Source organism: Thunnus maccoyii, chromosome 15, assembly GCF_910596095.1.
Source record: "Thunnus maccoyii chromosome 15, fThuMac1.1, whole genome shotgun sequence".
In the NCBI taxonomy this organism is placed as follows: Eukaryota; Metazoa; Chordata; class Actinopteri; order Scombriformes; family Scombridae; genus Thunnus; species Thunnus maccoyii.
The window spans coordinates 17,885,231-18,166,694 of NC_056547.1; the positions used below are offsets into that span (position 1 = coordinate 17,885,231).

A 281,464-nucleotide genomic window follows, 5' to 3' on the forward strand; every position below is an offset into this window, starting at 1 on the left:
CACACACACACACACAGTTTTTTATCACCTTTTTTTCTCTTTGGCAGGCCATATTGAGGTCAGTAAAAGTCAAACAAGTGCAAAACCAGACCACAGAAGAGAAAAGAAGTGAGAAAAGAAGAGGGTCAGAGAGGACTGCCATGACATTCTCTTCAACCTTCAGCCCCCACCCCCGCACAAAAAAATCTATCAACCATATCCCCCCCCCCCCTCCCGTTAACCCCCCTCAGGCTCAATCTGTTTTTCTTCTCTTTCTCTCTCTGACAGCGGGGGCCTGTTCATCAACCCCTCCCTTCTCCTCCTCCCCCCTCTTTTCTTTACTCTGCCTTTTATTCTCCTAAGCCCGGGTGTCTTTACGGAGGCCCTGTTGTTCCCTCTGATCCTCCCTCTCTCACTCTTTCTCAGCTTTTTCTCATACGTTCAAATTTAAAGATTACAAATGCTTTACTGCACTGTACTACACATACAACTACATTGCTATACATAGAATACTATAGAGAAAAAACAAACGGATGCAACCAAATCATTCACAAACTTCACATTCAAATATACTTTATTTGCATGGTGGCTATTTTTGCATAAAACATGTATATCACACTCCTTGTCTCTCTCTCTCTCTCTCTGTCCTGTCTCTCCCTGTCTCTCCATCCCTCCCACCCCTCAACACCTCCCTCCTCCCTCCTCCCCTGCACTCTCCGCACACCCTGATGACATCACGAACAGCCGGTATAAATCCAGCCAGTAAGATCACAGCACAGCCTGTGGTGCTGACTACTCTCGCGCTCGCTCTCTCTCCCCCTCTCTCTCTCTATCTCTCTCTCTCTTCTCTCGCTCCCTCGCTTTCCTGCCTCTCTCTCTCTCTCTCTCTCATACACACACACACACACCCTGACACAGTCTATCGCACCCTCATTCCTCCACACTGCTGCAGACATGGCTGAGGCTTTCGTTGGCACATGGAACCTCAAGGAGTCCGAGAAATTTGATGAATACATGAAGGAGCTGGGTAAGTGTGCTTTTTTGTGTGTACAATGTGTGCATGGGAGTGACTGCGCATGCGTGTGTAACAGGAGAGGATGCAGTGCCGCCAGAGCTGCATGTGAGCACATGTGAAAATGGGGTTGAAGGAAGATAAACGCATTGTGTGTGTGTGTGTGTGTTTGAACAGTTGAAGCAGCTGTTACTGCAGGGCGTGGGAAATGTAAAAAGGCAGAGGGGGACAATGAATGGGTAAATAAAGGAGGAACCAAGATAGAGAATGAAAATAGAGAAAACATATGTAGAAGATGAAGAGGAAGAAGAAGAAGGGTGGGGAAGGGGAAGAGAGACAGAGAAAGAGAAGAAGGAGAAGAAAGCGGGAGAAGATGGGAATCAGAGGGGGAGGAGAGGAGGAAGGGTGGTTGACCGCATGGCCTATGTGCTGGGAACGAGGGAGGGGCTCTCCTTTAGTGGAGGAAAGAAAATCAACCCCACTGTGAGAAACTCTGAATGGTCAGCAACTGGCATTCACACACACACACACACACACACACACACTTGAGCGTAATGTGGGTGACCTTAGCTGAAAGCTGTTCATTGTTTGCGGTCATGGGAGGGGTTGAATATTAAGATGGTCTCAGTGCCATAGAGTTATCGGGAGACGAGAATGTGCAGATAAAGTGGATTTCAAAATATCTCTCTCACACACACACACACACATAGTTTAGTGTGTGTGTGTGTGTGTGTGATGGGGCCAGGTGCACAGACTTTTACAACCGTGAAGAATGACACTAAAATATTTGACTTTGTGAGTTTGTGTGTGTGTGAGAGATTCACACTCAGTGACCTCAGAAACACATTATCATTGACCTGTCTGCTCCGGTCACCATAGAAACCAGAGACCCTTCAACCTCTGACCCCAATCCTCTCGATCAATGAGGCGTCTGCACACACACACACAGACACACAAAGGGATTTTTTTGTCGCATTGATTGTGGGGAAAAGAAGCTGTTTTGGCTCTTGGAGATTAACTGTATTGTCAGCCTGAAAAAGAGCAGATATGCTATCTTGTCTAAAAAAGGGTGTGACTCATCATTATCCACTGAAATGAACTCTCCTGATCAATCATACCGTCACACACGTGTGTGCATACACACCCACCCTAAAAACAAAGCCAAGTTATAATTTTTATGATATGCGTGCCCAGACAGGCACTCAGGTCAACGAGACCCTGCAGTGTTTGAAGAACATGCTGCGGGTTTGGACAGTAGACAAACAGAGATTAGAGAATGACAGTTGAAGGAGACTCAAAGGGCAAATCCATGACTACTGTTCGCAACTTTTCTCAAAATACACCCTTCCATACCTCCAACCTGGGTATATTAATCATTTACAGCAGTTTATAAATGAATGAAAACATTCAGCAGCGTTTCAGCACATATAAATTAAGGACTCACGGGATGTTGGTTGATCAGTTCACCACTTGTTATAGAGTGAAATATCTCAACAGTTTTCATATGGATTATTATTAAATTAGGTGCAGATATTCATGTAGCTCAGAGGATGAATCCTACTGACTTTGGTGATCCTCTGACTTTTCATCTAGCAGCAGGTCAAAGTTTAATTAGTCTAATGTGGCCAAATACCCGCAAAACCATTGACATTCGCATTAGCCTCAAGTGTATATTGTATTTACTGCTAATTTGCATGTAGCTTAGTTTAGCTAAGAACAGTTGAGGGAAGGTGTCGGTTTGTTTGATCTGTTAATTGGGTTTGTTTGATCTGTTCATCTGTTCAAGGCAACAATGTCCATATAAACCCCCTCACCCCTCCCTCCCCAAACACATTACTCATGTGTCTTTGTTTTTTCTTCAGGTGTTGGTTTTGCTACACGTAAAGTGGGCAACCTGACCAAGCCCACCACTATTATCGCAGTGGACGGCGACAAAGTGACGGTGAAGACTCAGAGCACCATTAAGAACACAGAGCTCAACTTCAAGCTGGGAGAGGAGTTTGACGAGACCACCGCCGACGACAGGAAGGTCAAGGTGAGAAGTCAGGATCACAAATGCTGAAGGGCAAAACCTCCAGTTATAATTTTACAACGTTTTTCTTTGATAAATAAGGTTTTAAGTGGCTTTTTTTTAAGAACATCAGTCACCTCAAAACCCACTAATACACTTTGAAAAATAGAAAAGTATCCAAAAATATACAACAGTGATAACAGTCATGAGGATGATGGATAGCTACAAAAACAAAGCTACCGTTCTTATTTTGAACTTTCAGAGGTGGAGGTGGGTCAGGAAGGTCAGGGGTGGGAGGTGATGGTCAGAGAAGACGGTTTGGCCATAATGTGGAAACATAAAATGGGATCGAAGCCACAGCTACCTCACCTAAAACCTAAAAAGAAAAACGAGAGCAGTTGAGGCTATACTTGTTGGAAATAAGCCGCACACAGGCTGGAAATGTCCTTGTTTCTGGGTCATTGTGAGTCAAATCAATTCTCAGTCAGAGTCAAAACTCTGCATACACAAAATGTGCAGAGCTGATGCAAAACAGCTTCAGGGAGATATTTCTTAAATACTAAAAATATCAAAAGTACATGACACTATGTAAGTTTTGAAAGAAGCAATAACAAATTCTTCCCCCTACAAATGAAAAGCACCTTTACTCATTTTGATACATGCAGGGGGTTTTGCTGCTACAGCTTCACTTAGTCTGGTATGATCAGTGGCTAATATTAGAAAAGTTTAGACAAGATTTAGCGATTTAACTTCTTGATTTGTGCTACATTTGACCATTTTCCATCATTTGTTTTACCTGTAAACCCCCCCCTCCCACCCCCCAAAAAAACAGAAGCTGCCAAGTAACTATAGCTGTCAAATAAGCTTAGTGGAGTACATTAGTCTCTGAAAAGTAAAGAAGTATAAGGATAATTAAATGAAAAAGTACTTTGAAAATTGTGTTACAGTTAATACAGTTTTTGAGTAAATACACCTACATTCTAGCAGTGGACCAAACATTCCTCAGTCATGGGATGATGTGATCTTGTATGTACACTTGGGGTAATTAACTCCGTTTTTCTCTGTTTCTGCTTCAGTCCCTTGTGACAATAGACAACGGGAAGATGGTGCACATACAGAAGTGGGACGGCAAAGAGACCAGTCTGGTCCGGGAAGTCAGTGGAAACGCTCTCACACTGGTCAGTGCTCGAACAAAATTCATACGTGTGTGCATTTCTGCGTTTATGTGTGTGTGCATTTTGTTGTATTTAAACTTTCCTTCTCTCTCCATCACAGACACTCACACTCGGAGATGTCGTCTGCACACGTCGCTATGAGAAGGCAGAGTAAAGCAACACTGAGACCCCCCTCCTCTTTCTACCTTACATCAACTGAAGCCTTGCAACCCCCTAAACTCCTTATAACACCATCTCACACCAAGCAAACCCCTAATACGGGTGATGCTGATCCCCCCAATGTCCCTTCTTCCTCTATGCTCAGTATTAACGTTGCTGCTGACCGTGACCTCACCCCCAGTGTTTTCTCCCCGTCTTTCTCTTTATACTGTCGTTCCTTCTACTGTAAGAAACACTGAATAAATTCCAATGATTTGTTGTTGTTTTCTCTTTAAATGTCCAGGAGCCACATGCATAAAGCTATGTAGATGAAATATACCTTTATATTTCATCTCCTCCTCATCACTTAACCCTCAGATCGCTTTAGACGCCTGGTCTGAAGAGTGTGTGAGGTGCGCACATTCAATTTTTATAAATACCAGTTTATGTGCAGGAAATAGTGTATGCATGTGGCCCCAGGTCTGCATTTTTCTTTTTTTTAGAAAATGAGTTATTATGCATGTGATAAACCTGGAACAGTGTTTGAATTTAAAAGTTTGACTATTGACACCTGAAAAAATAACAATAAAAACGTCCAAAATGTTGGACAAACTGAGAATACTATGAAATTGCTCCAGCTTGGTTTTCTTTCCCCCCTTGAGACGCTAACAGGGACCCTGAAGTCTACAAACACTGAAATGAACAAATATCCTTCAGGGACATTTCACATTATTCTCGTCTGTTGTGTAAGTTTAACTCAGCGAACTTCAGCCAAAGGATGTTGTAAAAATTAGAGTCACTGTCATGAGTACAGAGGTGAACTTTCAGAGTTTGGTGATCTTGAAACAGTTCCAGTCTGAGCCATAGTTGCATCTACAAGCTAAAGAGTTCAGTAGTGCAACTCAATTGTACACATCGGAATGGATCCAAAGAGTGTGACCACAGTTTCCATCACACATGGCTTCACAGGGACTCACATGGAGGTTAATTATAAATCCTGTGTGTATTTATACGAGTGTGTGTCTTGCTTTTGCCCTGGCTAGATGAGGGGAAAGTTTCGTTAAAGCTTGAACTAGGTGCGCGGCTACTGTGTCCTGTACTTGCACATGACGTGTGTGCTTTCTAAATTGGGATCATTCCTTCCCACAGTAGATAGGTGTCATATGTTAGCATCAGACTGCCAAGTAGAGGCAGGGTGAAGGGGTCAAAGGGCTCAGGATGAGTCAGGGTATCTTTGAAATCACCCTGAGCTGAAATGATATCCAAATAAATTTAAATGATGTTTATAGCCTTCTTGTATCATAACTATATCCATATATTTATATCAATGAGGAAAGTAAACACACAGATAGCAAGTGAGGAGAAAAGTTGAACTACATACAGTATAAATAGATTAAATTAATGGATAAACTGTTGAAACGTTGAGCTTCTGCCACACCAAGAGTTAATATGAATGACCAAACCAATTTAAACAAAGAAACAAAGCCTGAACAATAATTCCAGGATATCCTCAATGTCTCTGCGGGGAAAACTAAAGAACATTTCCACGAATCCTCCCATCCCATCTGTTGAAGGAGTATGATGGAGATGTGTTTGAGCCACAGCTGTTGGAGTCTGTCCAATAAAAAAAGTTGTGAAAGACTGATATTAAAGACCAAAAATCTTACTAATTACATGCATAAAAGTGCATATTAGGAAACTAAACAAGTATTACTAAACAAGTAGTACACATATACTCTTAAAAAAAGTGGGAACAATTGTGCCGTATGAACCCACTCTTATTTCAAGAAGACATTCATATCAATAAACAGCAAACACATCAAACAACTTCATTAAATTGTTTCATTTGAAAATTAATTCTAGACCTTCTTAGTCTAAAAAAGAACTTAAGAGAGCTTTCAACTACATGTCATAATCTTTATCAGCAGATGGAGTTCGCAGAAGATTGTGAGGTGTAGTGGAAAATTTTGAGAAAAAAAAAACTAGAAAGTAGAGCTTTAGTTAAGTTTTTTCATGAAACAAATTAATAAAATCAGGTGACAATGTTTTAAAGGTAAAAATCCAAATACAATTTGTGTTGGAGCAGGTATTCACGTCACCTTCCTTGCACTATGTAGTTTATTTCAAACATTTAACCCTGATTTTATAAATCAACGCTCATCTGTAAAAGAATTAGTTTGATATTTTGAGAAATGTGCTTATTGGTGCTCTGGAAACATCTTCACCAACACCTACGTGATATAACATGTTAATGTGTGAGTTTTAGAAGTGCTGCTGGGCTGATATTGTTACCGTTTACCTCTTGTTTACAGTCATTATGCTAAACTAAGCTAACCGACCTCTGGCTGTAACCTTATATTTAAAAGACAAATACGTGAGTGGTAATGATCCTCTTCATCAACAACAAAAACTCACCGCCTGAAGGCCAATAAGCATATTTCACAAAATGTCAAACCATCTTCAGGTTTGTTTTGTTTTTTTTCCAAATCGTTCCAACACAATCTACAAGGATCCATAAATCAGGTATTCACCTATTGGCAGCAGAAAGGCTACATGTTTCAAGGATATACTGTAAAAACCCTTCAGATCCCTCAAGGTCAAATCAAACATTGTAATACAAGCCGAACAAATACGCAGATTCCACTTGTTAACTTTTTATGTTCTGCGGTTATATTCAGATTATTGCAAAAATGCAACACAAGCTCACACTTGTTCAGGCTTCAGGGTCATGCTAAATGTTCAACAGGTCTTATTAAAGTCAGGAATTTAATTAATTAGAGTCCTGAGACTGACCAAAGAAGTGGAGTCACTACCAGTGGAGTGCACTGGAGTCGTGTCAGACCACTACAGCTGGAAAAAAATCTCATTGCACAATCTGACAAGTTGAAGTTTAGAAACTAGGTTGAAACAAAACAAACAACGTGTCGATTCCCTCGTGTTGCCTCATCGTGTCTCACATTGACGAGCAGTTTATCTTTTAAAAGTCTGTCCACTTTGTGCCAATTTTGACCTCATGGGACATGACCCTGCCACGAGACATCTACTTCACATGAAAACATAAACTCAATATGACCCTGTGGTAGAGCACACCCAACCTGAGAATTTCTAATGTACGTGTGTGTGTGTGTGTGTGTGTGTTTTTGTCCCCCAGGGGCCGACTTTTATAGAAACATTATGAGTTCAAAGTCCAGGAACAAAGACATCAAGAGGCATTTTTTTTACATTTACAAATAAAAAACATGCTTTAATGGAATTAACAGTCGACATGCAGGAAGGGGGATATGTGTGTGTGTGTGTGTTGTGAGCAGACCCTGGAGGTAAGATACACAAACACACACATGTATGTACATGGAAGAACACAATAAGCAGTGGACAACTTCAGGATATCACCATAGCTTGGGCTTCCTGTCACGCTTATTTGGGCTGCATTACACTTCCTGTTTGTGTCTTTACTACTTCCTATGTGTGTGTGTGTGTGGCTTTCTCTGTGTTGAATATTTCCAGGATTTCATGTCAGAACCCCCCCAGAGTCGGCTTTTCGGTCCTCGTCTGCCTAATTGATTCCCCAGATCATAAGAAACTGGATAGCTGTAAACAATATCTGGATTTCAAGAGGGAAAGCCACTTGCTGTCATATTGCTTACACCTCTCTGGTTACGTATGATCATGTGTAAACCCCTCCTCCTGTTAGGTTATTTCAGGGCAAGTGCCTCCTGATTTGTTAAGAGTTGTCAAGTGGACTTGATGTATTTCTAATTATATAAGGAGATAATAAGCACTTTCCTCACTTAAATGGATGAAGGTTTCTATAATAAGATGATTGATGGAGAGTTTATTAAAAGATGGAAGTCTGCCTGTTGCTAACCACTTCCTCTTTTGCGTCTGTCTGATAGCTGCAGTGTGTGTGACTGTAGATGTGCAGTGGTGCGGCTGTCTCATCTGTGTTTGTGAGATTTGTGTTTTTTGTGTTTCTTCTTCTTTTTGTCCTCTCTGTCGTGAGTGTGGTCGCGCCGCTTCCTCTTGGATTTGCACTCGTCGCTGCTGCTGCCGCTGCCGCTGCTGTCGCTGTCCGACTCCTTCCTCTCCCTCTTCCTCTTCTTCTTCATTTTCTTCTCCTGAAGGATAAACAACATGGCAAGACAAATGTGTCAATGAAGAGGCGATTGTTGTGTTGTGTGGCAAGAAAAGGAACTTGAACGATGATTCTGCAAAAATGCGTTAAAAAAAAAGCAGACAGCTGTTTCCTAATACTCAAAATGACCACACATTATTTGTCATTTTACCGGCACTTAACCATTATGTATTCTTCCTAACGCCTTTTTTGACAGTTCTCACAAAACTCTCTTGAATCTTTCTGAGTAAAGCAATCACAAATATATATAGTGTCATCCTGCTCGGATATGTGTGGGTTGTTGCATCAGATGACTCAGAGTCGAGACACAGAAGAAGAAAGGTGCAGGAGAACTACACACGCACAAAAAAAGGAAGTGAGAACTTCTTGAGAAATTAACTGACAAATATTAACCTTCTTTTTCTTTTTCTTTTTGTCTGAGCCTTGCTGAGGTGCGACCGAAGGTGTCTGCTGCTGCTGTGGCTCTTCATCGTCCTCCTCTGGCAAAAGAGCGTATTGCAAGCCCGGAGCAGAGAAACAGTCCTTTGTAAAGTGACCTGAAAAGAGTAATGATCTATTCAAGCAACTGCACACATTTAAAGTGATTTACAATAAATATCCCAGTGGAGAAAAAAACACTCTGCCTCTCTTGTATTTTGCGGTTTTAATCATTGACAGTTGTATCGCTCATATTGTTGTCGTACCTTTGCAGCCGCACTTTGAGCATGTTGTGTTGAGTACAGCGTCCAGTGTTATCCTGTTGCCAGAGTGGTCTTTAAAATTCCTACGTCGCCTCGCATCTTGCCTGCAAACACACACAGATGAGTAGAACACACACCCGTACACGCACAGTCACACATTCGTCTTAAAAACAGTAAACACTTACTCTGCCATAACGTTGTTAGGATCCAAGTCCCGCCCTGTTCCCTGATTGACAGCTTTCATTGAGAAGGACAACTTCACCTTTTCTCCTTGAATCTGAGAGGCAGAGGGCAGAGCTTCAGTCATCCTGCTCTGACACTGAATGCTACATACATACTTTGTGTGTGTCTATGTATATGTGTGTGTGTGTGTGTGTGTTGTTACCTCTCTCCCAATGACTTTAATCCACACCTTTTCCCCCACATCGACAATCTCTGAGGCATTCTCAACCCGTGATGCTGACATCTCACTCACATGTACCAGGCCTGTATGTGTAAGGAAGATATAGTTAATATATTGAGCTATAAAACACATAAAAAATTAGGAGAAATTACCAGCAAAAGATTTAGACACACAAATACATCTTTGTAGTCCTGACGATGAAATTCATGCCGTCATTCTGTCAAGACGTGAAGACCGCAGCGTTCTGCTTTCTGACCATTAAAAACCAGTTGAACCGAGAAAGTTTGTTCACACGACATGAATGCTGACTCACAACTCAAGGGATATAACTTTAAAAAGTAATTTCTTGCTAAAATCTTTCTTTAATCATAAACTGGTTCTGTTGTACAGAAATATTAAATAAAACACAACAATGTCATCTGCTTCTCAGCATTTCAGGTGTTGAATTTGTCCCGTTAATCTTGGCTCAGTTCGCCCTCCAGTGGTTGAAATGAGCAGCTGGTGTTCAGATGGACATACAGGTCAAAGACAACTGTGCCAAAATAAATCATTTGGTTAAGAAACAGTAACTTTAGTATAAATATAAATTTGAGACATTCCGTTACATCAATCTGTTCTTCTTTTTACCATCTCAGCCCAACCTCAAACCTTTCCGACTCTTCCCTTCTCTACATGCACATTATCTTGGATTTTTGACACAGTATCCAGGAAAAAACCTCAAATTAAACTTAACAGTGATTATGTTTAAAAAATATGTTTACATATTAAAAAAAAACCTTGGCTTGCATTGTAATATTTATCCTTCCAGATGATCTACTTTACATTGCCTCATACCCTCAAATTGCAGGATGTTGGTTACTGTCTCTTAAACAATCGAAAGAGGAAATTCTGTGGAAATGTTAAAATCCAAACCCAAGACCTGTCTGTTCCTTTTCTAATACAACTTGCACTCTATATTTCATCATCATCATCAGGGGTGCCAGCTGTTTCCTGCGTCCTTTGCACTCACCTTGAATTGCTTTTGGCTCTGGTCAAAGTCACAAATCTGACACAGTGTTTCTACCTGGCAGTGGATGCAGATGCTGGCTTAACATCTGTCTGCCACGGTATGTTTCCTCTGTCTTATAGTTTGTTTTTTTTAATCATTACCCATGTTACATTAGATTTTACTGTTTTGTGTCAACACCTATTACACACCTTTTTTGCCTTAAAAAGGTTTTCTTGATTTATGCTCCCGTTACTCACTAATCTGTCTTGTGTTCTTTTAGGCTTCCTATTAGTCAGTTTCCTTCTGTGATCATTTCCTTCTGATTAGTTAGATCATTTTAAGTAAATAAAAAAATGTCAGTTCCCACTCACCTTCCTTCTTGTATCCTGGCAGGCGGACAAAAGCTCCATAGGTCTGCACAGAGACCACCTCTCCCTTGGAAATACAGTACAGTGGTGGCAGACCGTCCAGTCCAGCAGGTTCTTGTGCTGGGCCATCACTGTCAGACATTATCTCAGTGGAGGTAGATCATCGGTATCTTTAGGTGAATCTAGAAGATTGATAATGAAACATATTTCATTATTTATAGTCCTGTGTGTTGAATATATATATATATATATATATATATATATATATATATATATATATATATATATATATATATATATATATATATATATATAAAGTGCTACAGTATCAATAACATAACACAACACAACATAAAGAATATAATAATAATAATAATAATAATAACAACAACAACATGAACAAGCCTTCCCTAGTAGAAAGGTTTTTGGCCTTTTTTTGTAATTTTATATGTATATTTGTTTAAATAAAGATTTTTAAAAAAATAAGTAGAGACCTCCTAACAGCTTTAGAGGGACCTCAACACATTAACAGATATTTCATTCATAATTTTCCTACTTTTTGAAATTTCAAAAGCATCTGATTTAATCTTTCCTCTCTTCTGCAGTATTATTCTTTCTCATGAGGCTCACGGGGATAAAATATAGCTGGTTTCCGTGTCTCGATTTGTTTGAGATAAAAAAAAACTGCCGAAAGACTTTGAATAGTAGCATCGATGCTAATGTTAGCTACATTAAAGCATTGTGCGCCACTTTGCAAACAAGGTTCAAAAGACAAAAACACATAAACAGCTAAATTAATCCGTGCAAAAAATTGAAACACGTTCTATGACGATCAAACATTACGCAGGGTAACACAAAGTCAGTGGAACATATAAAATAAACATGATATTACCTTTCGTTGTAGCAGCGCTAGCTTCGGTTTTACATCCGGTGCAACTCAGTTCGACAACAACCCAAGTAACCAATCATCGCATCCGGTGCAAATCTCGACCAATCAGACGTCTCATAGATGGCGGAAGTAGTCCTTCTCAGTTCTCCCTCTTCACTCGACGTTTCTCCCTGAAAGACGTCCATTCATTTTTATTTTTTGTTTGTAACTTAAACCATTATAATTAATCGCTTTGGCTGCTGGTTGTCGAGTAAGTCGGGATGATTGAACCCAAGAAGAGAGCGGCGGACATGGCGGTGGTTCCAGCCGCCATGAAGCGGCCGCGGACGGAGCTGGTGGCGGCGGCTCAGTCCCAGCAGCTCGTGGCCACGGTACGTAGACTAAGAGGGCGAAAGTATCCGTACGAGTTACTTACAGCTGAATGTTTAGTTTACAGCTGAATGTTTAGTTTAGTGCTCCCAGATGCACACAAGAGGACCAGAAAGTACTTTTAAATGTATAAACTTAACCAGCAGAGCTAAAACGATTGGCAGGAAAGGAAAATAACATTACATTGACTCATAATTAGCCAAGTATGCAAGCATACAAAGATTGTGTCTATGTGTTTGGTCCCACAAATGCAACATAGAAGAATAAATAGAACAAAAGTAAAGTAATAAAGTAAGGTAAAAAAGGTAAAACATAGTAATGTTAAAAATTAAATTTGAAATTAAAAACCTATTTACAGAGTGGAATAATAATAGGTTTGAATAATATAGAATAACTTGAAATGAAATATTGACTGTACAAAGGAAGTATGCTTTAGACAAAGAAATGAAGTGTATGAAACATATGAAGGTGACAAGAGCAACAAATAAATGTGACGTGTGCAATAAATAAACAGTGGAGGTTGAATGCAATGCTCAATGTAAAGTCCAGTTTGATTTAAATATATGTAAGTTACCAGTGCAGGGATTAAACAAGGCCTGTGAGATTTAAAGTCCAGTTTGATAACAGAACAGTTCAACTATTTAGTAGGACACCAGCTTTCTGTTCCTGTGTCTGCTGGTAGAGGTTTTTATGGATCTCAGTCTTTTTCCTGAGGAAAGAAGTTCAAAGAGTCTGTGTCCAGGGTGGGATGGGTTGGAGATGATCTTGCTTACGCACCGCTTGGCCCCTGAGGAGAGCAGCTGATCAGTGGGGGGGGGGGGTTTGCAGCCGATGATCTTCTCGGCTGAGCGAATGATGTGCTGCAGCCTCTGAATGTCCTGTTTGGTTGCTGCACTGCGCTGAACAGTGATAGATGATGTGAGGATGGACTTAACAATGGCAGTGTAGAACTGGATCAACACTGCCTGCAGCAGCTGCCTCAGGAAGAACATCCTCTGTTGGGCCTTGTCGGTTATGCAGCTGATGTTAACAGCGTCGTTAGCAATGCACAGTTAGGATAGATTGATACTTAAAATGTAATGTTTGATATTGTGGTAGTTTTTTAGTTTTACCACATTGTTTACCGAGTCAGGTTTCTCCCACAATTATTTCTATAACACCTGAAAAAGTTATGAATATAAACCAAAAGAAATATTGTGAAACAGTAATTATATTGAAAAAGTCCACTTGTTATGGAGACCCGGCCATGAGTATATTAGGTACACCTAACTTAAACATAATACAGTCTAATACATCAAATCCTTCCTTCATGAAGGTTATAATATTCATTTTGCGTTGACACTGTTGTCAAGCGGCACTGATTCAACCTTATGGTCATTTTGGTGCGATAGATTGTATTGCGCTATACTGAGATTAGTTTTTAATACACAAAATAGTAGAAACACCTCTTGGGTACATTGAAGGTAAGATTTATTGGAGGCTTGTGTAAGACCGCATTAGTTTATCTAGGTGTATTAAACTGACAACAGAGCGTCTCTTCATGAGTTATGAAAGTGTATCGTGGTAATTGCCTGGTGGGTTTTTGTCCTCGACTATTAACATCATTTTCCAAGTCAGATTTCTACCAGAATGATTTCTGCAATTCTTGAAAAAGCAAAAAGCCCCGTTTGACTTTTTATTTTCAAGCAGTCCACTGTAACGAACATCAACTGGACAACTGATGATATTACAAAACACTACTGATATTCAATATAGACCAGCTGATACTGGATTATTTCTGGCCTATATTGATATTTAATTGTTGAAAAGTCCTACAACAAATTATCGATATTTGTTTTTTAACAATAACACATAATATGAACTAATATTTTTGATGAACATCCCTTAAATCTGGTTATTAAAGATAAAAACATGAACTAATCCGGACATCTCACAGTTGGAGAATAAACTTGTCAGAGCTCTGTCATGGACAAACTATACAAAGACAACACTGTTTCTAAATAACCTCAAACATATCTTTGGCATTTCTGTACCACAATTTTTTGTTACTTATTGGTTTACATATATGCAGATACAGATATAAAATTGATAAACTAATATCGGGCCATCAGGCTCTAATACTAAATGATGGTCTTCTTGTTATTGGTGTAAAACCTTTATGTACTGTACAGTTCACACAGCACTAACCTCAGTTTCACTGACTATATGTGACTCCTGATGATGTGACGTGTCTCCTGTAGGGTCCCCCACGGACTTCCAGCCTGCAGGCTCCCATCATGCTGATGTCCGGCCATGACGGCGAGGTCTACTGCTGCAAGTTTCACCCCAATGGAGCCACTCTGGCCTCCTCAGGATTTGACAGGCTCATATGTAAGTAATTAACACTTACGATTAAACTACTGCAGACGACGGACAAACCTGCATATCTTTGTGAAAACGTATTAATGCTCCCAGTTACGGTCAATAACCTGTTGTATGCTGTGTTCCTTTGCTGCAGTGATGTGGAATGTGTACGGAGATTGTGAAAATTATGCAACTCTGAAGGGTCATAGTGGAGCCGTGATGGAGCTGCACTACAACACAGACGGCAGGTATGAATAAAACACTGATAAAATTAAGTCTGCTGGACCAAACTCCACCATGAATAAAGAGCTTTATTTGACAAAATCAAGACTGATAAACACACAAGATGTGAGAGAACAAACAAAAACAAAGTTAAAACAGTTCAGACACATATTTTGGATAAAAACACCTGATGTCATTTAGTTTGTACTGAATGTGAACAGACATTGAAAACAGTTTCTTCCTGATTTTCTCGCTAATCAAAATTCCCTCCATCCAACTTTTATCTGGTAATGTTTAAATATGAGTCATGAGTTTTCTTTCAAAATAGTGAATACAATGTGGAGTGGCAGTTTGTGTAATGATTGCAATCTATACACCTTCCATTCAAACTGAGATTGTTTTTGATATGATGGTGTAATTACTGTTTTTTTTTGTACATTAAACAATTCACTAATTAGTAAATGCAGAATCCTGGAGCTTAGAATTTTGATATCAGTAATATTATCAATTATCTAATGACATATTGGTCTAAACCAAGCAAAATGTGACTGTTCATGCTAGTTTCTCCAGTCGATCCATTTGCTTAAGTTGCTAGGAGACATCTCAAACATCCTCCTACTTCTGAATTCATGGATTAATCTACTGAGTATAAACACAATGTATTTTTTTGTTGAGGAACACGTGTAGAAAGAACTTACTAACTGTTCCTCACTGTATGTTTCAGCGTGCTGTTCTCGGCAAGCACAGACAAGACTGTAGGTGTGTGGGACAGTGAAACGGGTGAGAGGATCAAGCGTCTGAAGGGCCACACCTCCTTCGTTAACACCTGCTACCCGGCCCGCCGAGGGCCCCAGCTGGTCTGCACTGGCAGCGATGACGGGACAGTGAAGGTGAGCTTTCTACATGACGTGTGGTGGGGGTTTTATCCCACGTCATGGTTTTCACTGCTCTGTAGGCACAAGTAAGAATGTTGTTTTGGGAAACGAGTGGTTCGTTGTCACTAACATGTGTCAGATGCTGCAGTTTAATTGTTGTGGTGAAAGCTTTACTGGTCTGATAATGGTTTTGTGTGTGTGTGTGTGTTTGTCTCTGCGGCAGCTGTGGGACGTCCGTAAGAAAGGGGCAATCCACACTTTCCAGAATACCTATCAGGTGCTGGCCGTCACCTTCAACGACACCAGTGATCAGATTCTGTCCGGAGGCATCGACAACGACATCAAGGTACCGAGCTTCAGCGTACACAGGAAACCTGGAAATGACACAGAAAATCTGAAAAATGACGTGCATTCAAAATGATTATAAGAATGTTCTTATTGAGTAATTAAAGTTCACTTTTAAAACTGTAAAACTTATACATACTTTAAATGCTGCATATGTTATGGGTAGTTTAACTAAAAATAATAATTTCTTTTTTTTTTTTTTTTTAAGCACTTGAGTTTAAAATTCACCGAACAAACAAACAAGAGCAGAATGAAGTTGGTCATTGACACCTGTTGTTGATGTCTTAAAATGTTGATGTATCTGCAAATGATGTCAAATATTGATCATGGAAGGCCTGCTGTATATTATGGATCTTATCTCAGCCCGTTACAATGAGATCTTTAACATACACTCTATCTGATTCATATTTTACTCTGCAACAGTAAATATTTACTTAAAATGATCAGCATTAATATACACAGTCAGCCTTTTTTGTTGAATATATGCTATACTATAACCTTTTGGTGCTTTTTACCTTTTTACCTTTTGTACCTAATAGCATAACAATATTATTAGTATATAATCACTAAGCAGTCATTTGAGAGTAGAGACATGCGTTCACGTTCAAGATGAAAATACATTCATGGCCAGTCTTAAATATCTATGGTTTAGATAAAACATCAGGAGTATTTGTACCCAACTGATGAGCTTGGGTGAGCTGAGGAGTCAAAGTAGGACAATAAAATTAAAGACAGATTAGATAATAACTAACAGTGCCACAGTGCCGGGGGCTTTCGTGACAGATTGCCTGCAGTTTCCTGTAGTTGCTTAACCTGATGCGCCAGATGGTTTGTTACACAGAACCATCTGAGAAGTCATCCATGGAAACTGTTTGGAAAAAGGGCCGGCACCTTTAAAAAATACTCGACAGGTAATTGGATGAACCACCTGTCCATCACTGTCTATCACCGTCTTACCTTGCGAGGCAGCTGGATTCACAATGCAAGACACAAACGCATAACTTGAAGCCTGATGAGATGGATTCTCATGTGATGTTGTAATCTCGCGAATCCAGCTGCCTCACAAGGTAAGCAGTCGCTGTCATGGCAACAAAAACAAAGTATTTACATTGCAATATTCTGCTTTTGTGGCTCAACTCAAACTTCTGTTGAAAGGGATGAGTTCAGTCATGTAGGATGGGGTCACTATAAAGCTGCAGACTAATATCTGTAGCAGGTGAAACACACTTCATTTTTCATTTGGGCATGAACAAAACAAGGTGCTTAAAGGTGCTTGTACAGTATTCATCTCATTTTCAGCAAGCCGTGAACCTGCCTCTCTCAGGTGCTACAAAGCACTTACACATAAAACAGCAAATTCATTGCTTCTTTTTCTCTTGCATTTTTTATAACAATGTTCAAGGATCACACTTGTGTTTTATGCGCTTCTTTCTGGTACCTACTTAAAATTAGAAACTCTGCTGCTCCTTTGCGATTGTGTAGCAGTTGTTTTTGTGTTATATTGTGTACATTTTCTGTAAGAACATCACTTTCTCCTTTTTCTTTTCCCCCATGGCTCCAAACTAAAAAGGACAGATGGTTCTTGGCCTCTGGATATAGATACAGACCTGAGAATGACTGTATGTCATCCTTTTTGTAAGACAGTGTTGTATGTTGTGCAGGTGTGGGACCTGAGGCAGAATAAGCTGATCTACAGTATGCACGGACATAGCGACTCAGTAACCGGACTCAGCCTGAGCTCTGAGGGATCTTATCTTCTTTCCAACTCCATGGACAACACAGGTAATGTGTGTGTGTGTGTGTGTGTGTGTGTGTGTGTGTGTGTGTGTGTGCAAGAAGTCAGTTTTTTTTAGATAATAACAATGGATTTTATGCGTTCTGTGTTTGACTTTTGTTTGCATCTCTGTGTAGTGCGGATTTGGGATGTTCGACCATTTGCACCCAAGGAGAGATGTGTGAAGATTTTCCAGGGCAACGTTCACAACTTTGAAAAGGTAACAATAATAACTCTCTGACCCTGTTTGTGGTCAAGGGCACATGCAGCAGTATACTTCCACTTACAGTACTGATACTCTTTCCACTGTTGAGAACATTCAGAGTAACAGATTGTATATATATTCGAGGAAATACAGCAAAGAGCAACAAAGAGAGTTCAACCCTAATTTTTTCCCAAAGGTATCAAAACATGTCACTTTCTGACATTTAATACTTTCATCCTGTGGAAAATCTCTGATACGCTCCACAACTTTGTACATAAGTGACTAACAGCTGCAGTCCTGCTGGCAGTGTTTACACATGTTGTTGACCGCGGTTGCGTGACATCTCCTTTCATCTTCTCTGGCCTTTCCCATCACTCACTGCGGTCCTTTCTAGTAAAGACATGCTCATCTTTCATCTCATTATGGAAATAGTGGCTCACATGTAGAAATAGTTGTGTCATGTTGCTAACGCTGTGTCGAACATCTGCTCCTGTCTTTCAGAATTTGCTGAGGTGCTCCTGGTCTAATGACGGCAGTAAGATAGCTGCAGGCTCGGCTGACAGGTGAGAAGCAAACACACAAACATCAAATGCACATTTTGTTTTCTCACATTAGCTACAGACCGAGGCGTGCTTCATTATCTGGTGCATAATTATTATCTGAGAGCTGAAGTCTGGATGTAACCTCCGGGCTAGCTGCAGTTCTACTAGCATCTGTAACTCAATGCAGAGCCCTACTGAACAAATCCTTCATGAGTCTTTCTGAAAAAGTGAACCCTGTTCTGAGGTTTACTCTCCATATTCATTGGTTTATCTAGGAGTAGATGTATTGGAGGAAGAAACCTCAGTGATTAAGTTAAACAATTTGATAGTAGGACTGCGACTAACAATTATTTTCATTATCGATTAATCTGTAGATTATTTTCTCAATTCATCGTTTTGTCTATAAAATGTCACATAATTGTAAAAATCGCCCATTATAATTTCTTATAGCCCATGGTAACGTGTTCAAATGTCTTGTTTTGTCTCATCAACAGTCAAAAATCCAAAGATATTTAGTTTACTGTCATGTATGACACAGAAAGGCATCAAATCTTCACCTCTAGGAGGCTGCAACCAGCAAATGTTTGGCATTTCTGCTTGATAAATGACTAAAAGGATTATTCAATTATCAAAAGTTACAGATTAATTTTCTGTCGATCAACTAATCGATTACTCGACTAATCGTTGCAGTGCTATTTGTTAGCATATAAAAAAAACTACAGCTCCCATGAACAGCGTGCATACTTGTGTCCTTGTAACTTGGTTTCTTCCATATTGACCAACACCTACTATTAAAGGTGCAGTGTGTAGAATTTAGAGGCATCAAGCAGAATGGAGTTGGCAGAAAAATAATATAATTTTCATAATTATGTTTTAATTAGTGTATAATCACTTGAAAATAAGAATTGTTGTGTTTTTGTTACCTTAGAATGAGCCCTTTATATCTACATAGGGAGCAGGCATAGACTGTAAAAGATAATGAATGTGGTCACCGTGACGTCACCCGCTGGTTTGTGAACTCCTGCTTTGAAGCCTCAAGTTTACATCTGACCATCACCATCTTTGATTTTTGGAGCCAGAAGTGACCATATTTGGACGAGAGGGTGGAGCTGACCCTAACGCTAGCTTGGTTAGCACGGTGCATTTACAGTCTATGGTTAACTGTGATAATGCTAATGCTAATTTTCACTAGTGAAAAACTGGCTTAAAACCATTAACACAAAATGTACTAACTGGAAAAACTGAACATCAGACTCCTTAGAGGGTCTTTTAGTACAACCAAACACTGAACAAGACATTTTTGGCGACCAAAATGTTAGAATTAACTTTCATGAACTGAAAACACACTGGAATAGCGACGGTTACGGCTACATCTATACTCTGTGAATCTGGGGTTAAACCATGGTTACATTACCTAATCAATGTTGTTGCCGTGGAAGCAACTTGCCTGTGACAGCACCTACCTGTCACTCAAATTAGCCATGCCCTTAATTATGCATAGCTTTAAGCCTTGATAAAATTTAAATGGGTGACTTATATAAAAATTCACCCCCTGTACAGGTGTCATTAATGGATAAATTAGTTACGGAGACCAAAACCAATTTTTGTACCAGGCTGTAAACATGTTTATTTCTGCTGTCAGATTAGCCATTTTAACATGGGCCTCTATAGGGATTGACTGGCTTTTGGAGCCTCAAGTGGCCATTCGGGAAAGTTTTCGGCACTTCGGTGTTGGCTTCATTTTTCAGACCTGCAGGTTGCCCCTTGGGAGCGGATCCCCTTCCATTGAGCCCGCCATGTTGCACCGCCATGTTTCTACAGTAGCCCACAAACAACCAAACCAAACACTGACTCTAGAGAGGGCTTTTGTGTTTTGTTTTGTTTTGTTTTGTTTTTTTGTGAGTTTTGCGGTCACCATAGGTTCTCCTACATGCTTGGAAGGGGTATTCAGTTGGTTGCAATCTGGAAGCTCACCACTAGATGCCACTTAATCTTACACACTGGTCCTTAATTTCATTTTTCCAATTTTTAATCTGTAATCTCTGCTGTCAAAAATGAAGTGATTCTGTGGGTGAAATGGTGTCCATTAAAGGCAACTAAAAACATAAATGTTAAATAAACAATGTTTTTTGACAAGTTTTTTTCTTTTAATCCTCCCTGTGTGATGATGTTCAGTACAGTTGAGGGTTAGATTTTTATCAGCTTGCATTATTACAAATGTAAATGTGATTAGGATGGCTTAGAATTAAGTTTTCTTCTTTCTGAAACAGAACCATTAACATCTGTAAACCACAAACAACAGTATAACTTACAACAACAAAAAAATACAATAAATACAATAATCATTCTGTTTCATGTGTCTCAGCTTTGCATCAGGAGTCATACTAACCATTTACTGTTTGGTCTCTTTAGATTTGTGTATATTTGGGACACCACATCCCGCAGGATCCTGTACAAGCTGCCGGGCCACGCCGGCTCTGTTAACGAAGTGGCCTTTCACCCAGAGGAGCCAATAGGTGAGCGGCACCACTGCTTTAGTCTCAGATTACATGCTGTTATACATGTTAGAAGAATGGAAGAGAGATATTTGAAGACTCGAGGAACGGGTTTGTTTTTTTTAAGATATAAAGAACACAAGGAAAAGCTAACCTGAGAGGAGAGTAGGGGATGTGTAGGGAAGAGGTTTTAATACATATCCTATTTTTGGTTTTATTTGACATTATTGTAACTTTTTTAGTTGATCTTGACTAACAATCATAGTTTAATCATGTTTTTTTGTTTGTCTCCTTGAACAGTGCTGTCTGGTGCCAGTGATAAACGGCTCTACATGGGTGAAATTCAGTAGGATGTGTGTGTACTCTTGGATGTGTGTGTGTGTGTTTGTGAGTATGTTTGTGTGTCCTGCAAGCGAGCGTCCTGCCTTTGGAAGTGGATGCGTGGTGTTTGAGAGCGGGTCAGGAGTCTCTGTAATTTGCTTCAGCTTGTCACAGAACAACCTCAGGACGTGTGTTTGAAGTCTGTGATACTCAGTCGCAACAAAACCTACAAATTGATTTGTTTTTTTATGCTGATTTGTTCCTTTTTAATAAACTTTAGTATTCTGTAAAAAGAATGTGTCAAATCCTTCTGTCATTTTGATGCTTTTTTGTGTCCACAGTTGGTTTACATGTAACCTGTTTTTGTTTTTATCCTCCAAACTTGAGTAAAAACAGACCAGCTATTAAACAGCGTGGCCTGTTTATGCCCAGATCATTTTACACCGTCCATCCTCTACCACTTTAAAATGGAAATTATTGTTCCTTCTACTCCACTACATCTTTTTGACAGTGCTAGTATTGACAGACACTTGTATTTGTGCAACAGAAATCAATTAGACAACATTATCAAGGTAGTGAGAACATCTTTGATGAGCAGCGTCCTTCCTCGTTGCACATTTTCTGGTAACAAATCACTTGGAAAGCAAAATCCACTTCCAGACTGTCTTCTCTTGAATGAATCTGACAGTCGCCCCCCCTCTGGTCAGAGATACAGGCTTAAGTCAAGTCAAGTTAATTTTATTTGTATATCCCAATATCACAAATTTGCCTCAGGGGGCTTTACAATCTATAAAGCAATACAACATCCTCTGTCCTCACACTCTCGATTCAGATCACTAAGAAATCTCAGGAAGAGCAACAGAAGAGGGATTCCTCTTCCAGATCAATATTCCATGTGCAATAAATGCACTTCACATATACTTATTCTAAAAAATATATTCAGATATACCTATTGATTCCCCACACAGACTAGGACTTCATCTTATTTGCCTTTGCTGCAGTTTTAAAATAAACTTTTTTACTTTATTCTGTACAGAGTATAATTAACATACTTTTAATGTCATGTGTTGTTTCACTGTGTTTTTATTGGTTTTTCATTTGCTTTGCTGCAAAATGATTTCCTTATGTGTGACAATAAAAAAAGAACTGAACTGAAATGAAGATTCAACACTGAAAGGGGCCCAAAAAAGTGTCTGCAACTACTTTGGACACTTTTACTGCTCATATGTCTGCTTATATTTCTTTAAAAACGAATGAAGGCTTTTAATAGATTTTTTTTCTCCTTCCAGAAATACTGTCATTTCCATGCAGGGCTGAGCTTTTTCAACCTCTGGATTAGTCTATCTATAGTGATCTATGAATCAGGTCAGTTTAATTAGCACTACATGGAGTTACTGGCATGTGACTGGAGCTATACTAAGTTTCTTTCTACTCATTTTGGGTCATTTTATCTATTGCAACTAGATATTTCTTGAGTTATGCACTGTATGGAGACACTGCATAAAAATATTGTAGCACTTTATTATTAAAAGCACAGTTCTGTTAACTCACTTTATATTTGGGACACGAGGAAAAATCGTCGGCAGAGATTGTAGTGAACTGGATATTAAATGGTTTGTTTTCCATTGATTGTCACTGGCCTCGCGATAAACAACAAGGCGTGCATTATGTTCCTTTCCAAGTAGTTTATCTAAGGCTCACTTTATTGCTGATGGTGAGTAGATGGGATTAAACAGGCCTGTTAATTGTGTCTCCCCCACCACCCCCGTCCTGCTCTGAATAACCGCAGGCAGAGAAGAGAGCAGCACCGCGGGCCAGAGCTGCTCTCTTCCCGGCCTGTATCCTCTCTCTCTCTCTCTCTCTCTCTCTCTCTCTCTCTCTCTCTCTCTCTCTCTCTCTCTCTCTCTCTCTCGCTCTCGCTCTCGTGGAGGTAGGGAGCGGAGCAGACTTTATTATTTTCGGCTGTCTGAGCCACCTCCTCCTCCTCTTTCACCACCACCGCGAGCCCCCCGTTCCTTTTGTGCTCCCTTTTTCCCGGGGCTGCCGATCGGCCGCGCGCACGCATGAAAAGCACGCACGCGGGTCTGCAGAATCCATGCAGCTCCTCCTCGAGGGGGTCGCGGTGACTGAGAGCCCCCCCCCCCTCCTCTCTCTCTCTCTCTCTCTCTCCCTCTCCCTCTCTCTCCCCCCGGCTCCTCCTGCGCACGCCCCGGCACCGATTGTTGACAAAAGACTGCTGCGAGACGGAGCGAAGGAGCCCATTCCTCCGGTACCGGTGAGCAGATCTGCCCGTTAACTTGACTTCTTTTCCCCGAACAGCTCGAGGAGAAGAAGATCGGGACGACAGGGGGAGGTTGTGGTGGTGGAGGCAGTGGTGGAAGTGGTGGTGGACGAGTACTCTTCCGCTCCTAGAAAACCGTGAGTCACAACGGGCTGCTTTGTGTCCGTAGCGGATTGCAAGTAGCCCAACGTTAGCCGTAGTAACACTGCGGGGTCGGCCCCCTCCTCCCCGCCGCCCCCGTGTGATCCGGTATCATATGATGTTCATTTCTGTCTGTAGCCTCGGGCGGATTATGACAGCCTTCCGTCTCTCTTTGTGCCTTTGTGTGTCCCCTCTCCGGAAGGTGTGGCCGAGGTGAATCGGTTGTCGGTGGTGGTCGGACCGCAGCAGGCCGGTGTGAAGTGGACGCCCCCTCCTCCTCCTCCTCCTCCTCCTTCTCCTCCTCCTTCTCCTCCTCCTCCTCCTCCTCTTCCTCTCCTCTTCCTCAAAAACACACCCGTTATTGGTATTTACCGACAAAAACCAGCGGCCAAGATGGGTCACCCACTGTGAGTGGAAGCGCCAGACCAGCGTTTCAGGAGGAGGCGGCGGCCTTGGGCAGGTCGATTCATCCGGGAATGGTGTGAGCTGAGACGGCCAGGCAGTCTGGATCTGACCGGGGACCCGTCATTCCCCCGGAGCCTCCGCGGCTCCAAGCCGCGACCTGAGCCCTCCAAGATGGGGAAGTGCGACGGAAGATGCACGCTGCTGGTGATATGCTCATTGCAGTTGGTGAGTGTATATGTGTGTTTGTGTGTTTTGTGTGTGCACGACCAAAGCTGCCTCTCTCTCCTCACTCAGCATGAAGATATAATTACAGACCCGCACATTGTAATCAGACATTTTTGTCCAGCCTCTCCGTACAGTCACCCTAAAAAAGCTTTGAGCTGCAGCTGCTGGGGTGCCATGCCACATTACAGGCAAGGGTGTGTGTGTGTTTGTGTGTCTTTGAAGCAGAGGGAGCAGGGCAGGGGGGCTCTTTGGTGTCAGGGTGGTCTGTAGAGAGAGAGAGAGAGAGAGAGAGAGAGCGAGCGAGAGAGAGAGAGAGAGAGAGGGGTGAGATACCCATTCTGGCTAAACCATGTGAATGTTAAGCACAAGAGGGACAATGTTCACCATCTGGTCTCCATTCTCAAGTTAAAGTTAGCTGTTCCTTGTGTCTACAAATAGCTTGAGACTGTTGCTCTAAAATGTAATAAGAGTGTAATATGAGACTGTATCAGCTGTTCCTGTAGTGAGTATGATGCAGGCGGCAGCAGTGTCAGAGCTTGTTGTCCAGGCTATTGTTTGCAGGACCGATGAGTTGTTGTGTGGCAGGGGGATCCGGCCCATAGATTCTCATTAGTTTGGGGGAGCTTTTGGGGGGTGCTCCTCTTATACAGTCACTGGACTGGCTGGTGCTCCAGGCAGTTACCATGGAAACAACTGCGGCAGACCTGTGTATGTGTGTCCCTGTCACTGTCTGTGTCTGTGTCTGTGTGTGTGTGTGTGTGTGTATGTTTGGTTCGTGTGAAGCCTTGATTGCTTGTGTGTGTTGTTGTTGTATTTGGGTGTATTTGTGTGTGTTTGTCCTTATTCTGATGTGTGTGTGTTTGTGTGTGACCCCCCTCTCACTGTCCCATAGGTGGCAGCCCTCCAGAGACAGGTGTTTGATTTTCTAGGCTACCAGTGGGCTCCCATCCTGGCCAACTTCCTGCACATTATGGCTGTCATCCTGGGCATGTTCGGCACCGTGCAGTTCCGCTTCAGATACCTCATCTTTGTGAGTTAATCCGTCATTCTCTACTGTTGTTACAGTTTTGCTTGAGACTGATAGAGAACATATACTATGTATATATATATGTGTGTGTGTGTGTGTGTGTGTGTGTGTGTGTAGTTACTTTTAAATCAACACTGACGTCTGTCTGTTGCAGTATGCAGTATGGCTGGTCCTTTGGGTGGGTTGGAACTCCTTCATCATCTGTTTCTACCTGGAGGTTGGAAACCTGTCTCAGGTACGTTCTGTGTGTTTATATATATTTGCTCTGATTCAAAACAGTATCTTCTTCAATGCTGAAACTATTAGTTTATTAATCAATTAATGACTTTGATAATTATCAGTTTTAGTCACTGGTTCCCAACCTTTTCGGCTTATGACCCCTTAAACAAAGCAGTGTCTATTTGCAACTCTTCATCACAGTCTCCTCATCAGTATCTACAGGCTTTTACCAGTTTACCCTAAGAGTGAATATTTCTTCTTCAGTTGTTTTATTTTAATACTTTTTAGAGGCCTAAATATGTAAACGTATCCAGTAAGTAAAGATTTGAAGAAAGTCTGAAGAATAAACCAAATTTTGAATTTTTTATTTATTTATTTTTTTAATGCCATCTTATCATTTTAACCATATTGCGACCCCTCACATTTCCCCTGTTAGGGGTCCCCACCCTTAGGTTGGGAACAACTGGTCATGTATCAAGCAACAATGTCTAACAATCTGTTACCAGCCTCTCAAATGTGAGGATTTGCTGCTTTTCTCTGTTTTCATAATCATTGTAAATTGACATCACGTTGGGCACAATTAAATGATTAATCGTTAACATGTTTCACAGAGGAATTAATAATGAGAATAAAAGTTGGTTGCATCCCTACTACATAAACACAGAAACTGTGTATGTTTGTGTATATGTGTTCAGGACAGGGACTTTCTCATGACGTTCAACACTTCCCTTCATCGTTCGTGGTGGATGGAGCATGGTCCCGGTTGCCTGGTAACGCCAGTGCTAGACTCTCACATGGCCCCTGACGACCACCATGTCATCACTGTCTCCGGGTGTCTCCTTGACTACCAGTACATCGAGGTGTTGAGCTCAGCCATTCAGGTCCTATTGGCTGTACGTATCTTGAACAGTTTTTGGCAGATCCCCTCATACACACACTCACACATTTAATCACACACTGTGCTCCTGTTTCATTCATTTGGCTTTAGTACACCACAAACACATAACTCGATATTATAAAGCTATTATAGATCCTCATCCTCCATCCACTTTATATCAAACACTGGACAGCCTTGACTTAGTCTATGCAACAAAAGTCACCATCTCATCTCTTCTCTAACAGCTCTTTGGCTTCGTATACGCCTGCTACGTGAGCAAAGTCTTCCAGGATGACGAGGACAGCTGTGAGTTCTTTTGTCTTCTCCTCAAGTCGTTTTTATCCTCTCTGAGCGCCTTGTTCAGCCGATTAGGTTTACTTGTGTCAAACTGTCACGAGGGCTTTTGTGTCAGCGATCCATGGCTTTGAATGCGAGTGCTGTAAGTTCATCGTTTTCTCTGCCTGAGTCACGCTGAGTGATATCACGGCAGAGGATTCCCTCTGGGTGATGTGAGCGCTCCATCTGTAGGGAGTATTAGAGATGTCTGCGGGAGTATTCCCACCATCAGGGTGTCCGGCTGTCTGCCGGCTAGTGCTTGTCTGTTGGCTTGTGTGTGCCATCTGTGGGTCTGAGTGATGCTTCTCCTCATGTGCCCCTTGTGTGTGTTTAACTCTCACTCAGCAAAGGAAATTACATCCTGTAGTTGAAATATGACATCATAAGCCTGATTTCCTGGAAAAGGAAAGGCATGCTGTGCCATAATGAAGTCTTAACTGTATGCTATGTCATAACATAGTGGTAATGGTGAAATAATACTGACACACACGAGGTGATGCATTATTACTACAGCCTGACTATTACGGGATTTTTGAGGCTGATCACAATATTGATATTTGAGAGTTTAAAAAATCCTGTAATGATGTATCAGCTTATACTACTTTTTTAGATAAAAACATAACATAAACAATATTTTAGTCAAACATCCCTTAAATTTGTTTTTTTTAAAGAATCATGACCAACTCACTGAGCACTTAATTAGGGACACCTGTGCAATCTAATTTAATCCAATACAACAGATCTGCCATTTATTCTACTTTTAAGAAGCTTGTACGTTTTCAGTTTTTGTTGACATTGTCAGAAACATGATAATTCTACTTTATGTTTATGATTATGATTATGATTATCATAGTGGATGGTTGTAAAGTGTTCCTAATATTTTGCCCCCCTCATGTAACGGATGTATTAATGGTGTGGACAAAATATTAGGAACACTTTTCAATATAATGCACTCCAGTAAACCACCACCCACTATAACCTCAATAATAAACATAAAGGAGAATTATCACCTTTCTGACAGTGTCAACAAAAACTGAAAGTTTAGTAGAATTTATGGCAGATCTGTTGTTAGGTTTCTTTAGCATTCCTGTTCTGCAGTTTCTTGCTATTTATGGGCCGACATATACACTGATACCAATATATCAGCAATAATCTGTCTAACTCTAGTTAATACCTGCAGCAGTTTATTGGGTTACATGTATAACATGTTGTAAATTAAAGAAAATCATGGTGATTTTCTACCTTGTTCATGTCTTAGTTTAAATTTCAACGTGAAAGAATTGTAGCAATACAACATCAAAGGAGTATCATAGATTTTGCCTTTGGAGAAAAGAAAACGCTGTTATCTTCATCAACAGAAGTCTAACCTGTGGTCTATATTTATTCTGATGCTGAAAATCAGGGATTATTTTCCTTATCAGCTGACGCCACATAAGTGCGTTCCTCTGAATCAATGGAGAAAGATTAGAACAGTGTATCAGTGACATACAGATAGTGGGACAGATGATGTATTGGTGCATCTATACAGATTCTGATGTCACGATGGATTTACAGTCTTATATAAAAGCATTGTGATACAATCTGATGCCTTAATAGATTTTCATATCAAAACAGAATATAATCTTGAAATACAACACATGGTTAAAAAAATCTAATTTAAGAGAAAGTGGAATGATGTCATCCTTTTCTTTCTCTCTCCTTTTGAAGTTGATTTCATTGGTGGCTTCGACTCTTACGGCTACCAGCCTCCTCAGAAGTCCTCTCATCTGCAACTGCAGCCTCTCTACACGTGAGTTACAAATATATAACAGTCTCCAATGTTTCTCTGCTTTGTTCTCCTTCTTCTTTTTGATCTTATTGGTGAACATTTGTCTTTCAAGGGGCACTCCAGTGATGTAGTGTCACGCTGCCATAAAGCTGGCAGACTAACATGAGACAGATTTAAAAAAAAAAAGAAAAAAAAAGGTCAAGATCAAAGCTCTACTTTTAGTCCCCATTATGGGTCAAGCTTCAGAAACGCTTCCCTTATTTAACTCAGTAGCATCTTTATTTAGACCCCCCTGCCTCCTAAATGCCCTCTTTCACACCAAACACCTCCAGTTTGTAATGCAACCTTTCCTCAGGATGACTAGACTGAACATGTGTAACATTTCCTTTCATGCAATTATGTCAAAGTCCGCTATAACTGATGTCTGACTGTGTGATTCCTTTGCTCTTACCCCCCTCAACCCGTCTCTGCACCCCAGGGCTGGTTAACTGTTGGTAGCGCCCCCTTCAGGCTCAAAACCCTGACAGTGTCACTGTGGATGGAACGCAGCGGTCGCCCTGATTACACTCACTCTGTGTGTCACAGTTTACCCGAGGAATGGACTTAACCCCACCCAGAGGGAGAGAGAGAGACGTCTGTGTGTGTGTGTGTGTGTGTGTGTGCGCTTGTGTCTGAGAAGGAGAAATACAGCCCTGAATAGAATGTACAGAGCTCAGGGAAGAACCAGCATACCAGGTGGTGCGATACGATCAACGAGAAGGGGACGGACAGGAGAAATACAAAGAATAAGAGCTGGGGACACCTCTGTCAAAATCACCGAAGACACACTTCACTAAACTGCCAGCTCTCAACACTCCCACAAGTGTGTGTGTGTGTGTGTATGTGTGTAATATGTGTGTGTGTGACTGTGTAACTTCACAGGACTAGCTGGTGCTTTATGGTTGCACCCTGGACTGTTACCACTTGGTGCCCCTGTGAATTTTTTTGGGGAGGGTGCTTATATGTGTGTGTGTGTGAATGTGTGAGTGTGTGTGTGTGTGTGTGTGTGTGTGGGGGTGGGAATGTGGGTGGGGTCACATAATAAAAAGAGGCACGGCTCGTACCTGTTGTCGTTTTAGAATGTGGTGATGTCAAACTAGAGCAGTCTTAACGATTCCCGTTCCCAAAGCCATCTTTCCCTCTTTTCTGGTGCAGTTAAACCCACTTTTGACATTCAAGCTTTGTAACTTAAAGCGCTGATCTGCTGAGGTAATAAAGCAGTTGCTGGAGCAGAAAGGAGGAACTGCTTAAAGGATCAGGCTGGCAATATATTATGTTTTCTGTCATTGTCAAAAAAAAAGAAAAAATCCCATGAAAAACCAAAACTAAGAAAGCATTCATCTGTAAACTGTCCTCAGCTTGTCTGTGACTCTCCGCCCCAAGATCATTTGTTCCTGGAGAGGTGTCACAGAGATAAACTTCTTTTTTTTTTTTTTTTTTTTAAAAAAGGCTAAATAATTTCCTAAAACAACTATGCGCTGTAGATTTTAGACAATAAATAGTGCATTTGTTGGAGAGTTTTTTCAGCTGCTGATTCGGTGCACTAGTGAGTTATTTACAGCAACATCAGCAAATGTGTTTTTTAAAATTGTTTTTGGATCAATTTATTGGTATTTTTTGGTCTTATCATGGGATTTATTTGTCAATAAGAAACATGTAGGATATCACCACACAAGTTCAGGATTACAGCAAAAATCAAGTCAAATGTCCAGTGCCGAGACATTTTATTTTCAGGAAAACGAAGTGATCCTACATGTAATGCTGTTGATTAGGGATGCAGATGGCTTTGGGATCAGGCATTAGTGTGTCTATGGGGGTGGGGGGGGGATAGGGGTGGGGTTGGGGGTGGGGGGGCGGAGCAGTGGGAATACTGTGCATGTAAATAACCAGCCAATGATTGTTTTGTTGGTTCCATTTAGAAAAAAGGAGGATTGCATTAGGGGATGGGTGGGGCTGGGGGGGGGGGGAGAGGGGTAAAGCTTTTCTTCATACATGTTTCTCTTGTTCTCTCTCTCGGATATCCTGATGCTGCCCTCTTTTAACCCATCTGCAGCTAATTCTATCAATCACCTTTTCTCACTAGTGAGATGAAGCAGAGGGAAAGAGGGAGACAGGTATGAGGTGAATACCTTATTGGGTGTAAGGTGAAGTTTGAAATAATAAAAATACACTTTCTACATTAAATATGACTTCTGTTCTCATCTGTAAGCATACTTGTCTCTCGCTGAGAGTGGCCACAGGTTTAATAAGTTGAGTGCTTTCATTCCTAGCTATGATTACATTATATTAATATCGGGATTAGGGGACACAGAATTACATTTTTGCCAGATTAGTTTGGAAGATTATACAAATATGCACCCTGGTGAGCTGATATTGTACAATGAGGTTTTGATTTATCAAAATAATATGATGCGTTTGATAGAAAGACAGTCCACTATTACAAAAATAGCAGTATGATGTTCAAAACTGAATGTCTGCAGTGTTAAATAGTGAGTTCACTGACCATTTCATTTCAGTAAATTTTATTTATTAAGAAGAAATAACATATGTTTTTAATATGGTATAGCTCATTATATGTTAGTGACTGTATGACTCATAAGCAATTAAAGCGCAATTAGTTCTAATTAGTTTTGAGCACATTTATCTGTCAGCACATCTAAAAAACACATCTGAATTGACCAATAGGAAAATATCCCTCATATATCATAGATATGTCATTTTTTAAAAGCAAAAACCCCCTTTAAAAATAGCTTATTGGCTCTGATATGAAGAAGAATCTCTCCCTTTGTTTTTTTAGTAAGACTGTAGCATGCATGCTCCTATCTTAAACATTTCCATCTAATTACCATAAATTTCTCCAAAGAGCAACGCGCACGTTGAATTTCTAATTAGATTTATAGTTTATGTACGTATGAAAATGATCCTGTGAAAGGTTTATGTATGATTTTATTATTTTAGCGAGACATAACCTATAAAGACCGAAATTCAGACGGAAAAGTAAGCATTTTGAGCAGCCATAATGTATCTGCATTACGTCATCCTCACACCGGTTTGGTACGGTCTCCTCTCCGGTGTCTGGAGCCCCGGCCGGGGTCGCCACTGGCACATCTCCAGAGACCCACTGGCTGGGATGTATTTGTGTTTATTTGGGCCACACGCTCCCCTTTTCACATCGTCCACTTGGATTCCGGAGGTGTAACGGAGCGTCCAGCCAGCCACACACTGGCTGGCCGTGCGGCGCAGCACGTTGCCATGGCTGCGAGGCACCCCTGTTACCATAGAGACCCATTGTGTACAGTCCATATCTATATCTATTATAGCCTATGTAACCGTTTTTTAACACTGTAAACACCTCTATCTGCTATCTCCACGGAGTATTAGAGCCACACTGAGGGAATATATATATATATATTTGAGATTATAAGGATATAGTCAGAATTTTACGAGGCAAAAGTCGTAATATCCGATGTAACAGTGCAGTGGACCACTTCCAGCCATCTCCTCTTCCACAAAAAGAGGCAATATCTTCCATGTCTGTGTGGTTCCCTCTTCGAAATAGACAAAGTCATTTGCAAGTCCTGATACTCATAATGATCTGGTGCTGATGTGCCAAAAGATTAAGTATTTCGTTATGTGTGATACCAAATGTATAACTTCACAAGACGCTCAAAATAGGCTATTACATTTTTCTCGTAATAACAGTTTATTCTCATAAAATTACGACTTTTTGTCGTAAAATTACTATTTTATTCTCGTAATATTACGACTTTATTCTCGAAATATCTGTTTTTCCTCTCAGTGTGGCCCTAATACTCCGTCGTAACTATCTCCCTCGTTAAAAATATATTTTATCATGATATTTGTAGTCCATCTTATTAAATTTTGTAGGATATGTTTTTTTGTAGTGTTTTTTTTTTTTTTTTTTTTGTAGTTTTGTAGTTTTTTTAGTGGCGCCCTCGTGCCCATTACGCAAACGGACGTACAGCCAACGTCTACCGAGGTAATATTTTCTTCTGTGGACAAATAATGTGAATGAGGTCAAAAGCAAATGAAGTATGAATACACCAGACAATACTAATACAGACTCTACACACACACACGCACACACATATCCACAAAGCACCGGTCCGGTGTGAGTTCCCTCCCCTCCCGGTTGGCGCAATGAACCGCACGCTCCCTCTCATCCCTTCCCGTCATGCAGCGCTCTTGCCTGCTCCTCCGCCGAGCCGCCATGTTGTCGGAGTGAAAGCCTGGGGTGTCAAGAGAGAGAGAGAAACTGGGGCCGAAATCCGCGACCATCCACCCTCTCCGCCGGTGAGTAACACCGTTTCCGTGGTGGCGGTAGCACGGGGCACTGCTTATTTACGATCCGGTGCTGGTATTGTTACAATGGCGGCTCAGAGAGCGGTTAAACCGGGGGGGTGTTTTGTGAAGCTGAAGCGTCCCTTTCTGCTGCCTCCTTCCTCCCGTTGTGTCGGTCTTCCGCTCCAGACAGCTCTCGGGCCTTTGTTAGCATCCGCGTCCCGGGGAGCCTGTGCGGCTGCCGGCTCGGCAGACAGGTGGAGAGCCCCGGCTCTTTTATTAATAACAACATAATGCTGTTATATGGCCGCTGCCGCCGTTAAAAAAGATTGCACGGAGCTCATGTTTTGGCCACCGGTTCACCCGGGCGGAGCTTGTGTCGCGGAGGCCGTGTTATTGTTGGTGGACACGGGCAGTGAACCGTCCATAACAGACCGGAGACTGGCGTGAGTGGACGTTGATACGTAAAAATAAATAATGGAAAACCCGGTAATTGCCACGGGGCTTTCTGCATATTCTGTTTCGTTTTGATGTGTCACGTCTGCCAGGAGAGAGAAATGTATGGTCTGTGTTGAGACACCTAGCTGCAGGTTGCCTGCTTGTATTGTCACACCCCTGTCTGTGCCCGGTATGCGGTGGATTGATCCCCGGTATTGAATAATGATTAACCCAGTTAGATTATGGGACACAGTGCCTGTTTCCGGGTGCCAAGTTAAACTTCGCTTTGGGGGAATGGCCTCAGTGTTGTGGATTTCCGGGTGTTTCTGTCTCTACCTGACTTCGAGCTGTGTAGCAAAGGAATAAAGAGCTCACATTTCCTTGTTGCTGAATGAAGAGTGAGCGAAGGAAAACACACACGAGCACATAGTCTTTTTTTTTAAAAAAAGGCATAAAAACCTTTCTACTCACGAAGGTTTTCTCATGTCAACTCTTTAGGTTGTGTGTTATATGATTTTAATGCTGTAGCACTTTCACTAAGAATGAAAAGTACAGTAAAAATGTATTACATGTGAATGATCACTTGGCAGGCTGGTTTGTTTTTATCTTTTAGAGGCTGTTGAGCAGGTTTTTGTCTTTTGTGGAAGGGGGTGTGTGTTGCACAGTGGTTTCAGCAGGCATGAGAGAAAGCTGCATGCGTTAAAAGATCTCTTGCAAAGGTAATTACTGTATATGGCTCAGTGTAAAAAGTACTGCTTGTAATTTCCTCACGGCCTGTAGGGACACTAATGTGAAACTGGTAATTTTAACAGAGATTAGAGCTTCTTGGATAAAGAGAGGTTGTAAAATACAAATTATATCTCTATGACTGCTGTTGTGGCCACTGTTGACCACGACCACCAATTAGATTGGTTTAAACACATCGTATATTTCTTGGGTTTGTCACTGCATACATAATGATTACCTGCCCACCACCATTTACCTGAGTTAAACGTCAGGGGCCCTCTGATCTTACTAGTTTATTTTCAACCCTTAATTAATAAAATTATCAACCTCACTCAAACTTACTACTTACTTACTTTTTTAAATTGTTCCCATTGATGCAATGCACACAGTTGCCAGTTTATTAGGTACATCTGTCTATAAGTTATGTAGTTTAACACAACAGTGAAGTGCTTGAGAGGTTTTGATTCAATTATATAGTCACTTTTGACTATATAATTGTAGTTTTTAGTGCTGCTTCAGTGTTTCTAAAGCCCCTTTCACCTATAGTTCCTAGTAAATTACTGGGATAACCTTTCAGGCACCGCTAGTGATTTTCACTATTGACACATGCAGCTACGTTCAGGTACATTTCTGTCTTGCGCCTTTTCATGCACGCCACGGCAATGCCTGAGTAGATGGGGCAAGGGACAGTCCAGCAGATGGCGGTAATGTATAAAATCGCCATAAAACACTCTGCGTGGACTGAGAGGAGCTCTCTTATTTCGGAATCTCTCGGGTTTCCAGCTTGTTCGCAAACAAAAGAACTTGTATTGATTGTCGGTAATCAAATCACCCATGAAAGCATTGGCAAGGCAAACATAAGCAGCTCACAAATTCAAATATGTCATCAGCGGAGTCTTGTGATTGGTTTGCTAGCTCCATGTGAAAGTGTCGTTCGTCAGACAGATGTAACCCTTTACGTGCTTGTGCCTGCAATGTTACTGCTTTCATTCACAACACAGCCGTACCGACATTTTCTCTGAAATGTTATTAGGTCTTGAGGTGGGAAATGAACATCGATCCCAGCTTCCATTCACACATGACACCATGCAGGAAATGTTCCTGAACATTTCAGCGAGAGACTGCATGTGTGGAAGGGGGTTAATATTTAGACTACCCTCATTGATAGAAATTGGTTGGACATAATATAAGCTACACAGCACCACAATCTAGAGCCTCCAAAAAGACCCTAAAGCTCTCTAAACTTCTCTAAAACAGTTTCAACAAAACTGATTTATAACCCTCACAAAGGTAGGATGTACTGCACACAACTGGCAACTGAATAAGTACTCAAAACTTAAGTTTATTTATTGATATAGCACTATTCATACAGCGGCTGCAACATACATGGACAATCCTGCACCTTATTGTAGCAATATCCACCTGACGTGCACTAATGTACAGTGTATTATAGCATATTAATATCATTGAACAGTGTGTACTCAGCAAATAGTTTATTCTAGTCATGGTTATGTCTCTAGACTTTATTTTGTTTTTTTTTAAATTCTATTTATTTTTATATTTAAGTTAGTCTTTTGTATTTAGTTGTATTTGTTTCTTTTACCTACCTCATTGTTTTTGTATTATGTGATATGTCAGGTGGCTGCTGTAACATTGTAATTTCTCTCTGGGATCAATAAAGTACTCTGTTTAACTCAAGGTGCTGTACACATAAGAAAAAACATTAAAATTACAGATTGAAATTAGGACATAAAAGTGCACTTATACAATAAACAAATAAATAAATGTTGGTGAGGAAGTTAACTGAAGGCCAGTTTGTATCGGTAGGTTTTTACTTGGCTTTTATGTGAAGGTGTAGAAGATTCCTATGTGGAGAATTTGTATCACTATATTTCTGTTTCTTTGGGAGTAGAGCGGGTGTGTTTGGGCACAGCAGATGTACAGTAAAGTTTACAGTATGTCATACTGGCTGCAGATAGGCTGGTTGGCAGTTTGTTTAGATCACCTGCCTCCAGGGCTTGCTAGTAAAGTGATTCACAAGCTTTAATGGCAGGTTTCCACTTCACCCCAATAATGCCCCTACTGTATGATTAATATGAGTGCTGGCCCTTTTGTGGCTGCAACCTAAAAACTTAATGATGTACTTTGGATTCAGGGGCCATCTTTAGGGGATTTAAACTAATTAATTTTTAATTTATATTAAATTCTATTAAATTCTATTTTAGTAATCCTACGCAGGACTCTGATTTAGCTCGAAAACTAGACATTAAACCACTTAATTTGACCAATTACACCATTTTTAACCAAAGAGAAAGTATTGTTTGGTTGGGATGAGCTCATCTATGTCAGTTATGGACACAGTGTAGTGGGAACATTGCTAACTGTTTAGCATACACTCCATCGTCAGTTTATTAGCTACACCTAGATAAAACTAACGCAGTCTAATAAAACAGCCCTGCAATAAATCCTATTTTCATGAGGATTGTAATGTTCAGTTTTAGATGAAACACTTCTCCAAGGTGTTGATTGAACTGTTGAACTTAGTGTGTTATGTGGAGAGATGTTTCTAACATTTAGTCTACTTTTATTGACATAAATGGAGGGTACAAAACATTAGAAACAAATTATTTTATAATAAATGATTGCAGGGTAGTTTTAGTTTTAGCAACTGAGTGCAGTTTTAAGGAAATTTTGCTGCAGGTCAGACTAATGGGAGTCTGTAACTGTGTCCTGCAACAGCACATTTTTTAAAAAGTCCTCTAAAAGTACTGGCTTATACCAATTAATGCTCACAATTAATTAAATCATGACAAAGACAAACCGTGTCCCTTGTGCCCTTCATAAAAAGACAACAGCAGGCAAATATGGAGTAAAATAAATTGGTTATCTTGTCATTTGCCTGACATTTTCCTGTTCTGAACGGCTTAAGATCAAAGTTCACAGTCAGTGTCACTATAAGGCCGGGCACTAAGGCACAGGGGGCAGCGGTGGTGGTGGTGGCGTGTTGCTTGAGGTATTGGTGAGACAATGAAATACGATCCAGGAAGTCAAGTTGGAGTTACAGATTAATGCATTTAAGGACTGATCATAAGCAAAAATACCGCGCAGCAGTTTATGATACTCACAGACAGGATTTTACAACTCTGGGAAGTTGTCACTGTGGCAACAGTTTTATCTTTCCTTGCGATGATCACGAGGTAAACAGCCGGATACGGCGTTCACGTTACAGAGTAATCCACCAGGAATGTGTGCTTGCATGTATGTGATTGGCCACCGCAGCATGATGTCAAGTTGTGTTCTGGTTCAACTTTTTGCCGGACTACCACTGCATTTTTTTACTGAGCTCTATGCGGTCCCCACTCCCGCAGCGTAAACGCACTGCTCCTATTCAGATGTTTGGGAAGCTGCCGTTTTTCATGCATTGCCAGATTTAGTCTGAATGCGGCCTAAATCCTTCAACACACAAGTCGTCAATGAATGAGAAATGCAAGTGCTACGTTATCTCATGTTAATGAAGGCAATTTATCTCTGTCATTTGTGAATAAGTATGGGCCGCCAACACTTGACAACTTCATGCCACATCAGAGATGCAAAAATATCTCAACAAATATTGTAGCTTGAATTGGTTTTATATGTCAAACTACACTCAGTTGCCAGTTTATCAGGTACACTCAGCTAAAACACATGCCGTAAAACACAAAACGGTTCAACAGCACTACTAAGTACCTCCATAAAGTTGAATCATCACCTCAAGAAAATTTTCATATTATTTCTTATTTCTAATTAAATCAGTAGAGATGAAAGGAAAAAAAGTTGATGGACAACAAATTAATCTGTATTTATTTTGGGATGGGATCATTTAAGTTGTTTACCAAACATTCTCTGGTTTCAGCTTCTCAAAATCGAATATTTTCAGCTTTTTTCTCATTTTGTATCAGTGGAAATTGAATATCTTTTGAGTTTTGGACTGTTGATTGATGGAAAACAACGTGACACCTTGGGCACTGGGAAATAGTGCAGTGTTTCCCCTATAATTATACAAACCTGGCAGGCCTCCAGGCAAACGAGAACCCCTTCCAGGCCAAGAAAAAACTTTTTAATGCCAAGAATAATGCCAAATATCCGTTCATTCGAAAAATCAGTAGCGTTTGGCTGCTTCTCTGCAGCGCTGTTCTGAAACGTGAGTCAACCTCTATATCGTTGCCCAGGAAACTCTTTGTAGCGTAACTCCTTTTAAGGAATAGGGCAGTGCGTTGTGTGTGTGCGTAGCAATTGAGTGGTTGAACGTGAGCGACTGGCAAAAAAGTGACGGTGAATTCGAGCGAACCAGAGGAAAAGGTTAGCAGTAAGTTGTCAATCTGGCAATAAATGTACAGTACAGACTACAGTGTGTCAGTTAATAAATGCAGCAGCTTATCGAGACCAAGAAAAGACACATCTGTTGTTTCCCCAACTGTTGAAGTGAAGGGGGTTAGCTCCAAATTTAGCAACAACGGGTTAGCCTAACCTGACAACGCTAAACAGAGAACAGAGAAATGTGTGGCTGCTGAGTCTCTCCCGAGTTTTGCTCACCCCCCCCACCCACAATAATTATTAGCTGTAGCTTTTAACTTTATAACCTACATGTGGGTAGGATTTATTTATGATTAAACTGTTCAGTGCTTATCAGACATTGTGTTTGTTCAACATATTGACGCAGTGTGCCACTGTTTGCGTTTAACAGATGTATTTCTCTCTCGACAGGCTGTGGTGGAATGAGCAGTGTGTGTGTGTTGAAGAGGAAAGCAGTGCTCTGGCAGGATTCATTCAGCCCCCACCATAGAACTACATCTCCCAGCATGCCCGTGGTGCTGAGCAGCGGAGGACATGCCCCTCCAACTGGGCAGACCCCTCAGGCCACACCCCCCAGCCAGCAGGTAATTCCCGCCACCTTCACACCTTAACATGTTTCATACATTCATGCAAAGATGTGTTAATATTTGGCCGTCCAATCTGTGCTGTTGGTCTTATGTACGATAATGGTGTCAATTATCTTGATACGTTAGTATTCTCTGGCTATCTAACAATTCCTACATTTATTAATATTTGCCACAAAAGTCTCAAAACAACAGTCAAGTGCCCATATAAACACTGAAAGAGGTTTTCCTCGCCGTAATCATTCCTCCTATTCATACTGACTATTAGAAGATCCTCCTAAATTACATTCTCTTAAATGATGAGGAACAAAATCCACAGCCCTCGCTTTGAGCAAAAATTTATTTATAAGTTCATCTGAAGATAATATAAGGCTTCAGCTGTCTGAGTTAGTCAAATAAAGTGGATATCTTCTACAGTTACAATCTTTTTTTAGTAAAAAAAATTCCCTCTTTGTGTCTCGACGGACAGTGTTTTCCGGTTCGGCTGCAGTGGGAGGATAGTTACCAAAAGATGGAATTTGGCACTAAAAAGACAGTGACTTTGAACAATATTGAATTGATTTGACCAATTTGGACGGCTGAAGCTTCATATTAGCTTCAAGTAAACTGACAAATACATTTTTGCACAGAAGGAGGGCTGTGGATTTTGTCCCCCATCACTTACATTGAAAACACATTCGGGAGGGAACTTCTACTGGTCAGTATGAACTGGAGGGACGATTATAGCAAGAAAAACATACGTCAGTGTTCATTTGGGCATCTGACTGTTATTTTAGGACAGACTGAAGAACTTGGGACAGAAGACCACACTAACCTACCTTGGTCTTAGCATGTTTATCTTGTTAAACAAAGCTTGTCATCACGTCACCACTTATGCTTGCGTAACAGATCTATTAGTACAGTACAAAACAAGCAAATGATGGTTATATATATATATATATATATATATATATATATATATATATATATATATATATATATATATATATATATATATATATATATATATATATATATATATATATATATATTAGTGTCAGTGAAATGGACACGGTAAATATCATTATACACTCATTGAGCCCTTTATTAGGACCACCTGTGCAACCTAATGCAATCCAACACATCAGCTCTGTAACAAATTCAACTCTAATGAAGTTTATACACTTTTCAGTTTTTGTTGACATTGTCAGAAAGGTGATAATTCTACTTTATGTTTATTATTGAGGTTGTAGTGGGTGGCGGTGGTGGTGCACTGGAGTGCATTATATTGAAAAGTGTCCCTAATATTTTGTCTACCCCTTTAGCATACATAATGGGGCAAAACATTAGGAACTTTCCTGTGTTCATAATAAAGTGCTCATGATTTAAATTGATTTAATATTACATAGCTAATGAAATCATCCCAAGGCTTTTGATGCACGAAATGTGGTTCTGTACAGGATTTGGTTCAGTGTAGCTCATAAACCAAATTGTTACAGTCTTATCCTATTAGCCTAAAAGCTTTTACATTGTGTTGGTTGTTGCCTGTTAGTTAAACCATGCTAGTTTGGTTAGCCCAGCACATATAACTAGCATCATCAGTACGGCAAATGTAGATCATAAGGTAGAGCTGAAAGAGCCTCTCATATCATTTAAATACTCTGTTCAGCAGCATTACGGTAAATTAAAACTGTGTCAACACTGTTAAACTAAAATCAGTTAACATTATGTCTCTGGAAAGTATATTAAACATGCTTTGCTACTTGAAATGGAATCACCTGAGAGCGGCTGTTTAGCAAAGTGATGCAAAAGCGCAGCGTTGCTTCTCCCCGTGGCGTTGGAGCAGCATGTGACTGCAGATTCAGGTCTGAACAAAGCAACAGCCACATCACAAGAGTGTTTATTGCTGCAGATATGAGACCCTATTTGGTCATAGTCAGTAAAAGTTATGCCTGCTGGCTCTAATGGTTGAATGTTTGGTTTTTAAGTTGTTTTTGTTTTGATTTTTAAGTTGGTTAAATAATATTATGATATTTTTCGAATATCATGTTTTATATTTGAGAAATGCAGATTACATTTACTTGAGTTTTGTGACTTGATTGAGTAATTAGTCAGTGTTAAGTAGGGATGGGTATCATTAGTATTTTATTGATACTACAACTCTTTATGATACTCCTTATCAGTCCGGTTCTTTATCGATACTCTTATCAGTTCTTTTTCATTACTAAAGCATTGTTGTTTTTTTAAATTATTATTTAAAAAGAATAAATTCAGAACAGGATTAGAATTTATTTATATTTTAAATATAACTAAACGTTGTTTTTAGAGCAGCAAGAGTTGTTTATAACAGCAAAGTCACTGTATAAATTCAATAATATCTCACTGGAAACAAATCTAAAATGTCAATAAAATAAATCATATTCCTCACATCAAAATACTGACTAAAGTTTAGAAAGAATGAAGAGCACAGACATCAGTCAGTATCAGTCCTTTGTCCTGATGTCCTCTCTCTGTTGCTGATGTTGTTTCACTGCCTGCAGGCACTGCTGGTAGGGGGGGCGTGTGGGGGGTCTGGTTTAGAAGGAGGGGCTGCTAGCTCAGCCAGTAGCTGCGTTTGCAAGAATCTGACTAGTTTTAAGATATGTGGCAAACTAAGCAAAACTGTTACATGCTGGCTAAATACGGACAGCTTTCGTTTTAGCTTGTTCTAATCAGCATGGTATGGTTGTGTAAAACATACCGGCAGTCATGGGTGTAATTTATGGCAGGGATGGCGGAGATGTGTCCCTACCACTTTACTGATTACCTAAAATTGTCCCCACCACTAATTTGATATTAATTGCATATGCGTTTAAATCAAATATAATTTCCATCGGCTCTACAAAGCGTTTACTCCCTCATGTCTCCACTGGATGAGAAATAGTTTCTATCGGTGTTTGTTGGCCGCCTCCTTTACGTGCAGCGATGTGTTTGCTGGAGTGTATTTGGATGAATCAGAAACGGCGCAGTGCTCTTAAGTCAGAGGAGAGAGAGTTCGAGGATAGAGCACAACAATCCAGACTGTCTTTGCCTGCTATGATCAAAACATCATGGTAGCTGTATCAAATTAAACATGTTGATTGTTCAGTGATATGAAAGACTCAGCTGTCCTGGACTGGCTAACTCACTACAGACCAGGAAATGTAATAGTCTTGCTAAGGTTAGTACTGTACAAACAACAATATTTAGGCATATTAACGTTATACTAGTAGCCTGTATACTTAGCTAACACTAGCAGATAATGTAGTCAGCTAGCAAACCTCCTGCAATATTTCCTCTTAATTCAGCAGTCTGAATTAGCATCATGGACGTCAAGAAAAAGAGACATGAGGTCTTATTTCTTGGTAAATGTAAGTAGCTACTGTATATAGTAAAAGGCTGAGTTAGCTCACTTGCTTTGCATCTATCAGCAGTAAGTTAACTTATTTTCATTTTCATAACTTGTATAGCAAATTAGGAGTTCCTCTTCATTTTCATTTAGGTTTGTTGTTAATACCGACATCAGAAAGACAGAAAAAGAAAGAGAGAAAATCGAAGCCAGGCAGGGAAAGAAAAGAGGAGTGAACAGGTAAGAATTTGCACTATGAGCTGAACAAAGTGGCCTTTTGTATTTTTTTTCTAAGTTAAGGTGTATCACTGAGTGGTTGTCAATACAGGCATCAGAGAGAGAGAGATAGAGAGAGACAGACAGACAGAGAGAGAGAAAGAGAGAGAGAGAGACAGAGCCCAGTCCAGACAGAGAGAGAAGAGAAAGAGGTGACCAGGTAAGGATTTCAGCTGTGAGCTTTAGTGTTGTCTGAGAGTTAGTCCTGCTTCAAATATTTATAAAACATTATTAATACAATTAATACAAATAGGTTCTTGTAGTTAGTGTCATAACACATTTAAATGTTTATAGAGTACACTTATAATGTACCATATATATGTGAATCCTAAAAAGTATTGCGATTTTTTTTTTTGTCTACTTATTTATTTTTTTACAATTAGTGTCTTTTTATGTATTTGAGTCATACACATGAACTTGTGGGTGTATATATTGTGTAGATTTTCAGGAAATACAATGGGAAATACCTAAGTCTTCTGGGGGAGGATCTTCAAACCCGCTGCCAGACTTATGTCCCCACTGCTTTCCAAATCAAACCTACACCCTTGCCAGCGGTGGGTGGTAGACGGCGGGCAAAACAGATGAAAATATCACTTTTCCACATGTTCACGCTTGTTGAACAGGTGGTTTTACGAATTACTCTTATTGTCTTTTTACTCGCAAAGATTTTATTGCACTTACAGTAACGAGCGTAGTAAAACATTGTCTTTCACTTCACTTGCTTCACCGTCTACACCGCGGCCTCTCTGCTCTGCTGTCTGCTCTGTCAGCGTGTGTGGTGGAGGGGCTCGATCAAACACTGACGCAGAGAGGAGAGTGCAGCGCGACCACAAGTTACACCAAAATATATAAAAAAAAATACCCATAAAAGAACCGACCTTAAAAATACCCGGGTTTCAGGTGCATCCTTAGTATTAAGGGATGAAATGAGCAGTTGATTGAGTACTTGATTAGTCAGATGACCACTTTGATAACAAATTCTTTACAGTCATTTATCTATTAAAAGCAGTACATATTCTATGATTACTGCTTCTCAAATGTTGCTGGTTCATTTCCAAAAAATGAACTATTTGTGGTGATCACCTTGGGCTCTGGTCATTTGTGATGAGAAATCAACATAACCTTTAGACGTTTTCCAGAATAAGAGATTCATTTAAAAATAACTAATACATCAATAGAATGAAAATGATGGTTCGTTTCAGTCATATGGAGTTCACAACTGATAGTAAGATCTCTAAAGCTCTGGATTTATCTTCCTGGCTTGTGGCTCTGATGCTGTTGTTGGGAAAGCTGTTTGCCTTTCAAGGTAGTTGTGTAATTAAACATATCTGTGGTGTCCTATGTTAGTTACAAGGCAAGTTGTTTGACAGTCAGCGAAATATAATCCCTAACTCTGAAAAAAGGTCTCCGCTTCAACTTGGCAAAGGAAGCACTGTGAGGCCTTAAGATGATGTAATCAGTGAAGTTTACTAAATTGTTACTACTTGATTGCAAGGTTAGATTTTAATGACTAATCCTGGAAATGACACTCCATCTGATAAGTAACAGTTTAGTTTGATTGAATGACGTCTCAGTGACTTGTTGTACTTCTTTGTGTGCACAAGAAGTTTCTGAGCCCAGATGTTTCCAGTACATGTTGACTTGTTCTTTGACGACAGTGTCTTGTTGGGGAATTTTGTGTTTACCCTCAAAATGAGTAACAGAGGAAACCAACAAAAACTTTGCTAGTGACAAGAAATTCTGCCTCCTCTTTGGAAGTGCTTTTTAGAAAAGAGGATGTGGCCAAAATGCCTCAGCTTTCAGATGGTGTTTTGATTATGATGTTTCCTGAAAATGACAAATTTGGAGTCCTTCTAACTTGTGGTCATAAGGTTGAGAAAGATATTTGGCTGTTTTTTTTTTTTTCAGAAACCTGGCATAACACTTTTAATTATTTCCACCTGGGCTTTAATGCTATTTTTTTTATTGCTAAGCACATCAATTACTTCACTATTGATAGAGATAGAAGAGCCATCCAAAGGCTTTTTCCTCTGCAGCACAGAGATTGTGAAATAGTTTTGCTTTTTTTTTCCAATTTCACTCCTGATATTTCTACTACACAGTATGTGTATTTGGATATTCAGTTACTGTATATTGATGCTCTATATGTATTTGAAGATTGCTCAGTATGTTCTCTTCCTGCTCTTTTCTTTCTTGTAAGCTTTTTTTAATATAATCAGCTCTGTAAAGCGCTGGTAAATCTTGGCTATATCTGTGTGTCTCCAGGTTTTGCTCAGACACATTCTGTTTGTTACTGTTTCCAGTAATTCCAGGATAATAATATGCGTGTGTGTGTGTTTCTTTAGGGTGTGGCGGGTGCTGGACGTTCCCAGGATGATGCCATGGTAGACTATTTCTTCCAGCGGCAGCACGGTGAACAGCCCGGCAAACATCGCTGGCCCACTGGAGACAACATCCATGACAGCCAGGTGTGTGTGTGTGTGTGTGTGTGTGTGTGTGTGTGTGTGTGTGTGTGTGTGTGTGTGTGTGTGTGTGTTGTACAAGTTTTAACATACTATTTTGCATTACCAGTGCTGTTATTGTATCATGTCATATTTTCTATTGTTTGCCTGTATAAAGTTCACCTTGAATAACATTTCTACACTTGAAATTCAGTTCCTTTGTTACAATAAAATAATGCACTAGAAATAAAATGATAAAAGTCTCTGTTATATTGACGCCTACATCTTTTGTATTTTTAACCTCTACTTTTGAAAACATCATCAGTGACATTTAATATGAGACAAAATCAACACTAACTGCTGGTCTCGGTTGGTGTTAAATTCTTTAGATTGTTTTGAAAACCTGTTCTAGTTTTGGCTGCCGTAATTCTTCATGCAAATCATTTTATTTGGGTAATTACTAATTAACAAAGGCAATTAAAGTTTGTGTTTAGCATCAGCAACATAAATTGTCATTCGTTTCTGTCTGTAGGTGCGATCTATGGACGAGCTGAACCATGACTTTCAGGCTCTGGCTTTGGAGGGACGCGCCATGGGAGAGGTGAGACATCAGGGCAGATGATTTGGGTCACGCTTTTGTCTAGAATAAGGTGACGTAGCTCAGCGGTAAATATGTTATATGTGCAAGGGCCTCGGCTTTCTACAACTGAATGATTGTGGCTTAAATACCTCAGCTGATAACAGAGCTTTTAGGCTTTTTTAAAAAAATTTTTTTACTTATTTAAACTTTGGTCTAAAATCTCTGGATCAGACGAGGTCAGATATTGTATGTCAGCACATGAAAATGGCCGCCCTGTATTTTGTGACTTGGGCACCTGGCTGAATAGACACATGATGGATTACACACAGAGCCTCAAACTTAAATAACAGGAAATCCAAGGAAAAAGAAATGGATCAATTACTCAGTGGAAGGCCTTTGAGCAAAAAAGTAGTGTGGACTTTGTTGGCATTGTTTTCCCAGAGTAAAAGGCTCTGAAAGATGAGAAGCAGCTGAGCAGAGATGCTTTTTCATTCGAGCTGGTTGGACTGGCTGTTGGCATTTATTAAACACTGTCTACCCTGAGTAATTCTGTTATGTTGGGCCAGTGCCTACAATTAGTTTTGGCTTAGTGAACATAGTGCTGATGGATGTTTGTTTTTTTGTTTGAATGTCATGTTGACCAAGTATTGTTTTGCTGCTACAGACTTTAATAGAGCCGTAACGTAAAGCAAAATTATCTTTATTTTTTACCATGAAATAACAATTTCTTTTAAAGTAACAGATTTTTTAGATTTTTTGAAGTCTCCACGCAATCAAGAGTTGTTGTTTCCTGCTGCCAGAAGATACTGATCACATTAGTTTAACCCAAACAAGGTGCCCTTTAATGTGAGAAAAGTGCTGAATGTAATAGAAAATGAGGACGGATATGGAGAGGAACAAACACTTCAAATTAGTCAAAACCATTATTCAGAATAACAAATGACATTTTCTAAATTAAAATAATGAGGCGTAATTGTTCTCTGGTTGCTCTAAGGCACTGTCTGTAATTATGGTGTTACTTTGTGTTTGCCGCACTCATCCAGTGAGAATAGACTGTACTTGTTTGTTTGGGGTGCAGTCAGGGGTCAAAATACTTCGAACACATGAGTGTATTGCTGGAAATTGCAGCACAAAACATCTCAGCACCAATTGCTTGACACCAAAAAAGTCGATTTAATGTCCCATTAAATAGGTTTTGTTATTCTACTTATGCACATTTATCACGTCTATGGATTTTTTTTTTTCTTGCAATATCTGTGTAACCATTGTCATCTTTTCTTCTTCCTGTCTCTTCTGTGTCACTGCAGCAGCTGCTAACTGGTAAGAAGTTCTGGGAGACAGACGACTCTGGGAAGGATGGACCAAAAGGGATCTTCCTGGACCAGTGGAGAGACAGTGCATGGGGTGCCTCAGGTATTTACTAATCCGGCTTACGTTTGTGATAAGGTGACGGAGTGCGAGCTGTTATGAATGCAGTAACGTTAGTGATACATGGCAGTTTATTTTATCAAGTACATCAAGAAACCACCAGAACAATCACCGTCTGCTATTAGAAAATATATATTTAGATTCTGTCAGAATCAAAAGCTGATGTCAAAGTGAAATCACCCTGATGTTCTCTTCTCTGGTGTATAATATCATCACAGTGCAGTTATTTCTGTAGGCATAGTGACAAAAGAAACATACCTGCATTTCAGAAGCAGTCTGACACTGTGTTTGTTGTGAGAGTTTAATCTGCTCCTGGTAGTTTTAACATTAAATTGCGCATCGGACGGCATGTTTGTTGGTCTGTTCTGGCAGGAGTGTGAAAGATAGTCATGCTCTCACCGTATTGTTGTCATGTAATCTGCATTTGGCTGCACTGCTTATGATGTAAAGAGCAATATCACATACAGTGAAGAGTTTGAGACAGTGGTTCTTAACCTTTTTCACGTCAAAGACCCCTAAACTGACCACAGACCCCCATTTGATAAGATTTTATTACAGAAAGTGTATGAAACCGATGACCAAATAGTCATACATTCTGTTATTGTGTTATTTATGGATGAAATTAAAGTGGAAATAAATAATTCCCCTTTTTGCTGGGGACCCCACGCTATGAGAACCACTGCTCTAGGAAGACGAGGAAATTGTCTCAAAAACTAAATCTTTGCTAAAAAATTAAGAGACTTCAGGAGAGGCAGTTTCAACAGCCTTGAGTGCAGTGCAGCCGTTGGTGGGAAAGAGACAATTATAAAGAAATGAAGAGAAAGTTGAAACAGTTAGTAAAAATTTAAAACCCAAGGGGATGAGATTAAAATAAGAGCTATACCAATCAAATAAATCCTATGAAAGTCCAGTAAAATAAGTCCAACAAATTGTTCCTGTGAAATCTGTTAAATGGAAAAGATTCCTTAATAGGTCCAATAGCCAGTCTTCACTTAGTTTTGTCTTTTTCAGTGCACATATCTACAGTAATTGGGCTCCTCGTGTCTCCATCTGAGCAAAATCTGACTTGTGAACATTCTGACTTTTCTAATTAATTGCAGTCTGGCATGTTGGGATAAAAAAAACTGCATTCACTGTTACTTTGTGAGAAAACTGGCAATTGTAGCTTCTTTATTTGTAATGTTTTTCATGTATGAGGAAACCTTTAACACATTGTCCTGTTAATGGTGCATATGTATGTGATGTTTTTCCTCTGTATGGATCTTATTTAACAGTCCCTTTACCCTTCACGGCAGATCACTCTGTGTCTCAGCCAATCATGGTGTCCCGTCGGCCAGGGCAGGGTTTCCATGGCGGTGGTGAAGTTGGGGTGGGCTCAGTGATGTCCCCGCGGTCTGAGAGTGGAGGGCTGGGTGTAAGCATGGTGGAGTACGTCCTCTCCTCCTCGCCAGCTGACAAACTGGATTCCTGCCTCCGGAAAGGACCCTATGTAAGTCTTGAATCTATTCTCTCTCTTTCTGTCCATCAGTCTCATTACTCATGTATTTACACATTCTTTAATCCTTTTCTGCGTCTCTGTTTTTTAAAATCACAATAATAGTAGATTTTTGGGTTACTAACCAGCAACCAAAACAGCCCATCTGTCATTCTCGCCCACTCTCTGTCCCCTGTCAGCCAGTGACTGTCAAATGGTGCACTGTCGTCTCTCACCTTGTCCATGTTTGTCTCCTCCAATCAGTTGACCTTAACTTTTTGTGTGTGTGCACCATCTGTCACTGTCAGGCTATCAGCACCTCTTTCTCTCGGTTTCACTATTGCCGTGCATATCGGTCATATCTCCCGTCTCTCCCATTTCACAGGGGCAGAGGGATGGAGAGGTGGAGGAGGAGAAGAGGGAGAAGCCAAAGGCAACGTTTGAGGGAGAGAAACTGAAAGAGCTGACGGAAAGCGAAGCCGATGTCATTAATGACGTCATCAACCCCAACGGGCTGCCTGTGCAGAACGGCCTTGACGTCGATGTCAAAGAGTTTGGGTAGGACTCACTGAGACGGAAGATACACACACACACACACACACACACACACACACACACACACACACACACACACACACACACACACACTAACACCTTCCTGGTCAAATGCTTATCTTACTCCATAAACAGCCTTCAAGTGTAAACTGATCTACTGCTTCTTCTTCACCCCTGCAGTCGTCCCCCAGGCAACATGCCGGCCCCTGGCCCCGAGGGTGACCTGCTCGGGGGTCCCGGGGGTGTAGGGGCAGAGGGCCTGACACCCCTGGGAGGTGGTGGAGGCCCCAAACCCCCTGAGGACTTCTCTGGTGTAGAACAAGGTGGTGTCACCATGGACCCCATGGAGTCAGTGATGGAGCCGCTTCAGTTTGACTACAACTCCCAGATGCCCATGGACTCTGCACCCACTGTAGGCTTATTTGATTACACTAACCAGCAGCAGGTATGAACAAGCTGAGAGTAGAACATAAACATTTATCATGAGCTCTTCAGGAGGCTCAGCTCAAGTGGCATAAAGATGTGATTCACCTGTCATTGTGTTGTGTGCAGCTGTTCCAGAGAAACAACGCCCTGGCGGTGCAGCAGTTAACAGCAGCCCAGCAGCAGCAGTACGCCTTGGCAGCAGCACAGCAGCCTCACATTGGTAAGAGTGTGTGTGTGTGTCTGTGTGTGTGTGTGTGTGTGTGTGTACATATGAACACGAGAGCCAGACTGGAACCTCTCTTTTTTTTTTGTTATTTGAGATGTATTAACTAGGACTGTTGAATTTCACGTTTCATTTGACACATTTTCTCATTGTCAGTGTGCCCTTAACTAAATGCAAATTGAAGGAAAATGCTGTCTTTTTTATATATATATATATACTTTTTTTTTCCTTTGTGCTTTCTTTTTTTATACAGCCTGGGTCTTGTTTTATAGTTTTGCCACCATTCCCATTAATGTACTTTTACCCACAAGTTTAATTGAAAGGGATGCAACAACACCACTATATGCTTCCATACACCTTTACATTCATCTTAACAACATAATGGAAAGCACAGCCACACATGATTTCACACAGGACCCCAAACTAACGATGTTATATTAAACAAATTATTTGAAAACAAAGATAACATCACCTGAAATGTCCAAGGACCAAGCAAGTCCCATATCTACAAGGGCTTTATATGTTTGTTGATCAGTACCAGTGACTCATTTACTTCTGCAGGTGCAACAGTGTCAATTTTTTTGTTGTTTTGCAGCAAAAGAACACAGAGTAGTTATTAAAACTACTTGTTGTTGCAATCCCCTGGTAACAAATTAGTGTTGGGTTAATATTTCTTAGGCTTACTCAATGCCCCTTTAGCAGAGTTAAGTAATGCTTAACAAGCCTCAAGTCTTTCAGAAGTGTTGTGCTTATGCACCAACCTATTTAAACAAATGGATTAAAAAGGTGTTTGTTGAATCTGGAGAGCTTTATTATTAAGTATCTACAGCTTTAGATCTTAATTATGGATTTGTCAGGATATATTCTTGAGTGGTCTTTATGTGCTGAAGCTTCGTTATTGGAGGCACTATGAGTTAACTCCATGTGTTATGTAAAAACCTTTGGCCATGCTTCACCTTTTCCCTCCACGTGTTGTCAGGTCTGGCCCCAGCATTTGTGCCCAATCCTTACATCATCAGTGCAGCCCCACCAGGGACAGACCCCTACGCAGCCGGACTAGCAGCAGCAGCTACACTCGGTGAGACGTGCACGTTTTAAAAAGCACCCACAGCTCCATTTAATGCTGTCGAATTGACGTGGGAACCATTCAGATACATTCAAGCAAATGTATTTTCCACGGTCGATGAGATGCATAAACACAGACACGCTTGTCTTATCTCACCAATATTTTTTTGTATTTGTGTCTAGGTCCAGCAGTGATGCCACCCCAGTACTATGGTGTGACCCCCTGGGGGGTCTACCCTGCCAACCTATTCCAACAGCAGGCAGCTGCAGCCAACAACTCGGCCAATCAGCAGGCAGCAGGCCAGGGCCAGCAGAACCAACAGCAGGTCAGTAGGCTGCTTGCCAAATATACTGGCATACTGGCTGCCGTTGCCTCAAGATGTATCTGTCAGAGCTCCTTATGTGCCATTTGAAATGTGAATTCAGTCTTACTGCTGCTCTACTTGGATCTTTAAGCAGCAAACTTTACACTGTGTAGATTATAAACCAATCAGCAAGAAATGTTTCCTCCCACTGCTTCTAGTTATCATTAACTAGAGCTTTGTTTTTATAACCCGTGTGCTCTGATCCTGCTTATTTATGTCCTGCCACCTTGTTTCTTTCTGTGTCGGCGCATTGGTGTAAACACAGAAACTACAAGAACTGTAAATGATGATAATGTGCATTTACACCACAGGTTCCCTCCTTTGGAATAGATTATATAAGATCTTTTTAAGCTTTTTTCAAGATAATGACAATTAAATTAGCTCTTGTTTTTCTTGCTTTGTAAAGGTGATGCGTGCTGGGGGCAACCAGCGACCTTTGACCCCCAGCCAAGGTCAGCAGGGGCAGCAGAATGACCAGCTGGTTGCAGCAGCAGCAGTCAACTCAGCCCTTGCTTTTGGGCAGGGTCTAGCAGCAGGAGTCCCTGGTGAGCGCTACACTCTACAAGCTGGTTTTATTGCTTTGGCAACAGCCTCAACAAACCCAATTACATCTGCTATTACAGCTCTATTTCCTGAAATCTTAGTTATAAATATCCAAACAAGAGTCATTCTTTGAAACTGATGTTGAAATGTTCAGTCTTGGAGAACTAAAATTACCCACAACCACCCACATCTACATGAAAGTAACACAGCATGCTAAAACCAGTGAAGGTACACTGAATATTTTGTTGCCATCTCATTCCCAGGCTACCCAGTCCTAGCCCCTGCAGCCTACTATGATCAGACAGGGGCCCTGGTGGTCAACACTGGAGCTAGGAGCGGCCCTGTCCGCCTCATGGCCCCCGCCTCTGTCATCATATCTCCTTCCGCAGCACAAGCAGGTAAGACGGTAATTAATGTAAAGCCTCAGTCACATGTTTGTCCTGCCTCCGCTGCTCTCTGCAGGCAACAGGGCAAACATAGGTGTCGTGCTCACAAAACAAGCATTAAACACTGTGTCTTTTTTAAAAACATGCCCTGAATGCCCCATTCATCCAGAACATGCCATTAAAAGATTATGAGACTGTACCTTCAAATCTCAGCTGAGATTTTTGCAAGTTCCCATGAGTCAGTATTGTTTATTCGAATATAGACACTACAATTGAGGGGGATTTGGGTTTACAGCTATTTTGGCGTTAATGTGAGTTGTCAGGGGTGTGAAAATTCTCCGTAAGTATCTCATTTGTGGTTCACATAAAGTGAATTATGACTGTTTACTTTTCATATCAACAGACACTTGAAGCAACCTGCAGTATTACTTAAACCTCTCACTTTACTCCCTCCTCCTCCTCCTCTCTTACTCTCTATCCCTCCAGTTGCAGCAGCAGCAGCCTCCGCAGGTGGTGCCAACGGTGGTCTGGGTGGCGGGGCCAACGGTCCGTTCCGTGCCATGACGTCCCAGCAGCCCCAGCAGCAGGGTGGCCCTGGCGGTGCTCTGGGTGGGAGCTCCTTCTACGGCTCGTCCTCCCTCAGCTCCTCCTCCCAGAGCTCCTCTCTTTTCTCACAGGGCTCTGCCCAGCCCGGTCCGGGTTCTGCCTCTTTGGGCTTCAGCCAGCCCACCTCCTCCTCCCTCGGTGCCACACTGGGGGCCACACTGGGAGGCTTCGGCACTGCAGGTAGGGATAAATCTACACATATTGCTTGTTCTGTGTGCTTATCTGTGAGTCTGCTGAGATGTCTTTGATCATATATTAGACATTGAGCTCCATAATGTCTCAAATTTGTCAGAGTGATCAGCTGATGTTCTTTTGCTGAACCTTTTAATGAAGGTTTTCCATAATGAAAGGCCAAATCAAATACAAGCTGATTATCGTCTCACAATTTCTGCAGATAAATGATCTAAGTTTTGTCTTTGTCTCCCTCTAGTGGCGAACTCAAGTGGTGGAAGCGGTTCCAGGCGGGACTCCCTGACAGGCAACAATGAGCTGTACAAACGCACGCCCTCCAGCCTCACCCCGATTGGCCACGGAGGCTTCTATAACGGCACCTTGGGCTTCAGTCCTTCTCCCGGTCCAGTGGGCATGCCCCTACCCAACCAGGGCCCCTCCCATTCCCTCACACCCCCACCCTCCCTGTCCAATCACAGCTCCTCGTCCAACCTCAATCTTGGTAAGTGGTTTTTCCTTTGATTCAAGTGATGGAGATTAACCACTGTCATTGAGTGTGTTTTGTTTCATGTTAATGCCTCTTTAGGAGTTATTTTGATGCTTGTGAAGTTATGGAAACGATGCTGGGACTCTTTTTGTTCCCACAATTTTCATGTGGGACACAGCTGTGAAGACTCCATAAGTCTGACTGCTACATCAGTTTGAGTTTAGTTTCACATTTGAAGATTAACACACATGTTTTAGGTCCGTGTCCTGAATAAAAGCAATCTGGGGTTTTGAATTAGTGTTTACACACATGTACATACATATAGTAGGGCTAAACAGAGGTGCCCTGGCTTTATAGTCCAGGTATGTTATGTTCACATATCAACATGTATGCTGTAATATAAGATGTGTGTAATTAGATTTCAACATTTACACATTCTGACTCAGCTGGAAATAAACTGCTGCGTCAGTTAACAAGATTTTCAATCAAAACAACAAAATGTAACGGCGTATTTGTAAGGCAGCGTGTTTTGAGGGATTAATTACTGATCGAGACTTTCGTTGCCTCCCGTGTGTGTGTGTGTGTGTGTGTGTGTGTGTGTGTGTGTGTGTGTGTGTGTGTGTGTGTGTGTGTGTGTGTGTGTGTGTGTGTGTGCTCAGTGATTGACAGTTGGCAGAGTGAAGTGTAATGCAAACACTCCACTCAAAGTGTGATGAAACAACAGTAAAACAAAGTGACAGAGCCAAGATGAGGCTTCAAAATGACCGTGATGGATTACCAAGCTTTGGCAATTTTAAAGCCTTTTTACTTTAAAAATAAAAACTGCTGTATAGCTTGTTGGGAGAGGAGAAAACTGAGTCCTGATATCCTTAACTGCACTGTTTACAGACACCACCTTGAAAATGTGCATATATGGGCAGTTTGTAATGATAATAGTCCACCAGCATTAGTCTTTATAACAAGTATTCAGCAACTGTTTGATACAGAGGTGGCTTGAGAATATTTTAAAATTTAAATATTTACCTGTACAATCTAATGCGGTCTTTAGAAAGCTTTTAAGTTTTAATTGAGGCTGAATTGGTGTTGGTGTAAATTCTTTTATGGTTTTTGAGACAATAGTTTTGCTTTATTGGGTTGTAATAATTTTTATGTAGACAGGAAATGGTGTAGAGCTTCTTCATATTGCAGCCAGTGCTGCCACCCAGTGCTGTGCTTCTGTGCTGCAAAGCTAAAATGTAATTTTTATGATGATGTTGAAAATTTACTCTACTGCAGTGTCATCAGTTTAGAAATAATACGTTTTAATCCATACAAGTAATCATTGCAATATTCAGGGTTTCAATAAGGGTTTAGGAGAGAAGTTAAATGTCAAGTGTCTTCTTCTTATAATTTATACAGAATCAGTTCTAACAATCACCCCCCTTTTCTCTCTGACCCCACAGGAGGTCTGACCAATGGCAGTGGTCGTTTCATCTCCGCAGCCCCAGGAGCAGAAGCCAAGTACCGCAGCGCCGCCAGCTCAGGCTCCTCCCTCTTTTCACCCAGCAGCCAGCTGTTCCCGTCGTCACGGCTACGCTACGGCATGTCGGATGTGATGCCGTCAGGCCGAAGCCGCCTGCTGGAGGACTTCAGAAACAACCGCTACCCCAACCTGCAGCTCAGAGACATCGCTGGCCACATCATGGAGTTCAGCCAGGATCAGCACGGCAGCAGGTACGCACGAGCAAAACACGACGTACTGAAAAACCATCACTGCCCTCCAAGTTAATCCTAACTTAATTAGAGAGCCTTTCACACCAGACCAGTGAGATTGACACCAAGTTGACAATGTCCAAAGTTTGATGGCTGAAGTCCCGTGTACACAGTGATCTCACAGGTAAATTACATGTAACGTAGTGTGAGATGGTTATGACAAGATATGAGTTGCAATCTGTGTCAGAATTTGTATGATATCAATTTGTAGGCATGTTGCATTTTGCAATGAATGTCTGAATCACAAGTAGAGACTCATGTTTTAAAAATGCAACGAAACAAAGAAGCAGCTTTGGCTGCAGTTCTGAATGTATTGAGATTGTTCTTTTAAACATTCATGACCATTGTGTCGGCAACGTTTTTTCTTTTTTTTACTTTATTCAAAAATGATGGGTAGAATGTGCATCAGCCAGTGTATTAAACATCATTTCATTTTTTCCTCCGATGGGTTAGTTTGTTATCTCGGATCATATCAGCAGTCACATCGTGAGAATGTGGTCTGAAGGTTGTGACACTGTCAACAGTTTGATGCAACATTTCTAAATCGTATGTTGGAGGAAGTGTTACAGTGAGATCAAGGACCACAGTGTTGAGTAGACAACTAAAGATTTCACCACATTTCTCTCTTGTCAACTTTTGTATGAGAGAGTCTCTATACACTAGGAGTGTGAATCTTTGGGAATCTCATGATTCGATCCTGATGCGATTCAGAAATGATTCTTGATTCAAAACAAATTCTCAATTAAATGAATAGAAAAGAGAGAACTATTTTCAGTCTCTTTCTGCAGTATACTGTGTGCCAAACCAATCACTGATGTCCTTATTCCACTGAAATATAATATGAGGCATAACTGGCAATAAGATAAATGGTCCGCAGCCTTTTTATTTTAAAAAGTTAACTGCATTAATTTAAAAAAATAATCAATTTGAAAGCATATTACAGTCTCCTGGTTGTTTGAGAATAACAATCTGAGGGGTTGCTGCCGCTGTGTTGATGTAAACGTCATGTCTCCAGCAGTGGAGAGCAGCCTCTCTGCTTCATTGGCTCAGAGGAAAGAGATTGCTGTCCAACACGCTGAGTGGGCGCAGGGTTTTTGAGGTGAAACAGACTGAGCACAGAGTTATTTTCTTCACCTCAGAGTTGGTTTAAGTTGTTTAACGCCTCAGTGTGTGTTGGTCAATCGGTCTTGTTTGTTACTGCTGGAGTTCACTGCTCTGCTCTAATAATGTTAGTCTCTGAGGGATGGTGTAGAAAGTTCACAGTATACTTCATGTTTGTCTCACAAAAGTAATTATTTAGTCATTAAATGCCTTTTTTTTTGAAGATGAACTACAAGAGCGTGTGCGTGCTGTAGACTGTCTGGTGCTGCACCGCCTTTGCAGTCGAGTTCCGCTTTTTTCGTTCTGTCAACATCATGTTATTAACTAACATTAAGAAAATCCATTTTGACATTTGTGAATCGATGCAGAATCGTCCACGTCGGCATCACAATGCATCTTAGAATGGAGAAATTTCCACACCTCTACTCAACACTGTCTCACAGTTTATTGAGGCCTTAAGGCAGTGCTGGAAAAACCACCTCGGTCAAATTCACAGTTGAAAGTACTCCTGTTCCTCTTAATGTTCAACACAGAACGTGAACAGGTTGAGTTTGCTAATGTTTCAGTGTTACAGCCCTCAGGACAGACATATATATGTGTATGTCCTCAAGAGCAGACTAAATGTTTATACTGTTGTATTTCAGGTTCATGCTCAGCGCTGGTATAGACTCCTGTGACGCCCCTGCGGCTCTCAATAGAAATGACATTTAAAGACTGTGAATGTGACATGAATATTTCACACTGCCTCTTTTCACAAACAGTCTGGTCTGTGTTATTTCGCTGCTTTAGGCTGTATATCCTTAAGTATTTTTATTGATAACAGAACACAAAGATTCATTGATATGTTACCATCTTTGCCCTCCTCTGTGATACAGTCCAGAGACTTGCTTATCTGGGGCCAGTGGCCCTGGAGGCCACTCTTGCTCCTGGTTTCTGGGTCTGTTTGGGTTGGACCAGCCGTGCCTTAGATGCAGACTTTTCCACTGAAACGATCTATTAATACACCATGACGTCCAGTCTGCACATTCCAGACATTTTCTTTCCTCAGTCTCTTCATCATCACTGTCCTGTTTATCTCTGCCTTTGCCTGGCAATCATCACTTCACCTCACATGCTGCTTGTTTCTTTCAACTCCCTCTTTGTCTTTTCTCCACTCAGTTTTATCTCCTTATTTCTGACTGTCCCCTCAGGTTAAAGATACTTTATTGCTAAGTCTCTAATCTGCTTATTTATCTTTAAAACTCATCCAAAGTGTTTTAAATCACCTTTATAAAGTGGATTTTAGAATAGCAGGCTGTGTTTATTACTAAAATAAAATCAGAACTGATAAAACAAGAAAATACAACAAATATCTTTTGAACTTCATACAGAATTATCCAGTAAAATATATCCTGAGTGCCTATCCTCTCTTTCTGTCTCCTGAAGGTTTATCCAGTTGAAGCTGGAGCGAGCCAGTCCAGCGGAGCGCCAGCTTGTCTTCAGTGAGATACTACAGGCGGCATACCAGCTCATGGTGGACGTCTTTGGAAATTACGTCATCCAGAAATTCTTCGAGGTGCGTATGATGAGCAAGTTATTATCACCCGAGTGTGTATTCGGAGTCACCGAGATTGAATTCGCAGGAAAATCTCACCTGCTTTTTATGTGCTTTGTAATCTTAAAGTGTAAATGTGAAATCTATGTGGCGTTGTGTCATTTATTACTAGAAGGATTAGAGGATTTACAGGCTTATTTTATGTGTGTGTGTGTGTGTGTGTGTGTGTGTGTGTGTTATAGTTTGGCAGCCTGGACCAGAAGCTGGCTCTGGCTGAGAGGATCCGAGGTCACGTGCTGTCTTTGGCGCTGCAGATGTACGGCTGCAGGGTCATTCAGAAAGCTCTGGAGTTCATCCCCTCGGATCAGCAGGTCATTGTAAGTACACTAGTTCCCTCTGGACTGTGTGGGAGTGTGAACAAGGGAAACAGACCATATGTGTTAAAACTGTTGTTTGTAGTCCTTTGCACCTCTGTACTAAAATAACCTTAAATAAACGTATCCTGTCATCACCTTGCTGGGATTTAGCTTGTTAATGTAACACACAAAATGGCAAAATACCCCAGTGTCCCAATTTCAAAGGATATCTACTATCCATGTGCTCATAATTCAGGTGTAAATGAGAGCGCGCTGCTCATGGATAACTAGTTTCTCTTTGTATAGCCGAATGCGGCATCGCTGAAGAGGTGAGCTTTTCACCCTGAAATTGCATTTTTCATTTACATTATGGCTTTTATGTTGGAGCTGCCTCGTGTAGCAGCAGGTTCCTCACAGGTACTCCATCATCAATGATGAATGAGGCTAATGATACCACGGTTTATATGCAAATTCTCATCTGCAGGTGTTAAGATTTAAAAAAAAAAAAAAAAAGAAAAAAAAAAGATGATTATCAACAGGAAATAACTTAGCTCAACTGTTTAGTCGTTTTGGGAAAAGTAAAGTGGTGTGTGTGTGTGTGAGATTTAAACATTGATCTCAAAGAAAAATGTTGGTGTTTATATAGTTCTCATTTATTTATAGTTTCTAACCCAAGTCTACATTTTTCTGTTTTATTTCAATTTATTTTTTACTTATCTGTATATATACATATTTCTAACAGCAAAATCACAATTCTATTTCTGTACTTTTTTTTGTTGTTTTTATTTCACTTGCTTTGGTAATCTAAATGTCTGTTTCCCTTGCCAATAAAACCACTGAATTGAATTGAGAGAAATGTGTCCATCTCACCTTAATGGACCTCAATAGATTTCTCCAGGGCAGCTGTTCAAACTCCTGTGTTATTTTTTGGCTACAGTGAGCCACTGTGGAAAATGATGGAGAGTTTGGAAAATGCCTTCAGGCAATATTTCATTTCTCACAAACAATTACATGTCCCTCGCTGTCTCTTCCTCTTGCCTCTGCTCTCTTCTCCTCCTCCTCATCTCTGTAGAGCGAGATGGTGCGGGAGCTGGACGGCCATGTGTTGAAGTGCGTGAAGGACCAGAACGGTAACCACGTGGTGCAGAAGTGTATTGAGTGTGTCCAGCCTCATGCGCTGCACTTCATCATAGACGCCTTTAAGGGACAGGTGGGTCCCCCTCTGTGCGCGCACACAAAATATTTCCACTTTCAATCACTGAAGCCTGCCGGTGCTTGGCTGATATCCACACATGCATTCACTTGTGTGCACACATACACCGTCACTGCCTTAAGGCAGCAAACATATTGTCACCGCCGAAGCGCAGAGACGCACGTTTTCAGTCCTTTTCCAGGGACAGGATACGTTTCCATGGCAACAGAAACCTCAGCCCAGTGGCAACAGCCATCTTCTATCCACTAGCTAAATGTTACATTAGCATAAAGTGTGAAAAAGGAAGATTTTGTTTGTTTATGCATGTGCCTTTTTTTTAAAAACACAAATGATAGGTTTCAGTTTTGAGGTTTCGGTCAGATGCTCTGACAGTAAATCTCTTTGTTGGTTGGAGTGTTTTGCTTTTCACATATTTGCATGTTGTGTAACTGCATGTCCTCTACTCAGCTTGTTTGTGTAGCTGAAAGCATGTCAGGAATTTACTTTCACCTTCCCTGCAGGGGTGGGCTGGGTGCGTTGAAAGCATGCCTATGATTTACCAACTAAATAAGTAGCCCTCTCCATCCTCTCCATAACAATGTGTTGTTGTCTTGAACATAGACTGTAAATAAAGTCTTTGGTCTTTGGACACTTCAGACATCACAGTATAATTAGTTTTTCATTGAAATCCATCATATGCTGCTGTAATCCAAAGTGAAAAACTGTTTCAGAAAGGGTAAATCAGTGCCGTGCTCAAGTCACTGAGCTCAAGGACAGCTTGGTGTGTGTTTGTGTGTGTGCATCGAATGAGTAACTGTGTAATTATGTGCGTCTTGTAGGTCTTTGCCCTCTCCACTCACCCTTATGGCTGCCGAGTCATCCAGCGCATTCTCGAACACTGCCTTCCTGAACAGACGCTGCCTATACTAGAGGAGCTCCATCAACACACAGAGCAGCTAGTGCAGGTAAAACACACACATACAAGCACTCTGTTGTCTCTCCATGTCCACCAGTTATGTTTTCCAGGATTATTAACACCTTAAGTTGGTTTAAATAAAGCTCCTCTCAGAGCCTCCAGATTTTTGAAGTTGGCTGATTGTTTGATCTGACGTCAGAAGCACCAGCTGGTGTCCTCACGTTTTAGTTGATGTGTCTGTGTGTTGTTTCGTATTCAGGACCAGTATGGCAACTATGTGATCCAGCACGTTTTGGAGCACGGCCGAGCTGAGGATAAGAGCAAGATAGTGGCAGAGATCAGAGGCAACGTACTGGGACTGAGCCAGCACAAGTTTGCCAGGTAAACTCCAGCACACACACACCCGAGCACACAAAGGTTTTCAAGAAGGTTTTTCTTTCGTTTCTCCACAATCGCAACTACAGTTGGAACTGGCTTTTTGTTTCTTTTTTAACTCCCCTTCACCATCGCTCACCCCTTTTCCTTTCTTTGCCCAGCAATGTGGTGGAGAAGTGTGTGACCCACGCATCGCGGGCAGAACGGGCAGTGCTGATAGATGAAGTGTGCAGCCTGACTGAGGGCCCCCACAGTGCCTTATACACCATGATGAAGGACCAGTACGCCAACTACGTGGTGCAGAAGATGATCGACGTGGCCGAGCCCACCCAGCGCAAAATAGTAATGCACAAGGTAGGCGGAGAGGAGATGGATGTCTGTTTTTATAGTTTATCTTTAGAATTATTTTCATCCCTGGTGTATGATGTCATCCCAGACAGATGTGTTGCTTACTGGGTGACAGACTGTACTGGCATCATCAGCTTCAGTCATATATGAGGAGAGGAGTTGTCAGTACTTATAACACTGATGATATTTGCTTGCAGCAACTAAATGTAGTACCCATGTGATTAAAGGGTTGATGACACCATCACTTATATTACGGAGGAGATGCTGTGTCGGCCATTTCATATAATTATTACAACATGCATCTGCAGTAGCCTATTGAGAGTATATATATATATATATATATATACAGATATCTAAGGCTTCAGCTGGCATTTTATTAATCTAGATTATCCCCTTATTATTTTATATGAAATGTCAGAGGCCATCAAAAGCTTACCAAAAACTTGACAGACATAAAACAGTAACAGTAAATAAATTATGATACAAAATGGGCTGGCAAGCAAATTCCAAAAGTTGAAAATCTGTTAAAAGAAAATGATTAAACGACTAAAACGATGATCACAATTGTCATTGATAAATTTTGTCTTGGCTGCTGCACACATTGAAGGCACTAAATATCAAATGTTTGACTGAAAAAAAAGCTTTGAGGCTGTCAGTGGAGGAAAAAAAAAGGCAGGTCTTTATCGACCCATCAACCAAACCCCTCATTTATCTGCACATCAATAATATCTTGCTCAGGTCACTGGTGTGAATGGTTTCCCAGGCAACAACACAGAGGCCGACTTAAAGGGAAAATTCACCGCTGTGAATATGACGATTTCTTAAAACAAGGTCACCTGTGTAGAAGAAATGTGCAATTATTTTTTAAATTGGTGCCCTGTGACTAGATAAAAGTGTGAAAAAGGCTGTAGATTCTCCGTATCGCTGCTAAGGATCGCAACACAAGCGACGTGCTGGAGGCAGTTACGTTATGTGGATCAATGCAAACTTACTGAGTGCTGCATGATGCTGCTGGATGCAGCTGCAAGTTACAGGTATCACAGTCGCTGTTGTTCTGTATTCAAAGTTGGCAAAGTCTGATAAAATATTTTATCAGAAAACAAAGTCAGGTTTACCAAAGCACCACAAAGTTTGTTGCAGTGCAGAGTTTCCTGTCTGTCTCCCTGGCTGCAGGCGCTGTTACAGCTCCCATTGTCGCTCCTTCCTCCATACTCTGTTTTGTCTGATTCCATCGCACTATATCAGGCCTCATAAGTTGTAATAGTGGCGCTGCATCTCTTCTCCAACACGATACTGTAAAGCTAGTTGTTTGTTTGTGTTCATCATGGAGAAACTCAGCAGCTGAAGTCTGTGCGGCTATAACGTCGCTCCGGTGGTCACTTCTGATTCAACAGCACAATATTCAACCTTGTACCATGAAACTAGTTTTCTTCCAAATATACTAATATACTAATAATAATATTTTAAAGTATTTATTATTATGATATTATAGTGTTCGCTTTTCCCAATCGCTGGCGTGGTGTGATAGATGGGAGTATTTTGGGAGACCCACATTTTACCGTCCATGAAGGCACCACTACGGAAAATGAGGAAATGTAGTTTTTAGTCTAAGGCAGATCTCCAAAGTCACCTGGCAGACTTTTGCCTGCAAATGAGCGAGGAGCTCTGGTTGCAGGCAACATGTAGGGAAGTTAAACATTGATCATCAGCACTACTCACATTATAATGATACCATGCTGGCTGAAAATTGGCAAAGTTTCCCTTTAAGCACAAGAGATCATTGATTTCCAGATAAATGAATATTGCTGTTTGATGTTGTCCTAAAAAAAATATGTGAATGTTGTGTATGAAACACCGAAATCTGTGTGAAGTGGATACTGTCCTTATTCACCATATCAAACATCTGTGTGTGTGTTTTTGACACAGATCCGGCCCCACATCTCCACCCTGAGGAAGTACACATATGGAAAACACATCCTGGCCAAGCTGGAGAAGTACTACATGAAGAACGGCGTTGACCTGGGTCCTCTCTGCGGCCCCCCTAATGGCATCATGTAAACCGACTCCCCCTACCCCTCCACCCCAAAATCATGTCTACCACCTGATCTCCCCCCTCCTCCTCCTCCTCCTCCTCCTCCTCTCCCCTCCTTTGCCCTTCACCTCACCCTTCTAATGCGTTCATGCCTACCAGCCCCCACCTTCCTGTCCCAGTCTGACCCTTCAGAAGGCATCGTGCCCCCCCCCCCTCTGAATCTTACTCACAGAGGACTTTGAGTACCCCTTGCGCCCCTGTTTCCATGACAACCCTGTCAGGAGGAGCCTGTTGCTACAGGCAGCCTTAGTTAAGATTTTGTCGCCCCCTCCCCCACCTGAGCCCAGGCCTGCTGAACTTGGGGAGGGAGGGAAGGAGGGCAGGGAGTGGATAGAGAGAGAGAGGTGAGACCTGTTCCACTCATCGCTTCCACTCCCTCCCTTTTTTTTTCGTTTGTTCTTTCTATTCATTTCCTCTTTTCTTCGTTTTTTCAGATAAACTCAAAAAAAAAAATCATTTCACTTTTTTGCTACTGCTGCACACACAATCCTAGTGTCCCTTCCTCCCATCCTAGCTATTTACCACTATGAGATGGAACGAGTATTTAATTTTTTTTGTCTGTCACAGAATCATAGACGAATACACACATGCCATCAGCTAACCAGCAGACAGATCATTTAGCATGGGAGATTCGTTTTCTGGTCTTGCTTCTATAAATATAACGTGTATACTTGGTGTAGACCTTTGCATATATATATAAATATATATATAAAACTTTGTAGTTTTTCTGGTTTTTGATGTTGAATCTGTATCTATAATGTATCCTAGTAGTGACCACATACTTCTGACTGTATAATTGTACATTTGTAAACCCTTGTAATGTAAAAGTGCTTTACCACCCTTTTTGGTATGAGAAGAAAAAAAAGAAAAAAAAGCTCACTCTGGAAAAAAAAAAAAAAAATCTTAGAAAAAAACCTGTGCATTTCAGTGTATATTCTCACCTCCTTGGTTGTGACATATGAGTTGTTGTATATTGTAAATTGTAATATCAAATTTTTGTTTTGAAAAGCCCTTTCTATACAGCGTAGTACTTGTACAAAGATTCGCCACGCTTGGTTTTATCTTTATCTTGTCACTGCTTAACTTAAGACGTCGATCTCCCACTGACTCCCAATTGGACATGTTCTGTTAGACTTTAGTGGTGTCTTCTGGTTTATGTTGAAGGTTTTTTTTTTTTGTTTTGTTTGTTTGTTTGTTTTTTTTGTTTGTTTTTTGACCTTTTTTTAAGATCTTTTTATAGGAATGCTTTACCCCATGAAATGTGTCATGTGTATGGGTATGCTGGCTGGGCGGGAGAAAGAAGAAGAAGAAGAAGAAGAAGAAAAAAGAAAAAAAAACGTTTACTCATTTAAACCCCCACACCTCCTCTGAAACCCCTCGATTACCCATGACTGTTTTCAGAGGGGTAAACCCATGGATTGTACAGATGAGATTCTTGTGTTTTTTGGCATTTCTCTAGTGCTGTAAGTGCTGTATCATACTGTCCATGTCCTTTTGGGTGAGAGAGGCAGCCCGCCACAGCGCGGTGTACATTTGGAGCAGCCTTGTGTATATTTACTACGAGCACACCTGTAACCATATGTGTATAGTTAACAGAACCTGTGTATGCTTATTGCCTGGGCAACTATTTTTTGTAACTCCTGTTGTAGATTGTCTCTAAACAATTGTGTGATCTTTATTTTGAAACCAAACTGAACAAAAAAAACTTTGAAAATTTAACCGTCTCAAGTGTGCTTCATTGTATGTTGAATACACAAAAACACACACAGGATAAAGAGGAAAAAAAAGAGTGAAGCTGCTGTTTTTGCTGCTTTTTTAAGTGTCTGGTATAAAAAAAAACCCCCAAAACAATAGTATCTGTGCTGTAGTTTCTGTTGCAGCCGTCTGAATGAATTTGTCTGCAGTGATGCAACTACACAGCATGAGTCAGAGGAGGGACCGGGACGCTTGGTCCTGATGCTCTAGTTTCTTCATATAGTATGTGACTGATTAACGAGGCTGGCTTCTTAATATGGCACGGCTCTGACTAATGACAAGTGTTGATCAGTGGCATGTTACAGTAATGACTGCTCCCAGCGTGGAATAACTTTTAGAAGTGGTTACCGATAACAGTGGTTATTACTTTGATTTGAAAACCATCCCAGGATTCATTATCCAGTATAATTGCTTATAATATCAAGGCTATGAGTAATATTGAAAGCCTTCTTGCATCACACCAGGCAGAAGTGAAAGATTACTGATGTTTGAGAACACAAAAGTAAATCCACTCAGTAGCCAAACACTGATAATTATACTTTTGATATGAATAATGAGCTCAAGGTTTTCTAACGAGGGATTATCAGACTGCCGCTGCTGTGTTGAGCAGGTGTCCTTGCGGTCTAACAATTGTGTCTTTCAAGTAGACGGGAGGACAAAATAAACTTGCCTTCACCTGTCCAGCCTTTGTTTAAAGTATGCTGGGTGTGAGCAGAATCAGGCAGGATGTGTTTTGAAAAAGTCACATTGGGCGTGATGTTGGTAGAGGTAATCCTACGGGTTTTTGATTTCTTAAGGCTGACAATAGTCTGAGTTTAAGTATTGAGGTTGTATGTAAACTGCAGTGATTTTTAAACCATCTTTAAACTGTGGTGGGTTAGTTAAGCCTAGAGGCTGCTTGTTTTATGCAGGACTGGATTATTAAACAGGCAACAGTGTGCAACGGAGCGTATTTACTGCGGGTCAGTTGGTTTGTGATAGTTGTTTGGGAATATACGCTACTAAAGTACAAGGTCTCAAGGTGGGTCCTGTAATATTACCAGTCTTATATACTGGTCTCGCAGACGGCCACTGTGACAAAGTTACATGATGCCTATTCTTTAATAAATGTGTGTAAAATCAAATTACAAAAAGGGCAAAAGAGGCATCGAATAGGTAAACCTACCCATGTTTTTTTAATGAAACAACAAAAAGGAAATGAGTTAAAAAAAAAAGGTATATTTAAATGTTTAGTAAGGAAATTTGATCACAATTATTAAATAGCCTATAATCAGCTAAATTAAATTTGTAGAAAATGGGCAGAAGGCAGATTAATGTTTTTCTGATTAGATATTCATTAAAAGCTTGTTTAATTATAGTGTTTTAGCTGTTAAAATGTCACCAGAAAACAACCAAATATGATGGAGCTTTCAACAGCATCACACTGTCTTCTTCTACAGTCAGTTTAGCAAAAATGAATAACATTAAAAAAAAATAGCATGCTTTCATCCACTGATGAAGACTGTGTGTTTCAGTTGAAAGCCTCAGAAAGAATCTGGTAAATGGACTTTGAGTGGAAATTATTTTTGACCAACTAGGCTTCCTTCCAAAGTCAATAATGAACCTTCAAGCTTAATTTAGAAAGCTGTCATGCAGTGTTTATAGCTATTAGCTAGAAAGTGTCAATCAAATTTAGGCGCCAGCAGGTTTCAGTTTAGATTATTGGATGGTTGTCCTTTTAAATGACGGATTGTGTCTTTAAACAATCATGAAAAGACTTCTGGTATGTATTGCTCTGATAGTCTTTGAATATCCCAGTAGATAAACCGCACAGCTGCTAGGACAGTGGTTCTCAAAGTGGGGTCCCCAACAGAAAGGGGAATCATTTATTTTCACTATAATTCCATCCATAAGTAACACAATGACAGGATGTATGATTATTTTGGTCATGTGTTTCATTCATTTCCGGTGATAAAAAGCAAAGGTCTTATCGAATGGGGGTCCGCGGTCTAATCTGTGTCAGTTCAGGGATTAGTTTGAGATCCACTGTGATATAGACAGGCGCAGTCTACAAAGCGGATGGCGCATTAATATTAATTCTTCTTACGCACGCACAGGTGTGAGCTCATTTGATTTTTTTTTAAAGAGCGGCTTTGACCGTGACTCAGCCAATAAGAGCTGAACGCCGGAGCTGTCCGTTAAAGGTGTGTAATTATGGCGCGCAGCCAACCGGAACCACCTGAGCGCAAAACAAGGGCACAACCTGAGTGCAGCTATGGATGCCCTGCGGTGCGTAATGTGCCGACCTGACTCCTCGTGTATGTGTGTGTGTGTGTGCGTGTGTGTGTTAAGGGGCTACTTTAGGGCTGCGGGTGCCTAAACGAGCTGCAGGGGGCATCCTCGCCCTTGCTCGCGGAGATCCCCCCCCCACCTCTCTCTCTCTCTGTCTCAACATACACACACTCACACACATACACACACACACACACACACACCCCTCCTCCTGCCAGACTCCCAGGCCAAGCAGCGTCGCCATACGGAACATCCTGCCCTCACCGGAGAGGGGGAGGAGAAAGAGAGAGAGAGAGAGCGAGAAAGAGAGAGAGAGAGAGAGAGAGAGAGAGAGAGAGAGAGAGCGAGCCTGTGTATGAATTGAGAGTCAGAGAGAGAGAGAAAGAGAGACGAGGTCTGGCGTCTCCCGGTAGTAAATCTATCAGGTCTCGAGCACAAAAACTCGGAGAAACAGACGGAGAGAAGGAAGAAGAGGCCTCGCGGAAATCTCCGGTTTACTGGTGACCGGGACCAGCAGCAGAGCAGCGCGTGAAGCCTTGGATTAAAAAGCCCGACTAGAAGGACGGATGGTCGCGCGGACGGGCGGCGCGCTCTGAAGTTGGACAGACTACAGAGACACCGAGAGCAGCAGCAGCAGCAGCGGCAGCAGCGGCAGCTTTTGTTCCCCCCACCTCCCCGAACCCCCGTGAAGGCAGCGGCGGCACCGGGAGGCTGTGCCCGCGCACCCCGACCATGAAGCTGCCTTGTCTATTGGCGCTGACGGCGCTGATTGCTCACGCCACCACGGTAAGCACGAGCCTCAGATCCTTTGTTAACCGGGGAGCTCTTGTGCACACGGGAGCCCGTCATTTTTGTGCATGCGCGCGCGCGCGTGTGTGTGTGTATGAGTGCGCTGCGCTATCATTAATGAGACAGTGATGGTCGGTAATCTGTAGGAAATCCTGCACTCTACCCAGGCTACATATCAGCCCTTATTGACCGTCCGTGACTCCCGTTGGGCTGGCGACTCCCCTGCACCCCCCTCACACACCCCCGCCCCCCGCTTTTACACACACACACACACACACACACACACACCAGGCTTTGTGTCTCTGTCGGGGTTTATTGTGGCCTGCGTGTCCCCTCGAGTCAGGAGGTGTGTGCGTGCATGTGTGTGTGTGTGTGTGTGTCAGTAATTAGCGGGTAATCTCTAATTGAGCTTGATTACGGGTCTTTGTGCGGTGCCTCGGTATGTGGTGTCTGTGTCACCAGCTCACATCCTGCCGTTAATTTGGGGGCTCCAGTCATACTGCGGCTTTAACGACTTTATAGCCGGGTAGTCGCGTTGTAGGACGCGCGCGTGTGTGTATGTGTGTGTGTGCGAGTGTGCGTGTGTGTGTGTGTGTGTGAGAGGGGTTGATTGGATGTCCGATCTCCAACCTGTGAGGTACACGCTCCCTTAATTGCCAAATAACAGCGGCGGTATTATTGTCCGGATTGTCCGCGAGCATCCTCCCGCTGGAACCGGAGGTGTTTGTGTGTGTGCGTGTGTGTGTGTGTGTGTGTGTGCGGCAGTATGTGTTTGTGGTAAAAAGTGGGTGGGGTAATGGGGAAGTTAACGGCGATGCGGTGCGCGAACGGATGGCTTGGATGTATGATGTCATCGGGAATCGCGAGGAGGGAAGCTGATTTAGGAATGCGCGTGCTCCCCCCCACCTCCCTTCTCTCCAAGCACACCTCCTCTCCGGAACCATCCACGCCGAGCTTCACGCCCCCCCCCCCCCCCCCCTATATAGCACGCCCACACCTTCCGCTACCGATTAATCCAGATTTATCCTATGAGGAGGAGGAGGTGGAGGAAGAGGAGGGAGGAAGCTCCTTGAATCATTGAGAGAAAAGGAAGCAGGCACCAAAAATAATCAGATCTAGGCCTACTTCTGAATGTGAACTCCTCAGAATACATCCCTGTAGTACTGTGATAGTGTGTTTCTGGTGCTGAATAGTGAGTTCATGTTTCGTCTCCTTCATTCCATGACACCCAACCTGTGTGTGTACTGATGCCTCCAAGTCCCCATTAAGACCAGTGCAACCAGATACTTCTCTTAAAGCATAAGTTCAAAATGTTTCAAGTCTGTCAGGTGCCCATATAAACAGTGAAAGAGGTTTTCCATGCTGTAATCATTCCTCCTGTTCATACCGGCTATTAAAAGATCCCCTTCAAATCCACAGTGTGTCCACACAGTTATTTTGTGCAAAAATGCATTTAAAAGCTTATATGATGCTTCAACTGTCTGAGTTAGTCATATCAAGTGGATTTCTGACACACTTATAGTCTTCTCAGCATCAAATTCCCTCACAGTGTTTCTCTGTTGAACTGTGGTGGAAGTATAGTAACAAGAAGATGGACTTTGGCTCTAAAAAGGCTGTAACGCTTAAAAATATCTACTGACTCATTTGGACGGTCGAAGCTTCATATAAGCTTCAGATAAACTTTTGTTTTGCACAGAAGGAAGTTTGTAGACTGACATTGTAAGTGCATTATGAAAGAGGAATGATTACAGCGAGAAAAACCTGTTTCTATGTTCATTTGGGTGCCTGACTGTTTTTTTTTTAAGAAAGACTTTAAAAAATTGTGAACTTGTCCTTTAAGTTATGTTAGTTTTTGACACATGAGCACAATCGAAACAAAAATATCTGAGATCTCTCAACTAGATTTTGGCACAGAGCCCCTCTACAGTCCACTTCTTTGAGTGATGTTCCATTCAGTTGCTTCTACAGTGATGCTCCACTGGTTTTGGCCTTGGTTTTCAACACTACACACACACACACACACACACACACACACACACACACACACACACACACACTGATTATTACTGGGTCAGTTGGTTGTAATCTTTGCCAAAGGTCCTTGGCCTCGAGCTGACCTAATCTGTCTTTAAGTGTACAGATGGAGACAGGTGTGACACACATATACACACACACACACACACACACACACACACACACATACACACAAACACACTCAAAGATATACTGTTAGGAGTGCACAGATGGGTGCAAGTGTTATAACACACACACACACACACACACACACACATGTCAACACTCTTATAATTGCAAGACTCACCTCAAGCAACCCAGCAGGCCTTGAACACACATAGATACACACGATCCATGGTCACATGCATTTGCTGACAAGATCTTTCTTTAGATGCCCCTTAGCTTAAAAGCAAGTGAATGTCTGTGTTTGTGTGTGTGTGTGTGTGTTTCTTCTGATGAGTAGTCCCTGGTGTTGTGTCTCTGTGGGTATTTCCTGTTATCGGAGTTGTGACATCATATCCGGATGGCTATATTTCACATGGGAGACTGATTTTCCCACAGACATCTGTTGTGTCCCATGGATAGCCTGTTTATGTGTGTGTGTTTGTGTGTGTGTGTGTGTGTGTGTATGTGTGTGTGTGTGCATCCGTCTGCCTTCATGAGAGCACTGACTGTCCATCTGTCTGCGTGTAGGCTCAAAAATAGTGAATCTCCACTGCCAAAAACTTGTTCTCGCCAGCCTTCGCTCCTTGAAGAGTGCATGATGTGAGAGAGAGAGCGCGTGTGTGTGTGTGTGTGCGAGTGTGAGGCGGAAAAGCGTTGTGTTCTTGAGGATCATGTTTAACTCGTGGAATGAATCAGTGTTTTGTGCCTCCGATCGAAGACAAAGCCCCCCATAGAGAGGTGAAGAAAGAGAGAAGGAGCAAGAAAGAGGAAAAAATAGCCCGAGCGAGGCGGATTGAGGGAGAGTGTGGAATGTTAGAGGCAATTTGACACAGGAAGTAGGTCCTTCTCACTCTCCTGGAGGACAAAGTCCCCTCACACACACACACACACACACACACACCCCAAACACACACACACACACCCACAAACATAAGCTGGCAGGTAGAAAACACTCTGAAGCTAGAGGAGGTATTTCAGGTGTGTGTGTGTGTGTGAGAAAGGATGGCTGGAGGTGTGGGGGTCACCTTCCAGTGGATGGAGGAAATGAAAGAGATCATGGTTCATATCCGGAGCTACATTCAGAAAAAGCAACGTCTGGAGGGGAGCACGGACAGAGAACGAGAGAATAATGATAGCTTTCAGTGAGAAAAACATCCCCCCCCCACCCACCTCCTCGTCTTCTCCTCGTCTCCTCCCTTCGGCTATTTGTGCGTGTGTGTGTGTGTTGGATGGGTACACATGCTGCTCACTCATATCTGAAAGTAATTTCTTATCACATGGCAAGGACCGAGTTTGGTTGGCAGATGTGCCACATTTGACTGAAATTAGTTTTTCTTTCTCGTGGATAAAGTTTTAGCTTGTGATTCAACTCAGAGGGAACGGAATTTCCCATTTAGCATTAGACTGATAACAAGCTTGTGGGGACGGAGAAACCTGCTTTCACAATACCTGTTATTTCGGTTTGTGCTCCCTTTGAGCCCGAACGAACAATTAGAATTTGCACACAAAAAAAAAACAAAATGTGGAGTTTTATCGCTAACTAGAAGCTCTGTATGGAAAACTTTCTTAACTTTAGTGAGGATTAAACAGAGGCCTTCATTATTGGCCCCCAAGAGTCAAAATACTCAACACAATACGGCACAGTTTGTATGTTAAACTGTATAGAAAGAATTCAGGTGTTGCGTTTGAGTCTAGTCTCAATTTGTATATTTATAGTAAGAATTTTGAGCAATTATTCTTTTTCTAATCAAATTTTTGCTTTCAGAAGTCGAGTGTTTTCAACCAACAATGACAGAAAACAAGCAGTTTCTTGAGATATACACGCTCGCTATTCAAATCTAGCGGAAAACTCAACAAAATATTTGACACAGGTCTTTTTTTTTTTTCCGTGCCTGAGCGTCTGAGTTGTGTTTGTGTAGACTATCAGAGTGTATAGTTCAGCCTGTAGCCTGAGAGCCAGAAACATCAACAAAGCTTTCGCTGGTGCTCATAAAGTTTTATTTCTGTGAGCTCACGGTGACAAAATGAAGGCGACACATATAAATATCGACTTTTTCTGCACCTCCTCTCTTCTCTCATATGGATTTTGACAGCTGAACAGTCTCTGAAAGGTTCCAGCGAGTAAATCAAACTGAAACTTAAAGTGTAAGAGACAAAAATAAGTTTTGAAAAGTGATGGCAACATTAACCCCTCCGTCCCCTGTGGAGAGTATTTTTAAAAAAAAAAGGATTAATCCGCACATTTCTCTCTTCAGGACTACGTTATTGTAATTCATTCGTCTACAATTGGTTAAAAATGCTGCAGCCTGTTCTCCAGGAGTGCAGGCAGCACATTACTCCAGTTCAGTCTCGCTTTTGTGGCTGCCAGTGGAGTTTAAAATTCAGCGTAAAGTTTCAGTTATTACCCATCAGGCACTACACACTGAAGCCTCCTGAGCACATTTAAAGTGTCAACGGGATGTTCCCAGAGCTCGGATTAAAATGGAGACCGAACGTTTGCTGTCTTTGCCCCTAAACTTTCTAAACTCTCACCATTAGAACATCCAATTAGCTTTAAATATTTCACTTTGTCCAAAACTTTACATATAAAAAAAAGCTTCTTTTCTTTGTTCCCTCACTTTTCTTAACTGGTGTTTTGCTTTTTTTAACATTATTGCATTGTTTTTAATTATATTTTGTTGCTCTTGTGTCCATTACTATCCTCCCTTTTTTGTTATTTGGCGCTAAATGCCGATATAATCGCCCTAATACCACATAAATACATGTTATTTACTTGCACCCTGGCTGAGCTCCGTCTAATCACTGTAAAATCTCTGTTCACGCTGCCAGTCACGGCGTAGAAAGTACCTGTTTTCTTCAATCACTTGGCTCCAACACAACGTTGTGAAACACGAAACTTTCCCCAAGGAATGTTGTGATCAAGTCATCCCACGTATGAGAAAGAATGCAGTTATAGCCTGAATTCATCCAGCTGGAAACTTTGGCTGCTCTCATCATGACCAGCAACACACACACACACAAGTGCGGACATGCTGGCTCACGCATATGCACCGATGCACATTAACATTAACGTCCTGATTATCTTTACACACATATGCCGCACCGGCTGCGTTTTCGAGAATAGTCGTGGTGTGCAGCAGTTTTGTTGATTCAGTGAGTCAGAGGGAGACGGGGAATGCTGGAGGTGTTTTTAGGTAGGTCAAAACAGGCTCGAAACACAGCACGAGTAGATACTAAACACACACACACACACACACACACACACACACAAGGTCTCCCCTTGCAGTAATTGGGCAGCACTGCGCAGACATACTCACATACATATTCTCTGGGGAGGGAGGTTAGATGAATATAGAGACAAGAGGAGGGAGGGAGAGGAGAAGAATGGAAAAAAAAAGGGGAGGTTTATAGGACCACAAGATAATGAGAAAGAGGGAAGAAGGAGGATGGAGGATGGAAAAAGGAGTGAAGGTGATGGTTAGATGGGGATGCTAGATGAGAGAGAAAGAGAGAAAGATCAAAAGAGGACGAGAAAAAGAGGCAGTAGAGTCCAGGAAGGGACCAGGAGTGGAAAGAAAAAGAGGGTGAGACGAGGGGGAAAAAGAAAGAAGGGAGAAGATGGGGGATCTCGGGACATGGAGACGGAGCGATGGATTGGATGGGAGGAAGGAGGGAGGGGAAAACGAGGGCTGGATGACAGCAAGGGGATGGAGCGAGGCCAGAAAGATGGAGATGAAGGGATGGTAACGGAGCCAGGATGGAGGGATGTCGAGAGCAAGAGAGAGAGAGAGAGAGAGAGAGAGAGAGGGTGGGGGAGGGAGGCACACACACTGCTCATTCCCAGGAGACTGTGCTCTACCTGCTCTCCACGGCCGTCGCCATGACAACCTGCACGGCTGCCGCTGTCACGGCTTTATCGCCCCTCTCCTCTCCTCTCCTCTCCCTTCTCTCTTCCTCTCTTTCATTCTGTCTTGGCTCGTTTTTTTTTTTGTTTTTTTTTCTCCTTCTGTTGCTTCTCTCATTCACAGCTTTTCATATCTCATTCTTTATTTTCCGACTAAACTCTTTTCCTTTTTTTTCATTCAATCTTTGTTTTTTCTTCCTTTATTCTTCTCCACCCCGTCTCTGCCTTTTTTTTCTCCTCTCTCTTCATCCTCCCACTCCTCTTCTCTTCTCTTGCCCATCTGTTCCACTACAATAAATTAAAAAATAGAGCCGCAGTTGTGTCTCACTTTTACAGTCGTGTGTGTGCGTGTGTGTGTTTGTGTGTGTTTGTGCTATTGCAGGACTTTAAATTAGAGAGCATAAACGCAGTGCCGGCTCAAAAACCACAAAGCATTCTGGGATCTCTGTGTGTTTGAGCTTTCGCTATAAATAAAAACCCCAGAAACAGGGCGCCTCCTTCCCACTAACAAACCTGTGTGTGTGTGTGTGTGTGTGTGTGTGTGTGTGTGTGTGTGTGTGTGTGTGTGTGTGTGTGTGTTTGACAGAGTGCAAATCACAGATGCCTTCCACCAGAATATTAACTCTGCTATTATCATTTTTCACTCATATTATTAGTGTGTGCGTTTGTTAGAAAGAGAGTATGTGTGTCCCTGCATCCCTGTCTGACGTGTTTCCGGGACAACGGGGTAATTATGTTAATGAAGGGGCCGGATGGGCGGGGTCACGCGGAGCTGAAACTCAGCGCAGTCCGACGGGACTGCTGGAATGTGAAGCTCCTGGCAGGCGGCTGATAAGAGCGGGCTGAGGCTGCGATAAAGCCGGCCTTCACACTCCCGACTGGACCCTGCGTGTCATCGCTCAGAGTCTGGCCTCCATCTGACCTCCAGCACACGCCTCCCTCCATCTCCCGCTCCATCTGTTGGCCTGTTTGTTTGTCTAATTGGAATTATTGCAGCTACTTTACATTTGCAAATTTTTCGTCTCTGGAGACAGAAGTTTGACAAACACATTCCCAAGTTGAGGTCCCGGTTTCTAGCTTTTTCTGGAGCTTTCAACACGGTCTTCGTCCATCTTGGTACTTATTATGATTTTGATCCAAAGCAGTTGCTGAGCCTGCATGTCAACAGATACAATCTCCATGACAACTTAGCAAACTTGGTCCCCTGAATAACGATCCAGAAAAAGCTAGTAAGGGGACCTTGACTTTGGATTGTTTTTTTCAAACAAAATTAATCTGCAACAATTTTGACTGATTGATTAATCGTTTAACTAATTTATCAGACAAACATTCACTGGTTCCAACTTCTCAAATTTGAGGATTTACTGTTGTTCTTAGTTTTATATCTTTTTGGATCCATTTCGGTATATTTTTTAAACTATTTTTTACATTTTATAGACTAACGCCATGTCTGAAACCCCTCTCTCATTCCTTGCTCATTCACTGCTCCCTGTATAATGGACATTAGCATTAAATTGAGCAGTAAATTGAGATTTGGACACTTAATAATCATGCTTGTTTTGCATCACTGACAGATGTAGAATCACACGGCAGTCATTTTTCCAGCACTATAAAATGTGACACATTGCATCGGGTAGTTTTACTACTTTTTCGCTCCACTGTGAAATTTTTGAAGGCACTGCATAGTGGAAAAAATGTACACATTTAGGATTCGATTGATTGTGGATATAACGATTAAGCAATTCATCAAAAAAACCTTTATTACTGTAATCAATGAAAATAATCATTAATTGCTGCCCTCATTTGAATTTTAGGCTGACCTTTGTATTGATTTAGCCACAAAAACAGTGTGTATAATCCCCAATGCTGTCTTCCTGCAGCATAGCAAAAACAGCAAAGGATAAATCTTTGGAACAACGTTGTATATTAAACTCCTGTTGGCCACAAATGACATCAAATCTCTTCTGCTTTCCATTTTCTGTGCAAGGAACCTGTTTCCTCGGCTGCTTGTCATTGGTAGAGACAAGAAAATGGCCACTACGGCCCTTCAAAGCCCGGTAAGTTTGTTTGCCCGTAATAGCGGTAGAGTGCTCGTAAATGAAGACCCAGTGGAAGCAGGGGAGTGCGTCTTCTCAGGGGAACATCTTGAAGGCCGTGCAGGAAGACATAAAGATGGAGTACAATGGGAACGTCAGGCCAAATTTAAACAGAAGAGTTTGATATCTGCCAGAAAATCTGAATGGCTGATAGTGCGGTGATACAGTCATTTGAACAGGATCAACAGGATTCACGTCTTATTGAGTGTTGACGGTTGCTCCGGTCAGCACCCGAAGGAGAAAAACACAATGAAAAAGATACGCTTACAGTTATATTTAACATGCGAGATCGGATATACCGTAAACACCCAATTTGTCATTGCTTCATTTTGTCTTGTCTTTAATCTGTCAGGAGTTACAGTTTCTATTTTCAAACGATCTTCATCTTTTTCTTTGATAACAGAGAGATTTTGTCACTTTTAATTTACAGATATCTACTTCTTTTTTTTTTTTTTTGCATGTTTTTCATCAAGGGAGATGAAGAATTAATCACTGCTTTCATTTTTTAGAGATTAATTTAGTCTTATCTGTGTTGTTTTTATCAAGATAAAAAAGGTTTTTGATGCTAATATTTAATCAATTTCATTAACATTAACACTCAGAGCTTCATTGTGTGTGTGTGTGTGTGTGTGTGTGTGTGTGTGACAGAGATCTACTTGTTTGCATACTGATGTGTGTGTATATGTGTGTGTGTGCTTAATTGGTCACGGGGTTATAGAATGGACACAGGAAGTGTAGTATTTATAGATCCGGCCTTCAAGCTTCAAGTCCAGAGAGCTTCCTGAGAGCTGCTCAAAGGGGAGGTTTTATATAGGTGTGTGTTTTGACATGTGCGCGTATGTTTACATGTGAAACAGAGGCAGAGGAGGTGAAGACAGAGCACAGGGCGGCTGCTTGTGCGAACGAGAGCGAGAAATACTGTGTGCGAAAGGCATGTGACTGTGTACGTGTGTGTTTGAATTATTTAGCCGACGTCCCGACAGAGGAGTGAACGAGGTCAGGAGCTCATTGCTGCAACGTTTTTTCCTCTCTCCATCCATCCATCCATCTCTACACCCCCACATCCACCCATCCACCCACCAGCCCTTGTCTTCGTCCTCCTCCTCCTCCTCCTCCTCCGCTGGCGCTGCAGAGCTCCTCGTTTACTCTGGCTGTCTTAATAAACCGGAACTTAGTAACAAAAGGCTTCCCACATGTTACTCACGTCCCCTCAATTATTGGCAAGCCATGAGGGAAGAACATCGATCCAATTAAATACAGACACTGAAACCCGCTGTGTGTGTGTGTGTGTGTGTGTGTGTGTGTATGTGTGTGTGTGGACCCTCTCAAGTAAACCTTTGAACCCCAGTACTTTAAAGGGCTCTTTCAAAGGCATTTGCAGTTTCAACAAGTAACTGAAGCTAATGAGCTGTGTGTGTGTATGTGGAAGAGTGAAAAAGTGTGTGTGTGTGTGTGTGTGTGTGTGTGTGTGTGTGTGTGTGTGTGTGTGTGTGTGTGTGTGTGTGTTTGGGAGGGTTGGGATTCTGTAATATTGCTCAGGGGTTGCAGCAGGTTCTCTTTCCCATAGGGCCTTTCTCTAAACGCCTCCATGCGCACACACACACACACACACACACACATAAACACACGTTTGCGGCAGCAGGTGATTCATTCTTAATCTTTCATTCCAACAGTTGTGGATTAGCCCTAATCTTAGCCAGCAGAGACCCAGGTCTGAAAGGATGACTGACACCGACTCCGTGTGCGTTTCTCAGAGTGTGTCCTCGAGTGTTTTGTTTATGTAGCCGTGTGTGTGTGTGTGACATGATAATTGTCGGACTGAGTGGGGTATCTGTCTCACAGGACATGATATGACAGAGGCAGATACACGCGACAGATTGACAGGTCACACAACGCTGAAACATGATACGCAGCAGGAGGAGGAGGAGGTGCTGACACAGGAGAGGCAGGACTTCTTCTGACACTCTTTATGTGTTTTGACAAATTGCAGTAGTTGATTAATAGTTTGCTTTAGGGCTGCGACTAATGAGTATTTTCATAATCAATTAAACTGATGACTGTTTATTCAATTAATCAACTCATTTATCAATGTCGTGCTTTGTCTGACAAACAGTTGACAACCAAAACATCCTCGGTGTGAAAACCGACTTAAACCACAAATCATTGATCAAAATAGTTACTCTAGTTTGCTTTAACTGTCACTGATGGCGACTTGGGCCGCTTATAATTTCACATTCTTTGATACTAGTGCAGATATGACAGAACCAATTCTAAAACAATACTTTTATCTGATACCTCAATCAGATATATGTATATACTGTACATATATAGACATAAAACTTTTTTTTTCTACTGAACCTTTTGTTTTCCAGTGTTAAATGTCACACAAGGGCTTTGTCCAAATAAAATTCACTCTAAAATCGTCAAAATCTGGAATTATAAATCAGTAATTATCTGATTAAATAATAAGTAAACATGACTATGAATCTGATCAGACATTTGATGCCAACTTTCAGTATTTTACAGTTTTCAAAACTCAATGGACGCATTTCGGTCAGTACGGAAGAAGTTTTGAGATTCGATACACGGGCCTTGTTTCAAAATGATTAAAAAGATAAAAAAAGATGAAAAAAACTCATGTTCTTGCAGTGGTGATACTCTTGATACTTGATACTACTACTTATTGCTACTGACTTGTTTCTGTTGGTTTGGGAAAAGTATATGCTATACTATGATTGCAACTTCCCCACTTCGATTCTGGCCAGAGACCTTTGTTGCACGTCATTCCCTTCATATCCTGTCATATCTTATCGCCCACTATCAAATAAAGGCTTAAAACGCCCCCAAAATACTTATTAAACAAGTATTATGGTTCAGTATCCAGCCCTATTGTGATACAGAGTAGTTTGGTTTAGTTATTTCTCAACATAAATTGTATCTCAACAGCATGTTGGTACTTTTGGTGGTAAAATTGGACAAAGCAGAAAGGTGTGGCGACAGGTTTGAAAGTGATTAGATATTGTGTTGGAGATGGAGGGAGAGGAGATTTGAAGAGAATGAAAGGGGGAATGAGGTCAGAGGCAATCGCAGACAAAAGTGATATAAAAGGAGGGGTGGCGGCTGAGGATGGGAGAAAAAAAAAAGTAGATTGGAGAAAAGAACAAAATGCTGCAGACACGGAGAGGAAAAGGAAGGAAGGACAGACAGAGAACAGAATTTGTTAATATGCGACGGTGGTAAAAGGATATGAAGAGCTCATCAGAAAATAGAAGGAGAAATGAACAGGGAAGGGACTGGCTTTAGGTAGAGCGAAATGATAAAAGAGCAAAGGAGCTGACGAGGGGGAAAAAAGAGAAAATGAAAGGGAGATGGATGGATTGGTAGCAGCAGCACAGAGAGAGAGAGAGAGAGAGACGGTGGTGGTTAACGCAGGCCTGTAAAGAGCTTAGGACAGCTGAGACGGATTGAATGGAGAGAACAACCTGGACAGGATTACACAGAGACAGAAGAGAGAGGAGGGCTGTAAGAGCAAGATCGTATCATAACCCATATATTTCCCTGTCCTCCGGTTACACTTTTCCACTCGTTTACACCGACAACGACCACTTTCGCGAGCTCCACAATCACACTTTGATTAAACGAAAACCTCCACTACCAACAAATTAATGATCACCAATTGTTATACTGAGCACTAATCTCTGTTAGACAATCATTCTCGAGCCATTAGTCACTTAAATATACCTCTTAATTAATTAGTCAGTGAGAAATATAGCCTGCGGAGAGATGAGGCTATCTTTAACTGTGCCGCTAAAGAACAACCCGGGATGAGCGCTCTCACCTGAAGCTGAATAATATTTATTTTTGAGCTGCGAGAGGCAGGAGGATGATCACGCTGTCTGAGTAGTAACAGGAAAACTCCTATAAGAATAATATCTAATCTGTTCTGCACATTTTGCCCATTAATCCTCATTATCTGCTTCCTTACGTCTACCCAGAGAATACGTTGATAACGTTGCTTAATAATCCATGTAGCGGTGTTTCCTGATCCGTTTAGCTTACAGCTCTTTAAAGGGATAGTTGAACGTTTTGGGGGGAAATATGCCTATTTGTAGGTGTTTTTTGCATCAATTATGGAGCTGGAGTCAGAATGTGTGTTAGCCTAGCTTAGCATAAAGATGGAAGCAGGGTAAAGCGAGAGAAATATGCCTACCAGCACCACTAAAGCTCATATTTACATTATGTATCTTGTTTGTTTAACCCATATAAACAGAATTATAGAAATTACAATATGTGGTTTTAAGGGTGTTGGAGTTATTTTTTGATTACACTTTATCTCTCCACTCAGTGGTTCTATGCAGAAACTCAAGCTAAAGCAAACTTTGCCACATACTATTGGTGAGGTCCAGGTTTTGGTGTTGCTCCCTGTACAGTCGCTATGGTACCAAACCTGGCAACCGCACTGCAACGACAAGACTTTGAGACACCGTACATGGTCACTACACCCGGCTGTTGTTTGCCAAGAAAGCAAAATGTTCCAAAATGTCGAAGTTTTCCTTTAAAATGTGACCCTTAGGTGGACTCTTTGAATGATAAGGAGTGATATTCCCTTCCTGGGTTATTTCATTTGAGTATTTACAGGAATAAAACAAAAAAGAGTCTAATTTGGTGTCTTTTCTGTCTTTTTAACCTTTTACCACCCACTATTCCACCTGCAGGATACTTTCACCATGTAAAAACATCAGGGACTGTTAGTACTATAAGAAGTTGCATGAATTTGATCGTATAATATCTGAATTGATAGATTATACATTTCTCTTTTTGGTCATTGTGGTAATTTTTTGAAAAAACTGCTATGTCATAGATAGATAGAAATAAAGGGTCAATAGAGGATCTGTTAAATTCTGTTATATCAGATAATGAAAAATAAAAAAAATGGACATCTGCATTTCCTTTGAGGCAACACATGAGTCATTTATTGAAACAGTCAGGAGAAAGAAAATGTCTAATGTCCCTCAGTAGTTTCTCATGTTGACTCATGATTCACTGAAGTCTTCTGACATTGATTTGTTAGAGTTAATCAGTATCTCATGATAAATATCTGATTAGGTCACAAGCATTCAGTCTGTGCAGCCCATTAAGACGGAGACTGAATGCTGCTCTCGCTTTATCTCCAGTTCAGTCCGCCGCCAGATCTCACAATCTGCGTAATTAGTGTTCGATATCAAGGGCTGTTATGATACATGAAAAATCAATCAACTATCTGGCTGCGCTGACAGTCCCTTGGCCTGCAGTCATTGGCTTCTGGAGCGACCTGAAAACTGCTCCAAGGGTTGCGGTTGGGTGCCATTTTGCCAAAGTCAGTCAACCAATGGGAAGGAGCCAAGAGAGCGTAGCAAGGTCAGCTGCTCGGGATGCCCCTGGAGCAGCAGTTTGTTTACCTCCTCTCTCTCTCTCTCTCTCTGTGTGTGTGTGTGTGTGTGTGTGTGTGTGTGTGTTTGAGGGGAAAAAGAGAGGTATGGCATGATGATAATACGCATCATGCCCTCTCGCACACACGCTCACACTTGCAAAGGTGCATCTTTCCATTCCAGATTGAATTACACAGAGCTGATTGGATTTTTCTCCCCTGCATCAAAGACAAAAACACTCTTCTCTCCTTCTCCACCCTGTCCTCCGCCCCCCCCCCCCCCCCACCCTCTACACCCCACCGCCTCGCCTTTGGGTCCATCCATCCCATCATGCCTGCCTATCTTTTTTTTTTTCCCCCCTCTCAAGTATTCTCCACTTGTACCTCTTCCTCTCTAAAATTCTGCCTTTTATTCATTGATTTTTCTCCTTCCCCTTGTTGTTTCTTCCTCGGGGTCTGTAAAGTCGCATGACTGTCATTAGCCTGATTGCACAAGCTGTAATTATGTGAACACACACGCAGACGATGCCTTGTGATTCACATCACCGCATATGGGCAGAAATGTGATTCTCATCATCGTCGTCTGCGAGCATTTTCTCGTGTAAGTGTGTATGTGTCAAGGTTTTTTCGATTTTGGGGCTGAGAAGAGACCATTGATTACCGTTTCTGAGTGTACACTGAGTGCCCCTCTCTCTCGGCTACACAAAGGCATCATGGTCCGCGGGGCGCTCTCTCTCTCTCACACGCAGCCACATTTCTGAGCCCTTTTGAAAAGTTCCTTAGAAACACGAGAAAAGTTCCAGCCACAGGCGCCACGCCCTCCCACTGGCCCTACAGAAATAGGCCCATTGAGCCAGGCTATAATCACACACACATACATGCACACACACACACACACACACACATATAAATCCGCATTCAGCCTTCTCCTCTCTCCAGCACTTCATAGAGGCAGCGACAAAAACGCAGTCATTGACCAGCCAAGCAGCAGTATTCACTACTCACTGCGACGTTTCACCAACCAAACATCAATACACTCACCAGCGCACGCACACACACACACACACACACACTGGCACTCCCTAAACACCATGGACAAAACTTCTAATACACACACACACACACACACACACCCTCATAAGCACACACATGCACGGCATATTGTGGAGTGTGGGAGCGGCAGTTGTGCCAGACTCTCAAGGCATTTCTGGCAGCAGGATAGTGACACACACTCACTCACTCACTCAGAGATGCATGTTTCATAAGGTCATTTATAATAGAGGAGGATTCCACGCAGAGGGGCCTCGTGTGCGTGTGTGTGTCTCTGTGTGTTTCTTTATGTGTGTGTGTGTGTGAAGTAGCCTTGAGATGTGGTCTTTAATCCTATTGGATTGTCAGATTAGTGTAACAGCTGGGTCCTACATACAGATATACATCTCTCTGCCTCTCTGTCGCTGTCTGTATCGCCCCTCCTCCTATCATACCGCTTCCTCTATACTCCACCGAGCGATGAGTGGATCTCTGCATTAGTGTGTGTGTGTGTCTGTGTGTAGAGGTCTCACAGCTCCAGTCCATTACACGGTTTCGAGCCAGCTGATGTGTCGCTACACATACACAGTCATGTGACCCCCACTGAGTCTGCGGCTCCAGTGTCAGCTGCTCGTTTTGTCGCAGGCGCCGAGACGTTACAGGTTAAACACACTCTGCCTCCGAGGGCCCGAGTCGCTGCTCTTTCAGCGCTGTCCAGCTGATCACGCTCTCACTTCAAACACGAAACAGAATATTGCATTGATTTTTAAAAACATTTTATTTATTAATGTATCCTCCCTGTAACAGTGCATACAACAACAACAGAGAAAAATATATATTAACATAAGTATCTAAGTAATAGCCCTTGCAATAGGCCCTTTATATTAAAAATACATAGTTTAATGCAAGGTTGATTCAAAAAATGTGATTTTGCAGAAACACAGCAACAGTTAAAGCAGCATTTCAAATACAACTACTGATTAGTTGAAATAGCTGATAAAATGAAGGGCTGGAAGAAGTTTCAGTCTAAATATCAGTGCTGAATGAAGTTGAAGTGTCAGTTTACAGTAAGTCTGAGTGATTAAATTGAAGTTTGAGTGCTGAAAGGAGTTGAAATGTCCGTCTTAGTATAGTTGATAAGTTGAGCTGAAGTTGTCAGTTCAATGGAGAAATTAGACCCAAAAGTATAGCACTGAAAGCAGGTGTACAGTAAACTGAACAGTAGGAGAGCTGAAGAAGTTTTTTTATCATTCAAAGGTGAAGAGCTGAGAGCTGAAAGGGTGTGAAGTGTCAGTCGAAGTGTAGGGATTGAAAGGAGAAATGTTGTTGTCATTCTGCCTCCGTTCTTCGTTTTTCCTTTTCCTCCATTCGATTGAGTTTCTCTCTGTGTCCCCTCTGTTGGAACAAATACGATTGGCTGTCACAGTGAATTGACCTCATGTTATTATTATTATTGTCCTCATAATAGTACGTGGGATAATCCCTCATTGCACTTATTTTTTTGAGCTTCCTTAGAATAGAGTAACCACGGTGAAAGTCAACCTCATAAATGTAAACAAATGGATGAATATGCAGAGTGATTCAGTAAGCCTGCATTTATTCAGGATATAGATCCCTACGCAGTTAGCCGTAATGGCTGCCACGGGCGGCTAGTTTCTGTGTTTATTTTGTTCTGACCCTGAGACAAATGTTTAAAATGATTAGTGTAGAAATCATGTTTATTTGGAAAGTTGTACATCTCTTTGAGCGATTCCTCATTTCCATGAATCGCTATAATGGAGCTGGCGAGAGCAAAGTTAGCGTGACCCATAGAGCTACGATTGGAAATACATCAGGTTGAAATAAACTAGAATTTACCTTTTAAGAGTAAGAGAAAACAGCAGTTGACACATCAGTTTAAAATAAAAGATATAAAAGCAGTAAAGTAGTAAAAATGGTTGAAATTTTAGTTCGCATGGAAATACTGAAGACAGTTCAAGTGTAAGCAGTCAAAATGTCAGTTGAAGTGTGAGATCTGAAAGTAGTTGAAGTGTCAGTTGAAAGGTAAAAATCAGTTCAGTTGCCACATTGTTAATGTAATGGGTGAAAGCAGTTGAAGTGTATAAAAGAAGAATGTAGGTTGTCTGAATAGAAAGAGGTCAAAATGTCTGCTTACACATACATAGATACATAAATACATTTTTTTAAATGATCCATTTAAACACAAACCTCAATTTGAACACTCTGAACTTTACAATCCATTGTATGAAAGAGGGGGAGGCAGCCTACACCAAATATTGCCATAAATGGATTTAATTTTGGGTCTATTGCTTTGTGTCTCTTACATGAGATGAATATTGAAAGTCTGTATTCATGAAGATGGATTAAAATTACCTTTCAGTGATCCAGAAGCCTGATTTTTCTCTACTGTGCACCAGTTCTATCCCTGCAGCTCTCTGACCAAGCCCATTCACTGTACCACATACCATATTTAGCAAATGCATGACTTTCCATAAGGGCATTCATCACTTAGATCATCTTTGTCCTTATAACTCAGTGTAGAAAGATAATATTAGTGCTTGGATGCTTTTCAGCTGTGGTTTCAGTGCAGCTCTGAGAAGCTTTAGGGCCCGAGCGAGCTGGAATAACAAACTAGAGCCAATGTAATGCCATCCTCCCACAGGTTTTGTAGAGGGGAATTAATACAGCCAATGTGGCTGTGATTTGGATCAGCCACAGCAGCGCTATCTGGAATCTGATCGGCAGAAAGGACTAAAAATAGGGGCGGGGGAAAAAGTGTTTCACTCATTTCCTGGCTGTTGTACACGAACATGTTTACAGTTTTCACTCAGTGATTCACATTCATTGGTCACAGGGAGCACTCGTGTGTGAAAAAATGAGACAAACATGCCGGAAAAGATCAGAATGTGTTTGGCTGGGGACTAAATCAGCGTTTTTTACCTTCCCACTCAGTGCTACATGCAGCATCATGTCCACAAGAATCTTTTTTGGCGCTGAATAGCAGTTTTAGACTATTACATATTTAAAAATAACAAGAGCAGCTATGAATGTCAAACTTTATTTTTGTTGTAAAAGCCCCAGATTAGTGGGAAATATTGGCACCTGACACACTTTTTCTCTTAATCCTCGTGTAGTCTGATTTTATCCAAGACATCCAGAAACACTTCCCATCTTTTAAACAGCTAATCAGTGTAAAATTGCTCAGCGGGTTCCTTCTCCCAAACACACGAGTGATGACTTCTCATGACCTCCCGCTGCAGCTGTTAATGTTAAGAATCTCTTGACACTAAGTGATAATTTAACTTAAAATTACAAAAAAATTAGAGCTATTTTAACTTGGCTCGCTGCCAAAAAAGCAGCCTGGCAGCTGAAATGATTATTTCACAGGAGGAGATGCTCATCACAGATATTACAATAAATGTGTTGTAATATAGTCAGGAAATCATTTTGATGGCTGCAGGCCACAAGATGAGGGTTTTGACATAAGGCAGGGCATCATTTATTGTGTCATACTTGAGAGTCAGAGTGTAAACAGCAAGCTGGGAGGAGAAGGTTTGATTTAGGGGCCCAGTTAAGCACTATAACAAAGTGCATGCATTACTGAACAGGCCTACCAGGGCGAAGTTTTAAAGTGGTTCATTGGTAAGTTCAGTTAAACGTGGGGACATCCCAATCTCCTGTGTTTAATCTGATATAAATATTCATTGTACTTTTCTTCATTTTCTCCTAATACAGCTGCACACTTACAGTAAGCCTACGTTAAACTTAGTAAAGCAGTTTAAATGTATTTGACAGCAGAATCATCCTTCTTTTTCTTTGATGGTTTGTTGTAATACATAGTTTTGCATGCGTTGGAGAGGATTTAGTCAGAGTCTCTTCATCCTTAAGCGTCGACAAAATAGTTTCAACCAACAACAGAACTCTTGAGTTAAAATTAACATGCAAAACAACCGCCAACGACGTGAGGGGGTGCTGTCGTGAGAAGAGGAGGCCTTCTGCGTGTCTGTGCCCAGCGGCCTGTTTTGTTCATAATCTGGAGTATATTTTAGGCTGTTATAACACCTAGTTAGACTGAGACAGGATTACTTTGACCCCCTTGGCTGTTGCATGCAGGTGTTAGGTGTTTTTAGGTTCACAGTAGCGCCGCCTGACGTCACCGCTACAAGATACTGTCTCGACATTCGACCGTCAGTGTGTGTGTGTGTGTGTGTGTGTTAAAAGGTGTCACCGAGTGTGTGAGCAGTGTGATTGTGCAGAGGCTTTCTGTGCTAATCTCTGCTGAAGGTGGCAGGTGTCTTAACCAGGCCATCACCTGGTATCCTACTCACTCACACACACTCACACACACACACTGCCTGTCCTCTATCTCTCTCTCACATCTCCTTGTCTGATTGTAAGTGTGTTAGCGTTCAGGTTGGCGGACATCCAACCTGCCCAGCTGGTAAGAGAGGAAGAGCGGGCCGGAGAGTGAGACGTGAGGCGGAAAAGCAAAAGATGGAAGGAGATTAGAGGTCACTTCTGACAGGGTCAGGGATCCACGCCGGAAAGAAATATGGGTGTGGAACAATACAAACAGTAAACAGGCTGCAGCTTTTCCTGCAGGCGCACAAAGTAGTTGGAGTGTATGCACCAATCGTTCTAACCGTCTCCAGGTGAGTTATCAACAGTCCGCTTCTGTCAGCGAACAGCGTGGCTCTATCTCTCCGACTCTTATCAGCGTGGGTCAGACGGCTCCGGAGAGGAGCAGACACAGAGACGACCGTGAATCAGCAGCCGCTTTACGAGGCGTGAGCACTCCGCCTACGGTGCATTAAACAGCAGGGAGGATAGAAATGTGGTCCATAAAGATCATTTTACTTCATTCTGGCTCTCGAATATCTGCCAGATGATTATTGTGTTTTAGCCAGAACTATCATGCCGTATTCATATGAAAACCAGCACTTTAGTTCAGTCGGGACACCCACGTCGAGGTTTCAACCGTTCATTGCAACAAATAATACACATTCAGTTTGGAGATGTGTATCTGAGCAAGCTTGACACACAATGTCCATGAACAGAGCCTGAAACACACACCATTAATGAAATGAACACGTGTTAAAAGCAACATTTACAATTTTTTGGGGCCAGAACAGAGACGGTTAAATTTTGGCATCAAAAATAAAATTTGGCATTGAAAACAAGACCTGAACTGAAAAAGGAAACATTGGCATTGAAACACTTGTATTGAGAAAAAGTTGTACTGGCACTGAAAAAAGGGCATTAAAAAAAATTACAGTCTTCTACAAGACGTTATTTGGATAAGCTGACTACATTTTGGGAATCTGCATGGTCACTTTCTCTCCTGTTAAATCTTAATAAAGTGACATATTAACAGTCCTACAGTGAAAATTACAACAGTATGGCTCAAAATCTCTGCCGTGATGCCATCGCACTTGGACATCATTGTCGGACCACAAGGCATACTGGGTAATGTATGCCCAGCAAGAGCCCTCCTCTCTACGCCAAGACAGTGACAGAAAGTTGAAAATGAAAAACAGTGACACTGAAAAAAACCTAAAAAAATTGTCACTGAAATAAGACAGACATGAAGAAAAAATCATGATGCAAAAAATATCCAAATAAAATAAGAGTAAGATCGTATGATTGTAATTTTTTTAATGCATGTATTTTACTTTTCAATGGAACTTGTTTCAGTGCCAATACAAATTTTCTCAATAGTGTTTCAACGCCAATGTTTCCTTTTTCAGTTCAGGTTTTGTTTTTGATGCCAGAATTAAACTGTTGCTGTTCTGGCCCCATATGATTCACATACACCTAAAAGCTAATATACAGGAGAAAGCTTAGCAGGTAGAGGGAGTTTAATTGCTGAAGGCAGAGCTCAACGACGGTGTATGTATGCCAGATGTTTCTATAGACTGCCTAACATTACAGAGACATGTCATCAACATGTGATTGGATGGAATATTGAATATGTGACATATATAAAGCTGCTTATGTCCACCAGCAACCAGAAAAATACATTATATGGTTTCATTCTTTCTGACTTTTCTTCAGTCTTTTCTTTTTTTGTGATATACCAGATAGTTTTAACTTTCTTGGTCACTAACCTTTATTAAAATAAAACAATCTGAGGGAAAATCTGTCTTTGGTGAAACTGCTCACAACTTATAGACAGATACAACCTGTGACACCAGCAGACGCTGCGTCATTTTGAGGGCTTACGGACCAAAAAGGTCAGGAGCCATATGGAGGTTAAATCTCTGCATCGGTCGGACTGTGGTGTGCTTAAGTTTAGATAGATTAGATTGATTGGTAATTTCATTGAAGATGCATTTTAGGATGCTGTAATGCCTCCAGATCATTTGAGAAGAAGACAAGTTGTTTCATTGCATACCTAAATGAAAAAAACAATACAGTGGACATGACCTCAGTATCTTTAACTGTATTTCAGGCTTTGCTTCTCCCTCAACTCCTCTATCTGTCCCTCTGTTTGCTGCCTCAGTAAACGGAGGGACAGATAGCGGAGTGGGAATCACAGATGGTGCCAGTATTCAAATTATTCTTCGCAGTTTGAGAGCTCAGAGATGCCGCAGCAGCTGAGAACATTCGCTCTAGATAAAATCTCACATATTAAAAAGCACAATTAGTGATTATTTCTCTATAGCAGAGCAGCATTGCGTCTACTGTATCGGGAGATTCATAATGCTTGTGCGTGTGTATGCATGGGTGTGTGTGTGTGTGCCAGGCATTGTGCAGCAGCAGCAGCAGCAGCAGCAGCAGCCACTCGGGTTACTGAGGAATGCATTTGAAGTCAATCACAATGAAGCTCTCTATCTGCCCAGCTAGCCTGAAGGGGATCTCCTCTGAACTGAGCTGGACCAGCCGGAAAATCAACAAAAAAAAAAAAAGAAATCATCTTTGCGTCACACACATCTCAGCTAATCTTCCACCAGCACTGCGCGCGCGTGTGTGTGTGTGAGAGAGAATTAATGTGTCTCTATAACTACCTCTGCCTCCCATTGTTATCTGGCTTCCTGCACTGTAGCATTAGCTGAGCTGCACACACCCATTGTTCCTGCGGACAAAACACACACATCATGATCTGTTTCCCTCACATACATGCTGGTAATTGTCAGATAACCTTCACAAACACACCTTGTCATTGTCAGGTCGCTGCAGTATTGCCACTTTAATATCACACATTAATCATCTTGCAGTTTTTTTTCCCACCACTCTGATCCCAAATGAAAATCTTGAACAAATCAGCTTCTGTGGAATATTAATATCTGTGAATCCACAGCGTTGTCGGGTCAGGTGTAAAATCTGGGCTCCGTATCTGTAAAATGAGCCGATACACACACGTCCACACTCTCACAGAGCGGCGAGCAGAGTGTATAGGATCAGATGTTTAATGCAAAACCTGATGTCAGCTTTAGATCAGGTGTCTACCTGAGTCACTGGAAATGTTATAACGTCCCTCAGAGGACGCACCTGTGCTTGCTTTGTCAGAACATGACACTTACCCCCAAAACAACCACCACTATATTTGTCCGCTCCTGTGTTTTTTGTCCCTCAATTTGATGTTTTCCCCTTCTCTTCTTACACAAGTATACATAATTATATCCTCCACGGTCCCAGATTGTTTTAAAAAGACTCCAACTGGCATCGCTTGTCTTACAATGGCAGGGCTTCATACATTGCCAAAAACCAGGATTGCATTCACTCCCACAGCTACAGCGGAATATGGCTGTCATCTTACAGTTTCCATTTATAACGAATGGGAACAAAATGCAGTGGTGGAGGGAAATTGAGGGCAACATACAGATGATTTTGGCCCCGGGTTATGTGTGCGGTGGTGGAGAGCTCGTTGCGTCTCGCTGTGGTTAGTTAGCTATGTGGCGCAGGCAGAAAGTACAGCTGTTTATAGCTCCTGAAACGGAGGCAAAATGCAGAGCTGGCCCTATTCGATTCCGCCAAAATCACATAAAACACACACACCCACCCAAACAGGCAGGGTTGCTGGGGCATTTGTGTGCATACACACACGCACCACAAACAAAACCTGTGATTATACCCATTGAGAGACACACACACACACACACACACACACACACACACACGCTGTAATTAAATATAGTGACGCACTGCTGCCCGCCATACTGTGAATTCACACTTATAATATCGGCTCATAAATCTAACATGTTGAGGCACAGAGGGTGATTACATATGACTGTTAAAGGTTAGGATAAACATAGATGATGCACATTTGAACTCACACACCACTTCCAAAACTGAAAATAGACAAACAGCAGACGATCTTCCGCAGCTACAGTGTGTCCCGGACGTTGTTGTGTATTAAATGTGTGTATAGGGGACTTGTAAAAGGGGCCCCTGGGTGGGCTCTGGAGCCGCCTTGGGGGTTGGGTGTGTGTTTATTTAAAAGTGTGTGTGTGTGTGTGTGTGTTTTGGAGTCACGCTGAATTTAGGGGGCTAGCCTTGAGATAAGAAATGGGAGTTTAAGATGAAAGGAAAATGGGGCGAGGACGGGGATACACTGGCACAGAGTTTGTGGATCCAGGGGGCGAGACGAAGAGAGGCAGAGAGGGAGGGACTGATAGGAGGAGGGGGCGGGGGGGCTAGACAGTTTTGATGTTGTTTTTGAGGTTGTTTATTTGACGTTACATAACACCTTTGCTTATGTAGTTACAGCCCTCGTGTGTGTGAGAGACTGTGTGTGTGTGTGTGTGTGTGTGTCTGGTAGCCTCTCCCTGGGAGATGGGAATTTCTGTGAAAGGCAAAGGTTGCCCATAGCAACGGCCTTCATTGTAAAACCCTTGGAATACAGCACACACACACACACACACAAACACACACATTCGCACCATGCTCGCGCTGAGATGTCTTTTCAGTACTTTTCGGCACTTTCAGGGTTTGAGATCACCAGGCCTTCTCACACACACACACACACACACACACGCTCTCTCTCTCACACACTTAACACTCAAAAGCGTGAAGCACACACTCTCAGCCATCCACTTTGTGAAGCCTATATCCTCAGCCTGTCGAGGCTCCAAACAACTTCAAGTCAATTTCATTTCAGGAGGTACATATAGCGTTTCAGCTCTACCTCATGCTGAGATGTGATGGACTGAGATGCTCGGGTTTCTAGATTCCATTATGCTTTTATTGGCTTTTAAAGGCATCAGGTTTCCTCTGTCTGGAGCCGGGGAGGAGCTTCTGTTTCGTGTGTGCACAATTAGCATCACACAGGCTAGCAAGGAGAGCACTCTGCAGGCCCTCCGGATGGGCTTTAGATTTCGGAGGAGATAAGTTTGCTTTGGTCACATTTTTAGCGGTGGACCAACTGTTTTCCAACACCTGGAGCAAAACTGAACCCTTTGATTTTTGGGGGTTTGATTTTGGCAGCGGAACATTGTACTGCTTAGTATGCACTGAGCTGCATAGGTACAAAATATATAAAATGCAGTGGTGCGTGAAAACTTCGGATGCTTATGTAGAAGTAGCAATAGCACTCTGTGTAAATGCCCGATTACAAGTGAAAGTACAGAAGTATTAAGCTGCCGTGATCTACGCTGTACTATTTCATAGTGATGAACCCACAGAAATTACCACCCCAACTCTACTGTTCTCCTCAAACCTATGCAGCACTTTAGAATCTTCCAGCTTGTTGTTTTGATTTTACGGCCTGAAACTTTATCAGCGTTGTATCCGGCAGCAACAGGAAGCTCTTTTTAACTGAAAAGCTCCGATAAACATAGTGTACGCTCCTTGTCCAGGCACCAAACAGCAGACAGACAAAATTAGCATGTAGCTGGTGAACATAGTGAAGCATTTGGCTGCTGAAGTGCCAGATTATTTTTCTCAGGAGTTGGTGGAGAGAAAAACAGAGCTAAAAGGAGAGTGAATAATAGACTTAAATTCATCAGATCACCAGATGCACAACTCCTAATGCTAATGTTGCTCCATGTCTACTTTATAAGCAAATATTTTCTAACTAGTTTGACACTAGTTTGAAATTTATAAGGTGACAATATGTCAGTGCTGTACAGCTTTCTCTGCTTCCCTTAAGCAGCCAAAAAACAATTAATGCAGCTTTGAAATATTGAAATTAAAAGTACTTATTATGTAGAATTGTCCCATTCAGAATGTGATAATACTGTATATTATAATAATGAGCAATGAGTTATTACTGGCGCTGTAATGTGCAAGCAGCATTTTGGAATGAAAAACACAATACCCCCCTCCTAAATGCAGTAGAGTAGAAGTATAAAGTAAAATAAAATAGAAATACTCGAGTGAAGATCAAGTACCTCACAACTGTAGTTGGGTGGCTTTCAGGAGGTAGAGCGGGTCATCCACTAATCGGAAGATAGACGGCTCGATTCTTGGCTCCTCCAGTCCACATGCCAATGTGTCCTTGGGCAAGATATTTAACCCCAAGTTGCTCCTGATGGCTGTGCCCTCTGTGTATGAATGTGTGTGAATGGTTAGTTTCCTCTGATGGGCAGGTTGGGACCTTGCATGGTAGCCCCTGTACCCATTCAGTGTATGAATGTGTGTGAATGGGTGAATGTGATTTGTAGCGTAAAGGCGCTATACAAGTACAGTTCATTTTCCATTTAAGTGTGTGAGTAAATGCACTAAATTACATCCACCAATGACATAATAGCAGCAGAAAAAACATTTGACATATTGGATGAAATTAATAAAGACACGGTGTGTTTCAAAATGTGCATTATTTGTAAGTGTGGATGTATTTTGAGTGGCAAAAATGGGCTTTAGTTTAGATATATCTAAATATATTGTGAGTGCCTGCATTATAAATGAAATAAATGCAATCTACAAGCACAATGACATTTTAGCTCATTGTTTGAAAGCTATCTTAAACCATTCAGTGATGCATACTCTATTTAGAAATGTATCTATGCACTGCAGTACAGGTGGTGTCTCTTAAGTGCAGGCATTTGATAGCAGTATTAGTTGACCCTGTGTGATGGGAAAAGCCTCTGAGTGCTAAAGTGTATGTTGAAACATCGCAGGGATGTTGGATTGAGGTCAAGTGAAAAAGAGAGAGGGAGATGAATGAAGAGAGAGGAAGGATCAGCCTTAAAATGACCGGAGGCTGAGGTCATTCACTTCACAGGTTCAACTCCTGACCGATCGCACACTAATCTCTCTTACCTGACCCTGACAGAGGTCGCCGGGCAAGCTCACGCTTTCCCCTCACAGACGTACATGAAGTAGACCTGGATTAAAGTGGAATGATGATCAGAGAGGATGTTGGGAAATGACCCATGAGAGACATTAACAGGCATTTTACAGACCCTCAGAGTGCAGCTGTAAAATTCAAATGTACAGCAGAAGTTACTCAAAAGAGATGTGATGTTCTCCCACTCAAAGCCAACTCAACATAGTTCTGAAACGATTTACCGACAACAAGACATTACTCATATAAGTTCAGCTTCTCAAATGTGTGGATTTGCTCTGTTTTGTGTCCTTGTAAACTGAATATTTTGGGTTTTGGACGGTTGGTTGGACAAAACAAGTCATTTTAAGATGTCATCTTGTGCTCTCGGAAACTGTGATGGGCATTTAAGACATGCTAGGAATGTAGTACTGAACCGCAGACTGGCGCCATGTTTTTTCAATTTGCACAATACTTTTTTAATGACTAAATACCTGCAAAACTAGTGACATTCATATCAGCCTCAGCTGCACTTTGTGTTTAGTGCAGTTTAGCAAATATTAGCATGCTACTGTACAAAACTTAAGATGGTGAATGTGGTCAACGTTTTACATGCTGTACATTTTGTTAGCATGTTAGCATTTTCATTGTGCACATTTTAGCATGCTGGCATTAGCATTTAGCTAAAAGCACCCCTGTGTCTAAATACAGCCTCACAGAGCTGCTAGCATGGCTGCAGACTCTTAATGTTGTTATTTTCTGATATTTTATTGATAGAAAAACACTTAAATCCTAAAACAACAACTAAGTGGCCTAATTGTTTTGTTGATATTGACAATTTGACAACTGATTAACTGATAGACATTCTCTTGTTTCCGTTTCTTAAATGGATTTGCTGCTTTTCTCTGTTTTATATCAGTGTAACTGAATTTGCGTTTTGTATTGTTGGCCGGACAGAACAAGCAATTTAAAGACATCACTTTTGGGAATGTGAAATAGCCATGATATCACTATTTTATCACATTTTACAGACTAAATGATTCATCATCAGTTTAAAAAAACAAAACAATTCACAGATGAATCCATTTAAATAATTGTTAGTTGCAGCCTGAGTTCAAAAGTTAACAGCTTCTCTATGTTGTGCTGCTTTACAGGCTGAGCATCACTTGTAATTGACACGCAGCAGAAAACTAAATGAAATCTCTCTCTCCTTAAAGGCTTTGATGTTCCTCGCAGCCAAAATCCCGGCTTTAGATCAACTCATTAACTATGCGTCTCCATAGAGTCACAGACAGACAGATGTTACCCTGTCCATCATAATGCCTCCTCTCAGACAGTGGTGTGCGTGCCTGTGTGTGTGCGCATGTAATCTGCCAAAGTGGTTTCTCTGTCGAATGAAATGACAAACGGATGAATAACTCTAATGTCTGTCATCTGTACCTCCCTCTCTCTGTCTCTTACGCAGGGACAGACTTGGTCGCCGTCTATCGATGACGAAGGCTCGACGAGAGACGAGTTCTACGACGATGAGGACCTCTACTCAGGCTCCGGATCTGGCTGTAAGTGTGTGTGTGTGCGCGTGTGTTTCAGTGTGTGTTGGAGGGCGCACACTCACGCCCTGGTTCTTTAAAGCTCGACAGCTGCTGGGTTTCAATCTGCTGACCCTGAAGATCCCACCCACCCCCCCAACCCACCCCTTCCCACTTCCTGCCCTCCAGTTATGGTGGCTCTATTCACCAGCCTCACATGCACGGACGCCACACACACACACACACAGTCGCACAATACGCCATTTGGCTCAACAGATCTTTGATATAGATTCATTTAAAAAAAACACCTTTAAACACAGACACACCCCTGCAAACAAACAGTAACTCAGACTCAATTCCGCCAGATCTTATTTACTCTAATCAGATTACGGTCCGTGCAGATTAGACGATCACACGCACAACAACAGTTGTGTGCACCTATATGTGAGCGTATGTCCGCATTTGAGTGAGCTGGCTGACTGTCGTGTGTAGGAATTACCTACTTAACGTAAATCACATTGGTTGTAATTTAGGCTGATTTTCTGATCTGGCTGTTGAAGCTTCAGCAGGGCTCTCCTTATTAAGCATGACTCATTGAGGGCTGCCCTCAGTTCAGGCACTGCGCTAGTGGCGAGCCCACTCCAAATAAATTACAATTCAGAGCAGGCTAGTGCAGCAGAGGCCCCCCCTGTGGTTGAAACAGCAACCTGGCAAATTGCTTTATCTCGAACCACGATACGGAGCTGTCTGTTTCCAAAAGAAAGGGCTCATTTTCAACAGACGGACGTGCGTTTTGCACCGCTGCTGCTTCATAGTTTGGCATTTTAGTGGCGTCTGATGTGTTTGACAGAAGCTGCATTGTTGAAGTCCATATTCTGATATCCTCAGCCTTCATGTCTTTGTGCCCGTAAATTCAATTTGTTTCTCTTTCAACCCGGGGAGCTGCACTGCTATAACAAAATGAAAGGTGGTATAATACTATTATGAGATTTAAGAAGAAGACGAATCGCTCAGCACTGTCATCTCTTTCTTCTTTCTTTTCCTTTCTTCTCTTCTCTTCCCTCAGACTGAGTCCACACTAAAACACCGAAACAAAAGGCAAACAGTTAAATCTCTTCTTCTCCATCTTATAAACCTCTGCTCTGTCCTCTCCTGCTGATTTAATACAGCTGAACTCTCATTTTTTTGCTGTTCTCATTTCCATATTTTTCTGTTTCTGTTGTTAAACAGCTAAACAAGCAGAAAACAGCTATTTAATTATGGCTTATTGCTGCACTGAGATGTCGATCAAATCACTTTTTTTATGTTGTGATGATGAAGTCTTGCTAAAATAAACATATCTGTGCTGTGTGAGTGGCTATACTGACACTTGAAATGAGTGATTACAGGGACAGAAAGTTCTTAAAGGAGCACTCCACTGATTTTACACATTAGTGTCAGTTCATTATCAAGGGCAGTACTATTCAGCCATGTGAGAACAGCTGCTTAATGTCTTCTGCGGTTCTGCAGCGAGCTTTGTCAAGCGTGATGAATTAACCAGTGTGACCTCATAGTGATGTCATCAGGGTTATCTTTGTTTGACCAGAACGGAAAGTCTGCATGACAAACGTGTGCATTTAGCAGGCAGAGAGGGTCTAACAAAAATATGCTATTAAGCTGCATAAGAGGAAATGTAGGATTTTTTCAGGATATCTCAGCCTCTGCGAGTGCCCCTTTGACACTGACCAGGCTTACGTCACCCCCCCCCCCCCCCCCCCAAAAAGCTCAGTTTTTCCCATTTAGCTTTGTTGTATTTCTTCTCCCACTCTCTGCCCTCACATTACCTGTCTGACTCTTTACAGTATCCAATCAAATGCCCCAGAAATAGCTGATTTAGTGTTGACATAGAATGATAAAAGTAGAGTCCATGTACCTGGAAAGTGCCCAGTGCACTACAGAGTAAACCGTTGACTGTCTATCATATTGTGAGTGGTGAATGAGTAAATTAACTGGTATCTATGAGTGTGAGTGTGTGGGCGAGAGGTATGACTGACTCATTTTTTTGACTCCTCTGCTTTTAAAAAGTCAATTTGAAACCGTCTCCTCTCCTTTCCAGTTCCTGAGATCAGCATGAGGCCGACATCAGTGGCCATGTCCTTCACCACAGAAGAGCCCCTCCTCTTCTCCACCACCCAGGCCACTGGCCCCGCCCCGTCCGCCTCACCCGCGGCCGAGCCGAGCCCCAACCCGGACCCCACCTCCACCCCGCTGCCCACCGAGGCTGACGGAGAGAGTGGTGCATTCTGGGAGAGAGAGAGAGAGCTGGAGAGGGAGAGAGAGAGGGAGGCAGAGAAAGAGCGAGAGAGGCAGAGGGAGCTGGAGAGGGAGAGGCAGTTGGAGAGGGAGCGAGAGCGGGAAAGAGAGAGGGAGCGGGTCCGAGAGATGGAGAGAGAGCGGGAGAGGGAGAGGGAACGTGAGAGAGAGAGAGAGCGAGAGAAAGAGAGAGAGAGGCAGAGAGAGCGTGAAAGAGAGAGAGAGCTGGAGCGAATCAGAGCTGCCGCCGCCGCCCAGACGACCGCCGCCCCGAGGTCCCCTGCTGCCGTTCCTGTGGTGACCACCAACCCAGCAATCAGCCCTGCGGAAAGCGCAGTGCCCTCTGCTGGTTCGGATGACTTGAGCACCACAGAAGAAGAAGAGGACGTCTTCCTGTCGCCTGAGCCCACATCCTTTTACCCCGGCTTTGACATGGAAACCACCACAGAGGAAGACATGCCCACCACAGCAGAGGCCACCCCAGAGCCCACGACGGCAGCACCTACCACCACCACCCCTGTTAAGACCAGGGTCACTTCCAGGCCCAGGGTTCCCATGACAACAGCCACTCAGACGGTGCCAACAGAGAGGAGCACACGCCCACAGCAGCCCACAACAACACAGGTGAGATTCATGACGTTAGTTAAAGGGATAGTTCAAAATTTGGGAAATATACTCATGAGCTGCCCCACGTCCCCCTTAAAAGCAAGCACACATTATCGTTTTTATGTTTTTGATCATTTAAGGGTTAAATGATACGTTGGAGTCAAATTTCTCAACTCTCAGAAAGAAAGAAGAATAAGCACATTTCCGAAAATGGTGAACTATTCCTTTAACCAGACAACAGCAGGTTCTGATTAAAGATGAGTAAATTGAAATGAAATTGAATGAATTTTTAGTCGTGCTGATAAGATGCCTGAGTCATGTTGTCCATGTTTACTCTTTAGCTGTAGCTAGTTAGCAACACGCTAACTGATCTTAAAACTCACCAGAGCTCAAGTTCTCTTTCTGTTATTTTCCTCTAGTCTCTCCTTTCTCTCTCAACTCTGTGTGTTCATGAAGTAGATTCATAAAACTCATAAGCATGAATTTTTCATTCACACATGCATGGGCGTGTCATTGCCTCAGTTTGCACTGCCTAAAGCAAATACTATCTATACGCACCCATTCGTGTCTTTCCATTGAGTTTGCGTTCAAGTAAATGAATCACTTGGTGTTCTGTCAAAACACGTCTTAAGACTCCCTTTATTATATATTTTACTTACCAAACCAACAGTTCATCAGTCAATCTGTACTCTTTAATGCTTTCAGACCAGGTCAGTGACACACAGCCACAAGCATAAATATTTAAAAACAGACCTCAGATATGTAGTTTCATCTTTAAAAAAAAAGACTCTGTAATTCCCTAAAACAGCTGTAGTTTTTTTTTATCAGAAAATACTCAAAGAGGAGTAAGTAGTGCACTTGATGGGGACTATTTTCATCCACAAATTAATACACATTTGGCACAGCGGTGAGTGTTTAGAGCAGCAGGATGGCGTATGTGGGATTGACTCAAAATAAGCTACAGTGCCCACGTTCATCATAATGAAGAAACGTCAGCCAGTGCAACAGTTTGGCTTATTGATGTGTTTTTAATCATTTTTGGACAACAATAGTGCTCCACGGCACAGAAGAATATGATACATCAGGATTTGGATACACAGATAATACTTCTTAGTGGCTTCAAAACATTGTTGGTTTTGGTCTTTTCATTGGATTTGTGATAACAAGAAAAATATAGAATATTGTCTTTAAATGTCGTTTAATCATAAGCAGCCATATTACAATGTTGCCTAAATAAAATATAGACTTTTTTTTAGTGGGAAAGTTCTCAAACAACAAATTAGGAAGAATCTGACCAGAGATTTATGTACCATCTTTTTCAATACTCATAGACACATTTCGGTTGGTACCAGTAAAGTATTGAGGTCCAATAGCCTACTTCTGACTGCCTCTTTTAACAGCTTAATTATTTACAGACCAGAGCCAGCTTCTGTTTATTTGCAGCAACTCTGTATTAAAACATGATGCATCTAGATTTGTCTGGTTTTCCGCATTGTAATTAAGCTGCCAGATTTTATGAAGTGTGTATATGTGTTGGACAATATGCAACTTTCCACCAATCAGTGCATACAGAGGCTCATTGTTTCAGATGCGAACATGTGCCATGGAAAGTTCTGTGTTTGTGTTGGTCTGGATACGTTTCAGTGTAGCGACTCCATGGAACAAAATGTGATTACATCGAATGTAAATTTCCTGCCGTTAGCTTCACTTTTCTCTCTCCGTCTCAGGTCCGTGCAGAGGAGGGTAACAACGAGTTGGGCGCTGTGGGACCGAGTGGAGATTTCGAGATCCGTGAGGATCACCGCAACGATCTCGGTCGAGGTGTGGTGCCAGTGGATCCTGATCTGATGGGCAACACAGTGGATGCAGGAAGCTCTGCCGCTCAGCTGCCACAGAAGAACATTCTGGAGAGAAAAGAAGTCTTGATAGGTAGGCATATCTATCAATAAAGTTAATATCGATTATGTTTTCTATATGTTTTTGTTATGTTTGGTCATCCAGCTCAGTCTCTGTCTCACTGTGTGTCTGTCTGATCCCGTCTCTGTATCATTCTGCTATTCTGTCAAACAAACCATTTGGTAATCACCTCTTAGATCAACAGATCGCATTTCCCCGTTGCCTCCTGTATTCTTTCCCTGCTTTCTGGGAGCTGTTAAGATAAACTGGCATCACCCTGCGTTCACGTAGTGCGGATTCATCACGATAAGTGAATGTGCTACTTAGCCCCGTTTGACCTGTTTGAGAACAAGCAATCCTTTTCTTGGGTTATCCAACCCTCCTTTCTTCCCTCTTTTTCTCATCATTTTCCCTCGGGGTAAATCCAATTTCTTTTCAAGTGCACCCCTCTCCTCATCCCAAAGAGCTGTTGTAGAAAGTGAGGGAGCGGCCAACTTGCCTGACCTGACTGGCTCTCTGTCTCTCCTTTAGCTGTTCTGATTGGTGGACTGCTGGCGGTGGTTTTCGCTGATTTCCTGGTCATCGGTAAAGAGCAGGAGGCAACAGACTTTAGACTAGATTGTCTCTGTGATAGAACCAAATTATAAAAACACTTCAGGCTCATACATTCATATGTAGTACTGTACATGTATAGTCACTTCAGTCTGTGGTAGTAACATGCTAAAGTACATGCAGGTATTTAACACCGTTGACTTTTCACACTCAAGACTTTTGGATTTTGATTGTCATGATTGAAGATTATGACAGTGTTAGTTAAATGCATTAAAGGGGCAATCCAGCAATTTAATATTTCACAAAATTGTGAGGCTTGCGATGGGTACATTAAAAAAAACGAATGATCAAAATCGATAGACTGAAATATCCTGATTTTTAGTCACATAATGCAACTCAGTTGCATCTTTCCTTAGACTTCCCTGCCTAGTTAAAGAATATTTCTTTCTAACTTCCAGTTCCAGATCCAAGTTCTCCATCAAAAAAAGGAGTAGTAGTCTCAGAGCCCAAACCAAGATAACCTGGATGACATCACAGGTTGACTAGTATCAGTAAACTGAAACTCATGTGTAAAATTGGTGGAATACCCCTTTTAAGGTGCAAATTCAAATTCTCTTTTGATTTTTTTAGTTTTGATAAATAAAATTCCCATTTCAATCAGCTGTATTTTTGCCCCAGCCAGATGGTACTTAACAGATTGTAGTTGTGTTGCTTGCATAGGCTGAGACTTTTCATTAAAAACTCAGTTCTGGCTTTCACCCCCCAAATCTGAGCAATATTTCATGGTACTGTGGTGGGTGGGTCATAAATTTAATATCAGTAAACATGAGAATATTATAAGAAGACCATGAGTTTAGCGGCTTGGTGAGGCTGTACAACAGTGCTTTGAGCTAAATGCTAACTTGCTCACGTAAATAATGTTAGCATGCTCATGTTTAGCAGGTATAATGTTTACCGTGTTCATCATCTTAGTTTAGATTGTTAATATGCTAATTTGCTAATTAGTGCTAAGCACAAAGCGCAGCTGAATCTGAGGGGAATGTCATTAGTTTTGCAGGTATTTAGTCATAATCTAAAGTAATGGACAGGTTTTAATCTGATGATGGCACTAGAGGAAAGCTACATTGTCATCTAAGCGTGGCCGAAAATCTTTGCTTTAGTTAATGATGGTAATGAAGATCAGATATTATTTAGACGGATTCAAAAGTAGTTTATCACATCCTTTTTTTATTAGAAATACTCAAAACATGCAACAAGCAAAGTGTACTTATGCAGTTTTATGTAAATCCAAACTGAAAAATCCAAACAATGTCATTTATATAACATTTAAGCACAAGAAATGGTGTGAAAAGTCAACAAAGGTAAATACTTTTGCAGTGACCATGCATGGTAGAAAGTTATTTCAGTAATCTCAGCCTGTGCACTCTGATATTGGCAGTAATGGCATAAACAAAGTAAACACCTCCCACACAATGAATGGAAACAAAGTGTTTCTCAAGTGTTTTGGAAAATAACAAAGAGTCTGTTCTCTGTTTTGGCATCGATACCAATTAGTTTAATGAGGGAAAGTTTTTTTTTTTCCATTTGATAACCACACATTAATCTATCGCGTGCAGCAGAGTTCATTAGTGATGTGGACAGAAGAAGGCGGAAAAATGCAGCTGCTGCAGATTGGTTACACCAACCCCATCAGCCTAAACTACGATGTAGAACGGCAGGGCTGTGATTTAGCACAAAGCTGTTGGCAACACAGAACATATGTTGGCACAATCGGGCTCATCAGTCTTCACTTAACAGTTAGGTGATAGTGATACTGTGGTAGCTTTGCTCTGCTTTCAGTGGCAGTGTGTTTGTAGTGCTTTAGTCTTCTTGCAGGATGTAACAGTGGCTCCTTAGTGTTTGTTTATATGTATTTGTATTTGTAGGATTTAATCGACAATCTTGAAGTATCTGACATGGTCTGAGAAGTTTTTTTAAGATCTCGTCTCTTTCTTTCTGTCTTTCTTCAGCGGTGATAGTGGGAGGCGTGGTGGGCGCCTTGTTCGCCGCCTTCCTGGTGATGCTGCTGGTGTACAGGATGAAGAAGAAGGACGAGGGCAGCTACACGCTGGAGGAACCCAAACAGGCCACCGTCACCTACCAGAAACCAGACAAGCAGGAGGAGTTTTACGCATAACACTCGTACGCCAGAGAGACACCGCACACCGAGGGAGAGAGAAAGAGCGAGAGCGAGAAGAGAGAAAGATACTCTAAGCCCCGTCCTCCTCCTCCTCCTACTCCTCCTACTCCTCCTCTTCCTCCTCGTCGCTTCTTCCCCCTCATCTGCTCGCCTCTCCTCATCCCTCTCTCCTCTCGTCTCCAAAACACTTGAGAGCGCCTTTCTCTCTGCGGACTTGGAACTTTCTTTTCAATGAAAACGAAAAAGAGGACAAAAAAAAAAAACGAAAAAAAAAACAAAACAAATATATTCTGAAAAAATAACACATACACACAAGATGTTTTTAAAGTAAATGTTGTTATTAATATTCTACAGATTCTCTTGTTCTGTATGTAATGATATGATTATTTTGTAAAAAAACAAAACAAAACAAAACACAAGCTCTTAACCTGTGTTTTCCAGCACAAAAAGTTCCTCTTCTGTTTTTATGGAGCGAATGAACAGGCTAAAAGAAAGAGGAGAGGGGAGGAGAGGAGAGGGGCGGAGCGAGCCGAGCGAAACACAAAAGAAAAAGAGAGTGGTGGGCTTGACTCTGCCCCTCACACCCACCTCGCCCCCCCCCCAGAAAACACACAGAGCGTCTGGTTGGCCGCACAGAGCCCAGGGTCAAAGGTGAGAGGGAAAGGTCTCTTTTGTGCCTTCTGGTGCTCAAAGAAACACACATGCATACAGCCACAAAAAGTCACACACACACACACACATGCTTACACACACACACACACACACACACACACACTTGTCTCTGTTTGAAGGTGGCTCCGACCTCTCTCTCTGTGCTTGGCCAACCAGAAAACGATGCTCAACCCTCGACGTGTTTCACAATGAGAAGCCGCTGTGGAAACGCTGGCTGGTCGTATTGGGGCGCGCTCGCGCTCACGCCGAGCTGGCGGCCCGTCTGCTCCTCTAAGCTGTACAAAGACTAGTTACGGATAGTAATAATAATCAATAATATATCAATGTTTTGGGCTGGATGGTAAATAATAATAATAATGCCGTAATAATAATAATACTTAAAACGGGAGGATGTGTATTTAGCAGTTTAAAAAAAAAAAAAGTTTATATGTAAATATCAGCGTATCCTTTCTGGCATCACTAACCATCTGCATGACCATGAAGAGTTTTTATTCATCACATCCGTCATCACTTTAGATGAGCTGTGCTCTCGTCAACAACACACACACACACACACATGCACGCTCACACACACACACACACACACTTACACACACACACGCATGTGCAGACGTGTAACTTTCTGTGCAATTAAATACAAACACACACTTGCTATACTGTAAATCATATCATTCAAGTCGACATATCAAACCCATCGTCATCATCATCATCATCATCATCGTGATAGTCATCACTTGTGATACGAGCGAGATCAAGCGGTTTCAATATGTTATTGATTAGTTATCGATCAGTTGCCGGTTTGGTTTAGAGTTTGCTCTGTTTGTGTAAAAGCACAACTACGTGTCTAGTCATTATGCCATCCGGTATCCCTCCCCCTGCCCCACACCCACCCACCAACCTACCCACCTTTTGCATGCCTCACTTTCTTTTTTCTTCCACCTTTGGCTCTCTGTTCGGGATGGGAGGGGCCTCTGGGAAGCGTGAGGGGCTTTAACGAAAAAGTGTGAATCCGCGCAGGACGTTGCACGACCCCACATGCCCTAATCCGGTCAACATCATAACTTTTGTTATTACAGCTTTCGTTATGAAAAGAAAATTAAATTAGCGTTTGTGGGGTCGACTTCAACCTGCTGTCGGACTCTATTTTTTGGGGGGAGGGGGCGGGGGTTAGGATTCGGTTTGGGGAAGTGGGAGTGTGAGGAGACAGGAGGGCTGTGCTTCTATCTAAGAGATTGTAACAATAACCACACCAGTGCGACTGGGCTAGTAGCTTCTATTATACTCAGTACTGTAGATCAAAAATGCATGGGAGTCAAAACTATACTAGTCTGGGTGTGTGTGGATGCCCTTGTGTGTGTGTGTGTGTGTGTGTGTTTGTGTGTGTGTGTGTTTGAGAGAAGAAGAGGGGTGAGTTAAAGTTGGAATGTACTGTGGTCGAGAGTGTGTTTACCTACTCCAGCAGTTCTCACGCTCTTCCACAGACAGGTAACACACCTCCTCCACTCCTGTGTGTGTACGTCGCCTGCCCCCCTCGCCAGTGTGAGAATGTGTGTGTTTGTGTGTGTTGACACCTCATCTAAACCCGCCACCTGTGTGTTTGTATGTGTGTGTGTGTGTGAGAGTGTGAGTGCTTCACCTTGGTATTTCACAGCAGACTCTTGTGTGCACTGACTAGCCTGTCGACGTGTGTGTGTGTGTGTGTGTCTGCGTGTGTTTAGTCTGTTCACTGCTGAATGTGGGGGCAGCTGGTCCCTCTCAGTGGCTTTCACACACACTGACTGTGTCTTTTCACTGTCTGTCTGTCTGACCGTCTGCCTGTCTGTCTCTCTGCCGCAGGACAGACGGACAGACGACACGCCACTTTCTCACAGGCAGGAATGATCTTAACACGTACTGTCTTTTCTAAAGTGACTGTCAAAATGTAAACATGTGTGTTTGTACCCATCTAAGCCTGCGTAGCCAAATAAGACGTTTGTGTCTGTGTGTGTGTGTGTGTGTGTGTGTGTGACAGAGAACGGGTGAATTTGTACGTGTGTGTGCGTGTGAGTGTGTGTGTAGGTACGCATGTGTGTGTGTGAAGCCCAGTGGTGGCTTACACTACTCTATGTTTGCTGTTCCCATTCCTGTTTTTATACATTTGCATTTTTTTAAGGCTGAGTTTCTGTCATTGGCTGAGTGAGCGAGAGGAGGCGGATCCTCCACGCCACCGCCCTGTCACTAATCTGCCACTCTGTTCCAAATTAAAAAAACCTGATTGGGTAAATCTGTCCTCTCTTGTCTTTTTTAATGTGAAAAATAGTCAGTTTATGCTGTTGGTGTCCGATTTGCTCTCAATAATACATGAAGGACTTGAGTTAACTTGTTTTGGTCTAATTAATCACATGATTTCTCATCTGAAATTGAGAAACAATGTGACTAAGTTTTTTGGGGGAAAAAACATATTTGACTCATTTATCTCATTTATTAGCATTCGTATTGGTATTTTTATGTCTTAAAACGTGTGTGGAGGCGATCTTTAAGCAACAGTACTTTGATGTTATAAATAATTCTCTTTCCAACACTAATTAACACATATCTGCATAAATAAATGTCATTTGAATCACTTAAAGGATCTGTTCACCCAAATTAATGCAAAAAAAAAACCATGTTTTCTCACTCACCTCACCTCTAGTGATGTCTATCTTCATTTGCCCAGCTATGAAGTTGTCTTATTTATCTGTCTCTTGAAATTTCTTCCTCCACTCAAATATGATGGAAGTGAACGGTATCTCATTCATGCTGCTCACAGTAATGATCAATTAATTTAAAAACCTCTTTTTCTAGAAATAGTGTCCCCGTTATTCAAGATAATCCACAGAACAGACTGTCAACGTTTTTTCTAGGTAGCATGTGCTGTACTTGTACCGTACAATGAAAAATGTTCACAGTGAGTAACCAGGACATTGTTGCTGAAAAGACTCACTGCTGTTATGAATTATTCAAATGTAATTTTTCAAGTTTTTCAATGCAGTGAGCACCACAAATTAAATACCATTTGCCTCAATTGTATTGGTGTCTCAGAGACTGTTATCTCTTAGATAACAGGCTAAAAAGCTCCCAAAACAATCTGCATACTAGACACCACTAGAAGTAAAGTGAGAATATATGTTTTTTTTTGTAATTTGGGAGAACAGACCCCTTAAATTCTTGCCCTGGATTATTATGACTCAACTCCCCCAGGTGCTGGATTCAACTCAAACACCAAGCCTGGGTTTTGTTCACTGCTTTTTTTTCTCCGGACTCAGCAGTGCACACATGAAACGGTGGATAAAACGGTCTGCTCAGATTGGAAATGTATTTTAGTAACACACATGAAAAATAACTTTCATGTAGACATGAAGTCTCCCTCTGCTTTTTCCACACACCAGCATTAGCTTGGCCTACATACCATTTCTGACTGAGTGACATTACACGCAACCCTGATCGCCTCAACGCCATATCTGACAGAGCTACTGTGCATGTAAATGTATGATCACAGCCTCTTACCAGCCTATTTACACTCGCTGAACCCAGTGGACCCTCGAGGGAGAAAGCTAGAGATGTTATTATTCTTGAGTCATCACATAAAAATGTACTCATGAAATGATTAGATAAACTGTCCGTGGGGATTTGTGAGCGCACAGGAGAGGAAATTATTCTAAATGAGTGTTTGGTTTGCATCAAACTGATTGAGACCAAGGTCACCTGTGTGGAGGAGTGTGCAGAGAAGACAACAAGCTGTCCCTGGCCTTGTATGGCGGGGCTGCTGATATGGATAATACGCCTCACACTGAGGCTGATGGGGGAAATTGTATGTGAGCTGTCATCTGTTCGGGAGGGGTGGAACAGAGGAGAAGCAGAGTGGAGGTATACAGAAGCAGGTTTTAGTGGCTGGGGTCCAGCCAGTACCCCATCTGGTGGGTGACAAAGGAACAACTGCAATTAAGATAAACTGACTGAAGACCTGCAGGCAACATTCAGGATTTGGAGCCATTTATAGTATATATATAACTGAATAATAGATAGTGAGCTGTTATATGTTTAGTTCATTTTACTAAAGACTTTTTCAGACCAACATCTTAACAGAATAAGAAGCTCAATGTAAACATTATTCACCTTCAATCATTTCCTTCACATCGTTGTAGCTACCATTGAGGACACTGAGGTCATGTCCTCAGTGCTTCAGTGGATTTTATAGGAATTTGAGCAGGAGTTCGTTGTACATGTTCATTGTACAATTAAAAATTTGTCTGTATTTTATAGGCTCATTCCAGCATTTTGCAGACTAAATATGTTAAATTGGACTACTTGGAGTACAAGAATTAACTGAAAATATTCCCTAAAAAATGTCTTGTCTTTTCATATGATTCAGTTTTCTAGCTTTTTAGTCCCTAATTTATAATATTCCATAATACCAGACATTGCATGTAGGGCTGCAACTAGAAATTATTATTATCATTATTGATTAATCTGCCCATTGTTTTCTAGATTAATCAATCAGTTGTTTGGTCTGTAAAGGCACAGAAAATAGTGAAAAATCACGGTTTCCCAGAGTTCAAGGTGACTTCTTTGAATGTCTTGTTTAGTTTGAAAAACAGAAAAACCCAAAAATATTGTTAGTCAATTATACAGTTTACAGTTTATGATGATATAAAAAACAGAGAAAAACAGATAATCCTCAACCTGGAGAAGCTGGATGCAGCAGATGTTTGAAAAATGCTTGAAAAATGACTCAAATGATCATTCAATTATCAAAATAGTTGCCGTTGATCAACTAATTGTTAAATCAATGAATCATTTAAGCCCTAATTGTATACCTGTTGCCCTCTTTACAAAGGTTGATGGACCAGGGGCAATAATGGAAATAAGTTTTGGACTTTATCGTTGTTTAATGTACAATAATGTCTCCAACAAACCAAAAATTAAATTCAGCAGTTAACTGAATAAATAAAATATGAAGGTCAACATTTTCGGAGGGCGATGGGGATACACTGAGGGGATTTGGACTCATGATCTGAGTATTTCTACTTTACAGTCCTGCTTTTCTGATGTTCTAAAATATTAGGGCATATTATTTTAAGTATTGCAAAGAATAATCCTGAAAACTGCAGCAGCTCAGTGTTAAAAGGCTGAGTCAGTCATCCCTGAAAACCCAAAACACATTATAATGCAATGAAAGCACTTTTATAATATTCTTTTAATAACCTTCAATGTAATATTATGATAATAAGATTTACAGGAATATGGTTGTTTTTAATCATAGACTACATAAATGTTCCCTTTACATACCCAGTCTTATGAGAAATAACAAATGAGAAAGATAATACACATATCAGTCCCATCAGGATGATTATCATTATTACTCAAAATAGTGAGTGGAAGTTATGAAAAGATCATTTAGATTCACCTCTGACTATCACAGACGTACCATGAATACACATATTACAAGCTCCTCTTGCTTCATATTCTATCTCTTATTTCTCTGATACACTATTGAATAAAATATGACAAGTTTACTGCAGGTAACCAACAATATAACTTGTGTTTTTGTGTTTATAAACATAACAGGATGCAAATGTTGTTTTAACAGCTTTTTTCTTAGTTGATCCAAGTGTAGATTAAATCATTGTGTGACATAGATAATCAGCTCAGACAAGTTTGGTACATGAGTAACAAATTGGGTCAAAATAGCACAAATCAATCAGGTAAAGTGAGTTAAGGGTTAACTGAGAGAGAGAGGAGTCAGAATCCAAACAGTACATTTTCCCAAAATAATATAAATTGAGGGTATAAACGATAATCAATAAATCGTGTCAGTCCTGATGTATCTGAATCTGTTCAGCTCACTGATTGGCTGTTTGAGTTTTACCCTTCACGCGATAATTCTCCGTCACACTGCAGAGGGGAGCTAATCAATCAATCAACCTCAGGAGCAATTCGCCTCGTGACCCTGTGTGGCTTAATTGATTATTAGTACAAAATTTGTTGGTTTTGACGCCGGTGAGAGTCGGAATGGATGAAGATTGTGATTTAGAGGCAGATTTTGGTAAGAACATGATGACATGTAATTGTTTTATTGGCTTGTTTTGGCGAATCAACAATGAATGGTAATTTGCCGGCCATAGATGGTCTATACTGAACTCCTGTCATTTCGTAAACTTTGAAAGACTTCTAAAAGTTTTTAATTTTTTTATTTTAAAGCTCATAATCTTTCCTGTGAGGTGCGGCTCCCTGTGCTGCGGGGCTCCTCAGAGACCCTTAAAGAATGTAAAACTCGGTTATTAACATTCACGACCCGGTGTTTGTACATGGGGACAGGTTGGCTAGTTTTAGCTGCAGCTAGTCGGCCTCAGTTAATTAACGGCCAGGTGAGGTGGCACGAGGCGCTGCACAGCTGGGACACTAATTAAGTCACTGCAGGCAGCAGCTCCTCCTGAGGATGACGCTTATCAGGTTTAATTCAACCTGCAGGTCACCAGATGACTCATGAAATATGACAGAAATACTGTAACTCTTCTAACATTATCAAGTTATTTCTTTATAATAGTGACACTTTCCAGCTGAAATAATCAATACTAAAAGCCTCCAAAGGCCTTAATTTAGTCATTGAAAGTGAAAGTTATGAAATAAGATATAAAAAATAAATATTATCTTGAATTATCAACCTGTATAAAAACTGTAATGAACGGGCCGTAACCAAGACTCCAGATACTGTTTACTAAGGTAGTGGTCCCCCTCAAAGTATAACCACCACTCAGGAAATGTTGACCCAAAAGTGTTTATGTTAAATGTCTAATAGGGCTGCTTGATTATGGCAAATTTATTATTTAATTTATTTGAGGTTATTTATTATTTAATACATGATATGTATTATGATGTCATTTTTCATTGGTATGCTTTTATTTGGTTTGCTGTAAAAGAATGGGATGTGTTGGATTTATAACACAAATCAGAACGAGATCATCATTGCGAAACAGAATGACGCACAATAATCATTTTATCTCGATTTATCTTGTTTTCATATCATTGGAAACCAATTTCGTAATTGGAACTAAAATTCTAATTGATCACCCAGCCCTAATGTCTAATTATATTTTCTGTATATGTTTTACTTACATTTATACCCAACATGGTCTAAATACTGGTTCAATGTAGAGCTGAAATGACTTTTCATTTAACCAATTTGTCCGTCAAAATCTCCACACTGCCAGGATTAAAATTCTGGTGCTCAGTTGGTATTAAGAGGCCCAAAGTGTGCCAAGAAAATATCCACCACACCATGACACCACCATCACCAGGCAGGATGGATCCATGCTTTCATGTTGTTTATGCCAAATTCTGACCCGACCATCTGAATGTTGCAGCAGAAATTGAGACTCATCAGACCAGGCAACGTTTTTCTAATCTTCTATTATCCAACTTTGGTGAGCCTGTGCCAGTTGCAGCCTCAGTTTCCTGTTCTTAGCTGACAGGAGTGGCGCCCAGTGTGGTCTTCTGCTGCTGTGGCCCATCTGTTTCGAGGTTCGATGTGTTGTGCATTCAGAGATGCTCTTCCGTGCACCTCGACTGTAACAAGTAGTTATTTGAGTTAATGTTGCTTTTCTATCAGCTCGAACCAGTCTGGCCATTCTCCTCTGACCTCTGCCATCAACAAGGCATTTTCGCTCAGAGAACTGCTGCTCACTGGATATTTTCTCTTTTTCTGACCTTTCTCTGTAAACCCTAGAGATGGTTGTGCATGAAAATCCCAGTAGATCAGCAGTTTCTGCAATACTCCCGTCTGGCACCAACAACTATGCCACGTTCAAAGTCACTTAAATCACCTTTCTTCCCCATTCTGATGCTTGGTTTGAACTTCAGCTGATCGTCTTGACCATGTCTACATGCCTAAATGCATTGAGTTGCTGCCACGTGATTGGCTGATTAGATATTTGCATTAACGAGCAGTTGAACAGGTGTACCTAAAGTGGCCGGTGAGTGTACACCTGTGCATGAAGGGCCTAATCTAAAATGCTACATGTTCACTTATTCTTTGAAAGAAATCAACATATCAACTGGGACTCATTATGAAATGTGTGTCAAGGGCCGTGATACAAAAAAGAACCACAAGCACGTTTGATACTGAGTAAAATCTTTACACAAACACATTTTTAATTTCTCCTGCTTCTGATTACCAGAAACTCTACGTCAAAACGTGTGAGCTGTATTTTAGGCAACAGTAGCTTTATTTAAATACAATCTTTTATGCACAGGGGAAAACTAAATGTGCTTTTTGGGCAGATTGAGAAGGAAAAATAGCTAGAAAAATATAGAAAATAGCACAAATGATAGTAATGGATATTCACAACAAACTCAAGGGAGAACACACCCAAATGATTCAATCACAAAGAATGTAATACATACCATTGAAAGGAAACAGAATAAAGAAAAGGCAGCTTTCAAAAGAAATTAGTCTGAGCTACAGCTTAGTCGAATAATCAGTTAGTCAACAGAAAGTGTATTGCCTTGCTATTATGATAATCAATTAATCAGTTTGCATAATTTTATTAAAAGAAAAAATGCTAAACTTCTCCAGTACCAGCTTGTTAAATGTGAATATTCTCTGGTTTCTTTAGTCCTCTATGATAGTAAACTGAATATATTCGGGTCATGGACTGTTGGGCGAGGCAAAAGGAGACATCTTGGGCTTTGGGAAACAATGATGGACACTTTTCACCATTTTCCGATATTTTATAGACCAAATGACCAATTTATTAGTTAAAAAAAATAATTGAGAGATTAATTGATAATGAAAATATATGTTAGTTGCAGCCCTACAGTAGTCTGAGCACATCTCAAGTCCTCAGTGAGCCTATTACAGCAACAAGAAACATAAAAACTAAAAGCAGCTTCATTGTATTTTGAATTGACCATCAGTGCAGCAAGAATACCAGAGGCAGATGACCTGAGAGGTGGGAGAGAGTGAGAGTGGGTCATAACTTTCAAACATATCTATATATATGGTCAGAACTTTATAGACAAGCAAAAGATCCTTAAAGTCAATTCCAGTACATACTGGAAGCCAGTGCAGTGTTTTGAGGACAGATATAATGTGCAATGTTTTTATTTTAGTCCCTGTTAAAAGTCTTGCTGCAGAATTCTGACACAGGTTACAAAAGCCAGGTCTTGTTTTGCTAAGTAGTGGTAATAACATAACTGACCACATTTTACCTTTAGGGGAAGTGGTGAGGGCCTACAGCGACCTGGACAAAACTAAAACTTCTCAATACACTTTGTTGCAGACTGTCCAAGCCTACTGTGTGAGGAACTGGAGGATTTGGAAGCAAAAAACGACCAAGGGAGGACACAGATGAGGAGGAGGGATGGAGAGGAGGAAGTGTTTAGTCAGGGTGAAGATGAAGAGGCAGGAGAGGAGACAGAGCGAGAAGAGAAGGAGGGGGAGGCGGAGGAAGAAAAGAAAGTTGTTGTGTCAGAAAGGGAACTGATAGCGACAGAGGGAGAAGAGGAGGAGCAGGTGAAGCCTGAGAGTAGGCCGGAGGCGGAGGAGGTGCAGATGGGAAACAACACGATTGAGAACAACAATGAAACAATCGCCGATAAGCAAGAGGATAAAGAAACACATAGTTCAGAAGAGAAAGATGAGCAGAAGAAGAGTAGGAAAAGACGAGGCAAGAAGCAAACAGAGCGAGTGAGAAACAAGAGAGGTTTAAAAGATGTGAGCGACAGGTTTGAGGAGGAAAAGAAGAGTCAGACACAGGAAGTGTCGGCGATGAGCTCAGAGGAGAGCTCAGCTCTGTCGGAGCCTCACGTTGGACTGATGAACAGCTGTGACCTGTCCGACCCGATCTACCTGGGCTGCGGTGGGACAGGGCTGTATTGCCCCCCAGTTCCCATCCCTCTGCTGTACTCTTCACAGCCCCCGGGCCCAATCCAACCTGCACCTCCTCAGCCCCGCGGGACAAAAAGGCCTCACAGCCCCCCTCTTCTACCTCACAGTGTCCCCCAGCAGGGCCCACAGCCTCTCGAGGTGAGAACAGACTCTGTCACGGTTTACCATTCACTTGTTCACTTAATCACACTTGATGAGCTTCATTTATGACTCCACACTTTTCCCCTTTCTTCCTCTTAAGTAGCTTCATGTTTGGAAATCATCTTATTCCACACCGTCTGGAGGTGTAATATATGTTTTGTGTCACCTTTTTGCAGCTCTTCATATGAGCTTCATGATCACACATATTAATGGAAATATTCCAACCAAAGACTCCATGTTGTTATGGCTGCAGCATCCGATCTAATGAAAATGTTCCACCTGTCTGCTGCTTCATTTTAAACACATTTCTCACTAAATTCTGCCTGACAGATTTGAGATCTTTGGAAACTGTGGGGTGTTTTTAGGATGTAAGTTGTGCTGCAACAATTAGTCAAGTCAAATTTATTTATTGAGCACATTTAAAAAGTTAAATTAAAACAACACAAAAATGAATAACTGTTATAGACAAAGTTAAAACAAAGACAAATTAAATTAGATTAGCTGGTTAATGGATCGACAGAAAATTAATTGGCAACTATTTTGATAATCGGATAGTCATTTTTGTCATTATTTCTTAATTAAAAGTGGCAATCTCGGAGATCTCCAGTTCGTTCTCTTTGCAGCACCAAATGGTGTGAAGTGGTAGTTGCAGTTGTGTTTTTGACCTCACTCATCCTCACTCCCAGAGATCTGAACAGTGTCGCTGTGTGACATCACGCTAGCACAAGCGAACTGAAGAGCTGTTGCACCATCACCATTGTGTTACCTCGTTCAGTGATAATGACTTAACAGACATTTATGTAAATGAAAATCTTTGAGATTATAACTTTAAGCAAAAGTACCAAAGATTTGCTGGTTTCAGCTCCTCAGTTGTGATGATTTAATGCTTTTCTTTGTCATACATGATAGTAAACTCAATATCTTTTGATTTTGGACTGTTGGTCAGACAAAACAAGACTTTAAAGGTGCAGTGTGAAGGGTTTAGTGGCATCTAGTGGTGAGGTCAGAGATTGCAACCAACTGAATACTCCTCCCTCCATGGAAGAGGTCCCACTCTCTATGTAGAAATAAACTCTCATTCTAAGGTAATGAAAACACAACAGTTCCTATTTTCAGGTGATTATACACCAATTAAAACATACTTATGAATATTATATTCCATTTCTGCCAAGTCTGTTCTGACAATGCAGACGTCACCTTTGACTTGAAATTAAAACGGGTATTTTTCATATTTCCTCACATTTTATGGACAAAACCTATTAATTAAGAAAATAATCACCTGATTAATCAATAATGAAAATAATCGTTAGTTGCAGCCCTAAAATAAAGTTCTATGGGTTTGAATAATGTTTGGCTGCGGATGAAGTTTAGTCTCCTCAGCCTAACAGACACTTTTGCATGTTCTAGTGAAGACCTCCAGGTTTCTAATAATAACTAATGTGTCATGAGTAATTACAGTCTAATGGGTATGAAATTATGCACACCTACACTTTTCTGCAATATTAATGATGCAACTGTGAAGATAGCTTTCTGGGCCCTTTTCTTCAAATGTGGCATGACTAATTCAGGCTAACGTGATGCTATCAGGCTAAAATAATCCTGTCAATTCTCATCCAGCTAATTTAGTTCTTTGAAGGCGGTTTGAAGATTGATTTGTTGATCCTGGATCTTTAATAAGGCAGAATGAGTAGAGTTGAAACCATGATCGGCATTTATGTGATTGCTGTTAAATGAGGTAGGTGTGTTGGGAATCCTCCCAGCATGCACTGGGGTAATTGTAGACATATGTCTGATTTTATGTGTGTTCCTGCTGTTATTTTGTTCTACGTTGTGCTCCATAATGTTTCTACTGTTTCCACACTTTCATCACACATGAAACCTTTCAAAAACTTAAAGATCCCTTCCAGACATGTATTTAGATATTTAAAAATACTGTGGTTGGAACAATGATGTGTGTCTGATATGGTTTTTCCACAAAAAATTATATTAACCACATTCAAATCCTTAAAGTATCACATATGAGTATAGATAACTCTTTATTATAGAAATTAAATTTTGATAACACACCACACACCAATAAACCGTGATGATTTATAAATAACCTGCATGTTCTCATCTAAAATCTTATATCAACATGTGAGAAAGTGAGACATTTGTGTCTGAAAATGAATTCATGTTTGGGCTTCACCCTAAAAGGTCTTGGTCATGATGCAGCTAACCGTCAATAAGCTGCACCTCAGCAGGTTTGGGTTCAAGGACTTGTTGCTATGACAACAGTTCCAGATTAATTTTAAGACAGTTTAAAAGAACCAAAGAATCCAGACTCGTGTCAAATCATCAACAGTCCAATCTGGATGACTGTTATCCACGTACGAAGAATGGAGGCATGAATATGAATTTGATAACATCAAACTGGCAACTCGTTTAATTTAACTGTTAGGCTATGTAATGGGAAATGGGGAAAAGTGATTATTTTAATCATTGATTTCCATAATGACATACTGTGCCTAGACCATGATATTTATCAGTTATCTGTATTTTTTTTGCAGTAAGACTGTTTACCACAAATTGTTGAACTACTGATAAAATCATGGGTTGTGCAACAGCAGGAGATTTCAGCTTCCATGATTTCAGGCCTCAGTACCTCCAATAATTGTTTTCACAAGATAAAAGTAAGACTTTGAAACCACGAAGGGAAATCTAAACCTTAAAATCGCACTAAAAAGCTTTTGCTTCAGGTAGGTCTGTGACTGCATTATTTTGGTTTTGGGGTGGTGAACAGTAATTGTTGATTGCTATTGATTAATTGTTGGTAATTTTTCAAACAAAATTGACAAACATTTGATGGTTTTGGCTTCTCAAATGGTAAGATTTGCTGCTTTTCATTATGGTATTATGGTAAATTGATTACTTTGATTTGGGACTGTGTTTTCCATTGCAGTTGTGGTATTTTTTAATAGCTTCTACATTCTATTGAACAAACAATTAGCTAATTAACTGAGAAAGTAGTTATCACAATAATTCATCATTATTTAAAGAAAACAATGATTAGTTTAGATCAACACATCAGCGTCACATATGAGAATACATACATTAGACTGGAAATTAATTTCTTTTCCTTGAAATTCTGAATCTGCTTTGATGACAAAAAAGAGAAATTGTTGCTTTGCTCTCTTTGAGCTGAAACATTTGAAGTGTAGTTTTTTTGTCTGTCATAAAACAATAGCCAGGTGTCCATAAGTACAATTAAACAGTTTTTGCTTGCTGTAATAATTTCTCCTATTCATAGGCCTACTGGCCGATATGCTTCCCTGTGATGGGGGACAAACTCTTGTCTTGCCAAGTTTATTTACAGCTAATATGAAGTTTTAGCAGTCTGAGTAAATGGATATCATTCAGAGATTAAGTCTTTTTAGTAGAAAATTAACTCCTTTTGTTTCTCTGCTGAGCTGCAGTGGAGGAATAGTAACACAAAGAGGGATTTTCATACTTAAAAGACTGTCATTTTGGAAGGTATCAACTTGATTTGTCTGACTGCTGAGGCCTCATTTTAATTTCAGATAAAGTTTGAACTGGATTTTTGTCCTCATCATTTGCACTGAAATTGCTTTAAGAAGGAATCTCTTTAAGGCCACAGTACTAAATATTATAGCAAATAAAACCTGTGTCAGTGTTCATTTGCAAACTAAAAAAAAAAGTGAATGTATCCTTTAACTGTGCCCTTCTCTGTAAGCCTCAGAGATGTTTTGGAAAACATACGTCCCTTTTAGCTTTTGGTCTTTACCTCACTTTTTCACATCCTCTAAAATTATGTTCACCTGAAACAAACTTGATTGACACCAATGTTTGGCCTTTTAACAGGGAAATACAATACATTTAAAATTATTTAGCATATTGAATTTGACTGAGATGAGCGCTGACGTAATGTTTGACTGGTTCACGGCAGATGGAGATAACCCAGGTCTACTCCACCCGGCGCTCCATCCGCTACAGCACCAGAGGCCGAGGCCAGGCCCTGAGCTTCCCTCTGCTATCCGGGTTAGAGACTGTGGACAGCTGCCTGCTGCCACCTGCTCGGAAGAAGAAAGCACGAACACTTTACAGTACTGGTGAGGGACATGTCTGTTTGTCCAGGTGTGCACAGATTTGAGTATTATGCAAATATTTGACCTGCATTGTGTGTTTGTGTGTGTATGTGCGTATGCGTGCAGATCAGTTAGAGCACTTAGAGGCCCTGTTCCAGGAGGACCATTATCCTGACGCAGAGAAGAGGAAAGTCATCGCTGCGTCAGTTGGTGTTACGCCTCAGAGGATTATGGTTAGACAGCTATCTTCCTCATTAACCCTATGACAAAATCCTCTTATGATGCATTACTTGATGATCTACTTCCTTGAAGAAAAAAAAACTATTAGCAAACTGTGCGTGAATAAAATCTTACCTTTTGCTTTTCTCAACTCCCCCATCACAATCCTTCATCATCTCTCCTGATCTCTGTTTTACTGTCTACCTCGATATGTTTCTGTATCCCAGGTCTGGTTTCAGAACCGCAGGGCAAAGTGGAGGAAAGTGGAGCGCTCCACCACAGTCAAGGTTGAACACAGGCAGAGTAGGGCTGGAGGCAGTGTCAGCCCCCCACAACATCAAATCAACCCCACACTGCCCAACCTGGCATCCAACAGGTCAGCAAACTCAGTCTATGTGTTTGTTGTTCATGTCCTGATATGGTGTGTATTACTCGAGGTCAATGTATCACCCGCCCTTAGTGGTTGTTGTATAAAATCTAAACCAAAGTTGTGTTCTTGCTTTTCAGTAAAGGAGCTCCCTCTTTTTCTGCTCACTTTGCCACTAAGCTGCCCCAGCTCGCCCCTGCTGCACCTTCTTTCCCCTCCCTGTCCGCTCACACGCCGCCCTCCTACGGCAGCCTCCTGGCAAGCCTCAACAGCCCAGGTTTTGAAATCCACATTGATGCACACAATTTCCCAACATACTGCTTGTAATGCAGGTTAGGCCATTGTGCTCCGTAATTATTATTTAAAGAGGGTTTGGTTTCTGAGGAATTATGCTACTTCTCTGCCATACACCAGAGTCATGATACGTTTATTATTTTCTTGTGTGAAACTAGAGGATTTTCTAAATGTTGAAATAAAACTAAATTAGTTTAATGTCTATGTGATCAAGTGGCAGGGAAATGACACCTTCTCCACAGCCGAGAGTTTAATAATTTTTGCTCAGAAGCCTAGCGTTAACAATTTAACATTTTTATAGTACTATACTATAGTACTATTGCCATCTAATGGCTGTGAATGCTGTGGTGAACTGTCTCATTGTTTTGTTGTTGTTTGTACACAGCCAAAGACTAAGTTCACGCTAACACGTTTTAATTTTAAAACAGTGTTTTAAAACGAAAACTATCTCTGTCCACATGAACGTTTTAGCATCATTTCAAAAATAATATCCGTCCATACTAACACACCTGAAAACGTGTATCACATGACTGCTGGACATGGGAATTGTCACAGATAGCTCGAATAATAGCCTGCCTCCTACGCATGTAGGCAGTAGTAGATTATAGATTGCAGAATTTAGCTAGCATAAACAACAAGGTCAGCAACGCCTGTAATTTGTTATTCATGTTGAATTAACCACTGGAAGTCAAGGCTGATGTTGGTTGTTTTCTTCCGGAAAAGGGTCACATGATAGGGCTGTGACGAATCAGGGAAGGATATGTTGTGACTGATAAAACCCAATCATGTTTTCATTGTTTGCATCATTGTTTTCAAAAGTCTTCATTTCCACCTGTCCAGATTAAAACGCAATCCCAGAGTTTTCAGTGTAAAACGGGGTTGAAACGGGATTCAAAAACACTACAGTAGTGTGGATGCTAGGCGTAAACATAGCAAAAGTTATGCATTTTAAAAAGAAAACGTATTAGCATGGATGTAGCCGGCTGTTTAGGGAAAAACAACAGCACTGTGAGACTAAACGCACCCCTCAGATTCATTCAAACAGGTCCACTGCACAGCACGATGCCAGCGCAGAGGGCTTCAACAACAGAGAAAAAAACAGGGTCGTCTGGCAAAAATTTAAAACTCAATGTTTGCCCAAGAACAATGTGGCATCATCAGGCAAGTCGCTGTATTGACCAAATATGTATAATCACACATTCCTGATAGATTTTGTGCCATGAAAGCTGTATTTGTCCTGTCGATCATAGCAAGAGTAAAATTCTGTTTCATAGTATTACAAACCACTAAAAGTGGGGCTTCTTTTGGTCTGAACACCTACAAAGGGGAATTGCTTCCTGAGAGGCCCTACCGAGGGCTCCAAAGTCCCCTAAATATTATCTCTGCTCATGCACAGTTAAAGCAAAATAGTTGCTAAGTTTGATTTCAGACCAACCATCAGCTCTACTATCCTGATTCCGTAGAAATCCGTGAATTGAGTTGATTTTGGTTCAGGCTCATTGCTCAGTGAATGTTTGTTTTGGACTCTGCACTGCAGTCCCACAATAGATGAACAAATAAACAGCACAGAGTAACAACACAGGCAATAAGAACACACATGAGATAAAACCAGTAGCCCTCATCATAAAAAAGATAAGAGATGCACGGATGTCAAGATAGTAAAATTCCCTAGAAACCAAACGGCAGTATCTCTTTAATCTCAGCGTTTAATCTGTATTTTATCTCCAAGGTCAATCCAGAGTGAGAGAGGGGGGCCAGCACCCGCTTTCATCTCAGGGGGGGTTGGCAGAGTACCACCCCCGCCCCATGCACAGTCCTCCCCCACTGCGGAGAGCCAGCCTCCCCCTCTTCACAACGACCTACAACAATGCCAACCCCACTCCACCTCTCCCCAATACCCCGGTCCACACTCCACCTCTCTTCCTGGATGCTCTTGAGGGCGGCTCCTCCTTGGCCCACCGGGACACGCAGTCTCTTCAGACTGACACTAGGTCAGCAGAGCTCACAGCCGACTGTGACATGAATACTAGAAGATGATTTGAATAGATGAACAAGAGATGATAAGACGACAGTAGGGGACTGCAGAGTTGAGAAGGGAACCTGTGAAATACTGATATTATAATGGCACAAACTGCGCCTGTGGTGGTGAGAAGTCGCTTACAGCTGGATCTGTGAAACAATTGAAGAAATCATGCAGGGAGGCATCTCAGTTAGTTATTGCTTTGTACAAAATTATAATTAGTTGACAACAAAACTAAAAAATGAAGCTGTTAGAAACCTAAAAGGGCCAGTTTGCTCAAATTACAAAAAACATATTCTCAGTGGAACTACTTTCTACCAAAATAAGAGTCCCTTTTGAATTGGTTGACAATATGTTGGAGTAATTGGGACTTTTTTAATTAAATGTAATTTTAAATTCCTCCATTGTATTGTGGGGGGGTGGGGGGACTGGAGGCCCCAAAAATCATAAAGACAGATACCTCGGAAAATAAACCAGAAACTACCTGCATGGGTAAAAACCAGTAGTGTGAAAAAATGTTTTTTTGTAATTTGGGTGAACCGACCCTTTAAGAGGGGGCTGCTATGACAGCAAGTTGATGCGAGTGATGTAGAAAATAATCAATCAGCGTGTATGTCTGTGGTTTTTCTGTCGCCGTACATCTTTCAGGGATAAAGATAGTTCTAGATATTTACACAAACTTCTCCACCAAAGTAAATATTCAGCCCTCACTGTGCCCCCAGTCTTAGTGACTCTCCACTCGTCAGTTTGGGAACAGATGAATAAAAAGACAGATGCACAGGATCAGAGATGCTGTATGTGGAAGTATTTGAGCAGATTAAGAGATTATGACCATTGAGGTATCTCTGTATATGTATGCGTTTGTGACTAAATCCCTGTATTGTCCTCAGTTCTCTATTTGATTTTGGAGAGAAGCTCGACTATCTGACGTCCAGCCAGCAGAACAACACTCTCTCCTACCAGCTCCAGACCTCCTACCCCAGCCAGCCGCAGCACCAACCTCAGGCATCTCTGCCCCGCATGGCCTATCTCACCCCGTCTCCCTACCTCACTCCCAACCCTCCAGATTCCAACCCCACCTCCTACCTGACCTTTGGCCCCGGAGGAAACTCCACCGGCGTGGTGACCTACTCCACTGGAGGCCACGCCTACTTCCAGTCCCAGAGCACAGGACAGATCCTGCTGCAGTCCACTGGTCACCATGGTGAGTCACTGGGATGAGAGGGAGAGTGATGGAGCTGTGTGTGTTTTTTAAATCAGTGTAGATTTGAATTTGAATGTCTTTTAAATGGTAACCTCAATGTCCTTCAACATAGAAACACAGAAGTCTACTGGATAATTTAACAATAATAATAGGTTTATGATTTGGCCCTCAGTTTTAAATATGTCAGCTTAGTTTCTATAAAATCATGTTTTTTCTGCCAGTTTGGTGTATACTGAATAGATCTTAATGCTCTAAGAAATTTCTAAAGAAGCCAGTGAAAAGTGCAAATCTGAAATGTCGCACATTCAGAAGCTTCATAGCTGCAGTTGGGAACAAAATGCTGCACCACCATTGCCAAATTCATCCAGAATTTACCCTGAATTTGAAAGTGAATTAATGTGCATATATATATATATAATCTGGTTTTTACTTTTCGTAATTTTAAGTTGTGACTTGCCATTATCTGCATGGGCAACATCATTTTTTACAGTGATTTGAAAGTTGTTTTTTTTTATAGAAACACCCCTTAGTAGTTGTAGTTGACTTCACTCTGCATGTTAGTAGTTAGCAATTAACAGGACTTTTACTTCTGGACGCCCAAAATTAGACCTCACGTGTCTACTCAGTTGTCAGTTCATGAGCAAGGACCACAACATCAACTGAAATGTTAATTTAAGTGTTTACTTATTTATTTAATGCTAGTTATAGTAGAGCTGGACAGGAAACATGATGAGAGAGGGGGATGACCTTCAACAAAGGTCCCTTGCCTGCATCAGGATCAGGATCACTGCAACAACCCAGGACACCCCAATAATAAAGAATAATAAGTGTTTAAATATGAAAACATATGAGAGGGGACAATGGTGGAGCAGGATGACAGCTGTGAGGTGGGAAATGCTTTGGAGAGGATCTAGTATAGCCTGGGCTCATGGATGAGTAGGGGACCAATGACAGATAAGGGATGAGAAAGAAAAGGGGAGAGAGGGGGGTGGACCACAGAAAAGAGAACGAACAGGCTTGTATGTCAGGTAGGCATTCATGGATGAACGATAAGAAGAACGTTATCTTTATCTCAGTTGTCACATCTCTGTTTGAATCTGTGTGTTTCCGTCCAGGTGGCATTACAGCGTACCAGTCGTACCCGTGGGGTAACACGTACAGTCAGCCAACCATGCATCAGCGTGCTCAGTGCCCCTCAAATTACCCCCCTAACATGGGGGCAGCTCGAGACCACCAGCCACCCTCCTCCACCACCTTACCTCCCCCTCCTTCATTCTTCCCCCGGGGAGACCACGGGCCCACACACGCAAACCCCCAGCGCTCCTCACACACCCTGACACACACCACCAGCAGCACCACCACCGTCCTCCCACCTGTGTCCACCCTGCGGCCTTCTCGCCTCAGAGTGGACAGCGCTCCAACGAAGGTGGTGCCTCTGCTGCCATCTCAGGTCAGCCTTGCCTCTCCAGAAAGCCCTCCAGTGCCCCCTTGTGTCAAGATTGAGTACGACAGCCCTAGAGAGATTCACAGCCACTTCCACTGCGACTTCTCCCCCATACATTTTTGACTGCATGTTTGTTTGAACTATATTGTGTGTAAGTGTGAATATTTCTATATTTTCTATTTGTATAACTATTAGCATGTCTGCCAGTTCTCAGTAGAAATATTAATGTCAGCAGGCTTGGTTGTGCTGCATTAACAAGGCTGCAATAAATGCTCATTGTTCTGTTAATCTTTATTTCTGCATTTAACTTCCTCAATCAGGGGTTTCCTGAGCATTTTCACTCCGCGGACCATTTTCATTGAGACAAAACTGAGACGTCTCCATCAGTATGTGCATACATGTTCACAAATCATGTATGTTTTGGTTTAGGTATGATCACCTCCCAACACACAAATAAGCCTTGATAGACACAGAGTAAGCAGGCAAAATGAAACTAAACAGAAACTTCACTTGGCCTGCATTGTGTTTTTTTTTACGTAATTAAAACAATACAGATCAGATTAGGAACGCTGAGGTAGTGGCTTCACACAGAGTTTCATGTACTGCTGAATGCTGAACAGCTGTGATTATATAATTATAATTCAGCCCTATTGCCAACTCTCATGTTTCCTCGCAGTTTGGTAGCAAATATTATGATTTAAATGAGAAATGCTTCTTGTCTGGCTTATTTCAGGTCTGTCTTTAGGCCACTAGAAGGCGCTGTTCCTTTGTGTGAGTCGACCGCACGCTGGGATCTATTTAACACTGTGATATGTCTGACATCCCTCCATCATGGAGGATATGTGACAGGCACTAATCCGCTGGAGGAGAATAAGGACAGACTGATGTTTCTGGTAGAGGTATCCCAGACAATCACTGATACACCCCAAATCCTTAATCTGTGTTGCCATCTGCTGTGTTCTCACACTTACTGCACTTTCCGCTCTGTTTGTTCTTAGTATGCCAGTCAGTTGCAGGAGCTTGTGGAAACCAAATCCCTATATGAAACTCTGCCTATCAAAGAGCTGAAGGCATTTTCCTGAGACTAGAAAAGTGATTTGGGACCAGCGTGTCTCTTTCTTTAACTCTCAGTAGTGAAAGTAAAACAAAAAAGTTTCTCGTTTTAACTCTAGTTAATATTCCTGGTTCGTAGTCCTGCTGTATGTATGTAAAGTTTGAAGTGAAGCTCGGATGACGTGGGAGTAAGAGAAGGAAGTGTTTGATGAGAGCGAGGAGGAGGTGGCAGGGACCAGGGGAGAAGATAAAGAAAGGGAGGGGGGGGCGGGAGGGGGAGGTGGAGGAGTGAGGCAGTGTGATGGTCTGGGAACAAGGGAGGTGAGCTGAAATGAGCTGTTGCTATGGGAGGAGAAGAGGATGATGGGTGGGCTCTGCCAGTAGGCGTGGGAGGGAGAAGAAGACGGGGATGAAGGAGGAGTGTGTTTGTAGCGCAGGGGGTTGTGGGACGAACAGAACTGTTGGTTATGTAACTGCTGTATTTGGGTTTTTAATGAACCTCTCTCTTCCTGCTAACTGGCTACTGAGCTGTTACTGTTGGCAGGAGGAGCGCTGCATAAACACACATACACACACACACAAACTTCATTTGCAGTGCATAAATTTCTCAAACTCTCTCTTACATAAAGAAGCACACACAACACCTTAATATCAGGAGTGAAACCCAAAGTGTGAGAGCTCTATTCAAACTTTGTGCAGTCAGGTTTTTAACTCTTTAACTTTTTTTATTTAGCGTATAGGTGAAGCCTGTCAGTCTGTGTATCTCCGTCTCTGTATAATTAATGTGTCAGTGTGGATGGTTTCACATTTCCTCATATTTATGTGCCAGTGAGCCTGCATGTGTGACTGAGGAGGGCTTCATGTAGGTTTAAGTTTGTAATTAATTTTTCCATGACTTCCCTGGTGTGAACAGAGAGTGCTCAGAGCACAGCTGGAGGGCATGAGAGTGTGTGTATGTGTGTGTGTGTGTGTGTGTGTGTGTGTGTGTGAGCACAGGTATGGGATGCTCAGTCCACCCCGATCCCACCATGTCAATATTTACTCAGTATTCTGAGATTGGAAGAAAGAGAACTTGTTTCAATATTTATGGATGTGGTCAAACACGAGATCCTCGCAGTCTTTCCAAACGCAGTGTCTGTACGAACGCACACACACGCACACACATACACACACACACTGACTGACTGAAAACCATGCACTGCTTGGATAAAGTCAAGTTTAGTTAGTAGTTTATTGATATTACTGGATAGGGTTTATTGATACAACTGATTGAAAATAATAATGTTAGTAGTGGAACAAAGCTGAAACCTGGTTTGGAGATCCTCCAGTCCTGTGGCTCTCTGGTTCAAAGTACACCAGGGTGTTGATATTTAGTTTGTTTTGAAAAGATACAACAGATAGACCTGTGTTGGAGTTGGAAGAGGAGAGAACATGAGGGAAGGTGGTTTGAGAAAACAACAATAAAAAAAAATAGATTTGCTTATTCAAATGTTGTATAAAAACAAAGATAAACAGTGGAAGATAAAATATATCTCACCTCACTGTTTATCGTAAATACAGCCACTGACAACACTGTTATTTGAATGTGGTCTTGTATAAAAATGCCTAATGATATGCAGTGTGGCTGAGATGTTTTCATTTACACTATGGGTCTGGCAGTACTATTGTGTTGAATATTCTGTAGGTTGAACTCTCTGATCCGGTCGGGCTGTTGGCAGTGAAGAAGGACTTACAGGAACATTTTCTTTTTCAGTAAAAAAGCAAATATGCTTTGTCTTTATATTAGATTTCTATTTTGCTACTGGAAAGAAAAAGAGAAAAGGAAATAACAGAGCTTTTGGGTTTTGTTAAATTTGGTAAGGTGATTTGTGAGCATCATTACATGAACATGCCCTTGGAGTGAGTGCTGGTTATGAGAGTCAAATCAACAAATTTGATTGTTAATATGGGACTGTGATAAAGCATTATTTTTGTTATAAAATAATATGCCAGTTATTTTCTTGGTAAGTGTATAAAATGTAGTGAAGATGCCAGTCAGAATTTCCAAGAGCCCAAAGACGATGTCCTAAAATTACTAATTTTCTCCAGTCAACAACTAATTTGCAAAAGTATCCAATGTACTATCCTAGAAGACTAAGAAAAGCAGCATATCATCACATTTTCGAAGCTGGAACCAGTGAATTTGGGCATTTTTGATTTAGAGATGACTTAAATCATTAATTATCTAAACCTTTCTGTCGACAGACTTAACAATCAATTGTTTTCGTTCTATATTATCCATCAAAATCATGTAAAGTGTAATGTGATGTAATGTAAAAATGGCAAAAGATCCACTGGTTCCAGCTCTTCTAGGATAGTAAATTGGATACCTTTGAAAATTTATTATTGATTGGACAAAATTAGTAATTTTTGGACGTCATGTTTGGGCTCTGGGAAATTCTGACTAGCATTTTAACTAAATTTTCTAGACTAATCAAGCAAATAACTGGCCAAAGCAAGCAGTTTGAAGATATCAGCTGGGACACTGGCAAAAATAAATATGTCTAACTAGTTTCTGACAAGAGATTAAGTGAATAACAGTTATTTGCAGCAATACTTTGGATGAATACAGTGAATTGTAAAGGTCAATATTTTAATTGGTCAGACATCATCATTTTTTATCACTTAAGACACATTTCGGGCCTTTTTTTTTACCATCCGTGTCTCAACAGTCCACGTGTGTTTTCTGTGTAACTCTACTCATGTTTAAACACACATGATAAATTACACGTAGCTCTGAAATAGTTCACAAATGCTGATGGATGCCGTTAAGGTACATCCAGCTACCTGCTTATGTTTGTGTTTGTCCTGCCTGCCAAGCAGACCTTGTTACATAACCCATGAATATATGTGTGTGTGTCTACTGTATATGTTTGTGTGAATATGTGTGTGTGTGTTATGTCTTCCCTATAAGCCAAATAACCTATTCCCAGAGATGACACGCTGTCCAGGAATAACATCTCTGCTCTTTCATCTCCAACCCATCACTACCATAACACACACACACACACACACAGCCTCATTCTCTGTTGATTTTGCAGCATGTTCAGTTCAGTAGGAAATCTGTCTGGCTTGTTACTGTACAGCCTGAGCCCCCATACTCCTCTTCCCCTCCCAGACTAACTCCTCAATTGCGGCTTGTTCAGGTCATATGTGTGGATGGAGGTGTGTGTGAGGAGGAGGAGGAGGAGGATGGGAGGGTGCAGAGGAATGCAGGGTTGGGTCGGGTGGAGTGGGATGTCGAAGGGGAAAAGAGGGGTCTCTGTTTAGTGTGTATGTGGGCTCTATAGAGAGATTAAAGAAATGTATGTGAGCTTATTGATGAAAGTGTGTTTTCCTACTGTGTTTACTTCACGGGGGCCCGCTGCCTACCTGACAGCGGAGAGGAGAGTGATGGAGAAATAGGCGGGAAGAAGAGTCTAGTGGAAGCTGAAGTGGAAGTTTTTTGATATGGTCGCAAATCAGGGAATTTCTACCTTTTGATTTGTATGTTTGTGTAATCTGTTCTGTGGTAAAACTGACCTCAAAATATGATAAAATTCAGGCTGAAGCTTAATAAATCTTCAAAGATGTGAGAAAGGAAGGATGAGAGGAGAAATGGGTGAGAAAATGAGCAAACAAGTGTTAAAAACACAAAATATGCAGAAATTCAGGAGCATTGAACTAAATTGAACTTAAGAAACGAGGCATTTGCTTGTATACTTCAATTTATACAGAAATGCTTATAAAGGCACACACACACACACACATCCCAACGTGCAGACTAGCACGAACACTGTAGGCTGTGTAAGGTGGTTCTCCTTCACTTCCGCACCATAAATGTGTTTGCTATACGAGGGAACACGGGGAGAAAAGAGGAATTCATGTTGGTGTTTATTTGAGCTTTGGCCAAATCCAACCTGGGGCGGCTGTGCTGGTGCGCACACTGCACCAAACCCCAGCCGCTCCTGTACCCCCAGCCAGACACACTCATACTGTACACACTCAGGGAACTCAAGCGCACACACAACACGAATTTTACTATACACACACACACACACACACACACACACACACACACACACACACATACACATACCTGTCCACCCTACCCATATCAAGGTGTGTTTGTCTTTCCCTGCCCACCGTTTTAGGTCCTCCCAGGGCAGGTATTTCCCTCTCTTCCCCACAGACACACATACATACACACACACACACACACACACACATTCGAGCTAAAGAGGGGGGCTGTCTGTGTGTGTGAAGCACTTGCATTGATAACCTGCAGCTCAGAGTCACTCAGTCTCACTTTGTGGCCGTGCCCCTTGCCTGGAACTCCCTTCGCCCTGCTCCATCTCCCCTCTGGCTTCTCACTCTTAGGACCATCTGCGGACACGCTCGGACCCCCGCGTTTAGCTGTCGCCCCTCTGTCGCTGTCACCATGACGCCTACCCCGCCGTTGTTCCTGCTGCTGCTTGGCCTCATAGGAGCTCAAGCCACCATGGACCTCCGCACAGCCGCTGCCATGGGTAAGAATGATGACCTTTAACCCCTTAAGTTGATGTTAACCCCGGTGAGGACTCAGAAGCTGTTGATGGTGTGATACCTGACATCTTATACTCAAAACATTTAAACTCTGAGACACAAAACCTCAGTGTAGACATCATTGTTATGATGCTCAATTGATCTCAACAGGTGCCTGAGGCAGAGGTGCTGTGAAGGAGGTCTATTTATGTAGTTAGATCCATCTTCATTCTTGTATCCATCTGGTCTGAGTTCAGGTGATTGATCAAGTTGCACTTGCAATTTTTGCACCAGAGAGTGAAACAAACTCCCGGAGGTAGTTATATTGAAGAAGGGGAATGGAAAAAGTTCAGTTTTTATTTAGTTGAAACCTGTGTCATATGGAGCTGGTTAAAATAATTGGTTCAATACTGTAATTATTTAGTTAATTGCAAAAGAGCGTAAATCCACAGTGTTTAGTGTCTTTGGAAATTTAAGAATTATAAGTGATTTGTTTGGATTGGATGGTTAAAATTACAGACAGATGTAGTTTTGTCTTGTTTCTGATGGTTGAATGGTTGGCTGAAAATACTGTGCATGCACAGTTTGGATGGCGGTTTCAGGATGGAGCCGGTGCTCTGGGCTTACGTAAGTGTGTGCGTGTGTGTGAGTTGGAGAAACTGGTGGGAGGAAAAACTGGAGGGAGGGAGAGAGGTGAAGGGTGAGAAGGGAGATCAGTGATGTTTCACAGACACTAGAGGTTTTTAGGGAGCTGGCAATTAATTTAACGAGGCCACAAATACATGGACCCACACAGAAAACCTGCTGCGAGCCTGTAGAGATTTATTGTTATTATCAGACACTGTGGCAGAATCAGTTTTCTGTCTTCTGAACACATAATGTAGCTCCATCGTGTGATTTCAACTGAACAGTTAAAGCTTGTTAAGTAGAAATGTGTGCATCCATATCATCATAATTTCAACAAAAAAGTACTTTTTCTGAGCTTCCACAGCGATTTTGCTCAGTTTTCATCCTAATAATAATTTATTAATATTATTATCTAAGAGGTACCCCTTTTTAAAGCCATTACTGTATTTAAAGCAGTTGGCTTCTGTTTTGACATTTCCTCGTTCTAGCCAAACATTCCTCCATCTCTCCTTCAACCTTCCCCCTCTCTGCCCCTGTTGCCTCCTTGCATCCTGTTTTTTCTGTTTCCTCCCACTTTTTCTCGTACATATCTCACCAGCCTTCATCCCCTCTGCCCTCCCTTATCCTTTCACTACCTCCTTTCTCCCAAATCCCCCCCCCCCCCCCCTTCTCCCTCCTTCATCACCTTAGTTTCTTCATCTCCATTTACGCATAATTTTGTGGATGTATGTTGTAGTAGTTGTTATGGAAGCTATAAGATAATGATTGCATAATAATCACCTTTCTCACCCTCTGTGTGTAGCGGCAGGTTTGTGCAAAACCCGACCCACAGACATCGTGTTCATCATCGACAGCAGTCGGAGCGTTCGCCCATCAGAGTTTGAGCAGGTCAAAGTCTTCCTGGCCAAGGTCATCGAGGGTCTAGATGTCGGACCCAACGCCACACGTGTGGGAGTCGTCAACTACGCCAGCCGTGTCAAGAACGAGGCACGTGGTTTGAGCAAAGTGTTTGTTATGTCTCAAACTGTTTCATATATCACTGACCTTGCAATTACTCAACTGTAGGTGTCTCTGAAAACACACCGCACCAAAGCCGGGCTGATTAAGGCTGTGACCAAGATCGAGCCCCTGTCCACCGGAACAATGACCGGTCTGGCCATCCAGTTTGCTCTAAACGTGGCCTTCAGTGAGGGCGAGGGTGCTCGCGTCAAATCTCCTGATATCAGCAAGGTCAGACACACATTTTTCACATGCAGTTCCACATGCAGTTCACCATATCCCATAATGATTTTGCATCTAATTTTGCACCTGTTCCATCACAGGTCGCCATCATTGTGACAGATGGGCGTCCCCAGGACAACGTGAAGGATATTGCTCTGCGTGCTCGGGATGCCGGCATTGAGATTTTCGCCATCGGTGTTGGACGTGTGGACATGAGCACCCTGAAACAGATGGCCAGCGACCCCCTGGATGATCACGTGGACTATGTGGAGAGCTACAGCGTCATCGAGAAGCTGACCAAGAAGTTCCAGGAGGCCTTCTGTGGTAAGATGGGAGGAGAGGGAAGAGGAAGAGGGACAGATAAGGGATGTTGTCTGGATTCATTGTTTACAGTTTCGGAAGATAAGGATCAGTCGTTAGTGATAGAAATAGACAGTAATGGCTGAAAAGAAATACTCTCAGGGTGGGTCATCATCATTATCCATGCCTTCATCCTTGCGGAGAGAGCTGTCTGCTGCCCTCCCCCCTATACTGAGGGTAAGGTGTCAGGGCTTTTATCTTTTCATTCCAATTTATTGTTCCCTCCCTTTGTCCTCTGCTCTTCATCAACAAGATTCATTCAGCTGTTGAAACTCATTAAAAAATTCCCAGTGCGTGAGGGCATTAGGGCAGGAACAACCTTTTGGAATGAAATTCCCTCCTGTTCCTCAGTCACTCTCACACAACTGAGAGGCGAGACTGATCTGTCTTTAATTACCGATCCATTAGTGACAATCATTAAACGTCTAATTAGTGATGCCCTTCGGCGCTCCCAGTCTGCAGCACTTTTGACTGCTGCCTGCCACTCACTTTGCAGCAGCCAATCTCGCTGCAGATGCTCCGTCCAAGGGCAGAGCTGCATGTTGGCAGTGTTGGATTGTTATTGGATGAGCCTGTGTGTCACATTTAAAAAGCAGAAGCGAAAACAAAACGTATTTTGTCCATTTAAGGCTACTCCAATCTTTTCCACCTGTTTGTTTTAAGGATCCACTGGATGCATGCATCATCCACACATGCTAAAAACTGTTTAGGTCGACGGTGGCGAAGGCGGCAGGTCACAGTGGATCATTAAAAATCAATGCTAGATTTTCCCATTTTCAAACTGACATAGTTTCATTCTCTCCTCCTAACCCCAACCACCCACCCCCCCCTCTCTTTGTGTGTGTGCCTCTACACATATTGTCTCTGTGTGTGTGTACGTGTGTGTTCTGCATGCACATGCACACACACACACAGTGTCGGACCTGTGTGTCACTGGGGATCATGACTGCGAGCAGGTATGCATCAGCAGCCCCGGATCATACAAGTGTGCCTGCAAAGAAGGCTTTACCCTCATGGATGATGGTCGCAGCTGCAGTGGTGAGTGCATGTGTGTGTGTGTGTGTGTATATAAAGGTATTGATCCAAGCATGGTCACTGTGCTACCAGAGTAATACGCTCTGTTGCGTATATGTGTGTATCCGACATCACCAGCTTGCAGCAACTCAGCGACAGACGTGGTGTTCCTGATTGACGGATCTAAGAGCGTGCGTCCTGAGAACTTTGAGCTGGTTAAGAAGTGGATCAACCAGATCATCGACAAGCTGGATGTTTCTGACAGCAAGGCTCATGTTGGACTGGTGCAGTACTCCAGCTCAGTCAGACAGGTATGTGTGTGTTTGACATGTATCGTCACCTAATAATCAACTTGCTTCCTTCCTTCCGTTATACATGTCATGTTTCCATCTCCTTCCTGCAGGAGTTCCCCTTGGGCCGCTTCAACAACAAAAAAGACCTGAAGGATGCTGTGAAGAAGATGGCCTATATGGAGAGGGGAACTATGACAGGCCAGGCCCTCCGCTATCTGTCAGACAGCAGCTTCAGCCCCAATCAGGGTGCCCGGCCTGGAGTCACCAAGGTGGGCATTGTCTTCACAGATGGACGCAGCCAGGACTACATCGGAGACGCCGCCAAGAAGGCCAAGGAGCACGGTGAGAATAAGACAGATTACCTCTTAATGCACGGGTGTTGTATAAGTAGATTTATATAATACCTACTTACACCAGAGAACTCTGTATGTTACAGGTTTCAAGATGTATGCTGTCGGAGTGGGCAATGCAGTGGAGGATGAGCTGAAAGAAATTGCCTCCGAGCCGACTGGAGAGCACTACTTCTACACTGCTGACTTCAAGACAATGAACCAGATTGCCAAGAAGCTGCAGATTAACATCTGTCAAGGTCACTCATTATAGCATAAACACCCCAATGATCACTCTTTATGTATACACAAATGAACAATAGCTGAACTTGTGCTTTCTATTCCCACAGAGGAGGACCCTTGCGAATGCGACTCCCTCGTAAAGTTCCAAAAGAAAGTAGAAGATGCCCTACAGGCACTAACAAAAAAATATATCCTTTACAAGAGGTGAAACGGTCTGAGAATATCGTGTTTTGATGTCTTTTTCATATTTTCCGTCTTATTGTTTCTGTCCTTAACAAATATCTTACTAGAGAGCATGTCGAAGAGGATCGCTTTGCTGGAGAACAAAATCGTCTGAGGACTCACATCCCACTCTTCCCTCTACATATGCACACCCACCTACATACACACACAAACAATTTTTACTTCCTGTAAAATACTGAAGAGGAACCTGTGTGTGCGTGTGCACCCTGACCTCTGCTTGTAGCCTGAGCTCTCCCGAACCACCTCTGCCTCCTCCTCTCTCGGTCTTACCTCTTCCACCCTTGGTCTCCTGGGACACGAAGCGCCGGTTGCCATGGGGACAACGCCTTTGTGTGTGTGTATGTGTGTGTGTGTTTGTGTGTGTGTGTGTGCGCTCCGAAGGTCATCCTCCATAGCCAGCCTGTGTGTTTGTTAATAAAAGTCTTCCCTCATAGGGAAACGGTGACGGTACACTGAAAGGTTTTTCTTTGTTGCTGCCTGTGTGCACACAATGTTGAATCTCCCCAAACCCCCTCCCCGCAGAGAGTCTGTGTCTCGTCATGTCAAACGGAGAAGCACATCAACCCCTCACTTGTTTCTCTTTAAATCTGTCACTGTCATGTTTCCCTCTCTCTCCCCTCATATGTGAAGGCTTCAACTTTCTTCTCTTACCCCCACACAAAGGTATCTTATATATGGTATATATAAAGGTAAATTAATGTAAGATATATGTCTGATAATAAGGGTACACCATTGATGTTTTTTATTTTCCTAAATAAAGGTGATTCAGGAAGTACATATTATAAGATTGTGCAACTATTGTATGCAAAATTAACATTATTGACACAAATGTACACATAGCCACACATTATTTCTTAGTTTGGCACTGTTTTTTTAATTGAGTAAAAATAAGCTTTAAAAAGTGTGCAGAATATTATCTCAGTGGCTACAAGATGTGGTCTCCGAGGACCACAAGGGCTTGACATGTGTTCCCAGCAAAACTGTTTAATTCAATATCAGAGTTGAGTGCAATGGCAGATGTTTATATGCACAACTTTACTGTAATTTTCCATAAAGTCTTTGAAGTACTAATATTCTTCCCAGATGGTAGTCATGAGGACAAAAACAAAGTTGGATCCGTAGTCTAGTGTGGATCTCTGGGTTTTTGGAAAACTCCTGCAGAGTGCAGCCACGGAAGTAATGTAATGCTAAAATAAACAGTAATGACCTCAGTTTGTTGGCTTACATAGAGGATAAATCAATTAGCTTGTAATTTTTCAAGTAGAAATGACAAAAGTCTGCTCGTTGCAGCATCCCTATAGGCTTTTTAGGCTTATTGTCGGATTAAACCATTTTAAGACATTGCTTTAGGCTCTGGTAAGTGTGATCGGCATTTGCCATCAGTTTTGACATTTTATCACATATTAATATATTATTTACATAGCTACAGTCCCATGTAAGTGTAGTTGTATAAACTTGTACATTTTTAGAAAGCTTATATCAGACGTTATAATGTGTTTTAGCGTAACATTTGATAACACAAGGAAGCATTTATGTGCAGAAACCTATAAAATTAGCAGGTTAGGCCAGCTTGCCTGCAGAAACCAGCACATTCCTCATAATATAATAAAAAAAATAAAGATGAAATGTTAGTTAGTTAATCAGCGCAAGGTTTTTGCACCCAGCATTATCTACAAATGGTAGGAAAAACATTTAAAATTGAAAGTAATGTGTGCATCCTCTCTGTGGTGCAGATCATTAGTGGAAAGTTTCGCAAACGTCACTGTGACGTCACACCTGAGAGAAAAAAAAAAAGCTGCTCAGCTCGGAACAGCTGAACGAAACCGGCGAGTGAACTGTGAAGCTGACAAAAGGCGTTTTTCCGTTTCATACAAGCAGATTTTAAACTTAAAATAGATTGTGCGCAAGTCTGAGAGTCCAGTCTCAATACTCATTATTTGTTTGCAGTTTTTTTTTATTATCGAATCACCGTCAAATGCGTTGTTAAACAGTTTGCAGCATCTGCTAGCAGCAGCTAGGCTAACAGGTAGCCAGGTATGAAAAGGGGAATACCTGATAGCTTTGAAGGTTGTCCGTCGGCGTTAATGATTTGTGGAGCTGATGATTGCGCAGTTATCTAAGCTAAAGACAGGCAGCGGACATCTCAAGTGTTTGGCAGTTAAGGAAACTAACGTTTAGGTGTAGCTAGCGGTCAGTTAATACTTCAGCTAACTAGCGGCGGTGAACTCATATCCGAGGTGCGTTAAAGGTGCTCCGGTAACAGGACAAGAGATGGCCAGTGGTCCCACTGCAGGCTTCACTTGCCGGGCAAATGGAGAGAAATCACCGGGGCGAGTGTCCGCTTCTGGCCGCTCACGTCGCCACCTGTCCGAGTCAGAGAGTGACGGTGGCCCGGCCCTGAGAAGCTTAGCGCGGCTGTGCAGCAGGGACGAAGAGGAGCGGGCAGCGGCTCTGGAGGAGCTGAGCCAGGGGGTCCTGGTGGGCTTGGATCTGGACCGGCCCGGTTCGACACGGCTGAGCAAACAAACGCTTCTGCATCTGCTCCGGCTCTCCAGGTCGTGTCCACTGCAGGAGGTGCGGGGGAGAGCCACGGAGCTGCTGCGGACTGCACAGGTAATGTTGACATACTATACTATAAGGTTACAGTCTTCTCTGGTTATAATGTCTGTGCATCAGCAGGAACACGGAGGGTGGATGCACAGGGGAAAATATTCACAGAAAAACTGCAGATTTGCTACTAATAGGCAGGAGTTTGCCTTATTTTTTTTTTTTACGAGCATTGCTCTCCTTCTTAGTGCATCAGGAAACTCTAAGATTAGGTGAATGATTGATTAATAGTCATCTAGGAGCTGCGTAGCTACAGCTCATTATCATTTTCTATCAAGATTGCTGGTTGTTTCATCAGACATTGATCTACAGGAGGTGATGCAAGACTCAGCTGCGGTGTGCACAAACAAGTGGGCCGGGCACGCCCCCTCCCGGTGCCCTGAAAAACACACCAGACACACCCCCCGCGTCATTGACACTGCCTGCTGTAGCTCCGGGAAATAAAAAGTCAGACTAATCTGTTGAGAATAACAAGCGTTCATTTTGTGGTGACCTGCTGTCGGGTTGTCGATGATGTCGGTGAGTTTAAACGCAGGATTTTAATATGAAGAGTGTATGGACTGTAGGTTATGAAACACGTCTCTCTTGTTATACAATACAGCTGCTGCGGTCTAAATAGGTCTCGTCAAGTTCAAGGGGGTTGAAACTCAGCTGCAGATCTGCTCAAATATTCTTTCTATTTTAGTACTTCTATGTTAATATTCTGGTTGAAGGTTTTTAAGAGTAAAACATACGTTTGAATCAGTGACAATCTAACCCATTAGTTCAGTTTGTTTGCTCAAAACATTTTTACATTTTGATAAGGTGTAATGTATAGACCCAGAAATATGATCTGCAACTATTTTTTGTCGACTGATTCACTTAAGTCATTTTTTCAAGCAAAAATATCCTCAAGTCCCAGCTCCAGTTTTTCTGAACTCATTATCTTTAAGTTTTTGGCTGTTGATCAGACAAAACAAGCAACTGATGACAGCGTATTTTGGGAACTTTGTGATTTGCATTTTTCACTACTGTTTACTTATGTCTTTTAACTGTCTGTGTCTTCATCACCACTAGGAACAAGGAGTTGAAGTACCGCGAGCTCTGGCCTCAGGCCCAAGTGCCTTTATCCCCGCAAAACAGGTGTGTATGTGGCTTTTTAAAAATTGTTATTTTGGCCATTTGAAGGCCTTTATCATTACATAGCACACAGGTGCACCCCTGTGTGACTTGAATAAAAAAGTTTATTCATTTACAGATATTATAGTGGCTTAATTATGAAAAGTATGAACTGTTAAAAGTGTCATCTTGTCCTCTTTGTTTTCCACTTTTGGTAAATGTTGTAATGTGAGATCACAAGGAATGCAACGTTGGTTATCAGTTTTTTTTGTTTTTTTCATTGATAAAACATCTTATAACCATCTCATAATCAGTGTGACATACAGTCGTCCTTTATTTCTAATCCCAATATCTTACTGGATTTCTCACAAGCTGGCATCATGATAAACAGTCAAGTCAGTGTGTGTATTTCTGCTACTTGTAACTATAAATAACCTTCCTTTAGAAACATAATTTAAATAAATAGACCTGTTAAGGTTGCTAACAATCACCAAATTCAGTGTTAGTGTACTTATTTTTAATTTTATTCCACTTTGACTCAGAATTCTTGTTATCCTTATCAGGGAAATCGTGGGTTCACACACATTCATCCCTCTTCTATTGATGGAATTTTTTATGGTTAAAAGGAAGTTTCTAAATCCAAGTAGCTGTATAAGCAGTTTGGCTGCTGCAATACTGCAGTGCTTGTTGCTTCATGTCATCAAGAGGCGCAACACTAAAGATGTGTTGCCAAAGCTGATGACTGAAAATGCTGACTTAATATGTGACTCACTCCAAGATTTCCAATGGAACGAGTAGGAGTGTTGTATCAGCTTTTCTGCCTCACAAAGCCGCTCGTTTCTGGCTTTAAAAGAAACATTTTACTTTCAAGTTAATTAAAGTCCTGAATTAAATTGTACATATTATCAAAAGAGATGAATGTGGCTGTAGTTTGTGGGGAATCAGTTGTCAGATTTGAACATGTATTTTATCTTGGTCTTCCTCTTTAGATGTTGAAAGAAGGAACGGACCAGGACATCCTGATTGAATCTTTTCTTTCATTGGGTCGTGTGGACCACATCACCATGGTGATGGCGCTGCACCCTGCTTACCTCAGCTGCTTCCTGAGGACCCAGCATGCATTGTTGGAGCTGGACGGCCCTTTGCCCCACCACTGGAGACATTATATCGCTGCCATGGTAAGAAAACCACAATATATGATTATTAACTCCTTTCAGATCCAACACCAGCAGCTTCAGTTATGGTCTAATGAACATTTGTGAAAATACGACCCCGACTGAAATATTTTGATTTAAGACACTGCAAAAATATTCAGAAAAAAAGGACTATTTTGCAATCAAGAGAATATAATATTGAGTCAGCTTTTCCCGAAGACATATGTTAAAAAATCCCCTTCAGCCCCCTGCAAAGATAATAAAACATGTTTATGCTACATCAACTGTTGATGTTAACAGATTTGCTGACTTACTTTAGTTGATTAGTTGTCCTGTTACAGCTGATATAGCACAAGACAACAGGAAACTACAACTAAATGCAATAAACAGTCGTTAAATACATGAGAAGGGCCAGTGAACTTTGAAATTAAGATATCATTATAACAAAGACAGCTTTTGAGTACATCATTTTTTTTAAATTTACACCATCCAAAATAATATGTCACCATGTTTTATAAAAAAAACCAACAATGCACATTAACATAGACCTTTTTCCAGATCCCCCTTTTCTTTGTCAACTGTCTGCTGTGAAAAAGGTCTATTATCCTTAACTATAAACAAGTCCATTGGTTGGTTAAACTTTTTAGCATTATGTGCAGTGTCACTGCGGTTTAAATCATATTATCAAAAAAGTAATTTCTCTCTGATAAAAACCCACATGATAACTTGATGGGAACATATTTTAAAGTGACCGTGTGTTTGCTGCACTTTTATTTGCATCTTAATTTATTCCATTGTGTCAAATGAGGCAAAAATAAAAACACCCCCTCTCACTTTCTCTGCCTGACCCATTTATGATTAGTTTCTTCTTACACACACACACACACATATCTAATCATATTGTCTTTATTCCTCCCTCGGCTAGTATTTGTAGAACAGTTTATTGCAGTAATATTCTTTTCATCCTGCCACTTTTACAGTCAAATCAGCTGTAGTGACCATAAATAAATAGATTCAAACTGAGTGGAGGGAGTGGAGGAAGCATAATGCATTAATTGGAAAGAACCCCATGTTTAGTTTAATTGAAGTGACAATACTACATTTCAGCTTCTCTACACCTCCAACATACCCTTTCAGTGTGTCATAGCTGGTGAACACAGCTGCAGCTAATAAAATTAATGGAGTTAGGTGTGATTTAGGCATACCAGTTGCTAAGCGCTGGTAATAATGACTATTGTTTGCTCTCGAGCGTTAACTACCCTTGATCAGACCTCTCGTTAATTTTGTTGCCGCATATGTTACAGTTTACAGTTTGTATTGTTTATTCTTTATTTTTCAAGACATGTTAAACCGTAGCTAGCATAAATTCAGCCAGATGTTTCTGATGTGATCGTTCATGTTCATAATGGTGCTCCACCTTGGAATTATATCACAGATCACTGACTCATGTTGTGTGACTCATGTGTTTCAGTGCCAAGTTGAATCAGTGCCTGAAAATCACTGACTGACTATCCGCTAAACGAGGGGGATTTGAGACATATTCTTACAATATCAAATGATTAAAATTTGTTCTACATGTCTAGAAAAGTTAAAATAAATCTAGCAAATATCCTTCAGTATTATTATTATTAAAATTATTATTGTTTATAATTAATTATTATTATTAGTCTTTTTCATTTGGGCATTTCATGTCTTTCTTGTCAAGTTTGCTGGTAAACCCAATTTTCTTTTGAAACAATAAGATCATTCAAGGAACTAGTAGTATGTATAAAAATATATTTTCACAGTCGGGTTGTCGGTCAATTTAAAAAACACTCCAATGGCACAAAAAGGTAATTTCAAAAAAGTGAATTCTGACTGTCAGGAAAGAAGATAAGCCAATGTTGTAGGAACACAAAAACATGAAGAGAATGAGAAATGGAATAATTTTGTTCTTAAGAGAAAGTTAACATGTATTATGCAGCCATTACACTGTATTGAACCACTAACAGGTCTGCTGAAAACCTGCTGAAGTCCCCCCCATAAATATTAAATGACTCTCATCACTCATTAAGACATCACACTACATTACAGACATCACACTTTCACCTCATCTACTGGTGGAGAAGTTTAGTTGTGATGCTTTCACTTTCGAGCCTTTGACATTTATGAGCATGGACTAGTCCTAAAGGGGATTTTACATATCAGTGTGTGAACAGGTGTTGGGGAGTGTTACTGCATATATTAAAAAAGTTGAATAATGAGGACTACGAAAAAAATAATAAAATCTGGGGGTGTGGAGTTACCAGCCCTCTATAGCCCGCTCAACATCTCTGCTTGAGGCTAGTGACTCCAGGCTACATTATATGCTACTAGCATAACAAACCAGAATCTGTACAGTCCATAAATTGAGTCAGGTTGCATCGTGGGTAATGTAGGTGCCAGGTTTAAATAAGGAAGAAGAATGCATAGAATAGTACGTACACAAGCTTTGTTTGTAATGGATGATTGAGAGTCTTCGTCATCTCATAATCTTCAGCTTTGATTCTGCCTCGTGTTTCGCAGGCTGCAGCTCGACACCACTGCTCCTACCTGGTGCAGCATCACAGCGCAGGTTTCCTGGACGCTGGCGGGGAGGAGAGTTGGCTGAACGGCCTGGAGCATGCTCCCACCAAACTCCGCAGCCTGCAAACACTCAACAAGCTGCTGGCGCACAGACCCTGGCTCATCACACAGCAGCACATCCAGGTCAGACACAACGCCCACTCAGACACTCTTAATCTCTCTCTTCGTAGCATTTTGTAGAATCTGACTGTTGTAAGGGAAGGAAACAAGAGCTTTCCATGAGTTTTGCAATTTATAATGGTCCAGTACTTAATATTCTCACTTATGAAAATATGCAGTATGTAATGCCAGCGGTCCTCCACAATCCAGACTTTAAATTGGCTGTTTGACAAAAATTCTTATCACAAGGTCCACTTGCTTGTTTTTTCAAAGCTTTCAGCCACATTTTCCTGGCCCTCCTCAGCAGATGGAGTTTGCTCAGTTGCCAATGGAGATTGTTTACATGTTATCATGTGAGCTAAGTTTGGATTTGAGCATGCAATCAAGTGGACCTTGTGATAAGAATCTTTTATGAGGCCCTCCTCTGTGTTTTGGTGTATTATATTGCACTAAATTGGCAGGGGTTCATATTGTTTTGTTCACCACTGTATTTGGTGGTGCAATAATGGTAAACTTATTCTGTCCTGTAGGAACTAGTGTGTCCTGGAGCAGAGCCTCGCTGGTCATTGGCTGAACTTATTCACGCTGTGGTCCTGATGGCACATGCTCACTCTCTCTGCTCGTTCGTCTGGGGCTGCGGCTTAAATCCTGAACCTGACCACGTCGGAGGTCATACCTTCCAGCCTCCTTCACCCAGTCACTTCCCTCACAGCCCGCACAGTCCCGCTCATGAGGATGGCAGACAAGAGGTGAGTCTAGTGATCGTTTTTCACCATGACAGGCCTGAACTTAAATGTCAGCAGGACAGAGACAGAGAGGTATTTGTTTCATCAGCAGTGTTTCATCAGTCACACCGGTTTAGTAACAGTGGAAGAAACCGCTTGTTTCGCACTGTTGATGCAGTTCCTGAAGTCCTACTTTCTTCTTCTCTTCCCCAGTTGGTTGACGGTGCAATGGAGGTGGAGGTGTTGATGCAGAGGATGGTGGCGCTGCAGCAGCAGGAGGAGGAGTGCACACAGGAAGAGATGGTCACTCGCTTTGAGAGGGAGAGGAGTGAGAGCATACCAACAGGTACAAACATGCCCGCTCATCCACACATCAATCTGTCATTTACTCAGCTCACTTTTGTTTACTCGCCGCTTCCTCTTTGTTGTGTTTGTTTAGCGGTGGTGCGGGGCGCTCCACCTGACCTGGTGTTGTGTCTGGTGGAGGATCCGGAGTTCACATACGAGGACTTTGCCCCCAGAGGAGAGCAGTCACCAACCACCATGAGAGCCCAGGTAGTTTTGGAACATTTCTGTGTGTTGAAGTTGATTATGTTTTGCCTTCCCAATTTATTTATTCATACTTTTGACAGTGTACCTGTTTATTGTCTGTGCTTAGTTTCATAGCGCTGTGTTTGTAAATGTTGGTGTCTGATGTGTGCAGGACTATTCATGGGAGGACCACGGCTACTCTCTGGTCAACAGATTACTGCCAGACATGGGCCAGCTCCTGGATGAGAAATTCCAGGTACTCTCACCTTTCACCTAATATAAATACACTAATAAACACCAATAAGCTGGTACAACACTGATGTGTGGATAACATGACAGGTCTGCCTGCTCCAGGGAGTTTAAGTGAGTGATGCACAAAGAAACTGAGATTTGGAGGAGATGGTGTGGGCCTACATGCTCATTACAACTCCTGCAGTGAAACTACTTGGTGTCAGGAAAACAAGCCATTGGTGATTTGATTGTAGAACAGTGGTTCCCAACCTGTGGGTCAAGGTTCCCACAAGGCGTCACTGGATGACTCAATTCTGCTACAGAAAATGTCATCAAATTTTCAGATGTTTCTGTAAGCTTTGCTTTTTTTCTCGTGAAATACTGGACAGTTTTACCTTTTCAGGCCTGATTCATAAGAAACAGTCTGAGAAGAGAAAATCTCTCCTCAATCAAGTGAACTCAAGAAGGGTTAGAAGTAGATATTTCTTCATATTAAGGGGTCACAAGAAAGGAGAGAAAAAAGGTTGGGAAGCTCTATCATAGAAGATTCATAGTTATCTATCCTACACAGTCCAGCAAAGGGATCAGCAGTACACACTGGGAAACAGAAATGACAAAATTTTCTATAATGTGGAGAAAAACACTTGTGTTTTGAAGTGGGCGTCCTGGCAACCACCTGATTAAAGTACTCCATCGCATCTTGGTCTGATTGCAGAATATAAATTGATCTACTAGTAGAAAACAGATTGATTAGGCACATGGGCGTAATTTATTGTAGGGACCACGGGGATATGTCCCTACCACTTTTCTGATTACCTAAAATTATCCCCACCACTGATTTGATATTAGCTGCATATGTGTTTAAATCAAGTATAATTTCCATCAGCTGGCTTTGGATGAATCAGAAACAGCACAGTGTGTTTAGTCCGAGGACAAAGAGCTCGAGGATAGAGCACAACAATCCAGACTGTCTTTGCTTTCTATGATCATAACGTCATGGTAGCTGTATCAAATTAAACATGTTGATTGTTCATTGATATGAAAGACACATCTGTCCTGGACTGGCTAACTCACTACAGACCAGGAAATGTAATAGTCTTGCTAAGGTTAGTACTGTACAAACAACAATAGTTAGGCATATTAACGTTATACTAGTAGCCTGTATACTTAGCTAACACTAGCAGATAATATAGTTAGCTAGCAAACTAAATGTTTCAGAGTGTGCTGTGGGGTGATTTTGTGCTCTTACTTTTAACTCGGCTAACATTAACTGTTCTTGTTCTTCTCATGTTGGCATCATACTTATTGGAAGAACATTAGTAATTCTTCCAGTTTGCTGCTAGTTTGCTATTCTGTCTTCCCCAGTTTCACATCCCATCTGAGTGGTTACAGAGTTACTGTAGTTAACCTTACAATTAATTATTTTCTGATTGAACTGCCTGCAATATTTCCTCTTAATTCAGCAGTCTGAATTAGCATCATGGATGTCAAGAAAAAGACACATGAGGTCTTATTTCTTGGTAAATGTAAGTAGCTACTGTATGTAGTAAAAGGTTAGCTCACTTGCTTTGCGTCTATGTCAACAGTAAGTTAACTTATTATCTAGTGTTGTATTGCAAATCAGAAGTTCCCTTCATTTTCATAACTTGTATAGCAAATTAGGAGTTCCTTTTCATTTTCATTCAACTTTGTCTTTAATACAGACATCAGAGAGACAGAAAAAGAAAATGAGAAAGCCGAGGCCAGGCAGGGAAAAGACAGAGGAATGAGCTGATTTCATCATCGTTTTAAACCAGTTTCTTTCATCACTCATTATAAGTGCATGCGGGGTCCTTTTTTTCATTTTTGTTTTATTTTCCAGACCTCCTGCCAAATTTATGTCCCCAACACTTTCCAAATCAAACCTTAACCTTTGCATAGACATATTATTAATGATTAAACTGTCAAATTGCAGGTTGTGAGCAACCTAACCTACCACAGGATGGCCATGCATGAAGGTGTGGACACTCACACGCTGAGAAAAGCCCTGTGGAACTACATCCACTGCCTCTACGGGATACGGTCAGTGTCTAAACTAAATATTTAAAATGGGGTTTCGTCTCTGTTATGTCACTAACGTTTTGTTTTGGGTTTTTTTTACCACCGGACATACGCAGATATGACGATTACGACTACGCAAGTGTGAACGTGTTGCTGGAGCGGTCTTTGAAGGTGTTTGTTAAAACCATGGCCTGTCACCCTGAGCAGACCACAGGACACATATACCACACCTTCTGGAGACACTTCAGACACTCTGAAAAGGTATGAACCAGTTCAAATACTCACCTGACCCGGACTCTTCAGTCTCAATGAATGAATCGTTTGACATTTTAAGCATGTAATCTCTCTTTGCTACCTTCTCAAACGCAAGATGAATCATTTGACATTTCAGCTTGTCCTCTCTTTTTTTTCCCTGTATTTTTAAATGTCATTAGAGAGGGAAGCCTTGCAGACAGGACTTGAAAGTGTGTCACCTAGTAACCTGAAAGTAATGACACGGTTCTCTCTTTTTTTTTTTTTTTTTTTTTTTTTTGCTTTTTTTTCCTGCAGGTTCATGCAAACCTAATAGTGATGGAAGCCCGGCTACAAGCAGCCCTTCTGTACACCTTACGAGCCATCACACACTATATGAGATGACACATTCGCACAGTCACGTGTTTTTGCAGATGCTGAGCCAGCTGTGTTGCACCACAGCCCCAATGCATATCACAACATGGATAGACAATCTTTCACACACACACACACACACACACACACACACACACACAGACAAACACTACAGTGAATGCTTGTATATGCATATCTTATGTTTCAGTGTTAATGTTTTGATGCTGCTTTTTGCGACAGGGATATTTAAAGTTTATTACTTATTTTGCACTGAAATTTGTCCGGTTTTGTTTCCCCACTTGAGCCTCAACTGTTTTTTTTTCTGAATATCTTGCACACGTTTCTGTCACTCAAAAGCATATATACGTGCTACATGCTAGTTATACAAGCGGAATAAGGCACAGCATTACTAAATCATCATGATTCAAGTGTTTCTTTTGCAGAATTGTTCTTGTTTATTTGACATGGCTCATCAGGCCAACATCTATCAACCAGACGATGACATGACTACTCGCACTTCAGTTCTCTCGGTCTGCAGCACACAGAGGCTGTTAATCAAAAAAAGGCAAAATAACTTGTATTTTTATATACAATAAAAGGTTACTTTGTTATCAAAATTAAAACAAGGTGTTGTGTGCTTCTCTGAACATACTTTATATTTTAGGGTTGTATTGAAGGCTCAGTTTAGTGGATGTCATGATCTGAACACAATTCTTGGGGATCAGCTCCTGCATTTTTGTATTATAACATGAAGCGTTACATAAGAGATTATATATGGACTATATGTATTTTGAGAGATGAGTTTCTTACATGTATATAGTCAAAGAAACTCGAGACAGCTGGACATGAGCCCAAACTTCTGGATGTGTTGCTGCAGGAGTTTTATGGATGCACCACAAGATGGAGACAAAGACTACAGTTCACTTCTAGTCAGTGTGAATAAGAGAAGTGTTAACAATCCATGTGTCCTACTTCCACAGCTGAAAGTGCATGAGGTGGCAATTCACTCATGTGATAAGAGAAGTAAAAGTGACATGTCATCACGGAGGACTTAAATTAGACAATTTCTCTCAGTATGTGTCTTATTTCTTCAAGGTAATTCATACGCGGATGTCACACATGTCAGGCGGTCTTCCTGTAGTTCACACCAGGGAGCAAATGTGTCACATCTCACCCTGCACTTGCGCTTCAGTCAGGCAACGATAACTCATCAAGACCGCATCAGCATGCAGGCTACAGCTGCATTGAGACTGTTTGCCACTAAGCTGACGTCAAGAGGCCTATTTTTATGTGCTTTTGTGTAAGCTTCTGTAAGAACATTAACTTTTATGTAGTTGGTTACTTCAACCTACGCTATTCGTGTGACCTGGTGTGTGAAGTAATAGCAATTTTAAAAGAAACAAATTTCAAGTTATGTTCTCGTTTCCTAAATTGTTGGGCAGTATTCAGTCCTTGTAAATTACAGGATATTAATTGACGTGGCCACGTTCCTCATAAATAGTCTGTAACAGCACGAAATGAAATGAGACGTAGTCGGGGCGTGTGCACTTAAGATTAACTGATAAATTACCTATTAAATGTAATAAGTCTTTGCGCGTGCTCTCTGGGGTGGACCTCTCTCTGCGCGCGCGCGCCACTCGTCCATTCGCCAAGGCTTCCGCTCGCGTCTTCTCATTTGCTCAGCCCAGCAGCGCGCCGGTTTTTCTCCGTGCACCCCGCGAGCCACCGGACACCTCTGACACCTCCGGCACTGACAGGGATAACGACGAATTTCGTGCCCGGTACGTCTGCCCTGTTAATAATATACTAACTAAAAATGTAATATTTAAATATTTAAAATGAGTCAAGATTGATGGTTAGTTTGTTGTTTTTGTGGGACAGCTGATGACTTACTCAGCTGATAGAGGGAATCTCTTGAATAATACATGAAATATAGGAAAGTATTTTTCTTACATCGCCTGTTAAATTAACTTCTTTATTCTTCTGTATGTGTGGAGGAAGTAGCCCATAGGTAACGTTTCTGTGAGACTGAAAAAGACGACTGTAGACTGAACAGAGTAGGTAAAGAGACACTGAAAGTACCAAACTGACCAACATGACTATTTTTTTAGCAGCCCACCACCACCTCAATGCCCTCAGCTTTTTTTTCTTCCGGTTTAACAGTGACAACTGTTGATTTCGGCGTGACAATTGGGTAATTTTGGAGTGCACACTGTTTCAGCAGTAAATAAAAGGAAGTTTGGGTCGCTTCTGAGAAGTAGCTTATCAAGTGTGGCCACCAATACTTCCACCTTACTGCTGGAGGGGAGACCACATATGATGATATTTGGAAATTGAAATGCCACTATTGCAATACCAAAAGAGTAGAAATCACCAGAGAAGCTAGTCATAAGTTGATTTCTTCACGTCAAAGACCCTTTAGTTATTGATTTGGCCTATTAGTTGTATAGTCGTAGTAACAGATGTTTCATCAAAAGGGTCAAAAGGTCAAACAGTAACTTGTAGGATCTGGATCTGTGGGATCTGGGAGGATCTGTGGGTAAAGTTGACTGGATGATGTGGGATCAAGTGAATTTTCTTGTCTGTAAGTGCGCTGCACATTTGTCAAATCTGCGATAGATCAATAAAAACATTAAACTTTTCACTATAGGATTAAAAGTTCATACCTATCAGACTATGTAAAATATTTGCGTCAGAAGCAGCATTTTCCTTTAGTTAATGTGACTTTGATTTATTTGGCAACACGCCTACAGGAAGCCACCTTGAGGAAAAGGCAGGGCTGCATGTATCCTCAACATGTCCATCTGTCTGAGGTGTTTCTGCGGCTCTAACAGGCTCCAGTTGATTTAGGTGGTCACTCCGTCATCATCGTCTATAGGTGGAGGTTACATAATGACATCTCCATCCTCTGTGGTCAGAATTTGTCTCACCACTCATTTCAAGGGATGGGATTCTCGTGTGTCTGTGTTAAGATGGAGTAGTCGTGGAATTTTGAGGGTCGGATGGGGGGGGAAACGCGATTAGGCTGTCCAAGGCCGGACTTCATCACTTCCTGTTTCTTTACGAGGTCAGTTCCTGTCTTTAGCCTCGGGGCTAAGCAGGAAGGAAGGAGGCGTGGTTAGGGTTTTTAGTGTGTGTGTGTGTGTTGGGGGGGTAGTAATGGACCATCACACAGCTTTCTCACCAAGCAGCTGAGGGTTGTGACAGTTGAACGTTCGTCCAAGATGAGCAGCAACCTTAAAAAGCCTGATGTTGGATGGTCAGATGACTCTATCACCTTCCATTTTTTTTAGCTTGACCTCTGCTTCCTGTTGGTCCTTTAACCCCCCTGATGTTTTAGAAAGTGTTTAACTTCAGTAACTCACTTCATGTAAAAGTTGATGTATGAAATCCTAAAAGCCTCCTCAGTCTGTATCTGGAGGACATGACGACATCATGTGGAAACAGGACGTCCTGATGACCGAGCCACCTTACTTTTCCATCCCCCCCCCCCCCTCCTCCTCCTTCCCTCCAGTTTCTATCCCTCTCCTTTCTGTGTTATGCGCTCTACGAGTGTGTATGTTATGTGTGTGAGGGTTTGGTGACAGCCTGCTTCCCATTGTCCTATCATCCCTGCCCCACTCACACTCTGCATCCTGTGGGGCTTCCTGCAAAATGTGAGAGTCAGAGTCAGGCAGAAAGACAGGCGTGCAAAGGGTGAGAAAAGAAAGGTAAGAGCTGTAGAAACAAGAGATGAGAAGTAAAGAGGAGAGAGGAGATCTCGAGTGAAAAGCACAGAAACTCAACAGATCCGAACAATCGTGCGCATATATGTGTGTGTGTGTGTGTGTGTTTGTGTTTCAATGTGTTCTAGCGGTGAATTCCCCCGCAGGGAGCGCTTATCTGCAGTCCACTGTGCAGGAAAGGGTGTGTCACTTGGATTCGGGTGTTTGTGAGTGTGACGACGACGAGGGTGATGTTATTGTGATTTTATAAGAGTGCGCAGAATTTAAACTGATGCTTTGTAGGCCAGAATTTATTTGCTTCCTTATATTGTGTACTAATATCCTTCATTTTACTCTTCTGTGATATGTTTTTCTCAGAGAGAGGGTCACTCAAATCTCAAAAGAGCATAAAACCAAACCACACAGATAGTTTTGGTTTCATTTGTCCAGATTTTAACACATTAGTCTCTAAGATTTCTGCTTTCAGCTCAACACAAAGGAGGCCAAGTGAATTTCTTTTATGGTACTTAAACTATTAAATATTACATTTAAGAATTTCAACAGCAACATGCACTGGCGTCATATGTGATGTATTGTTACAGCTGTTAGAGATTAATTTTACCAACTTAGTTGTGTGGTAAACTTGCGGAAACTTGATGTCTTAAAATGTGTCCACGTCACTCTGGACTTTTTGCAGGCACTATTTCTTCAGTAGACAGTATTTCGAGTGAATACTACCGACAGCAACGTCTGCTGATTACAAAATTCAATTCACCTCCATTGTATTGTGTTGGTGGATATTTCAAAACCCAAACTATTTGCATAAAAACAAAATTTTTAAAAAAAATTTAGGCGAACCAACCTTACACAATAACTTCATCTTAAAAACTGGCAGACATGAACACGAATGCTTAGCTAATGTCTAATAAACACAAAGTGTTATTCTATTCTATAAAAGGGGCTTGTTGTTGCAGACAGACTTATCGCAAACTAACACCACACTTCTGCCCACCAGAGGAAGTCGCGTTTGTTTCACAGAGTATTAAAATTATTTCAGTCAGCAGTGATGGTCAACAGTCAGTCTGTGAAGAGAAGTTTAGTAGCAAACAGGAAATACTTTATAAAGTCTTTGTTTTCTGTTAGCATTGTTGCACCACATGCAGGTTTTTCAATTGGAAATATATCAATCAATACAGTTACAAGTGACAGTCAGTGTATAAGCTGCAACACCAGACACCCATTCATTTTATCTTTATGTTAGCAAAGATATCACTAGAGGATATAATTTCAAACTTATGACCTTTAAAAGAAGGGGAATTTCTGTTTTAAGTCGTCCTATATTGAGTGCTTTACATTTGTGTGTGTATGCATCTCATTTTCGTTACTTGGTTTCAGCTGGCAAAGAGGAACTCGCAGTTCTTAAATTACTCTGATGTGATAAGTATTCATGTGGTGAAGTAACAAGTTGTATACCAGTAATTCTTTTATTTTTATCTCGCTGTGCATACTTGCTCGGTGCAGCCTTTGTCCAGTGACGTAAATGTTAAAATGTGTTTTTTTAAAAATTTCTTATGTAAACATCTAATTTCCACACAATTATTAAATGTTATTTATGTAGTATTACAGTTTCTGTGCGCGGAGAGGAAGACAAGCGAGCTAGAGAGAAAAGGTTTGGTCAACAGGAACTCAATGGAGCAATAGTGACTGTACCTGTCTACGTGTGTGTGTGTGTATGTGTGTGTGTTTCTGAATACATATCCTTGTTATTGCGCCGATCCTGTCTGTGGTCATCTGCCAATCTTGGAATCTCAGAGAGAAAGAAGAGATGAGAGAAAAGGGCAGATGACAGATTAGGTTGAAAGGAAAGAGGCCTTCTTCACACCCTGTCACTTCTCCTTTCTGAGGTTTATCACAGAGAGGAAAGAAAAGCAGCAGATCAGGTGCGGTGGACGGGCGGATAGAGGGAAAATGAAAGGTTATTGTTGGAGGGGTGTTGGCAGGGAGGAGGGAGAACACGAGAGGAGAAAAACAGCAACAGAGAGGAAGAGTCGTGTGTGTTGGAGTGTTTGTGGCACTGCAGCTGCTTTGTGCATGTGTTCGTGTGTGTGTGTGTGTGTGTGTGTGTGTGTGTGTGTGTGGATGGACTCTGTCCTCAGTTTCCAGGAAAAGGGGGGAGCCATCAGAGGGGTGGACAGGAAACTCTAACAGTGCTCACTTCCTGTAGCTCTCCTGATGGCTGACCTGATAGTGAATGAGTGTGTACGTGCGTGCGAGCTTCTGCGCACGTTACATTTTTGCATATTTTGCTCTGGGTGAGCAACAGACTCTCCTGGACGAGGCCCATTATAGCTTATGTTGCTTTAAAGCTTGAGAGGAATTTCGGGGAATTTGTGGTTCGAATGGAACAAACTTGACTCTGCTCATTGGGAGCTCTGGGTTGTTTTTTTTTTTTTCATAATGCAAGCGAATTACCTTTGTTTTTTTGTCGCTCGCTGCCATAACCTGTATTGTTCTTCCTGTGTGTGACTTCCCTCACATTCCTCAGTAGGTGGGGTGGCTGCAGGCTGGAGTTTAGTCAGCTTGAAAGGTTGCCAGTTTGAATCCTAGGGCCACTCACTCTAACTACACTCAGTTGTTAGGTACACCAAGCTAAAACTAATGCAGGCCTACAATGAATCCTACCGTCATGAGCTGAAACTGTTTTAGAGAGCCATTAATTCAACTTCATGGTTATTTCGGAGGCTGTAGTTGGTGGTGATGTTGGCTTGTATTGCATTATGATTAGAGGTGTTTCTAATATTTTGTCTACTCCAGTTTTATCAATGTCAAATATCAAATATTTTGAAACTACAGCCTCCAAAATGACAATAAAGTTGAATCTAATTCCGCATCTCAAGATTATTTTAATTATCCATTAATTTTGAGTAATTGTTTGGTCTATAAGATAAAAATAGTGAAATTTCTCCTCACAGTTTCCTGATCAAATTACTTTTTGTCCGACCAAGTGTCAGTATTTAGTGTACTATCACATAAGACAAAGAAAAGCAGCAAATCCTCACAATTTTGGAGCTGCTGGAGCTTTCAGTTATGCTTGAAAAATGACTTATACAATGAATCAATTAGCAAAATATTTTGCCAATTATTTTTCTGTTGAACGACTCATTGATTAATTGGCTTATCCTTTCAGCTCCAGGTGAATCAACATATCTCAAAAACGGTTTCAACAAAAACTAAAAATTACAACCTTCATGAAGATATGATTTACTGAATAAATTTGTTTTAACTCGGTTCACCTGATAAATTGGCAACTGAGCGTTAAACTGTTACTCTCAAGAGTGCTGTCGAGTACGTCGCCCAGCAGGAGACTTTTTTGTCCTGTATGAAAAAATAAGGTTGCAAAAAAAGGTGATGGATCAACTCGATTAGCTTGATGGATCGCGTGCAGGCGTCTGTGCACACAATTAAAATGTTTTACAGTCTTCTCTGTATGTTATTTCCTCTTGATGTCCTTGGCTCCAGCATTTGCTTTGTCAACACACATTCTATTGAAACAATGCGGTTCGCTCAAAACTGGAAGTCGTACGAGTGTCGATGTGCACATCGACACACTGATCTTTGTCAAACACCTTTCAGTCACTGTCATTTTGTGTCAGTTACCCCTGTGTGATGATGACATGAAAAGGTCTATTTCACCACAAACCTACACACGCACACACACACACAGCTGTTGGCCAGAGAATAACTGAGTACCCTCTTGAAACTCGATGCAAAAAAGGGAAGTGGCTAACCTCACATCTCTCTCTCTGTCTTTCCTTATCTCGAGCTGTCTCCATTTTTTTTCTCTAACTCTGTCTCCTTGCGTCTCCCTTCACGCGTCTCTTTATTCACGCTTTACTGCTCTTGAGCCTTTCTCTCACATTCTTCACCACCTTTCCCCTCTCTGGTTCTCTGCCACTCATCCTCTCTTGCCCCGCTCTCTCATTCCACCCCTTGTCACTCACCTCTTCTCTCTCTTTCCCCTCTTTTTTTTTTTTTTCTAGTGGCGATGGTGATTGACAGATGATCTGACAGAGGAAGACATCAGGTGAGGAAAAAGTTAACTTCTCCTTCTGCGTTCTCCACCTTCCTGACTTTACCTCTACCAACCCCCCCCAATCACCCCCACCTTTCGCTCTTCTGCCTCTTCCCCCCGTTTCAGGGAAGTTAAGTTCTTTATTTAAAGTTTGTTACTTCTCTCTTCATAGTTCTCTCTATTTTTTTCCACCACAGTGACCTCCTGCATGCTGGTTGATGTCTATTGCTTTCACTTTCTAACAGCTTCTGTTTGAAGTCTCGGGTTTCACTCACGTAGGCAGGAATTAGATTGAACCTCAATTTATTCATGTTGAATCTTGTGGTAATCCACAAGATTCAGGTCTGTAATTAATTAAGTAGTTAAGTAATTGCTGTAATTAAAGGGGCACTCCACCGATTTTACACATGAAGCTCAGTTTACCCGTCATGAGGAGTACTACTCTTGTGTGGCACTGGAGGGAGTTTTCAGTAATTTGAAAAAATAACCCTGATCAAGTCAATTGTACGTCTCAAGCTTGGGCTTTTTTAATAGAAACTGTGGGTGTAGAGTTTGAAAGAGGGTTTTAAAATTAGCATTATGGGAAATGTCGGATCTGGTATTTTTTGTTTTTGGACTCATTCTAGGGAATCAAAGTCAGGACACCTTGGCCTCTGCTGCTTCAATTTTTTTTTTAAGTCTGTTTTTAGCCCCCCTACTTTATGGATGTGAAAACTAAATTGCTTTAAACAGACTGTTATTCTATTTTTTTTAATTTTTATATTCCTTCTTATTTTTATTCCAAACTAACCTTTGTTGTTATCTAAAAACAAACACATTAAAAACAGGCTTTTATGAACTGTGCACATGGCTTGAATCACTATTGTAGCGGCAGAGAGAAGACAAACTTTACATTTATATATTGCAAAAGTTTTGGCGTGTACCTTTTCACAGACACTGTCTCTGTGCAGGTTATTATGGGGTGTGCCTGTTGCAAGCAGAAGAAGTCCGCCAAAGCAGTAGTAACATCAACAGCAGCAGTAGACGTTACAGATCTGTCTCCTAGCAACTTGGATGTAGGGTTTTCTGCAGGCTTGAATCAGGGCCGTTACTGTCCCGACCCCACTCAGACCATTCCAGACTTCAACAAGGGTTTCTCATCCAGCACCATCTTCCCCAACCCCAGCACAAACCAGCGGTCCGGAGGCATAACAAGTAGGACTTTCTCTCTCTTTGTGGGTGTGTGTGTGCTTATATGTGTGTACAAGGGATCCAAATAAAATGGTCTTATCCTATTACTTATATTAATTTTACAATATACCTTAAGTGCAGCTTGAAATGTGTATAACTGTGGTCACTAAAATAAGAAAAAAGGGCAATGTCGTTTCAATATATCAGGATATGTATGACATTATCATGATATTACACTTTTTCTGGCTAATTAGACCTCTGGTCAGGTTTAAGTTGGGCAGAACTGTGGTGGAGTTACATGAGGTCACCAAACTTCATGAACCATGAAGAACGACAAAAATGTAACTTCCCCCACCCTAACAGATGCAACAAAACTAATTGGAGAATAAGGCGGATGTCAATCAAGCACAGTCTGTGTATGCCCATACAGTCCTCAGTCCAAGTAGGCAAAACAAGTGAAAAAACAACAAAAAAATCCAATATATATGTAGGATTCAAGTCGAATTGAATATATATTTTGGACATGAAGCATTCTTCTTCAGTTGGCCCACTCGAGTCATTGTATTAAAACATTAAAACATTTTAAACCATTTAAAACCATTTAAAATGGATGATTGTTGAAGATCGGTGATATGAACTGAAGCGTAATACTGAAAACTGATAATTCCTCTTTTTCTCTTCTTTTATGTGCGTGTGTGTGTGTTTTTGCGAACACATATGCAGGTGGTGGAGTCACTCTCTTTATAGCTCTGTATGACTATGACGCTCGCACAGAAGATGACCTCACTTTCCAGAAAGGAGAGAAATTTCAGATCATCAACAATACGTGAGTATAAATAGCTATATTTTAATCCACCTGTTTATAGATGGGTTGCATTTATGTGGAAAACGGTTGATGCTATTTCTTGAGAAAAATGCCTCTGATAGAGCTTTTTATAGTAAATTTTGATACAGAAATGTGACAATATGCACCGAGAATCACAAAATGTATGTATTATCAGTGTTAAATGACTCCCAAAAGGTAATTATTTTTGTATGCATACATTAAACGCCAGAGGCTGCAATTAAATGTCATCCATTAACGCTGTGTGGTCTCATCTGCTGCCTGATGATGTTGACAAGCTTAAACTGTCTGGGCAAAGGGTTTGGACTTACATTTACTCCAACCAAGTTCACACATGTGCTCATCTAGACGAGACATCTTTTATTTTTCAGTTTAGTTTTGTTCAATTCAATTTGAAGAACTTCATTCATCCACCAGCAGCAGAACATACACAAACACACATCTCAACAAAGCACACAAGAAAGAACAAGATAAATAGCCAGAATCCTAAAAATAAGAAAGTATAAAGTGCATAATAACAGAGTACATAGTAACAACTATGAGTGATGAAAATCCACTTATTAAGGAATTTTGTGCTCTTGTAATTTGTTTTCTCCCCAACTTTTTAAAAAATATTGTAAAAGCATTAAACCTTGTATTGTTAAGGGGAGATCGAGTGTTGTGTAACATACTGAACTGTGCGCTGACTGTAACATTACACCACTAACCCCAGATGTTCCAAAACACAGTATATGTGACTCACAGTGTGTCTACAAGCAAATTTTCATCATGCATGTTATTTGTGTTTTGCAGAGAGGGCGACTGGTGGGAGGCTCGGTCTTTGGACACTGGCAACTCAGGTTATATCCCCTCCAACTACGTAGCTCCTGTTGACTCCATACAAGCTGAGGAGTGAGTGCACAAACACACACACAAACACACACACACACACACACACACACATCAGAGAAAGCTATGTTACAACACCAGCACTCATGTTAGAGTTTGTATGCTTTTTTTAAAAGACATTTGGTCCATTTTTTTACACTGAAAGAGTTTATCAATGATTGACACGTAGTCTCAGGGCAGAGGTCGCATTATACGTGCTGTTGCTGTGGTGACCCGGGTGTTGTTGTCATGGTGACAGGTGGTATTTTGGGAAGATGGGGAGGAAGGATGCGGAGAGACAGCTGCTTGGCCATGGCAACCAGAGGGGAACTTTCCTCATACGAGAGAGCGAGACCACCAAAGGTGAAGAGACCACACACACGCGTACATGCACACACACGCGTACATGCACACACACTTAGTAGAGGCTTACTGCTCAAAACGCACTTTCTTTTTAACTTTTGCCTCTCCCCCACTCTATGACTCTTCCTCCACTCCTGCCCTCCCTTCTTTTTACAGGTGCTTACTCTCTGTCTATCCGTGACTGGGACGACACCAAGGGAGAGCACGTCAAGCATTATAAGATCCGCAAACTGGACAATGGCGGCTACTACATCACCACGAGATCACAGTTTGACACCGTGCAGCAGCTGGTGGAGCACTACACAGGTAAAACGTGTAAACATATGCGCAAGGACACGGATTCGTCCTCTCTTTTCTTCTCCTTCTACAGAGTAAAGAAATTGTTTGAAGTTGTGTTTCATTTTGCTGTTTCAAAGTTTGAGCTTCTTCTTAAATTTGTTTTGATTTATTGTTGTTCTCTGCTCAACTGCAAGAGAGAATTTAAGTCTCATTCTGTCTCCTCTTAATTTATACTTTGACTTTTAGTGTCTTGTCAAGCTTTGCTCAGAGTTTGTCAAACAAACAGGGTTCACACCCTCCACTTCCTCTGCTCTCTCTCAGTGTTAATCTGCCCTCTAGTGGCTTGTGCTGCACATACTGCAGAGCAACCACTCTGCAGTATGTGCACTTCAGATGTCATTAAAAGCAACCTAAGAGATTTTGACACATTTGATTGACAAGACTTTTTTGCCACTACATATCAGTGCTTTTTTTGTATCTGTATGTGATACTGCTTCTCAGAATGTGTGTTTTAAAGTGTGTTTTGCTGAATTTTCGTTGTGTCTTTGTGCTTCAGTTTTTGGTTTATTTGTCAGTTGCAAAATGAGCAACCTGCCTTGTTTTTTCTTAATCTCTGCATTTGCTGCCTTTTCTCTGTTTTCTTTTTCTCTTGTTTCCTTCCTTTTTTCCTTTGCCTGCTTGTTTGTCTCTCCTCTCTCTCTCAGAGAGAGCAGCGGGACTGTGCTGCCGTTTGATTGGCAGCTGTAAGCGGGGCATGCCTAAGCTGGCTGATTTATCGGTGAAGACCAAGGATATGTGGGAGATTCCTCGTGAATCCCTCCAGCTGATTAAGAAACTGGGCAACGGCCAGTTTGGAGAAGTCTGGATGGGTAGGACTGTTGGGACTGTGTTGCAGGGGGGGAAGGTGACAGCGGGAGCAAACCTGGATAAAAAAAGGATTAAAACAGGAGAAGGTACATTCTGTATAGTATATCTGAGTCCAGGCTGTGTTCAGTTGACAAGAACATCAGTAAGGATTTCTGGTGTAAAGACACCTGCGTGCTCACATACAGATACACTATAAATCTCTGTTTATCTGTTTGTGTTGTTCAGAGTGTCTGCCTTTAGCTGCAACGAAAATACCTGTGGATTGGACCACATAAACTTAGCCAACACACACGTAGTTGTTAGCTGTAGTCTGGACCAGTTTTTAAAATATGTGTGTTGAATAAATAATGCAGCCGTGAAACAAATCCTTAAAAAAAAATCCTTGTATGTGATAAAAATTACACAGAGGTTGTGTTTTACATCCAGGTGTGCAGAGCTGTGCTCTTCCTCCCCTGTTCTTGCATGTGCATGTTTCATCATCTCACCTCATCTCTTTGTCACCCCCCCAACCCATCTTTCTTCCATCTTTCCACCCATCACTACACTTTTTTTCTCCCATACTCCATCACCCACTCCTCCCTCTTCATTTCTCTTTTCCTACATCTCCACCCTCCTTTGCCCCTCCCTCCCTCCCCCCGCCTAACAGGCACTAATGACGGGCTGTGTTATTACCTGACCAAGCCCTGCCCCAACTCCACCCCGCTCACCATGGGCCTTGGGCGGGACGCCTGGGAGGTGTCCAGGGAAACGCTGTCCATGCAAAGGAAGCTGGGGCAGGGCTGCTTCGGGGACGTGTGGATGGGTGAGACTGACACCTCCGACCTGTGACACCCTCTGCGGGCTTAGAGGGAAAACTGTCTGTCCAGCATCGTCCTCTGCAGTGTCCGTTACTGTCCTGTGGCAAAGACTGTTAATAGTACTCTGGCTGTGGCTGACTATCCTTATTTATGTCAGGTTATGTTAGGATGTGCATATTTAGAATTACACCTAATACCAATTTATTGCCAAAGTTGTCGTACAATTTCCCTGACTAAATCCCAGTGTGAGTTTCTGAGTCGTACAGAGTTTCTCCCTGAAGCCAGCTGAGCTCTGTGCCTATCCATGTAACTCAGGTGCTGCTGGTGTTGATGTAAGACCAGTAAACCTCCCTCCCTCCCTCTCGTCTAACATCACCCTGTCTCATGTCATGCATGCTCTCCAAAGTAACAATCATTTGCATGCATCAGGATTTTTACCGTGTGTATGTGTGTGCGTGTGCTCATTACAGTCCTCTGCCTGTGCCTGGACATGCATAGTGCCTTGTTTTTCTGTTTTTTATATTTATAGTATATGTGTCTGTGTGGGTGTTTGTGTCCATGTTGTATGTACTGTGTATAAAGACATTCCCTTGTTAGTGTGCCAGAAAAATAGGTGTGTATGCTTGCACAGTATGTATATGTCTGTGTCCATGTAATATGTGTGTGTATTAACTTGCCCTTGTCTGTATGCCAGGCATGTGGAACGGCACCACCAAGGTAGCAGTGAAGACTCTGAAGCCGGGAACCATGTCCCCTGAGGCCTTCCTGGAGGAGGCTCAGATCATGAAGAGACTCCGCCACGACAAGCTGGTGCAGCTTTACGCTGTTGTGTCTGAGGAGCCCATCTACATTATCACTGAGTTCATGAGCCAAGGTATCAGGCTGTGTAAACTGTCACGCCTGTGACATACTGTAGGTGCAGTGTGAATGGCTGCTGTTAGATAGAGACCTTAATGACTCTGAAAAGAGAGCTCCTCTGAAATTGGACCTAGAGAGTGTGTCTTTTTTTTAAATGAGAAGTGTAGTTTGATGAAACTATAAATCATTGAGAGAGAGCACATCTCCACCAAGGCAGCGCTGTCCTCCTGATTTGTTATTTTAATAACAGAATATATTTGAGAAATACTTTAAATACATCCTGGATCCGGACCTGTACCAAGAAATAATCACTTGTTCGTTGCCCCCGTGGCGTAACTTTTCCACCAATTTAAAAACTGTCAGCAAATTTGAGATATCCTGCTCAGCATGAAAAAGATAAACAAACACTAATGAACATATTAACTTTTTGGCAGAGATAATAATTATTAATTTTGAAAAATTTGAAAAAAGGCAAAAGAAATTTGGCAGAAGAGTGGTGGTGTGACCAGAGAGACTTTTCTTAAATTGGAAGACCAGAGTTAAGACATGGGGCCTCCCTGTGGAGGTGGCCGGAAGCAGGCAAAATATTAATTCAATATTCAAATGATACAAAAGTTGGAATTAAGATGTGTCCATGCAAAAGGAATTACAATTATTTACTTAACTGTGTCACTCTTTATGAATTTAGAAGCATCTATAGCCTAGCAGGTGTTTAATTGAATACATACTGTATTTTTTTCATGCCATGATACAGATAGTGTGATATGTGGCAACAGGTATGTGTTAACTACTGGAAATGTAAGAGATCTGTCATCGATTTCTTTTTCAGGAAGTTTGCTGGACTTCTTAAAAGATGGGGAGGGGCAGGGTCTGAAACTGCCTCAGCTGGTAGACATGGCTGCACAGGTCAGTTTAACACACACACACACACAGATAGAGACACAAATTGACAGACTAGAAGACAACACATACTTGCACTCCCTTCAGCTCTTTTTGTGTTTATAGATTGCAGCTGGAATGGCATACATCGAGAGGATGAACTACATCCATCGTGACCTGCGAGCAGCCAACATCCTTGTTGGAGACAATCTGGTGTGCAAGATCGCTGACTTCGGCCTGGCTAGGCTCATTGAGGACAACGAGTACACAGCCAGACAAGGTAACGGGATGTGATAGTAACTTGTGTGTGTGTGTATGAGAGACACGGACAGAGAGCCATGCTTGTACACTGAGATGATTGTCTGTCTCTGCCTCCATGCCTATATTTTTATACATAACCTGTCCTAATTATATGATTATGCATCTTCACTGTGTTGCCATGGTTTCAGGGGCGAAGTTCCCCATCAAGTGGACGGCTCCAGAAGCTGCACTATATGGACGCTTTACCATCAAGTCAGATGTCTGGAGCTTTGGCATCCTGCTAACTGAGCTCATCACTAAGGGACGTGTGCCGTACCCAGGTACCGGATGATTCATGCCTGTTCAAAATGTCTTTATCTAGTTGCAGCTGGTTTATTATCTTTGGCAGTAACATTTCTCCAGGATTAGGTATTTTATTTTCTAGCTACATCAAAACATGTTGCAGATGACAACAGAGAGTCAGAGAGTTTACTTACTTTCTCACACAGAAAAACAGCATCATAGCGCTGTCGGTCACTGAGCAGCTCCACTGGAGACTTTATAGCAGCAGTGCTTCAAAGTAGATGGAGAAGGAGGGAAGAATAGTTCTTAGTCTTTGTCTTAAGCACATGCCACCCTGCTGTGCAAATTAGCACACAGATCATGCCGTTTCTCCGCCCAAACATTCCTGGTTTTACTGTAGTTTCAAGAGTTAATTGATGCTGTAGTAAATCACAATACTTTCATTTTAATATACTGTAACATTAATACACTGACATCGATCATTGCTGATTGAACAACATATATGGATTAATAAATAGTATTTTTTTATGTCGGGTTTTCTGAAGAGATTTGAGGTGCAAGTTGTATCATTCCTTCATTTTAAGACTTTTTAAATGTGGAACTGTTGCCTGTTCATAATGTTATAATATAATTTTATTCATTTAAAGGAGATCTTTAATTACTGAGGTTAATGAGCTCTTTTACAGGACTGTCCTGGTCAAGATAGCAGCGCCTCACACAACATAAAACAGTTCACAGAGTTTACAAAACACATAAGATCAGAAGCATAATAAAAATTGTTAGAATAACCACAATAACTATGTCATGATAAGGAATATAAAAACAGATGTGTAGTAGATTAAAACTCTTAAAAGTAAGCACATAAAATAAACACCTAAATCCTAAAACAGATGTTGTGGCATGTTGCCAGTTTACGGGTGTTTAATAGTTGAATGATGTTGCGTCATCATGTGGCTCTGTGTGCTGATGAGCCTTCACTCTTTACACTTTATTACACATGTTCATTATGTTCTAAACCCTAAAGCAGTTCATAATGTTATTTAAAGATGATTCCTATTTTTGAAATTATTCTGCCAAGGTTGGAAGTTTGTTTTCTCCTCCAGTTGCAGCCATATTGTGACATGTGCTTAGATGTTTTTGAATGATTTTCTTGCAGTATTTAAAGTATGTTTATAGTGGTAATATGTCATCTTGGCATCATTGTGAGTTACTGTGTCACTCCCACCACTACTGTTTTGATGATTTCTGGGAGTTTTATCATTTTTAAATCCTTTCTCGTTTTATATTCTCTCCATATCCATCATATGTGTTGCTTTTTAATCCAACCCTCTTTCTCTGATCCACCCTCAACCTCTCCCCTCCCTTCTCCATCCCTTTAGGCATGAATAACCGTGAGGTGTTGGAGCAGGTGGAGAGGGGCTACCGAATGCCCTGTGCCCCGGGCTGCCCCGCCTCACTCCATGAACTGATGGTGCAGTGCTGGAGGCGGGAGGCCGATGAGAGGCACACTTTCGAGTACCTGCAGTCCTTCCTGGAGGATTACTTCACTGCCACGGAGCCGCAGTACCAGCCTGGAGAAAACCTGTGACCGCACGCACACACACACCGGAGAGATGTGAAGTGATAACCGGACAAACGGAGAAAGACAGAGACATAGAAACATACGCACGAACACACTGAATGGCGTGTCGTAGTACATGTACATGCCTTTCATTGTGACACACACTCATGCACACAAATATTAAGAAACATATGATTGCCTTGTTTAATTGTTTAAAGACAGGTTCCTCCTTTTGGTCATGATCACTGCAGCCCATCTGGGACAGATCAGTCAACCATGTTGAAGAGCAGAGTCGGAGATCTGCTGCTCAGGCCTTGCAGTAATGTTGCTTTACTCTGTAACCATGACAACAAGGAACTGAAAGAAGATGTAGATGGTAGTGTTGGGGTGTGGGGAGTCGAGTTGGTACATGATCTATTCAGCTGCCATATATGTTCAGGTCCTTTGATTCCTTTTTCTGAGAAGAACGCTTTAGTAAGAGATAAATATGTTAAATATGAAAGGCTCGCAGGCGCAACAGGTTGTCAGACAACAGTTGGAAAATGTCAAAATGAACCTCATGAACCTGTGTAGTGTCTGAATAGATCATGTTCAGACACTCCACAAATATCTATGTAAGATTGAAGAAGATGGCTGCTCCTACATTACCTGAACAGATGTCTAGTTTTCAACCTTTTCAGGGTTTTTTAATAAAAAAAAGGCTGTTGAACTGATCCAAAATCTGTGTCCAAACCACCAACATGTGCCTAATTTAGTGAAATTAAGGGCTGTTTTAGATTTAAGTACCTTCATTTTCTGTGTTAGTCGGTTAGAGAGATGGTGAGGAATTGTCTTTGTTTGTCTGATAAATTGTATGACAATTTTGAATGAACTCTCTCTTTTGTTGTTTTAATTTAACTCTGATATATCTGCATCACAAAGACTCGTGTATCTAGTTAACAGTTTTAGTTTAACAGTTTAACAGTTTTCATCCATTGGGAGGGGCAGGGTGAAATGTTACACATAAAGGAGGAAAGTCAGTGTGGACTCTGGAAAGATAGTGTTTTTATTGTATTTTCTTGACAAGAATGTAACCTTTATGTTGAGATTCCCCTGTCATGTTATTGTAATAAAGATCAGATATCTTTGGTTAAGACAAGTCTCTTGATCCATGTGTATTTGAACATGTATGTTTATTCACAGGTAATGACAAAAACAAACACATGCACAATCTACATATTGTTTCCTTCTTATTTTACTTAAGTAAACATCTGACACTTGTGAAGGGAGTATTTCTACTTCATCTGTTGTGTGATTCAAGCAAAATGTAATATTTTTGTATTGTATTGTAACATCTGACATTTCCATTTACTCTTAAGAAAATGAGTAGATAAAGTATTTGCCCTCACCAGCAATATTGACTTATTAAATTAACCTAAATAGAAATTTTGAAAAGACTTGCCTTAGAACAGGCCTGAATTTTGACCTAATAATTTGTAGCTTTAGATTTTAACATAAAAAATCGTATCATATTATTAGTGTAATGGGCATCCCTGTCAACTATTGTCTGTCCTCCCACTCCCTCCCTGCCTGTGTCTCTCGCTCTAATCTCCGTCTTCCTCATTCACACTGGTCCTCTCTCTGTCCTCGGTAAACTACGGTTCCCATAGTTCCAGAGGTGTAAAGTGAGGCCAGCTACGGGTGCTCGGATGGTTTTGACAACCAGGCACGTTGGAGAGGCATAGCGGAGACTGGGGCGCACGAGAGACAGAGAGCTGGAATTGCAGAGGCAGAGACGCACGGGCGCACGGTCGATTTTCGCCTCCCGCATACTGGGGAGTCCCGTGCCTGTCACCAAAACCAGAGCCCAGCGCTCGAGCGCAGTTATGTCAGCACCTTAATTGAGGAGAAGACTGTGAACAAACGTCTCTGCTCCTTATTTTTTAAATTTCTCCTCCTTTTGTTTTTTTGCTTTCCCATCTTTGTGGGTGCAGATATTGATGTGAGCCAGAGGAGCGGTTTTTTCCGTTGGCCGCACGAGACGGTGGCGCGCGACGGCAGGAGGACACAACGTTTACATTAATGTGGGAGGACTATCTCCCTCCGACTCGGGGAGCCCAGATGAGAGGGAAATGCTGCGCGCTGACGGCTGAAGCCGTCAAGGCAACTGCTCCGTGACCCGGGCGAGGAGAGGAGCGAAGCACCGCCGCTGACAGCCGCGCGAGCCGCCAGCCCCGCCAGCCAGCGTTGACACCGCAGCAGCTCCAGCAGCGCGAGCCCCCAGACTCTCTTTCCCTTTCTTGGTGAGTGCGCGTGCAGCGTCTTGTGTACACAACACCAAAAAATTGCTTACTGACCGCTCAGCCAGTTGTGCTGCGCACCTCTGGCTACGTTTCTTTTTGAGTTTTTTTTTTTATGTTAACCTCGTCGGTGCCGTTAACTGAGGAGGGTCTGCATGCGTACTGCTCGTGCTGCTGGGTCATCAGGGCTTTTCTGTGAGCATGCAGTGTGTGGTGAGATCTTAAGTGATGATGTTCAAACACACACACACACACACACGCAAACACACGCAATGTGATTGAATGTGTGCGCAATGAACTCTGTGTACCCACACCTGTTTTTCTGAGTATTGACAATATTCTCATCAATTAACCTCATTATCACTGTATAGAGCCCCTACATACAGTGTAGGCAGGGCAACAGTATACAGTACCTCTTCTGGTACTGTCACGCTGCTGACACACACACACACACACACATACACACACACACACACACACAGATCTTGTTTATCTGCTGTCTCCACAGTCTGTACCTCTGTGGTTGACTTTAACGGCTCTTTTCTCATAATGAATTCACATATCAGTGGCACATATCAGGGGGTCTGATGATGTGGACAGATGTTTGCTTTACATATTAACAGCAGACACTGAGAGTCCCGGTGAGCGTCCGTCCAGCTCCCGGGGTTTCCATCCCGGCAGCTGTCAGGCCACTTAGGCAGGACACAGCAGCGGCACATCCTGCAGTGGCAACAGGGCCGGTGCATGTGCTTAGCTGGAGAGACGCACCATGCTCATGGTGGTGATTATCAGCTCTTGTCTGTGGTTTAGTGAGGAGGAGGAGGAGGAGGAGGAGGAGGAGGAGGAGGAGGAAGGGGAGGGTGGGAGGGTGGGGGGTGGGGGGGGACAAAGGAAGAAAGAATGCCTAAGAAACTGAAAGAGAGGAGAGGGAGAGAAGATGAGAGGGAGAGAGAAGTCAATGTCAGTGTCTGGGCAGTGACAGTTCGTTATTTAAGGGCCCCTCAGAGACGTGCACAGGCTGCCCTAGTGCAGGTGCAGTTAGTATGCAGAGTGATGCTCTGCCTGCCTGCCTGTCTGTCTCTCTGTCTGTCTGTCTGTCTGTCTGTCTCACTCTCACACAGTCTCTCACTCTCTCAGTTGCTGGTTGAAGAGTGAGTTCTCTTATTGGTGGGTCCTCTTGGACATAATGAATAATTTCAACCTTCTGAATGCTGGAATGAAAAGGAAATGGCCTCACCTTGGCATGCAGCCGCTGTCTGTCAGACTTGTCTTGAGTGCATGGCCTTGTGTGGGTGCATGTGTGTGTGTGTGTGTGTGTGTGTGTGTGTGACAAACAGAGAGAATGTGAACATATAACAGCTTAGGCCTATTGTGCTTCCTACCTGTATGAGCGGGGCTAGTTGTCATAGCAACGGCCTTTTAGCTCCGTTGGTGTTCCTCCTGTCCTCATTGGCAGGGTCAGCGCACCTAACACACCACATCTCGCCTCAAAGCTCCGCGTGTGTGTGTGCGCACATGTGTATGTATGCACATGTGTACTTCAAACTGTGTGTGTGTATATGTGTGTGTGTGTGTGTGTGTGTGTGTGTGTGTGTGTGTGTGTGTGTGTGCTGTGGAAGTACCTTTTGTTTGCGCCTTGCTGCAGTTTGTAGGCGTGTGGGTTGATGGCACAGACAAGCCAGAGTGTGTGTGTGTGTGTGTGTGTGTGTGTGTGTGTGCACGAGTGTGTGTGTGTGTTGCAGTGTCACAAAGATATACCCTGCTGATATGACAGCCGACAGCTCAACCAATCACCTGTTTTCTCTCTCTGCCTATCAGCATGTGAGGTTGCCGTAGTCAGACGTCCTCTTGATATGGAGGTCGTCATGGAGATGGAGAAGACAGAATGGACACACATATTCATGTTTGAGCTTACACACACATGCACAAATACACATAGACACATAAAACACTGAGCAGTGTGATTTCTTTAATGACTACTAATGATTTTCTGGTGTTTTGGGAAGTTTTGAGTTATGTTCAGGATGGTGCAACCTGTTGAATGGTTAATATTTGTTTAGAGGAGCGTTAAGTTAGCTTGAAAGACAGAGTCAGAAGCTATATGTGGTCTTTTTGGTCTTATCGTTAATCTTTTACATCATGTTACAGACCACCACACATAAACATTGCCGCCAGTAATCAGAAACGATACCCTACCAGAGATCGAGTTTGTTCAAATGCTGATTCTCCAAAAACAATCTCAGGCTTCTTCTTACAACTACAAAGCATCTCATTTCGTGATTCTGGATTCTAGCTGTGTGCAAGATTTGTCAAATGCAACAAAGAGTTTTTTTTTTGTTGTTTTGGGTACAGATGTTTTGTTAAAGTCATCTGAAGATCATTCTGGCACTCCTCTTTGAACTCTTCACAACAGATATATTACTGCCATTCAGGAAAAAAAAGGGAATTTACACCAGCGTTGTGAATGAGTCAGGCCATTATTACTCAGCACTTGAAATGCATCCCAAAATACACAAGAAATTGATTCTAGGGCACAGATTCACATACACAATTCACATCAATTCACAGAATCTGGATGGATTGAGCTTAAAGTTGTCTTCTGATGTTATCAGAAGATACTTGTTCTAAATCTGAGATCTTATATTATACTGCATGCTTTCCACTGTCTCCTGTTAAAAAAAAAACAACTTTATATCCTATAAGACCTCTTATTTTTTAATATTTAGTGATAAGACATTTTCGGAATATTTTACAACTTTTAATATTTCACACTGTTCAGCGGGCTACTGAATAATTAGACATTACTTTGTCCTTGGAGTGAAGGGTCCTGTCTTTTACGACTCCTATTAATCTAATCATCACCTGAAGTGAAATAGCTTTCGCCACAGGCAGGTAAACATGGTTCAGCTCCCACACACACACACACACACACACACACACACACACACACACACACATGCACCCACACACACAGCAACCATTTAGCATTAGTGTAAGCAGTGTTTGTATGCTCCATTCTGTCACCTCCCACACAATACATTCATAAAACGGCTCCTCCACGCCAAAGGCACTGACTCAATAGAAGACATCTCCTTTTCTCTTTTTTTCTCGCCTCCATCCCTCTTTTAACCCCCCCCCCTTCATGTTTCTCTGCCTCTTCTTATCTCTTGTCCCTTCCTCTGCTTCTTTTTCTTCCACTTATCTCCCTGTTCCCTTCTCTCCCTCCTTTCCTACATGTCCTTACTCACTTACCTCCTCATTCTCCTCGTCTCTCTCACACCCTCCCCCCTGCAGGGCTGGTTGCAGCCGGTTTGAGTCTGACAGTGAAGAGGAAGCTTCGACCTCTCACCTCCGGAGGATGGAGGGAGGGAGGCAAGAGGAGAGGGATGATGGAGGGCACCGAGTTGGAGGAGAAGGGAGGGGAGGAGGGTGAAACTGCAAGAGGCGAGGGAGAGGTCAAAGAACAGGAGGGATTTGCGAAGAAAGAGGGAGAGGGAGAGCTGGGGGAAGGGACAGAGAGAGAGAGATAGAGAGAGAGAGAGAGAGAGAGAGAGGACGGAGGGGTCAGGAAAACGAGTGATAAATGAAGGGAGAGCGGCAAGATGGAAGGATGAGGAGGATGCGATAGAGAGGATGAGAAAGAGAGAGACAGAGTGTGAAACTCTTGTGTACCTCCCTAACAAGCTGGACAGAATCAGCTCAATTATTAAAGAGGAGCGAGAGATGGGGAAAACACGCAGACACACAGACATACACACACACACACACACACACAAAAGCATCTCTCGGTGTCTGGCACACAACTCGTACTCGCCGTCTCCCACACACACAAGCAGGTTTACGCACACACACGCACACACACATCTACATCAACATACTAACATTTCAATAGGCTTTATTGCATGACATTTGACATGTGTTGCCAAAGCGCAATTACAAAAATAATATGACTAACGCTATGTAGTCAATAGAATAAAATAGATAATGAAATAAATGAATGAAATAAAATAACATATATATAAGTGATCAACTTACACATGCACAGTGTGTCTGATGTTTTATGTATCTTCATGCTCGTGCGTCAGCATGTTGGAGACTTAGTTATCTTTGTTTTTAGCGGCGTGTGCGTATACATGTGTCTGGGTATGGGTGTTAAAAACAGTGAGTCAGAGGATAAGCAGAGACTTGTTAGTGATTCTCCTCAACACCCCCGACCTAACCCCCCCACACCCCCCCTCCCTCCAACAATACCCAATTTGGCTTCAGCGCCGTCTCAACGTTTCACCAGCGTGGCTTCAATGTCGTCCCATCAATATGAACAGATAATCAGAGCAGTAAGGGGTCTGTCTATAAATCCCCGTCGTGAATATAGTTTTCACCCTCTTCCCTTCCTTTTTTCTCTCTCTCTCTCTCTCCTCCCTTCCTCTCCTTCTCTCCTCCTCCTCCTCCTCCTCCTCCTCTTCCTCTCTTGCCCGTTCCACCCTTGTTTCTAGTTCTCTTTCTTCTTTCCCTTTTCCCTCCTTCTCTGAGGAAGTGTATGCCCCCAAGGGACGAAAAGATTTGCTACCTTCCAGGAGAGAAAGAGATTGTGTGTGTGCATATGTGTGTCTCTTGCTCTGTGTGTGTGTGTGTGTCCTCCACATGTGTGGATGATCGTGTGTGAGCGTGTGTGTGTGTGTGTGTGCGCGTGAGAGTGAGAACATACACTTCCTGAGACAGAGAGGGAGAGAGAGGCAGGGATGAGCGAGTGAAGAGAGAGTGAAAGCAGGAGGCTGTGGAGGGGGAGGAGAGAGAAAGAGATAAGAGAAAAAGACAGAGAGTAGTCGGGGAGAAGGGGGAAGATGGATGAATGCACTGCGCACTGAGTGTATGTATGTGTGTGTGTGTGTGTGTGAGTGAGAGAGATGGTGGAGAGATGCAGGTAGACAGAGAGGGACGGAAGGGCTTCTTATCCTCTCAGCAGAAGTCATAATTTCTTAGAGCGTGCACAGATGTGTGTGTGTGCATGCCTGATTGTGTTTGTGTCTGAGTGTGTTACCTTGCTCAGGCTTGAGGCCAAGAACCAGAGAGGTACAGTGGTGTAGCGTTGGTGTGCAAGTGTGAGCAGCATGTGTGTGACTGTGCGTGCTTTTTGAGCAGTGTGTATGTTGAGGCTGTGGCTGATGAGCTGTCAGTACCTACAGTTGGAATGTTCACAAGGCGGCCATTGTTGTTCAAACAGCCAGCAGCCTTCTCCTTGGCAACGGGCGCTGCAGCAGCGTCTCCCACAGCAACTGTGGAACAGGAGTATGGAGGGAGGAGGAGGAGTCAGGAAGTCAGGGCCGCAGCACAGAGGCCCCTCTCCAAAACACTGGCCTCAAGGTCTGACTGTGTGTCAGGGTCCAAGCATCTGGTTTGTGTGTCCTCTGTGTGTGAGGTAGATGTGCGTGACTGTTTTTATGTGTGTTGGTATGTGTGGTTTTTAAGTGTCTCTGTGAGTTCTCGCCAGAGTGACTACGTGGAGTGTCAGTGTGAGCGTGCATCTTTGCTCGCATTTGCGTGTCTCTGCGTGTGTGTGTCTGCTTGTGTGTTTCTCTCACTCTCTTCTGTTTGTGTGTACATGTCAGCCCAGTGTGTGCGTGCACCTGCATGAACTGTGAGTAGGAGCGTTTCTGCGTTTGCACCTAAGTGGCTGGTTTCATATTCCTGTATTTGCATGTGTTTCCAGACGTATCCCTGTGTGCTCTTGTTTGTGTTTTTGTGTGTGCACATGTGCACACTCTTAGCTGTTCCCAAGCGGTTGGTCACATGACCTGACTGAGGGGCGGCCATCAGCAGCACCATGAAACTGCCTGCAGGAGAGAGAGAGAGAGAGAGTGTTGGGCTGAGTTGAAGATGAGGGAGGGGTGTTGGGGAATGGGTGCGTGTGTTGTGGGAGAGAGACTGGGAGCGGGAGGAGGGGAGGTGGGAGGCTGGGGGGGGGGGTGCTAGAAAGATGAGAGAGGGAACAGTGAGTAAGAGAAGTGAGGAGGGGGGGTAAAGGAGGAAAAGGAAGGGGTAATACAGTCCTTCTTGTCTTAAAATAACTATAGCATGTGCTGTATGTTTCTGCAGAAACAACAGGAGAGAGACAGTCAGATAGTGAGACAGTCAGATGGGGGTGGGGGGGGGGGGGGGGTCCTGGTTTTGTGTTGTCTAGTGTTTCTAGCTACTTCTCCGGTCCCCTGTGTGCATCCTTGGCTGAGCCGCAACTGTATCTGGTTTGAAGTCTGTTTACGTTAGATTTCTGTCTCTGTCTGAACGTCTGTCTGCCTTTTTGTTTGTCCGCACATATGGTTTATGTGTTGGTCTCTGTTCATTTATATGCTTTGTGTGCGTGTTTGTTGTGTGCGTGCGTGCACATGCTTGCTCTTGGCAGTAGATACAGCGCGCACACTGATGATGAGGATCATTAGGAATTTCCTGCAGCTGGGGAGGTGGTGGTGGGGTTTTTTTTTTTTGGAGGGGGGGGGGGGGGGGGGGTTGGCAGTAGGATGGGTGGGATGTGAGTGGGTGAGAAAGAGAGGAGAGGTCAGATTGAAGGAGAGTGTGGGTGGAGGTGGGATGTGTTTGTTGGACTGTCTCAGTTTGACTGACGTGTGTGTGCATGAAGCAGCAGCCCACCAAAGCCCAAAGTTTGGCTCTGTTCTGAAGGGTCTTTGGTGGTAATTTCTGTGTAGGGCATATAGGCCCTAGCAGTGTGATATGTGTGTATAACACTCCTTGCCCCCTTGGCACACTTACACACACCCTGAGCTCTCAAACCACCCAGGCCTGTTGATTGGAAGGTTTGGATGTGCTTGAATTTTAGCTGTTCAGTGTTACTGCCTGTCGGGCTAAAATGCACTGCGGTCAAGGCAGGACCTTAAAACTTGTTTTTTCAGTGACTTGAATTAAAACTTTGCCGTTTGGCTGAGTATTGAGTAAATAGTGAAAACTTTTTCCCACAGTAGGAGGATAAATTTAACATGTCAGACTCATTTTAAGATAATTTCATCATCATTTTAAGATGTCTAGGTTCTGTTTAGGTTGTGCTCATGTGAAATGAAGGTTGTTCTCATGTTCTGCGATGCTGTTCCAGTTTGTTTCTTTTACCCTCAAGCTGATGTGAAATTATATCAACATGCATCAGCAATACATTTTCATTTAAAGTTAAGGATTACAAGGGCACTCTGGTGGCTTAGGGGTTGAGGTAACCAGGACCCGCAGCATCTCTGGTTCACATCTGGCCATGACCTTTGTTGCATGTCGTTACTCATCTCTTTCTCTCATAGTTTCTTGTCATGTCTCTGCTGTCAGCTGTCACATAAAGGCATAAAAATACTCTACTACATAAAAAAACTAATTTTTAGAAAATTAAAGGTTATACAACTTGTTATTTTACTTACATTGCACCACACACAGATGACTATAATTCATGGTTATTTGATTCAATTAAGTGGCTGATTTATTACACACAGTGTTTACAGTTCACACACTTGCCACTGAAAACATCTCATGGATGACTTGAAAACAGTTAGCCATCAAGTTGTCGAACACTTTTCTTCACAGTCTTTTGATTTATTTTTTATCATATTTCTTTTGGCACAGGATTTTTTTTTTTTTTGTAGAAGAAGTTGTGCAATGTCGTCTGGAGGTTTGAGGTTAAGGTTGCACCAGGGTTGAGGTGGTGTGGAGGAACAAGAGGCTGATGGTAGCTGAGTTTCTGCACGGTGTCACTCAGTCTCTGTGGACCCCCTGACCCACTTCCCCCTCCCCACCTCTCTTTCTATCCTGGCCTCACATACACTTTCTCTCTCTCACCCTCTCTCTGTTTTATCCCCCCTTTCTTCTTATCTGTCTAAACCTCTCTGTGGAGCTCCCCCCTCCTCCCCTCACCACCTCTCTCTCACTACCTCTCTCTCTCTCTCTCTCTCTCTCTTTCTCTCTCTCCCTCTCCCCTCCATGTCCCCCTCCCTTACAACCCCCCCACACCCCCCCACCCACCCCCCCATGCTGTTTCGGTGCTGCTGCCTGTCTCTTAGCAACAACTGCACACCCGTTAGAGCTCAGTGAGTGCTTTTACAAACACACCCAGGAAAACACACTCCTACACGCGCACACTCGCAGACACACACACACACACGTGTGCGTGCACAAACGCATCCACACTCACACACACACATAGGGTCTAGCTCCTCATTGAGGGTTGCTGCTGGCAGGCCAAGTGAGTCTGCAAGCCTTTGTGGCAGTGAGATAGATGAGAAGAGAGCAGATATGCTGTACAGCTACCATGTACAGAATGATTGTTCCTCTCAGACTATGCACAACAGGGCAACTGCCTAAACTGGAAAATGACAGGTTCTTGTCTCTGCTTTCACACTGGCATGTGCACACATACACTCTGTGGCATGTTGTGTTGTTGTTGCCTTTCCTCTAAACACACAATAGCACTGAAAACTTTTATGTGCAAGATCAGAAATTTCAGACAACACCATTCATATGAGAGCTGCTCTTTGTGAAACAGATTCAACAGATCATCATGTGGGAGAAGTGCACACTATTGGCTGTTTTCACAGAGACAATACTACACCACTGTGTGTTCCAAAGCGCCAGAGCCATTCACAGTAAAATGCACCAAAACACATTCGCTACGTATGACGGTGAATATATTGGAACGGTGACTGATGGATTCCAGGAGTGTTTGCTTAAACAATGAATCATAGTAGGAGCGTTTGATTGGCTGGCATCTAAGCCTTGTCAGAATGCCCCCCACAGAGCACAGTAGAGGGATATTTGCATGTGTGTCTTTGTTTTGTGTGTGATTGTGCAAGACTATACGTGTGAGTGTGTGTGTGTGTGTGTGTGTGTGTGATATGTATGTCTTTATGTGCAAATCGATGTGTGAGTGTGTGGGAGGATGTAGCTGTGGGGGCATATTTGCATGTGTCTTTGTGTGTCGGTATGTGTTGCTCTGTGTGAGTCTATGAGCGACAGTGTGTGTGTGTGTGTGCATGTATGTGTAAGCACATGTGCAGCAATGTTTAATTAAAGCATGTGTTCTTCTTCTTTCACACACCGGTCAGATGGAGGCTTAATTAATGAATGCTGTTAATTAGATGAGAGAGAAAGTGCGAATGAGAATGGGAGAGAGAGGAGAGGGAGGGTGGGAGACAGCACTGGACATAGGAGGGAGTGGGTAAGGGAGTTAAAGAAACTATGTGTAGTGTGTGTGTGCGTGTGTGTGTTCATCTCCATGTATGTCTGTCCCAGTTGTGTCATTCCTCAGAGCAGCAGAACATTGAGGTTGTTCTGCTCCATGTGTGCAGCCCTAAACTCTGCTACAGAAAAACTCTCGCTTTTCCTCCTCTCGCCTCCTTCAACTTTTTCTCCCTCTATGTGCCTGTCTTAAATCTGTCTGCCTCTGTCTATCCCTCCACTTACCATCATTTTCCTGTCTCAATCACATCTTTCATCTCCCTGTATTTCTGTCTCTCGCCCTCTCTCATAGTTTCTCACCCACTGACTCACTCATACTAGTCTTTCACCCCCTCCCTTTTCTGTCCCCCCTCTTTCTCTCTCTAACTCTCACTCCTTCTCCCTCCCTCCTAATCAGAGCCATATGTTGGAGAGGGAGGCAGAGAGATCTGACGGTGGACAGGATTGTGTTGTATGTGGAGAGTGTGGTACAGCGTTGGAGCCAGCCGTGCGCGTATCTGCGTGCAAGTGTGGCTTGTATTTGTGTGTGAATGTGTGCAAGCATGCAGTCACGTGTGAGTCTGATGCACGTGTGGTCCAGATTTCATAAGACTTCTGTCTGTTCTTGGTGTCTTTACTTCCATTTCTCCTCTGCTCTGTTTCTATAATCCTTCCATCGTTCCTGTCTTTCTGTCACCTTCATCCCTCCATCCTCTTAACACCTCTCTATTCATCACCTCTCTGCTTCCCCCTGGTGGCTGCGATTATTCACACATTCTCATTCTTATGCACCCTCAAAGTGTGGTGCTTTGTAATGCATTTGAATTGTTTTGGCAAATTGTGGCATGCAGTGTGTGTGTATAAGTGTGTATGAGTGTGTGTACGTCTCACCGCTACACCACAGTTACTTTTTTTAATATTTATTTGAATTTTACAAAATGCTCATTTGCCCAAATTGTGAGACTGACAGATCACAGCTCACTGTATCCCATACAGTACTTTATTCTGTGAGTCTGGTCATTACATACTGATGATCATCAGTTTATGTTATTGTGCGCACTTTATATCCAGTAGAAGAGAGTAAAGTGGCACTGGCTAACATGTGTACCTACAATCTGCTGTTACACATCGAAATGAAACACTGACTACAATTAGAATAGAAACATTCATATTGCAAGCCATCTTCCAAAATAATTGCGTCTGATGTGAGATGGTGCAGCCCTCACCAAAATACTGATTCTAGTCTGGTCTGATGCTTGCTGTGACATCGTGTACTAATCTCCTATTCTCTTTTTGTTTCCCCCCACCCTCACCGTTCCTCCCACCTTCTTCAAGTCTCTGTCCCTTCCTCTGTCTGTCTCTGTCTTTCTGTCTCTCTCTTTCTTTCACTCTAGCAACCATGGGCAAAAGACAGGAGCAGAGGGGAGAGAGAGAAGTATGTGAGCTCTCCACTGCAGTATTGATGACCCAATGATCCCCTGCAGAACAGAGCCAGTCAGGCAGACAGAGTGAGGCTCAACTCAGAATCAAAATCAGAATCAGACCAAACCATTTGGTAAAAGCAACCAGTTGAGCAGGATATGAATGGTAAATGTAATCTAATGTTGTAATGCTGCTGTGTGGGTGGCACAGTTAATACAATAGAGTGCATTACAGATTAGGTTTATGGCCCATTGCCAAAAATTGTGACGATCATATCACACAATCATAATTCCATCTGTGCTGTAAATATTCGATTTTCCTATGTACAGTATATTTGATTTCTTACAATGAACAATATATTTAGCAGCATGGAATTTAGATTAAATGTCTTAAATGCAACAATGAATTTAATTGTGGATTTCCTGTCTGGTTCATGATATTGTTTTTTTTCTGTCCATAGGTTCTTGAATCTTCTTGACAACTGTTAGAGGAAGACAGCCACAAAGACGAAAGACTAATTTACATACAGCAGAAAACATCCCTTGTTTTCCTACTCCAGTAATAACAAGACTGTCCACTGAATGAGTGGCTTGTCAGATCACCTACATTCAGGCCAAACTGGGGCTCCAGTGGGCTGTGGTGGGACTCAGGCCGAGGAAAAAGGGTGTGTGGGGGGGCTGGAGGGGCTGGATGGGCCTGAGCTCTGGACCAGGGAGCTCAGGCTCCAGGATGGGTCCCAGGCTCCCTCTAATGATGGACTGGCACCGGTGACCCCCGACCATTTTCCCCCCTCCTCTGCCTCCGCTCTGGCCAACGGCCTTCATCTACAGAGAAGGCTGGGGCACGGCCCCTGCCGGCGGAGGCAGACGGAGACTCACACTACCGCTGACACACATTTATTTGCAGAGACACTCAGAAACATGCAAACGCACATAGACCCAGATGTGCATGAACAGGCACATGTGGATAATTGTGGGAACATGGATATCAACGCACATACGGTTTCTGTAGGGCCAGAACACTCCAGAACTCTCTCACCAGAGGCCATACACACATCACCTCAACCCCTGTCTTTGGCACTTGGCAATCATCCTGCATCCACCAATCAGCTGACAGCCTCAGTCCTCACTGCAGAAACAGACATACCCTCAAATCTTTGTCCAGTCCCTATTGGTCCGAACCCAAACACAGGCTCTTCTCCTCTTCCTGTAGAGGCAGAGAAGAAGTATGCACTCCGCAGCTCTGGACGTCCCCGCTTCCCCTGTCACCTGCGCAAATCCTCCCGCCTCCGCCGAAGCACAGAGGATGGGGAGAAGAGAGCAGAGAGGGAGAGGGGAGGAGAGGAGGAGGATGAAGCATTAGAGGAAAAGATCTGGAGGGTTAAGGAGGAGGAGGTGGTAGCTGTCAAGAAAGAAGAGCATTTGTCTGTTGAAGCTGTTCTCCCTACTGCTCCCTGTCCTACAGACATTGCTCTTGCTCTCACAGTACCCAAACAGGTCCCTAAAGCTATACCTAAACCTGGACCCAGACTTGGCCATAAACCTGGACCTAAGTCCAGGTCAAGGCCCGCACCGAAATCGGTCCATAAAGCAGGTCCTAAAAGTGTCATGAAACAACGTCAGGCAGCCCAGTCCATCCCTCATCGTGCTACCCCTCATCTCCCATTTACAAACACATCCACCATCACTGCACCTCGGCTAACTGTGCAGAAGGATGAACCTGTTGCAGAGGTGGAGGTATCGACCAATAACCGGAGGCGTGGACGTTTTGTTGGAGTAAGTTCATTGATAGTTACATATCACTGTCCTTACTACTACTCGTTACTGATGTAACATACAATTTCATACAATATACATCAAATAGATGTTAGACAATTTGTAATTGCATGTTTTATTTTGGTCTCTGCTGTACAGGTGAGGAAGATTGTTGTGAAGGTGGCTCGCATTCCTGTTAGCCTTAGCCGCCGACAGAAGAGCTACAAGATTTCCAATTTGGAGACAGTTACTGGGACAGAGAAAAGCAATGATGGCAGTCTGGAGGGAGAGGCAGTTCGAGAGCCGACTGCACTTCTTCGCATGAAGAACAATGGGAAGAGTGTCATGGTGATGTTCCCTCCTGGAGAACTTCCTGTTATTCTCAAACGCAGGCGGGGACGACCACCTAAACAGGCTCTGCCAGGAATACCGGGAGAGCCCCCGAATACTGGGAATGCTGGGAATTCTGGTGGTAATGGAGACCAGCCAAAGAAGCCCCGGAGGCGACGTCGGACTAAGCTCCCTTGCCCCTATCCATCGTATGTCAATGATACTAATGATGTGAAAATGGAGTATGGGGATGTTCTGTCCAAACTGGCCTTTTTAAACCGCCAGCCCCCTGCCAGTGGCCGCTGTTCTCCCCCTCGCTGCTGGACACCAAGTGAGCCAGAGAGCTTTCATACCCCCTTGGAAAACCCTGGAATATCCACCCTGCTGCACCGGCTCACTGGGTTTAGACGCCCGCGAGGTGGCAGAGGAGGGGGCATTGGAAGAGGTGGGGGAGCAGCAGGGGGAATTGGGGGCAGTGAGCGCAATAAAAGCACCTTCAGTGACTTCTTTGAATCCATTGGCAAGAAGCGAAAACTGAGCCCCATGTCTGAGCATGGATTACCTAGGAAAAGGGGGAAGGGTGTCGGTGGAGGTGGGGTAGGTAGAGGAGGGGGTATTGTAGGAACTGAGCCTGGGGGAGAGAAAATAGTCAAAAAGAGACGTGTGAGAAAAAATGGTGCATTTAAAGGGGAGGGGGTCTCCATGGGGCAGGACTGGCCTAATGGGGCAGGTGGCTGGGGGGAAGAGGGGGGTATGGACAAGGAGAAAGGTTTGGGTGGGTATCAGCTCTGCGGATCCCCAAGGGGGGGCTTTTCCTCCTGTGAAATCGGGAGGGGAGGTGCCTATAGCAGTCCAGGAGGAAGCAGAGGGGGTGGGCCAGCTGGGGAGGACTCACAAGGCCTTTTTGCTGGATATTTCCGATCACTGCTTGACTCAGATGATTCGTCAGACCTGTTGGACATCTCCTCCTCGCAATCAAACCCCCGCAAAGCTTCATCCACTCCTGGTTATGAGCCATCCAGCCCAGCTACTGGCCAAAGCTGGTCCCCTGCATTCCCTAAGTGGGGTACCAAAAGTGCAAGTTCTGGGGCGGAGGGTTCAACCCAGACACATTGCTCCTCTGCCAGGCCTCCATACAGCTATGGCAGCCTGGCCCAAACATCCCCCACCACTTCTACCTATCCCAAATCCACTCCTCCATCTCTCTCACACTCTCCTAGCTCCCCCCATCCCGCCTCTTATGGCCACTACTCCTCTGGCTACTCCTCTTCTTCTCCTGCAGGAGTTGGTGCAGTGCCACAGAGATCCTCAGACTGCAGCTTTGCATATGGGGCTGGACACAACAGCGGCAAGGTAACCCCTGTTGGTCAGATGGGTTATTCTAGCTATCAGGCAGCCAAGAGGGGCTATAGTGGATATCCTGCAGCAGGTCATTCCTCCATGGTGCGGGGGGAGTCGACAGGACCCACATCACCAGGAGGAGGGTACATGTCTGTTGCCAAAGGTAGCCCCTTCAGCTCCTCATCTTCCCCAGAAGGTTTTAAACAGTTCAACTGCAATCAGTGGAGCTACAGGTAAATCACTTGTGGCAGAAATTAAAAAAATACTCAAAAACAAATACAATGAATTCAAGAGATTTCTCAATGGCCTTTTCACACAAAAATCTGACTTTGTATGAAATGATTTTAAATTAATGGGCAATTAAATGTTTTGCTTCTCTAAAAAGTGAAGGACAAACTAACAAAGGTCTGACGAAGGAAGGATCAAAGAGATGTGAATTTTTTTTAAATAAATGTCTCACTCCAGAACATCATTTTCAGTTCTGACATTAGTTAACTCAGGGCTAAAATGTACACCGTGGTTATTTATGTTATCAGAGTTTTCTCTTGAGATTCTTATTTCTGATTGGTGGAACTGCAACAAAGAGCAGCGGAAATTGAAAGATTTATCAAGTGCAGGGAAATTGCTCAAGTGCTGTTTGTGTGTTTAATGATTTGTTTTGCTATATTTATGTTTTTTTCAGACAAGGCTATGGTGGCTGGTCAGCAGATGGCTTTGGGCCTCAGTATCATGGCTACAGTGAATATGGCTCTAATGAGTCTAAAGACATCTTGGATATCTCAAACTACACCCCCCAGAAGGCCAAGCGGAATCCATTTACTGAAAGTCTTTCAGAATCCTCTTCTGACTCTTCACATCTCGGCTCTGCAGCCATTGGTTGTGGACCTACGTCCACAGGTGGCATTTACAAACAGAATGAGCCTGTTTCTGTTGGTGGAGAGGGAGGTCAATCAAGTCTATCCAGCCTGGAGAAGTTGATGATGGACTGGCATGAGAGTGCTTCAGCACCCTCCTATAACTGGAGCCAGAATGTCCTCTTCCAGGGTGGGGGAACCAGCAAGCCTGGCCGCGGTCGCAGGAAACGGACTGAAACACAATCAGAAAAAGAAGGGGGTTCTGCTTTACATTCTGATTCCCCATCCAGTCCCTCCCCAACACCCACTCCAGGACCTAAGCGAGGGGTTGGAGGACGAGGCAGAGGGTCTAGAGGAGGCAGAGGGGGTTTGTCTCCATGTCAGAGAGAGCGGCCATCAGGGGCCAAAGGCAGGGGCAAGGCTGCCTCTACATCGGGAGTGGGAGCAGCAGGGACTGCTGGAGGTCCAGAGGGGTCTGGGCTGTTCCAGGAGGGACTGGACTATTACAGCGGAGACAGTAGTAGCCTCTCTCCACTAGCCACTCCCAATCCTGCACCACCTTCCAGCTACCTCCAGGACCCCTGTGAGTACCCCTCCCCTTATTCTGCCCACCCCTCCACACCTTCCTCAGAGGAACGATATCCAGCCTTATATCCTGGAGAGTCCTCCTCTTCACTCTCACCCAGTGTCTCATCTCCTCCTTACCCTCCTAAGCCCACCCCTCCTCCACCCCAGTCTTACCACCCTGTGCCCTCTAGGACCTTCTCCCCCTCCTGCTCTCCTTCACCACGGGTAACACCCCTCTGTGGCACTGCACTGAGTCCCTCACATCGCCCCCCTCCAAAAGAATCACAGTTCTCGCAGTATGACTCCCCCAGTTACTGCAGTTCCCCCTACTGGTATGGACAGACATCCCACAGCGGCAGCCCAAGCCCACACTCACACAGCACACACTCAAACACAGCCGTGCACACACACAGCAACCCACACACAAGTCCTCATGGAAATACACATGGAAATCCGCTGGTTAGCCCAAATGCAAACACACACACACATATGAACCCGACTCCCCATGACACACACCATCACAATACACAACCCCATGCAAACCTGAGCTCACACACCAAATCCCATCCCAACTCGCACCTCCAGAGCAACCCCCTCTCCCACTCAAACCTCCACACCAACAATCAGCCCCACCACAATGCACACACAAACCCCAACACTCACCTCCCCTCCCATACACACTCCAACCCCAGTCCCAGCCTCCATGCCCACTCAACACCTTTGCTCTATGAGGAGCGTAGCCCTCCCTCCACCATGACCCCCCACAAGCGGGATCTGACTCCCCACGCCATAAGCACAGGCCAGCGCCAGGGCCCCTTGCCTCTCTCCCCGTACCCCAAACCTCCCCTTGACTCTTCGCCCCATCAGGAGGACACTACCAGCTACTCCCTGTCCCACCAATCCTACCAAGGCATGGGACACCGCTACCCCTCCCAGGCGGCTCAGGGCAGCGGAGTGCTGTGCCAGCTCCTGGACCCGACCAATGATGACAGCTTCAGCGTCACCAGCCTGTAACAGCAGGTGAGTTTATTGAACCAAGGACCACCACTGCAACTCCAATAGACCTGTGACAGTGTTTAAATGCTGAGGATGACCATATTTAATGATTTAGAAGACCTAGCTTAAGAAGCATTCATTGATATTTAATTGGACAATATAAAGAAGGACAAAAAGACTTAAAGCTGGGGGTAGGCAGTTTTCTGGAAAAGACAAAAACAAAATAGAAAAAAGCCAGAATTTAAATATACAGCCCTCCTCATGCAGCTCCCCCCTCCACCCCTCCTAAACCCCTTCCCACCAGATGAGCACAGGCATATGCACACGCTTTGTACACTACATGCACGCAACACAACAGTTACTGCACTCACTCACACACACAACTTCCTCTCAAGGCACAACAACCTTTAGTAAACAGTAAACGGTAAACAGGACCGCCTCCCACCTGTTTGAAGTCCGCCACAAAAGTAATGAGTGTCCCATCTCCCTTCTTGAATTCGAGTGATATCACGTTTCACTTCTGGGAGCCGAGTTCACTCCTACTGAAAGTCTCTCGCTCCAGCGTTGTTGATAAGATTATGCACTGTTCAGTTTCTCCTGCACTACAGGCAATAGTCCGATGATTGCACATTGCTTTTCATTCTGCTTTCTGTTGATATTCCCATCTCTTTTTTTTTTCTCTCCTTCTGCAATTCATGCAGTCCTGTCACTTCGTATCCGTCTGTATCTCACTGCTCGCCTGGCCTCCAAACTTTCTGTTTTGAAGACTCTGACCATGCGAAATGAGCACACGGGCAGAGTGCGCGTTTCATGTGGGCTGAATGAAATGACTGGACAAACTTATTACAGGCCTGTGACAGCCACAGATAACAGATTTATTTGATTGCTGTCGGGACGTAAAGAGAATTTCAACAAATATAACAAAAAATACTTCTAAAATAAATTGCCTACCCAAGCTTTAACAAACTAGTAAACTATTCCATCAATAAACACATGAAATTGTAAAGCTGTTCATTATTTGATATTGAATTGGATAATAAAGCAGTATTAGTAACAAAAAGGGATTTATAGCCTAATTTGCTATATAATTATAAAGGCTTATCTGATTGGTATATTGAAACGTCCACTTAAATGACAATTCATTAATTGCTTTTGCTAGATTCCCTAGGTTTGTGTTTGCAGATACTCAATGAAAGTAATAGGTAGATTTCAATGGGTTTTATGGTAGGTTGTGTCTCAAAACATGTTAAAGCTGTAAAAGTCCATGTATACTTGGAGTTTAAGTGTAAATAGGTGAATTAAAAAATGGACACTTTTAACAGTGACCCTCTGCAATGCAAAGGTTTACTTTTCATTTTACCACAGTTAAAAATGTAATATTCTCATTTTACTCTATCTCTCTTCATCTCTTTCTCTCTCCCTCTTTTTTTCTTTCAGGTGCATTCAAACCAAGCTTTTACAGATTTGCAAACATTTTTTTTTCTTTTTTGTTAAGGAAACTTCTTTGTGAGACTGTGAAATGAAGGGTGAGAATTTTGCTGCCAGCTTTGGACAGTAAAGCTTTAATTCTCCAGCATTGACAATCAAGATCAACCGCAACTTAAAACACCCAAGCATGCGCACACACGTAAATGCACACCAACACACACACACATACACACACACGCACACACACATACACACGCATGTGCAGAATCATTGACTACCTGAACACATAATATCATACATATGTATGCTGGAAGGAGGGAATGGCCAAGAGGAGCTGACGGATGAATCCCAGACGCTGATGGACAGAGACAAACCTATTGCCTCACCCCTTTTCTTTCCTGCTGTGATACATCAAGGACTCAGTTTCCAAGAATCTCATCAAAATCTCTGTCTGTATCTCACCAAATCTTACTGGTCCTGTGCTGTACATCTGCAGTATGGACAAAACAGGATCACACTGCTCTTTCTCTCTCTTTCTTTCCTCTGTCTGCTCTCAACTTCCCCTCCTCTGCTAAACCAGCAACCGTGTTCTGCACTCGACTCACTAACTCAGCATTTCTGTCGTATGCCCTAACCTGAACCGCATCTGAGCCCAAATCATCCTTTTAAATACCATGAGCCCAGCAACTGTCCTACTCTGTGCGCTCCCTGTGTTGTGTCCCATGAGAGAAAAGTGGACTAAACCAGTTTCTGCTCTTGAAATACCAGCATCTGTACATACAACTCCAGCTCTGAACCAGGGGCCGCCTCTTCACTCTGAAGGTCCGTCATCAACCTCCTCAGCGTTCTGCCATAGTTTCTCTGCTCGGGGGGGGGGAGAGAGAACTGCAGCATGGAGACTCTACATCCTGTGTTTTGCTGTTTTAACTACAAGGGAAAGAGACATTGAAATCACACAATGGCCCCAAAGAGACTCTTGTTTTCTGTCGGCAAATGTGAGAAAGATGAGGATGTGATTGCGTGAGTGCAGTAATGCATGTATTTGTGTGTATGTGTGCATATATGTGTGTGTGAGTGTGTGAGTGTATGTGTGTGTGTATGTGTGTGTGTATGCCTGTGGGGTCAAAAGGAGTGGGGCTCCCCAGACACCAAAGTCTTGGCGGGGCTTCATTCTCTCTTTCACTCTCTCCCTTCTTTTTTCTGTGGTCTTGTGTTGTTTGGTGGTTTTTGTGATGAAAAAAATTGTATATCTGTCCGTTACATATCATGTATGTATCTGAGGTGCAAAATATTTAAATACACATTCTGTTCTTGCCATTGGTAATCTTGTCTATAGTATAATGCTTCTTTAAGGGATTATGGGAGGTGTGAGCATGTGTGAGCATGTGTGTGTGAGTATGACACACACACACTAAGTATTGGGCTTTGCCCAGGCTGTCTGGGACTGTGAGCGAGAACGAGTTCAGTCAAGGACACAATTCGACAGGGAGTGAAAGGGAGGGAGGAGAGGGGAATGGATGGTTGGGAGAGCAGGGGAGGATGTGTTGGAAAGGAAAGAGAGAAACCAGACTGGGGAAATCAGAAAAGAGTGTCAGCGAGGTATTAAAGCCACTGAAACAAAATGTACAAAAATGTACTGTTTCAAAATTCTTCTTCCAAATAAGGAAATGTATTAAAGCAGAGCGTAAAGGCTGGCGGTACCAAGGAGCTGACAGAAAGGGACCCATGCTCATTTCTTGTCCTCACAGGGAAACTTGATATAATACAGCAAATATTGTACATCTGCAGCTCATGTGTATATGAGTGCGAGCCAGACAGAAAGCGAGAGTGAGAGAGAGAGAAAGAAAGCAGATGGGGGGAGTTTACTGGCTGCATATTGTGTACAGTTTGTCAACAGGCTGACTAAATAGACTTAGACATGGCCGGAGGAAATGTGTTTGCTGTGACATTCCACTGTATGGTGGAAAGGGACATGCACTGTCAACAACACTACATGACAAGATAGAGAGGGGGGGGGGGGGTACACAGCAAGAGCTCTCTTTAAGACTTCTCTTTTGTACTATTTTTTTTTTTAAATAACTGCTCTCAACTTATTACTTTCTATGTAAAAGTATAGCCAACTGAAACCCACAGTCTCAGCATGTTTAACAACACTTATACATGAAGTGTGTTGTTATCTTAACATTATTACTCAACAATTGCTGGTAAAAAAAAAAGTATTCAGATCTTTCACTTATGCAGAAATAGAAATACTACAATGTAAAAATAACCTATTACAAGTAAAATTCTTGCATTCACATTATTTAAAAGCACACAAGTGTTATTAGCAAAATGTAAATCTAAAAGTATTCCCTATCCAGAATGACCCCTGTCAGTGTTACATATATTATAGTGCTTGATTTTATTGATCCATTTACATGTAAGCAGCATTTCAAGGCTAGAGAGAGACATTTCAAAACCAACTTTATTTACTATTGCTGCACAGTATTGTTTATAACCATGCATCATATTTTATAGGTTTTGTATGTATAATTTTAATCCCCTAACTAGTAGCTGTTAAATAAATGCAGTGGAGTAAATTTCCCTCTAAAAAGTTGTAGGGGTAGAAGTGTAGCATAAAATATGTCTGTAAGCATTCAAGTAGCATATCTCAACTTGTACATAAAGTACAGTGAGTGAGCACAAGTAGCTAATTATAGGCCACAAGCAGTGACTGAACTCAATTTTTGCTTTATAAATAAAGTCACTGCATTACATTTATCACTAATTCAACAGTCACTGTTCATGCGGATGAGCTGCTTGTGCGTCGCTTAGCAACAGCTTAAGCAACCGTTAGTGAGTTAGCAACTTTAAAATCATTAGCTTAACTGTCTTGTTTTTTAACATTATCATGGTAGTTAAAAGTTTTTGGCCTATAAACTCAATATGTGATGGTGAGGAAAAGGGGGGCAGTGGGACGTTTTTAACAGGAATGTCAACACTTCGGTTCATGAGTTAGTTATTAATGGGCTAGCGTGAAATAAAACGTCAGTCTGTGTCAATAAGGCCACTGCTGACCGAGGAATGCGCTTCGTCATCAAAACCTTCCCCTGGGGGTAAGAAGGAGGCCGGGGAGGAAAGAGGAGGAGGGGAGTTCTCAGCTGGGACTTTCCTCTCTGCCCTCCAGAAAAAAAGTTGAATCACAGGGCACCGCGCCGGAGATGTTCCCCGGTGCCGTCACGGAGGAGGTATGCGGACCTGTATGCTTTGGTGCGGCCGTGGTGGTCTCCCCCTCCGCTCGGCAGCACTGCTCCTTTTAATCCCTCCGTTTCTCCTCGCGCTCCAGCTCCTCGTCGTCGGGCCGCGGTTACCTCGAGCCGCAGGGGTGGGGGTGGAGGAGCGGGAGGGCGAGGTTGCGTTTTCCGTTATCAGCATCGAACCGGAGAGGAGCTCACGCCAAAGGGGAGCTCTGTCCCGGCGACCGGATCCGGCGGAGGAGGGGGAACAGGAGGAGGAGGAGGAGGAGGAGGTGGTGGTGGAAGATGGGAAAAGGATGGAGGGGGCACGAGCATATGAGGACGAGAACGAGATGCACTTGCGCCAGGTAAGTAGCGCGAGACAATAAGTTTATTGAAATGTTTCTGAATGTTTGCTGCCAAAAAACTGATATTTATTGAATTACATCAAACTTGGCGACTTTTTGGGGGAAAGTGACAATCAATTTTCATTTTTACCAACAGTATATAGACTAGAATAGATGAAAAAACAATGTAGTCATACCACAATTAATTTACCTTACATGCACAATCCAGCATCATTTACTGATTTTAAAGTGAGTATAGCAGAGGACAGATAAAATGGCCTATATATGTTAAGATTAGGACTAAAAATGTGTGCTTTCTTCATCCAGTATATTCATTATGTTGTGTCTGTTGAGCTCCTTGAATTATTACAGACATGATGGAACAGGTGAGGGCAGGAGAGGAGTTGAGCACAGCACTGACCCTAGATCAGAGAGAGGTGACAGCTGTTCTCTCTTTCGCTCTTTGCCCTTCAGGTTACAGAGAGCTTCAACCTTCATCTCGTGTTTGTGTGTGTGTGTGTGGGTGCATCTGTCCTCTCTGCTTCAAACTCCTTCCCCTCGCTCCTCACCCCTCTCTCTCTCTCTCTCTCTCTCTCTCTCTCTCTCTCTCTCTCTTTCATTCTCTTTTTCTCTCACTGTCTCCTTTTCTGCCCGAGGCTAAACTCTCTGACTCATTCTAGTGAATCATCACCCCCCTCCTCCCCCCACACCCATCCCCATCGAGGTTGCCATGGTGACCACAGGGATCAGTCTGGGTTGGGTGGGGGGCTGTGTGTGAGTGTGTGTGTGTGTGTGAGTGTGTGTGTGTGTTTATGTATTACAGTGCCTCAGGCAAATATGTTACCCGTAGGACTGAGGTCAGAGTCTGTGACCTGCCTCCTCAGCACTCATACCTAGGGCAGGGGGTGCAGCAGACACACACATTACTGTCATTCCTATGCATTATTCAGCCCACTTCCAAATTCCCGTGAATCTGTTGGTATTCCTTGTACTTGTTGTATCGATATATTGATGTGTGTGTTCCTAGGTCGGGCCGAGACCTTTGGAGTTGCAGCAGTGGGCTGCAGACGAGCCATCCTTCTCAGCAGAACTCGATCGTATCATCACATATCTCACAAGGCCACAGGTAGGCTACACAGAACATCACATAAAACACAGTACTGCTGTCAAATGAAAACACATCCAGAGTCATTTACTAAACTGAAAACAACTAATTAAGAAAATTTACTCATCAAATCTCAGTGTGTGAAAAAGTGTCAATGTGTGAAATGTCTTAATGCACCTTAATATCATTGTTTCCTGACAGAATTTGAACAAAACTAATATTTATTTACTGTATATTGTACATTTAACTGCTTGAAACTTTTATGTTTTCATACATTTTTACATTTTTTAAATATATTTTACAGACTGCAAAACAATAAGACAGTTAAGCACTAAAGAATGACAGGATAAACAATTACAAACTCTTAGATGAAATCAAATATAAAGTTACTTATAAAGGAATTAGGTACACATGCATAGTCTAATACAAAGATTCCCAGACTTTTTGGCTTGTGACCCTTTAAAACAAAGTAATGCTTGTTTAACATCTCTAATCAGAGGTTGAATACGGGCCTGAAATGATAAAACTATCTAGTGTTACATGAGAAAATATTTAACATTGTAAAAGTCAGAGAGAGTAAACCTAAGTTTGTGTTGCAGAAATGTTTTCCTCCTTCTTTTCTGTCTTGATAATCATCTTGTGACCCCTTCACTTTATCTTGTGACCCCGTGGGGGGTTGAGGGTCGTGAGCCTCAAGTTGGGAACCACTGGTCTAATATGTAGGGCCCTCCCTGAAGGTCTCACTCCAAACTCATAAGGGACCTACAGATACTGCAGCCAGGAGTTAGAGCTTGCCAAGCGTTAAGAGTAATCAATAAAAACTTCTCTTTCTCAACTACTTCTTCTTCGCTTCTACGACTGCAGACTTGTGGGGGTTAACATAGCAGTAATACGATCAGTCAGGCGCTGTCAATATCCTGGCAGCAGATTTCTGCCAAATCTGGTGCCAGAAAGGACTTTCAGTTCCAGACTGGAAAATCCCGTTCAAAAGTTAAGACTTATGTAACACCAAGTTTTGGGAAACTGGCAAGCACAATAATATATTCACCAATTTAACAGAGTATGTTGTGGTGATTTTGTTCATTAATTACTTGGTACTTGCCATAAATTAAGATGACACTTTTGTTAAATAATTGTCATCTACTGAACCGCACATTTAAGAGTCTTTTTTTTTTTTACCAGAAAACAATTTGCTTTACTTAAAGGTACTGAAATGTTCTCGCACATTTATACAACTACTCCTTAAACTTCCTTTCTTCTTATTTGTATGCTAATTTCGTGTAAGCCGTACCGCAGACTTCTGTTCAATCCTTCTCATGTGAGCTCTCTTTTCCTGTCCATCCCTAGCTGAACTGCTCCAGGGTTTTATCTCCAGGTCTGGCTCAGGCATCACAGCCGCCTGCAGCTTCACCCGTCTGGTTGCTGTGCGCTGAGGAGTGGCTCCTTCCAGCTGCAGATACACCATGTGTTGCATACTCCTTCAGGTGCGCCCATGTATCTGTACAGTATGTGCATGCGCCGGCGATGCTTACGCATTCACATCGCTGGCAGTGTTGGAATAAACAATGCAATGCATATTTAATCATGCACGCAATAATCTTCAAACCGCCTCTGTGCTCCCCTGCCTCTCTGTCTATCTTTCTGTGTTTGTCTCTCTAGTATGGATGGGGGAGATGCAGACTTTCTAAAGACTGTTTCAGGGCTGGAATGTGAAGTCCACACTTTTGATCCCAGTAACTCCAATGCATCTGGTGGTCACCTTGGCAACAGTTTGGCTAGTAACCATGGTAATGGAGGTGTGGCGAGCCAGCACAAGATGTGGCTGGAGTGGCGGGCTCCAAGGAAGCGCAAGCACAAGACAAGAGGCAACCTGGGTAGTGTTTCTCAAACACTGGCAGATATCATGGCAGCTCTGGGACATCACACAGTAAGACACACACACACGCGCGCGCGCATGCATGCACATACATACACAGACATTTAGAGAAACCGTGCCAAACAAACATACCTCAGAGTCTTTTCACCCCAACATACCCAGAAAGCTCTCTTACTTGTATGTTCCCATAGCAACAGGGCTCTGCGCCATCCCTGGCTGCCATGGCAACAATTTAAGTGAGTGAATCACACACTGGCTCAGTTACATCGTGCAGCCACAAGAGGGAACTGCATACCTACAGTTTGAATATGCTGTATGTTAGCTGACACAATAAGGAATGCTCTAAGACATTTATAAATATTCAGAATTCATTTTCCTTTGATTTTCAAATATTTACATATACTGATTAGGTCTATGTTTACAAAGGAAAACAGTGAGGCAACATGATAATTGAGAGAAATAACATGCAAATGTACATAAGTCTGCGTCACTGACTTGTATGGAAAATGTACAGAGCTTTTTCACTGTTTTCTTTTTTTTATCAGTTCCAACAAATATATATTTTTTTAGGAAAAAGATCTTAATTATCTTTCAATTTGAAAGTAAAAAGGGCTGCTGCTTTTTGTGATTTGCTAATTTGAAAAGTAACTGATAAATTCATTATGTAACTTTGATGAGTATTGGATATTTATGGTATTTATTATTATTATTGTCCATTTATTGTTATATTAATCTCTGTTTTTCTTTGTCTTTTAGGTTCACTTCCTGTATGTTGATCTGCTCAGTGCTGAGTGGCGAGTTTTCCAGAGCTGGATTGAGTCGGGAACTTTGCAGAGTGTCCATCATCTGGTTGCCACGGTGCACCTGCAATGGGCAGGGTTTGAGGTGGGCGGAACCAAGGAGGAAGTGCTCCGCTATTGGTTCAGTGTCCTGCAGGGTCTCCAAGCCTCCGGACTGAAGCTGGTCCACAGCTCTGCAGGAGAGGGACACAGTGTCTTAAAACAGACAGTAGCAAACGCTCACAGCTCCTACACACTCAGCTGGGCCAACATGAGACACTGATACTCACACATGAATGGACAATGGTGTACACACATGACCAGACATTGTGGATGGCCTGAAACAAAAAGGAGAGGGTCAAACTTAAAATAGTTTGTGGAGTTAGACTTCAGGTTTGTTTCTGTTTTCCTGTGAATCAGGCACACAGGTCCTTAATATGACATCTCCATCTAGTGGAGATGAAAGGTTTTGCCATTTTATGTGTCTCCACCCTCAGAGGGAAATACTGTAGTGCTTGAACAGAATACTGGTTGATTTGGCAAAATGTGGAGCTGAAGGATGGATTTCTCTTGGCACAATGAAAGAATGTTTAACATATAAAGAATGTAGTTTTCTCACTGGCAATATAAGATCAACATAAAAAACACAGTTTATCTTAATATATCAATATATCATCATCATTATATCATAAAGGTACATCCTATTTTGCATTTATTTGATTGATACAGCTAAGATCCAGATGCTTGAATGTAGTCTTTGAATTGATGATTTACTGTATATAAGAACGTCTCTGTAGGCCTTAAAATGCTTTTTTGTGCAATAAAAACTGTTTACACAGAAGACAAGAAAATGCTTAAATGATAATGAAAAAATATAGTGTTTACTGTAAAATTTCTAGATTCTTTGCCATCATACTGATGCATTTTTTGCACTCTACTATGTACTGTATAATAATAAGAAAAACAATGACACCATATTATATATGTGCATTAATATCACAATAAACTCAAAATGAATCCAAAGAGCCCATAGTTTTATTTTATTTATCTTTTAACACCCTGATCATCCCTGGTAACAAGAGGTTTTAATGTCCTTAGAAGATAGGTTAGAAAAGATGAAAGCTGAATGTTTTCATGGAAATAAGGTGATTTTTTTGTTGCTTTTCCTACAGATATACATTGCAACCACATGCAAACCATACCAAATCATCTTTGGATATATATGGAAGCACAGTTATAATTCATGTCTTCATATACAAGTGTGTTCTGTATTACAGGCCTCTTTAAACACATGACAGAGGGGTGTAATAAATGCAAACATATTTATACATCTTAAACTTGATATATATATATATTACTAACTGTATGAGTGTGTTTCCAATAAATTATAAGTGTCATTCAATGACTGTGTTTGCGTTGTTTGTCAAAACATATTTGCATTTATTTGATTCAATAAGCAAAATTAAAGAAGTGGCTGCAACAGTGACTTAATTCCAACACAAATAAAGTTTAAGACCTACAACAGGCACTGTGCCGCAAGACAAGGCTATAATCGCTTTAATTGCCATCACATTGCAACAGCCAAACAAAAACATTATCCCAGTACTAGTATTTGCCACATGATCATATAAGTTTTAAGCCACTTAGATAAAATATTTGATCTTTACTGGATAAAGTCTTGATTCTCCTCCCATAAACCTTGTGTACTTCCAGTTTGCACGGGCTAAGCTAAGGTGAAGGGTGCACTTAACACTCGGCCCATACAGTTATTTATCTGCTTAAGTGCTTTTCTCCATAGTGAGTTCTTGTTATCTTCTTATTCATAAAAGGCCAATGCCAGTCATTCCTCGGACGAGTTCCAACTCGCTGGAGCGCACGTCGGAATGTGCTCCTGCCTCCACCCTGCGTTACGCAAATTGCGGCCAGATGTTTGCCACTAGTCAGGGCGGAGTTGCGCTTTTTACGTTGAATTTTCCACATCCTGTTCTCACCAAAAATAAGCGACAGGCGCGGCAGCCAATTAGCTTTGAGGAGCTCAGCGGCTTGACCAATCAGAAGTTCAGAATCCCGGGACTTGCGTGATCTGTTTGTCCCGTCCGCGTACTGTACCGCTCAACATTTCTTGTAGAAATCTTGAGAAAGGACAACAACCAGACTGTATAGAGGGAGCTTACAGTCGCTAATTTTGACGGTAAGTAAAGTATGATTAGTCAGTTATGTTTCCATGAATTGAAGGGTGTAAATATACTTTTGTTTGACTGTTTCTTCGAGATAAGAGGCGTTTACAAGTTACTTCCTGCTGTAACAAGGCCGAGATCCCCAGTTACATTTTAGCATATTTTAGCCAACCTAGCTTCATGTTGAGGGCGCTAAAGTGTAACGTTCATTTGTTTTGTTGTAGCTAGCAGAGTTAATTCAAGATATTAAACTTCTAACTAGTAAAACATTACTAGTTTCAGTGTGTCAGTTTGACAGCCCAGGGCGGCTGACTGTAGCTTGCTGCTGAAGAGACCACTAACCACACAGTGTGAAGCTGTTTTGTGCTTAAAGCTGTGGTTCAACCTTATAATGGAGAAGAGGTTAATAAACGTGACAGAGCTACAGTATGCTCCCTTTGGAAATACTCACAAAAACGTGGCTGTCATCCCCAAGGAAAAGGGGCAGACAACTTGAATCCATTTGTGTGATGACCTCACCATTCTCAACATGAAAAACTTGTAATTAGGCAACCAAAATGGGGAATAGGAAGCACTGCAGGGTATACTTACAGTGAGCTAAATTCTGCTTGCCTGCACTGTCTTGGTAGCAGGAAGAGAGAGAGTCTGCAGTCACTGCACATCTCTGTCATTTTCTGAACAGAATCCATATGGCAAAGATACTGCTTTGCGTGGGGGGTCGACATTAGCACGCACTGACTGCTATTTTTCCAATGTAATTTGAAATGTTTAAGTTACTGTACGCATAATGTCACAGAAATCATTACTCTACCAAAGATTTTTTTTAACAAGTTTTTATTCTCCAGTTTACTTCACATAGACCGGGTGGATTATTTTGGGGTCTGTGCTGAGGCTTTAGTTTTGCTTCTGCTTTATCCCTGTCTGGTTCAGTGTGTATTTATATATGTGGCTGGATGTCACATGAGCATATGACTTGTTCAGGGTTGAAAGTAACAATTATTTTTGTTATCGAGTAATTTATTTATTGTTTTTCGATTCACTGTTCGTACATAATTTGTCATGAACCATACCCACCCATGAAAAATACCCACCATAATTTCCAGAGCTCAAAGGGACCGCTTACAAAAAAAATTAATAATATCAAACAAAAAAACGCAGTAGATCCTCATGTTTGAGAAGCTGGACTCAGTGAATTTTCAGCATTGTTGCTTGATAAAATAACAATTAAAAACAATCATTATTAAATTTGTCAAATAATTAGTAGACTAATCAGACAGTAGACTAATCAATTAATTCTTTCAACACAAGACTAATTTGTATCACTGATCTATGTAATACATGGTAATACATCTCTGCCTCAGTGTTGTCTTATAGTCTCTTAATGTTTGTATATCTTTGGCTCAAATGACCCCTGTTCTCTTCCCCTCCAGGGTTGGGCCCCTCTACCCACCACACCCCACCATGCCTCTGGTTACCAGGAATATAGAACCGCGACATGTGTGTCGCCAGACCATCCCCACCAACATCCGCAGTGAGCTAGAATGTGTCACCAATATCAGCTTGGCCAACATCATCCGTCAGCTCGGCAGCCTCAGTGAGTGTTTGCAGTGTGTGGACAGGTGTCAGTGGTTTGTAACACGTGGCGAATGTGTGTGATGCATATTTGCATGTTTATGTGATGACTACAATTTGCTTTTACTTCTAATGAAGTTGAGATTTATTAATATGTATTTATTGAGCGTGTGTGCAACGAATATCTTCAGATATGCAAATTATACATGCAAGTTAAGCCCTGTGTGTGTGGCTGTGTGTTTGTAGGCAAGTATGCAGAGGATGTGTTCGGGGAGCTGTTTGTACAGGCTGGAGCATTCGCCATCAGAGTAAATACGCTGGGGGAAAGAGTGGATCGTCTGCAGGTCAAAGTCACTCAACTGGACCCTAAAGAGGAGGAGGGTAAGTATTCCTTCATTACCAATACTCATGTTAGTGTGTACATCAATTTGAATACAGCTAATATATATATTATATAATAGTCTGCATTTTAATGTTTAGTTACTTGTCTGAGAGCATGAAATAAATCGTTCTCAGTCTATTTTCAAACTGCAAATACACACACTAAGTGTAAAATATAATGTTTGAACATTGCTGACACTGCTAATTTAAAGAGAAAAATTGCTTAAAATTGGTTTGCCTGTTCTAAAAAAAAAAAAAAACATGGTAAAGATTTAGTCACTCTTAAAAAGACAAAACGTATCCAATTAACATTACTTTGCCAGCACCTCTTCTCTATGTGGACATTGAATATTCAATTACATTCTCTGTTCTTTCTCTTTCTCTTTCAGTCTCTCTGCAGGCCATCACTACCCGTAAGGCCTTCCGGAGCAGCCTGACCCAGGACCAGCAGCTCTTTACCAGGCCGTCTCTGCCAATGCCTGTACAGGACACCTATACAACCTGTGATCCACCCCCACCACTCAATCATCTCAGCCAATACCGGTAGGACTTGGCATGAATCATGAATCATATTCATTCACTTGAGCAAACCATGAAAGGAAAAATAAGACCACGTGCATGCACATGTGCACACGTGGAAGTACACGCAGGCATGCTATATGTTTGTCATCATTATGCATTATTCATATCCACCTCTTTGATACATATGCTTTCAAAACTCATCAAAGAGTGGTTCTCAAATAGAGGCTGGGCTGTAACATTGTGTGTCTGTCTTAATGAAGCTTTCTCCCGATTAAAAGGTGGAAAAAACAATTGCAGAATTTCAATATTTATGATGTCAAACATCACTAAAATGTCAAAATTGCTGCCATGTTCCTAAAGACACGTAGCCCACTTCCTTTAGTCTATACCATGCTGATGTTCTACAGTTTTCTTCTGTTCATCAGTCAACACGTGACAGAGAGAAAATAGATCTGACCTATTTATATGATCAGGCGGTTTTTTGTTTCACTGTTTCACTGTTTGAATTTTAAAATTAACACTGATCGTTTTGTTCTGGTCTAAAAAAAAAAAAAAAGAAAGAAAGAATCTGAAACATTTCATGTCAATGAGGATTGACCATATAAAGTAACAAATGGTTATGTAATATTTGGTTTAAATGGCTCTGTTTATACTGTGAGTATTCCCCTCAATTGAACGAAAGCAGCATTAGAGAAATTCTGTGGGTAAAACAATAATCATGAATGTCACAACCCAGTTGACACATATCAGCGAGATCTTGAATATAAATTATGCACGAGACGAGAGGTGTCATCAGAAGCAAGATAATTAGAAACCAGAACAGCAGGAGGCTGGGTTGGTTGAGGAAGAAATCTGTATAATCAGTTACCACAGCAGTGGCATCAATGATAAACCAATTATATTATCAAGACTCTTTGACTGGTGACAGTGGTTTTCATTTGACCTCAAATGTGGTAAATTTGTTCACTTTCATGCTTACCATGTACCGTGGATGTCACAAGAAAGTAGCGCTTTCTGTTCCTAAAAAGGGAAGTTTTATGGCGTGGTAATATTTTGACACATAAAGCGGATAAAGCTCTGTTACGTATGTATGTACATTAAGTGTAGCTGATGCCTAAAGGTATTTATAATGTCTATAAATGATTTTCTACAGGGAGGATGGGAGGGAAGCCCTGAAGTTTTACACGGATCCTTCCTACTTCTTTGACCTATGGAAGGAGAAGATGCTGCAGGACACCAAGGACATCATGAAGGAGAAACGCAAGCACCGAGTGAGACACGCATAAACACGCTCATACACGCAAAAAAATAAGAAACATAGCAGTCATCGAATTTAAACTAAAACTTTCGTTCTGATTTAGCTGTTAATCACTCTTGTCGCTGTCTCCTTTTCTGAGTAGAAGGAGAAGAAAGACAACCTGAACCAGCGGACGCTCAATCCTCGTAAGATCAAGACCAGGAAGGAGGAATGGGAGCGCCGCAAGATGGGAGAGGAGTTTGTGGTGCCGAAGAATGATTTGATGTAAGTTGAGAGATGGAGTGAGTTGAAGTCTCCGCAGGTTGATGGAGATGCGTTTTGGTGCAACACTACAGACTCAAGAAGCATTTGAGTGCATTTTAGTGACGACTAGGCAATAATGACTCAATGAATTCAAGATTACTTTCACTAGTGAACACAATGGAAGTATGTGTTTACAGAAAGGGCACTCGCAGGGTAAATTCAACTCACCCCCCCCAATTTTTTTTTTTTTCTATCAACCAATCTGTACACAGTGATAGGCCAGTCTGTGGTATGTCCTGTATGAAAATGTTCTCTGGGGATTGGGTGTAGTACTGGCTGTCCCTAACAAATGGCAGTGAACAAACGTATGAGTCACATCAGGCCTCAGGGTTGTTATTTATTTTCATTGTAACACTGTAAACATGTTGAATAGGCATAAACATATGAAATAAATACCTAAAAATTATCAGAGAGAAAGAACAAACAACAGTAATATTTATTCTTTTTGTTAGAATTAAATAGAAAAACAAGAATATAAAAACAGAAAAAGGAAATAAATGTTAAAAAAATGTTAAAAAGAATATAAAAAGTGAAGAACGCCTACAGTATTTCTGTACTTCTGTGTTTTTAATGTGTGCACATTGTGTCCGCTGCAGCTTAATCAGTGATGCATCAAATGATTCACCATTTAATTTGTTGGCTTATTTGTAACTCAATCATAAGCCAGGCCTGATGCGGAAAAAACATCAAGCTGTTAAGTTGAATAGTGAACACAGCACTTTGTATTTGGTTATTTTTAATATGTGTGAGAACAGTTAACACAGGGTGCAAGTCACTATTTGTGCCTTCTGCTTTAAATGCATTTGTTACACTTCCTCTTAAATGTCTTTGGGGTAATTTTTCATAAGAAGTACATGGCACACAACTGCTAAGTATGTAAATGCCAAATATTATTTATTGAGGTAACTTATGAGACTACAGATGACTAACTTTATTTTGGTCAATAACAATGCATTAAATGTGTCTCAAGGAATTCTTCTGAGGGTCTGAATGGCAGTATTGGATCTGGAGATGGCTTCACTTCTGAAGGCCTGGAGCAGAGTACAGGCTCCTACGCTTATGACCCCGGCTCCCCTCTCCCTCCGCCTGGCCCTGATGACTTCCTGCCCCCTCCACCTCCAGACATGGCGTAAGTAGCATCATACGTACAAGCTCATGCATACACCAACACGCTGCTGCGCTACCATCACCAGCCATCATGTTCTGAACATACAGCTACACATGTACTGCGCAGCTGCTCCAAGACACATTGTCTCAAATTATAGGGTACAACAGCAGAATAGACTGTAAGCTCACTGTTCACTTTCAGCCTGTGATTCTTTTATGAACATGAGCTGCTCTGGTTGCAGCTGCAAAGAAACTGAAGGTTTATGGAGGGAAATTGAGGGTCTATTTTGCTCTTTAACTTCTTCTTTTATCACTAAGTTCGGTTCTGTTTTTGGCAGGTTTAACGATGGACAGTATGGTGCACCGACCCAGAAACGTGTCAGCGTACTGAGTCCAAACCACCCGCCTCCTGCTCCCCCAATGGCCTCTCCGCCAGCCAACTCTCGCCCTAACCTCTCCCCTCCCCCTGCACCTCCTCCCCCACCTCCACCCTCCGGCTTTGGGGTTCCCCCACCTCCCCCTGGCTTTGACACCCCACCTTCCCCTCCTCCCCCCTCCTCCTCTCCTTCCGCCTATCCCTCCCCACCTGCTCCCCCTCCTCCACCTACTATGTCCGCTGTATCTCCTCCACCCCCACCGCCCATGCCTACAGGTGGTGGTCCACCACCTCCTCCTCCTCCTCCTCCACCTCCCCCTGGTCCTCCTCCCCCATCCTTTGAAATCTCCACTCCCTCTGGTGGTGGAGTGGCACCCAGCTCTGCTCCTAAACCGCAGCCAGAACCCGCCGGTGATGCTCGGAGTGACCTGCTGCAGGCCATCCGACAAGGTAAGACACTACAGGGAACAGATCAGTGTAAAATGGATGGTGACAGTCCTCACTGCTGATTGGCTGATATACATCTGAAACTAGCAAAACAAGCTAGTGTATGTACAAAGTGTATTATATACTATAAAATATAGATAAAATGTGAGACCTTTCCGTTTAAAGGTGCCCTGTGGAGTTTTCTTGTAAACAAACAAAATTATATTTACATTCATTGGTTATGACCTACATGTATTGTGTGTATTTGTGAGGCCTTTTAAACTTGATCTCTGCATTAACATCTTTTTAAAACATTTGTAAAGCAGATTTTTAGAAATATTTTAAATCCTGAATGCTCTTCATTCTTACTTTCGCTGGTGCATACTACATTTCTTGGCATGTTACTTTTGCCAGCTGATGATTAATGACTTAGCATGAAATCTTCATTTGTGTGCATGACATAGACACAAAACAGGGAACAACTTGTAAAAACATTGCTTCATAGCACTACTAGTGGCCACAAATTCTATAGAGTACCTTTGAGTATGTTTTGCTATAATAAATAATTATTTTTTAGTAAAATGTTCAATTCTTCTACATTTACTTAAATAGAGGATCTGAATACTTCTTCCACCAATTACAGCTTTTATTGCAAACAAAGATTTCCTGAAAGTGGTATACATGCATTAAGAATAAAACCAGAAAAAAACAAGTCACGCACTCATCATAACCATCCTCACTAACTCCCTCTTAGGTTTCAACCTGCGGAAAGTGGAGGCACAGCGGGAGCAGGAGAAGAGGGATCACATCGGCAACGACGTGGCTGCCATCCTGTCGCGTCGTATCGCTGTGGAGTGCAGCGACAGCGAGGATGACTCTTCAGAGTTTGATGATGATGAATGGTCTGAATGATAGTTGTCCTGGTTTCACCTTCACTACCACCTTTGTATCTTTCCTCAGCTTTAAACATCAGAGTTTTACCATTCAGATTACATTCTGAAGCACCACTGAATCAGAGGTCCATATTTCTATGTGTGAGTTTGAGTGTATACTATGTACAAGTGACCTATTATAAATCACATTCCTTGACCCATTTATTCCTATTTATCCAAATTTATTCCTTTCAGAGGTGCACAAGTACAAAGATGAGTGTGTGTGTGTGTGTGTGTGTGTGTGTGCCTGGTTGTGTCCCAGTTTTCCATTGCTTCATTGGCTGACACACATTGATGTGAGTGTTGTGATGTGATGCACGTCTCTCTGCGATGTCTGTGCGTAAACACATCACATCGTCTTTAATATCTCTGTCTTTATCTTGGTGTCTATCAGAATCAGGAGCCCTGGCAGGGAGCCTGATTTGATCTGCTTTAGTATATTATGGCAAAGGGTAATGGAGAGGGAGTACACACACACACACACACACGCACATGCACACAACCTCTTCCATGCACAATATTTGTATGTACTCAGTGGAAAGACACACTGTGGTGTGATGACGTCAGAACACCCTAGCTCATTCATAGATTATAGATGATATAGCTGTAAAGTTTATGGTTTATATTACGTATTGAATCATGCAAAGATGATTAATGTAATACCTTTAAATCTTAAAGCACAGTTTTTTATCACTTTTCCTCTCTACACTTTTTATACCCGGTCTTTTTTTTGTGTGTGTCGTAGTCATGGGAACAATTGACTTGTGGATGAGAGGTGGTTGTAGCTTCTAAACAAATTCATAAATGTATTATTCAGTGTGAAAGGGTATGTCAAGTCAGACACCTGGGGTGCTAATGAGATCACCATACTGAGCATATGCAGACGTTTAACACATGATTCATTTTGTACGGGGTTTTTACTCTGTTATGTATTTCTCTCTGAAATTTTGAACTTTCCTGGGGATGAACGAGGCTCTGATGCTTTAATCACTGTGCTCTGCATAAAATCAGGCAGCCTTTTGCCTTATCCTGCTACCTGAGAGGGGCTTTTATACTGCAGTTTAGTGTCAGTGCAGGTTGAGCTCCATTGTCCACACTGGTCACTGATCAGCGTCTTCCAAAAATACTAAGTCAAATGTAGAACTGACTGATGTTTAGTGTGGACCATGTATTTTTCAAGTGCCTTTTGTTTTAAGTCTGCCTGTGTTACAGCACAATCACACAGCTTGCTTAGCCAAAGTTCTGCTTCTCCTGCCTTAAATTTCCAAATGATTATCATTATTTCAATAAAGATAGAGTGAATGACAGTGATTGTTTTTGTCTGTTTCTCTGTGAGAATGTTCGAATAGTGTGTATGGTGTGGTATGTTAAATAACAAGTTCCCAAGGATGTCAGTTCTTGGCAAAAGACTCCTCATGCTTTATCCATGACTCATCCTTTTTAAGTCAGCAGTGGACACCTTTTTTCACAGTACCAGTGCTGACTGTGTAGGGTGTGTGAAAATGAATTGAACCAGATAAAAGTTCAGAAAATGAGTAGGAGGAGAGAAAAACCTCTTGTATAATCACTCTATCCTCATACCAAAGCTGCTTCTTTGTAGATTTTAAAAGGATGCAGCAGGTACAGAGTGATGATAATGACGTTGAAGTTTGCTTTAACCACCTAATAATTTAGGATACAGGAATAGAAAGCACCAGGCTGTGTCTAATTGAGTTAAAGAGAGAGAGAAAGAGACACTAAAAGCCTCAGCAGCAGTGAAGAGAAGAGTGCTGACATCGCCTGGTAGAAAAAATCATATTTATTATTCATCGGTATAAAATATTCATTCATTTCAAAAAGGTTGTGCAACACGAACATATGGTCAGTACCTTTCAAGTGCAAAATAGAATCTCAAAGATCGAGAACATTGTGTATTCTAGACATTCAAGTAAATAAAATTGGGCTTTGGATCAAATACAGTACCAGTCAAAACTTGCATGCACCTTCCCATTCACTTCAATGTGAAAGTGTGTCCAAACTTTTGACTGGTACTGTATGTCATTACACTGTGATTGGCTTACAATTAAAAACCCATTCCTTCCTCTTGTCTTAAAGTGCCGGTCGTCATTAAATCCACTTTTGATGAGTGGGTACATATATAGCGTCTCTGTGATTGTTTCATTCTGGGGGATCCAGTGGAGCTACAATTGACTCAGGATGAGGCACAAAGTATACACAAAACAGTACATTTAGTCTTTGTGATGACAGCAGAGCTGTTCCAAGATGGCTGCCAGCCAGAACAGTTCAGTACATTCTGATTTGTAGAAGGGCCCTCGTCTCTCAGGGAAGTGCTGCTCATGTGTGTGTGGGCGTATGTGAGACTTCATGTTCTTGATTTGGATGACAGTCAATACAGCTGTGTGTGTATCTTGGCATACAAACTGATATGTCTGGCATAGATTGGCGAAGTTTGGCAGTCTACACGTCAACAGGGTAGTGTATGTGTGTGTTGTGTGCGCATCTGTGGGGGCAGCAGGCTTGGAGCAAAACCTTGCGAATGTCTTTGTTTCTCAGACTGTAGAGTATGGGGTTCAGCAGGGAGCTGCCCGCCGCCGGCACCAAGGTGGCGTAGGTGTACAGAGGAGGGCTGGATGCATCACCCAGCAGCCCCCAGAGGGAGAAAGGCATCCAGCAGCCCACAAACACACTGAGGACCAGGATCAACCGAGAGAAGCCCCTCCCACTGCTGTGTTTGCTTGCATATGATTGGTTAGAGGGAAGGAAGTGCCTCTGGGTAGCAATGGCGTGGGCGTGCCGCCTTGCCACACGACAGATCCCGGCATACAATTGCAAGGTCACCATGACAATCACCAGGAAGCCACCACACAGCAGTGATAGGTATGTCCGAGTCAGAGGTCGTGCTACAGAACAGGAATTTGGCTTGTCTAGACAGTGCCATCCCATTACTGGTCCTGCCCCGATGACACATGCACCCACCCAGACCAGCAGCAGGAGGACAGCGGCGCGGCGACGGGATTGGCCGGAGCCATAGGTGAGGGCATGGCTTAAGGACAGGTATCGGTCCAAGGCAACACCCATCAGGCTACAGAGGGAGGCAGTCAGTGATGTCACTAGCAGTCCTGAAGTCACTAATTCCGACCAATCACTGGGCTCCACGCAGAACAGGAAGAGGAAGTGCAAGATCAAAGCCACGCCTGCCAGGAGATCTGCCAATCCGAGGCTGGCGAGCAGCAGGAAAACAGGGGCGCGCAGAGAGGGGGTGGCCAAGATGGTGGTGACAACTATTGCATTTTCAGTGGCGATGAGAGTTCCTGAAACACACAGGGCCACGCCCCACACTGTGAGGGGCGGGACTTCATATGGAGAGGAGTTATCCACCTGGTCCAGAGGGAAGAAGGGGTCCATACCAGAAGACTCATCCCAGCCCAGGTCAGAGGTGTTCAGGATCATGGCTGGTCAGCGATCACACAGACACAACCTAAGAGAGAGAGAAAAAAGAAGAAAACATGTTGACATTAGCTCTGATGGGTCATTAGTGCGTCCCCATCTGTCCATTTAACAGCCTCTGTTGACCAGAAGCTGTGGTTTCAGACTGTGGAGCTGCTGCAGGCATCAGGCAGAGCAGAAGAGCACTTAATGGGATAACGTACTTTAGATCTTAATGCAGTTGATATAAAAATAGATTATCACTATGAGTGCATTGAGTGGCATTAGTGATTGTCATGTACCTCACTCTCTTGCCTCAGTCATCTGTATTGTTCCTTATTCTTCCAAAGTGTTTAAAACAATGTATTTAGTTATTTAGTAAATTAATAAGTATTGGGGCAGATATGTAAGCACTGAATTGACTAATAAGCCACAGATCTTTGTTTTTACAGCCTGAGCTAATTTAGTCCAAGTTTATCTTGTCCCTAGATGAACTTTAATGAAAAACATATACCTTGCAGTAAAAAATGGAAATGCAATTACATAACAAACAGTTAATTTACTCTGTGTGGTCAGGCTGGAAAATGCATTTTAAAAATGACTCATTTTGAAATTGTGCCAGTCAGATAATCAATTTTTTTGCCCATACATTCTGACTGTTTCATTTTCATTTTTTCAGAAATGAACCTGTTCTGTAATCATACTGGCTCCTGAAATGTCAGTGACGTCACAGTCTTAAATCTTACCAGAACTCATGCAAATCAAATTTAATTAATATGTAGGCTATGTAACAGATAGATAGAGTAACGAAAACATCCCTGTATCATTATCATTTTAAATGTAGTATCATTATTATTATTATCAGGCTATCATTAATGAAGCTCAGTGTTAAGCACTTCACTGTTTGCTCTTGGCTTTATCCTCCATCCACATATTTCATCACTTTCCAAACATCTTAAAAATAATTTATTGGGATGTTGTGTGGTTTAAGAATGAATCACTTTCAGATTTATTGTGCGAGCTGCAGTCTGAGGTTTCCCTCCCGTTGCTGTCCAAACATGATGTTCATCAAGAGGAACACCACATTTTAAACCTCAGACAGACTACATGTACCACTCAGTGCTGCTTATCATGAAAGATAAAAAGCTTCCACTGTTAATTATGCTTCACTTTGGCTTTCTGAGTAATTCGACTAGTTAAGAGACTTGTGCTGCCTGGTATGTTATCAGTTTGTTCTTGAGTACATATCAAAATGTCCTTTCAGCCCACTGAAAGGAAATTCATCAATCATCTTTTAAGATTTTGTTCAGCTCATACTGGCGGACTCGTTCTCCTCCCTCTCCTGTCTCAGACTGAGGAGGAGGTATATCCCACCTCCTGGTGCGGAGGACCCTGCTGTATAATACAATTGCAGGTTCATTGCACCACAGAGGATGTCCCCAACGCACGCACGCACACACACACACGGACACGCGCGCACCGCACAGTATATACATGCATACATTGAGTTATTCATCTTACCTTATTAGCACGATCCTTTGACTCCTTTGCAAGACTTTAATAGAACAGATCTCTTCTCTTTTAAGCTCAAATGATGGAGATGCGGTGATGCCTGTCCGTGATGTGATGCACGGTGCCAGTTTAAATAAGGAGGACAGTCCCAGTGTAGCTCACCGCTCCGCGCTCCTCTCTTCATCAAAGTTGCGTTAAACGCTCACTTGGCATCGCCTCGCATCTCCTCTTCTTCAATCTCTTCGGAGCGATTATCGGAGGCTGAATGGATGCTCTTGCGCGCGGACTCAGCCACAAGAGAGCCAGCCTGACGTCAGCGGCTGGGAGGTTCGACCAATGAGGTGCCGACGTTGCGGATGCGGGAGAGTATAGGGAGGGGATGGAGTAATTTCATTCAGAAAAATGCGGCATCTCTGTGGCCCCTCCCACTGCGGTTCACTCTTGCTCTCATTTCTTGTAAATAATGACCCCCACCATCCATTTCCAACACAGACTCAGACATTTTCTCAATAAGACCCAGGGGCCTTCTTGAATGAGAGGATATTGTTTGATGTTGGGCAGATCTCCAAAGTCTCGAGCTGTGGGGACAGACATCTGGGCTGGAGCTGTCCACGGTGCTGAAACGCAGCGCGATGACTCATGGGGAGATGTCCTGCAGAGCAACACAAATCTGTAACTTAAAAATATGGCTGCTTAAAAATATGGCATTGTCCCCCATTCCATTTATTATGATCATTATTTGTATATTATTGCTGTGATACTGTGAGTTTAATAGTGTATATGCACGGGGGGAAAAAGTTATAAGTGTGCCTTTAACTCAAAATCATTAAGAAAGCTTAAGACTGTGTCATGCCCATAAAGATGTGTGTGCTGATGTGGGTGGTGCGCAAAATGACGGATGAAATGGCTATTATCTAATTCATTGATTTCTCTCTCGAGCATCTTTTCACAGAAACGCAGACCCCTGCCTCCTACAGTAATAACACCAGCAGTAGGGAATCCGTGGCTTCCCCGGTTTGATAGTGAGCGTGGGTGCTGCAGGATGGCTTGTACTGTCTACGTGGTCACGCATTTCAATGCGCTAAACTGGGGGCATCTCATCCTTCCCCGAGCCATATTAGGACACGCTTCCTGCCGATAAGCTCCTCCTACGTCACTGAGAGAAAATCTAAAGTGCAACATTTGTCACCTTCAAAATGTCGCCTCTATTAGCGGGCATCTCCTAATTTATGCAAAATCCCACTTTCTTTTCTGCATTTTCCCATTTGTCTGCGATGAGGTCATTAAAACATCAGTAAGTGATATTATTTGTGGAATAGCCTGGTGATTTTCCTCGTCTATACATACAGTTCTATACATTGTGATGGTTTCTATGTCTTTGCCCTCTTATAGAATATGTGTATTTGTACTAATAAGCCGTCTTGACGCCCTAGACTGTAAATTGCAGCATTATCCATGTTTTGTGGCTGGTGTAACCATTTTTGCCAGCAGTGGGAGCATCAGTGGAGGAGGAGATCGTGTTCGACAGGACTGCAGAATATCCCCTTGTGTGTATGTGTGTGTGTGTGTGTGTGTGTGATCCACCTATACAATGTGTGAGAGAGCATATGAGATGTGGGAGTTCATGAGCAACGTCTGTGTGAGTGAAGGAGGAGGAGGAGGAGGTGGTAGAATTCATTGCATAAAGCTTGAACGTGTGTCGTGATACTGGACTCAATGCAGCTGATTTTGAGGGCTAGACCCGGGCTATGACTCAGTGCATTTGCATTACAAAGCCACACGTTGAGGGTCAGAGCATGTACTTTTTGTGCTGGTGCATTTGCATGTTTGTGTACAGGAACACATCTAGGAATTACGGACCGTTTTCTCAGTAGAGCATCCTGAGCCCCCTCTATTTCCACAACTTCTATCCAACCAGTACTTGCAGTTTTTTCTTGCACTACATGTCCAGATTATGTCTTAATATAGTTGTGAATGTGAAAAATGTGCCTCAAATATGTCATTGATTTCTGATCTGATGCAGCTTTGATTATGTAACTTTGGACAGATTTCACCTCACTTCTCACCTCTTTACAGCCAGTGAAAGAGCATTGCTGTGATTTTGTACCTCAATTTGGACATCGAATTAAAAAACCTTGTCTGAGTTGTTTATCACTGGCAAATCAACTGTGTTTGACAGGTGTGACAGTTGACTGGGCGTGCAGTACTTCATCGCTGTCAGTGACACATTTGAGGTGATAATAGACTATTGACGTACAGGCTGTCTACTGTACATAGTCACATGATTTCTGACCACTTCTTCATCCCACACCAACGTCACTATATATTTTAAAAGCATTTACGTCTACAGTGTGAAGAGCTGTCCATAATAACTACTGTATCAGACACATCCTTGATTACAATGAGTAATCTTTCTCCGGTTAAAATCTGTCTTTAGGAGGACAATGTGGCTTGAACCTTCACGGGAAAAACAGTGAAATTGGTTCCTGCTGGTTCTAGTTTATTCCCAGTGATGGCCAACCTTTGTATTTTATTTTATTGTTTACTAGAGACTTATGGCCTTAGTGAGGAAATGAGTTGTGATCAGTTTGGCTAAAGAGTGATTTTTCCTTCTCAAAATGCTTAATTTGACTGATTTTTAGGGGTATGATTAGGTGAAAATATTTAACAAGGGAAAAAAAAGAAAAGTCATTAAAAAAACATAATTTTGTGTTACAGAAATATATTTTATGGTAATACACCTTAAGGCTACAAAAGTTATTTTTAGTGTAGATACTAAAATGATTTCTCAGTTAATTTAAGACCCTGTGTAATTGGTATTCCTCTTTGTCCCACTATTGTTTATGGTGTTTGTAAAGATGTATGTGTGAATGCAGGTGTGTGTGTGTGTGTGTGTGTGTGTGTGTGTGTGTGTGTGTGTGTGTGTGTGTGTGTGTGTGTGTGTGTGTGTGTGTGCATTGCCTGCTGAAGTAAGCAGGTGTCAGCCCGTCCAAACCGGTGTGTATTTCAGGAGGACTGAGGTGGGTCGGCTGGTTGCCTGGGAACCAAGTTTGGGTGTTGCTCATGTTACACAGGTCTCTGCATCTCCTGTCTTTCTCTCTTTCTCTGTCCTAGCAAGGAACCATATCTCTCTCTCGTTGCGACTTTTGGATACACTTTTAAGGAACTTCCTGAAAATATTTAAATTTAAAACCTTTTTGTGCTAATACAAAGTCTGCTCGCCGTTCGGTGCTCAGTCAGAGCTGTCAGCAGCAGGTGTTCTGTGGCTGTCAGGATGCAGCGGTTGGTTTTGAAGGTCCTCTGCGCCACACTGCTGCTTGTCGCAGTGGTGCCCTCTGTGTATTCACAGTCAGGTAAGATCCACATGTCTTAAATGTGTTTATGTCTTTCCAACAGTAAGCTGTTGGGATGTTATCCTACACTTAGCCTCTAATGTCTCCTTTCCTTGACTCCTTGTCTCCATCAGAACCTAATTTGATCTCCTTCAAGAGCTTTTCTTGATAATACCTCTCCTTCTATTTACTGTGAAGATGGCTTCTTCTCCTGCATTTCTTATAAACTGACAAACTGTGAGAGGTGAATGAGATTATTTTCTTTGGCATTTCCTCCTTTCTTTTGCCTACTTACGTCATTCTGTCCAAACTAATGTGACGTCTTACAATAATTAAGCTGGCAACGTGTTCTGTGGGAAGATAATTGTTTGTCGGTCAGTCAACTAGTATGAGTGACACTTCTAATTGACTGCCAGTTGTGTCCCTCCTACAGATTGTTCTCAAGCCGAGTCATGTGACCTGTGCGTTGGAGACTCCATGCTCAACCTGACAGGCTGCGTCTGGAGGCTTTGTCCAGATGGTGACACGCGCACACACTCACTCACACACACACCTGACCTCTGATAGTAATTCAATCATCACAGCTGCTGTAACATAAGCTTCCCTGGTTTGTAGAAGATGACTGAATTATTTAGTATGCCAGGAACACAGACATGATACACACACAAACACACAAACACACACATACACACACACACACTACAATGCTTGTTCTTTCTGTCTCAGGTAATGATACAGGCATGTGTATGAATGACGAGGGCAACTCGGCAGACAACGCCATGAACTGTAGCTGGACCAGAGTGTCTGAACTGTGCACAGGTAGCAACAAATAACAACACACAATAAATAACAAACTATTTCTCTGCACCTTCAGCATCTCTTATCTCTTATACATGTTTTATTTCTCCAGTTGTAGAGACTGTTGCTGAAGGAGGAGGTGAAGGTGACTCAGGTAAAATGTATTGGCTCTACTCCAGCATCCCCCCTCCCAACCTCTTCCCTCTCTTTTGCGTCAGACATTTATTATTCCCATAAGAGCTGAGTAAAACATTCCCCTAAACCACTCAGTCATGTAGGTGTCAGTGCATTTCTCTCTGCTGTCACACAGTAAAGAAAAAAATAACCCTCTCTTCTTTCCCCTCCTCCTCGCCCTGCTTATATGCCATTTCACTGTAAACCCTTGAAACTCTGCTCCTCTCCCTCCAGGTGATGGCAGCAACCCAAAATCGACCTCCGAGTTCTCCCAGGCCAAGTTTGACATGTCAAGCTTCATCGGAGGCATCATACTTGTGCTGTGCCTGCAGGCTGGCGGCTTCTTCGCCATGCGCTTCCTCAAATCCAAAGAGCAGAGCAGCTATGACCCCATGTGAGTTTGTGCACGTAGGTGTCAGAGAACAGAGAGAATGTAGCGTGACTGTATCAGTTTAAGTGTGTGCATGTAAACGTGTCTGGGTATCACTGTGTTAAGAGGTTGGTACAACAGCAACATCTGGTGGCAGTAAGTGTGATCAACAGCGCCCCACATAGAAAGAGACTCACCTCCAACATCCCTCCAGATTGTATTTGGATTCTGATCACAAACCCCATCTGTCCGTACCAAAATTTGTCTCTGTCTTTACACAGAGAGCAGCCACAATGAAGACAAGATGTATGAAGGGCAAATGGATGAGGGTGGAGGACAGCAGAGCAGTGACTCATCCAGTAGTGACGACAAGATTTGACTTTTTTTTTCTTTTTTTTTTTCATTTTTGGTTTTTTCCCCATGTGTACCCCTAGGGGATGGGTGTGTTTATAAGAGGACATTTTTCTCAGAATACTGCATCGTTTAATGAGTGTCTGTGTATGTGTTCATTGTGTTCATATGGTATTTTACACACATCAGAGACAGTTTTACTGACAAAAGAGATTCACACCAAAGAGATTTATTTAACATGTTCAGCAATTGATTTTTGTGAACTCCTAATCTTTACTTAATTTACCCATTGAGTGATTTGCCTCCTAGTAACAACACAACTAGCTGTGTGGATATGAAATGTCTTCAAATACAGTGCAGCGCAGTCATGGGAAAGAATGATACAATCCCATGTAGACAGCAGGTCAGACAAGGTCATGACAAGCATTTGAACTTTTTTCAAAAACCCTGAAATAGATCAAAATGAGACCTTTGACCTCCATTTCACCAGATTTTGGCCATCATGTAAGATGACTTGTGTATTTTATTGCAGAGTTGCATAACTTTCTAGTGTTTTATTGAAAAAAATTTAAATATTTATGCATCTAATATAATTATTTCATATATTAACTTGTAGTGAGTGAAATAATTTAGCTGAGCCCCCTGGAGCTCCCCAGACCCAACTTTCAGGACCTTTAAACTTCATGAAAAACTACTAGTATAGCATATAATCTTTTTTATATATATATAAATTCAGTTTCACAGAAGATATTTTCAGTTTTGACTGCTCACATTTATATTAAATATATAACCTTCACCCTTTAATAACAGCTCAAAGAGAAGTAATCCTGTTTATTCATGCTAATGCAGAGGATGCTGGTAAATATTATGATGATTGAGCCGTTTGGATTTTTTTGTGATGCCATTAAAATAATATGTAGAAGCCTGCCAGCCTGTGCAAACTACTGATAAATACCTGTAACTCTGAATGTCACGTGTCTGCTTTCTTGAGTATGCGGAGTACAGCTTATCACAGAAAGAGATTGTGCAGTATGTGTTGTGTATTTGCTCATGCCAGTAGAGTGAGAGAACTGATTCGACAATAATGTGGGTGCGACCAGCGACGCATTCTGGGAATCTGCAGATAAGAATCGCCTATTAATCTTTAAGTACCCTATATACCACCCAGTAAAGATCCCAGCATGCAGCAAGAATGGAGCGCAGATGGAGGCCTTTAGGGGAGCAGCAGGGTGGCTGGTTGGATGCACCAGTCGCTGTCTGAGCCAGAACCTAAAGGCTTGAATAGGCCCACACAAAAAAGTTTCCCAACTGGGTAGACTATGGCTGTCGTCCAAGTCTGTTGACAAAGGACAGGACTGAATACAGGTCTTTTTCCACCCTCCCCCTTCACACACAAACACATTTCCAAAGAGAAAGGGAAGTCCAGCACACACCCACACATCATCGACACCGAAGTTGAGGCCGGCCTCATGTGCTGCTGGCTATTCTCTCTTCTGCTTTAAAACAAGCATAGATCAATGTTTGTATATGTATAATGTATGTGTGTGTGTGTGTGTGTGTGTGTGTGTGTGTGTGTGTGTGTGTGTGTGCGCGCGCGCGCGCGCGCGCGCGTAGCCGAGTGTGTGTATTTAGCAGGTGTGGACAGTGACAATAAAGTTACATCCCATCTCCACCCTGCCATTTGGTAAAACATCCGTGTGTGTGTGTGTGAGTCATATCACACAGTCAAGCAAACACACCGTATCAATCTGAAGCTCCAACACACACACACACACACACACACACACAGAGAGAGAGCCACTCTCCCTCTCTGTGTTTTCTGTTTGTTCCGCCTCATGCTCTGCTCACAGCTGAGTGCAGCCTCTGTGCGGACTGACTTCGCAGGGCGTGTTCACACCGTTTACTCAACACACAGACCACGACACACACACATACACGCACACACACACACACACACCGCACTCTGGACTACTTTTTTCCAAACTTTTCACAGATGCAACTGCCGGAAGCTGTCAAGTAAGGTAACAGTTTTGGTTTGACTTTTCTTTAAATGCTTTTCTCTCTGTGTGTGTTTTTAAATGAATGGTTGTTTAACCTTTGGTCCAGGAGGTAAAAAGTGGCGACAGGTGTCCTCTCTCTCGCGGTGTTCATGATGAGGAAAGTGCCGCACGGGCCTATATTTCCTAAAGGGAAACTTCATGTAGTTAATAATGACCTGACTACTTCAACAGTTATGTTATGAATGTAACATTAAACCTTTAAAATCGTCTCACCTTGTGTTAAAGGTACAGTAAACTGCAGATGAGCGCATCACAGCCAAAATCATTACAAAAACGATTACGCAAAGAACTGTAATATATCTTATGTCATGTATTACATACATACTATTACATTTTGTGGTTGGGTTTAAGTGTCAGGTTGTGAAAGTTGCAGTGTCTGGTTGCACTGTATCCTGTTTGACAAACTTTTACAGTAGAACCTCTTTGCGCATGCGTTAATTATTCAGCGGTAACAAGCCTCAAGGATGTGGACACACACTCACGCAAAGAAATTAATATATTACTGCAGGTTAGTTTGTTCCATACGCGTGTGTGCTTTCTTCTCTTTTTTAAAAACACGCCACAGTGACAGAACAAGTGATAAATGAACATTTATTTGCATTGTTGTTGTTTTATTAGACAGTTGATAGATGAGTAGAGCTGCAATGATGAGTCGATCCACAGAAAATATATGAAACACTCTACTTTGAATAATAATTCGTGTCTGATATGGTTTTTTCCACAAAAAAAGTTAAATGATCTTGTTAAAATCATTAAAATTGCATCTACTCTCGTTAAATATTCCAGAATCAATAAATATGTAAACATTTTTCATTTCAGAAGTTTAACAGCTGGACACAAGATGTCTCCTGCTTCACTGTAAAGTCCATTATCAGTGTTTGTGCACTGGAGACTTCAAGTTTCCACATCACACTTGTGTAAGTTGAAAGTTGGACCAGAATTGGCTATTTGTGATGTCTCAAATCTTGCTTGTAGGCTCACCCCCTTAAAACTAGATTTTCAATGAGCACAGAGAAACTTTCCACTTTCAGCAGATGAAAGTGAAAACAACCTTCTAGTGTCAAACTCTGCACGTAAATTATTCTGCACAGTGAAGTTCAAAAATCCAACTGTAGGAACAAGAAGAAAAATATATTTGAGTGGAGGGGGACATGATTTTATGCTTTTCTTTTTCATATATGATATGAATATTTTTAGGTTTTAGACTGTTATTTGGACAGAACATTGATAATGAAAATGATGTTTAGTTGCAGCCCTACAGCAGAGAGGATTTGAAGCAGGAAGGGATGAAAGTCATTGAAGCAGACAGGAATAGCTTACCTGACACAGCATGTGTCCTCTCCCACTGAGGTACCAGATCAACTGGAGGATACAGGATTTCAAAGTGTACTGAGCACAGTGTTTCCCAAACTGGGGAAGTTCTCCAAAGGGGTCAAAAGATAAATATGAGGGGTGTCGAGGTAATTTACAGGATAGGAAAGAAGACAAAAGATACTTCTGCTACACAAACTAATGTATTTTTTCAAAACATTTATTTAATGTGTGCTTGTTTCATGTGAAAAGTTGGATACTTTTACCTCTTCAGGCCTAAAAAATATTCAAATGAAAATAATCTGAGAGGGAAAACTTACTCTTTGGTGGGAGAACTACTAACAGCTATTGACATGTGATACAAAATTTTAAAAAGCTAAACCTCCAAGCTGCTGAAACTATACCAGTCGTACACTAGACATCATTTAGGTTTCAGTGCTTTTTAAAAAAATGTATCATAATGAAACAGCAACATAATGCATGTTTATTTTATACGCTGGTACGACATTAAGCGTTACCAGCAGGACACAGTGTAATTAGTGATTAACAGTCACCACATATTTATGTACTTCTCACTCAGGGATGGAGGGGGAGCGGGTTGACTCTCTTGACCTGAGCCACCTGACAGAAGAGGAGCAGTCCGCCATCCTGCAGGTCTTACAGCGTGACTTGGAGTTGCGTCAACGTGATGAAGGACGTGTAAGGTCAGAGGTGACTATTTATCACTTTAGGTGACAGTTCTGCTCTGTAATTAACACTAACATACAGACAGGTGGCAAAGTAAAGGAAAAACCAGCATAAAATGTCTCAGTAAGGTGTTGGACCACTACAAGCCGGCAGAATGGCTTCAGTGCTCCTTGGCATTGATCCTACAAATCCCTGAACTCGACTGGAGTAATGAACAACATTTGATATTTCCTGATTTGGAGTTTTGATGATGGAGAGCACTGTTTAGATCTGGTGACTGTAAAGGTCACAGCAAACAGCAAATGACTCACATCATTCATACTCATCAAATCACACAGTGACTCCTTGTGTCACTCAGGATAGAAATGTTTCAGCATCGGACAAAGGCGATGACTCAGAATATATTTGTATTGACTTTCAGTCACAGTTAAGTCAGAGATCATGGCAGGATGTTGATGCCTTAACTGTATCCTGTAGTACACGTGTAAAGATGCATCGACATTTGTTATGTTATATTTCTCCACTCATTAAGCGGGTTTTTCCTTTAATTCATCACTCATCTGTATGTTGTAGTTTAAGATAGAAAAAACCTCGTATAAATTAAGTTTTAATGAGTGCAGGAGCGATCTCATTGGTCGATTGAAACCTCTGGGAAGTCAAACAACTACAGCTATTCGTTGCATGTTGGCTAATCAGCAAGTTATTTTGCTCTTCTCACTGAGTTTTAAATCAACTATGAAATTATTACTGCCAACTGTATGTACAGCTAGAAATGCTGTTGATAGCTGAGCACATGGTCAGAAAGCCCCATAGAAACACTGATTTTGTTAATGAAGTCTAATAATCATCCTGTTTGTGGTGCTTGTTTTGATTGATCTTTAGATTGGGTCTTAGATTGTATCTGCAACTACTTTCATTATAATGAGGAGAGAGAGATTTTGTCAAGGACATTTAATTTATAATGATATATAGAGAACAGAAAAGCAGCAAATCCTCACATTTGAGAAGCTTGGCATCTTTATTTGATAATTGACTTAAATGATTAATCAATTAGCAAAAAAATTCTGTAGATCAGTTAATTGTTTAACTGATTAATTGTTTCAGCTCTACTTAAAATATCAGGATGGAGGATTTATCAAAGAGAAAAGAGTACGAGACATCTTGTTGTTGTTGTACATAGATATCAGGCAAGTGAAATTTTGAGAGTGTGTGTTTTCTTTACACTAAACTCATTGCGTGTCAGTAAGTTCCAGGACACCAGCGACAGCAAAAACTATAAAACCCTCTTGTTTGACATCAGCTGACTTTTGCAGACAGGAGATTGATTGTTTGCTTATTTAACTTGGCCCTGTGTCAACGTTACAGGATCCTCGAGCAGACAGAGACAGACGCAACGCGACTGCGCTCTCTGACGGGAGCATGGTTCAGCGAGGAGCGTAGCAAACGCCATCGCAGCTGCACGTCTGGCTGCGACCTCGTCCACGCCACCATATGCCACAGGAAGACAAAGGGCAAAGGTTATTTTTCAGTTAATGCAGTGACAATATTGTTGACCAGTGTGGTTGTTTCCTTTATGTAACAGGGATATCCCAGTGATGGCTCTGTGGTTGTTTCCATAGTAACAGATGTGTCTCTGACTGGACTGTTCAATGGAGAGACGAAGGAAACCTCTCACAACAACAACACATCTCCTGAGGCAGAGAGGAGACTGAAGGAGAGCAAGGATGAGGAGAGTGGAGGGTTAGTCAGGCAAAAATCACCTCATTAGTTGTAACATTTGTGTGTAGCTGCATTTTCCAATTTCAATTTGTGCTTTCAGGAGTCAAGGAAGTTTGAAACCGACACCCGCAACAAAAATTCCTGTCGCACAGGTCTGTGTGCGCATGCTCGTTTCTCTTTTCCATGCTTGAAAAAGTTTCCTGAATAATCATCTAAATATCAATAAATATCATCTTCAATTCCAGAGTCTGCAGCATAGAAGTGGTTCCTCCTCATCCAAAGGTATGAAAGTTTCTCTCTCACTGTCTCTGTACCTCGCCAGCTGTCTCTCATCATCATCATCATTATTATTATTAACAACTCATTGTTCTGCTGTAGAGTACGAAAGGAGAAGTAATGGCCACTCAGAGGAACCTGAGGTGATTATAACACACACCCACGTTCATAATTAACTACAACTTTACGATTGGTAAACACTCCCTTTGAATAGCTGCTATTCCACCTCCTGTCCATGGACTTTTACCTGAAACTGAGTCCAAATTTCAGTTATTTAAATATCTAAATCAATGAAATTGTGATTAAATATGATGCTGTATCTGAGAATTGTGTGTGTGCTTTTAGGAAGACTTTGACGGTCACAACGGGGACACTGACTCTCTGAGCAGCAGCCTGACAGAGCCAGCATCTCTGAGAACCAGCAGCTCTGCCAGCAGCCTTCATTCTAGCTACACGGTACACACACACACACATAAACACGCACGCACGCATACGTGCAGGCACACACGCACATTTGATTAATTGACCATCCAGCGACGCAAGATGACTCAGCTCAGGACAATGACGCAGGAGCTGATCTCTGTTCTACGTGTGTGTTGTAGCTGAGTGGAAGCATGATGAGTCTATTCAGCTCGGGGGATTTCGGAGTGGTGGAGGTGAGGGGCCGCATCCAGTTCTCATTGGTCTATGACACGCAGAAGGAGGAACTGCAAGTCAAAGTGCATCGCTGCGAGGACATCGCCATAGCACGCAAGAACCGCTCGGACCCGTAAGTGTTTAGAGAATGCGTGTATACATATACCACGACAACACTACCACATATAGAATCAGTCAAATAATCTGCGTGTGTGTGTTTGTGCATGTTTCACAGATACGTTAAAACCTATCTCTTGCCGGATAAGTCGAGTCACAGCAAGAAGAAAACTGCAGTGAAGAAGAAGACACAAAACCCAGTCTATGATCAGACGCTCCGAGTGAGAAACTCTCTCATTTACATATTACATAAAGTGGCAGCCTTCACAGAAATCCCCCATCTGCCACGTGGACCTCAGCTCTCCTCCACGTGTCCTGCCACATGACCCACAGTCTCCAGTTATTTCTCCAGTCTTGAAGATACCCTTTTAATAAATTCCCAACTTTAAAGTCAACAATGTTTGTATGGTATATCTCAACAAGTCTCTTTTAACTGTCTGACTCCTTCTCATCTTACAGTATAAGGTGCGTATCGGTGAGCTGCGGAGCCGGACCTTGAACCTGTCTGTGTGGCACGCTGAGCCCCTGGGGAGGAACGTGTTTCTGGGGGAGGTGGAGGTGGCTCTGGGCCTCTGGGACTGGACCTGCACACAGCCACTCTGGCAGGACCTGCAGCCACGGGTGGGGACAGAATTGACTCGCATGGAAAGAAATACACACTGAAGTAGACATATAAATTTGCATTTGTATTTGAATACTCCCAGATGCCTGCATTTACGTTTGTTTAGTATCTGTGTCTCTGTGTAGCAGCAGTTTTAGAGACACAGAATACAGGAAGGAGTGTCTCTTGTGTCTGGGAGAGCTGAAGGGAGATGAGGACATGCTGTGAATTTCAACTAAGGTTTTATGTAACCTTAATCTTCTCCTGCTTCCACACTTTTGCCTCTCTGCCCCTGTCTCTTTCTTCCTGTGTCTTTTCTTTTATCTTTTCTTTTTTTTCTACTCCCCCTTCACCTTCATATTACAGGTTCATTTAAATCCAGAGTCAATTAGCAATCGTGGGATTGTCATACTCTCTATTAAGTTCATCCCAGAGGGATTCGAGGGTGAGCAGAGCACACTTATCATGGATGCACATTATGTCCTACCTCAATACCACGATCACTTGAGTCTCATATGTTCTGTGTGTGTGTGTGTGTGTGTGTGTGTGTGTGTGTGTGTGTGTGTGTGTGTGTGTGTTTCTGCATGTGGTAAGGTGGTGGTCTGCCTCTAACAGGAGAGCTCCACATCTGGCTTCGGGAAGCTCAAGGTCTCCTATCCAACAAAGGAGGCACTATAGACTCATTTGTTAGAAGGTGTGCCAGCTTTGCCTCATATTTCCTGATCAATTTTCTGTCCTGGAAACAATTTAATTTGTAGAAATATGCAAAACTGTAGATGTCCATTATGTCTAATTTTGTGATTTATCATGATTCTCCATTTCACGCATATTTATGATCATAATATCTTAGTCTATTACCAGAATTACAATCTCAATCTTGAACAAATTAGTCCTGGTTTGGCTCATAATCACACTCTACACCCCTCAAGCTACATACTCCCAGATGCCAGTCGGCAGAGTGGTCAGAAGACGCGGGTGGTGAAGCGCTCCATCAGCCCCACCTACAACCACACCATGGTGTACGATGGCTTCCACACCAGCGACCTGAGAGAGGCCTGTGCTGAACTAACTGTCTGGCAACGCGAAGGGTTAAAGATGCACGTATTAGGAGGGGTTCGCCTTAGCTGTGGAACTGGTGAGACAAGTACATTTTGACAGTTTTATTTATGTTTGCATAAAGTGCATTGCATTGCATTTGCATATAATAAATAACACGTGCTCAGCCTAACTCTTTAGTATCATGTTTCAGGCTGGAAACAAAAGCTTGTAGTCTTTCCTAAAGTGACAGATTCTTGTTTTTGATGTTTTTGCTAATGAGCAACTGTTTTTTTCCTTGTATAAACAGAAAATGCATCACTTCCTTTTGAACTTTTCTCAAGACATGGATTAAAGTAGCACATATACAAGCTTTCAGGAAGCTGAAACAGTTGGCAAAAAAAGTATAAAAACAGACTTTTAGGTACTTTTAATTATGTCAAGATGTGGATTATGCTTTAAACACCTAGTGAAGTGGGAACCCTATTGTCAGAACACTGAAGATGGCCGCCCTGGTGGCTCAGGGATTAAAGCGCAACATCCCCAGTTCATGTCTGGCTTTGTTGCATCTCATTCTCCTGCTCTCTCTCCTCTCATTTCCTGGCATCTCGCTACTTTTAGCTAACAATCATAAAAATTGCCAAAAAATGTATTTTCAAAAAAACACTTCTACTGTATCTTTACTTTGTTTTGAAAGAAGCTGTCAGTACTGGTGATCAGGGACAGTATTTATTCTCCTGTGCTGCAGTCCTTGTGGTCTACACAGGGAGTTTTTTCTCTACTCATGATTTGTTTTAGAGGGATGCAGAGTACAGAGATTTCTCCATTTCTGCACCTCAGAAGGGCTGTTGTTGACAGTTTGCTTTTGTAAATGCCTCACTCATATGTTGATCTTTGGGAGTTTTCTATACTATAAATTAGTAAGTGACTGGAGACTTGATATGACAAATGGTTTGCAAGATGATGGATGAAGCTCCAGCATTTCCTGTTAGGGTGGTAAAATTCAGCTTCTGCGTCAAGATATGAGACATTAAAGCGGTCAACTGCCCGGTCGTTTTAGTTTTATAGTCAGCTTTGTTGATGGTGCTATAAAAGCTGTTCTCTGCTTCATCTACAGTGGTGTTTTGGAGTGGTATGGTAACAATATTTCAGTCCATTGCTTTACTGCATTTTGTCCTGTTGGCATGTCAAGCATTTCAGATGGTCGTGTCATCAGAGTGAGGTCATTTCTGGGCTCCTACAGAGCGTCTCAATGTTACCTTTGTCAGACTTGTGGCTGCTGATATCTGTCACATACTGTAAATAGCAAGATGGGGTGATGTGGGTGTCACTAGGTAAAATGTTTTCAGTATGTGAGCAATGTGAAAAACAATTACGACTTAAGCTAATTTAGTTGTTGTGAAGTAGTTAGCGTTGACAGTGCTATTTGTGTATTTGGTTTGGACTGTGTAGTGCTGATGATCTAAACACTGACAGAGCAACAGTTTCTGTCTCATTGTGGGTTTCCTGAAGGAAGATGATATCAGTAGAGTGATGTGAAGTAATGACTTCGATGAGGGTTTGCTGTTGAAGACTAGCACTGTAAATAACTTTTTTTTCATTATTGATTAATCTGCCATTACTTTCTAAATTAATCAATTAATCATTTGGTCTGTTAGACATGAAAAATAGTGAAAAATGCTCATTACAATTTACAACAACCTTTCGTGGCAAATTTTGCAATTCTACTCTGACAAAGAGGAACAAGACCCTCTCACAGTATTGTCACACTTTGTTCATGCTCAGAGCAGCACAAAGTTAGTTTGTAATGTTCACACAGATGAAAAACTGTTCACACCTTTTATACCTTGGAAATCTTCCCTCTTGTCAAGGCTGCTTCTTCCAGTAAACATCCTTATCTGGTTTTGTTCTCATCTAAAGTACTGTGGCAGCCTTGTTACCCTCTGACGCACCATTTTAGCCTTGGCCTTTCTAAATAGTTAACAGTTAGCAAATTTTCTGCTCACATTCCCAAAGACCAAGATAGACGTTCAATGAATTCTTCTGTTACATTGACAGTACTTCAGTATGTAGTCAAGCTAAAGTTGTCTCAGTTAAAGGTTACATGGTAAGATGCAGAATGATCAAACATAGTGGAAATTAAACATGATGACATGTGCAGTAACTGTATTTAAACATGTGCAATAAAGATATTCAAACTTAATTATATGTGTACAAATCCCAGGTGACGTCCTCAAATGTCTTATTTTGTCCAACCAACAGTCCAAAACCCAAAGATATTCAGTTTGCTATAATGTAAAACAAGAAAAAACAGCAAATTGTCACATTTGAGAACCTTGCAACCATCAAATATTTGGGAGATTCTTTGTTTTAAAAATTACTATAGTGATGAATTGATTATTAAAATAGATGCTGACTACTTCTGTTGATCAACTAATTGATTAATTGTACTCTTTTGAAGACAGATGTTCCATATACTTCTATGAGTTCCTGGGTTGGTTGGTTGGTTTGTTGTTGCTCTTGGCTGTGACTATGATTTGACAAAACATGAACACTGACACAAAGCCTTTTATTATAGATAATAATTATGTCTTACGCAAGAATAAAATGAGGAAATACAATGTATGCTCAGACAGTGAGCATGCAATCATGTAAATGTTGGTATGGTTTCTATGGCCTCATTAGATGAAGCAGCATTTCTCAGAATGTGGGTTGCAGATAAACATCAATGTGCGTTTTTTTTCATCGGCAGGTCTGAGTTACGGAGAGGCCGTCAGCTGGATGGACTCCACAGAAGAGGAGGTTGCAGTGTGGACCTCCATGATTGAAAACCCAAACCACTGGATCGACGCAACACTACCAATCAGAACTAACCTCACACACCGATCTCTCTAACGCACCTTGCACACACACACACACACACACACACACACACACACACACACACACACACACACACACACACACACACACACACACATACATTCATACACTGTTCAAATAATGTAATGGACTGAAAAGACACCCTCAGCACATTTAACCTTTCTGTCACAATGACACACATACACCTTATATTTCTGTCTTTCCTACATACAAACACAGGAGTCAGTAAGGGTGCAATATTGTGAATTAATGGTGTAGATTATAAATCTAGTATTTAGTTTTGAAACCAAATTTGTCTGCATATCAAATGTTTTATTGTATGTATTGGTTTAGTTGTTGTCTTATCTTACAGAAGTGATTTCATGATAGTTTATTAATTAAATATCAAACCTGAACTAATGAATACTTTAGTGTTCTTCATTGCTTACTGAGTTAAGTTATTATGTTACATCCTTTACAATCACCTGATTATTTCAGTCACAACCTTCTGAAATACTTTCGAGCATGCTGGAAAAACAGGCCTAACCACACTCACCCTGAAAGAACATCTATTCTAATTATTCAACCAACTGTGAGAGAGAGAGATAATGGAGAGATTTTTGTGTGTCATTACTGCACTTGGATAGGATAGAAATGGCCTGCAGATGTATATGTTTAATATTCCTTTTGATGTATTAGAAGACTACCATCTTGTGGTCATACAGTGTACCTATTCTGTGTACTTTTCATGCAAATTGCAGAAAGGACAATGAGGAATAAGGTCGAGAGCATCAGAAGAGAAGACAATGTAATGTAGTCTGTCCTCACTTAAACTGATTTACGTCATGTATTAATCTTCACATGCATCATTAATAAACAGGGGAGCAAAGCTTTTATGAGGGTCAGAGCTCCTGTCCAGCAGATGGCGATCTTTAAAAAAATAGCCTCAAAACAAAAATAAAACAGGAAGTAGAGCTTTGAGCTCCAAAATAAAAGCCTGATAAGGGACATGAGTTTGAGGTTTTTCATCATTGAATCTTTTTAGATGTGAAGTCATTTCAGTTACATCTTATTTTAGTTGACTTGACACCAGATGATGAGCTCCAGTCCCTGTGCTGTGCTTTATTTATTCAGCCAGAAATGTGTTTTTCTTCTTGTTCCTTCAGTTGAATGTTTGAGCGTCACTGTGCAGAATGATGTAAGAGCAGAGTTTGACACTAGAAGGCTGTTTTCACATTCATCTGCTGAAAGGGGAAAGTTTCTCTGTGCTCATCTTAAATCTATGCCTGCAAGTATGAGTTGTGACATCATAACTATGTTGGAGCCAATCAGGGTCCAGCATGCAGCTCACATGTGTGATGTGGAAACTTGAACACTGAGAATAGACTCTATAGTAAAGTAGGAGACATATTAAACTTTTGATGTTAATAATATTTGCATACTCGTTGATTCTAGATTTTTTCCAATGAGGGAGAAGGAGTAGATGTAATTTTAGAAATTTTCAAGGAAGTAGTTTCAACAAATTATTACTCAAACAGTATTTCTTTAATGTCTTCAAACATGTCTGGAGGGGATCTTTAAGATCCTTCCAATATATGTGCTAATTATGTGTATGTTTGAGTCTTTTAAAGGCTTTGCATATCTACACAGGAGTTTCTAGACATTCTGTTTGAGTAGACCTCAGCTCAGGTTATCCCACCTCTGAAGTTGTACCATGATTATACATGAAAAAGGGCCAAATGTTAGAGATATGACTAGATAAGAGGGTCAATCTTATGATTCTATCATTTCATTTAATAGTTAAGATGATGTATACATTTGATTACTGCAAATAAAGCGGCACACAATGAAGCTGGAGCTCTTGGTACCCCTTGGAGACCAATTAAAGCCCGATTTTAAGTTGTCTGCTTTGCCAAGAGGAGATCCTGTAACCTGTGAATGGCCTCTTTTGCAAAAAAAAAAAAAAAGGAAAAAAAAGTTTAATTTACTTGATAATACATTTATTTTGACAGTTGTTACTGGAAGCATATGCTTCACTCTGTTCAGCTTGACACACTGACACCGGTGGGCATTGTGCTGTAGAAGAGGGTTGATAGTTGTTAAAAATGTCTCAGATGCAGCTGCTGAGACTGTTCATCAGTGAGCGGCTGAGTGCAGCTGCAGAGGAGATCTTTGCAGCGGTGCAGAGGACGTTAACAGAGGCTGAGGAGGAAACTGCTCGCTTCAAACAGGACAGTAACCATCATGGACTTAAAGAAGAGGTGCACTTACACAGCAAAGGTTTGATTTAAAGAATATTGTATATACTCCTCAGGCTCTAGGCCAAGTTAATTATTGAGGTTTTCTGACCTGCTAAACGTGTCAGAATAAGTTATAGCAGAGCATAGTGGACAATGGAGGAGAGTAACTAAGTATATTTACTCAAGTACTCTACTTAAGTCCAACTTTGAGGTACTTGTACTTTACTTGAGTATTTCCATTTGATGCTACTTTATACTTCCATTCCTCTACATTTCAGAGGGAAATATTGTACTTTCTACTCCACTACATTTATTTGACAGGATTAGTCACTTTTCAGATGAAGATTTTACATAAAATAATATATTTTAATATTCTGTTGTTTAAATTGTTGATCTTATGTTTTCTTTTTAAAGCATTTTGTGTGAAAGGTGCTATATAAAGTGTACACTCATATATAATATAATATGATGCAGTTCTATTACTATTCATCTATCCAAAGTATCTAAAATCGGCTCTATGTCAATAAACTACAACATTAAAATGCTCTCACATGTACTTGTTAGTGATAGAAACAAACATTAGAATATACTATAATAATATAACAGTCTACATAAGGAGTACTTTTACTTTTGATACTTTAAGTACATTTTGCTGATAACACCTCTGTACTTTTACTTAAGTAACATTTTCAATTCAGGACTTTTACTTGTAATTGAGTATTTTTCAACGACAGTATTTCTGCTTTTACTTAAGTAAAGGATCTGAGTACTTCGTTCACCACTGATAATAGATAACGCAATCGGTGATCAATAGAACACAATCATGAGGGTATTTGTATCGGTCCATGACCAAAAAATGTTAATTTTTAAAATCAAAAACAACATGTTGTACTCATACAAAACGGGGAAAAAAATCTTGTGGACTTGTAATCTTGTGGTCACCATACTCAGCACTCATTCATGCTTTTGATGATATTGTTTGGTCTTGTAACAACACATACTAACCAACTTAATAAGGACCTTTGTACATTGTCTCTAATGTGTTGAAAGTTTCCCCTCTAAGTGTGTGAGCAGCTCTAGTTGATGACTTTGAGTGTAAATTTTATTTGCTGCCACTACACTATCTACACTAAAGCCAGACCAGCAGACATGAAGAGACACCAGCAGCTGAAGACCTGTACATCAAGAAAATCATTACTGAGACAGACCTGCATCAGAGTGCAGTCGCCAGGACGAAGGATATTGTACTTCTTTTAGTTAAGTACAACAAGTAGACAATTTGTCAAAGCGTGACCTTAACTGGAGAGAGAAAATTACTGTCACACAGGCTTCATTTGTAAGTTTGATAACTCAACTATTCATTGTTCATGCTTACCAACAAGCAGTCTAACACAAACAATTCAATTATCTTAATAACTTAACTCAGAGCTACCCCTGTGATGCAATGGATGATCACAAAGCCCTGTGATCAGTGCTACCAGTAAACGGTGCCCTTCCTGCTTCAGTGGAGCCCCTCTGGGTGTACCTCCAGTGTGTAGGACCTGATGCTGCCAGAGAGGAAGATACAGCTAGAATGTCCCTCGGCTCTGGTACAAGCAGTGATGGGAGTTATTTATCCAGGAATACAGCATGCAGTGTGTGGACAAGAGTGTGATAAGACCAGCCCTCCTGCCCCCCTACATCTGACCACCCAGGCTAGAAGCTCTCCTTAAGTCTTCCCCTTAAGTCAGCAACCGTCCACCAGCTTGTGAGGAGTTTGAAAGTCTACTTTGTGACCTCAAGTGGACAAAAATCGTTAAATGCAGCTTTAACTAAGAATTATAACTATCTTTAAATAAGTATGAGTATTTTTGGCTTTATTATGTTGGACACAAAGGAGAGCTGACAGGAAATGAGGGGAGAGATGAGGGATGACATGCAACAAAGGTTCCTGGACTAACTACAACTAGAGACATTGCAATTACATGATTTCATTAAAAAAAAAAAAGGTAAAGAGTCTTAGAAATGGACTCCCACTTTTGAAACACTATAACTTTTCTCTCTTTCATGTAAAGCTGCAACAATTAATCGAACTGGCAACTATTTTGATCCTCGAATAAGAGTTTTAATCATTTTTCAAGCAAAACATTTTCTGGTTCCAGCTTCTCAAATATACATTTTTCTGTTTTTCTTTGTCACATATGACAGTGAATTAAATATCTGAAGAAATTGTAAATGCAATATTTTCACTAGCTTTTAACATTTTTTAGAATAAACAATTAATTGGGAAAATAATCGGCAGATTAATCAATAGTGAAAATAGTCTTTAGTTGCAGCCCCTCTTTTATACATACTAGACTGGATAATAAAGTGCTGATATTAAGGTAAACTGTAATCCATGAGTAAAAGGGAAACTGAATTTAAACAAATATCTCACTCTTTCCTCTCAACAGACCCACCTCAGGTTTTTGTCTGTGCAGGGGTGCAGGAACTCTACCAGCAGGCGTGGAGTCCTGAGAGCTGCCACAACAACCCCGCTGTAGGCCAGGAGGACTGTGACCTGCTGGTCCAAGAACCTCCAGCAATCAAACAAGAACAGCAGGGGTCATGGAGCAGTCCAGACACTGAGGGAACTGGCGCCAACACCTTTAAATTCCCTCCTGTTTGCGTTTATTCAGAACTGCAAAGTCATGACACAGGAATTGAAGACAGAAAGCCTGAACTCAGTTCCTCTGCTGACCACAGAGAGGAGGGAAATCCTCAACCAAGCACTGAATGTTGCACTTTTTTGCCAGATTGTTCAGTAACTCTCAGTAACATGGGGTCTGAGTTGAGTTTAGAAACACTGACAGACTACAGCACCAGTAAAGATGTGAAAGTCCACACAAAGAGCCGCACAAGGAAAAAACAGTTGACTAAAAGTTGTGAACCACACACCCCGACTCCACCAAACCAAGACGCACAGAGAAGCGGCAAATCCTACTGCTGTCGTTTCTGTGGCAAAGAATTCAGCCGCAGCGTTCACCTGGCCACACACACTCGTATCCACACTGGGGAGAAACTGTTCAACTGTGAAGTGTGTGGTAAGGAATTTCGACATGGCAACAGCGTGATCGTGCACATGAGGATTCACACCGAGGATAAGCCGTACCGCTGCAGGATCTGTGGGAAAGAGTTCCGCCATGTGGGCAATTTGAACGTACATATGAGAATCCATACAGGGGAGAAACCCTACAGCTGCAAAGTGTGTGGGAAGCAGTTCAGTCGAAATAATTTGATGACAAAACACATGGCTGTACACACAGGGGAGATGAGTTTAGGCATGAGGAGTGTCTCAAGAAGAGGTTCAGTTGGCATGCCTTCATGAGAGTTTTGAAATCCAGGGTTAATGAGATAATGATAAAAAAAGAGGCAGATATGCCCTTATAAAATGAAAGGAAAGGAGATGATGGGTTCCAATAGCTTTTGTGTGTAAATTAGTTATGATTTTGAAGGTCAAATCATCTTTTTCATACGTAAAATCCGGACTAATACCTTTCAGGTGGTAAAGATTTTTCTCACAATAATCATATAGGCTTAGTGTCTCTTCACATCATCTTTTATTTGCATTTAAATGTAACAGATAAGACCTTCTTATAAAACTAATGTTTTATAATCCCTGATTAAAATTTAGTTTAATCTTTATACATATTTAGCAGGAATAATGTGACTGGATTTTGGTGGGAAAGAGAAATGAACTGATTGGTTTTAAGATTTGGGAGTAACAATGGAAAGAAGGAATTACACTGGTAGATTTAAAAAAACAACAACATATGGAGTAACTACAGAAAGAAGGAGGATAAATAAAGTTTTTGATTTCAGGTCAAGAGAAATTATAACATTTGTGAGAGCGCTTTCTCAATAAACTCCCAACAGAGAAAGAGCAGGCACAAATCACACTGACAGATGCAAAAAAAATAGTTCAGGCATTTGAAAATGTATTTACTTTGTACAGCCACAGCAGATATTTTTCTCCTGCTTTATGTGAGAGCTGTTGAACAGCACAAACTTAACTTTTCAAGCAGTGGTGCTACGCCGTTGCCATGGCGACGACATGTCAACATCGCTCTGGTCGGACCACTGCTGCTCTGCCTGTCCTGAGTCCTGTTTCTAAACATGTCGGAAATGTCTGCTATGAACAGAAAACTGATACAAACCCTGGCTGAAACAATCTCAAAACAAGTGGACCACTGTGAGTATTATTTAAACTCCACTCTGCCTCATTATCTGGTGCTAAACTAAGCTAATGTTCCAGCTAGGTGCATCCTCCGCTGCATAGATTTGTATTGTATTTAGCAAACACGCTACTTTGGAAATGTAAATTGTCTATTCTTATGATCTCAGTCAATAAAACAGAGGTTGCCTGCCTTATCCGAGAGTTTGACGTGCTGCTGGGGGAGCCGGCAGTCCCTGGAAGAGCCGCCAGCGGCCTGGACAGAGGCAGGTTCAGGAGCATCCTGCACAACAGCTTTGGGATGACTGACGACATGATCATGGATGGAGGTAATCTGCCTCCGTAACTAAGTACATTTACTCAAGTACTGTACTTACGTACACTTTTGAGGTGCTTGTACTGGTAATGTAATGGAGTATTTTCTTTTGATGCTACTTTATATTTCCACTCCACTACATTTCAGAGGGAAATATTGTACTCTCTGCTCCACTACATTTATCTGACAGCTTTAGTTACTTTTCAGATGAAGATTTGACACAATGGATAATATAACAAGCTTTTAAAATACAACACATTGTTAAAGATGAAACTAGTGGTTTCCAACCTTTTTGACTTTTGATGTTTTACAAAAAGCAGTGTGTAGTCGGGGTCACATTTCAGATGTCTATGAGCTGTTAACAGCTCCACCAAATAGTGATTTTTCTCTCTAAACTTCTCACGTGGTTTAATTTCAATAAATGTTCAAATGATCCAATATTTCAGCAAAAATCAAAGATTAGATAAAAAAGTCTAAAAACTGAAAACAGATTTGTTTATTAGAACGTTGTTCTTCTTTCCTCTCCATTAATCATTTCACGACCCCTCTGGTTTATCTGATGACCCTTTGGAGGGGCCCGACCCCTAGGTTGGGAACCACTGTACTAAACTGAGCTAACTGTATATAAAGTAGTTCAAACTAGCTCCACCTCCAGCAGCTACAACAGTAACATGCTGCTCTAACACTGATGCTTCAATATTAATAATTTAATGACGTCATATATAATAATATATCAATCAGAGGGACCAAACCACTACTTTTACTGCAATACTTTAACTACATCAAACTGATAATACTTATGTACTTTTACTTAAGTAGGATTTTTCAGGCAGGACTTTTACTAATAATGGAGTATTTTACATTGTTGTATTAGTACTTTTACATAAGTAAAGGATCTGAATACTTCTTCCACTGCTATCTGTCTATTGCTGACTGATATTTTGCAAAATATGAGTCATTTTATATTTCCAAGGACAGAAACAATGATTCACAAATAGCCTGCAGTCATTTAGAGTCCTTATGACTGTCTGGTTACATAAACATGCTCTGAATATCGCTAATGATCTGTCCTCCAGTCTTCAGGACATTTGACAAAGACAATGACGGCTTTATTAGTATGAAGGAGTGGGTTGAGGGGCTGTCGGTTTTTCTTCGTGGGACCTTGGATGAAAAAATAAAATGTAAGTTCTCAATCTGACTTTCAGGGCTAAACATGCATACATACACGTAATAAATCTGAGTAACAATGTATTATCCAACTAATAACCCTTCTCTGTTTTCACGCCTCAGACTGCTTTCATGTGTACGACTTGAATGGTGACAACTACATCTCCAGGGAGGAGATGTTTCATATGCTGAAGAACAGCCTCATCAGACAGCCCATTGAGGAGGACCCTGATGAGGGAATCAAAGACTTGGTGGAGATCACACTGAAGAAGATGGTGAGACGTTTACTGCTCAAACATCATGGTCTATTTGTACAAACCTGAGTTATTTCTGCACAATCAAAGCTCCAAACGAGCTTCACATTTTAATGCTTCATGGAGGCAATATGTAAGATAATTCTCTGTACATAACGTTCTAATTTATTAACACCTTGATGAAAGAGAAGTTGACCACAAGCACGTTTCCAATGTTGTTTCCATTCATAGGACCATGACCATGATGGCAGGTTGTCTTTTGCAGACTTTGAGAATGCAGTGAGAGAGGAGAACCTGTTGCTTGAAGCTTTTGGAACCTGCCTCCCCGACTCCACGGTAATCACAGATTAAAAGGCCTTTGAAAACCGTAACAGCTTAAATTTCCAAGTCAAATATTCTTAATCTTATGTTCTGTTTTCCTTCTATTTTTAGGGTATTGAGATATTTGAGCAGCACGTATTTCATGATCAACTGGACCAATGGTGAAATAATAGTCGTGTGCACTTTCAGCTGCATATTCTTTAATAAAATTGTTAATAGCTGTTTCCACTTTGATGCAAAATGTGTAAATTAAAAGAAGTTGCCAAAAGAAACAATTTGAATGTTCATTTTTGGTGGTTGTCCAACACCAAGACAGCTGGTTTGATCAAATCCGGCGACGTGGTTTCATCTTTTTCTCCACTGGTTTGACGTCAGGAACAGATCCCACCTACAAAAGATGACATTGATTTTACGGATATAAATTACGACATTTAGACTACAATGAATAACTCATGTTGTTCCGAATTCCTATTAAAACATCAGATATGGGCTAACCTGTTTCATTGTGTTCCTGATCAGGCTGACAGTTGTGTTCAACGATACATCCTCCATGTCCAGTTTAGGTTGGTCTGGTAGTTTGGGCCCGATTAGTGGCTCATTTTTGCCGGTAACGTCTGTCAGTGAGTGCTCCGCAACCTCTTCCATCTTGCGTTTTCTGTTCTCCAAGTGTGTAGTCCTTGGTACAAATCTGACTGCAGAGGCCAGTCTGTGCTCTGAGTCTCTGTCTTTATGTGAAGACGTTTGGCTGGAGCTTGAACTCTGCTCTGGCTGCTGTTTTGTGTCAATGATGGCATTATGTAATGTCCCCATTTTGTCCTCTGTTGTTAAAGTCCCAAGTTGATTTTTATGTCCGTAGTAATGATGTTCCTGGGGAGGTAACGGCAGTAAAGGAAAGCTTGAATAATGGCCCACATTTGAACTCTCTCCTGTATTATCACAGTCAGATGTTTGCTCGTGTCTGGCAGTGATCTTCTCTGATGTGGTGTCTGATGGTGTGGGCTCCTTGTTCACTGCCTGCTCCTCTTCCTTTTCTCTGGCTTTGTAGCAATAATATAAGAGAAAACATAGTATCAACAAATAGTTCAAATTCAGGTTTAATTATCATTCCAACTAGAGCAGCAATGATTAATCAATCGATTAGTCGATCAAGAGAAAATTAATCAGCAACTATTTCAATAGTAATATCTGAGAGGGGAAGAAAAGGAGGGAGAAGAAAAAAATTCCAAAACAAAACAAACAGCAACAGAAAGCTGAGACGAACACACACAAAAAACAAGGCTTTACTCAAAGTAAGGTTTTTTCAGGGCTAGTGTATGTGTATGTGCCTTAAAAACCTGTGTGCAACAAGCTTCTTTTAGAGTACATTTATATTTGATGTCAAAATGTACCTTTATTCTGAGCCGCCCTTATTATGTATCTCCTCCGGTCCTGCAGCTTCAGTCTGGTGTCCTCCACAGTCTCATATTCAGGGACGTAGCACACATGCAGCACACCACCAAAGAAGCTCTTCTCATCCATGTGTCGTTTGGCTGCTCTGAAACAGAGAAATTGAAACAGGCTGATTCAGAAGGTCTTTTCCCTGTTGCCAGTGATGCAGTATGGTTGACAAGGTCGTCTTCATCATGAACCTGGCACTGGTGAGTTTCTGGAACTTGACAAGATAAACCTCTGTGAACGCCTCAGCTGGATACTCGTCCAGGGGCCTGTACTCCTCCACAGCTCCGTACAGGGCACACAGCTGGATCAGCTCTGTCATCACTCCGATAGCTGGGACCCCCTGGACCATCAGGTAACGGGACTCTAAGTTGATAGTGTACACCTGACAACACACAAAACTTAATGTCAACAGCTGACCGCAGACACTTGAAACTCTACGTTAAGTTACATTGTAGGAGAAAAGACAACAGTATTCTCAGTACTTCGGGTAGGACGATTATGGGTGGACAGGTTATCTGTGTAGTTTTTATATAACTTTAATAGATTTAAGCTACACTATAGTTAGGAGTCGCAGTGCCTCATAGCTTCAGATATATTGTGTCTTTTCCTTCTTGATATTTACAGATAGTAACGTACTCTTACCTTAACAGATTTAGCTTTTCTTCCTTCTCTATATTTTGGTCGAGAAATGCATACTTTCCGCTGTTCGTGGTGTTTGTAAACCTCTGGGACTCCCCAACAGCCTGAGTTGTTGTTGCTAGGGGCCGCCATGTTTCAGGAAACAGTTTCTTCTTCTTCTTTGGTGTTTTAACGGACGGCAGTTGGCTTCCATGTCGTCGCATTACTGCCATCTGCTGGAGTCAATTAACTCCTACAGTGTTCTGATTGTTACATTTCTCCTATCAGCTTTGTTCTCTTCTGCCCCCCACACTCCAGTATGTTCTTTAATCCTGTTCCTGTTATCCCTAATCTTTCCATTTCCTCCATCATGTCCTTTCTGATATATATTTATTGCAGTTCACAATGGTCACAAAGACTGGTTGGATGCTTACCTATAACATGAAGTGTGCTGTGGTAGATTGCTGTGTCCTATTCTTAATCTTGTTATTATGACCTCTTCTTTTCTGTTCCCTCCCCTGTGTCTTACACTGCTTATGCTGTTTTGAATTAAATGTAAATGTCTCCCCCTTATCTCCTGATTACAGTGTGAAATATTTTGTTCTTCTTCTTTTTCTGTTTTATGACAACCAGCGTTAAGAAGCATTATCTCCACTTACTATGCTGGAGTGTGAATCAGAGTTATCTGTTCCCTTAAACTAACAAACACAAAAAAATAAAGATAAAAAAGTAGTATTTATTGTTCCAGAGTTTCATCTCAAAGTAGGGAATAGGATCAGTGAGGAATTATGAGTTTACACAGGAGAAATGCTTGCAATATTGTCAGCAGTGCAGTGGATAGAAGATACAAGACCATTGAGAGCAATCATTTGTTCTCATTCAAGGTCATCTCTAGCCAGTTTACAGTACAGTCATTCAGACAGCAGACCAGACATTTTGATAAAAGTACAACAAACATTATACAGAATTCAAATAATGGATCTTGCAGTAATGTTTTTATGGTTACTGGCACATATTGGTACCAAAGGAAATGAAATGGCGGATAAGGTTGCAAGGGAGGTCACAAAAAATCATCACACTGCTTTGGCAGTTAGCGTCAGCAAGACAGAAATTTAAGAGTATTATTAAGCAGAGATTGAAGGAAAGATGGAAAAAGCAATGGGAGGAAGAGAGGAACGGATGATGGGTTTACAGAGTTCAAATGAAAGTAGGAGAAATGTGTGCAGGAAGGAAAAGGAGAGATGAGACAATAACATCAAGACTTAGATTTGGACACACAGGACCAAACAGTACACTATTCAAAATAGGTAAACATAATACAGGCAGATGTGAATACTGTGGGCAAGAGGAAACAGCACAGCATGTTACGCTACACTGTCAGAAATATGAGACAGAAAGAAGGCATCTGATTCAATTCAATTTTCAGTTCAATTCAATTTTTATTTATATAGCGCCAAATCATAATAAAAGTTATCTTCGGGCATTTTCCACATAGAGCAGGTCTAGACCATACTCTTTAATTTAGAGACCCAACAATTTCCCCAAGAGCAAGCACTTGGCAAGGAAAAAGTCCCCTTTAATGGGAAGAAACATCAAACAGGACTGGGCCGTTGGTGGGCGGCCATCTGCCTTGACCGGTTGGATTGAGAGAGAAAGAAGGAGGGAGGGGGAGAGAGACACAGAGAAGCATAATAACAATAAAAACAATAACAATGATAATAATAATAGAGATTCAAAACCTCAGAAAGATAAAAGTACACTTTGATTTAATAGATATTCTACAGAAGAACTCAAAAAACAAGTGTTATCAAATCCTTTCAGTCTCCTAGTCTAACTAATTTGACTGAGAAGATGAATTTTTTTATGTGAATATTGTAAATACTAGACTTTCTGATCCACACTCCACCAGTTGGTGGCGTAAATGCATCAATTCGTTGATTGCCAACCGCCAATAAACCTAAAATAAAAGAAGAAGAAGCAGCTCGATGGTCTCTGGATATCAGCTACTTTTGTCTAGTTAAGTAAACACAGTCAGAGCACATCGATCGATTATGAGTTTGTTGCACATTTAACGTCAGCAGACCAACCTGTGTGGCATTTACAGTTAGTCAGGCTATGTGACGGCTATGTTTAGCAATCAGGGCATCCAACCCGTAACGGTTGTTTTTAACAACACAAAAAACTGCTTTCTTCACCTCCCCTACAAGTTGGTTTCACATCTCTCCCTGAACGAGGTAAGTTAGCTTAGCTAGCTAACTTATCCAGGCAGCTAATAATAGTGGAAGTTCAGTTTGGTGAAACAAAAACACAGAAATGTTAACGAAAACAAATGTTCTTGTGTTTGTTCGTTGTGGAATTATTATTTCAAGGATCCTTTATTTGTTATTTTTGTGTGTTTGCATACATGAAAACGAAATGTTTTTCCCCGCGACCAAAACAGTGCAAAAGAAAAATAGACAACATGTCTAGAATAATAGGTAGATAAGAAAAGATGAACTAGAAGACAAACTCAGTCAGCAGCAATTGAGTTACAATAAATATAAATATTAATATATAAGTACCAGCATCAGAATAAAATATCCAGTGTATGTTGCCATATGTTACTGTCGGTTAACTCATTCACTTGTGAAAATAGTAAAAGTGACCCTTCATTCTCTGCATGTTTAACTCCTAATAAAAAACTATCTTGTGCTTTAATAGATGAGTTTACATAAATGCAATATAGGACCTTACAAATAGTTTTTGCTTACATATAACAGGGTTAGTACCATGCAGTGCTGATTTTTTGTTATGACAATTTTATCAGAGAATTGGATACACTGTATTTATAATACATGAGTCAACGTGAGTGTAAAAGGACGGTAAATGGTAACAGTGAGTGGACAAATGAAACATCCATCCTACATCCTATCAAGGATGTCAGTGGTAATTAGTATTTTCACTACTGGTTTCCATTTTGACTTAACCATTTTTTGTAGTAGTTCCCTTCCAGTCTCACTTGGTGGTGACAAAGCATTACATTAGAATTGGAGCAGGAGACTGTGTACATGCCGATACTTTCTTATAAATGACTGCATTGTCTTGTATTCCATTAGCATCTTAATAAATGTGTGAAGAACACAGTCTTTCAGATGTCAGTTGTGTGATATCATATGAAGGAGCAGACCTGAGATAGTTCTCCTTTTCTGTTTGAAATCAGCTCTGTGTTCATTGATTGGTAGTCTAAGCTGTGTAAAGTGACTTGAATGAGGGGAACCTGTTTGTTGGCAGAAAAAGGACGATAAGGCACTAGGGTGAACAAAAAGAACATGTGCTTTGTGTCTGTCTCAGAACCAGGCTTTGGAGTTGTCCTGGGGCCATGGATCTCCAGTGTTCCTCAGCTGGACTCAAAACAGAACCTCCTCTAGCCTCGACAGCCATCAAGTGGAGTTGTGTCGACAACTGGGAGAGAGGCTGGGCCTGAGAGATGGAGAACAGGTACTGTAGGGCTCCACAGTGAGGAATTAGTCCTGTGCTCTAGTATATTCTGTGCAACAGTAGATGGTACAAACTGGTAGTCTGTTGACAGTAAAAGTCAGTTACCCTCTAGACTGACCATGTGTTTGTACTGACTAGTTGTGTGTTTTCCCTCAGGGCTTCCTGAGACCATGTCACCAGGTCTCATCAGTACATCAAGTGTTTGTGGAGCCTCTGTCGTCTGATGACTGGGAGATCTTGGTGGGTGCTTATAGTAATCTGTACCCTAATGTCTTCACAGTAGAAGTACAGAATGTACAGTACCAGTCAAAGACATCTTCCCAGAATGTGTCTAAATTTTTGACTGGTACTGTATGTTAATGTCCTTTCTGACAGCAACAGTTTGGTCAAATTCCCTGAAACTCTTCTGAAGATCATTAGAGCATGATGTTCCCTGTAAAAAAAAAAAAAAAAGAACCCACCAGGGAAAAGCTGGTGACCTAAAAACACACTGAGAAAAAATGTTCTATCATCATTTTTCTTTGATTGACACCCCCAGGAGCTCCACAGTGCTGCACTGGAGCAGCAGCTGTTGGATCAGATCAGAGTGGTCTTCCAAGATGCCGTGTTTCCTGTGTGGGTAGACAGCCACACAGCCATCTACATTCAAATAGGTCAGAGTTGTGCAATTATTCATTACACTGCTCTTTGTGTTGTGTCAAAGTGAAAAATGTATGTGCAGAAAGATACCAAACAATATGGAGATACTTTGGCTCTTCTGTTCCAACTAGTTAAAATGTTATGACTTGGTTATATCCATAGACTGTACTCATGAACACAGTGCAATCTATTTTTTAACTCTGTGCAGCATCACTTTCACCATCTGTGCCCTATGGTCGCCTGGAGCAGTTCACAGAACTCATTGTTTCTCCAAAAAGTCGCGCTGGAATTGGCAACCTCAGTGGTTCTCCGATGAGAACCAGTCAGAACCATCATCCTCACAGCCAGTCAAACCTGTCAGACCCCACAGGATCCTCATTAGAAAGTACCTCCTCTGTCCCTCAAAGTCACCAATGGGGTGGCATAGCTGATCTGAAGGGCCTGTTACGCTACATGATAAAGGGTACTTATGACCCAGTTAAAGAGTTACCTCCTGTACCCGACATCCCCGCCCTCCTCACTGACTCTATCTACAGAGTATGCGGTGCACCTCCCGACTCTCTTTGCACCATAAGCCACGTTACAACTGGCGTTATTCATTTATTTTCCTGGAGCCACGGATTAAATGGAGGTCAGTCCCCAGTGACATATGGCCTGCTCTCCAAAGTTCCCTCACCTAAAGAAGTGAGGGAAAGAGCAAAGCAGGCTATGGAGAAAAAGAAGAACACAAGTGTTACTAAAGTTGCTGCTACTGCGAATGGAAAAGAGGAGGTGAAAGAAGAACAAACCATGGTGGTCAGGGTGGTGTGCCATGGTATTGATAAGGTGGCAGCCAAGCAGATAAGTCCTAGCAAGGGAGCGATCCACTCTGGTAGAGTATGGGTGAGTATGTTGTCTAACAGAGAAAGATGTAATCCATTTATCCCCTTTTACTTCAGATTAACTAAGTTCTTTTATTTTTAGATCAGTCTGCTTCTTTATATGCTATCATATCTGTTACAATTTTTTTTTCCAGATCCCACAGCCCCTGGCCATCAAGTTGAATATTATCCCACATTCAGCAGTAAGAATTAAGCCAGTCAAATCAACTATCAAAGTAGCTTCCACTATTCGCCTGCAGCCTCTGAAACCACTGGTGAGTGCTGCCGTCTATGGTGTAAATGATCAATTATAAGACATTTAACTTGATCAGCTGTTAGTATTGACATTGCTAAATTGTCAAAGCTGCATAACATATAATATACGTCTGTCCCTTATGTCCATGTAATCTTTGACATTATCTCCTCAGCCTGAGGAGGACGATGAGGAGATCCAGACAGCGTTCCTCGGTTGGCTGCATACCCAGAGTCATGAACCTTTAGCCTGTCTGACCGCACGGTTTGGCACCATCCTCCTACATGGAACCGATGGTGATTAATTTGTGTATTTCTTTCACAAGTTTAACAGAAATGACCTCATAAATCATATACAGACAAATTTGCCGATGGGAGTCCCCAAAATGTTGAAAACCAAAGGCTAAAAATCATAATATGTTTGCTACATCAAAATTACATCTGTAATAAAACATAACTGTTCTCCTCCCTTTTTAAAAAAAAAAAAATTACAGCAAAGTTAGAGTTTGCTTTAACTGTGTTGAAACCGGAACCAGAGAGCGATCCTCCAGACCAGCTGTTTCTACTAGCATCATCTGTTATACAGAAGGAAAATATACAGGTACTAGAATGTGTTTATTTTCATTTGCCCGTCAATATTCTAATGCAGATTCCATATGTGTTCCTGTACTTTATTCTGCGCTGATGATAGATGAAACATAATTTCTTAAAAGCCTCTCTGGTGCTGTGTTTCACTCTCAGGTAGACAGAGAGCCAGTAACCATGCCAGCCGTGAAAACTGAAGCTAAAATACCTAACCCCGAGCTTCCCTCTCTCACTATTCTTGGGTAAGTTTGTAGCTTCTTTTGTGAGCCTGTGTATGGTTTAAGCAACAGTTTTATTCAGTATTCCCTCCTCTTCATATTTCTTAATACTTTGTCTTTGCTCAGTGGGATCAATGAGCTTAGCAACACTGGATTTGAGTTCATCTCCCACAGCCTTCTGGCTAGTCCCCTATCAAGGGAGCTGGGTACCACTGGACAGGGACTCCAAGGTGGAGCACTACTCATCACTGGTGTTAAGGTATCTAATTCCATTAATTACAGTGATATTTATTTGAATATTGCTTCTCACAACACAGATATCTCTACTAATGTTGGCAGGTTCATAAGGAAGCAAAGTAATCAAGTAACTGAATGCTGTTTTGTGCACTATGTAACATATGCTCTGTTGTTTTGTGTCTTTACAGGGGAGTGGAAAGAGCACTCTGTCCCGAGCCCTGTGCAGGAAAGCTAGAGAAGATCTTGATGCACATGTGGAAGTGGTGGACTGCAAAAATCTACAAGGTCGACATATACTCTATGAACATGCATTGCATTGAAGAAGAGTAGTTGAAATTACATTGAATTTATCATCAAAGTCATGTTGTTTGATTTTTTTCTTCAGGCAAAAGGGCAGAAACTGTGAGACAGATGCTGCAGGATATTTTTGAACAGGCGGAGTGGAAGCAGCCCTCTGTTGTTCTACTTGATGACCTCGATCATATGACAGGGGCACAGACCTCACCAGAGCACGAGCACGGCCCCGAGGCGCTGCTTCAACAGCACATTGCACAGAGTAACTCATAAATCCTGTACTTTGTATGTGTGTGGGGGAAGTTTTGTTGTCATGTATGAGTACAGACGGAACTGATAACCATTACAGTTCTTGATGCTGGTTCTTCTTGTCTGTTTGTGGCTGCAGGTTTGAAGGATGTGGTGGATGAGGTGATAGTTCACTCCAGCCTGGTATGTCTCATCATCACCAGCAAGAGCGAACACTCCCTCCACCCCTTGTTGACAGAGGTACAGGGGTCCCACTTCGTGCAGGGCTTCGCACACATCCAACCGCCAGACCAGGTCAGCACACAGAGATATACGCACATACACACGGAGAAAGGTAAGAGGTAAGAAACCAACAGCCTATGTGTCATTGTTTGCAGGCCCAGAGAGCAGAGATCCTGCGCCGTCTGATCCTCAGGAGGTCTAGCCTATCTGAGGAGACCTTACAGACTCTTGACCTAGGAGTTGTTGCCAGGGAGACGGAGGGATACACGCCTCAAGACCTGGTACTGCTGCTGGAGAGAGCTGTCCATGCCAACACTGTACAAAGAGGACACAGTGAACAAGGTACCAAAGACTCACTAAAATTATAGAATTCATAATAAAGTGACATAAAAAATCACTTCTAGGTGTTTGTTCCTTTGAACTCTTCATCATTTTATGTCTCTAATTAAGCTAATGTCATTATATTGTGCCATTTCAAAGTAATTTGTGTGTAATTTTCTCTCTTTTAATCTTTCAGGTGTGTGTCTGTCATGGAGGGACTTTGCACAGGCTCTCAAAGGATTCACACCTCCCTCGCTGTGGGGGGCAGACCTCCATACCCCGAGTGGAGGTGGGCTTGAGAGGGTGGGAGGGCTGAGAGATGTGCGACAGCAGCTAATGGACACCATAATGCTCCCTGCTAAGGTCAGTGTCAGCAGTGTAGCTAATAATAAGAAAATCTGATGTTTTCTGTTTTCATTCAGATGGAAGATTCACTGTGACTTGAAAACAGGTCAAAACCATTTACTATTAAACACCCTCTTTGTGGGTAATTGTTGTAAACTTAAGCAATGAGTAGTCTCCATGTGTGGATGACCGCACTTAAGTGATATATGCAGATGTAATTATAATACAATAAAAGGAGCTGCCACCAAAAAAATGGCCAAAAATCTGTTTTTGTAGGTTCAAGACTGCAATGTTAGTGATGATTATTTCACTGTATAGTGCAGTGTTCTTCACAACAGCATGAAATAATATGAAATGATATGGCTTTTAGGAAGAGATAACTATTATACATTTTACATTAAATAACAGTAGATGCAAGGATATTATTTTACACAGATCAACAGAAATGAAATATATCATAATTTCTTTACATATTCATAATAACTTTGGTTTGTTGCAGTATCCCATCCTGTTCTCCAACCTTCCTATTCGCCATCGCTCAGGAGTATTGCTGTATGGAGCTCCTGGCACAGGGAAGACCCTGCTAGCCAGGGCTGTAGCCAAAGACAGTGGTATGAACTTCATCAGCATCAAGGTAAGTTGGGCTTTGGCTCTGACCATCAACAAGAATACTGTGTATTTATCAGAGCACCATGTATCTTCAGTGACACAGGATTTTTACTTCTCCCCAGGGACCTGAACTTCTGAGTAAGTACATTGGAGCCAGTGAGCAGGGAGTCCGTGACGTCTTCCAAAGGTTGGTGAACATTTCCACTCATTCCAACAGCACATCTCAACTTTATTATTATGACTCTAGCTGATCTTTTTAGCTGCTAATTATAATGAGTAACATCAGATATTTGATAGCAATTATAAATCCCAGTAACAGCCATTCATGTAGTGGGAATAATTTTCTTTGTCAATTCCAGAGCACAGGCTGCTAAACCATGCATCCTGTTCTTCGATGAGTTTGACTCTCTGGCCCCCAGGAGGGGCCACGACAGCACGGGGGTGACCGACCGTGTGGTCAATCAGCTCCTCACCCAGCTGGATGGTGTGGAGGGACTGCAAGGTGAGTCATACAGCAGTATTCTGCATAAAGTAGTTGTGTTTCTAATTTAAATGAATGAGAATCCTTCATGTTTGTGTTTGTAGGTGTATATGTGCTTGCAGCCACCAGTCGGCCTGATTTGATCGATCCAGCCCTGCTGAGACCCGGACGACTGGACAAGTCCCTCTACTGCCCTCCCCCTGATCTGGTCTGTTGATTTGAAAAAAAAAAAAGCAAAACAGACAAACACTCAGTAACAGTTTTAATAACACTACAATATTAATTCCGTGTAGAAATCCTGAAATTAAACCCAAATACTGTTCAGTGATGATACAAATCTGGTCCTTGGCGTTAAATCCAACTATTAAACTGTTTCCAGGAGGCTCGTATAGAGATTCTGAAGGCTCTGAGCATCGGCATCCTGCTGGCTACTGATGTGGACCTGGAACAGCTGGCAGCAGCAACAGAGCAGTTTACAGGGGCAGACCTGAAAGCCCTGCTCTACAACGCCCAGCTGGAGGCTGTCAACAACAGCCTGAGCAACAGCACACCACATGTAAGTCTGCTGTATTTCAAAGGTGCCACCACTGATGAGCTTGTTGTGTTGGGATGAGGTTACCTTGGGCTGCTAAAGCAGAGACAGGCAGAGAGACAGGAAACTGTCGGCCTGTCCACTTTCAAGTTATTTATGGTTCATGTTGAAGCAGCCAAGCACCGTTATTTTTTGTCCCTCAAGGCTAATTAAATGAGGAGTTTTGTATGCACAACAGAATGTGAGCCTCTGTACTTGTGAATCCATTATCAGTTTACAACATAATTCAAATTATCCCCAACCATGGTGACAAGGATATAATTGAAAAAACTTCAACAGTAAGGGCTGCCAGAGGCGGAATGAGCTTAAACTAAATTAATTTTAACCTGTTGTCTTTTACTTGTGTAACTAAGATTTGTCTGCCTTTCTGTTTCTGTGTTACACTCGCAGGAGCTGACGTCTGGCTCCGACAGCGACATGAGCCTGTCCTCCATGATGTTCCCCAACCACAGCAGTGGCTCCAACCACAGCAGTGGCTCAGATGACTCAGTGGGGGAGGGGGACCAAGCCATGAGCCTGGACCAGTCCATGGTTCTCCTGGAGCCCAGTGACCTCCAAGCAGAAGATGAACATCACTGCGGCAACGTCTGGAGACTCTACTTTGGAAGTTCGTACGAGTCAGAGTTGGGGAATTCACCAATTTCAGGATTGGTAAGCAGTGCTGGCAAAACACCAGAAAGTTTTTTTAAGCAATATTTTATTTAGATATAAGAGGTCAAAGACAAACAAAACTTAAAATCAATCTAGTCTGAAACCACAACCTTAAAATGCACTGCACTCATTCCTACATAACATGCTATATAATTCCACAAAATGTAAATCATGCACATTACATTGCTGCAAGCTAATAATGAGGTCATAGCTTTATATTGCTATTAGCTGTTCCAGAGCAAGCTGGGATGTCAATCTCATGTCTGTGCATAAGACTGATATCTCATGCACAGACATGAGAATGACATCTTTAACCTCACCATATCAGATTATTGCAGCAGCAAAAAATAAGTTCACAGGTCTATCTCATGTCATATGAAGTGCTTCATATACGGTCCTGATGATGAACACAGTCGTGGAGTTAACCGAGTCCCTTGATAGCCAGTTTGGTGATACTTGTTATCCAGGATTGCCAATATTAGGCTCACTGAAGCCAAGTAACCCACTAATTTGAACTTGCCTCATGATACAGACCCCTGGATGGAATCAGGACATGGTTAGCCTACCTAGCATAAAGACTTGAAGTTGGGAAAAACGCTAGCCTGGCTCTGTCCAAAGTGAAAAAAACACCTTCCAACATTCAACACTCACAAGCTCTCATTTGTATCAATTTTGTTTAAGAAATAGTTGCAGTGCATAACTCCTCTGAAAATCACAAATTGTCATTTTAAAATTTCTATTTGGGTTGGTAAGTGTATTTTTGAACTTTGGACAGAGCCAGACTAGCTTTAGCTAATGATGCACATTTTCCAGCTCAGTGCTTAGACATGTAATTGATATCAATCCTGTCATATCAGTCTTGGAGAGTAAGCAAATACTATGTGTATATTTCTCCAAATGCTGAACTATTCATTAAAAAGGCTTCATAGTCCTCTGTGCATGCACAATTAATCTATTAGCTCTGCTAACAGACTTAAGTCCATAAGCAATATCTAATTCAATTTGCAGCTAATTCCTGTGGGCAAAACTTGAGTTAACTGAGCATGGTTAGGAACAAGCGCTCTGACTTGATTTAATTCTAAAGCGACAATACTACAGTGATCCCAAAGCAAACAAAACATGTTGTCAAATTAATTCAGCAAACTTTGTAGAAACTTGTGTGGCCAAAGACCTCAACATTTACAAAATTCAGTTCTGACTTCAGTCTTCAGTAGTGATATTGAAATACTAGATACACAGTACACTGATTAACACAAGCCTGTGCATTTAAAAGGTCCTAAATGCAGTGGTTTGATATTTCTGAATTCATTTTTTGTGTCCATTTTCTTTCTTCTGCCGCCCTTCACAGAACTCTCATTGTGTCTCTGGACCCGACTCAATGACCCATGACTTCACAGGAGCATCGGTTCGTGACGCCGGTAGCTCACTGCCCCCCGCCTATATGTCCTCCCTTCAGAGTGGCTATGAAGAGCTCGGCCCAGAGCAGCTGGAGCGCCTCCAACAAGACATCAATAACATCAAGAACAACTACAGGAGAACCAATGTAAGTCTTTATGGCTCTGTTCAATACTTATTTTAAGTCTTTAGGAGTCAGTTATATATCACTCTTTGTAATACTTATCTTCTATTCTACTTCATACTACTCCACTCATGGCTACTGTAGCACCAAATGTTGCTACTGTGTGCATTATTACTCTTGTACAGTACTCTGTGTGTGTTTGTGTGTAGGAGGAGTGTGTCCGGGTGCATTCAGCCTCCAGCCAGTCGGGGCTGCTGCTGTGTCTAACTCACGTGAACTCTGCCCTGGCTGTGACCAGACCATCTCTGAGCAAAGCCGACTGGAACAAATACACAAAACTGTGAGTATCAGGACACCGCCATCACTGCAACAGTCACAACGATACAAATGACACTAATGGTCATAGATGAAACCACTGGAACAGTTTCCTCTCCATAAATTTAAAAAATATTTTCACAGTTGTCCATTAGCTTTGGGAAAAAAAGTGTTTTTTTTAATAGCTTCAATATGCTATGAAATTCACCAAGCATATAATGAGCCATTTAAAGTCTCACCTAGAGGAAGAAATGAAGAGCATAACAAAGTTGGTGTTTCACAGCTGTCATGAAACAGCAGCAAAAAAGAAATATGAGTCAATATTACAAACCTTCTCACAATATTGAGCAATTACTTTGTTGTGTATTTTGAGGGTTCACTGGAATTATAGCTGAGCTGGAGAAGAGAAATTGCGCAGTCAACTAACTATATACAGCTGCTGACTCATCTCTAAGGTGTCAAGTGAAGGACCAAATATCTATATATAGTCAGAGCTGGGATTTAGTGTTTTAAGATGACAGTCTGGAGATATGATGTGTGCATATATATATTATAAACGGACTACTAATCTGTTTTTTGATTGTTTTCTTTCTTAGGTATGAAGCCTTTGGAGGTGCTGAAGATGGAAAATCTTTTCAGTCAGTCACATTTAAACCAGGACAACGTGTGACTTTAGCTTGATCAAACATGTTAGCTTCACACACCCTCTTCAGTGTTCTCTGTATTTATGGATAAAGACTACAGTGCATTGATAATTTAGCAATCAGTGGAGTTTAACAGTTCCAGAGCTTTGAAGACAATGTAATTTAATATCATTCATATGATGCTTTTATAAATAATGCTTCCTACTGACTTATGAATGACACATAACAACTACTTGAATGTTATTTCTGTAAATATGTATAATGTCAGAGTATAAATTGTGTAATTGTTAATTATAAATGAAAATCTTTAAAAAATATCTTGCCTGCATTATTTTATTAACTGCATTTTTTTTGTTTACTGATGCTACATAGAGACACTAATTTTTCTTAATTTCATTACTTCATCTAAACATGATCTATGTGTTGGATCCAGATTTTACCCTGTTTGAAATAATCATTGATTATTCAGATTAAGCTATGAAATTATTTTAAATGTTTGATTTGCTATCATCACATGTAATTTGTGGGATTACATGTGATGATAGCATTGTCATTATGGGATTATTATTATTTAAATAGATAATCAAAGGCCCTGCAAACCCACACAGGTGTTTTCACTAATGCTAGTTAGATCTTTGCTCTTTTTTCACCAAACTTCATGAACAAATGAGACAATAATTGTAAACAGTATACAGTACTAATCGTTGTAGTATACTGTTTTTGGAGTTAATGATATACAAAAACTAGACTAAGGAAATTATACAGTACATGTACCAATGCATGCTAATCAAATTGTGACTTTGAGAGGACACTGCCAAAGAGAGCAAAGTTTTATTTCAAGAATTCAAAATCTTTTTTTGTTTTGTTTTCTGTCGCAAAACTGTTTTACCACCACTCACAGTTAGGTTTATTATTTTGCTGCTGTGAGTAGCTTCTATGTCTCTTTTGTGCCACATTCAAAAATCAAATAAGTATTAGTTTGAATGTTGTCTGGTTTGAGTATACTTAATTTTGTCACCAATGCAGTATAAACACAACAAATTAAACCTGTTTTGATTTAGTTTGTCTTACGGAGTGGAGAAGAGATCTTATCAGGCAAAGTGAAAACAGCTGTGTGGGTGAACTATGGGTATACAGGGACTTCAAAACTGCTTAAATGCATATTTGCACTAAATGTACTAGACTATTAACATAACACATTAACATTAACAAAGTTATAACAGGCAGTAATCCATGATAAAGTTTTACAAACAACATAAAGTGTGTAAAACTTAATCTATTTTAATGGATTCACATATAAATATCAATGTAGGAGGATTTAATGATCAGAGATGGAAGGAAGAACAATTAGAAACTTAAATCAGTGTAACTGTAAAGAGAGAAACTCATTATTACCTTCCTGTAATAAACCAAGCTGACTTAATGATGATTGTACTTGTTAATGTCAGAACTACACATATATTTGTTTGCACACATTTTCATTTAAGGCTTAATCCAGGAAGCAACACACAAATCACTGGACATGAACAGTCACATTTACTAGGAGAGCTACACAGGTGTGTCACACCAGGCTGAATGCCAGTTAGAAGTATTTGTCAGCTGTGAGAGTCCAGTAATCAGCGTTATGTCAGTAGACCGCTAACACAGCTCTGAAGAGACCAAACCAGCTGATCCACATTTAACATTTATAACTACTTATCTCATGTAACCAATATAAATTCTGTTTTGCTTTTCAAACATGATAAAGTTAATTCCCATCAATATTACATGGAAACTGTACTACATGCATATTACTATTCATGAGCCACAGTATAAAACCTATATCTAATGTTGTTTTTTATTAAATAGAGGTATTTTTAATTAAATCCCAGCTAAGACAGGTATAATTAAGAGTTTTAAAAATGTATGTGTTTGTGCAAACAATGATTCGACTTTCTCTTTACTGTTTTAGTGAACATCAGCCACGTTTATACTTTCGGCTGAAGCAACTGAGATTTAAATTAAGAATAAGCACCGGGCTAAGCCATATTTTAGAAAAGAATAAAAAATGAAACTTCAAAGGTATCATGTGATGTGCCCTCAGCAGGAATTAATAGGAGCAATCTACTGGCAAGGTAAAAGAAAAGAAAAAAACAACTTTGAAAAGATTTTAAAGCTCTTTTGATGGCTCGTCAGCTGTTTGCCGCCTCAATTCTTCTCCTTAGCTGTTACTTTCCTTCCTTGTTTTAAAGTTTTAGAGCAGGTGTCTCCATAACGCCTGACTGAAGGGTCCCAGGGCATCTTAAACAGCTAAGAGTCTTACCTGAGATGGCAACAATATTCTTCAGCCTGTTCCTTGGCTGTTGCTGTTGAGCCGTCTTGACAATATTTTCTCTATTGAAGCGCTACGCCTGCTGTCATCCTACACACGCTGGCACTGGCAGGTTCTGCAGTGGTAAATATAGATGCACAGGGCTGGATTTGGCTCGCCTTAGTCTTGTGTCAATCCCACACAATGCAGCATGAAAAAAAAAATGGTGCACTTGGCCCGGTGGGAGACTTTTCCTCCTCCTTTATCAATCTCTCTTTCGTGTTCTCTCACACATCTGTGATGAAACAGAAAAAAAAGGAAAGGAAGGATTGTTACCCCAGGAAAGCAAGTTTTCCTTTAAAATACACAAAGAAAGAAAAATAGACAGAAAAAGTGACATCTATGATGCTGATGAGAAGCATTTGTGTCTCATGGGACTGTCTGGTGTGCAGGATGTGCAGACAGTGGGAAAAGAAACAGTCAGAATCAGCCTGTATGGATATGGGGTCTCAATGATAGTGACAGTGAAATGTTTCCTTGATCACTGTTTGGTAAACTCTCTGTTTTCCATCTCCAGAGAGGTGAAACAGCAGGTTCAGCTAGAGAACAGCACCCATAGGAGTGTTTCTTGCTTGCTAACACTCACTTGGTCTTGAGGCCGTCTGGTCACCTGGTTGAATCCTTCTACCCATCATGCCTTTGTTTCATTTGGTGCCGGCTCCAGATTTATTAGTGCATCAGATGGATATTCCCTGCAGTCTCAAGCACATAAAATCCATGTTTTATTTTCCTCACACACCTTCTTTATCAGAACTCAACGCCACTGAACATATGGTGGCTTTTTAAAACTCAGGAGCAATTAGGCGCAAACCTCACGGTCCAAAAAACAGACACCTGAGGCAAAGTTCAGCTCATTTGTTGTCACATTTAAAAAAAAAAGTATCTTCTTCATCACTCCCCCCCTTCCTCAATGGTGCTCTTGCTTTTCAAAGTCATCCCGAGTGATTCATGGGCTCCAGTTCACAACAAAGTACCTGTCCATTTTACAACATCAAAAGATGTCAACCTTCACCAGAATTAGATCCCGCAGAGAAGAACAAAAGACTTGCACATGACATGTTCACTTGCTCAAACAGCTTTTCACCAAAATAGAACAAAAGATTTTGATGTGTGCGCATGTTTGTGTGTTAAAAGTGGGAACAGAAGAGAGAGATGAAAGTGGTTCAGTGATTCTAAAGAGGACATCAAAAAACAAAATGCCGGTGTGGGGATGACTAAAATGTATATGTTTTTTTGTTTTAAATGAGTGAGACAGAGATGACAGATAACGGTGGGACCATTTTAGCTCTGTTAGGTTTTGTTTCTTCTTGACAGGTATGTTTCCCAGCACGCAGGAATAAGAGAACAGGTGCAAAAAGAAAGACATTTTAAGAATATAGACATTCGTTCTTTAGCTACTAAAGCTCCAAATATTAGAAGACAAACATAAGTTCTGGATGGAGAATTTTCCCAGTTTGCATATGTACTTTTTGGGCAACATCTTATTTAACTTTTTCAACATAGAAAGACCTATTTAACACAATGAATATCGTTGATTTCTTAATGGGAGTTTTGTTTCCAAGGTCAAGAATGAATTTTGAACTTAAGCTTTTAAGCAAACATGAATCGGAAGTTCTGTAATAGAAAAAAAAGGAAATTTAAACATCTACAAAACCATGACAAATGGGAAACTGCTGAATGGATCTTGTGTTGAGATTGTTTCATCAACTGCTGTTTCCAAGTTCAAGAATAAACTTTAAAACCTCAGAGTTTGGTCTTGTTGGAGCTTGTGTCTATGCAGTAATTGGCAATACGACAGTTTTTCAGTCATACCAAGTGGATGGATCTTGGCAGACTACTCCTCTTACAACCTATTAAAAAAGCATTAGTCCTGGTGTGCTTGTATAAAGCTTGTAAATGCTGACTGACTGTGGCATTCTGCGCCTGCACCTCTTCAATCAATCACCGCACCGCCACCAGCGAAGATACGACTTTCAGATTCATCACTAGAGATAGCTTAAGATTAGGCAGCTGTTGGGGTGGACGTGGAAATCAATTTCAGAGTTGTATCCGTTTATCTAAATCACAGTTTCCCACTCTGCTGGGATGATCTTTGCCTGTGTTAATGCAATCATTTCGCCCTGCTAATCCTGAGCCCAGGGCCTCAGGTGCTCCAGCTGGAGGAGCAGACACAGTCAGTGTTCACCTGCCAATTACTCAGAGAGGAGATTTACCTTCCAACTCAAATATAACAATAAGCTTTAATAGTGCAGTTACACTTACTCCTCATGTAGTTTACTCATCTAATTATTGTTAAAATCTAAAGTAGAAATTCCCTTAAAGAGTAACTTAACACCAGGCTGAAAAAAAGGTGTTTCATCGCTCTCATTAAGTGAAAGTCTGTTTTTACCTCTGATCACATCCAGCATCACTGATTTGTGTCCTCTGTTGCACCTGTAACCACTCCCAACAGTGATGTCACAGTGTACCGACACACCCTGGAGGACGCTTCTACATCACAGCAGTAAATTAAAGTAAAAAGTTAAACCACTGGAGGTCAGAAAAGGCCTTTCTTGTGGCAACCTCTCAATCAGACTTTTGATTCAAGTGTTGCTAAACTGTGATTGGTGCTCAGAAACATGTGACATCACTTTTTCTGCGACTGGGCCCCGCTCACCTCAAACCAGCGGAAAGAACAGAGACAGAAATATCTGATGTGAAAACTTTTCCAACTTTAACTGTTAGTTTAACTTTAACTCTACAACTGTTTTAAAAAAACAGAACTTAAGAAGATTATTATTATTTTTTAGATGAAAAAGTCTCAACTTTTCACCTGAGTTATTAATCAGTCTGCTCTGTTCAGACTGCACCTGGAGATGAGCAATGACTTAGAGCACCAGACAGTCTGCTCCACCCTGACTGAAGATTGTTGCTCTCAGGCCAGGTGAATAATAATACACGAGGGATGTGGATCTTTCCCACAAGTCATCAATAACATCAGTGTCATCTCCTCTCTGCAGCCCCTGACAGGTCCACACTGGACAAATATCTTCAGTAATGAGAGAACTGCGCAAACAAGTCAATACGAATGACGAGCAGGAAAAGTTAGAATAGCTCTCACATTTTTTTCTCTCTGCCCCTTAAGCTGCTATTTTGGCACCATTAGATTTGTGATTTACTCGAGTAAAACGACATTTCGTCAATAACACCCTTAGGGAACGGCTGAACTGTGGCAGCACATTGACAATAAAAGAAATGAGAAATAGAGAGTATAGTTTCTTTGATTGTAATGGTTTCTTCCTTCATCCTTCCTCACTTTGAAGACATTTTGATGATGTAGTATAAAACCTTTAAACGTCCCCAAGCTTCCTGACCTAAAGTCTGATGCTCCTATAGGAATAGAATCAAGACGACACCAACAACCGGCACAAGATCTTTTTCTGAGAACCTGAATTCAACAGTCAACCTATATGGTATCTAGCAAAGTTATGTTTTTAACTTCATTTGCTGAGATTTTTCAGATATTTGCCACTGCTACAATCTCAATACATTAGAGGTGACTGGAATTTGTGGTCACAGCATTGGAATAAAAACCATTTTATTCGACCAAACAATTTTATTTGATTTCACCGTCTAAAGAGTGCCACAACTCTGTAGAAACAATGTCCCGCAACCCACTTTATTGTAAACAGTTGTAACTGGGACTGTTGCTTTGGAAGAAAATGTCTTTTTGTGAGTGTTTGGCTGAACTGACTCTACAAACACTATCTAATGGGCACCAACAAGGGCAGGAGGCAGACTCATTTGGATGCTGTGCCAACTTGTCTGAACTTGTTGAGGGCCCACTGTGGAAGAATGTGTGCCCATATAATCAGTTCCAGCCTTAATCTGATTTGATTAGTGTGTCCTGCAGTACAAGGAGAGGAGCTGCACCCTGCTGGCTGCAGCCCTCAGGCTGCTGTCACACACGCTGTGTGAAGTCTCTGAGAACTTGTAATGAGGCCAGCCAAGTCTTTTCCCTCCCGTCTTTCATAGGCGAGGGTGCGTAGTAACACACACAAACACACACACACACACACACACACACAGCAATGAGTTCCGCAGGGAATCAAGATATCGTAAGTATATAAAAATAGCTTTTTTGTTGCAGTGAAGCTTTGCTAGTTTCTTTTCTCCAACAGTTGAGAGTATGCACATTCATACAATGTAAACTCACACACAGAGACGCTGTAACCAATATAGTGACAATTTATATGAATTCATGGCCATCAAATCTCACAGAGATGTATTAGTGGGTGTCAGAGGTTAAATCTAGGTTTGAGTGTGCGTCAGACAAATTTGGATCAATTACAGGGCCTGAACAAAATAACACTTCACAGTACAGTTTGACACCGTCAGAGGTGTTGATTAAACTCAATAACTTTTGAGTCTGTATTTAATGTTTAGGCGAGTGTCTTTCAAACTCATTTTTCTGTCGTTGGCATTATATTTTCATGATATTTGAGACCTTTTCTCTCCTCCTGCATCTGATGCAACTTGAGGTATGTCACTGTTTTTACTCCTGTGCATGACACATACTGTTATCTGGTATTCAGTTTAATTTTACTCATTTATGTGGCCAACTTTGTAAATTGAATTTCTGATTCAACCAGATTCATGGTTTGTTTATATTATATTTATATTATATTTTATATTTAATAAACTTTTACTTCAGTATTGGAAATCCATGTACCCTTTGACACTTTTACACTGGATAAAAAGGAATATATTATTATTTGAAAATAGAAAACACAATAGCTATAGACCATTAAGCCCATTTTAAACCATATGTATTACAAGCTTTGAGTACATAAAATCATGGACTTTAAATTGGTAATCTGAACATTTGGGATGTGGGACAGGAGTCTTTGTGCCCTGATCAAAATAATTTTCCAATTTCAGCTGGTTGATGGCGGACGTTCAAGAGGTTGAAATTGTTTGTGTGTTTAATATGTACATTTTTTGTTTGAGTTGTTTTGACCTGAGTTGGTTTGTTGTGGTGGTCACTGTTAAGATTCTGTGTTTCTATTTTGTTGATTTGTGAAGTGTGTATTACGTGGATTGATATATATTTAAAAAATCTAAATGAGATTGATATTTAGTGCAGGCCTGTTGTAAGTTGTTCCTGTTGTTTTATCCACACTCTGAATCTACACACTGCATTTTGTCCAAGTGGCTAGAAGTAGCTAATGGAGTTTCATCAGGGCCATCAGCTCCAGTGAGTAATCCACTTCACAGACTGGCTCTGCTTGGCTCACAACACACTGCAGCTTCCCCTCTCAGGAATGGAGCCATTTAGGTGTGACTGCTCAAACAGCTGTATGCTGTGTGTGAGCGAGAGGACAGGGTGAGTGAGTGAATGAAACACTGGGTGAGTGAAAGAGTGTTTTCTTTTTTGCCCGAGAGAGTGAGAGACAGATGCTGTACTGGCTCTGACTTACATTTCTAATGAGCAGAGAGGCATCGGTATCCATTAGTGAGTGAACAATCTTCCCCTGAAGACGGAGCTTGCTGGAGGTTCCCGGACTGGGTGGTAGATAGAGCCGTCAAGCGGGAAATGGGTGTCACACCCTGAGGAATAAAGGACTGCTATGACCTGTGTGCAGGTAAATAAATATCCTGTGACACAGTCAGGCATGTAATGGGAAAACCAAGGCAGCAAAACCACACACACACACACACACACACACACACACACACACACACACACACACACACACACACAGCCAAACTGAGCGAACTTATTCAACTTAAGCCTCATCCTACCAACACATTTAACATACAAGGACTACCAACTAGGGTCCCTGGGGACCCAGAGAATAAACTACTGAAAGAAACAACCATCATAGCAAAATGTTAACTTATCTCCTCTCAAAATATTATTAGTTATGTAATTAATATCATATGAAAAAAAAACAGATTATTATTATTTTAGGAAAGTCAGTTAATTTGCATATTGTGGAAAATGAAAATATATACTTTCTTTAATACATATTGCATATTTACCCCAAAATCAATCTTTCCACAAAGCCTTCAAAATGACTGACAGAGTGTCCCAACCCCCCTGCTAACAGTGTGTGATACTTTAAATTAGGACCCATGGCAAACATGAACTCAATAAATAGTTGCATCTATTATAACTGCTAAGGCAGAACTGGGTGCTTTTGACTGGGGTCCCCCAGGACTCCAATACATTGGTATTTTTAAATAGCACTAATTAAAACAGAAACAGAAAATTATGATATGAAGTCGTTAGGAACAAGGTCATGAAAAATTGGAATGACAGAGTAAAGCAACTGTGAGATATGACAAAATATATATGTATACCTCTGGGGTCTGCGGGTACCCCAGTTGGTAGGATTAAGGTTAAAAACAAAGGCAGATCCTTAAGGACGACAACAGCTTATGCAGGGACTGATTTAAGAGTAATTTAAGTTTGGCATTCGAAAACTGCTTAATTTACTGCAGTATTCAGATACATGTATTGAATATTCAAGTTGTCAAACTGTGTTTTCTGCCCACTTATTCAAACTCTAACTTAAGCTTTCTTGAGATGTTTTTTACGGAGGCAACTTACCTTTGAAGATGTAGGATGACATTTGAGCTCGAAGCCTAAAAGCAGCAGATGTCTGCAGTCACAGATTCAGAAAGTATTTCTGTACATCAGGCTTCAGAAATGACTCTCAAAGTGGTAGATGGCAGCTGGCGAGGCATTTTCATCAAATGCTTGACTCTCTGGGGGAGAACTGTGCATGCCACTATGTATGACATCACCCAACAGCACAACTGTGAGGTGTGCATGATGGGAAGCACCTTTAGTGACCAACTGATACTTACAGGAAGTGCCAGACAGTGCTGCAAGAGTCTCTTTGTTCAGCCTCAGACAGTGACTGAAGGAAAGAGCAGCCTTTGGTACAGCAGAGTATTCATGTGCAAAAGCTCAGTGTAAAAACACAACATTTCTGCTGTTTCTCTTAAATGTTTTTTTTTTATTTATATAGTTGACTGATCATTTGAAGTTGTGTTTGGTTTAAGCTGAATTTCTGCTCCAGTTTTTTGTGGTTGATGCATTATGTATTGTGTAATTATGTAACAAAATGTTCTTTTCCAAATGTGTTTAATTTGTCACCTGCTGTTCAGAAGTCTATGTACATTTTAAAAACCCTGTGCATAAGCAAATACTGCAAATAAAATACATCACTAGGAGTGTAGTTATTGTCAGTAGACAAAATAATTTCAGTACAGTCTTCAGTACAGACATTCACTGTAGTGTACAAGTTGCTTTTAACACCTTACTGCTCTAGTTTAGTTCAGTCAGAGACCTTTTTTGTCAAGAAATGACCATTTATAGCAAATGGTTATACAGTTAGATTTGGCGGAAAAGGTTTTGTTGTTTGAGGAAGCTCTCAAAGAAACTGAGCAGAGACTAGGATTCTGCTCAGAGAGCTAATCCCCCTAATAAACTTACATGAACGATAAATCTTAGTTAAAATATTTGCATTTAGTTAAAATATGAAATACCACATTAGGAGGAGGTTTGGGTCAATGAAGGGAGCTGCAGCAGCCAAATGCGTTGGCAAGAGTACATTTGGCAGAGTGAACTGTGTCAGGTTAAAATGTCCGCAGTGTACACTTGCATGAATGTGATTGGATGTTACCAGCCACACAGCTGTAGATGAGAAAGTGATTGTGAAGCGTGTTGAAAATGGCTGAGACCAATCAGCTGAAACAAGTGCTCTTCAGTGCTCTGTCTGAACAAACGCTATGCTCCATTTTTGGTTTAGGGTTACATATGTGACCTGTGCGTGTGCATTTTGAACAATCCAAACAGCTACACAAGGATAATCCAGGTGTAGACTGGCACAACACTTCTTTATTATCTCACTTCAAATGTAAATAGGGGTATATCAACATATAATTGTATATATGGCTTACTGTGAATACTGTGTGCTAACATGTCAACTGGTCAGATGACAGTAAAGGGCTTTAATTTAGTGTTTTTGAGTTAATTATGTTTCAAATGCTTTTTTGTGAAAATGAAATTGCTTCTCTGATGAGATGCTTCTCTGAGTCCTAATCTTTGTCCATCTGTTACTCGGCTAAGGCAGTCTGTCCACACAAGTCTATTAGAGTGATGAATCAGTACATAATGGCCCAACACACTATAATGTAACTCAATGGTGGAAACCAAACCATGTAGAGCTGTCTAACCTTTCATTTTTATGTTCAAAACAGCGGAAAGATCATTAGAGTGTATGTGGTTTATGACAGAAGAGAGGAACTGCACAAAGTGGTTACAGTTCTTAAATCTTTAATGTAAACAGCAGTTTTGAGGGGCTTTGAAAAAATCCTAAAGAAAAACATCTGAAGGTATTAAATAGGAAGGGGAAAATATATAAATCATACTAGAAATAACAACCATGATCTGTTTTTAAATTAAAAAAATACATAAACTTTCAATTTTGTGGCCATATAGTCCTGAACACAAAAACAGACAACTTCCCTTGACCAAAAACACTAACATCCTCTTTGTAATACCAACTACTTGGCAATTTCACAATTTTAAAAATCACTAAATTATGACCATCTTACAAATGATAAACAAAACAAAAAAAAAGCTCAAATATTGCTTAGGAATGTTGTGTACAGCAGTCATTACAATGATAGAGACTCAAATGAGGGAGAGATGAGTGTGTGTATATGTGTTTCACAATGATGGTGCTTTTACGGTTGTTTTTGGCAAAGCCACTGTGTAGGTGTGTACAATATGCGATAAGCAGCGGTGGGATAATAACATTAATATTAGAATATTCAAAAGAGAGGCTCGTAACTTTTGTACAGAGCCTGGATTTCGAGGATTGACTTATTCTAACAGTCTTCAGTATGTGTGAAGCAGGACAGAGCGGATATAAGAGACTATCTTCAGGAGCTGTACTTCAACCTTCCATTCAGTCTCTTGGGAAACATTTAGCTGCCACAAATACTGTAAGTGAGAATGTGACAGGAAATACCTCGGGGAAGTTGACAACAAAACATAAAATCCCCTCCCCCCCACCCACCCACCCCTCCTCCCGTAACTACAGAACCACCATCCTGACCCCTGTACTCATCCCTCCCCACACAATAGCCCTGAGGAAAAATAATAAAATAAACATAAAAAGGACAACAAGGAAGCTGAAATCAAATAGAATTTCGAAGCAATTCTCTACAACAATCTTCAAGCAAAATGACAGCTGGCGCTTCAGCCAAGAAGAAGAAGAAGTGAGTGAGTTTTCAGACACAGGAGGAGAGCAACGACGAAGACACAGAGTGACCAACAGCAGGCCAACAAATACTTCCTGGTTTCTCTTCTCCATGGCAACCTGATGACTCTGCAAGTACTGTGCGAAGAGCTGCGTTGACCCCGAGTCCCTCAAGTGCAGCAAGCCTATTAATAAGCGCCATTTTCTCTCTTATAAAGGTCTAGCAAGAAGCAAGAGGAAAAAGGTTTGATAAATCCTTTTTCTTTTAATCACAGTTCATTTTTATATTATAATGGTTTTATTCATTTTTGTTGTTGTTTATAAGAAAGGGGATTGGTCCAGTGAGTACAGTAGGTGCTGGGGTAGGTTTGGGTTTGGGGCTCGTGGGTCGTTCGCCTAGTTACAGTCATAAACAAAGTCATAGTTGCTAGGTTCTTTGGGAATCGGGGGCGGGGCCTCGGGAATCTGGATGTTCTCTAAATCCAAGAGGCGGAGCTTCATCTCCATGGAGAGCAGGGTGTCCATGTCAGATTTGGTGTACTCGCTGGTCATCTCCTTGCCCAGAAGGGCATTTAGACCATCTGTCCACACGCAGTACTGCAGAGGAATTGACAGAGGTAGATCCAAAATTAAAACAAACTATTACTGGCACAAAGGAAGTCTAAAACACAAAACTTATAAATTCCTAATTAAACTTTGTTTTCTGACTCAGATCTTAGAGAAAGGAAGCTGCTGACAGCACACAGATTGCACCTGGTATAGAGACATGAAGTGTGTGTGTGTGTGTGTATGTACACTGTGACTCAGGAGAGACACAGCAGGGACCCTTCCTCCTTGCTTGTCCTAAATACTAACTTCTGTGTTAAATCTCCTCTGTGTGCAGAGTATAACATTATGCCAGAATCTAGTTATATGCTATCGTGGTAATAAGCAGAACTTGGTCTTTTGGGCATAGTCCAAGTCAAGGTCTCAGTCAATTCCAAGTAGGGTTAAGCAAAATGGCGATATATACCATCAGACAATATACATCTGTCAAAGATTTTTATATACTGTTACTAGCATGGTGCTAGTTATTCCTTTAATATCACTGAGTGTATTAGGCCATTGCGGACAATGTTGCAAATCAATGAGCAGGACTGTTTTATGGGAATATTGAATTTTTATTGGATTTATTGTATTTTTGCATCATTGTGAGGAAGTACCTTCATTCGTTGAGTATTAATTTGCTGCATATGCCACATATTTTATCAACAAACAGTTTCTCACTTATTTTCCAGAATATATATGAATATATATGTATGTATATAAAATGAAATATACTTTGATGGAGGATTTTATGCATACCGCACACTCCTGATTGCAGGTCTTTTTGGTGCCTGAATGCTAAAAATCACACAGCCTTTTAAGCTTTTCCTTTTAAACCAGCGTTTTTTACATAGCTGAGACTAAGTGCTTACACAGCAAAAGGATTAATAGTTACATATTCAGGGTGTGTAGCTATACATGGATGCTGTTTTTTTTTAAATTTTTTTAAAGGAGTTTAGTTCAGTTCAAGCACTAAAGCACTGCAGTAAAGGTTGCCTTAGCTAATTAGCATCAGCTACTCCATTTGTGCTTCGTAGACACTGACTCTTTCATCAGCTGTGTGGCTAGCAGCTGACTAGTAATATCTAATCATATTAATGCAAGTGTGCAACACAGCCATCCTCTTTGTGTGCATTGTTGATTTAACAAGGACTGAATGTTCCTTTACGTGTTTACTTAGGGGACATCGAGTCTTTGGGGAATCATTTCTCTTAGCCGTCAAGTCCAAGTCAAGTTTCAAGTCTACATCTCTGGTTATCTAGTTTACTTTCCTGTGCAGTCAGCTTTATCTAATCATATTTTATTCCTATTTTATATGTATATATTACAGTTTATGCTTTGGTAATATGTGCACATCTAAAAAGAGGAAGAATATCTGACTTCTACACTTACATACACACACTATATTCATACACTAATGGAACAACTTTCTCTTTGTGCCTTCAGGTGTTTATTTGTTTGACACTGTCAACAACCGCAGGGCGGGCTACTGTTGGCTTACCTCATGCTTGTCAGGAGCAATAAAGTTTAAATACTCGTCGGACTCGTAGAGGACAGAGAAGGCCAGCTCTAACACCTCCTGGAGAGAGGACAGAGTGAAGGACAGAGGGGGAGAGGTAAGAAAGAGAAAATGGTGCAGAGAGACGGAGCAGCAGATGCAGAGTGGAGAAGGTGGGGTGGTAAGAGGTAAAAGAAAAAAAAAAAGGGGTGCAAGGAAAAAAAAGACGGATTAACAGGTGAGATTTACACCACAATACTGCCACACCAATGCAATCTACCTCTCGTCCTCACGTCTCGTCACCATCTGTTACATCAACACATCAGGCACCAGTGAGAGAGAACGCAGAAAGCGAAATACCTGAGTTGCCTTCAGACACTAGATATTGTAAAATGGGCTGAGAAAATGACATTTCAAGAATGTTCCTTTAAAAAAAATCCACTGTGGTCTGCTGTGGGCGATGAATTGAATGCAGTGCGAGGACAGAACAGGGACACAGAGAACCCGATTTGTATACATGAAAGCAAGTCATTATATGCATGCTTGCGATCTGCGTGAAATTAATGTCTGATTTACTATGGCAGCAGGTATAATTACACAATCAGAACGTGGGACTGCAGCCTGGGGTGCGTTTTGTGAGACAGAGCTTAAAAGACGCAGTTCAGTAGTCGGATTTGTCTCAGACCAGGAGGCTTGAAAAAGAAAAGGTGTAGTGATGCTGAAATGGAAATATTTAGAGTAGTTATGAGATTCTAAAACACTTGGTAGAGCGGTAATTCAAGTCAAGAAAAAGATTGTTTGGGCTTCTATTACTCAATATACACTTTATGTATTGAAAGCCTTATAAATATAATGCCGTGAGAGTTATTTAATACCCCTAATGAAGTTACAGAGATGAAAAACCTTAAAAAGACACAAAAGAAAAGGTTGCATAGAACACAAGCAAGGATGTAGAAAGCTTTCATTCACCACAGTGCATTAGCAGCTTTGTTAGCAGTTCAGGTTAATGACCACAAAGACACAACTATGCTCTTTATTTGGTGTTATAAAACAAATATTAAATTCATTTGTTTCTACTCTTTCAATGGCTGTTTTTTTGCTTTGTTTATGAACTAATTAAGTGCTGCTTAGCATGGCGCTTCATCTATCATTGAGATTTCAATAAAATACCGGTTAATTAAATTTTCCCTACAACTGTCTTATTCTAATTATAACTGCACAAATCTGCACCGGTTCTTTAGATGCAGAGGGTTTTCCACACCAAGTGCAAATTGCATGAAGACCAACCACTTTTATCATATATCCTCCAGTTATCTGCATGATCCTCTTTGTGTATGCATAAAGCAGAGAGATGCACCTCACTAATGAAATGCAAAGTGCAGCTCAGATGAGCTTCCAGGTCGGTGCAGCTGTTTTCTAAATAACATGCATGTCTTGAGGTGATGAATGTGTCAAACAAGACAAACATGTCTTGAGTAGATGGGAGATATATTATATCTGGAAAATTATGATGATGGGAAATAAACAGAACTATCTGAGAACTTCATACATCTTTGTGATTTTTTGGAAACAGTCTGAAAACGTTGCTTGCCTTGTCGCCCTCTCACCTGTCTCAGTGTGTCACAAACGGTCCACAGGCTGGTTCTGCTCTAAACCCTGTAGAGGTGACTTTGGCTGGCCTTGTAACAGTGAGTAATGAAATGTGCTTGTGTTCTCATTCACAAGGCTGGGACAGGCCCGCTAGACAGCCCACAGACCCCCCTTAGGTCACTCTCTTAGACCTGCGCTTATCGACAGGGTAATAAAGGAGACAAAGCGGGGAGGAGGCGTGCTCCTTTGTCTTCAAGGCTATTTATCCAAGATCCAATATATCAGAGTCCCGTGGGTGGGGGGGCGCGAAGGTTTGCAGAGGCAAAGTACGGGAGAGGAAGGACCGATGTGTACACAGATTCAGACGAAATGGCTCTTTCATCCTGGTTAAGGCACCACAAAAGTGCACAGCCATGTATTACTTTTAAATTTAAACAGCAAAGAAAACATGTCAGCAAGTTCTTGGTGGCTCTTGTGTGATTTGTGTCTGCAACTAAAGGACTATTCCGCGATTTATTTCTACACGATGCTACCAATAGATTCGTCTCTCTTGTGGCGAGCGCCGAGATGCAAGTTATTGTTTTATTTCCCAAAGCAAAATTATGTAACTGACATCATATTATGCAACTCTCACGCACACAGAAACAAGCTCTCTCGCCTAGATAGATACACACCCACCCACCCACACATGTGCACGTGTACATACGCGTGTGCACACACACACACAAACACACACACACACCTTATTTTGCTTCAGGGCTCCCTTCTCCTTCATGTGAGGACAGTCTTTGCCGGTGATAACAGCTTTGATATCAGCCACAGGCACTGCAGAGAGGACAGGAGTGAGTTCACAACAACAACAACAACAACAACAACAACATCCCTTTGACAACTGTGTCATCCTAGATAGACGGCTGGTTTATTCAAGAGATTAAAAGTTGAAATCCTCCCAGATTTGTTGCTGTGCAAGTATAACTGATGTTAACATTGACTCTTAAAGCCAACGGTCAGTGTCAATGACAGTTGTGTGTCACTGTCTAGACCGTGTTTGGGGTTTTGTGTGCCCTCATTAAGGGCAGAGGCTGTAGGCTTTTAGAAAATACATATTTGAATAAATATTGTGTGCTACTTAAACATTAGTGGGTAAAAAACCCAATGAAAAATCTCCATGATTTGACTCAAAACTCACATTTGTCCTGTAAAGAGTCGTGGGGCACCTCGCCCTGAGGGCTCTCCTCCAGGTCTCCATAGTGCAGGACTTTATGGTTCGGAGACAGACGACAATACCAAAACTTATCTGGAAGAAAACATAAGGACAAAGGAAGACAGAGGGGACGGAGAGGGAGATGGAAATGTCAGTGGCTGGCGTAAGACATCATCTGAGATTACATGAGTCATCAGCAGGAGAGAAAATTAGCACGGCAAAAAATCTGTGACACAAAAAAAAAAAAAAAAAAAAACAGCCTTGAGGAAAATCCACAGATGGGCTATGATGCTCTATATGAGGGAGGGATCTTGATGGGCAATAAAACAGACAGTTGGCCTTCATCATTTTAACACTGATTCAACAACAATGAACACTCAAGTGAAGAGCAAAAAGGACACAAGTTTTTCTGGCTCAAATGAGGCAAAGATGAAGCCTCAACTTTAACCTGCTCAACCTTGATTTATTATTTTCTTTCCATAGGAAAATAAATATAAACCTGTGCCAGCTCCTCAGGAAAGGCCCCAAGTCACTGAGCATCAACATGTTTTAATTTAAATCATAAAGGCTCTGTTTACAATGTAGTCAAACAATAAAAGGAGGACATTTTCAGACCAACTCCTCTGCTACACACATGTCAAGCAAAGCAAACTTTTGGTGCCTAAAATGTTCACTGAAATACAGAAAAATGGGAACACTTGTAAACTAATAAATCATAGGCACGTGAGATTTATCATATCCACTTGCTGTTGAGACTGTGCCAAAGGTATTGATCAAACTCTGTGGTCATTTTGAATGGCATTGTACTGGACCATGGACAAATATTAGAAACACAAGCAGGAAAGCAGTAAGAAGCCCTTTTATGACTTTAATACATACAGCCAACATTGAAGAGGCAGCTTGGTGTTGAAATGTTTTAGTACCTTGACTAGAAGCTCTAGGACCACTATGGACATGAGTTATATTCACTTGTTTTTGTTGTCAATTTGTTATCCTTTGTCCTGATTCAATTTTATGCATAACAGTTTGTTCTTCTTAAATGCTATTTATATTTTTTTTTATATGTTCTGTCTTTGGTTTTACTGTTTTGTGAATGTTTGGACGTGCGTGTTATGTTGTCTATGACAGAATAAAGCAAAACCAGATGAGTTTGTACAATGTTATGGACTTGAATCATGCCTGCTGTTTAAAATGCAACTGAATGGTTCTTGTTGGTGAGACAGTTGCACTCAAGTTTTAATGCAACGCTATTAAAATAGGTTTTTATTCCCTTAAAGGTCACGTTTTGTTCAAAGTGGCACAGAATTTAAGTGAGACATCACTGTCACTTTAAGAATACATAATCTCAGGTTGAGAGTGTTTTTCTCTTGGCTGATGGAATGAGTAATCCTCCTCAGCAGAGGCCTGCTTACTACCAGCTGTGTGTGTAAAGCACTGGTCACTGCCTCCACCGCCAGCCTCTCTGTGGCCAAACTGGTGTTCTTTAGTGGTTCCCTGCCAAGGTGGGCAGCGAGCTGAGCTGGCAGTCAGCGGGCACAGACTGGGGAGGTCTGGCTGGTGTGTGCATGGGTGGCACAGTCCAAATCCTAATTGCTGAAAATAGACAGTTGGCGCTGCCATACTGGTGCAGAGTGGCACCAGTCCACAGGGAGCAGATAGTTATGCGTGTAGCGGCTGTGATGAGCGGAGGGGGTTTGGGGAGAAAATGCTATCAACTGTTAATTTGTGTGTGTATACAAGCACATATGTTCTCTTTTGGCTGAAGATGCTGTAAATCCATCTTGGATTTCATTTCCTTCTTGTATCATTTAAAACTATATAACTCTCTTCATTTGATTCAACCACCCTAACATGGGTGAATGATAACATTTCCACAGAATCAAAGTTTACTTTTGCTTAAGTGCCGTATTCACGCAAGGTGCACTTTCCTGAGTCCCGAGATGTGCTGTTACCTGCCTGTACCCTGCACTTAAAAGAGGTAGTACTCTTTCTTCAAAACACCATCAACCTGGGCTTTTACAGAGAAGCATCCCCTTGTAATGGGCAGACTGGCACTCTGGAAGGTAGAAAGAGGAGTCATCTGCACTGAAGTCAGCTAAATTAATATTTGATGTAGGTACTTGAGTCCCTGCAGGCTGAAGGACTTTGAAATACTTGTTGTTCAAGAAGCTGAGGGAAGAGTGGGAAAGGAAGAGAGGGAAGAGTGGAGAGCTTTTTATGTATGTAAAAAAAGATAAGATTTAACATTCCTAAGAGTAGAAAGATTGTGAAAGTTTGCCTGAGCAATGTACTGAAGACAAGAAAAAAAACGTGGCCAAGTTTCAGCATTACATATGCAACACCCTCGTCTTGATTGAACGTCTCATTTCATGTGAACACTAAGTGAAAGTGAAACTTGCTATAGGGCATGTTTTATTATTGCTAAGCTTGCCTAAGGTCTGCAAGACAAAGTGTGCTTCACAATGTCAATGCATGTATATACTGAGTAGCAGCATGAGAAAAAAGGCACGGAGAGGAAACAGAGGCAAGGATAGACATGTATGTGTGGGGGGAAGAGAGATGCACAAGAAGAAAGATACAAGTGAAAAAAAGAGGTTAGGAGTGAAAGGATGGCAGATAAGGCGGGAGTTTTGTGGAGAAACAGTATGTCCTTCACTAATTCAAATGTCCTCAAAAGCAAAGACAGCTAATATACAGCTAGCTTGTAGCAGGCGGGGGACTTGCCTCCAGACAGCGTGCTGTTGTAGCAGATTAAAGATGGTGTAACCCTACAGGCTAGCGTGCTAAATTAAATCCAGCGGGGCTCGTGAACTGCTTTATATACAGCAGTGTGCGGGTCTACTGTTTCTGACAGGCTTGTGGCTTTTGTTTCTGAGTTCAGTCGGTTGCTTGTCTATATCTGCATGTGTCCTCATTTCCTTTGACAAGCCTTCATAACCATAATACGGTAATGTGAGACTCTATTTACAGAATGTTGCTACGTAAAAGCCAAACAAACATAAATCAGCCGACCACAAGCAGCGATGATGATCAGATACTTAATCTGAGTGATGCTTTCCATCTGTCCTGCAAGATCACTGCTACTTTTTTTCCCTCCTACGTTCCTTCTCAAATTATCTGTTTTTTTTGTTTTTTTTTACGTAGTCCAGAAACATCCATAGCATCATTCACTATTCATATTTTGCACAGTCTGAACCCCTATACTGTTCAAATAATGTTATATGCATATAACCAAATGTACCTATGCTGTTAATACTGCACATACCACCTATTCTCTAACTCTCTCCACTTCTCCTCTGTATATATGTATTTATATTGTAGCTCTCTACTGTCCATCACTGTACATATTGGAAGATATAGCATCATTTATGCTGTAGCACTTACTTTCCTGCACTCATTTGTAAATAATACTGTATAATAATACTTTTTTCACTTTTGGTTGGATGTTAACTGCATTTCATTGGCTTTGTACCCGGACTCAGCGCAATGACAACAAATCTAAATCTAAAATCTAAATCTGGATGACAGCTGCCAAGTCAAATCGTGATCAGGCTTTAAAATGCCAGAACGCATCAGTGTCAGTGAGAAAAATCCACCAGGTTTTACTCAATTTGATTTGACTCACTGGAAGTACAGTTCCTGTAGGGCAGCTGATGACAGTAATGCAATAACGGCAAAACCAAGCCCAGAACCTGAGCTTGTCACTGTGTTAAAAATTTTACATATTTGTATATGCAGCTAGGGAGGAAAGTGACAGAGAGGGGTGAAGGAAAGTGCAAGAAGGAGGACAGAAGAGTGAAGGGATTAGGTATCATGAGGATTAAATCCACTTTGATTGAAGAGCAGTATATTATACAGGCTAAACGCTACCACTGCTACCCCCCTCATCACTCCTACCCCCTCCCTCTCTCTCTCTCTCTCTCTCTCTCGGCAGTGAGTGTGAAACACAATATTAGGCTGAATGATTCCAACACGCTCCTATCTGGGCTCGCTGCTGGGCTTTCACTTTCTATCGTTTTTCCTCTCTCTTCTGCTGACTCACTGGGGAGAAATACCATCAAAATGTACCATAAATTAAATCAAATGAGTATTAAAATGTGTCTAAACGTGTGCTTCTACAGTAAATTAACTTAAAATGGTACCACAGATGAGTCCTTAACAATCTTAAATGTAAGCTGGTTAAATATACTCTGAATACTGCAGCCTTTGGCGTTCACGTTGACACAAATCAGCTGCCGCGTGTTATCTCACAGCAGAAAATAAACTGCTTTATCATTTTCACTCCAGCACAACAGCAGCCTTCTTTTGCTATTGTTTCCTTTCTTTTCTCAAAGCCTTTTCTACAATTTATCTCGAGTGTGCGTGAATGTGTGTTTACACTGCTTTTGTCAGTATGTACGTATGCATCTTGGTATTTCTTTGCATGTCATACATCGGGGTGTGCAGGGGTAAAAAGGAGGGTGAACCAGAGTGTTTGTGCATCTTGAGACAAAAAGACGTGTGCCCCGTGCTTCTGTATGTGTTTGAATAAAAGTGGCAGCATGTGACTACTGTATATGTCTCTGCCATTAAGTCTAAGAGAGCCAGGAAAACTTGAATGAGCGATCACAACAGCACATCCACAGCAGCCCAGAGCTTCACAGATCTCCTGTGTTAAAACGTTTCCTGTGGAATTTTCATAAAGCAAAAGGAATAAGGCCATGGGTGCCGAAAGAGAGGGACAACGAACAGACAGATAGAGACAGGAAGGAGATAGTTTAGCTGTGATGTACAAGCTTGTGCATGTGCGTGTCTCACCTTGCCTCCTGCGACTACTGATTTTCCTGAAGCAGGTTCCCTCGCACAACCTGTTGAGCCTCTGTTGTTTGATCAACTCCATGATCTCCGGCTGGATCTTCTCCCTCAGCTCCCTTTCGAAAAAAAGGCAGACACACACATTATTAGCTCAAGGGGAAATATCTGAATCCTGTAAACCACAACCTTCCAATGTGGCAAGCAGGCACAAGATGGTCTACCACTTGCAAGTGAATTCTATTACATTTCCACAGGTTTTCTGGCTACGTGCAATATTCATCTGACTGACAAAATCCCCTGGATTATGACTGTCAGGAGGGAACAGAGAGCATGCCAAACACACAGATATACACATGCATGCACATACGCACGCACTGCTCCAGCTTGGATCACTGTCATTTATTCATGCATCTACATGTATGTCTGTGTTGCATATGAATGCCAAGCACACAGCACTAGTCGACATGAATTATGCATATTATCTGCCACAGCAGCGCTGTTCCCTCTCTTTTATTTCTCTCCATTATAGTTGAGTCCTTTCTCTTCCAATTTAACTCACATTATACACAGATAAAAGCTCTGCATCTCTAACATTTTCTTGTGTTTTCCCCATGCTGGTACTCTTGATCGCATTTTCATCCTTCCTTTCTCTTCCTCATCTCCTTCAGGCTCATCCGCTTCTTGTTTCCCTTCATCTGTCTCTCTGCCTGTCTATGTGTTCGCCTCATCAGTGATTCCAGTCATTACATTGATCTGTGGTCGGACATTCACTCTGACACCTTTAAAAGAACAGCTAGTGGGGAAGGCGTGGCTCATCGTGGGAAGGGCAGGTGATTATAGCCCTGTTCGTGTATCAGTCTTCTGACTGAGCTAGACACAGGTGAGACTTCTTTTGTCTGAGAGTTTCAGATGGTTTTGGCTACGCAGTCCTCTTAGAAAATAGCTCCGATTTCAATTTGAACCGATTCTTTCCGCCAGATGCAGAAAATCCCAGACAATTGGATTTAAATGCTGAGGTGTTGCACTGGTAGACCTCTATAAAAGCAAGCACTCTGGTTGCTATCAGGTGTTCAAAGGATGAAAGGAGTGAGGCACTCTGATATAAAGGTGGCACAAAAACCCATTTCAAGCCTTGTGGAAATGTACAGTACCGACACAGTATATCAGTAAAATACTGCCAAGCACAGGTGGAAAAGGGAATCAATAATGAATTAAGTTAAGCCACTTTTCATCCTAATTTTCTGGGGACTACTTTAAAATTAAGCTGTGTATTAACATTTTCTCATAAGTGTATCCTCAGCAGTTCTGAGTCGACCTGCTGCATGAATTTTTTATTTGATGTCGTTTATATTTTTCAGCGTAAGCAACTTTGTATAAATATAAAACTTCCCACATACTGTGCTGTACAGTACATTGCAAAAATGCCTTTTACTAACTATAGCAAAATAACGGCAGAAAATAAGCTTTGATATGAAGCCATAATGATTCCTCTTCACCTTCTATAAATGTTTAAGAACTATTCACCATCATAATTAATAGCAGACAACTGGCAGCAATTGTAGCAGGTAAATACAGAGCTCCTTTAAATCTGCAGTCTGACACACTCGGCTCATTATGTTTACAAGTCATGAAAGTATTGTATTGATTAGAGGAAAATTCCACCTTCGGGTAGTCTCACGCTGCTGAAGAGAGACTAATCAGTGTGTGATGTTCGGTGCTTTTCCGACAGCAATTTTGTGATAAAATGTTAAACTGTGCTTTTTCATTTCATTGTCTTATCCAGTTTCAATAACTCATTTCTTATTTATCCCAAAATACGTTTTGACAACAGCAAGAGATTGGGTGTGAAATTGTTGCATTCAGATGTAGTACAGGCCTTATTTTTCCTAATAATACAGGAAACATTATTAGTTTTACATATGACATACTGTACATGATGTGTCTTTACCTCAATTTTAAATGTAATAAGATAACTGCATCTCCAAACAAAAGGTGGACTTTGAATTAAAAGCTCTATTACCAGTAGTTGAACAAGTGTTTTCAGGTACATTTTTCCACAACTTCCTTCACTTTTGTTCTGCTTTCTCCACAAGAATTAATTGGCTGCTAAAGTTTGGTCTCTACCCTTCCAATATCGATTCAATAAGCCCTTGGCTCAGCATCGATTACTGTTCAAAGGGACAAGCTCTCTCGGGGAAACGATTTTTCAATAGTGCTAGCTACTCCATTAAATACAGGCAGGACAAAACAATGTTCTCCATTAGAGGGCCTGCATCCATGATCAGTCAATGAATGATCTATTACGGACTAGTTCTCCATGCTTAATGAGCTGGAGGGTCGTTAATGGAGTATTCACAGGGAAGGCCATTTGCAGACAATTTGAACTGAATGCATATTTTCAATCGCAGGAGGGAAGCACAGGTGCAACCTGCTTTAGGCAAATAGCTGGCATTTGGTTGACAAATGCAAAGCAGGAAAGGGAAAAAAACATGAAACAATTAGACGCATATTAATGACCACAGCTTTTTTTTTTTGTGGGTGCAAATTATGTCCTCGTTTGAGTCTTGAACACGTGGTTTTGAGAAATGTGCAATTAACAACAGGAATATCACTGAATGTCTTTTTCCTGTGGTGAGCGGTGGCTCAAATGCAGTTGCTCTGATGCTACAGAAAATGTTTTACATCTTATTGTAATCAGAGTTTCCATACTGCAGCTTGCCTGAAGCTGCAAGGCATGCCATAGAATACATGAATAAAATCTTAGTAGATATTATTCACATTAAGTTCAGCATTTTGTTGCCTGTCTAACAAGGTCCTGTGGGACCCTTTAGTCAATCAATATACTCCTTTGAAAAGTCTGTGCAGATGCATTCCTGGATTTTTGTTTCATCACAAATGTCCAGCTGGCACGATACCATCATACTGGTCACTGATTGGTTAACTCACAGGATGGGGCGGGATTGGAAGTCTTCCTGATTCATCCTCTCTGACTGGCGTATCTTCAGGATCTCTGTGTAGCTCAGGTTCTGCAGGCGACTCTTGAACTGGTCCAGGGAATTAGGCTTGAGACCCAGCGCTCGCATGATCTGCTCCCTCACCACCTGCATTACCTGCAGAAGAGAGAGGCAAAGGTGAGATGATCATGCATGCACGAACCATACAGAATCTAGAAGATGTGTCAGCTAAAAAAACACAGTCTGGAAGTCAGGAAGTCAAGGATTAGTCAGGATTAATGATGTGATTTTTTTTTTTTTTTTCTGAACTGGAGCCTGTAATCCAGTCTGGTGCACTGAGCCTTCAGAGGAAACGAGCAAAGCAAAATAATTTAACAGTGGCTAGTCAACTGTTAGACCCAGTATCACACATCAGTGAAATGCATGACAGAACTCTGCTTGTAATACCTGAGCTATTTAATACCATTAGTCTAGCTGTGGCTGCAGAAGCATGACATGAGCGGTGTTCCACATCATCAATCCCATTTGAGAGGTCTTTATGATCAACAGAGGTAAAAATACAATAGCAGAGCTCTCGGCAATAACACATAAAACACATCATGCATGTAGTGTACTGTGTATACGTTACTGTGAGGTGATAATTTAAGTCTACACACATCACAAACACAGATTTAAAACTTGAAGTGCTACTTAGTTTAGCATAACAACTCCAGCAAGAGTAGAAATAGCTATTAAGATACTCAGCTCAGGTCTTTAAGCCATGAAACACTGGACTTGACCAAATACAATGATTTAACAAAACCCTGGACCTGGACTGAACCTTATTTAAACTCATTAAAATATGGAACGAAATTAAAGTCAAGTTTGAGCTGAGCTACTTTATGGCGGTACTTCACTTCGCTCTTAAATGGTGGATAAAGTGATTCGTTCCAGAGTATAAAATCTTCTCATCCTTCCAAGAAATCTTCAATAAAAAACACTTGATCATCCAGAAAATTAGCCTGAACTCGCAAACCGAGTCCTACGCCGGAATCTTCAATGACAGCTGCTTTCACTTGGCTTTGCACTCTAACAATTTATTTGCATTCTGCATAATTAGAATATGAACACTAATATCACCCAAAGACACAGTAGATTCATTTGCGAAGGTATTCAGCCGACGCACAAGGGACTCAACTGAGAGCAGACATAATTCCAAATGTGCTGAGCTTGGGTTGATGTGGGCCTGTAAATCCTGCTGAGACACTGTATGTGATATCTGGCTATAAAAATTAACCTGACCTAACATTTCTCCAGCCAAACTGAGCAGAGCTGTTCCAGTTACTGCAGGCTGCGCGATGGTAGACGTGACAAGCAGCCCTGATTATGGATCAGCCTTGTTAGCAGCCGCCTCTGGGCCTGGAGATGCTGATTCACTGGATCAGATCAAACTGAGGTGACAGAAAGAAATAGACTATCTTCCCCTCTGTTCCCTTTGATTTTCCTCTATAGTATTTTCTCTAATCTCTGCTTGCCTTGTTGATCAAACGCTTAAGGACATGCAAGTATTTCTGCGAGCACACTTCCCCAGAATATGTCGTCTCTAAGAAGAGTTTGGGATGGTGTTTCATGTCTATATATATGAGATGTTTCTTTATAAATCTGTTCTATGTTCTTCTGTTTCACCTGGAATCCACATCCATAACAACCATGTCAGAACCCAGTGAGCCAAGATACCAAATGTATGCTTATGCAATGCAGTTCTTGCTGTTTATGTTTACTGCAAGGCGATTACTCATCAACTTGCTAACCTCTGGACTCTCACTAGTCACACTAAGCCAGGGGTGAGTGCATTAAAAATAGATGATTTGAGTTGCTGAAAAAGAAATATGAACAGCATAAAACCTAGATCCAGTACCAAAAAACAGGAAAACTCAAGACGACCCGGGCGATGGAGGATAATCTTCCGAACCGCATTAGGAAGTGGTCTGGGTTCAAAGTCTCTTTTTGGGAAGACAGCGCTACACAGTGATAGTACCATGAAAAGGAATTAAAACATTTCTAGATCTAGATCTGATAAGCCCTGAAGGTAGCTCTCACCGTTTAAAAGACAGGAAAAAGTAATCAGTCTGATTCCTAACAAACGGCCACAAGTTGACCTTGGAAAATAAACACATGCACGGAAGTTGACAACAGAAAAGGAGACTGTGGAGAATTATTTGGAGCAGCAAGCCTGTAAATGCCTCTCAGCACCAATTCAATGTTACAGTTTAACTCTGAAATGAGCTTTAGTGCAATTAGAGACCAGTTACAAGAGGATATTTGATTCACTAGCTTCTGCTATTTCAGGAATCACTTGCAGGGTCCTCAGCTGCTCTCTGTGCACCATTTGTAAAATTGTATTTACTAAGCTCAGACACAGAACCACATGAGTGCACAGGAAGTCTCCTCCAGTGTGATCCAAATCTAACTGGAATTACTGGCTGATACAGAGCATCAGTGACTCAGCACAAGTACATTCTTTAAATCCTCTTTGACAGAGGCAGACAGAAGTTGAAATCAGGATTTCTAAAAAGAAGCAATGTTCTGGACCGGGGTGAAGCTATAATTAACTGGGATAAATGGCTTAACTGTAGATAAGTGGCTGCATTGTCACAGAGTAAAAAAGATAAGTTATATGCGTTGTTCTCCTTTGTAAGAACTGTAGAGGAGACATAAAGGAGTGAGCAAAAAAACAGAAGAGAACTGCTTTACTGTGTCAAGTAAGTGTTGCTATAATATAAAAAAATCTGCTCTACTTCTAGATAATAGCTGTGTTTAAGTAGCGTAACATAATTGCCAAAATCTACATGTCAACATAAAAATGCAACCACTAGAGGGCGGAGGCGACACCTTCCCTTGTTACTAGTCAAGACAAGTTATAGGGGAGCGTGTGCAAAGACTCTGAGCTGAGATGTAGACTTGTGATAGACAGTTATAAGAAGAAAATTGCTTTTTCGTTCATGTGATTGTCTGTCCCTTTCCATCCTTCTTTCCATTTATTCATTCATCCATAAAGACAGCTGTCCATCCTTCCTTCAGCGAGGAACATATTCATGACGACTCTCACTTCTAGCCTATCTTATGGAAAGCTATATTTCTGTATTCTCCCTCTGTCTGTGCTTCCCTTTAATATGTATGCCATATTTTCATGGGGAGAGACAGGTGTCCAGCTAACAACAGATTTACAACCCCAGAGGACCGACTTTTCAGCCTCAGCACTTCACCCCGGCATCTCCTTCTCCTCCTCCTCCTCCTCCTCCTCCTGAGCTGAAAAATGTGCAGACAAATGGATGAAGCCACAGCTTGCAATCATGCTACGAGAGATTCATCACTCCTGTCCACTACTTTTAATCACAACTGCACGGAGTTGCCCATTATAAATTTTCACACACATACACACTTCTATAATCCTGATAATTAAGCCTTAAATTAATTTATGTTCCCATTAAGATTACAAATGGTCTGTCAGTGTGTCTAGAAGAAACGTTCTTCCCTTAAGAAGCTATTTGAAAGTAAAGGAAATATCACAATGCAACAAAAACTGAGTCTTCATGACCTCAGTTTTAGGTTATCAGTAAAGATTGCAGATTGTAAACAAAAACAGCCCCTCAAATTGTTATCTGAAACCTCTATGTTTTGTGTTTTTGAGTATTATCCCAGCATGCCCAGCTTCTTAAGACAGATCTTGCTGTCACCTGCAGCTTGCTTTCCAATCTACTCCGATCTCTAGAGAGCGACTGCCATCCAGCCCTGGTGTTTCAGCGGAGCCGTCCCTGGGGAATGTTCATTAATATGCCTTGTTTGCAGTCATGTCTCCGGCAGGAAAACAATTCTGTTGGCCCATGTGGCAGCACTCATGCTAATTAACACTGCGAATATTCATCACATTTAATACGAACACATGGTCCTTTCACAACAGGGCGTTGGGGGTGGGGGGAGGTATTATGAATATTTTATTGTCATCCTTCTTTTTCATCTGCTGATTGCTCAAAGAGCACCTTGGTAGAGGTGAGATGACGTCAGCGCTGGAACAAACTTTGCAGGATAAAATTATCCCTAACTGACTCTTAGCTACATACAAGATGAGGTACATTTTTCTTGTGTCGTTCTCCCCTTTTAAAACCCACATGATCTCCCATTTAGTCAGAACTGTTGATCCAAGATTTATCGGTTCTATCTTGTCCACCTTTATTTCTGTCGTTGCCTCTCATGCTCCCTAATCTCCTCCAGACAACGGGCCATCATTCTTTTCTGTAGCTCCTTCAAAGGAAAGTTAGACAGCAGAGCAAGTGTCAGCAAATATAATTAAATGCCGTCTCATGAGCCATCTACAACACGTAATGAAGAGCTGGCCACACTGACTCCTCTGCCACGCTCTTCCTCTCTTTCTTTCAGCCTCTGCTTGAACAGGACAGTCGGGCCAGCTCCTCTCCCGGAGTCGCCCCGCCATCCATCATTGACAACGCATCAGCCGTTACAAATTACCGTCCCCTCTCGCCGACCAATCGACTGTCGCCCCTGCTTCATTTACCTAAGAGGATGCTAATGACATCATTTACCAGCTGTCAGTCAAATGTTCACCCACCACTCAAGCCTGGGCGGGAAATCTGGAGATTGTGCCAGAGAGACACTTTGGTGGGAAAATAATACAGCGGTAATCATAGAATAATGGCTTTGCTGATACTCCCTTAAAGCAATCAAAAAGTCAATCTCATGTGGCGATAATGGGACTGTTGCTGAAGTGTGTTTCTGCATGTAGGGACTTGAAGTAACAAACATACAAAAGGGAGCGTTCACACACAAAAAAATACACACATTCGCCTTTAATGAGGAGCAGAATACAGGGAATCCATGTCCCTGTTATTGAAATGGTAATTACATTTTCCTTCTCTGCCACAATGTCCCATGTTCAGTTAATAATTATCTCCTTCAAAGTTGACCATGATGCCATTAAAAATAAAACACTGCCACAGAGATGGACATGAAAGGATGCTTGTCTCTTATCACGCTGTACAGAGAGACAAGGCTGGTGGGGGTTGTATTAAATTTAGAAGCTGATAAAAATGCATTGAATAAAAATGCAAAAATGTGTTTTGGAAGCAGACATGAATGAAAAAATGAAAAAGTTGTAGTTGAAAATGTCTTATACCAAAGCTTCTGTTACTGTTAAATGACTATTAAAGCTGTTAAATTATCATATATTCTCATACAATACACATCAAATCAAAGCCAGAAAGTAGCCTAAATTAAAGATGCACCCTTATATGGTTTACTTCTGGTTCCTGTTTATGAAACGGTAGTGACACTAATCTTTGCCAACTGTGCCGACTGTGCTGGTTTTTACTCTCCGTCACCCCCACGTTGTGTGTGAGAGGACGTTTCAGGAGGCGCAACAAAACACAGACCTCCGTCTGACAGCACGCACACCATGGCATCGCTTTGGTCACAACAGTGTAGTGCTTCAAATGCTTCCCACTGGCTGGCACTACAAAAAGCTTGTGCTGAAACAACAGATCATGCTGCTCTGTGTGTCATGTAAGTGACAGAGACCGAGACGATATTTGTAGGGAATTTCAGACCTTTATCCCCGTTTGGATTGTAATAATAACCAATATGGATCACATAACAGGCATCATGAATGGTGGTGAAACAGTGTTGACAAAATCTTACCTGTGTAGATGTGCTGTATTGATTAGAACTGAAACGATTAGTTGACTAATCGATTAACCATCAACAGAAAATTAATCAGCAACTATTTTGTTTAAATCAGTTTTCAAGAAAACATGCTAAACTTTGCTGGTTCCTGCTTCTCCAAAGTGATGATTGGCTGCTTTACTATGTTTTATATCATTGTAAACTAATGATTTGATTTGAGTTTTGGACTGTTGGTCAGACAAAATAAGCTATTTTGAAATGCATCACCATCACCTTAAGCTCTAGAGAAATTATATATTGGGTATGTTTCATTAAATTGTGAAAAAAACTGGCATATTAGTAATTAATTATTTTTTGATTAATCAATCAGTTGTATGGTCCAGAAAATGGTGAAAAATGTTGATCAGTTTCGCAAAGCCCAAGATGACATCCTCAAATGTTTTGTTTTCCCTGACCAACAGTTCACAACCCAAAGATATTCAGTTTACTATCATAGAAGACTAAAGAAACCAGAAAATATTCACATTTGAGAAGCTGGAATAAGGGAATTTAGAAATGTCCTTCTTAAAAAATGACTCAAAACGATTAATCAATTATCAAAATGGTAGGCAATTAATTTAATTGCTGGTAACTAATCAATTATTTGGCTAATCGTCGTGGCTGTAGTTGGTTGCAGGATTAATTGGCAGCATAATGCCAAAACTTTGATATGCAAGACATTTCAGTTGCTTCTTGTTCTTTCTGTATGGTTTAAAATGCCTAAAAACAACCAGTCAGTGTGCTATTTACAGAGAGGGTGAAAAACAAGATATGAATGTTGCACAGCCAACTTATCAGGTTATATTCAATACATTCAGCTTTTCTGCAGCAGTTTGACTCTGACAACGCTGTCATGCCTCTATGTTGAATCTGCTGAGAGCAACTGAGTGGAAAGGCACTACTTTCAGCCATTAAAACTTTCAATTATGTATCGACCCCCCATGGCTCAAATGTAAGGAGTCACTGTATCTGGTTATTTCAATAAAATAGAGTGGTAAAGGGAAAATGTAACTTTAAAGCCCAGTAAAAAGCAGCTCTTTTCTCTCTCAGTGAATACCTTGGGGACCTGTTTGACAGCATTACTGCACCACAGGGAGAAGCACATACTGTATTGTACACAAGACAGATAAACACACTCTCAATGTACACACTTAAACTGTACATATACTCATTTATCCCTTCTCTCTCTCTCACACACACACACTGGCGTTATGCATTATGAACAAGCACTATCTCACACAAAACAAATCTACTAGAGACTACTCCATGTAAATTCACAATATAACACACACACACACACACAGAAAACATCTGGAGACCTCCCTCTATCATCCCTGTTCTTCCTTCCGCATGAGTGATCCGGAGTCGGTGCCGGCTGTTGCTGCTGGCTGATGTTGCCATATTTAGAGGGCCAGCGCTGCACGCCCAGACAAACTGTCAGAGAAGCTCTTTTTCAACAACCAGCTCCACGTGAGATGCAGCACGATCCATATGGATGACCGGAGAGAAAAGTCGCCTGGGAAATCGCTGCTTACTGTAAGTCTATCAAGAAATGCTGACGAAAGCCAAACTCTGTTGAGTAAGTTGGTTGTTATTAAACATCTATTCCAGGACATCAAAATAGGTATTATTTTATTGTATGAGATCACCTTCATCAGGGACCAGCCCTATCCTAGCTATAATGCATCATAGCTGAGTAGAAATACTATCCAAAAAAAAAAAAAAGAAAAAATTCTTGATCTTATTAAAGTTGTCTGGAAAAATGAAGTCACAAAAGTTCTCCATAAAAATTCAAACAGCACCCTTTTAGTCCATCAAGTTCACCCCCCACACGAACAGACAAAGTGTTTCAAATTAAAACCAGACTCCGAGAGTGTTACATCAAAACCGGATTATTATATGAGACAGCCGTATCCCAGCATGTATCCACAGTACGACACACCCACACATAAGAAAGCCTTTGTAGAGATCGGCTTATTATTGTCTGCAAGGAATCCAGAGTACATACTTTGTGGACTGCTGTGTACAAAAAAAAGACTACAGACACATGTAATATGTGTCACGGAGGTATCCGATCGCAATCTCTATGCATGTACTGTCTTTCGAATAAACAAACACATAAATAACTGATAGATAAATAATTGATAAATGACGAACTAAACCAAAAGACGAGGAAAGTTTGAGTTTACTTCTCTTTTCCCAGCTGATTTGCAGCGAGCTGCTGCAGAGATGAGACAAGTGGTATCACTATCCTGACACAACAAAGCAAAATGTTGCATCTCCTCTCATGCAACTCTGATGGTTTGATGCTAATGGTTGATGATCTCTCTGCTCTGATTAGTGAGCTCAGCTATGTTATTCTCAGTGTGAGTAGGCCTACGCTGCCTGAGATCAGAGATCCCCCCCTTAGGAACACAGTCACAGACACACACACACACACTCATATGCACAGAAAAAAGAAAACAAGTACAAGTCCCTGTACAGAACCACAGCTAAGATTTCACACTATTTCATATACAAACCATGAGAAGATGACAAAAAACATAAACAAAGATAAACTCATTACACTGTACACTCCCCTATGAGGGCTTGCTGACAAAAACACACATTCACGCACTGTCCGAGTGAGCAAATACACGTGCAAAAACAATAAAGCAAACCTTGTTAAGGGAGTGGGAGGTGAAGCAGCCATGCAGAAAGATATAAATAGCCTGTCTGAATTCAACAATAGGGGTGGAAGAAAAAAGAGGTGACGGGGGGGGGGGAGGTCGAGAGACGAGAGTGAGGAGGAGGAAGAGAGAGCGAGACCTCCGGAGATAGGGGAAGAGGAGAAAGACAAAAAAGAAAGGGCTGCAAGGAATTGAACGAGAGTGGGGAAGGAAAAGAGGTATAGAAAGATCTAGACAGCTGGAGAGGTAAATAAAACCAGTATGAAATAAGAAAACAGCAGGACTCATTGCAGGAGAGAAGAAGTGGGGGGAGGGGCTGGTTTACTGTGTCCTGATACGTGTTATAGATGTACCGTTTCATGCGAGGCGCGACGGCAGCAGTCACAGTTGTTGGCATATGGTAGCGTGCGCAGCGCTTTTACCCACTGTCCCAAGCTGCTTCCTGCAAATCCAAACATGGCATCCACCCAAAACCATTGGCACCTGCACTCACATTATATTGTGACATCACTTCTGACTGGATGCACCAGCACCCATTTCATTAATCATGTATGCGTGCATTTTAACCTACTGGCAAAGCGGAAGAACTGTCCTGTCGCTAAAGAGCAGAGCCAGAGATCATTTGCATTGATTTGCATTAAAGCGTCCTTAATTGATTTGCGGCGAGCAGCCTTAAATAAAGCTGAAGTAGGAGCTAAACGCAGAGCTTAAAATATTCTGAAATTTTGGCTAAGTGGTGTGTGAGGGCTGCTGTGGGGGGGAGAAGGGGGGGGGGGGTCCGCTCAGCTGCTGCCGGAGCTTTTGAGGATTGCCATGTGAATAATCCCACATGGGGCAGGTCAGTCTTCAACATGGCTGAACAAAGCAGATTATCGACTCTCTTCTGTATCACGCCGGTCCAGAACAGAAATGTCAAACACCAATAAAAAAAAAAGGGCTTTTGCTTTACATCTATGCTTGATTTATTTAGCTGAAGTGCTCATCCAGCGTGACTTCAAATGGGTGACCAGGATCAAGGTCTCTTGCTCAAGGGCACTTTTTAATATACAGGACACTGATACAGACCGACAACAATGATAGATTCAGTGATTTAACAGGGATAGACTTCTGAATTGTTGCCATAATGACAATCTGATTATCAGGCTTTAATAGGACTAACGATGATTTTCATTATTGATTCATCTGTCCTGTGTTTTACAGATTAGTCGTTAAGCCTGTAGAATGGCAGGAAATAAGCAGAAAGGCCCAAATCATCATGTTCAAATTGCTTGTTTTCACTGACCAGACAGACCAGACTAAAAGATATTCAACACAGAATAATATCAATAAGAGAAAGGTAGCAAAATCTTACATTTAAGAGGCTGAAATCAGCAAATGTTTGGCATTTTTGCTGGATGAATGGCTTTAACGATTAATCAGTTATCAAAACGGCTGTCAGTTCATTTTACTGTCAATTGACTGTGTTGTTGTATGTTTCAGTTCTCATCACCACAGTAGGTCACCCGGTGACCGAGGCATAGTTTCTTACCACAAAACCCATGCAGAAAAGGACAATAAGTGGATGCCATGGTAGTGTGCACTATCCAAAACAAATGAGATCAGGTATTGGCAGCATTTCACAGACTCTGCTCTACAGTCTGGGGCTGACCTCGCTCTAATCCCTGTGTCAAACCCCTCTGGCTAAAACACTGGTTGAAGCTCATCCAAGGCTGAGAGACACAGTGTGGAGTAGAGGAGAGAGCAGTAGTAGTGGCATTGAATTCCTCTGGTGACAAAACGGTGGGTGTTGGTGATGTGGAGTAATCCCATTCACAACAAAGCCCAACCCCCCACCATACTCACACACACTGTACACTGGAATACAGATGATGCCTGGAGTGTGACGGGGGGGTGGTAGATGAACGCGGGGTGTGTGTTTGTAAGAGAGGGTGAAATAATCTAGCAGATTATATGTGTGACTGACTGTGTGTCTTAATGAAAAGGCTGTGCTCCGGGTCCTTGCCTAACCTGTTTACGCCTCGCCGAGTCTACACAGCCCCATCTGTCCCTCCTCTTTCTCTTCCGCTCTGCCCCTGTCCCATCTTCTCCATCTCTCCCTAGCTTTTCTTCTTCTTCTTCTTTCCTTCCTCTCTCCATCCTCCCCCCTCCTCCTCCTCCTCCTCCTCCTCCGCAGCCAGGCAACAACACAAACAGTCCCTCTTCCTCCCTTACTACCACCTCCCCTTGCTCCGTCCATCCATGCTAATTGAAAACCACTCGCTTTCTCTCTTTTCTTTCTTGTTTGATTCTTAGTACTTACATGTCACCTCCATGGTTCCAAGTGCGGTGTGATACTCTCCACAGTGACTGATGAATCCTTGTGCTTTTGCCAGAGAAGGAGTTTTTTAGCAGTGCCCTGCGGGAGGCAAGGATGGATGGAAAGATGGATGGAGGGAGCAGATGGCTCCTTGGAAGAGCGGTCTAGCTGAGTGTGGACAGTTAGCCTTCACGTTAGCCACGATGAGGGAAGACTCGTCTGACAACACGGCTTGTGTGCCTCCTCCTTTCTCTTCTTCCTGTCTTGGCTATTTGTTACTTCAGTTTTCCCACTTTTAGTGTATTCCCTTTAAATAAAAAAAACAAACAAACTCCCTGCTTCTCCTCTCACATCCTCCCTCTCCCCTCTACTATAATATTTTCGTATGTCTCTCTATCTGCCTTCCTCCCTCCCTCTGTGACTCTAAGAGCATCAGCCAGGCTGCTCTGCTTCGCTTATGTTGATCTCCAGGCTTATGCCCTGATTGGATACACGCCATGATCAGAGACGCCAATAGTGGTGCAGCAAGTGGATCACATGATAAGTATGTGTGTGTGTGTGTGTGTGTGTGTGTGTGTGTGTGGGAGAGATGAGTGGAGAGAGAGAGAGAGGTTTAGACGGAGGGGGAGGGAGGGAGGGATGAGAGAAAAGGAGAAGAAGGAGGAGGGGTATCGTGAGTGGCTGCAAGCCTCTACATCAGTGAGGGATTTTTTTTTCTCCAAGCGCCTGAGCAAAGAGAGATGGAGGCTTTTTTTTTTCTCCTCTGGTAGGGAAAAGGAGGAGGAGGAGGAGGAGAAGCTCTCCGCACAGATGTTTGGATGAAGAGACAGGCAGCGGGACAAGACAGGAGTCTCTGATAGACGCTCGCGCACACACAAGTACTGATGTGCACATAAACACAACCGTGTACACATGCAGCGGAAAAGTGGCTCCATCTTACTGAAACAGAGCTGGAGTAGTGCAGCGCAGCAGCGGTAATTGGACAGGGGTTACTATGGAAACAGGGAAAACGGTTGCCTGACAGTCGGAGCTGTGCCCTGGGAGCATCAGACTTGCCTCCATTAAAACGCGCGCACGCACACATACACACACACACCTCTTGTTCTTTTCGTCTTTTACTAAACACAGCATCCAAAAAACGAACCAGACAGAATGTATAGAAGCTCTATGATGGTGTGTGTGTGGGTGCCATAGTGTTTTTAAGCTTCATTTAAGCCTTTGTCTCAAATGAGCATTAACATGTAAGACCCTGTGTGTGTGTTTTTTGTGTGTGTGTATGTGTGTGTGTGTGTGTGCGGGGCAGATGCACAGTCAGCCATGAAAATCCAGCCGCTGAGAGAGTGTGTGAGCATTTACGAAACGCTCACACACGCACATGCCACAGCGCCACGCACATCCGAAACATTGATAAAACCTGAACAAGGTGTTTTAGTATTCAACACGTCAGAAGTCTCAGTGCTGTCAGTGTCTGGCTGCTGGTGTAGGAGCTGCAGGGAAATGTAGCCGCACGCTAGCCGTGTTTTGAAGTGGACGCCCTCAGAATTATCCTTGACACAGCTTATTATCCACCTACACACCCTAAAGAGGATATATCTACATAATACTGTATGTACATGAGGAATTGACTGGCAACATGCGTATAATTTAGTTACACACCAGTGCTTTTACAACACAATCAGGATCTAGATTTAGAAAGCAATGCTTGAGTTGACAAATGGTAATTTTGCTCCTCGTGTAACCACAGGATTTCTTTGACTTATGATTAATTGATTAAACTTATAAATATGTCAGATTGTTTCTCCAGTAATGTTGTCGCTCCTTAGATAAATGCAGGAATTTATGCAAAAGATCTTGTGCTTATCAAACACCAAAGCATATTTGTGAATATCGTTTTCCACGGATGAGCAACAACTGATAAAAACTCGTTCTCTATAAAAGACAGCTATAGTTCAGTCTGAATGACACATAGATGGCAGTTAAAAGCACAACCACCAATCATATCAAATTCATGTTCTTACTTTTGTGCAAAGTCAAATATTTAGCCCTTTTTAGTTTTGTTTACAGGATATTTATCTTTTATTCTCTATCTTAAAGAGTTCCCTCCTTTCCAATTCCTATCCCTTAGAGACACAGTAACATACAAATACATCAGTTTCATCCCTTGTTAAAATAATTTTTCAGTGTTTCTATAACCAAATCTCTCTCTTTTCTCAACTCATCTTGAACTTGGGGTTGTCGACATATATTTATTCAAACAAATGTGATTTAGGGCGACTAGCTAACTCCACCCGATATATAAAACAGCTCTTGACTGTTAGCTTGTGGGTCATAGAGGCTTCCAGCGCAACATTATAGGTCATGCTCTTCTGGAAATGTAAGCTATTTATTACCCACTTTTGGGTGATCCAATAAAATCTGAAGAATTTAATCAAATCCCTCTCATATTTAAAATCCACCCACATATTCAGTTTCACTCATATGTACGTACTTTCACTGAGCTTTCCCAATGTGCATTTTTGTACCATCTTCTCTATCATCTAGATATTTGTTTTTGTTTTTAAAAAATATTCAGTGAATGAATTCTGCAGTTTCAGATCAACAACTCAGTTTGTTGCTGACAGAATTGGGTAGAAAATGACAACTTTCAGATTTCATCAGAGGGGCAGATGTCTCGAGAGTGTTTCAAAGTTCATAGCGGATACAAACTGAGACTCAGCGTTCGTGGTTGAAAGCACAGAGCTCCGCACGCACCATTTAGCTGATAGGAAGCCCTTGAGACCAAACAGTCTTACTATCGACAAGCTGCTGCTGAATTTCAAACTCCCATGGCACCCCGTGATGAAAGATGAGGTCGGGGAGGGAAGAGGGAGAGAGAAGGGAAGCATCATCTATCCCAACTCAATCGAAAGTGACTCTCGCCTTCAAGGAAGGGGCGTGAAGGATGGGACTGGATAATAGGATCGCTTGCTACGAGAGATGTGTGTGTGTGTGTGTTGAATTCTCCCCGTAGTAAAACTAAAAGTAGAGCTGAACATGTAAAAGTCATTCCAAGCCAAGCCTAGTGTGATTATCACTAAATAACACAAGGTTTCAGTTCATTATTACAACATTTCGATTAGCACAGAAACTCTCCAGGGACACACTAAAAATTTCCTTTTTCCCCCATTTCTGATTTCATAAAACCAAAAATACAGTCATGCTCAGAAGTTATTCCACTACCACAGGTGTTTTAGTGAGTGGCAAATGTAAAAACACAGGCGGTGGTGAGGACTTCAACAGAAAACAACAGACTGTAGGTGAATTTAACATTTATTCAACAACTGCTACAGAGGATGACTAGGTTTTCCTGTTTTTCATCTTTGCTGCAGTGTTACGAAAAAACAGCAGTATATATTTCATAACATTTCCTCTGTGTGTGAAATTTGAGAGCCAGAGAACACCAACTTGTGTTTGTAATGACAGTCAGACTATGAAAATCATACTGCTGTCTTCCATCATTCAACTGATGATGATGCAACTCCAGCGTCATTTCATCTATGCACGTCAAACAGAACTCCGTACAAAAACAAAAATAACATGTGAAAACTTTACAAAAATGTTACTTGGGGAAACTGGATGCTGAATTAGAAACTGTCACCTTCATGCAGCACAATATATGTACATATATGGACAAAAGGGAATACCGGTGGAGCAAAAGTCAAGGTGAGCTTTGGCTATCTCATATGTGAGGCACCATTTCAATGCTGATCAAAGCCAGACAACTCGACCACGACAAATCACTGTGTAAGCAGTGGCTGGGAAACAGGGTGGCTTGTAGCGTGTTGGATGCCACGAGATAATCATAATTTGTTTGACAAATCAGGGAAAAGGCACACAGCATCTGTTGACTGCTACAACTGATGCCCAATTGAATACACAACATACAATATTTGTCATAAACACCTCATTACTATCAGAGTCTGGCAGCGCTAACGCACACATTTACTGAGTGAGCCGACTCAACATTAGCCAGCTTACAGGAAGTTTTTCATCTTCATCCAGACCCCAATGAGCACCAAATGAAGATGTAGAGCCTAATCAGTGGCTCAGCCATTGGAGGCAGTTAATGCTTCATGTCAGAGGAAAAAAAAACAATGCAGGAAAAATTCTGAGTGTAAAAAGCCCCCCGAGATGTGTATGCAGTTCCCTCTCTCAATCTACGCTCTTAAAAAGGAA

General features: G+C 41.6%; 21 protein-coding genes and 1 long non-coding RNA gene across 45 annotated transcripts in view; 17 read left to right on the plus strand and 5 right to left on the minus strand.

The window, feature by feature from the left end:
- The first annotated feature begins 797 nt into the window (after positions 1–797).
- On the plus strand, positions 798–4,944 carry fabp3 (fatty acid binding protein 3, muscle and heart). The gene is made up of 4 exons (XM_042435404.1): positions 798–1,006; positions 2,854–3,026; positions 4,079–4,180; positions 4,278–4,944. The coding sequence occupies exons 1-4, from the start codon at positions 934–936 to the stop codon at positions 4,329–4,331; spliced, it is 402 nt and encodes a 133-aa protein (XP_042291338.1). The 5' UTR covers positions 798–933; the 3' UTR covers positions 4,332–4,944.
- A 2,573-nt stretch (positions 4,945–7,517) lies between these two features.
- zcchc17 (zinc finger, CCHC domain containing 17) lies at positions 7,518–11,867 on the minus strand. Of its 2 annotated transcripts, none has more exons than XM_042436239.1 (7): positions 11,779–11,867; positions 10,890–11,068; positions 9,513–9,613; positions 9,313–9,404; positions 9,131–9,231; positions 8,841–8,983; positions 7,518–8,430 (listed from the first exon to the last, which is right to left on the minus strand). In XM_042436239.1, the coding sequence occupies exons 2-7, from the start codon at positions 11,026–11,028 to the stop codon at positions 8,251–8,253; spliced, it is 756 nt and encodes a 251-aa protein (XP_042292173.1). In that variant the 5' UTR covers positions 11,029–11,068; positions 11,779–11,867; the 3' UTR covers positions 7,518–8,250. The 2 variants fall into 2 exon arrangements, with proteins under 2 accessions (XP_042292173.1, XP_042292174.1); XM_042436240.1 differs by lacking the exon at positions 11,779–11,867 and adding an exon at positions 11,443–11,726.
- A 53-nt stretch (positions 11,868–11,920) lies between these two features.
- Positions 11,921–21,562, plus strand: snrnp40 (small nuclear ribonucleoprotein 40 (U5)). Its single transcript, XM_042436238.1, has 10 exons — positions 11,921–12,146; positions 14,385–14,514; positions 14,642–14,735; positions 15,434–15,599; positions 15,808–15,930; positions 17,591–17,711; positions 17,841–17,923; positions 18,410–18,471; positions 20,863–20,966; positions 21,246–21,562. Exons 1-10 carry the CDS (start codon positions 12,036–12,038, stop codon positions 21,293–21,295), a joined length of 1,044 nt encoding a protein of 347 aa, XP_042292172.1. The 5' UTR covers positions 11,921–12,035; the 3' UTR covers positions 21,296–21,562.
- A 1,654-nt stretch (positions 21,563–23,216) lies between these two features.
- nkain1 (sodium/potassium transporting ATPase interacting 1) lies at positions 23,217–30,014 on the plus strand. 2 transcript variants are annotated; one of them, XM_042436726.1, is made up of 8 exons: positions 23,217–23,541; positions 23,891–24,318; positions 25,211–25,348; positions 25,500–25,580; positions 26,260–26,457; positions 26,687–26,747; positions 28,485–28,566; positions 29,024–30,014. In XM_042436726.1, the coding sequence occupies exons 2-8, from the start codon at positions 24,265–24,267 to the stop codon at positions 29,031–29,033; spliced, it is 624 nt and encodes a 207-aa protein (XP_042292660.1). In that variant the 5' UTR covers positions 23,217–23,541; positions 23,891–24,264; the 3' UTR covers positions 29,034–30,014. The 2 variants fall into 2 exon arrangements, with proteins under 2 accessions (XP_042292660.1, XP_042292661.1); XM_042436727.1 differs by lacking the exon at positions 23,217–23,541 and adding an exon at positions 23,548–23,684.
- Positions 30,015–32,725: 2,711 nt separating this feature from the next.
- On the plus strand, positions 32,726–64,723 carry pum1 (pumilio RNA-binding family member 1). 3 transcript variants are annotated; one of them, XM_042435206.1, is made up of 23 exons: positions 32,726–32,898; positions 38,794–38,966; positions 44,934–45,056; positions 45,562–45,630; positions 46,920–47,022; positions 48,333–48,526; positions 48,897–49,069; positions 49,247–49,511; positions 49,619–49,712; positions 50,695–50,793; positions 50,964–51,106; positions 51,552–51,690; positions 51,952–52,086; positions 52,561–52,860; positions 53,111–53,353; positions 54,781–55,051; positions 57,617–57,746; positions 57,968–58,102; positions 59,154–59,291; positions 60,113–60,238; positions 60,449–60,570; positions 60,726–60,918; positions 62,839–64,723. In XM_042435206.1, exons 2-23 carry the CDS (start codon positions 38,805–38,807, stop codon positions 62,968–62,970), a joined length of 3,489 nt encoding a protein of 1,162 aa, XP_042291140.1. In that variant the 5' UTR covers positions 32,726–32,898; positions 38,794–38,804; the 3' UTR covers positions 62,971–64,723. The 3 variants fall into 3 exon arrangements, with proteins under 3 accessions (XP_042291140.1, XP_042291139.1, XP_042291141.1); XM_042435205.1 differs by having other exon boundaries at positions 32,727–32,898; positions 46,917–47,022; XM_042435207.1 differs by lacking the exons at positions 32,726–32,898; positions 38,794–38,966 and adding an exon at positions 42,727–42,748 and having other exon boundaries at positions 46,917–47,022.
- Positions 64,724–67,242: 2,519 nt separating this feature from the next.
- sdc3 (syndecan 3) lies at positions 67,243–105,633 on the plus strand. The gene is made up of 5 exons (XM_042436381.1): positions 67,243–67,816; positions 95,105–95,198; positions 97,264–98,084; positions 99,794–99,995; positions 102,524–105,633. Exons 1-5 carry the CDS (start codon positions 67,763–67,765, stop codon positions 102,688–102,690), a joined length of 1,338 nt encoding a protein of 445 aa, XP_042292315.1. The 5' UTR covers positions 67,243–67,762; the 3' UTR covers positions 102,691–105,633.
- Positions 105,634–109,265: 3,632 nt separating this feature from the next.
- Positions 109,266–123,334, plus strand: LOC121913783 (apoptotic chromatin condensation inducer in the nucleus-like). The gene is made up of 9 exons (XM_042436587.1): positions 109,266–109,429; positions 112,665–113,410; positions 117,360–117,522; positions 117,625–117,731; positions 117,945–118,093; positions 118,225–118,361; positions 120,108–120,369; positions 121,289–121,602; positions 122,718–123,334. The coding sequence occupies exons 1-9, from the start codon at positions 109,396–109,398 to the stop codon at positions 123,167–123,169; spliced, it is 2,364 nt and encodes a 787-aa protein (XP_042292521.1). The 5' UTR covers positions 109,266–109,395; the 3' UTR covers positions 123,170–123,334.
- Positions 110,775–111,257, minus strand: LOC121913784. Its single transcript, XR_006100377.1, has 2 exons — positions 111,091–111,257; positions 110,775–110,949 (listed from the first exon to the last, which is right to left on the minus strand). It is a non-coding gene; the product is annotated as an uncharacterized LOC121913784 (long non-coding RNA).
- A 4,232-nt stretch (positions 123,335–127,566) lies between the features above and the next one.
- On the plus strand, positions 127,567–133,777 carry matn1 (matrilin 1). The gene is made up of 10 exons (XM_042435727.1): positions 127,567–128,646; positions 130,071–130,255; positions 130,334–130,498; positions 130,591–130,813; positions 131,765–131,887; positions 132,002–132,174; positions 132,267–132,498; positions 132,593–132,745; positions 132,836–132,916; positions 133,016–133,777. Exons 1-10 carry the CDS (start codon positions 128,559–128,561, stop codon positions 133,063–133,065), a joined length of 1,473 nt encoding a protein of 490 aa, XP_042291661.1. The 5' UTR covers positions 127,567–128,558; the 3' UTR covers positions 133,066–133,777.
- A 967-nt stretch (positions 133,778–134,744) lies between these two features.
- sesn2 (sestrin 2) lies at positions 134,745–145,217 on the plus strand. 2 transcript variants are annotated; one of them, XM_042436463.1, is made up of 11 exons: positions 134,745–135,584; positions 136,635–136,700; positions 137,666–137,854; positions 140,375–140,557; positions 141,064–141,282; positions 141,472–141,604; positions 141,698–141,813; positions 141,962–142,045; positions 143,975–144,081; positions 144,177–144,321; positions 144,610–145,217. In XM_042436463.1, the coding sequence occupies exons 1-11, from the start codon at positions 135,243–135,245 to the stop codon at positions 144,694–144,696; spliced, it is 1,671 nt and encodes a 556-aa protein (XP_042292397.1). In that variant the 5' UTR covers positions 134,745–135,242; the 3' UTR covers positions 144,697–145,217. The 2 variants fall into 2 exon arrangements, with proteins under 2 accessions (XP_042292397.1, XP_042292399.1); XM_042436465.1 differs by lacking the exon at positions 134,745–135,584 and adding an exon at positions 135,990–136,097.
- A 656-nt stretch (positions 145,218–145,873) lies between these two features.
- Positions 145,874–162,608, plus strand: yrk (Yes-related kinase). Of its 5 annotated transcripts, none has more exons than XM_042435495.1 (14): positions 145,874–145,966; positions 152,411–152,454; positions 153,393–153,636; positions 154,336–154,438; positions 155,249–155,347; positions 155,583–155,686; positions 155,843–155,992; positions 156,670–156,834; positions 157,479–157,634; positions 158,324–158,503; positions 159,317–159,393; positions 159,493–159,646; positions 159,816–159,947; positions 161,289–162,608. In XM_042435495.1, exons 3-14 carry the CDS (start codon positions 153,399–153,401, stop codon positions 161,495–161,497), a joined length of 1,767 nt encoding a protein of 588 aa, XP_042291429.1. In that variant the 5' UTR covers positions 145,874–145,966; positions 152,411–152,454; positions 153,393–153,398; the 3' UTR covers positions 161,498–162,608. The 5 variants fall into 5 exon arrangements, with proteins under 5 accessions (XP_042291429.1, XP_042291428.1, XP_042291426.1 ...); XM_042435494.1 differs by having other exon boundaries at positions 145,876–145,976; XM_042435492.1 differs by lacking the exon at positions 145,874–145,966 and adding an exon at positions 146,273–146,447.
- A 482-nt stretch (positions 162,609–163,090) lies between these two features.
- Positions 163,091–183,130, plus strand: ahdc1 (AT hook, DNA binding motif, containing 1). 9 transcript variants are annotated; one of them, XM_042435217.1, is made up of 6 exons: positions 163,091–163,752; positions 174,280–174,531; positions 174,827–176,141; positions 176,280–178,024; positions 178,474–180,232; positions 181,646–183,130. In XM_042435217.1, exons 3-5 carry the CDS (start codon positions 174,948–174,950, stop codon positions 180,224–180,226), a joined length of 4,692 nt encoding a protein of 1,563 aa, XP_042291151.1. In that variant the 5' UTR covers positions 163,091–163,752; positions 174,280–174,531; positions 174,827–174,947; the 3' UTR covers positions 180,227–180,232; positions 181,646–183,130. The 9 variants fall into 9 exon arrangements, with proteins under 9 accessions (XP_042291151.1, XP_042291153.1, XP_042291156.1 ...); XM_042435219.1 differs by having other exon boundaries at positions 174,339–174,531; XM_042435222.1 differs by having other exon boundaries at positions 174,339–174,379.
- Positions 183,131–184,200: 1,070 nt separating this feature from the next.
- Positions 184,201–189,981, plus strand: LOC121912793 (methyltransferase-like protein 24). The gene is made up of 5 exons (XM_042435225.1): positions 184,201–185,219; positions 186,226–186,324; positions 187,651–187,787; positions 187,963–188,230; positions 188,936–189,981. The coding sequence occupies exons 1-5, from the start codon at positions 184,866–184,868 to the stop codon at positions 189,239–189,241; spliced, it is 1,164 nt and encodes a 387-aa protein (XP_042291159.1). The 5' UTR covers positions 184,201–184,865; the 3' UTR covers positions 189,242–189,981.
- A 1,051-nt stretch (positions 189,982–191,032) lies between these two features.
- On the plus strand, positions 191,033–199,319 carry wasf2 (WASP family member 2). Its single transcript, XM_042436584.1, has 9 exons — positions 191,033–191,149; positions 192,566–192,729; positions 192,954–193,088; positions 193,478–193,631; positions 194,764–194,881; positions 195,011–195,132; positions 196,142–196,300; positions 196,617–197,104; positions 197,835–199,319. The coding sequence occupies exons 2-9, from the start codon at positions 192,597–192,599 to the stop codon at positions 197,990–197,992; spliced, it is 1,467 nt and encodes a 488-aa protein (XP_042292518.1). The 5' UTR covers positions 191,033–191,149; positions 192,566–192,596; the 3' UTR covers positions 197,993–199,319.
- A 495-nt stretch (positions 199,320–199,814) lies between these two features.
- On the minus strand, positions 199,815–203,203 carry gpr186 (G protein-coupled receptor 186). Its single transcript, XM_042436586.1, has 2 exons — positions 202,960–203,203; positions 199,815–201,490 (listed from the first exon to the last, which is right to left on the minus strand). The coding sequence occupies exon 2, from the start codon at positions 201,460–201,462 to the stop codon at positions 200,470–200,472; it is 993 nt and encodes a 330-aa protein (XP_042292520.1). The 5' UTR covers positions 201,463–201,490; positions 202,960–203,203; the 3' UTR covers positions 199,815–200,469.
- Positions 203,204–206,105: 2,902 nt separating this feature from the next.
- cd164l2 (CD164 sialomucin-like 2) lies at positions 206,106–208,624 on the plus strand. The gene is made up of 6 exons (XM_042436213.1): positions 206,106–206,303; positions 206,716–206,802; positions 207,009–207,101; positions 207,193–207,234; positions 207,489–207,648; positions 207,906–208,624. The coding sequence occupies exons 1-6, from the start codon at positions 206,225–206,227 to the stop codon at positions 207,919–207,921; spliced, it is 477 nt and encodes a 158-aa protein (XP_042292147.1). The 5' UTR covers positions 206,106–206,224; the 3' UTR covers positions 207,922–208,624.
- Positions 208,625–209,796: 1,172 nt separating this feature from the next.
- Positions 209,797–220,271, plus strand: sytl1 (synaptotagmin-like 1). Of its 4 annotated transcripts, XR_006100381.1 has the most exons (16): positions 209,797–209,991; positions 211,927–212,050; positions 213,399–213,550; positions 213,653–213,773; positions 213,853–213,904; positions 213,998–214,034; positions 214,131–214,171; positions 214,374–214,484; positions 214,631–214,797; positions 214,900–215,002; positions 215,241–215,402; positions 215,749–215,827; positions 215,977–216,076; positions 216,312–216,517; positions 219,170–219,368; positions 219,399–220,271. XR_006100381.1 is itself a non-coding variant. In XM_042436596.1 (15 exons), the coding sequence occupies exons 2-15, from the start codon at positions 211,929–211,931 to the stop codon at positions 219,310–219,312; spliced, it is 1,596 nt and encodes a 531-aa protein (XP_042292530.1). In that variant the 5' UTR covers positions 209,797–209,996; positions 211,927–211,928; the 3' UTR covers positions 219,313–220,270. The 4 variants fall into 4 exon arrangements, 3 of the variants coding, with proteins under 3 accessions (XP_042292530.1, XP_042292529.1, XP_042292531.1); XM_042436596.1 differs by having other exon boundaries at positions 209,797–209,996; positions 219,170–220,270; XM_042436595.1 differs by having other exon boundaries at positions 219,170–220,270.
- A 1,078-nt stretch (positions 220,272–221,349) lies between these two features.
- LOC121912892 (zinc finger and SCAN domain-containing protein 21-like) lies at positions 221,350–225,293 on the plus strand. The gene is made up of 2 exons (XM_042435423.1): positions 221,350–221,559; positions 223,952–225,293. Exons 1-2 carry the CDS (start codon positions 221,385–221,387, stop codon positions 224,863–224,865), a joined length of 1,089 nt encoding a protein of 362 aa, XP_042291357.1. The 5' UTR covers positions 221,350–221,384; the 3' UTR covers positions 224,866–225,293.
- Positions 225,294–225,474: 181 nt separating this feature from the next.
- On the plus strand, positions 225,475–227,993 carry efcab1 (EF-hand calcium binding domain 1). The gene is made up of 6 exons (XM_042434482.1): positions 225,475–225,729; positions 225,882–226,040; positions 227,104–227,208; positions 227,318–227,469; positions 227,680–227,784; positions 227,881–227,993. Exons 1-6 carry the CDS (start codon positions 225,654–225,656, stop codon positions 227,932–227,934), a joined length of 651 nt encoding a protein of 216 aa, XP_042290416.1. The 5' UTR covers positions 225,475–225,653; the 3' UTR covers positions 227,935–227,993.
- rbm48 (RNA binding motif protein 48) lies at positions 227,950–229,997 on the minus strand. Its single transcript, XM_042434481.1, has 5 exons — positions 229,849–229,997; positions 229,398–229,588; positions 229,158–229,303; positions 228,265–228,806; positions 227,950–228,157 (listed from the first exon to the last, which is right to left on the minus strand). Exons 1-5 carry the CDS (start codon positions 229,975–229,977, stop codon positions 228,095–228,097), a joined length of 1,071 nt encoding a protein of 356 aa, XP_042290415.1. The 5' UTR covers positions 229,978–229,997; the 3' UTR covers positions 227,950–228,094.
- A 1,788-nt stretch (positions 229,998–231,785) lies between these two features.
- On the plus strand, positions 231,786–242,651 carry pex1 (peroxisomal biogenesis factor 1). 2 transcript variants are annotated; one of them, XM_042436494.1, is made up of 24 exons: positions 231,787–232,058; positions 233,155–233,301; positions 233,458–233,541; positions 233,840–233,954; positions 234,149–234,822; positions 234,956–235,075; positions 235,229–235,349; positions 235,547–235,653; positions 235,794–235,879; positions 235,982–236,114; positions 236,281–236,377; positions 236,478–236,648; positions 236,775–236,929; positions 237,013–237,199; positions 237,375–237,541; positions 238,023–238,157; positions 238,255–238,319; positions 238,492–238,634; positions 238,718–238,821; positions 238,993–239,169; positions 239,596–239,856; positions 241,205–241,399; positions 241,585–241,715; positions 242,287–242,651. In XM_042436494.1, the coding sequence occupies exons 1-24, from the start codon at positions 231,951–231,953 to the stop codon at positions 242,369–242,371; spliced, it is 3,768 nt and encodes a 1,255-aa protein (XP_042292428.1). In that variant the 5' UTR covers positions 231,787–231,950; the 3' UTR covers positions 242,372–242,651. The 2 variants fall into 2 exon arrangements, with proteins under 2 accessions (XP_042292429.1, XP_042292428.1); XM_042436495.1 differs by lacking the exon at positions 242,287–242,651 and having other exon boundaries at positions 231,786–232,058; positions 241,561–241,652.
- Positions 242,652–253,776: 11,125 nt separating this feature from the next.
- The window catches only part of elmo1 (engulfment and cell motility 1 (ced-12 homolog, C. elegans)), a 107,672-nt gene continuing 79,984 nt past the window's right edge, over positions 253,777–281,464 (minus strand). For all 3 annotated transcript variants that reach the window (XM_042436039.1, XM_042436037.1, XM_042436038.1), the window contains 6 exons: positions 266,562–266,725; positions 263,619–263,731; positions 258,807–258,914; positions 258,360–258,442; positions 256,031–256,108; positions 253,777–254,541 (listed from right to left, as the gene is read on the minus strand). In XM_042436039.1, coding sequence (XP_042291973.1) covers positions 254,341–254,541; positions 256,031–256,108; positions 258,360–258,442; positions 258,807–258,914; positions 263,619–263,731; positions 266,562–266,725 — 747 coding nt within the window. In that variant the 3' untranslated portion in view covers positions 253,777–254,340. The remainder of the gene's footprint in view (positions 254,542–256,030; positions 256,109–258,359; positions 258,443–258,806; positions 258,915–263,618; positions 263,732–266,561; positions 266,726–281,464) is intronic.

Excerpts from the sequence above, each read along its gene's own strand:
- fabp3 (XM_042435404.1), top strand. The coding sequence starts at position 934 with ATGGCTGAGGCTTTCGTTGGCACATGGAACCTCAAGGAGTCCGAGAAA. Across the intron at positions 3,027-4,078 it reads CCGACGACAGGAAGGTCAAG|TCCCTTGTGACAATAGACAA; the intron begins GTGAGAAGTCAG and ends TTTCTGCTTCAG. Across the intron at positions 4,181-4,277 it reads GTGGAAACGCTCTCACACTG|ACACTCACACTCGGAGATGT; the intron begins GTCAGTGCTCGA and ends TCTCCATCACAG.
- zcchc17 (XM_042436239.1), bottom strand. The coding sequence starts at position 11,028 with ATGTCTGACAGTGATGGCCCAGCACAAGAACCTGCTGGACTGGACGGT. Across the intron at positions 8,984-9,130 it reads CTCAAAGTGCGGCTGCAAAG|GTCACTTTACAAAGGACTGT; the intron begins GTACGACAACAA and ends TACTCTTTTCAG. Across the intron at positions 8,431-8,840 it reads AAAAGAAAAAGAAAAAGAAG|GAGAAGAAAATGAAGAAGAA; the intron begins GTTAATATTTGT and ends TTTATCCTTCAG.
- snrnp40 (XM_042436238.1), top strand. The coding sequence starts at position 12,036 with ATGATTGAACCCAAGAAGAGAGCGGCGGACATGGCGGTGGTTCCAGCC. Across the intron at positions 15,600-15,807 it reads GCGATGACGGGACAGTGAAG|CTGTGGGACGTCCGTAAGAA; the intron begins GTGAGCTTTCTA and ends TCTCTGCGGCAG. Across the intron at positions 18,472-20,862 it reads GCTGCAGGCTCGGCTGACAG|ATTTGTGTATATTTGGGACA; the intron begins GTGAGAAGCAAA and ends TGGTCTCTTTAG.
- nkain1 (XM_042436726.1), top strand. The coding sequence starts at position 24,265 with ATGGGGAAGTGCGACGGAAGATGCACGCTGCTGGTGATATGCTCATTG. Across the intron at positions 25,581-26,259 it reads AGGTTGGAAACCTGTCTCAG|GACAGGGACTTTCTCATGAC; the intron begins GTACGTTCTGTG and ends ATATGTGTTCAG. Across the intron at positions 26,748-28,484 it reads CCAGGATGACGAGGACAGCT|TTGATTTCATTGGTGGCTTC; the intron begins GTGAGTTCTTTT and ends CTCCTTTTGAAG.
- pum1 (XM_042435205.1), top strand. The coding sequence starts at position 38,805 with ATGAGCAGTGTGTGTGTGTTGAAGAGGAAAGCAGTGCTCTGGCAGGAT. Across the intron at positions 45,057-45,561 it reads ACAACATCCATGACAGCCAG|GTGCGATCTATGGACGAGCT; the intron begins GTGTGTGTGTGT and ends TTCTGTCTGTAG. Across the intron at positions 58,103-59,153 it reads CCTCGGATCAGCAGGTCATT|AGCGAGATGGTGCGGGAGCT; the intron begins GTAAGTACACTA and ends TCATCTCTGTAG.
- sdc3 (XM_042436381.1), top strand. The coding sequence starts at position 67,763 with ATGAAGCTGCCTTGTCTATTGGCGCTGACGGCGCTGATTGCTCACGCC. Across the intron at positions 67,817-95,104 it reads TGATTGCTCACGCCACCACG|GGACAGACTTGGTCGCCGTC; the intron begins GTAAGCACGAGC and ends TCTCTTACGCAG. Across the intron at positions 99,996-102,523 it reads GAGAAAAGAAGTCTTGATAG|CGGTGATAGTGGGAGGCGTG; the intron begins GTAGGCATATCT and ends GTCTTTCTTCAG.
- LOC121913783 (XM_042436587.1), top strand. The coding sequence starts at position 109,396 with ATGGATGAAGATTGTGATTTAGAGGCAGATTTTG. Across the intron at positions 117,732-117,944 it reads TTACGCCTCAGAGGATTATG|GTCTGGTTTCAGAACCGCAG; the intron begins GTTAGACAGCTA and ends TCTGTATCCCAG. Across the intron at positions 118,094-118,224 it reads CCCAACCTGGCATCCAACAG|TAAAGGAGCTCCCTCTTTTT; the intron begins GTCAGCAAACTC and ends CTTGCTTTTCAG.
- matn1 (XM_042435727.1), top strand. The coding sequence starts at position 128,559 with ATGACGCCTACCCCGCCGTTGTTCCTGCTGCTGCTTGGCCTCATAGGA. Across the intron at positions 130,499-130,590 it reads AATCTCCTGATATCAGCAAG|GTCGCCATCATTGTGACAGA; the intron begins GTCAGACACACA and ends GTTCCATCACAG. Across the intron at positions 131,888-132,001 it reads TGATGGTCGCAGCTGCAGTG|CTTGCAGCAACTCAGCGACA; the intron begins GTGAGTGCATGT and ends CGACATCACCAG.
- sesn2 (XM_042436463.1), top strand. The coding sequence starts at position 135,243 with ATGGCCAGTGGTCCCACTGCAGGCTTCACTTGCCGGGCAAATGGAGAG. Across the intron at positions 140,558-141,063 it reads TCACACAGCAGCACATCCAG|GAACTAGTGTGTCCTGGAGC; the intron begins GTCAGACACAAC and ends TCTGTCCTGTAG. Across the intron at positions 141,605-141,697 it reads GAGTGAGAGCATACCAACAG|CGGTGGTGCGGGGCGCTCCA; the intron begins GTACAAACATGC and ends GTGTTTGTTTAG.
- yrk (XM_042435495.1), top strand. The coding sequence starts at position 153,399 with ATGGGGTGTGCCTGTTGCAAGCAGAAGAAGTCCGCCAAAGCAGTAGTA. Across the intron at positions 155,348-155,582 it reads GACTCCATACAAGCTGAGGA|GTGGTATTTTGGGAAGATGG; the intron begins GTGAGTGCACAA and ends TCATGGTGACAG. Across the intron at positions 159,394-159,492 it reads TGGTAGACATGGCTGCACAG|ATTGCAGCTGGAATGGCATA; the intron begins GTCAGTTTAACA and ends TTGTGTTTATAG.
- ahdc1 (XM_042435217.1), top strand. The coding sequence starts at position 174,948 with ATGAGTGGCTTGTCAGATCACCTACATTCAGGCCAAACTGGGGCTCCA. Across the intron at positions 176,142-176,279 it reads GGCGTGGACGTTTTGTTGGA|GTGAGGAAGATTGTTGTGAA; the intron begins GTAAGTTCATTG and ends TCTGCTGTACAG. Across the intron at positions 178,025-178,473 it reads TGCAATCAGTGGAGCTACAG|ACAAGGCTATGGTGGCTGGT; the intron begins GTAAATCACTTG and ends TGTTTTTTTCAG.
- LOC121912793 (XM_042435225.1), top strand. The coding sequence starts at position 184,866 with ATGCGGACCTGTATGCTTTGGTGCGGCCGTGGTGGTCTCCCCCTCCGC. Across the intron at positions 185,220-186,225 it reads ACGAGATGCACTTGCGCCAG|GTCGGGCCGAGACCTTTGGA; the intron begins GTAAGTAGCGCG and ends GTGTGTTCCTAG. Across the intron at positions 187,788-187,962 it reads TGTGTTGCATACTCCTTCAG|TATGGATGGGGGAGATGCAG; the intron begins GTGCGCCCATGT and ends TTGTCTCTCTAG.
- wasf2 (XM_042436584.1), top strand. The coding sequence starts at position 192,597 with ATGCCTCTGGTTACCAGGAATATAGAACCGCGACATGTGTGTCGCCAG. Across the intron at positions 195,133-196,141 it reads GTGCCGAAGAATGATTTGAT|GAATTCTTCTGAGGGTCTGA; the intron begins GTAAGTTGAGAG and ends ATGTGTCTCAAG. Across the intron at positions 197,105-197,834 it reads GCTGCAGGCCATCCGACAAG|GTTTCAACCTGCGGAAAGTG; the intron begins GTAAGACACTAC and ends ACTCCCTCTTAG.
- gpr186 (XM_042436586.1), bottom strand. The coding sequence starts at position 201,462 with ATGATCCTGAACACCTCTGACCTGGGCTGGGATGAGTCTTCTGGTATG.
- cd164l2 (XM_042436213.1), top strand. The coding sequence starts at position 206,225 with ATGCAGCGGTTGGTTTTGAAGGTCCTCTGCGCCACACTGCTGCTTGTC. Across the intron at positions 206,304-206,715 it reads CTCTGTGTATTCACAGTCAG|ATTGTTCTCAAGCCGAGTCA; the intron begins GTAAGATCCACA and ends TCCCTCCTACAG. Across the intron at positions 207,102-207,192 it reads AGTGTCTGAACTGTGCACAG|TTGTAGAGACTGTTGCTGAA; the intron begins GTAGCAACAAAT and ends TTATTTCTCCAG.
- sytl1 (XM_042436595.1), top strand. The coding sequence starts at position 209,811 with ATGCTCTGCTCACAGCTGAGTGCAGCCTCTGTGCGGACTGACTTCGCA. Across the intron at positions 213,551-213,652 it reads CAGGAAGACAAAGGGCAAAG|TAACAGATGTGTCTCTGACT; the intron begins GTTATTTTTCAG and ends TTGTTTCCATAG. Across the intron at positions 216,518-219,169 it reads TCGCCTTAGCTGTGGAACTG|GTCTGAGTTACGGAGAGGCC; the intron begins GTGAGACAAGTA and ends TTTCATCGGCAG.
- LOC121912892 (XM_042435423.1), top strand. The coding sequence starts at position 221,385 with ATGTCTCAGATGCAGCTGCTGAGACTGTTCATCAGTGAGCGGCTGAGT. Across the intron at positions 221,560-223,951 it reads GGTGCACTTACACAGCAAAG|ACCCACCTCAGGTTTTTGTC; the intron begins GTTTGATTTAAA and ends TCCTCTCAACAG.
- efcab1 (XM_042434482.1), top strand. The coding sequence starts at position 225,654 with ATGTCGGAAATGTCTGCTATGAACAGAAAACTGATACAAACCCTGGCT. Across the intron at positions 225,730-225,881 it reads CTCAAAACAAGTGGACCACT|TCAATAAAACAGAGGTTGCC; the intron begins GTGAGTATTATT and ends TTATGATCTCAG. Across the intron at positions 227,209-227,317 it reads CTTGGATGAAAAAATAAAAT|ACTGCTTTCATGTGTACGAC; the intron begins GTAAGTTCTCAA and ends TTCACGCCTCAG.
- rbm48 (XM_042434481.1), bottom strand. The coding sequence starts at position 229,977 with ATGGCGGCCCCTAGCAACAACAACTCAGGCTGTTGGGGAGTCCCAGAG. Across the intron at positions 229,304-229,397 it reads CAGAAACTCACCAGTGCCAG|AGCAGCCAAACGACACATGG; the intron begins GTTCATGATGAA and ends TCTCTGTTTCAG. Across the intron at positions 228,807-229,157 it reads AAGGGCGGCTCAGAATAAAG|CCAGAGAAAAGGAAGAGGAG; the intron begins GTACATTTTGAC and ends ATTGCTACAAAG.
- pex1 (XM_042436494.1), top strand. The coding sequence starts at position 231,951 with ATGTTTAGCAATCAGGGCATCCAACCCGTAACGGTTGTTTTTAACAAC. Across the intron at positions 233,955-234,148 it reads AGCCATCTACATTCAAATAG|CATCACTTTCACCATCTGTG; the intron begins GTCAGAGTTGTG and ends AACTCTGTGCAG. Across the intron at positions 241,400-241,584 it reads ACAACTACAGGAGAACCAAT|GAGGAGTGTGTCCGGGTGCA; the intron begins GTAAGTCTTTAT and ends GTTTGTGTGTAG.